The sequence below is a fragment of the Doryrhamphus excisus genome, chromosome 6 (genome assembly GCF_030265055.1).
Source record: "Doryrhamphus excisus isolate RoL2022-K1 chromosome 6, RoL_Dexc_1.0, whole genome shotgun sequence".
NCBI classification, from domain to species: Eukaryota; Metazoa; Chordata; class Actinopteri; order Syngnathiformes; family Syngnathidae; genus Doryrhamphus; species Doryrhamphus excisus.
Genome location: NC_080471.1, coordinates 3,526,039 through 3,777,550, shown reverse-complemented (window position 1 = coordinate 3,777,550; position 251,512 = coordinate 3,526,039). Strand labels below are relative to the sequence as shown.

Sequence of the window (251,512 nt, the reverse complement as noted above, 5' to 3'; positions counted from 1 at the left end):
GCAGCAGTGAAAACCTGTCACCGTGTGGGGATCCATCGTTGGTCAGATACTACTTTATCGTTATTGTCAAACTTTCCCCTTCAATTTGGTATTTAATGAATATGCAGACATAGACAATAGCCATTGTGAGAGGGATAAAAAGTGAAGTTCAAATGCAATCCATTCAAACAGACGGATGCCAACATCAGACTGGAATTAACCAACTAGTTCTATTCAATATGTCAAACTAATTAAGGTTTATGTTTTTAGGTGTGCAGGTTCTGGTTGAATGTCTAAAGGTGTACGCGACACTTTTGGAACCACCATGGAATTCTGACTAAAAGTTTCCGACAACTGTATACGCCAAAACCGCCCCACATTCCGCCCTTTCCACCCCTCCACTTCACCGCAGAAGGTCAACGCAACCCTCATGAATGTGGCAGCCATACTTAAAGAGTCTTACGATGGCCGCTGTCATTCCGAATAACGGCTGATGGGGAGACGACAGGACAAAAAGCGGACTTTGATGGAAATGGAGGTGGCATAACCAATATAAGAACGTTTTTAGTGCACACGTTTGTGCATTTTACATTAATATAAGCTTAGCAAAAAGTGTTTATTTAAAAGTGGATGAAAATGAATAGCTGTAATTTCAGATGATATTTTCAAAACACAATCCAAGGCTGTGGTAAGACCAATAAATGTTGCTACCTACGTTGCTACACACTTGACATGCTATACAAAGAACTATCTATTTTGATGAATTGTCCCCAAAAAAGATAGCAACGGAGAGCACTTTGCTATGTGTCTTGTAAACTTAAACCCTATAGAATTGTTTAATTGACGTTTAAGTGATGTTTGTTATGATTGACATGAATGAAATAGATATTATTCACATGATGAGATGGAATATTCAAGCGCTGCGGTGTGTTTTTCATGTATCTTTTATACAGCTTGGATATTACACCCATTAGCACATTTGTAGTCGTTTGGGGGCCCAGGGCAAACCTACTCAGTGGGGCCTTCCACATCCTTTTCTTCATTTTTAAAATGTCTGCTTTGTCTTGAAACCTGACACAAGGCACATCTTGGTTCATTTCCTCCATTTTCTGGCAGAGTTGTCAACTCTGAAGTTTTAATGGGGGGTGTTGTCTCCTTTGCCCCATTAGGGAGAGCCAGCTCTAGTTTGGGGGTCTCTGGAAATCTGGGGGCCCCAGGCAATTGCCTGTGTTTGCCTAATGGTAGGTCCGCCCCTGTTTCTATCATGACTACATAAGAATAAAAAGAGCAACTTGGGGCATCCTGAACAGGATTAGAAAGCAGATTAGCGTCAATATGAATCCCAGATGGAACTGCCAGAAATGATGAAATGAAGGTAGTTCAATGGTTCAATAACTACTGTATAAACATTGGAGCACAACTGAAAGGATCCCAAATTTCTTTTCTGTGATGGAAGGGAATGAAATGACAGAAAAAAAGGACATTTCCAAAAAAGGAAATAATTGACAATGTCAATGAATGTAAAGCAATAGCATCAGCTGATGGTAACGGAATTGAAATGGAAACAATAAAAAGACATTCATACGTTTTTATCAACTTGAATGTCCCATCCCTTATGAGGCAAAAGGAGGTGATGATGCAACTGTACACTTCTAGATGTCCCTTTGTCGGCACTTTTAAGTCATAAAAACGGTCACAAGGTGGCACAAGTGAGAGCTCGACATGGATCATTAGCATGTATTAACACGCTAACCCTAACACAGGAAGGAGGAAGTGGAAGAGCGTGGATGAGTGTTGCATGCAAAAAGGTACGCATTGGAGGGAAATTTTAACGCACACAGTTTTAGTTCCAAATGAGAAAATTGTACAATAATTCATTGTTTCTAAATTATTATATTTATAAATAAGAATTCATTGCTCATGGATGGGGCTGCACGGAGGACTAGTGGTTAGCATGCAGGCCACACAACTAGGATACCCAAGTTCAATTCCACCCTCGGCCATCTCTGTGTGGAGTTTGCATGTTCTCCCCGTGCATGCGTGGGTTTTCTCCGGGTACTCCGGTTTCCTCCCACATTCCAAAAACATGCTAGGTTAATTGGCCACCCCCAAATTGTCCATAGGTATGAATGTGAGTGTGAATGGTTGTTTGTCTATATGTGCCCTGTGATTGGCTGGCCACCAGTCCAGGGTGTACCCCGCCTCTCGCCCGAAGACAGCTGGGATAGGCTCCATCACCCCCGCGGGGATAAGCGGTTGATTTGTTATTATTATTATAAAATGAATGAATAAATGCTCACGGTAACGCTCATGCTAACATTTCAACTTCCAAAGCACTAATGGAAATAACCGAGGAAATGACCAATGCTACCTGCTATGACCAAAAAGCTACTTAGCCAGCAGGAAGCAATATGTGAAGCTAGGATATATGTGAGCTTAAATGCATCTTCCCAATCTGTCAGGATGGAATTCTAATTACGGGACAGACTTGTGTATTTGGTGTACAGTCGTCACAACACCCCAGAGAATGGACTGGAGGACAGCTATTTCAAAGTTAAACAAAGAAAAAAAAATCCTCCTCGTGTCGTTGTTGGCTTTGAATGTTGCCTGATGTATTTCAATGAAAATTTCATTGAATAATAAAATGTTATGTCTTCAATCATTAATAAAACAATGAGTTCCCCTCAAAGAGTCGTAACGTCCCTCGGGTGTTGAGTAAGAGCTGATGCATTATGGGTATGAAACTAATGCAATCCAAGATAACAGACCAGTCTCATTCTGCACGATAAGCAAAATGCATCAAATAAAAATAAGGCCGTCATGAGGGAATAAAAAAAAACTTGTTTGTGTTCTCCTAATGCAAAACAATGCACATGTAATGCCTTTCATTTTGTGAGTGTTATGTTGACTCATCTTGGCTTAGTGCTTTATAGGCATGTCACTCATATCAATGCAATTTGGCAGCGGGAAGGATTTTGATGAAAAAAGACATATTAGCTCATGTAAATGCGTATGGATTGAGTTCAAGCCGCGACCATATTGTTATTTTGAAATCAATAATGTCGACGGCCCCGAGCAACATGTCAAGTAAAAAGAATAGCGGCACAATTTAACAAATGCAATAATTGCGAGCATACTTCAAATATACTGACAAGTGCATTGCCGAAGCCCCCTGAGGCGCTTCTGGAAAGTTCACATAATCAGCCTGCTTCATTTCTCACTTTTTCCACCTCATCACTGAAAATATTATGAAAGCATTCTGCATGCTGCTGCTGCTCCACAATGGCAATGAGGAAAAAAAGCTTATTTTTTCACAAGAAGCTGTGTTGCTTGTTAGTTGTCTGTCTCCCCAAAGTCTCCCAGGACCTTGAGGACTCTTTTGTGCCGTTGTGAGAGTAAATTGCCATGGAAGCCTTGAGAGTGCTATTTGAATGGGATGCTGAATACTGCTTGATACAGATATTGCAGATGGCTCACTGAGCGCTCCTCCTGTTGTCTGTTGGGACACCAGTTCAACATTAACCACCAAAAAGGCTGAAGCCCCGAGCCCAGACAATCAATAGGAAATCATAAAAATAGCAATAGTTTCATCCAGGGTCGAGCCATCACCATAAGACAAGCCTCCCAACTGTCATGCAAGCATAAAACCATCATGGTGCGTGACTTCACCCAGGGGTACCGTAAGGAAGAGTTACGACAGTTTCAAGGGCCCCAGTAAATAGGTAAAATAAATGTTCTGATGTTGCTCTTTTTTAAATATAGTCAGAAAACCCTTGTATTTAGTAGTAGTTACCTGTAAAATAATACCTGCAGTACATTAACCAAAAGTAATCTTCCACAATGACTGATCACCCCCCGCTTTGCTACATGAAATGGTTTGGTCCACTACCACCTTCACTGTGCTGTCCAACTGCAGCTCGTCAGCCGTTGGGGTAGATCAGAGAGAAACGACACCGCCAGGGCCTAAAATAAAGTCTCGGAGTCAAAAAGGCAAAGAGAGAAAAGGTGAGAGAAGAGAAGCAGACGAAAAGGGTGTCAATATGTGACCCGTTTTTTGTAGGCTTGCCAGTCTGTGTGTCGTGGAAATACACCAGTTAGCTTAATGTCCACCATGAAATAAGCTAGCACAGTATTAGCATGTGTTGTTAACCTATATTGCACTCCTTTTTTCAAAAACATTTAATCAGAGCAAGTACATGTTTAGCATGTATTATTTAGAATATCCGCTATACAACAAGTGCTCGGAAAAAAATGTCCTCTATTTGACAGAACCTAGTGCAAACACAGAGTTACAGATGTTATATATGACATGAACACACTACTATTTTGAACATCCTACTGCAGAAAGTTAAATATCATCCATGTGACAGCAGCGTTCAGCACCGAGTCGTGAAAAATCCTCCTTAGAAACATTCAGCTACTTTTAAGGACCTGCTGCAATAACAATAGCCAAAGATCCTCTACGGAGCAGGAGAATTTTGCTGTGTTTGAGAAACTACTATAAAAATACAAGTCACAGATCATCTATATAAAAAGAACACTCTGCTGCTTTTACTACAAAGGCCCTCTACTCTGCATGACAGGGAAATTCTGCTGGTTTTCAGGCCACTCATCCAAGATCCTCTATGTATGACGAGCGCGCTGCTGTTTTTAACAATCTTCTGCAAAAACACTAGTCAAAGATCCTTATTTGACGGGGGTTGCTCCGCTGTGTTGAAGGACTGCTACAAAAAGCAGGGGCACTCTGCTGTTTTCAGGCTCCTAGTTTGCCTAGACTAGGAAAAGGTCCTTTGGATGACAGGAACACTAAGAACATACTGCACACTAACAACCGTAGCTGAAGGTCCACAACATGGTAGTGTTGTTTTTACTGACTGCTGCAATAACACTAGTTAAAGATCCTCTATGTGACAGGAGAGTTGTACCATTTTAAGGACCTGCTACGATATCACTAGCCAAAGATCCACTATATGACAAGAGCTCTCTGCTGTTGCAGGCACCTCCCGCAGAAACAAGTCGAAGATCCTCTATGCTACAACTGGAGGAGTGTTTGTGAAATTATGTTGTGTGTATGAACTTCCGTGGTTGGTCAAGAATGGTTGCTGTCTGCAGGAGATACGACACTGCCGCTGTCTACTCGGCGCAGACCAAACAGAAAGCTTCTATTTCATCCCGAGGTGGATGTTTACGAGATTTTTGATGAGGAGAAGAAGCAGGATGGACGTCTCTCGTCTAACAGGTGAGCACAGTTCAAAGGAGCTTCTCATCCTCCTTGAGGATGGATGGACTACTATCATCAAGAGAAGCTCTCAAGCAATTTAATTCCTTTTGTTACTTATCGAGAATAATCCCTGGCTCTCGTTGAGATGGAAGTGTAGCTACCTACCTACGTATGTATGAGGAGGAGGAGGCGGCGGGTCTGCATTCACACGAGTGACCTGAAGGAGAGACAGCGCCTCGCCACACAGGAAGACATGTGATGACAGTGCCATCTTCAGTAGACACAGGTGAACAACAATACCACACATTCACAGGAAATGCTGGAGTATTTAGTGCCAAATTATTAGACTCCAAAGCTTAAAAAGTACTTCTGTATCCAATCACAGACAACAACCAATTCCAGCATTTAAAGCTACAATGTTGTACTTGGTTGTACTCAGCCCATCATGCTCTCCATGCAATCAAAAGCAAATGAAATGTGTTGGCTATTTTCTTTCAGTCTCAATAACAGAAAACTGGTTTTAAACACTTCAAAAAGAAGTACAGTAGCTCAAAAATATTTTGCTTTGCAAGTACTGCACCAGTACGGTAATGTGGCTTGTGGCGTATAAGGCGAATTAATCATTTTAATTCAATTTCAGCAATTGTTTTGTTTAATACACGTTCATACTTGTTCCCAAGATTTTTGTTTCTTTTAAGTCTGCAATGGGCCATGTTCCACAGACGGGCCCTGCGCCACATTTTGGACACCAGGGTTTGTTTAGCCAGGAAGGAGAGTGTGGAAGAGCTGCTTTCTTGGTGCAGGTATTGGTCAAGGCCTGGCTTGCATTATGGAGGGTTTTTTTCTATACGCTTTCAGACGTGCATGGCATAGTGTTATGGAGTTGGGGCTTACTCCTGTGTACCAGCTTGGCGGATGCCTCATCCTTGTTGTTGGCTTGTATTTCATTAGCAAATAAATGCATGGTGCAAGAAACACTTAACACATACATCCTTCTGTGTATGAGGTGTTTTATGAAACTAACCACTAGGCCACTGATACCTCCATATGCCTGTATTATCATCCATAGTAGCAATGCTAGGTGATAAACAACAACTGAACTAAACATAACAAGTAACTTCCATCCATACATTTTCTTTTTTTGAGTTGCGGGGGTATGCTTGAGCCTATCCCAGCTGACTTTGGACAAGAGGCGGGGAACACTCTAAGTGTCCACAAAGCATGCTGGGTAGTCCAGTGGCAACAACAGTATGAGCTGTGAGCAATAACACTTTGGACGTCAAGAGTATTGTAACGTTTCTCATTGTTTACTTACTTGACGACCATAACATGTTGTGCAGTCAAGCAGCAATTTGACAAACTGCAAACTGTTGGGAAAGAGTACCCCAAACTACCCAACATGCCTTGTGGCAAGAATATAGGGGTGAAATTTTGGCCCACGGGCCGGAGTTTTCCCACCACTAATTTTACCAGAGACGGCCAGCATTATCAAGAGATGATTTACGCCAAAAACTAATTTATATAAAAATATGTCTAAGGCCATTATTTTAAGAGGGTGGTCAATATTTTTCTTGGCAATAGAATAAATCATGTTCCTATCAAGTTTCTTCTGATAAGCGGCGTCTTTGCAATGAAACTCTTTCCAGTTCCTTGCTGGAGACGCCATCATGTCAGCCATCATCTTTCAACTGCTCCCACAGTGAGAGGCAGCCTGCTAAACACCAACACCGGAGGCCACATTGAAATAGTCCTTCTCCCCTCGGGGGGGTTGGTGCCATCTTGTTTCTGACTCATTAACTAAGAGAATGGTGTAGTCGCTTTTTATTATTTGACTCATCCATAACAAAAATCACCATCTGGCAGCCAATCGATGAACCCCTGAACTTGCAGATCTTGTGTGAGGACCTTCCAGGCAAGATGGTGTTTGTGCACAGCTGTGTAGCACGTGGGCGTGGACACAGCGAAGGCACGCAGTAGGCAAGCCCCCACTGCCAGACAGCTTCCTCAGGCACCCACGCACATCCACGATGCAGTAGCACACCACAATACGCACAGCAGAGAATCAATCTAAGTCACGCGGTGGTGACAGACTGTCTTCATCTGTGAGTGGCGTGTCACATGGTAATGTATTCATCCGCCCACAGCTAGTGCAGAGAGGCTGATCTTAAACACAGACCAGTCAGTCTCTCTGTTGGTGCTAATGGCACACATCCAGTAGACTTTTCTTAGGGTGCATCATTTACATCCTAGCACCTTAGATCGGTTCATTAGCTCAGGTAGGTAGGTAACACAGTAATCAAGAACATATGCATAAGGTGGTGAACAGAAGAAGTAAGCCTTCGCTTTAGCCCGGATGTTCTTCGCATTAGTGTTGGTGAATTCCGTTCATTTTGTAAACTGTTGATTCTGAGTCATTCACTGAAACGATTTGGTTCACTTGAGTCACTGGACTGAAATGAAGAGAATCAAACCACCTGACTGACTGAAGTCAGTAAACCACATGAATGGAAGCATTTGAGTCTGCCGTTTCCAGTGAATCTGCCACCTCGACTCAGTGAACTCATTGAAATGAAGCATCTGAGTCCACTGATTCGAGTCAGTGAACAATTCAAAAGATTGCAAATTTATATCTGAGTATGCAGTGTTTCCAGTGAGTCTGCTAACTCTAATAACTCAAAGTCACTGACCGAGTTTAAATGAATCAGTGATTTCATCTCTATTGACGAATCAATGATTTGAGTGTTTCAGGTGGCTCTGTTAACCCGAGTCAGTGAACCAATTCAGCACAATTATCTGAGTCCACTAATCAATTAAGTCAATTAAGTATTTCAAATGAATCGCCTCAGTCGCCGAACTCAAGTCATTGAGCCAATCCAAATGATTCCACTCATTCGAATCAGTGAATGAGTCATCTAAGTTCAGTAACCGGAGTTGAATCATCTGAGTCCAACTCAAATGAATGGAGATCTGGAGAATAATGATTCGAATCACAAACCAGGGTGATTGGGCAACTGACCAGCTCTAGTTAGCCATTATTGTGTTTACTAGCCACGTTTACATGAGGAGTTGTTCTTTCTGAATGACTTTTCCGAAAACAATGGTATCCATGGAAAGGAATATTCCAATCTCTTGTCTACATGCGCCGCTATAATCAAACAGGATAGTCAATGGGGCATGCGCAGTAAAGCGTAAACATCACGTGATTCGGACTTCCCCAAGTTTTTCTTTCACTCATTGGAATAACTCCGTATTGCCAGTTTTTCATTTGTCCAGTCTTGAAATTTAGTTTGGATCAAAAACTAACTTTCCGCAGCAGTGCAGTGCCGATTGCTCGCCTCCATTTTTAAAACTGAAGAACGTCTCGAGCTGCATGTTACGTCATATCTGAGCATGCGCTGAACGAACGCACCGGACTGGAATCAATTTAAACAGGAAAAGATAAAATTCAATCTTGCTAATATTTTATAACTAAATTCGGGATATACATACATACATATATTATATATATACAGCGGGGAAAATAAGTATTGAACACGTCAACATTTCTCTCAAAAAACATATTTCTAATCGAGCTATTGACATGAAATTTTCACCAGATGTCGGCATCAACCCAAGTAATGCACACATACAAAGAATCCAAACATTTATGTTCATAAATTAAGTTATGTGTAATAAAGTGAAATGGCACAGGGAATAAGTATTGAACACGCGTACTGAAATGTATTTAATACTTAGTGCAAAAACCTTTGTTGGTGATTACAGCCTCAAGACGCCTCCTGTATGGAGAAACCAGTCGAATACATTGCTCAGGTGTGATTTTGGCCCATTCATCCACACAAACTGCCTTCAAATCTTCAAGGTTCCGGGGGTCTCTTCTGTGAACCCGGATCTTCAGTTCTTTCCAAAGATTTTCAATTGGATTCAAGTCTGGTGATTGACTGGGCCATTCTAGCAGCTTTATTTTCTTTTTCTTCAACCAGTTGGTTGGGATCGTTGTCTTGCTGAAAGATCCACCCTCTTTTCATCTTCAGCAGCCTGGCAGATGACAGCAGATTCTGATCAAGAATGTCTCGATACTTTTCTCCAGTCATTATTCCTTCAATGATATGAAATCTACCAGTACCACATGCTGAAAAACAGCCCCACGCCATGATGCTCCCACCTCCAAACTTGACTGTTGGTATGGTGTTTTGGGGGTGATGTGCAGTGCCATTTTTCCTCCAAACATGTTGTGTCTTATGACATCCGAAGAGTTCAATTTTGGTCTCATCTGACCAGAGTATGTTCTCCCAGAATGTCATGGGTTTATCCAAACTCCAAACGAGCTTCAACATGCTTCCTCTTCAAAAATGGAGTCTTGCGTGGTGTGCGTGCATGGAGGCCATGGCGGTTGAGTGCATTACTTATTGTTTTCTTTGAAACAACGGCACCTGCTGATTCCAGGTCTTTCTGAAGCTCTCCACGAGTGGTCCTGGGCTGTTGGAGAACCCTTCTGATGATTGTTTTGACTCCTCTGTCTGAAATCTTGCGAGGAGCACCTGGCCGTGGCTGGTTTATGGTAATGCCGTGTTCTTTCCACTTCCGGATGATGGCCCCAATGGTACTCACTGGAACTTTCAGAAGTTTAGAAATGCGCCTGTAACCAATGCCTTCAGTGTGTTTTACAACAATAAGGCTGCGTAGGTCTTTGGACAGCTCTTTGCTTTTACCCATCATGCAATGCTTCTTGTCTAACACCTCGCTGGTGAGAAACCTTTTTAAAAGGCATTAATCAGGACTAAACCAGCTGATATTACTTTGCACCAATAGGGGACAGGTTAACCTTCTAAATACTGACAAACTCCAGCTGCTTTCTTGGCTTTCCAGACCTTTTTACCCCTCCTTTTCTTCATGTGTTCAATACTTATTCCCTGTGCCATTTCACTTTATTACACATAGCTTAATTTATGAACATACATATTTGGATTTCTTTGTATGTGTGCATTACTTGGGTTGATGCCGACATCTGGTGAAAATTTCATGTCAATAGCTTGATTAGAAATATGTTTTTTGAGAGAAATGTTGACGTGTTCAATACTTATTTTCCCCGCTGTATATATATATATATTCTTTTTAAAGAAAAACTGGAGGGTATGGAGGGTAGAAGTGTTTAGATTCTGTTCCACAGATGGCGGTAATGCACACCGAAAGCTGCATGCCAACAAGATACCTCAATCGGATTGGGGAAAGGAATATTCCACCCCTGTGAATCCGATTATATGTTCATTCGGATTGGCACTTTTCTTTCGGAATGAGGTGTATACAAAGGTTAAATTCTTTCCATTTGAGCAAATAAACCGAATGCAATTGGAATATTTGGATCCATGTATGTATACGTGGCTACTGTTTCACTCACAATGTTGTGTGCCTGATGTTCCTGCCACAATACCTCACCATTGCCACTTTGCGTGACTGCCGTGACACAAGAAAAGACATCCAGGAAGTGTTCCAAATCTATTCTATATATATTCAGCATGAAGGAGGCCATTGACAATCAGCAGTCACAAACGACAGTGCTTTAAGGCAAGGGCGGTCTACATACAGGGATGTACATATATACAGAGCAAAAACAAACATAGAAATATAAAAGCAGCAAAGACAAACATAAAAGTCTCCAGTGTAATTGTTATTGATTGTCGTAGTCTTGCATAAGCTTGTATATGAACAGTAAGTATACATTCAAGACTTGACGAGCTGTCTTGGAACACCTGCTGTGCGGATCAGCGTGTCTGCATGTCCTCACAGCGTCCACCTGAGGGCCAAATTCACCCAATTTAGCCGCCATACCACCCCAATGGATCAATGAGGCTGCGTCTTCCCCGCCGTGGGGTTCCAATCAGATGTTTGACCTCAGCAAATAAACAAGGCACAGAATCCTACACGACTGATCCAAGAGCAGGTGCGAAGAGGGCACTTTGCACTGAATAAACAGCATTTCTGTTCCAAAAACAACTAAATTTGACATGCATACTGATGCTTTTGATAATGATTCTTGAAGGACTCTTACACGGTGAAGTAACAAAGCATCAGTATGCTTGCTAAAAGGAATAAAACCAGGAGAAAATAATGGAATGAGCACTTTGCACGTAAACATTCAAGAAAATCTGCATTTTGTATGTATGTATGTAAGTATGTAAGGCTACATGTGGAGAAAGAAAGTCAAATGAGTCCCCTAACTTGAGTCAGAAAATCAATTCAGCCCAACCACGCAAGTCTTTTCGGTGAGTCGGTCAACTCAAATCAGTTAACAATTCAAATGAATGATTTCAGTCTGCGGTGTTTCCGGGTCGTCCACTGACTCGAATCAGTGAGTCAATCTAGTGGAATCACCCGAATTAGTGAACCAATTCAGTTGAATCATCTCACCCTGCAGTGTTTAAGTCCGCTGAATCAAATAAGTAAACCAATTCAAATGGCTCATCTGCGTCCACAGTGTTTCCGCTGAGTCTGCTGACACGAGGCGGTGATTTAATTCAGATTCTGATTTATCAGAGTCAGTGCTGTTTGCAGTGAATCGGCTGAGCTGCGTTTACGGTAAATCCACTGACTCAAGTCAGTGCACAGTTCAAATGAGTTATCCGAGTTGGCTAAGGCTAGTTGGTGAATCAATTTAGCAGAGTCAGTGAGCCAATTCAAAGTAATTTGACTTTGCTGTATTTTCAATAAGCAACAGAATGCTCACTAAAAAGAAAATTCAGACAGCAGAACAAGTACATGTCAGGATAAAATTCTGGAATGAGCACTTTAGCACCTAAAAACTGAAGCAAAGATGCATTTAAACCATAAGGCTACCTCGAGAAAAAATAAAGCTCCTGGTCATAATAGATGCTGTATGCTTTGTATTTCCCTCATGTAAATAGTACAAATGTGCCTTTTTTATACAGAATTTAGAAATTCACAAAATAAATAAATTTGCAGTGGCCTTAAAATTTAATCTCAATGTTCTATAATTTGTATGTACAGAGATCTGCGTATATTCCGTTTCATATCAACAGTGTAATGCAGCAGAGGCAAGAGATATATATTTTTATATCTATAATTCTTTCTGTTTGTGCAGCCTGCATTCTACTCCATGAGTTGTGGATACTGGACTGTCCTGGTTCAACAAAAAAATGCCCTATGCTAGAGAGGACATGCATAGCTTTTCTTTTGCGTATTAGGAAATGAAGGCCAACTAGCCATTCGTCAGGGTGCTCGCCACGTGATGCAGCATTCACTCACACAAAAGTCATTTCCTTGCACCATTTCAGTCCCCTCTTTTTTTGGTTTGTGGTGTTTTTCGCTCTCTCTCTTTTTTTTTTTTAAAACCATTCACCGTTTATGTCCTCTGAGATTTTAATTAAAAAAAGAAAGAAACTGGCACATTTGGTAGACAGGCATCCCTGCTTCATCCATGGCTGTTCTCCTCAGGGGAGCCTTTTTTTGTCTTTGTCTGAAATGCGACATTGTAAAAAAAAAAAAAAAGAGACACTCCCTTGATATATTTCTTTAGGCACATGATCATAAAAAATATGTGAGTAAACTATTCAATCCTGAGGCTGACCGGCGCAACCTTGAGGAGCAACGTGTCAACGGATCTTGGATCAAAAACAAAAACGGCCACCATCAAGTCCAAAGGAGGTCCATGTTTTTTTTGGTTCAGCTTGTGAAGAAAAACAATGTCAGGCCTCAGCAGGCTCTGTCTTTATCTGGATAAAGTTTGCAGGCAGCTCCTGCAGGCCTTTGAGGGCCTGCTCGGACTGCAGGGACATCTCCCCGCGTACCTCCAGCTCCTCCACCGGGGTGAGGCCCTCACAAGGGCTGCTGCTCTGGGAAGCATGTCCATTGAAGGTAGCTTCACTCCCAACTTCTTGGCCCTCCTGGTTGTGGCTGCTATCGATGATGACAGTTCGGTACTGCAGCTCCGCTTCATCCATCTCCTCCTTGGCCAAAGTGTTAGCCAGGCACGGATCGCCATTCACCATGGACTGGAAGTAGCTGGAGTCCAGCAGCTCCTCCTTTACCTGCAGGCTGCAAAATTCGCCAGATTTGAGCACGGTGGCGATGACGGTGCCGGGCTGCTGCGCCACCATGGTCTGCCCGCATGTGGTGTTGATGGTGACCAGGCGGGGCAGTCCTGACGCAGTGGACGCGCAAGTAGCGGCAAATGTGGAGACGGTGGACGGGCTGTGGCTGGCAACCAGCAGCTGATGTGGGAGGCCCTCCTGAAGGGTGTTGGTCGTCTGCAGAGTGAGAACATCGTTGTTGGGGGGCATGGAGTGGAGGAGGACTCGAGGCGGGGAGGAGTGGGTGGAGTCGCCGTTGGGGAGGACAGTGGTGAGGGGCATGGTTTGAAGAGACGTGGGGGAGGTCAAAACCATCGGGAGTGAAGTGGAAGCACTGATGGCCCTAGAAAGACTAGACTTAAGTTACATGGTACATAATGACAATGTGGACTCCGATGAAGACAGTAAGACATTTACCTCATAGCCTGAGCTACATTCGCCTCCTGGTTGGCCTGCAGGATCTGAAGGAGCTGCTGAGCTGTCTGTCCAGCCTCCACGTCCTGGTCATCACTGGCCTCCTTCTTCATCTGCTTCACTGACACCTGGTGGTGACCGTGGGCTCTTCCTTTGGAGCTCCCGCGAGAGATCGCCCTGCCGTTGGTAGACCTTTGGTTGCCGTACTCGTGACCATCTGCGTCGTCGTCCTCGATCACCACCAGGTCGGCCGGCATCTCCTTGAACTGGTAAACCAGACGCTGACCCTCCACTTTAGCCAGGATGCCCCTCTGGTAGTAGTACCTACAGTACAAAGCAGACTGTGTGGTTCACTGATATGCAAGTGGTGGCCAGGGAGCCAAATCCAAATTGGTTAAAAACACCAGAGCACTCCTGTCATATGGAGAATCTTTGGAGATTAAAAAAAAACAGAGGCTCTTTAACTGGCATTTTTGTGGAAGGTCCTTAAAACGGCACAGCACTCCTGCCATAGAGAAGATCTTTGACTAGCTTTTTTTTGCTGTCTGCTTAAAACAAAAGGGGATCTTAGACTAGCATTTTTTCTGGAGGTCCCAAAAATAGCAGAGTGCTCCTGTCAAATACAGGATCTTGAACTAGCAAAAAAACGTGAAATGATCTTTTTTTTTCCTTACCTGAGCGCCCTTCCCATGGTCTCGTAGTTCATGTCAGGCTTGTTCTTATGTTTGCCCCAAAGCTTGGAGACGGCTTTGGAGTCGACCAGCTTGAAGATGCCTTTCTCCCGCTGTGTCCACTTGATGTATTTAGGACAGGTGTTCTTGTCCTGCAGTAGAGCCAGGAGGAATTCCCACAGGTAGATGGTGTTGCCTGCAAATGAGGATGGGAAATGACATTGGGCTTCTCTTTTTCATATCGAAACACAGCTAAGATATTTATTATTCAGTCGATATTTTAGGGGTTTACCTCAAAGGTTTCAATACTTTTGGAATTACAGTCTACCGCTCTTGGGGTTTTACGATTCATAGTTTTACTAAGGTATAGGTTACACAAACAACTGGAGTTTAAAACACTGTTGCGGGACGTCAGCATATGGCACGAGCATTTCAGGATTAGCTTTGCACATGCTATTATCAAAATATTGCCACATTTAGTGCAAGTTCCCATTTCCGGTGCAAATATTCCCATTGAAAATGAATGGGCAATTTATTTGGTTAAAAACATTTTCCATTACTGAATCATTCTGTTGATTCTAGAGAGGTGACATTGCTCAGGGGGTAGCGGGCTTCATTCCCAACCCAGGAGTTCCTGGTTCAATTCCTGTGTAGACATGAATCATGTTTTATTAAATGATGTCGTCAATATCCTCTCATCATCGTCACCTGTAGACTAATAGAACTGAGCAGAGAGTAAATTGTGATTGATTGAGCCGGAGAGCCACGCCCCATCGCTTTATACATTTCATCATTCAGTCTGCATTCTTACTTTCCTTCTTACTTTCCAACGTTTCTAACAACGTTTCAATTCTGTTAAAAACAAATGGTAGCCATGACTGGTGAAAGGTCACCTTTATAACTTTTAGAGATTATCACATTCCACACTCCCTTGTTTCTGTGCCCCTGCCTTCTCCATGTTTTCTTTCTGCCCAGAAGCCCTGGTCTTGGGCAAGGGGGTCTCCCAGGTTATTAGTTCTGCTAAAAAGCTCTGACTAAATATTTAGCACGTTTTTGTTCTCATAAAGACCTTTTATACATGGTTCACATTTTAACAGTATGTCAGTGCAGCATCCAAACTATTCTTACATTTAGTCTATATTTCAGCATATTTCCACAGCACTTCAGTCCAGCTTCAGCTCAAAACGTCTCCTACGTTCATTCTACTTGTCAACTTTCATATATTTATTTCAGTTTTGCTTCAGCTCTTCTGCATTTACATGTCTACTGTAATTGCTTCATCCAGTTAAAATGGCATAATTTATAGTTTTATCATTTTTAAATGTTAATACTAATGACTTCTTTTTACACTTTTGCGTGACAGAAGTGTGAAAATATTTGCACGAGGCGCATCCTGTGACATTAACAATGTAATTTCACGGTTTCATTATTTGTCCTTTTTTATTGTCTATTTTGTGTATTTTACACTTGTGTCACTAGGGTGTTTGAGTTGGGCAAATCTGCAAAACAAATCACTTAATTTCACAATTTCTTTACTCGTCATTAATGTTATTGATTTTTTTGTACTTGTATTTTTACAACTAAACTCAGTGAACAGTGGCTAACTTATTTAACTTATTTTATTACTTATTTCTACTTAATAATAGCTAATAATAGCTAATATTGTTAAATTGTCACTTCAGATGTTGCCTGAATAAAATAAAAGAGACTGGGACACTGGGACAGACTTCTCAGATTTCTCTAATTTTCTATGTGAATCTCAACAAATCAGTAGCATCCTGGAATGGCTGTGTTCGACCTTGCATTGTGTGTCCATTACTCTTAGTTTGTGGCAGGCTTTAACCAGAGGTGGTTAAAAACAGTAACGCTCTCCCCAGTAGTGTCTTCAATCCCAGCCGCCATGACAGGCTGATGTATATGTGTGAGACTAAAACCACCCCGCCAGCGCTGGCGGTGTCACCCTGTGTGGTGCAATGAGGGTTCATCAGTGGAGCATCAATGTGCCCGCAAGCTTGCAATCTTCTCCCTGCAGGCCATCATTCAGACTAACCCCCCTAGCCCACTATCCCCCACCTCCACATGGTGACACAGATCATCACACAAGAGGGATAGGGACCTTGATTTTGATTGGATAGTCACTTGTTATGGAGGCTTACCTTTGCCCTCTTTGCTCTTCTTCCTGAGTGGCAGGTTAGGGGTGGAGATGGGGGAGCAGGAGCGCACCACCCGGGGCTTCCTCACTGAGGAGAGGTCATGCGTTAGAAAATCACCATAAACACACACACACACACACACACGTTGTGTTGTACAGCATGCTCACCTTTGGTTTTCTTCTGCGGCTTCAAGGCACACTTTGGGGGAATCTCGTCCATGGATGACGTGTCCTCGTCCAGTGACATGTCAAGGGCACTGTTCTCCATGTGGTCAGGCCTCAGCGGGGCGTAATTCAGGTCCGACTCCAACAGAGTGCCGTAGGTGTGAACTAAAGCAATGTCGAAAAGCGCCGTAAAATTAAAATACTGTATATGGACTCATTTCAGACTTGGGTGAGGTTTTTTTTTTTTACATCGGAGGGGTACAGAGAGGAATCAATCAATCATGCGGGACCTTCTATATTCAGTATATGTCCATAGAAAGTCGTCTTACGCATGCGCTTCTCGTCCAGTATGTTGTTTGGGGACTCCATGTTGAGGAGAGCTGCTGCCGCCTCGTTTGTCTCCATGCTGTCTTCTGCGCCTGAAACGGTCTCTAAACCCAAGACGACACAACATATTAGTCCATTGCATGTCCATACTTCATGTGGCGCAGCTGCATGGATAATGTCACACATTCACAGGATCACCACATTAGGTACACCTGCACAATGTCATATTGGTTTTTTGTAATGGCAGCCAATACATGAACTGCATCAAACATTGTATTGTATGGAGCAGTATAATATCATAGTGTCAGATACACAAATGAGGTTTATTACCTTTTGTAAAAGAACGTTTTTTTAAAAGAAATCCCTAAATTAGGATCGGGCTCCAATTTGGTGCCTGGTTTGTATTCAGTTTTTATTATTGGGGCTGTCATTGTCATAGTTACTGTAAGACAAAATGTGGTACAAGTACTTCTGGTGGTAAGCGGGCTCCATCTAGTGGTACTCGGGAACACCAGAGATTTTTTTGTATTAAAAAAATATATCATTAGAGACATATGTAACTGAAATAAAGGTGCAAATGTATCACCGACAGATTTACTGTAATTGAGTTCAATTTCAATTTCCCTTTGCTGAAATAAATCTTTAAATTTGTATGCCACAAGCCAATTAACAGCAAGTACATACATCTAGTACTGTGAAAACGTGTTTGCCCCCTTCCTGATATCTTTTTTGCATGTTTGTCACACATGTTTCACCTCATGAAATATATACTTTATGCAATTAAGGAAGAAAACAATTCCAAACCTGCATGAACCTGAACATGGTGAACCTTCCCATGGGATTGCCAGCCAACCAGAATCACCCCACAAGAGCAGAGACAACTCATCCAAGCAGTCACAAAATACTCCACAACGACATCCAAAGAACTGCAGGCCTCACTTGTCTCAGTTAAGGTCAGTGTTCATGACTCCATCATTAGAAAGACACTGGGCATAAACAGCCGCCATGGCAGAGTTCCAAGACCAAAACCACTGCTGAATAAAAACAACATTAAGCCTTATCTCAATTTTGCCGGAAAACATCTCGATGATCACCGGGAGATTTGGGGAAATACTCTGTGATCTGATGAGATAAAAAGAATACCAAACCAGCAGTAAAATATGGTGGTGGTAGTGTGATGATGTTTTGTTGCTACAGGACCTGGAAGACTTGCTGTGATAAATGGAACCATGAATTCTGCTGTCTACCAAAAATCCTAGAGGAGAATGTTTGTGACTTTAAGCTGAAACCAACTTGGGTTCTGCGGCAGGACAATAATGCAACACACACCAGCATGTCCACCACTGAATGGCTGAAAAAAAAATCAAAATTAAGACTTTAGTGTAACCTAGTCAAAGTCCTGACCTGAGTCTTATTGAGATGCTGTGGCATGGCCTTAAAAGGGCGGCTCTGCTGGAAAATCTTCCAATGTGGTTGGATGACAACAACACTGCAAAGATGAGTGGGCCAAAATTCCTCTACAGCGCTGTAAGAGACTCAGTGCAAGTTATCCCAAACGCTTGATTCCACTTGTTGCTGCTCAGGTTGCATGAAGGTTAGGATTTTTTTCTCCCTTAACTCATTCAATACCAAAGATATATTTACGTATGTAAATATTTGTGTCAAAGTGGAAGAAAGATGAACATGAACACGCATAAAAGTGTGAAAGAACTCAAAATACGTCTTGGATTCCGCAAAGTAGCCACTCGTTCCAAAAGTTTGGCCTGTAGTGTATCTTAGTAAGTTTATGTCCTTGGGGGTAAAACCTTGTAGTAGATTGTGCAGGTGTAGACAATGAAGTGTCCGGTGACTGTAGATTTTAGGCAAAGAGCAATCAATTTCCAACCTGAGATGTCCACCCCTCCCACCAAGATGGAGGGCGCCTCCACCACTTGGAGCGTGTTGTCCATCATGATGCCGTTGGTGACCGCGTCTGACTCCAGGCCCGAGTACACCTGCAGCAGATCTGTGGTGGGCACCGGCTCCACGATGACTGCGGGGAACACTGACGGGTCATCCAGCTGAGCACGCACAGACACACACACACACACACACACACTGAGTGGGAGGCAGTGGATCGGCTCAATAGTTGTAAAATATTAGGGAGAAAAAGCCCTGCAGATTAATAACACAACCTGGGTATTTTTTACAGCCTTATAAACCCTAGCGGGCTCTGTGCAATTTAAGCTAAGTGAGGACACGTAGCACGGAGAGGAGCTCATTTCTGCAGACACTGGAGTAGTCTGCAGGGAGCCCCCCTTCCCCAAAAAAGACAGGAAGGAGGCGGCCGACTTGGCTCAGAAGTGTTAATAAAACCAGCCAATGTGGATGCTGTTATTGTCAATTTCACACTAAATGTGCTCTGGGAGTTCTGGAGGGAGCCTTTCACTTTATTTAAACCTCCTTTTTAACAGATGCTGCTTATATCAATACATGCCATCAAAAACATGTTATATATCTATATGCATATATATCTATATGCATATATATGTACAGTACTTACAGCAGCGAATAAATCATACATTCCACCTTGACTGAGATAATAATGCTATTTGTTGGTGTTTATGTAACAATGTGTTTATTATTAGTGTGCTTGTAGATTGCACTGCATCATACCCAGAGGTGTGTCTCATTCTGCGGTGACCTAATTTCCGTAGCAGAGGATAGTGAGGGCTGTGGTGTGTTTTGTCTGAGGTAACTCTTCCACTCCTGAAGCGTTATACACAGAAGGGTGAACATTTGGCATAGCATTCACCCCTGCTGTGTTGTTTGTGCTATTATTAAAAAAAAAAAACACCACATGATTGTGCTGCTATGAAGCCCCGTGGGTGGGACTGACTTGAAATTTCTCACACAGTTCTACATATAACCCACTATAACTTTAGGGTTAAAACAGGGCCACATGGTGGACAAGTGGTTAGCATGTTGGCCACACAGTCAGAAGATCTGGAAGACCATGTTCTCCCCGTGCATGCGTGGGTTTTCTCCGGGTACTCCGGTTTCCTCCCCCATTCCAAAAACATGCTAGGTTAATTGTCAATAGGTATGAATGTGAGTGCGAATGGTTGGTTGTCTGTATGTGCCCTGTGATTGGCTGGCCACCAGTACACCGCCTCTCGCCCTAAGTCAGCTAGGATAGGCTCCAGCATACCCCCAACAACCCTCTTGAGGATAGGCAGCACAGAAAATGGATGGATAGTTAAAAACATGGACACCATAAAGCAAAACGTCTTTACAGGGACGCAGGCAGGACTTGGGAACAAACTGTCCAGCAGTCTTTGACTGGTTGTTGACAACTTTGTATTGTGTCCAGAATTCTGTATTTTATGTATGCTAGCATTTATTACAAGCCACCCCTAGGGGGCACCACAAAAGGAATTTAGAATTAATCACTTGTATATTGCTGTATAAGTAAATAAATAACATTTAAAAAACATTCATTTGAATGTATAAAATATATACTTCCACTGGATTTAATTTTATTGTTTTCGTTTTTCCTGCAGTGTTTGCATGTTTTTGTAATTTGTTAGTTTTAGATGCAGTGCCGTCTTCTCACCACTAGATAGCAGCACAATACATTACAAATCAACCGGGTTGTTGCTCCTCAGTTTGGAAAAACAATTTAAAAATTGCCTCAGGGAGTCATGACTATTAAGCAGTTAAATGAAACAATGCTGGGTGTTTCTTCTCTTTTTTTAAACACATACCCCAAACAAGCGTCATCTACAAAGGAAAGAATGTTGCACAATCCTGAAGTCACACAAAAGGCTAAAAAAAAACAAAAAACAAATACAGTGTTGCATCTGTTTGTGTGTGTGTTCAGGCACAGTTCATTAAAAGTAGCAGGAGGAACGGGAATAAAGGCTTATCTGTGTCTTTGGACAAGTGTCCATTCTTGGTGTGGACCTTGGGGGGCATACCAGGTGTTCAGGCGGCTGGGGGGGGGTAAAATGGAGCCCTGCACATTTGGGCTACACTTTAACCAGAGAGCTGATAGAGCTCTTTGTTGTTTGTAGCCATTGTAAATTGTCTGTTGTTGAGAGACAGAGAGTCTTCCATGGATGAGGATGTACCAACAACATCGTGCCACCTCGGACAACGTTTGCTTTGGCTACAAACAATATATGAAGAGATTAGTGGAATGTTTCCCATTAAGACGAGACACATTATCAAGATGGAGGACAAGCGTGCCTGTCTGAGCTCGCTGATGCTTGACGTCCTTGAGAGAGTTAAGTGTGTGTGTGAAGACATTTTGGCTATTGGTTGGCTCCACTCCCCTAACAGTCAAATGTCCCACAGCGTGCTGACACAGCTTGTTGTCTCTGCAGATGTTTTGATGTTGATGTCTTCCTCCGAGCTTGTGTTCTCTTGTCAAAGTGTTGATGAGACAGACAGACAGAGAGGGATGTTGCAGTGACTCCTACTTGACTTTTAACGGCTATTTCCTCTTTGTTGCTTCTAATGTTTCCTCGTTTGCTTTTCCCCTTTTTCAAAAAGAACAAAAAAAATAACCTTCTGCTTTTTGGACTATTTTACATGAGAACCACCTGCACACTCCACTGTAGTGATGATCACAGCACAATAGTGCTGTTCACAATTATGCCTTTGGGAAAACAAAAAGCTGTTTTTTTTTAATAACAGTCAGTTAGTCAGTTGACTGACTGTGATGACCATTGCACTGAGTCATACTGAAAGCTGTTTCTAATATGTTAGTTCCCTTATTTGGCAACAGGGGAAGGGTAACATACAGTATTGGAAACCACTTTCAGCGTGACAGGAAGAATCAACATATAGTTCAATTCATTATTAAAATCACATACAGTTCATACATATTTACTATTTACAGTAAAATAATTCATTATGGTATTTGTATTTACTGTAATTATTGGTAATATGAACTATTTTTCTTATTAATTTAGTTGTAATGTAATTTTTTGTTTTCATTTAAACATACTTGGAGCACAAATACTTAAAAATATCGCTTGTCCTCATGAGGGTAACAGGGGTATGCTGGAGCCTATCCCAGTTGACTTTGGCCGAGAGGCGGTGTCCAACTTTTATCACCATTCAGGCTGTCAGCTATTGGTGTTTGGTGGGCGTCGCCTTTATGCTATTTTGTGGTCATTTGTCATGATATAAAAAGGTATAAAGTTACAGTTAAAAAGCTACAGACATGTAGCAAATATTCTTCTCTTCAACATCAGTTGATATAGTATCACCATCATAAGGCTGGACATACTGTGTGCTTAGTACGTTCACTAAACAACCACACACAAATAGTGTTTCGAGGATAAGACATCATTAGCGTAATGACTACAGGAAGCAAAATTGTTTGACGCTTTAAAAAGTTAGTCTGTACCCCATATACGTAACATCCACTTGTAGCTTTCCCATGGGACAAAAACATGCTCCCAACTAACTGCATTGCTTGTTTGTTTAAAACAAAATGTCACTATCGTAAAGAGTCACATTTGGAGTCCGAAGATGAGATGTTAGGCGAAATAAACGTAGCTGTTAGGTGCAAGATAAATGAAACAGCCATACGTACATGATGATATGATAAGGCAGTGATCAAACACGCTGCCATGGATTGGCACAGCCTGTGTGAAGCAGTCAAATAGAATTCACCAGGCTTTACAGATGCAGCAATACGGGACAAAGTGTGTCTGTTGTCAGTGAGTGTTGGTAACCCCATGAGACACAGCACACATGTACTGTTTCTCGCCGTACTCCGACTGTTTTTTCTAATCAACTTTCAGCAGCATTACGGAATTTGGCCGATGTTCATCTGTCAACAATCAATCGGAGCCTCCCTGTATTTAACTATACCTAATTTATTATGTATTTTAATTGTTAAAATGAATGACATTCATTCATTATCCCGCCTCTTGCACAAAGTCAGCTGGGATAGGCTCCAGCATGCCCACAATCCCAGTGAGGATAAGCGGTATAGAAAATGAATGAATGAATGAATGAATTGTAAAAATAAAAACAAATCATATAATGCAAAACAAAATTAAGTTAAAATAATAATATTATGCAGCAGCAGATTCTATCATATAGAAAGAATTAGTTTCAGTTAGGTGGTAAATTCTATTTAAACAAGTAAATGAATTACTGGCTTTGAGTGACAGTGTAAAGACTCTGTGATGTCATGACATGAGGCACCTTAAGGAGTTTCCGACTGACCAACAACAAGAGTAGGGCTCGCTACGTACTTACACACACTTACACTCTCAAATATCATCTGTGTTGTTGAGCATTTGTCATCCATGACTCATCATCTATACATCAACTGTGTCTGAAAGCCAGCCAGTATCTGGTGTGGCCACCATTTGCCTCAAGTCCCATATACACCAACCCGAGCATCCCACACACGCTCGCATGCTTGAAAACATGAATGACATGCAGCTATTGTGGTTGTCCATAACATACGGACCAGCCCATACCACCCCCCCACTGTCCCCACTGGCGACTCAATCCACAACACAGGTACATTTTACTGTACTGATGGCATTTTGAATTCATGAGATACTGTGATGAAATCCTGAGATCCATTGTTGTGTCATTCATCCACAAGCATGGCCTCAGCATGCTGCAGCATGTTAACACATCTGTATTCCTGGAAGCGGAAAACATCCCAGTACTCACATGGCCACCACACTCACCAGACATGTCACCCAATGACATCCCATGCTTGGGATGCTCTTGATCAGTGTATACTGTACTTCAGGCAATGCAGTGAAACTGCACATTTTGCAGTGGCCTTTTATTGTGTCTGACCTAAGGCCCACCTATGCAACAATGGTGCTTGATATGCCACACCTGTGAAGTGGATAGCTCATGAATCATGAATGAAGAATGCCCACTGACACAGATTTAGACAGATTTGGGAACAATATTGACTGAGATGCCTTTTGTGTACATAGAAAATGTTCATGAAAAATAAAAGCAAAAACAAAAGTATTGCATTTATATTCTCGTTGAGTGTATTATAGCCAGTATAAATACATGTAAGAGAAATTATGTAGGCAGTTGTTATTGTGGGGGCGTGGGAGGGGTAGGATGAAGTTTGTTTTAACAGGGTGGGTGCAGCAAGGAACAAAGCCAAAGCAGTAGAACAATGTGAGAGCTTTGAGAAGGGAATGATCCCATCCTCTCTCGAGCCGCCTTGTAAACTGGTTGGTCGGGTTAGGCCAAAACAAATGCTAGTCAGGGATCCAGTGACAACCCGTCATTCTGGATCCAGCTCACATTAACGCACACAACTAGAGCCTGCTCCACTGGACGGAGAAGGTGTGTGTGTGGGGGGGGGGGGGGGGGGGGGCGCTTTTGGTAGGGCAGCCAAGCCACGAAATGTCACTATCGTAAAGAGTCACATTTGGAGTCCGAAGATGAGATGTTAGGCGAAATAAACGTAGCTGTTAGGTGCAAGATAAATGAAACAGCCATACGTACATGATGATATGATAAGGCAGTGATCAAACACGCTGCCATGGATTGGCACAGCCTGTGTGAAGCAGTCAAATAGAATTCACCAGGCTTTACAGATGCAGCAATACGGGACAAAGTGTGTCTGTTGTCAGTGAGTGTTGGTAACCCCATGAGACACAGCACACATGTACTGTTTCTCGCCGTACTCCGACTGTTTTTTCTAATCAACTTTCAGCAGCATTACGGAATTTGGCCGATGTTCATCTGTCAACAATCAATCGGAGCCTCCCTGTATTTAACTATACCTAATTTATTATGTATTTTAATTGAATCATGAATGAAGAATGCCCACTGACACAGATTTAGACAGATTTGGGAACAATATTGACTGAGATGCATACTGTATTACAGTGTCATATAAACATATTCATGCTAACCTGGCCTGTTTTTCCCTCCCATGCACCCTGACCTTACTGCAGGTTTGTCAGACTGTTAAGTTGAAAAGATGACAGCTTCCCAGTGGCCAAGTTTAGCCGGCGGGACAAGTCTTTCAAATATCAACAAGCAGAACATCTGCTCCAATCTACGAAAAAGTCCACACTCACAGTCTGCTTCTGCACTGTAAACGTACAGCCGCCGCTCCTTTAGCACAGGTTGCGATAACCAAATGTCCACTTCCGTATTAATAAATGTAGCATTTTAGTATTTATGGCATAGAAAACAAACCTGCTTACAATCTTCTAAACACAGTTTTCAACAGTATTAGAGCCCTCGAGACATGAAGTAACACCCCTATAATCAGCTTTACACTTGTAATACCCAATATAGAAGCTATAATCCGAGAAAATAAGACATTACACATAAATTAGAAAACAGACTTAGTTCCTTTTTTCCGGAAATCATACTTCCTGCTGTGGCTACTGGCTTAGTGAATTGTAAGGGCAGCTTTAAATGGCTTTACACTTATACTGCCTGATGTAGTAGACATTGCTTGTGTGTCACAGTAAATGTCTTCCTAGGTGACCTTAGTGATGGGCGGACAGATGTATGGAGGATGGGAAGCCAGTTGAGTTTCCACTTGTCCTGGGTTATGGCCCCAATAGTAGCTCATGTTATTACTGTGATTATGATTATTTTTCTGAGATAATTCATGCAATAAATGCCTGTTCTGGTGATGGAGTCTGGCTGGAGCCTATCCCAGTTGACTTTCGGCAAGAGGCAGTGTACACCCTGGACTGGTCACAGCCACACTGACTGTAGCTCTTTCTCCCACCATAAATGCATCTGCCCCATGTAGCCCCAATGCAAGCAGATTATAACATGACTAAAGTGGCCTGTGAGCCACCCGTCTACAAAGTTTCCCAAGGATAGATTATCCTGTCAAGAATAGTACAACTGTGACATGCATTAAGCATATAAGAGATTAAAGACAACTGCAACAAATCTACAGATAAACATAATATTAAATTGCGGACAAATGGCTACTAATCCATGTATAAATAACAGATTAGACCAGCGTTTTTCAAAGTGTGATGTTGAGAAAAAAGCTTGAGAAAAACAAAGAAAAACATAATTTTAAAACCAGTTCAGCTAACTTCAGTTACATTTAAAGGCAACATGAGACCAAGACATGTACAGTACCTGGTTGATTTCATCCATCCCGTTACTGGCAAATTCAAACATCAGTTCATTAGGCTGCACTGCAGTGGTCATGGCGGTGGAGTAAGCAGCCCACGTATCCCAGAAGCCGCCTTATGGGTCCTTCTCTGTTCCAAAAGCGCCCCCCTACAGAGGCCCGAAGCTGCGTTCACAGCACCAAATAGGCCTTCCTGTCTCACACACTCACGAGACTCAAAGGGTCAGCCTGATCCTGCTGGAAGCAGCCTGGTTGGTCTCTGGATCCACCTGGAGGAGCAGAGGGAGGACACAGAATATGGTCATAATTCTGGACAATGTGGAGCCAAAGTGTACATTAATATGTGAAACATTACGTTTGCTTTGCTGTTCGAAGAAGCCAGTTTTGGTGTACAGCTGGTAACTGAAGTTAATATGATTGAAAATACTCGCACCTACAATGTGTCTTTTGCCATACAGTTAGCCAAGATGGGTTCATTTAAAAATCAGGGCTGATTTGTTCAAGCTGATCCAAAATGTGTGAAAAATCTGTCACTATGCTGGCAAAAGAAGTTGTTTCACAGCTTGGCCAGCGCTTGAGAGGCAAATCTGGAATGATTTTGTCAAAGCCCAACCACAGGCCGCCTGCGGGCACGCCCACTCCACTGAGATTGGTCCCACTCCCAGGTGCTACAGCCAAGGCCTACAGCTTGGACCCTGGCACGCCCACATAAGGAAGGCTCACTGGGAAGTCAAAGTGAGCTGAAACTTTGGTATTCTTTAACACGACATTCTAGGAACACTTACAGGTCAGAAAAGTGGAAGAAGTATAATGGGTCCCCTTTGAAGAGTATGTGAACGTCCCTCCTTCTTTACTTCCCACACAGTGCAGTGGGTAGGTCTACTTGTGTCACATATTAGTTGACTTTGTCTGGCATCATGGGTGAGGTACTTGTCTGGATCGCTGCATGTGAAAAGCTACTTAAACCATCAAAGGTTGTCTCAGATTGACTGATTCTGACTACTCGCAAGTCATTTTGCCAGCTTGTATGTTAAAAACTTTGGAAGCAACTCTGATTCAAATGCTTGGCAGGCCGGATGTGGTCCTCCCCTGGCCATAGTTTGCCATGTTAGTCATGATAGGCTTAATTTTAAAAATCACGATTGGTTTTCTTAAAGCTGGCACACAATGTGGAGGTTTCACTATACAGATAGCCCTTGAGGGGAAAATCGGGCCCACTTTTGTGAAGTTTAACGCAAAATGTATGAAAATATGCATAGAAGTTGGGGCACTATGCTGGTGAAAGAAGTGCTCTGCAGGCTAAACAAGCTTCTCTGTAGGCATAATCCTTGAGTGGCACATTTGCTATGATTTTATTTCAGTGGATCAAAAATGTGTGATAACCTACAAAGAAATTTGGGAACTATACTAGTGAAAGAAGGCTGCACGGCGGACGAGTGGTTAGCATGGAGGCCACACAGCTAGGAGACCTGAGTTCAATTCCACCCTCGGCCATCTCTGTGTGGAGTTTGCATGTTCTCCCCGTGCATGCGTGGGTTTTCTCCGGGTACTCCGGTTTCCTCCCACATTCCAAAAACATGCTAGGTTAATTGGCCACTCCAAATTGTCCATAGGTATGAATGTGAGTGTGAATGGTTGTTTGTCTATATGTGCCCTGTGATTGGCTGGCCACCAGTCCAGGGTGTACCCCGCCTTACGCCCGAAGACAGCTGGGATAGGCTCCAGCACCCCCGCGAACCTCGTGAGGAAAAGCGGTAGAAAATGAATGAATGAACCTACAAAGAAATTTGGGAACTATACGAGTGAAAGAAGGCTGCACGGCGGACGAGTGGTTAGCGTGGAGGCCACACAGCTAGGAGACCTGAGTTCAATTCCACCCTCGACCATCTCTGTGTGGAGTTTGCATGTTCTCCCCGTGCATGCGTGGGTTTTCTCCGGGTACTCCGGTTTCCTCCCACATTCCAAAAACATGCTAGGTTAATTGGCCACTCCAAATTGTCCATAGGTATGAATGTGAGTGTGAATGGTTGTTTGTCTATATGTGCCCTGTGATTGGCTGGCCACCAGTCCAGGGTGTACCCCGCCTCTTGCCCAAAGACAGCTGGGATAGGTTCCAGCACCCCTGCGACCCTGAGGATAAGCGGTAGAAAATGAATGAATGAACTAGTGAAAGAAGAGATTTGCAGGCTAAAGACGTTCTGTGTAAGGATAGTCCTTGAGGGCCAAATCTGGGTTGACTTTGCTAAACTTACAAAAAAGTATTTTTCCATTATGGATTTTTTTTTTTGTATTTTTAAATATATCGGATGTGATTTTAACCCAAAATGTATCATTACCAGGGCACAGTGCTGGCAAAAGAAAGCGTTCTACTGTAGTTATTCATGATGTAAAACACAGGGCTGATTTTGTTCAAGCTAAGCAAATAAATGGACATTTTTGTAATGTCCAAGGATGGTTTATTTTGTTAAAGTTGACCCTAAATGTGCAATAATGTGTGTAAATTGTGGTGAAAGATTACACTTTGCTGGCAAAAGAAATTGTTCAGCTATATAGAAAGTCATGATGGACTTACCTGTATTTCTATTTTATTTTTTTAAATCAAGACTGATATCATAAAAGCTAACGCAAAATATAAGTACATCTGTGAGAAAATCGTACCACTATGCTGGTAAAAGAAGTAGTTGTTGTTTTGCTTGGCGTACAGTAAATTAGTACTGACTTGGTTATGACACAAAATGTGCTACAAGTGCAAAAGAAATGGCCAGCAGCCAGACTGTCACATGAGGATGGACACAAAACAATCAGAATCGTGCCTGTCCTGAGAGACCCATGTCATGATGAAGCTCGGGAGTATGTTTTCATCACATGATCTGCTGAGGCTTGAACAAAGTCACCCACCACCACACACAATCACCAAGGTGACATCACCCTTGTGATGCTGCCCTGGGTAGTACCCTCAGGCTGCTACTGGAATCACGAGAAGAGTGTGTGTGTGTACCAAAGAGCTGACATCCATGGGCGGTTTTCAGTGCAGGGGGAACAGGAGTGGCTCATGTCGGGTTGAAGAATTAATAGAGCCTGGGGGTGGGTAAACACACACATATACCCACGCACAAACACACACACTCGTCTTTCCCAGGATTGGTGGCACTGGAGGTCACAATGTCAGCACACACACACGCATGCGCACACACACGCACACACACACACACACGCACACACACACACATCCTTGCTGCAGGGTGAAGAATATTTGCTTTGAACTGTCTTTGTGAAAGTTGCAGGTCCAAGGTAGAGTTAAAACAAGACAGGGGTGGGGGCCTCCTATGTAAGCCATCCAGACAGAGTAGTTAAATGTGGTGGGAGGAGGGGAAAGTAGAAAGGTTTTAGTGATTAAAAAAATGTTGACCATGTCTCAAGCTTTGCTTTGACTAAGTTTTATGATCCGCTCATTGGAACTTATGATCAGCCTTAAAACACACTCAATGTTGAGAAGAAAGTTTAGTCTACTATACTACTTCATTATGCTGGCAAAAGGTTGTCAACACAAAATGTGCACAAATCTGTTTTAAAAGTGCTGGTGATAGAAGTTATGTTGTACAGATGGTCTTTGATGAATTTTGGATTAAAACATGATTCATCTTTGGTGATTTGGATCCAAAATGGTAATGGTAATGGTAATGGTTTGATTTCATTTGAACATGCATCAGATTACAATTGAGTGCATCCCATAATCAGTTCACAGTTCCACATGTCCAAAAGGAGTAGGAAGAAGCAAAGCTTATTAAATCCTACCCCTCCATCTGGTACTTTTACAATCACTAACTGTTACATTTGTTCACTTCCTGCTTTCCTAATATAGTTTAAGGTGTTTTTTTTTGTTTTTTTGTTTTTTTACAATTTTACATATGCTGGCAAACTAAAATGTTCCACTGTACAGATTGTACATCAAAAGTGTTTGATTTTTTTTAAAATTGGGGTTGAGTTTATTTTTGTTCCAATTGTGAATAAATCCATGAAAAACATCAAGGTGCTATGCTGGCTAAAGAGGTGGTCCTGCCGTATAGCTGGTCTTTAACAAGCATATTAAGTGATTTCTTATGATAAGCATATTTAGTTGACCCAAAATATGCATAAAGGTATAAAAGCAAATCTATAGGAGCAATATGTATGCGCTGGCAAAAGGAGGCTCTTTGCTGCAGAAAGAAGTGGTAAAGTTTGTACTGCTGGTAATTCCATCTATTCATGCATGCTGGAGCCTATCCCAGCTGACTTTGGGCAGGAGGCGGTAGAGATGTGAGAGACACTCACATTTATATCTTTGTTATATTTTTAATGGCATATTTTTGGAATCCCGAGAACTCAGAGAAAACCCACACATGCACAGGAAGAACATGCAAACTCCACACAGAGATGACACGGTGATTCAAACCCTGATCTTCCAGATCTCCTCACCATGTGCCCAACATGCTAACCACTAGGCCACCGTGCAGCCTCAGCTGATAATGAATGGGCATATTTTGGAAACTCAGGATTGAAGGGGTTATGACTATTTTTACCCAAAAATGTGTGAAAACATGCAGAGAAATCAAGTTGGTATGTTGGCAAAAGAAGGGGTTCAGTTGTCCACCTGGTTTTTGACTGAAAATCAGGATTGACTTCATTATGGGCAAAAATATGCGGACATATTCTTAGAAATCAGAAAGCAGCGCAAAAGAAGACAAAATCCTACTTTGAATTTGTGATGAAATTTCAACAAGCTTGAGGCCGAGGCGCAGTTAATAGAGGCTAATTAGAGGGGCATGAATACTATGTCAGCTGCTTTCATTTGTTTTACATCCCAGCATTGATTAGCATTGTCTGGCAGCAGACAAGCGAGGCGGCCATTAGCCGTTACAGGCAGGCTGCATATTATCCATGACAACAGCTGCCTTGTCCTGACCAGGAGGCTGAGCTGCTGCTGCGTCATGAAAAGGAAGGGGAGGAGCCGCGCGGCTGATGCGTGGATGCGAGTCAGCGCATTACGGCCCAAAGAGTATATATACAGCTCCTGCCTGGGTGGGGCCCTCTTTGACGGACCCAGGCGTTTATGGAAGAGTGATTACAGAACCAGATGCATTTGTCATGCGTGTGTCATCTGGAATTTGGATCCAGTTGAACACATGCTCCACATTACGCCACAAAAAGTTAATGACAGGCAAATGTCTTTTTGGTTAATCAATAGACTGGCGAACAGACGGCTTATCTAATAAAGTCATTCATCGTTGGCAAGCAGCGTGGAGTTCATTTTGGTTTGTTTGTTAGCAGGATTACATAAAAACAGAACTTTTTTGCATCCATTTATTATATTATTCATACATTACTGTGTAGTTTTTAATCATGCATTGTTTTCTAAATATTTGTATTAAGTTTTTCAGATTCTAATTACTATATGTTTTATTTAATATTTACATCATGTTACCTTTGTTGTGTTAAACATGTTCTATTCAATGCATATGTGGTTTTCTGTCTTTACCTTTTAGCATGATCACAAGTCCAAAAGGGAGAGGTGTTCCCTGCAATACTCTATCACAGCCAACAATGAATTTATTGCGTTATATTTGACTTGTGTGTAATTGCTGTTGACTGACAGCTTCTCAGTCCAGATTATCAGCAGTTGCAGCCCTATAAATAGACCACCATCTTGCCAGCTGCTAGCATTGTCAACTTGCCATTCCAGATATGCACGCAGCACTGATAGCCTGCAGCAAATTCAATTTAACACGGCAGTGATTGAAAAGACTGAAACAATAGGCCGAGGAGGTTCATGGGCATATGGGCAACCAGTTTGATTGCAACGCTGAATTATATTCCAGGAGTTTTTGCTTCAGGTTGAATTTTGCAGCTCTCACGGAGATGCGATGGTTTCTGTCAATCTCACAGAGAACACAGCAAAGACTGTGGGGCTCCACCCCTACCACATGGCGACTGCTAGTTGAAATAACAACCAATTAGAGACAGGATCCATGGGCGAAGGGAGCGTTCCCAGAAGGTCTAATGCGCCCCCATCGCCCCTTGGCTTTATTCTCCTCAGCTGAGCTCATTGTTGACCATGAAAGGAGGCAGTTTAAGCCAATAGAGCGACTATGCAATGACTCACTCTGCATGTGGCGAGTGCAAACACTGAGGGATGCAAACTTGACTTATCAGCCACTTTCAGCTCAGGTTACTAAAAATCTTTTGTTTTTTCTCGGGTGGCACCATTGTTGATGTGGTGGAGATACAAGATAACAGCTAGTCGTTTTTTTTCCCCCCTCACACAAGTAGCGATGGAATAGCCCAGCTAGCAACATGTTCATATTATTAAAGTGTTCCCAATTGGTATACATACATCTTCCCCCTTGTAGTTCTTCAGCAAGTTTCTCTGCCATGAATTGTTTGGCAAGCACCGCAGCATAACATGCACTGTATTGACTATTCCTGTATCATAGCATATTCGGCACCGTCATGAATGTTCCACCATCACTGCCTGTTATGGAGGTACCCCAGCAGGTCATTTACTGCCATCATCATAGTGTGTAGGGCTCTATAAACTTGTATTTTTTCCCAATTTTGCTGTGTAATAGAGGAATGTGTAGAGTTTTTTGCCGCTGTTTTGATTCTGTCCATGATTGAAGTGGAAATTAAAGGCCCTAAGGATGTACGGTTGTGACTATGCCAGGGTCATCACAGCATGTTGTACTGTTGTGGCGATTTGGCAGGCTTTGGGGGCATCACAGCATATCATGCACTGTCATGACTATTCCAGTATCATTGTCCATTTGGGACCTTGCTGGGACTATTCTACTATCATTACAGTCGTTTATATAGTCTTGAAGGCTTTGTTATGCACGGTCATGACTATTCCGGTATCAACATATTATGCACTGTTGTAACTTTCACAGCATATCATGCATTGTCATGATGACTGTAGTACCCACGTGTAGAGACATTGCAGCATATCAAGCACTGCAATGACTAATCTAGTGCTGTTTGTTTGATACTGCAGGATATCATGCACTGGTGGGAATATTTGTGCCATCAAGCATCACATATCATGCACTTTTGTGACTATTGATGCGTCATTGTTAGTGTCGGAAGCATGGTAGCACATCATCCACAGTCTGGACTAATTGGGCATCATTGCACATTTTGGAAGCATAGCAGCATGTCAATGTTGTGAGTATTCCATAATTATTGTTTAATTATGCACTGTTGGTACCATTTGCAGCATATTATGCTCTGCTGGGACTATTCCAGCATCATCGACAGTTTTCTGGGCAGTGAAGCATATTACGGACTACCATCACTATTTTAGCATCGTGTTTGAGGCATGGCAGCATGTCATGCACTGTTGTAACTATTCAATACAAATCAGGTGATTTTCATGACTATTCCATCATCGTTGCCCATTTTAGAGTTATGGCGTCATATCATGCACTGCTGTGACTATTCACTGCATATCGTTCAGACTGCCCTCATATGACAGCATTATTGTCTGTTTGGGAGGCATTGTAGGAATATTGTGCACCGTCGTGACAATTACAGTATCATTGATCTTTTTGTAGGACTTCCCCATCTGACTGTAAACATGGCATATTCATTTGATTTCCAAGGAAATCATCTAAGTGACGTTTAAAGATGGTTCAAAGTCTGGTTTAGTGAGACAAAGCAAACCATTTTCTCTCGTGTCTCGCGTTGTGTAAACTGTGACTGACATGCGCTACTCTGACATTCCACCAGCAATATATTTCCCAAAAACCCTGCTGGCAGACACAATGTGGGCTTTCCACCACCGTGTTGTTGAACATGGTCAGCACAGGCGCTGTTTTTTTGCTGGATCCGCCGGGTTCCTGTCAGGGAAATGACTCAATGATATGACGCTCATTGCTGGACGCTGTGATAGCCCGTGTGGGAGGCAGCAGGATGGCGCTCAACTTTTTGTGGGGGGGAAGAGGGACAGCGCTTCCCTTTTTGGCAGCTTATGTTCATTTGTCGCAAAACTATGTAGCCGTACCAAGTGCCAAGGAAAATGCTGGCAATCTCCTGGGCAAAGCATGACTCAGCTTTCATGACATGAAAACAAAGTTTAGCTTAACAGCCCCAAGACGGCAACGAACACAAACCTCTGCCCTTTTCAGAATGATTCCCTGTCGGTGACATTATGACATTTGATCAAAATAAATGTTACGTTTTTATACAATCCCAACTGAAAAAAATGAAACACCTCCCTGGCAGAAGTAAAAACTACACTGAATACAAACCTCCACCAAGGCCAAACCATCCTAATATACGCTTGGATTTTGTCATTAACATTAAAACATGACTCACCAAAAAATTGGAAACATTACCTTTTTTTAGTAAAACTGGAAGGAATTTTAATTACATTTTAATTATAAAAAAAAGAAAAAAATCTGCAGATTTATTCTGATTATTTCTAAAATGTCCCATCAACTGACTAAGTTGGGTAATCCAGGATAAAACGTACTTAACTGTAACACATAGAAGTCTATAGTGCTGCAAGTTAAGTAAAGAATATCCAAGTGAAATAAAATGTTGGTCCTGCAAACAAACCACAACATATCCCACCATGCAACTGCACATCACGAGCGAGCGAGGAGAGTGGCTGCTACAATATGGCAGACAGCCAGGCTAAAAAAGATGCTGGCTAACAGCATCTATTGCAGCCTAATAGCATCTAGAGCAGCAACAGACCATCAGAGCCTTGCGTCAGAGGGGCATCCGGGCCGTCGCGCTGTGCCAGGGCCAGAAAAGACGGCTGGAATTTAATCTCATCTCCTGCAAACCTTGTACTTTTCCACTCAGACTCAGAGAGCGAAAGACGCATGCTTCTGTTTGACAGCAGCTGTTTGTGCTCCATGATAAAAGTCTCGAGCATAATTGGTGCATCATCAACACGTTTAGAATCACTGATGGATGCACACAGAAAGAAAAATGAAGAAAATGACCCCAAATATACGGTAAGAAAAGTAGCACCCAGCAACTGACCTGTGAATTTGGCAGTGGCAGGAAAAGCATCGCTGAGCAGCGGCTTTCTGTGACTTCCTGTCTGTTAAACCACACTCACAGCAACATTTCACTCTCAGCGTGGAAAGTTCTAAACATCTCACTGCTTCCTTTTCGAGCATCTCTCACGTTGTATCATTTACAGTCACATAACCTCTAAAACAGGCAAGGCTAGGCGCTCTCCATGCAATATCTCCTTTCAAAAACATCAAAATCATTCAAACCCGTAATTCGCCATCCTCCGGTAGACACCACACACACAGAATCACACACACCCCGTTAACGTGAGTAGAGAGGCACATCGGCATTGCTTTGCAGCCCTTTTACACCAATTAAACAGAAACTGCAGAAAAAGGTCATAGAAAATAGGTAGGTAGCAAGGCATTTAAAACATCAAACCATTCATTTGGAATGACATTCATTGGATGTGTGTGGCACCCAAACCACAATATTTGGAGCAAACACATGAAAGCCATCCAAAAAAGGTATACCTCATCCTCCGGGCAATGTATTTCTCTAAATGTAGCAACAGGCCATGTGTCACAAGCACAGGAAATTGCAGATAGCTTCTTTTAAAAAAAACAAAAAACTTAGACATTACACCAGCATCTGGATGTTGTCAGTAGAAGTTTGTCTTGACACACAGTCAGCATCCAAAAATCATCTTGGAAATGACAATATTTCATGTGTGTTGTTATGTTTTGTTTTGTTCCAAAATTATGTAATAATGTGTTTTTTGTTGCAAAAAACACAGTAAAACCGGCAGTACTTCATAAAACATAGGGGGACATTAATCAATAGCGCTATCATTTGGGGAGGGGGGGCAACATTTCGCCGAATGTCCTGTTTCCAAGCCAGATTGAAACTGAATCCACTTTGCCTCTTTCTCCGATCTCATTATGAAAATAACCATTTAATTAGGTGATGGTTCATTGATGATGAAATGAAATGTTTTGCTCACCAATCGTGAGCAAATTTGACAGACTTGCTTCTCAGTGCCCAAAATGCGGCTAAATGCTAAATGCCCTAAAGTTACACTGGGTGGTCTGCAGCGTGCAAAGAGCTGTGTGAGAAATTTCAGGACAGACTTTGGGGATTAATGGCAGTGCCACCATGCGGTGTATTTTCACAACTAATAGCACAAGCAACATAGGAGCGTTTCAAGTTGTGACACATTTTCAGCCTTTTGTGTGCAGCCGTTTAAGAGTAGAAGAATTAGGCCCTGGGCTATACTCATTTTCCCCCCACGATGTAAAATAATCATTAATCACATTAATGTCACTTACTATGCTATAAAACATGTCCATTCATCTATCCCTGTTTGATACAAAGCACGTACTGTATCTTCCGATTAGTGTACGTTCTTCCCTTTTATCCAAAAGGAAGCATTTTTCGCTGGGACGTAGAGCCATGTCTCATTACATTGGGGTTCGAACATCGCGTTCCCACTCTATTGCCTTTTTCCGCGAATTATATTTTATAATTATAATGATATATTTTATTATGTCAAGCAATAATAATGATAACAACATGGGCTACTGTTGGGGCCATAACCCGCAACAAGTGAAAACACAGCTCTGAACCTCGGAAGTCACTTCCTGTCTTCCCGCCACTAACGTCAGAGAGTGAACACATTTACTGTGACACACGAGCACGAGTTTTCGTAAAGAGGACCTATTATGCTAATTGTCAGCGCTTTGTCATGAGCTGTGGACTCCTATAGAGCAGCTACACAGCTACAAACTTTCTAGAGCTTCCAGTTTCTACACCTCTTTCTGTAGTGTTTTATGGACTTCCTGCTTCCAACCCAAACGTTACTTTACTCCACCCCCCCAACCCCCCACCCTCCTGTAGATACGTGCAGTCTGTTGTGATTGGTGCAATTAACCGCACTAAACAAGGGACGACTGTACCTGCTTTTTACCATGCAGCAACGCATATTTCATTTGCCCGTTTGACAAAGCAAATACTCCCAGATTGGAAAATAGTCACAATTTTAAGCAGAGATTTGTTCAGTTTTATCCAAAAAGAAAAACATTTCAGTCTGTTTATTCCATCAATAAAAGCAAATAATTCAGTCTCGACACCTCTAAAGTCTAACATAGCAACAATATCAAGCATTTTGCATTTACAGTTTATGCATTTTTAAAAATGACCAAACATGAGTATGTGTGTGTGTGTGGCCTGATGACTCCTTCCATGCAGGAATACTCGGGATGCTTCATCCGGACACTGCTGCTGTTAGTTTGGCTTGTGTCCAAGTGTGGAAAGTGATTTCTACGCGTCACATTCAGACAAATGTGGAAATCTACTGGAATCTGGAGAATGGATTTGCAAGAAGAATAGGCCGCTCCAAATTGCCAGTGAAGAACTTGAATTTCCCCTGTCATCAGTACACCGACCGAATAAAAAAACAGGAACAATGACATTCCTGATTGTGTCTCAAACTCGACACCGGTGTGTGTGTGTGTGTGTGTGTGTGTGTGTGTGCGTGTGTGTGTGTGTAAATGTCAGCCACCATCAAATATTTTGAACTTCTTTGCCGTAAAGGTGGCACACACTGTGAAGGCGAGGCTGGGAAGCGGGCACCAGGCAAATAGGCTGCATACCAAACAGGTCTGGACACAGGCGGGCGGGCGGGCTGCTTGGTGTGTCCACCCATAATGAGGCATGCAGCAATGCGAAGCACACTACACGCCCACACTACACGGAGAGGGCACATTTGAACCGCAACTTGTTCTCCTTCTTGTTTTTTGTCACACACTTTTTGGGGTTAAATGTTCCTTTCAGGATACTCAACTCTGAGATATAAAATCAACTTCTGGTGTTAGAATACACAGGAAGGGAAAGAAATGTTCATCTTCATGTTTCACATCAGGATTGGGGATGATGGGCAAAACTCCAAGAAAAGTGCAGGTCCCATATTGTACTAGAGGTTCCACAATAAAGTATTGGAAAATCTAGCCTTGATGCTGGAATTTAAGACAGTTTAAATGTGCTTTTGGAAACATGCTATTTGTCTGTAGCTTTAATGCAAATGATCTGTTTCTACAAGCGTTGGTGTGTACTTTATCCCCTTTATACGTATACTGTATACTCGACCTCTGCAGCATTACTCTTGAGCGATGTAGTTAACACGGCAGGGTTCCAAGCGTGTTACATCAGTAACATCATATTATTCACTGAATAAAAAACTAAATGATCAAATCACCACACAGGCTGGATGGCAAGAGTGTTCACTCTGCATGTGTCTGTAGTGGAATGAACCAAGAAAGTGAACCCTCCTGTCAGCCTCTTTGTCTCCTAGTATGTGGAGTGGGGCTACTCATGAGTGGATACGCATGAGTGGCAAGCAAAGCTAGCAAGCAAACACTAATATCATTGTAGGCAACAAAAGCCACGGTTTCTATGACAAATGCCATAGCTTGCCTATTGAAGCGTTTGATCGGTCAGTGCAAAATGGTGTACGCTCGCTACAAGCAATACAGTTGAAAATCCAACATTTTGGGAAATGTTGGAAACAGTGTTAATAAATTCACAAATGCTACCCCCCCCCCCCCCCCCCAAATCACTGCCCCATATTAACCTTAATTAACAATACCAGTACCAGTCAAAGACAGGTCGATGTGCTTGGAGGCAACAACCTCCCTCTTAGTAGGCACTCGCAACTCTGTGACCCCGTTAAAAGTGGAAAAGAGGAACCCAAAGAAATCTGCGCCATGGTACAATACACATACCTACGAGCTGAAACGTAAAACACAAAAACTAGAGAGGAAATGGCGTTCCACCCACTCACAAGAAATTTGCACAGCCTGGAAAGATTGGCTAAAATATTACAGAAAGGCCCTATGTAATCCAAGAACAGCTAATTACTCATCCTTAATTGAACTAAACAAATATAACCACCAATTCCTCTTCAGCACTTGGGCTAGGTCAACAAGGTGTCATAGCACCATCAACCCATACATCCCTTCTACTCGTAGAAGTGATGACTTCATGTCATTTTTTGACACGTCTTCGCTAACTCCAGCCCAGTATCACCTTCCATTTGTCTCCAAGGTCGTAGAGAAATTCATTAGTGACACCATTTCCTTCAAAGCCACTACTTGAGGTCTTTCAGGCAGGATTTAGGATGCACCACGGTACATAAACAGCTCCTTTACCAAAACTACCAACAACCTCCTCACCGCCTCAGACGAAGGCCTCGTTGCAGTATTAGTTTTATTCGACCTGACTGCAGCATTCCAACAATTGATCACCAAATTCTAATACCAGGTAACGTCACTAGAAAACACTTCCACTTCAACTTCCACTCCTACGAAGACGACACACAGCGGCACTCATCAATGAAACCGAACCCAACTCGTCCGCTGTCCAAACTCAATGTGACATAACGTAAAGAGCCGGACGACCTCAAACTTTGACCATAAAACTCAGATAAAAGCAACACCATAGTCCCTTCCGTTAGTCCAATAGTGCTGCACAAGTCTTAACTAGAAGAAGTGAAGTCAAATTTAGAATGACGTTTCAAGTCCTCCTTGTCACATAGGAAGTATACAGTAGATCTTACAGAGCTCCTGGAATCCCATCAATCCAGTAGAACACTTGGCTCCCAGAAATTACAAATACTTGCCACTCCTAAAGTATTTAGAAGTACAATGGCTGGTAGAGCATTTAGTTATCTCTCCGACTCATTCCAGGGGGCAGACACTCTAAACACTGAATACTCATATATATATATATATATATATATATATATATATATTATAATACTCAACCCCTGATAACCCATAACACATATCAGTGTATTATTGTCAACTGTAAATTGTACATTTGTTTTTTTTGTTGGTTTAATTTAGCATGTTGTTTCATTTATTTAAAAGCTCTTGAGATTCAAATTACAATAAATATTTAAAATTAAAGTTTATTGATTTTGATACAATTTAATCTCATTATTTTGCTATAAAATTCATGTCAAAATTGTTTTAAAAAATGTGGTCAATACAACCATTATCGACAATAATCTGTAGGGCAATTATGGTCCGGTAAAATTTGTTATCGTGACAGGCCTAAAATAGTGGAAAAAAAGTGATAAGACCTTGGATTCTTTGTTCTTCTTCACCACTCTGTTTGAAACCCTTAAGTTTAAAACAAACAAATTGGAGGCTAATTAGCTAGCTCAGTAGCATACTATGTTTAAAGCTGTGGTTTGTGTTCTTGTCGCCGATGCATTAGCAATGTGGTGTAAACGAAGAATAATAGGCATTCTTTTATGTCTCCAGGGCTCTAATAATGGTAATAATGGTCAAAATCACATTTAGAATGTCATAGACACGTTTTCTACATTAGTTATTAATTAATAGGTGTGTTAATATCGAATCCTACTTTGTGGAAATTCACTTATCACTGTGGGGTCTGGAACAAATTATCTGAGATAAACGAGGGTCGACTCTACTGGGAGCAGACTCATCCAGCTCGGGGCAGGTCATGACCACGAGGAAGGAGGATTTTCCTTTCACCATGTGATGAAAAGCTGAAACTTCAAATGAAGGTCTCTAGTGTAATAGAGGACATTTACAAAACAATTTACTTCAAAATGTAGTACAAACCAGAGTATCGTACATCTTAATGGTGTTGATGAATTGGAATGATGCATGCTAATTGGCGGCTAGGCTTTGGTTTCTTTCATTCATTTTCTACTGCTTATCCTTGTGAGGGTTGCGGGGGTGCTGGAGCCTATCCCAGCTGTCTTGGGGCGAGAGGCGGGGTACACCCTGGACTGGTGGCCAGCCAATCACAGGGCACATATAGACAAACAACCATTCACACTCACATTCATACCTATGGACAATTTGGAGTGGCCAATTAACCTAGCATGTTTTTGGAATGTGGGAGGAAACCGGAGTACCCGGAGAAAACCCACGCATGCACGGGGAGAACATGCAAACTCCACACAGAGATGGCCGAAGGTGGAATTGAACTCAGGTCTTCTAGCTGTGAGGCCTGTGTGCTAACCACTCGACCGCTGTGCAGCCGCTTTGGTTTAATTAATTCTCTAAATTCTAAATCTGAACTCCACACAGACACACCCGACCCCCCCCGACACAGAGACACTTGGTAGGTCAGTGTGGTGTCTAAACTTCAAGCCCGTAAGCAGGAGGCTCCATCTAAAGTGCAGCATCATCACTTTGCTGCACGTCAAGCGCATACGTGACCAACAGCGAGTATGTTCAAGTACGCGAGTCATGCCTGGTAACTCCTACTACATCGCTCCAGCATGTGTCGTCTTGAATAATACTTCATGAAACCCATCCCGGCTTCTTCAATATCGGCGTCTATTGGGTCAATATTTGCGAATGGTTTCATGAAGTGGGCTCCTTTATGGTGGTCATGTGACCAGGAAGGTGCAGGACAATAAAGTGCTTGTATAACATTACAATGACACCTCGTTAATCTTTAACAGCTGGTAATAATTCCATTTGATGAAGATGTTGCACCGTATGTTTTATGTATGCGGTTAGATGCCCTCACCAGTGGTGGGGGGTCTTCTTCCAATGAGAATCCCTATGCAAAATACACATGAGATAAACAAGGAGGGGCGGTTGCCTAGCAACCAACATATGGCGAGGGCTTGCTTGTAAAAAGAAGGCCCAAACAAGTGAGCTACAATTCCACTAATTAACAATCCAAAGCATACAAAAGGGCTTACGTTGCAGAAACAAAGCCTTGTTGATCTTATCATTGATGAGCAACAACAATAACGACCTTCCTTGGGAGGAATCACACATCAAGTGTTTCCCACAGGTGGAGAATGTGTGGTATTTGGCGGTGTGACGTTTGGCGGCGCCACATTTGACAGGTAGTATGTTTAGTAATGTCACCCCCAGTGGTGTCCATTAAGGCATGGGAGTGTACTACGTATTACGTATTACGTATTATGTATTTGTGAATATGAGCTTTGTATGGAGGCGGTAGACTAATCCATCTTGAGTCTATGTTTGGAGACGTGTTACCTCATGCAGGGTGGAGACCAGACAACTTTGCACTCTGCTTGTGTTTTTTTGAAATAGAACATTGTTGAGTAAGGATTTGTGGGAACGGCTCAGTACTTTTGAGGAGGTACTGCTGAAGTCAACTTCTTTTGTTTCTTTCTTTGCAATGCTTTAAGTATGTTGGAGTAACATACATATTTTATAACATTCACAGAGATTTACTGTGGAAAAAAACACATTCTATCATCAGAATTATCTCATATACGGGCGTACTATGGGGGTGTTTACTTAGCTTAGCTTAAGAAAAATAAAGAAAAATACTAATGAGCATGCGCAGGAACAATATTTTGCTCAAATGTTTAATTTATAGACACTTTGGGCGTGTGACCAATCACAGCGCAGTGGGCATGCGGGGACGTGGGCCGTGGGTGGAATAAATTAAAACAGACCGTTTTGGCGGGAAGCACAAATCAAAGGAAATACAGCTGGAATAGGTGGAGGTTCTGGAAAATCTAAAATGTTTTATTGTGTAACGGGTTATTGTGTGCAGCTGCTCTATAGGACACCGATGTACAAAGGGTGGGAAAATGAGCATAATAGGCCCCCTTTAAGAAGCTAAACAGGAGTTTACAGTGTAAACGTAGAAGAACGTAGGTGGACTGAACAGAGGCGGGGACAGTGGAGTGGAGTGCTTTGTTGGGTGGGTGCTGCTGTTTTGGTTAGCAGGGATTCAACATTTTAAGAACAATAGCATCACTGTAGGGATTATTGACTGGAATTGGACAGGATTATCAGTCCTACTAAAGGGAATTACTCAGTTCTAATATAAGGCAGAGTGTGGCCATTATTTGAGGGAATACAACAATTAATACCAGAAATGCGATATCGGTCATGAAAACCGATATTGAAAAATGCTGTACCCACGACATAACATTCCACCAGGAATATGTCATGGTAAGTATACAATATCGGACATCCTTTAATATTGTAGAAAACACGCATCATAACCGAGCATTATATGTCTGCAGGTGTTGTATTTGATCTCTTGCGTAAAAGCCAGTATTGATAGTTTCATGAATCATATGAAAATACTAAATACTAAATGTCATTAAATGTAACGTAGGCTAACTATGAAGTCCTTTATCTACATTCTGTTAAAGCTGACTATCACACAATCTGACCAGCATGCTTACTTACATAACCACAAGTGTGTGAGTGTGTGTGTGTGTGTGCGTGTGCGTTATCAGAGTGTGTAACCTGTTTTCCAAATATCATCTGTCTTTCTTGGGGGTTTTTGTTCCAACGTTTTAGGATAAGGTGGGTGTTATGAGTCACACTTCCACAGGCTTTGCCGAGAACCGAACACGGACAAAGAACTGAACATCTTTTTTGATGGTGATGGTGGAGTTAGGATGAAGATCAATTGTGGAATAAGTGTGAATAGAGAGCTCAGTGTGTTCAGGCTGCTAGTCTCAGCATGCATGATTGCAACATTAGCAGGCAGTTACTCAATATATGCTGGTATGATGGGAATATTTATCAAGGGAGGGCCTGCTGAGCAGAACTAGAATGTGTCCTTGAACGCATCATTGTAGCCTAAAAGAAAGTGACACCTCACCGGTGGCCGTTCTAGGGTGGGGGTTACACATAAACCTCCCCCAACCAGACGCTTCTTTCATTGTTTCAAGAGGTTTGAACGCTTTAATGGAGAATAAGTGAAACAAAGACATGGAAATAGCATGGAAATGTGCTCTTTTCCCAGCCAAGCAGCATCCCAACTGTGCTCAAACACTGATTGTATGCACATGTCGCATTTACGTGTACATTTCACAACAATTACACACATTTTTAGAAGCACTTTTTGTTATAATATTGTGACAGGGAGGGTAAAAGTATTTACTAATGTTTTAGTACTTTGCTGAAATTTCCCCAAAACATGACAGGATATATTTTTGTATTATATGAATTCAGCTATATTAGCTTAGTTTTAATGTTGTTTTGTAAGTTTTTAATGTTTATGCAATATTTGTTATTCTTTTAATGCACTGTAGTAATTCAAGGTTTTCAACCTTGTATGGAAGGTTTTTGCAGAATTGATCTCACCCAAAAAAAGTCACTAAAGGCATTTTTATTCATACCAATTTAAATGATTATGATTAATTTTATGCAAGATTTTTGCAATTTTTTTAGCATTGTTTTATTTTATTCATTCATTCATTCACTCACTCATTTTACTCATTCAACATTTATAAAAGAAATTCTACAAATGAAATGAAACCTCAATGTCGCACATACAGTTTAATAAAACATATTTTAAAAACTATAAATTAAAATAAATTTAATGCCTGAGTATTATACAATTACATTCACTTTTGTGTAATACTTTTTTCTTCTTCCTCCTCATTTTCAGACATGTTGAGCCGTGCAAACGTGACCCTCATGTAAGTTGAAGCACGTGTGAAACATACCACACTATACCATCGTACAACCTACTGGAGATGTAGCATTGGTGAAACAAACCATACCACCTTTTTTTTTATACATTTATACTATACAAACTCATTAAAATGACCATTAGACCAAACCATTAGAATAAATACAACTAAGACGTTTAACACCAAGCTGATGACCGACTTCTCTATGAGCCTGAACTATGTGATTTACCGTGAAAGCATCCCAAAGTTCCATCCAAGGTTCATGTTGGCCACCATGTAGCATTCCTACCATGCTTTGTCTAGTTGGGATTCATCCTGGTATGTAACTTTGGAGTGTAAGGATGGACCGTGTGAATCTAGGCTTTCCTTAGTGTTTTTACAGGACCATAAAACACGAGGCTAATTTACATATCCCAGGATTCTCGGCTGGATACTCCACCTTCTGTCAACTCTTGGAAAGACCTCTGTCAAGGACAGGCTTAGGACAGGCTTCACTTTGTATTCCAACCACCACCACTACTATTACTACTCTCACTACTACTATAAGCACTACTACTGCTACTGCTGACCAGCCTACATTACCAGAGAGAGAGCCGGTCCGGATTTCCAATGCAAAGCAGTGGACCAGGGGGTGTAATGCAAACCCGTCCCAAATAGAAATGATATCCTTCCACTCCCAAGCTCAGCTCCATAGTCATACCCTAAAAAAGGAGAATTTCTAGTGCCTGTGATGGGCCTGCAGGCCAAAAACCACATCACTGCATTACATCGCGCCGACAGAATCAAGCCTTTTTGCCAAGCAAATGGAAACATCCCAAAGTGGGGGTGTTTTCTTTTTGCAACTTCAAGCATGCTAACCTGCCTGAGAAGTCATGTGATCACTAGAATGACTCATTTTCTTTTTGTTCTATTATATTCATGTTTAGGTTTGTGCAAGATGAAGACACAACATAGAATTTTTATATTGGCCACACAGTCAAGAGATGTGGAAGATCTGCGTTCGAATCTCCGCTTGGGCATCTGTGTGGAATCCCATGGTACTCCGGCTCCCTCCCACATTCCAAAAACATGCTAGGTTAATTGGCCACTCCAAATTGTCCATAGGTATGAATGTGAGTGTGAATGGTTGTTTGTCTATATGTGCCCTGTGATTGGCTGGCCACCAGTCCAGGGTGTACCCCGCCAAAGTCAGCTGGGATAGGCTCCAGCACAAGGTAGTAAGGATAAATGTAGTAAAAATGTGTCCGATTTAGCAGAAGCCAAACGGTGAAGCTGTCAGGAAGCTGAAAGAAAAAGTAGAAGAGGAGAAAAGGCTAGCAGGGCGTAGGTGAAGGAGGTGCACACACGAGAGGAACAAGAAACTGTGGTTAAACCTCCCACTGAAGCCAAATCAAGATCTTCTGGTCCTCTTTTTTTTTTTTTTTAGGGCTACAAGATGAACGACATTCTGCCGTGTGGTGATTTTACTGCCACCGCGCACTTTTGGCAAAATGCGGTAAAAAACGAAACAAACCAGAGATCTGCAGTGACGTGATGCTGAAAACGTCATAGCGAGGAGAGAAAAGTGGCGTGATACTGTGCTGTGCCATACGTGATTGACAAACACACGATGTGGGCTTGGTCGGTTGGAGGGCCTTCGCAAAACTGTCAGCTCCCGCCCTTCTTTCAACGCCATATATGGCAAGGAGCGGCTGCGAGGAGCTGCAAAAATGACATTACTTGATCTTGATGCTTCTTTTGACTTCAAATGTGGAACAATGGGGGAAGGTCGCGGAGTTTGTTCACATAACCAAGTTTTTGTTGTGGCATTTGATGGCATACAAAAATGTGACCAATTTCCACTCGTTAAAACACAACGGCACAACGGCATTTGACTCACCTCAAGCAAGCAGGATGCAGGTGACAGGATCCATCATGGAAAGTCAACAACCGATGACAAAAGGAGCAAAAAGGGAATAATCCAAGGTGTGCAAAAACGAACGAAACGGCCACAAAACTAAACGGGAAGACGAGGCGAGAGACAACGACAGCAAAACAAAAGAAAAAAGCAGGCTTGAGTGTCAGCGTCAGAAAAAGGAGAAGTGCAGAGGAGCCACAGCCGTCCTCTCCCTATGAGTCACCAGCCTGGCCGCCATCCGTAGAGACAGCCCCCGGGCGGCCTGCCTTCACCTGGCCAATCAGCGAGCGCTAGGTGCATGCAAATCTTCTCAGGTGAACGCTACCCGATTGGCCCGGAGGAGGAAGAGTGGGGGTAGGCGGTGGGATGTGCTATGAGGGGGAGGGGAGGCCGCGTGAAAGACGATAGACGGGTTTCTCCTGCAGCCGAGGAGGAGGTGAAGGTAAACACCGGGGCAGGTACGCCACCCTCTTTAGACTTTGACCGTGTTGAATAAATGGGCTCTGGTTCCTGTGCTGGCCAAACGTCAGCCTATGAGACATAACGGGGGGGTTGGGGGGGGGCATGTTCATCAGGAGGGAATAGAAAGTAGGATGTTGCATTCGTGTACAGTCAGTACGTAGTGGTTGTCACTTGCTAAATATGTTTATTGGCACCACATCAAATATTTATTCCTACATTCACACTCATTAGGTCAAAATTGTTAAAAAAAATGTAGATTTTCTATGCTCTAACTATGAAAATATTCAGTTTATTAATACTGAATGCGACTTTTATTCCACTTTTATGACGGTCCAGTCTGAAACCAATTATAGGATTTTTTTATATTTATAGGAAGTCCTATTGTGAGAATAATCATAGGTTTTTGCAAATAAAGTTGTGATTATTAAGTATAATATATATATATATATATATATATATATATATATATATTATACATATATATTATAATATATATATATATATATATATACACTTTACATATTTATATACTGTACATCAAAAAATTATATAATTTAAATAGTTGTACTCATGAAAAAAATAACAGATACAAATATGATATGCTAAAGTATTAGAGACATAGTCACAGAATTAATTGTAATATTTTTCCAACAGTTCTATAATGAAAAAGATAGGAGTTGTACTCACAAAAGAAATGGCAAAAAGTTATGAAAATTGTCAAATTTTAGTTTTTTGATATAGTGACATCCAAAGCTATAATTGGGTATATATAATAATGTTAATATTCTTATATTGCTAATTATATAATATATATATATATATATATATATATATATATATATATATATATATATATATATATATATATATATATATATATATATATATATATATATATATATATATTACTATATTAATTATAATTACTATTAATATTGTGATATTATCATAATATTATACAGACAATATTATGAGACAATAGTGGCAAAAGTGCGCTAAGCCATCCGTGACCTATCAGCAGATAATGTAAAAAATGTATCTAAATATATGTCAGCTACAAAGGTTGTCTGTGGAACACAGGACCCAGCACACAGGAAGCATTGCTCAGAGGCAACCAGCACTGTAGACCTCCAACTGACAACCCCGGCAGCCATGAAGAACCCCAGACCCCATACAGTATACCCAACCACTGGATGGGGACCCTAACCCTCCACGAGAGCCCACCTGAGAACTCCACTGCGTCAGCATTGTGAAGAGCATTCTCCACGGCCTGCTCACACTGAAGCATGGCTGACATCTCGTTACGTGTTTCTACAAAGGAACCAGAGGAACCACTGACTATGCAGGAGGAACTTGGAAGCCACACGGATGTTGGGTGTGGACTTCAGTCAGCAAAGTGGATTTCATATTGCTTATTTTTTTTATTATTTCAAAATAGGAAAAATAGTCTTTCAGATGGAGCTTGTGGTGTTGATTTTATAGTTGATACAGAGTAAATCATTCATTCAGAGGATTTTATGAGGTCTAAATCTGCCTAGCGATGACAACAAAACCTTCATCTACGACAGGGGTCTCAAACTCAATTTACCTGGGGGCCACTGGAGCGAGGGTCTGGGCAAGGCTGGGCCGCATCAGGTTTTACAAAAAAAAACAAAACGCATTTATTAAAAACGGAAAAATATACAAACTTTTTTAGTGCTTTGGTTCCGATTTTCTACAATAAAAGCTCTGATAAAACATTCCACTGTTCTCAAATATCTTACTTTTTTTTCTGCACAAAATAAGATGAAAAATAAATAAACAAATCAAGAATAAATAAAATCAATCAATCAGTAATAAATAAATACGACAAAACACGACTATAGTCACATTTATACTTTTTATTTACAACATATTGCGCAACTGCAGGGTCTTGAGACACATGCTAACTCGCAAACTAGAGAGCTAGCGACCTAAACGGTAGCCTCCAAGTTATTTCCTTTCAACTTAAATAGCCAAAAACTTACCACTTCCACACGGATAGGGAGGATAACTATTAACAGTTATTTAACCTTTAACATGAACATGAATCAAAGGTAATCATTTTTTCTGGGTACATGATACCATACAGCATCCATATCAAACTATTAACACTATTAAACACTATTAACTATTAAACTTTCATATCAAGGCGGGGGCCTCAAACTAGTGTCCTGCGGACCACATTTGGCCCGCGGGCCACATGTTTGAGACCCCTGATCTACAACAACCCAAAGAAAGAATAATACTTTATAGTGGATTTTTGAAACAGCTGGACCCAAAAGCCACTACTGTGTTGCCAAGTTTGTAAGTACACAGGACTTGATGGAAAAACTGCAACGATGTATTGATTAGTTTGCAAACTGATAAACTGATCAGGAAGATCTGCGACAAATTGAGGCGATGCAACAAAAGTTGGGTTTTATGTCTCGTCTCTGAGAGCGGAGAGACCTGCCTGCCTTATGATGTGGTCCCAGCGAGGCCACGTGACTCCTTAAAGGACACACCTTTCCTTTTCAGCCTTCACAATGAAAAATAGGCCACGGCTTGTGATCATGTGACGGCTCTGAACAACAAAGCTCCTTATTTGCTACACGCTGTCCCCTTTCAAAGCAGCCTTGCTTTGCACTTAGCTAAATACACACTATGTCGTCTATGCAGGACTCCGTACAAGAATCACAACATTTAAGTCCTGGCTGAAAATATGAGAACACAAAACAGTCCCAGACGGGCGACTCCACAGAAAACCGCCCTGCGAACAATCCACAGCATTCCGTCAGGGAGTTATGCAGGTACTGTGGACTCATAAACCCGATAAGAACTTTGAAACAATCCTTGACAGCCTGAGATACGCGGGGGCTTTGGAGGACATGTTGAATTATTTGTGTGTGCGCCTCGGAGGTCATCTGATGGCAAGACGAGAGGAAGGCTGTCTGGCTAGCACAGCCTCGTTGTTAGCCTTCCTACCGTATGTAAACGTGTTCGTAACCATCCAAATAAGTTCCACACTTTGTGATGCTGGGAGGTTTGGGTCAACGTGTCCTGACGGGGCGAGACAACACAGCCAGTGTGGGCGCGACGACATGGACAATGTAGTCAGTGTGCAAAGCCTGAATCATCCGTCCCAGTGATGACACGGCGCTGCGCGGCTAATGGCAGCGAGACGCCACCATTAAGTCCATTAAGTCATCTTTTATGTGCACAGCTGACTTTGGGCGAGAGATGGGGTGCACCCTGCAGTGGCCCCCAGTCAATTAGCACACGTGTACGTATACGAACAAACGTTCATTCTCATGCTCCACGTCTACTGGATCTGGTGAGGCAAAAGTCCCCATTAGGATGCACACGCTGAGGGCAAGTCATGAAATATAAACGACAGCCATGTGTAGTCAGATAGCACGAGGTCACAGCTCCGTCTCTTGGCAAAGTGTCCAAAAGGACGACTACGGACCATAAAACCAACAGGACACACCTATTTCCACTATAAAACCCTCCCAAAAAATCACTGTTCTATTTCCATAGCTGACCTGGATATAAACCAAGCTAGCAGTGACGTCGTTATTGTCGCAGCAAAACACAAAGAACTATTTTTCTAGCGTAGTGATGCAGCGCCGCACGCCACGACCGAGAAGAAGGCAGCGCTCCAACACGATGCAATATGACACCAGTCTGCACTGTGTCCATGATGTGCATGGTTAGCGTCCTCATGTTGACGCTTTTCCTCACCTCAGAACGCACAGAAAAGGGAAGGAAAGACGTGCTCATCGTCCACAAACGATTGTGGATGACGGGAAGAATTCCTAAAAAGTGCAAAACTATCTGTATGTCCAGCTCGGTATCGTAGGGAAGCGAGCGGGGCTACGCAGCACATATTCCACTATTCTCTCCCCAGGCTAGGATTCTAACAGCCAATGGCTCAGTGCGCCTGAAACTATTCCGCCATGCCTGAGTATGTGTCACTAAGAAATGGAGTCCATAGAGGGAATTTCATGAAGGTGAAGAAAGACTAAAGTTGAGGCCTCATTACGACACGGGGAGTGACAAGAGATGGGGGACGTACCGTCGTGGGACGAGATAAAAGGCCACAATATAAAAGGCCAGAAGCCGCTCCTAAATGTAATAAGATTTACTTTGTGGGCCAACGGCCGCCATAACAGTATCGGTTAGCGAAGAATGTGGTGAAAGAGTCACACGGCACGCCGCAAGACTGACTTTGATTCGTTGGAATTCTTAAATGGAGGCAAAGTCAAAGACGGCTTGGACACTAATGTTGTGTCATGAAAGGGAAAATATACTTTTTTGGAAACTTTTGCCCATGAGCAAGTTTTTTTCTCTTTTCTGTGCGTTCTAAAGATATGAAAACAGATAAAAAGCGAGAGCTCAAAACTGAACGTAATGTGATACAGCTATGCCTCCAACAAGGTTTTATGGTTTCATATACATGCTGGGACCATGTAGTAACAGGTACATGATATATTGTAATATTTTGCCATATTTTGGTAACTTTTCCAAATTAAAAAAGCAGTGGTGTCATCTCAAATACCTAGCCTTACCTTTTTGGTGAGGTGAGTGGGTGTGGTGTCGCCAATTGTCAATACACCAGCAACGTCATTCGATTGAACAACAATGTTAATAATAATAATAATAATAATAATAATAATAATATTGGTGTAGCTTGATTAATGTACACATCACATGATATGTAAATGGAGCGTTGGTGACGCTTTTGGGATTTTGAGAAGGCTTTATAGGCAGAATAAGTGTTTCCTATTACGTGCAGTAATTAGCTGTCTATTTTTTATATATTAAGAAGGCACAGAAAATTAAAAATTAAATTCTATTGAAAAAATATTATAATTTTTTTAAAATAAATTATTATATTGAAACTTTAATTCCACGGTTTACACCACCTCCTATTTGTGTACCAAGGTGTGTTATACATCACTGGAAATCTTATTTTGCCGAGGTTTGTTTCTGCACAAACACAAACATGAACGAAACTCACCTATGAAACCTGACAATATTCCAAACCTGACAGTATTCCAAACCTGACAGTATTCCAAACCTGACAGTATTCCAAACGGACGTTCCACACCAAGACTCACATCGTTGGAGACACACTAACCGTTGCTGAACACTTCATCATTTTCGTCGGATGCACATATTTTCCACTTATCATTAATTTGGTTAGCATGATGCATTAGCCACTTAACTCTACCCAATAACTCTTTGAAGTTTTGATTGACACCTGCCTCAACCCAATAAACAAGTATTTACCCCGCCTGCTGTGGCACAATCGGTTTACTGTGTCACCCAAGCGGAGGAGAAATGTAGCAGCTCTTCTTCTCCGGCCAATGACATCAAATCCAATTGATGACGGATGCATTGAAGAGCCAATGAAATTGTGAAAGCACTCGTGTCCTGGTTGATGGATGGACTTTGATCATAAAAGCAAGGACCAGCTCCGCAATGGAGAACAGAAAAACGTGGACTGTACTTGAACACTGCATCAATGTTGTGGCTGTGAAGGTTTTATTTCTGTCTTCAAAGGTTAGATAAAGGAAGAAAAGGAAGTCTTGGTCGCCATTGTTGACGTGGACTTAACTGAAGACTTTGACCAAATAGAACACATTTGGAACGTCTGATCTTAACTTTGGGTATGAGGGTTTTTTTTTTTGGCCCAAAAAAAAAACAAAAAACAGAAATGCTAAAGTCATCAGTGTAAAAAATGTACTAAGTCAACTAAGTTGTAAATGCAGTCGAATTGGATGAGTTAGTCGTTAGTTAGCTCATCTGTATAATACAAGATACAGATAAGCTAACTGGAAAACAAACAAAGCTGGCCTGTCAGGCCCAAAAACATCCTGAAAAGTATGAATCCATCCATCTTCTATGCTGGAGCCTATCCTAGCTGTCTTGGGGCGAGAGGCGGGAGGCGGGGTACACCCTGGACTGGTGGCCAGCCAATCACAGGGCACATATAGACAAACAACCATTCACACTCACATTCATACCTATGGACAATTTGGAGTGGCCAATTAACCTAGCATGTTTTTGGAATGTGGGAGGAAACCGGAGTACCCGGAGAAAACCCACGCATGCAAACTCCACCCAGGGATGCCCAAGTGCAGATTGGAAGCCAGGTCTTCCCGATCCCGTGACTGTGAATGCAACATGCTAACCAGTCCAACCCAAACCATGAATGTCTATTCTTTATTTTCCTCCCCAAAGACAAAGTGTTAGTTGTAGGCGGCTTTTCCTGCTGTTTATCCAAAGCTAAGTTAGCCAGTTCAGCTAAATGGAGCGCATTTCTGAGACAACTTAAGGAAGCCCAATAAGATGTGCCTGATTGTTACGTCATCAGCTTACGCTATAGGCTATATTTGCTACATACAAATACGGTATTAGCGGTGACATACGTATTTACAGAAAATAACGGTGAGAAATGAATGTGTTCTTTGCTCCACTAAGATGTAACCTTCAGGGCCTGCTGTTTAAAATAGGCCTTTTTCCCATGTAAAACCCCCTAACTGCCTTGCCTAATGGCAATGCACACATTGACAGAAAGAGTCGGACATGGCGAGCGCGGCGTGTCACATGATTGGCAGACATGCAGCGTGAGAGAGGAATGAGGCTGCAGGTGGAATTCCCCTCGTTTCTCCTCTCCTCCACTCTCGATGTGACATCACGTTCTGGCGGCTGAGGCTTTCAACATGTCTGCCGAGGCGCCATTCAGCTGTCACCATTAAAAGGAAGTGCGACAACTGTCAAAGTGAGCGGCGGTCATTTTCCACACACGAAAAGGGGTAGCTGACACTTTTATTTCTCTTTTTTGAAAGCACGTTCCTGCAGCTGTGTGAGTGATTGAGGCGTCAGCCATCTTGTTGGATTGTGGCGTAAAGCATCTGAACATTGCCCCCTGGTGGTTAGAGCTCACGTGTCAATGATAACTTGTATCAAGACCTTGTGGGGGCTGTAGCGTGTAGTGTGGCAGTGGTTAAGTAAGTAGGTCAGGGGTCGGGTAAGATGGGTGTTTTATGCCAAAAAGCTAGCTGGGCGGACGGATCGGTCGCTAGGTAAGTCGTGAGTATGGAGGCCAGTTGACGGGTGAGTAGTTGGGTAGTCTGGCTTAAGCTAAGTAGCTAGGTAGGTTGAGGTTAGGTAGGTAAGGGGGGTAAGGGGGGTGATATCTAGTTGGGGTAGATTGGTAGGCTGAGGGCTAATCTAAACGAGTCTTGCTAGCTCTTCTTCATGGGTTTATATTCCTATTTCTATTCCAACTACATTCATCTGTGTCTGGCAAAGTTCCCATTGAGGAAACCCTCCACCTCGGACGCTAGACTCCATTCAGTCTGCCTGTGATGTCATCGCCATGTTTGATACTGTATTGAAACGTATGTACTTTATATATACGTTTATACATACGTTGATCTAGTGTTGGACTATAAGTAAAGTCCAACTTTAAGCCTTCCCAACTCATGGATCCAAGTTTCAGGACAAGATCAAAGATATGGAGGATTAAATTCATGTATTATCCATCTGGAGATGACATTTCCTTCAAATCTGACGTTACGAAATATGGTCATTTTACCTGGGAATTACTGTGTACATTGTTGTTACATTGGTGGTGTAGGTAGGTTAGGGAGGTAGTAGGTAGTAGATAAGGGAGGTAGGAGGTAGTAGGTAGTCGATAATGGAGGTAGTAGGTAGTAGATAAGGGAGGTAGTAGGTAGTAGGTAATGGAGGTAGTAGGTAGTAGATAAGGGAGGTAGTAGGTAGTAGGTAATGGAGGTAGTAGGTAGTAGGTAGTAGATAACAGAGGTAGTAGGTATTAGGTATTAGGTATCTGGTAGTAGGTAGGTAGGTAGGTAGTAGGTACGAGGTAAGGGAGGTAGTAGGTAGAAAGTAGTAGGTAGTAGATAACGGAGGTAGTAGGTAGTAGATAAGGGAGGTCGTAGGTAGTAGATAAGGAAAGTAGTAGGTAGTAGGTTAGGGAGGTAGTAGGTAGTAAGTAGTAGGTAGTAGGTAGTATGTTAGGGAGGTTGTAGGTAGTAGGTAAGGGAGGTAATAGGTAGTAAGTAGTAGGTAGTAGATAACTGAGGTATTAGGTAGTAGGTAGTAGGTAGTAGGTAAGGGAGGTAGTAGGTAGTAAGTAGTAGGTAGTAGGTAGTAGGTAAGGGAGGTAGTAGATAAGGGAGGGAGTAGGTAAGGTAGGTAGGTAGTCGGTCAGGGAGGTAGTAGCAAAGGTAGTAGATAAGGGAGGTAGTAGGTAGGGAGTTAGGTTGGTCAGGGAGGTAGTAGGTAGGAGGTAGTAGATACGGGAGGTAGTAGATAAGGGAGGTAGTAGATAAGGGAGGTAGTAGGTAGGAGGTAGTAGATAAGGGAGGTAGTAGATAAGGGAGGTAGTAGGTATTAGGTAGTACGTAGGTAGGTAGTAGATAAGGGAGGTAGTAGGTATTAGGTAGTAGATAAGGGAGGTAGTAGGTATTAGGTAGTAGGTAGGTAGTTAGTAGATAAGGGAGGTAGTAGGTATTAGGTAGTAGATAAGGGAGGTATTAGGTATTAGGTATTAGGTAGTAGATAATGGAGGTAGTAGGTAAGGTAGGTAGGTAGTCAGTCATGGAGGTAGTAGGTAAGGTAGGTAGGTAGTCAGTCATGGAGGTAGTAGGTAAGGTAGGTAGGTAGTCAGTCATGGAGGTAGAAGAATAAGTTAATAATTGCATTCCTGGTAAGACAACCCAAAGTGAAAATACTTTGTCATTTCTTATCGGAACGCCTCCTCCTCTGCCTCCTCTTCTGCCTCTGCTCTCTAAAAGCTCGAGTGAAACTCGAGTGTTGCTTTCCAAATAGCTTATGAGCTCACTTTGTCTTTCGGTCTGGTCCAATCAATACGTGGAAGCCATTAAGGCGGGCGAGCAGACCTCAGACGAGCGAGGACAGAAGAAGCTTTGAGGACAGCGTCGGTCAATAAAAAGGCAGCAGGAACGAGAGCAGCTTCGTCTGAGCAGCATCGCCCTGCTCAGACGCTTGGGAGTGACGTCGCTGTCACGGGATGAGAAAGCTGCCGGGAAGCACAACCACACATTCCCTGCGTGCACACGCACACACGCACATCAGAAGGAGGCGATGCGGACGGATGATCCCAACACAAAAGGGCACACGGCGAGTCTTCAGTGGAGTATATTTGGAAACTCTTGCTGGGGATAATTGCTTTCAGTGGATTGAAGATTCCAATTATCCCTCTGCCAGCGATCCCACCATGGGAAAACTGGAGGGGAGGAGGGGAGGAGGGGGTTCTTGTCTGTCGTTGGACCGCTAAAGGCCTCGCAAAAACCTCTGCCCCCTCCCAATGCCTCGCTGCGACCAATGAGAGTTTGGAGAGGGCGTCCCATGACACAAGCAAAAATGTAAACATGTGGGAAACATTTAGATTCCCAAGAGGCTTGTATTCATAGACAATAGCATGTAGCGCTAGCACAAACACTGGAAGGATGGAAGCACGACAATGTTTCTCAGATTCATTAGCTCAAATCCAGCCTTGGAAAATATATTAGTGGGACATCATGTGAGGAGGGACGTCTCCCAGAACCATCTGGAAGGTGTACTGGTGTACTGGTGTACTGGTGTACTGGTGTACTGGTGTACTGGTGTACTGGTGTACTGGTGTACTGGTGTACTGGTACACCTCATAAAGTCGGCCACAATGTCCGCTAAATATGGTTTTGAGAATCCAATCAAATGTTGCCATAAAATGGGGAAATGTAGCAGAAAGGATGGTCAACAAAACCGAGGCGCTGTCACACTTACATGTTTCACGTCAAAGATATTAAAATATGAATCAATGTTCAAAAACGGGCCGTGTTCAAAAACCCTCAATTATGACAGAATTGCAACAATTCTGCAAAGACGAGTTGGCCAAAATTGGTTGCCTTTAAAGACCGCTATTAAAATATGTCCAATATCCTGGTTTTATGGTTTCATATACATCCTACAGGTACAACCATGTAGTAACAGGTAGTAACATCATGATAACATGGAATTTGCATATTTTGCCCATTTTGAAGCGTAGGCTGGTCAAACCAGCACGGAAACCCACCGTATGCTGGTCATGCTGGGAGCTGGTCTATGCTGTTTTTTTCAACAGGGAGTCGCTAGCCGGTGTGTTCTGGCTTAGTGGATCGGTAGCATAGTTGGATCGGCATAACAATGTTAATAATAACGATAACCATGTCACTGTAGCTTGGTAAATATGCACGTCACATTTTATGTAAATAAACATTGATGCTGCTTTTTGGGGCTGCACGGCGGACGAGTGGTTAGCACGCAGGCCTCACAGCTAGGAGACCTGATTTCAATTCCACCCTCGTCCATCTCTGTGTGGAGTTTGCATGTTCTCCCCGTGCATGCGTGGGTTTTCTCCGGGTACTCCGGTTTCCTCCCACATTCCAAAAACATGCTAGGTTAATTGGCCACTCCAAATTGTCCATAGGTATGAATGTGAGTGTGAATGGTTGTTTGTCTATATGTGCCCTGTGATTGGCTGGCCACCAGTCCAGCTGCTGGGATAGGCTCCAGCACCCTCGTGAGGATAAGCGGTTGAAAATGAATGAATGAATGAATGTTGCTTTTTGAAGGCTTTATAGGTAGAATGAGGGTTTCCCATCCGTGCAGTAATGAGTCTTTAGTTTTTTCCATCATTAGAACACACAGAAAAGGATTGCGGATGATTGACAAGTGCAGTTTTCCTTCATAATTTTACCTGAAACACTGCCCATGCAAACAATAAAGGTTTTACGATTGGGGAGAGTTTGACCCTGGAACAGATTTAGTTAATAATTCTCAATACAAACGCAACAATCGCGCACAATGATATTATTTATGGTCAATGTCCTCATTTACATTCAGTGTTCTATCACACTAATATCATAATAATAACTAATAACTAATATATTATTGCAGCTAAATAAAATGTCATAATTGTGCTTCCAATTTCAGTTTCAGTATAGTAGCAGCGCCGTGTCTTTGACGTACACGCGCGCCCCAGTTTGATCACAGGCTGGCCAAGTGACATAGAAATGAAAGTATGATGCAAACTAAGTGCTAAGTCATGTGACCAGGCAACAGCTACCGTATCGTACGAGTTAGTCATGCTGCCTTGGTTAGAGCCTGATTAAGGCTAATAATAAGAATGCGACTCACGCAAGTCGTGTTTACATCGTAAAGGGGACATATGAGCAATAAACAAAGGTAGACACTCACCCTGGTGGACGGAGAACAGTCGAGGTGTCCCTCTACCTTCAGGAACTAAACATATTATCCCAAGAGTGAGAGCACAGGCAGCCTGAAGCCTCCTGCGGGCTCCCTGCCTGGCACACAAGGCTTGACTCTCCAAATGTGTGGGGAATTCCTCCAAGCAGTCACATTTTCCTGGGAACTGATTGGTCCTCGCTCGCCCTGCACTTTTTTCCTTGGCGTCTGGAAGAAGTGAGCGAATCCCAACAAGAGATGTTTCTGGGAAAGGAAGAGGGGGGGAAGTCAATGTAGATGCAGCTTGGATTGTTAGTTATGAGTCGTATTGGAGTCGAACAGGTGTGTGCGACCGATCAACTGACCAGGCGGAGCTTCCAATGGCCGGGCCTCATAAATAAATAAAGAATGTTTCCACTAGCGGGGAATCGAATCCGCGTCACCATCATAACTGTTTTTTGTTCAAAACCACAAATCCGACCTTTAGATGTATAATGTGTTCGGTGGTACACAATTTATTAGCGATAAAAGCAACTTGGTTTTAGTTTGTATTTGTTTTTACAAATCAGGTGCGCAAAAAAAGAGGAGAACCACAGCAGACTGACATCTAGTGGTCGCTCATAGGAACACTACCGTAAATACTGTTAACTCTGCTTTAGCTGATTAGCTTCTTGTCGCTACTGTCTTTTACATAAAAAAGAGGTCCAGACGATGTTAGATAAAGTTATTAAAGATGATTATTGAATATTGTGTTTATTAAACAAGAGGACACCGGCACCAGAATAAGATATGGGTGTTTGACACAACGTCATCGTCTCTGGAATGTTCCATCCGGAGAGCAAACGGTGTCGCTTTAAATGTGACTATGTCACACTTTCTACTTTTACACATGGTCAAAACTCAATTTTCTAATTTGGGGATGCAATTTGGTAATTTTATGCGCATGTATAATATTAGCATGTAAGGACCAGACGGTGACAGAGTGTCCCTTTTCCCTTTTAATGGTAGCGTCCATGGGCTACCAGAGGCAGCCAAATATTTGACAAACTAACAATCGCTGTGTTCTCCCCCCCCAGTTATCGTAAAGTGTGTTAAAGTAATTACTCGTTTAACAATAAAAACACACTTCAACTCGATCACCTGTGCGGCCCATACATATATTTATCTGCCAGCGGGATGTCAACACCGGCGAGACGACGTTTAATGAGAGATTTTAAACGGTAAGCGAGACGAAAACAACAAGTAGCTAGCGTTAGCATCCCAAGGCTAGCCTGTCAGCGTCGCCAACATTGATCAAATTGTCACAACTCCCGAAGAGTATTAGTCTCACGACTGTTTGGCATTTACTTGTGCTATCCTATAATCGTGTATCATACTGGCGGGCGCGCAAAGAAACATATATAAACCGTATTTTGCCAAGAGAGTTAGCATGTTTAGCTACTAGTTCTTCATACACGTTGCCATTCAAGGATTGAAGGTGCTACGTTGACGTACCTCACCTTTATGGCCCTTCCTTCTTAGTAACTGACCTAAATGATCCCCAATATCAATGTGTCATCTATACACACTATTCAGATTATAGTGAAAACAGTTATTACTCAGTGTGGATTTTTAAATATTGTACAATTATATTAAATTGTGTGCTTGTTTGAATATTAAGACTGCAAGAAGATCCCCCAGCTGGGGTCAGCGGGGCTCCATCGGAAAATAATATCATGGTATGGAACGCTGTCATTTTTGGGTAGGTTTTTTTTTTTTATTCTAGACTATAAACTTGTTACAAGACATGCCTACTGAAAAATGTCTAAATAACTTATGAATAACTTATTTCTTTCAGTCCAGAGGGAACTCCTTTTGAAGATGGTAAGTCATTTTTCTTGAAAAGTACATTTGAAACGAGGACCACCATATGATGTCCTTATATGGTGCTGATTTACTCAACTGCAGAGAATACCAGCTACCTATGATTTAAAGTCTTTAATTGTACAACTTGTAGCATGACTGGTTTTCCTCAAAAGGTTCAGTGTTTATTATCACTATTTGAGGAAATTCTCGTTACTGCTCACATTCACATGCTCTACTTTTCCCTCCAGGGACTTTCAAACTTACCATTGAGTTCACAGAAGAGTATCCAAATAAGCCTCCAACAGTGAGGTTTGTCTCCAAAATGTTTCATCCTAATGGTAAGTGAAAGACTTGATTTATTGGTTGCGTCTCCTGGCTTGGTCATTCATGTGTTCATTTTTCAGTATACGCCGACGGCAGCATATGTTTAGATATACTTCAAAACCGTTGGAGTCCCACTTATGATGTATCTTCAATATTAACTTCTATACAGGTACCAGTTGCACGCAGTGACAATTTCAAATGTGCTCATCCACTGAGATCGCTTTTATCTTTTTATCCATAGTCTTTACTGGACGAGCCGAACCCAAACAGTCCGGCTAACAGCCAGGCGGCACAGCTGTACCAGGAAAACAAGCGGGAGTACGAGAAGAGGGTTTCTGCTATTGTTGAACAGAGTTGGCGTGACTGTTGACCCATGTTATCATCTGTCACCAACAGCCCCGAATCATCTCACAAAGAAAAAATATCCCACTCAGTATATACCATATATATATATATATATATATATATACACACACGCGTCCCTGAACTGTTGGTTGCTAAGTTTGTACTGTTTGTGGAAGTCATTTCTGCAGAATGTTATAAAAAAGTTAATGTACCTTGTTATATCTGGGTTACTTCCTCTGGTGGCTGCTAACTGTATGTGCTTGCTGTGTGGTTTGCTGTGACGATACACACTTTATTTTTGAGTGTTTCTCCTCCTCTTTGCTTTTTTCTTCTGCCTTCTGGAAGCCTTTCAAGTGGGACATAACCCGACACAGCCACCCCTCTAACACAGTTGCCTTTTCTTCATATTTTTGTTTTGAGTACTACACACACACACACACACACATAAGACATAAATGGCCCTTTTTAGGTTTCATTAACAGAAGACTGAAGATATTTCACAATCAAAGCATTTGAACTGATACATGATTTCAGGTTCCTTGAGAGTTTGCACTTGGTAACCCATGTAACAAACTCCATTTTCTTGTAAATAAATGAATATACATCAGTTGCGCTTGTTGCTTTTCACTGCACTTAACATTTTATTGAAGCCAAGCCTGGTGATGTCAGATTTATTCAGTTCTGACAGCTGTGAAGACGACTATAGCGCCGATGGCAATGTCTGCCATTAAATAAAATGGCTGATGCAACGCTCCTACCATGAACAAAAAGTGCTACCATAGTTGTGAGTATTGCCTGATGCATTACTCCCATTACAGTAAATGGTTCCATAATCCATTGGTTACACGAATCACCTAACATGAAATGTTAACACACAGTGAACAGTCTTATTTCTGGCTTACGATCATCGTCAAGATCTAGTACTGAAAACAAGTGTGTCCAAAAAATGTTAAGGTTATGAGCAAAGGCGGGGAAAAAAAGGTATTTTGTTGGAATAGAAATGCAGGACCCCTCCAAGCCTTACCTGAAAGAGTCCAAAGCACTGGCTTTATCTCACATACGTTTGCCTGGAGTGTGATTGGTTCATGCAAATCAGTGCAAGGCCTGAGGTTTGACCAGTTCATATCGCCCCACCTGTCCTTCCTGAAGAAGCTGGCCAATGAGCTGGTCTGTGTCCACCCTGCGGCTGACCACTAGGAAGCGCTGCTTCCCCTGTCCGTACGACTTGCTCCTCAGGCCATACTTCTGAGATACCTGGTGGATCTGCTTGCGTTCCTCATTGGTCAGGTCAGTGGAGAAGCGGAGGTCGTCCTGGCGGTCTGAGCTGACGTACTTGCGAATAATGTCCTCAATGTCCCGTTTGCTGAGGTGGCTGCATTTGTCCGCGTCCATGCCCAAACCCTCCCTGGAGAACTGCTCCTTGACTCGGATGGGCTCTGCAATGCCATCTCCGTCTCGGCCCAGGCCGCCTCCCTTCCAGCCCATCTTGCGCAGCAGCTGGTTCCCAATGTTGTCTTCCTTAATCTCCTGCCTCAAGGCCTCCTCACTGGAACGACACTTTATCTGCGAGCGGGATATGGCGTCATTGTGACCCTCCTTTCTCAGGTTGGATTTGACCACAGCCTGTGTCTGTCTCAAGGTGGCCAAGGCCTCCTGTGCTGCAATGTGCTTCACCTGCTTCTTAGCTCCGACGCCTGCTGCCACAAACTGTCCTTCCAAGTAGACCTCACACCTCCAGCTGTGATCGGGTAAGTAGATGAACTTGTAGTCGGCTGAGACTTTGTTAAACTGAGCCGTGTCATTGATGATACAAACGGCATTGTCCGAGTTTTCCAAGATGACCACCTCGCTCAGATGCTTCTTTTTCATGCCAGGTTGTCCAAACTGTCCAAAGTGTCCACCCGAGTCTGACTGATAATTTCCTCTTGCGTCCTGCGGCTCATGCTGCTGCTGGTGCTGGTGGTGGTGGTGTTGTCGTGACGCCTGGTTCATGCGCAGCTTTTCTAGCGCCGCTCTTGCCGCAGCATGCTTGGAGTTCTTTTTGGTGCCAGTGGCCTGCGCTACCATTTCATCTTGGACGTAAACGCTGCACAGCCAGGAGCCATTGGGCAGTGGCTCAAACTTGTAGTCTACTTTCATGTGACTGAAGGCTGCAGAGTTGTTGAGTATGCAGATGGCGTCTTGGGCGTTGTCCATAACCACAAACTCCGTCCAGTGCTTCCTCATGTCGGGCTCATAGGGGCCCTTAAAGCTGGGGTATCCAATGTTCTCTGGGTTCCAGAGGGAAGGTGTCAAGACCGGGGTGGGGCAGTGCGTCTGGCACACAACCACGTCATTAAGCATTGTGTGTTTGTATTTGCGCGGCACCACACAGACCTCCACCGGCTTCATGAAGAGTTTGACGGCATGCTCGGAGGCGCGGTCCCTCGCTCCGTTTTTACTGCCGGAGTATCCAGTGGCTAGATACACGCCCTGACATCTCAGCTCGCAGGCATAGCCGTCCGCCGGCACTTTGCGGTTCTTGGGTAGGTCGGCCTGAGGGATGTCTCTCAGGTTGACATAAATGTACTGAGGGTTTGTCTTGCACGCCTGGATGCTGCGACTCAACATGAAGCTGTAATTTGGAGTGTCTGTTCCAGTGGCGTACTGAGGGTCCCAAAGAGCACCGGACAAAGCCGACGCCAGACTGGCGATGAGCCGCTGCTTCTCATCTAGTGTGCACTGAGATATGGGGAGGGGCTGTGATGAACCCCCCAGCTGGGAGGTGGATGGACTATTGTATGTCCTGTTTTGAGGCCGGTTGGATGATTGGCGGTCCTGGTGGCCATACCCCAAACCCTGACGTCCGGAGTCCCACCCACCTGATCTGTTCCCTCCCCCGTATCCATTGTACCTGTGGGGCTGCGGGTACAAATCTGAATTTCGAGAGCTATGGGCTTCATACTTGTTTGTGTAGTCCTGCTGCATTTTCGCCATGAAGTTTGAGGACCCGCGGCCTCTGTAACCTAAGCCGACTGAACCACCTGAAGAAACATCACAGTTTCTCTCCCGGTCTCGATCTCTATGGGAGCCCCAAGAGTCAGAAGTGTATGAATGCACTCTATCAAAAGCAGGCCTGAGGGAGGAGCTTTGAGCCCTGCCGCCGCTGCTGTAGGACGCATGTTCAAAATCCCTGTCTCTAGCAGCATACAGATTGCTCCTTCTGGGCTCCTTATCGTTCTCCTTCTCGTCAGGGCCATTTCTTACTCCTCCTCCTGCCCCTAAACCTCCACCACTGCTGCCGCTGCTGCTCACAAACTGCACAGGCTCGAATCGCGGTCTGGAACCAAACTTTGACACAGGCATCTTCCTCATTGGTTCTTCTCCTGCAAGAATATGACACAGGCAAATCATTAAGGAGACATACGTCATGCAAAACACATACGCAACATATGTGAATGGATTGGAATCTACAATTTAAATTACTGAGCCACTAAGCACCTATCTATAGTGGTGTGACAAATTGTTCCCTGACCTTTCCTGATTTCTTCTTTTTTTAATGTTTGTCACACTGAAATGAAATTTTCATTAATCGAAAAAAATAAAAACCCAATTTGCCCTGTGTGAATAAAAACATACGTTTACTGTGGTTTATCACCCCCCCGAGTTCAATTTCTCTAGCCACACCCAAGCCTAATAATTGCCAAGCCGGTTCTCAATCAAGAAATCACTTCAATAGGACCTGTCTGACAAAGTGAAGCACACCAGAAGATCCTCAAAAGCTATCACGTCATGCCGCGATCTAAAGAAATTCAGGAACAAATCAGAAAGAAAGTAATTGAGATCTTATCAGTCAGGAAACGATTATAAAGTCGTTTTTAAAGCTTTGGGACTCCAGTGAAGCCATTAGCCACAAATGGAACAAAAACATGGAAGAGTGGTGAACCTTCCCAGGAGTAGCCAGCCAAGCAAAATGACCCCAAGAGCGCAGCGACGACTCATCCAAGAGGTCACAAAAGACCCCACAACAACACCCCGAGAACTGCAGGCCTCACTTCCCTCAGTTAAGGTCAGTGTTTGTGACATAAGAAAAGAAAAGAAGCAGAAACAGCCTGCATGGCAGAGCTCCAAGACGAAACCCACTGCTGAACAAAACCAGTATTGTCTCAGTTTAGCCAGAAAACATCTCCATGATCACCAATCATTTGGCTCTGTGGTCTGACGAGACAAAAAGTTATTTTTGGAGGGTTTGCGTCCCATTACACATGCAGTTAGATTTGCATCAGTGACTGCATCTTCCTTAATCACACGCACAGGCATTGCAGTTTGAAGATTTTGTAGCAATGTGTGCAGAGGCTGAGATCCATTAGACAAGTTAGCCAGGCCACATTCAATTGGGAATTACTGTTCAGAATTGTCCAATGATGTATTGCATTCATAGAAGGACTTTTGCGTTTGATTAACAGACTTTTTATTCACTAACTCAAAAAGCACACGTTGTATGCTGGTAAAAAATGACCTCTAAAAAATAAAAATGGAATTTGGAAAAATTGAATTTTGCACAAAAAATGGATTTTGTAGGGCCCTAGCTTGAGGTCATCAACAGATGGCCAGACATTCTCCTTCAGGATTTTTTTGGTAGACAGCAGAATTCATGGTGCATTTATTACAGCAAGTCTTCCAGGTCCTCAAGCAACAAAACAGCCACAGACCATCATACTACACCCACCACATTTTACTGTTGGTATGCCGTTTTTCTGGAAGGCGGAGTCACTTTTACACCAGATGTAAAGGGACACACACCTTCCAGAAAGTTCTACTTTTGTCATACCAAAGAATATTTTCCCAAAGGTCTAGACAACGTCTAGTCAAGAAATATATATGTACACGTGTGTGTGAAACCCTAACTTGGGCATTTATTTGATGTGTGGCCAGTTGAAATATTGCAAAAATTCATTTTGTGCACTGTTTGATCTTAAAGGGGACCTATTATGCTCATTTTCTGTGCTTTGTATTGAGTTGTGTACAACAGAGCAGCTACGTAACATTTCACATGAAAATAAAACATTCTAATAACATTTATGGGTCAGAAAAGTGGAAAAAGCATAGTAGGTCCCCTTTAAAAAGTGGTTCTGACTGCTTGACCAAACAATAGGCCTTGAAGAGAGGACGATATTAAGTACCTCTTCTCATCAATAGAATCATGTTTGGATTCATTCAACTTTCATTATTTCCCATGGTTCTATGGTGTCAGAAACCCAACATGACATCACAGGTGGACCAGTGTCCAAGAGCTTGCCAGATTGTGTTGTGTATCACTGGTTAGGTCACAGGCGACCACAAACTGTAGAATGCTCAATAAATAACAACCTTCGTTTAAACAATACTCACTTCCATCAGAAGAAATATGTCTCTTTTTTGCTTCAGAGCTAAAACATGGGTCAAAGGAGCGCATTTCGCCAGCATCTGTCCCCTCTTCCATCCCCCAGCGCATCCGATCACATCCAGGCCATACCTGTGAAGGTCAACAAAAATGTCAGACTTTTACGCAGTGCATAGGAATGGAATATATATTTATACTACTAGTCAAGAGAATTTGATGGCAATGAACAAGGGCAAATATTGTAATATAATACTGTATATATATATATATATATATATATATATATATATATATATATATATATATATATATATATATATATATATATATATATATATATATATATATATATATATATATATATATATATATATATATATATATATATATATATATATATATATATATATATATATATATATATATATATATATGTATATATGCATATATTCTGTTCTCCTATGCTGCACAACTTTAGGGACTGCTTAGCAACTGTGTTGTGCAATATAAACTCAAGCTTCTGTTATTAGTTTACCAATGCTCGTATGTTTATGCATAATTGATGCATGTACAGTATGGAAAAACAGTGAATGCAGCACACAAATGATCAAATGACGGGTGTAGGCCTACAGCACCCTTTGCGAGCTGTCACGTGGAATTTCATTCGTGTCATATTCTTACCTTTAGCCCCGTAACCGTTCTCTGTTAGTTGGTAGAGAACTTCGATATAAAACGAATATAAATACAAAAAACGTCGGGCTAGCCTACTTTGGCTAGCTGGATAGCACGAGGGACTAGCTTCAAGCTTACCACAACAGCAGGAAAAAATGATTAACCTCTTAAATTAACAACCTAGCTCGTGAAGACGATAGCGGCGTTGGGATGCAAGTGTCTTTTTAAAAAGTGTGACCAATATAACCCTCCTTGAAACATAAACAGTTGTGTAGAGACAGAAAGCATCCATTTTCTGGTCCCGCTAGCTAAATCAGTCATGGCGTCAATCACACCACAGGACCCACAATGCTTTGCGGGAGCGGCTGTTCGGACAAGCGCCTGACAGTAGCGTGAAAAGTAGTCTCCAAATGAATTCATGACATTAATTACCACGGCACACAGTCCTTTCCTTATTATTGTTTTACTTTTGTTTTCATTTCCATCATGAATCACCTTATTAAAAACGAAATTACACTTTTTACGCTTAGGTCCAAAAATATATGTGATGGATAGATATTTATTCAATATTTTCTTAACTGAACTTATATTGTTAGATTTTTATGTTATATGCCGTACATATCATAAGAAACCCTGATCTTTTCAGTAAAACAACACACAAAATAATGGTCCCCAAAAGTGTAAAAAAAATTGAATACATCTTTCTTGTTTTAACTTCAGACCAAAGCACAAATATACATATACGTTTTTCATTTTAAATATTTATGTTTTCATTAATACCCCCCCCCCTCAAAAAAAAAAAACAAAATACATGAAATATTTTGAGGTTAATAACAACATTGATTTGGCTGCATGAAGAATTTATTCCAAATACAGTTTTAAAAAGTACATAAAAATACATGGTTACAATGGGAGTCAATAGCACACTAAGGGTCAAGAGTGGCCAAGTGCAGTACAATTTGAATTAACACTAACCAATATATTGATAATAAAAACAATGAATTTAGCAGGATGTGCACATTTGGTTCCCCATTGTGGGGATTAAATGACTGGATTAAGGGATTAATAATCCTGAGAAGACTACACCACATGTTGTAAATGAAAGGACAAAAGATGTTGAATCATATTTTTTTAATTGAAAATGTACATGAATCGGAGTCAACTTAAGAGATATCGAATCATTTGTGGTGTGAGAGGGTTTTCCAACAACAATGACGGACACTAGAAAAATGTTTCTGGACACCAAAATATTACTTGAGCATAGGTAACAAACAACATGTCTTCAATGCACTTCAATACACAAAATATATCCTTATAAATTATATAAATGCATGGGTATGCTTCCTATTTTTGATGTTTTTTTAATAATCCTATCTGGGGGTCACCTCAACTCCACCATGTACTAATATTTGGCAAAATAAGGGAGCTGAAACAAATGTATACTCATAATTTGCACCATTTGGAGGAAACTGCATGAAGAGACCACGGGTTATTTGAAGGGCATGGAAAGGCAAGCGGAAAATAAGTCAGATCACAGCATTATGGAAATAAAAGGAAGCATGCTGAATATACTGTAGAATAGGCAGGTGGAATATTAAAGCACGACGTGTTAACGGAAACAGGACACCTCTCTGGTATGTACTGTAAACATGGCCACCTATTTGTTATATATTGCTTTGGCATAGTCATGACTGCTTCAATTGTGTGATTATTATTACACAGTGTACACCTGTCCATTTTTTGTAAAGTTGCTCTCTCGTAATTCAAATTTAATGTGCAAACCTGTGATGATTTTTCAGGGTCCCCCGTTTTTTTTAATTTTAAGACTGGTTTCCAACCGGCAATCGGAGCTTCATGATACCATGCAAGCCCATACGTATATAAAGGTATGTTTAACAAAAGGAGATGATGCGATGGGAGAGCAGAAGAAAATATACAGCGAAGGGGGGAAAAAAACTGAAAGAAGAGGTAAAGGGTGCCGAGTTGTTTGCTGAAGCTGCCATCCCCCCCTCTTCAGATGGTCAAGACACATTAAAAGAAGCTAAAGAGAGAAAAGACAAAAGAGATGTCGCTGTTAGAGAAGCACAAATCTGGCGTCAGGAGGAGAAAAGTGTGGTTAGAATGCACGTGATTGCCTCCAACACTGTCAGCAAAGTGGACAATGTGTTAGTGACAGCAACAGAAGAGGACATAAAAAGGGGGAATTTAAAGGGACGCAGGAGAGTGGTCCCTCAAAACTGCCAGAATTTGAAGATGGTCCCTTACTCTGTGCAGAGCCAGGGAGAACTGCAAAGGAAATACACACAAACCAGTAAAACCGCCGACCACAAAGCACCTCTGCTGGAAGGAAAAAATAAAAGCCAAAAAAGGGTTTATTTACCATTTGAGAAAATATTTGTCCTTTAAAAAAACAACAGGTACAAACTAAAATGTGCCATCATAAACGCATAGGAACAAGACCAAAAAAAAAATAATAATAATACATACGGTACTTAACATCACATTTGTATATTTCTTTTTCTTTCTTTTTTTATGTGCAAATGTGACTCACAAATACAAAAAACGAAGTATAAAAACACATGATGAGGTACAGGGAGATGTGGTAAAGAGATAACGGCTAAGCCAAACTGTCAAATGATTGGGATGTGAAACGGGGAATTTTAAGAAGTATAAAAGTGAGCATGGGTGAGGATTTATTTGTACATTTTCAAATGCTACGTTTAGAGCTAGTTTTCTGCTAGTTGATGTTCAGCACCGAGCACGTTTATGCCCCTCATAAGAAGACCATTTTAGGGCTACACTGAAAAGAAAATGTAATATTACGAGGAGAAATGTCCTAATTTTATAAGGGAACACTGTTATTTTGCAACTGATAAAAAAGGCTGAAATTTCCCAAGAATAAAATTTCAATATTAGGAATAAAATAGCTGGAACTGTCAGTGTATGAAGACATAATATTACAAAGAAAAGTTGTAAAGTCAACATATTTTCCTCATGCTATAAGGTTTGCTTTTCAGTGTCGCCCCAATTTTTCAAAACACACAAAACCAATTGTGATGCATTTACAGCAAAGTACATATTCTTTCTACCACATCCATTAAATATAATTCGAGTGAGACTCCACCACACCAACATATTACTTTACAATCCACACGCTACATTAACAAAACTCATTTATTTGTGATCTGAACCGTGTTTATCTTCCTTTTCACGTCCCAAGTATGTGACACATGTTTGGCTTTGGACGCGGTACATTTGTGCCCATCATGCCCATATACCCGTCATGTTGTTGTGTGTTAATATGGAATAAAATAAAGCACACTCCACAAACGCCATGCAAGAGAGTCACTACATAGGAAAAAAAGCATGGAATGTATTTTTTGTGTGTAAAAAAAAAGGCCTGTCCAGAAAACCACGTGGTTGTTAGACAAAGCTTCATCCAGCATGAACAAGTGGCATATATATTTGTTTTTAAAAAAAAAAGTCCAGCTGAGCAAATGCTCACACATTTTGGGAGTGGGGTGTGGGGGAATAGTAAGGGATGTTCATTCACAGCAACGTGGCCACAAGGGGTCGCTTTTCTACAGGAATCCTTCTCTGGAAATAAGAAAGAAGGGCCATTATTGCTTTGATGGACAGCACATATCTACACAATTATTATCATCATTGTGATAAAATGGTCATCAAAGGAGATTTAGGCGTACCCCTCCCCTCGTACGTGTCCTGTCATAGTGGACATAACATCTGTCCATCCCTGGCTTTTGTATGTGTGTTGGTCCATAAATGGTCCTTACTGAGGCCCCGAGGCTGCTCTTTGCTCTGGAGTGACCCTTTCAGCCTTGAAAGGCTCTTTGTGTGAAAGACGCTACCCAACAAAAAGGAGACTGTGGATTTGAGGAGGACAGCTTGGGCAGGCATTCAAATGAGAGGACGAGATCATGAACCGGCTCATTTAGAAGGGAGATGGCACGTGGGTGATAAGGATTTGACTGACAGCCTTGAACTCATGACTACTGGAAGGATGTTTTGTCAATTTGGCATTCAAGCTTTGATTATTAGATTGTTAATTATTGGCCAGATCTTACCAGAACAAGTGACTCATGCAGCATGCAGCCACTGCAGGAGCAGTTAACTAGAAAATAGGATGGATGCGCTGTGCAGTAGATCATACATGCACTCACAGCTCCACACTGCAAGTAGCACTTAGTACTAAAGTTGTGTCCTACAAGATGTCTAGCACCAGAACCCAAACCCCATATGCAAGAAAACCTCTAAAATGAAACAGTGACCATTTTCCCCCCCATAGGAAATAATGGAAATAGGCCAGGCCTCTTGTTAATGAGCAGAAACCAAAAAAAGCTCAGTATTATGGACACTTGGAACAATTCTGCACTTCTTACTTTGCCGGCCATAAAAGGGAATGCTTGGATGAGTTTGGTGTAGAAGAACTTGACCACTATCTATCAGATATTTTCAGGATGTACAATACTTACTTCTTCTTCTCTTTGTCTCTCTTGAGCGTGGTGGAGCCCCCCGCCTGCTGGGCCTGATTCAGCAAGAGCTCAGCTGCCGTCTTTTTCTGCTTGAACGTGTTGAGCTCGTCGTCCAGGGACTTCTTCTTCTCCTCCAGTTTCTTTTTCTCGTCCTGGTGCAACTTCTTCAGGCGGTCAAACTTCTCGTGCAGCTACAAGGGGGAGATATTTGTGAGGAACGGACACAAAAAAAAAGACCATAAATTGGTCCAATTATACCCAGGGTATTTATTTACTTAAACTGCACAGAAAATAAGGCTTTAATTGGAAGCAGACAATAATTGGAGAGAGGCTGTCGTTTATAGAATTTGAAAATGTAATAATGATTAAGAGTGCATGAGAAAGTGGAAAGTAAAAGACAGCCCTTCTTGACCACATGGTCATTTACAACCAAGTATACACAGCAGTAATAGAGGTTGGTTGCTCCAAAAACATGCTCGTTAATTGGTGACTCCAAATTGTCCAAATTGTATGAATGTGAGTGTGAATGGTTGTTTGTCTATATGTGCCCTGTGATTGGCTGGCCACCAGTCCAGGGTGTACCCTGCCTCTCGCCCCAAGACAGCTGGGATAGGCTCCAGCTCCCCCGCGACCCTTGTGAGGAAAAAGCGGTAGAAAATGAATGAATGAATGTTCCACATGACATCATGCAATTTAAGGTAAATGTACTTCTTTTCAGTGTATATTCCAGCATACTTAAATGTATACTACTCAAATTGGACATCTGAATTACCAGTTACCAAGTGAGTGATAAGAATATCCACTTGATGTTTTTCTTTACCATCCTGTTTATTTACACACACACAATCAAGCCGTTTTTGTGATGTTCAGAGAGTCCATGAATGCATCTCGTATTCTTGCAATGACGATGAGGACGTGTCGTTCCAGGATGGACAGGCTAGAGACGTGTGTGATATGGTGTTGGAATTGATGTATTTGGTCAGAATGAAGTTAGAAAGGAGCGTGGAACTGTGTGGGGACGCTCCACTGTGTTTTACTTTACTTTGCACTTTACTGTGCCGTCAGAGGCGTGCTTGCTCTAGTGGGTAGGAGTTAATATCACCTAAATATTTATGTACATTCCATCCATCCATCCATTTTCCTCCGCTTATCCGGGTCCGGGTCGCGGGGGCAGCAGTCTCAGTAGGGAAGGCCAGACCTCCCGGTCCCCGGCCACCTCCTCCAGCTCCACCGGGAGGACACCAAGGCGTTCCCAGGCCAGCTGTGAGACATAATCCCTCCAGCGTGTCCTAGGTCTGCCCCGGGGCCTTTTCCCAGCTGGGCATGCCCGGAACACCTCACCAGGGAGGCGTCCGGGAGGCATCCGGACTAGATGCCCAAGCCACCTGAACTGACTCCTCTCGATGTGAAGGCTCTACTCTGAGCCCATCCCGGATCTCTTAGGGTGAGTCCAGCTACCCTACGGAGGAAACTCTTTTCAGCCGCCTGTATCCGCCATCTCATTCTTTCGGTCATGACCCAGAGCTCATGACCATAGGTGAGGGTGGGAACATAGATCCACTGGTAAATTGAGAGATTTGCCCTCCGGCTCAGCTCTCTTTTCACCACGACGGTCCGGTACAGCGACCACATTACTGCAGAGGCTGCGCTGATCCGTCTGTCGACCTCACGCTCCCACCTTCCCTCACTCATGAACAAGACCCCGAGATACTTAAACTCCTCCACCTGGGGCAGAACCTCATTCCCAACCCGGAGGGAGCACTCCACCCTTTTCCAACTGAGAACCATGGCCTCTGATTTGGAGGTGCTGAGTCTCATCCCAGACGCTTCATACTCAGATGCAAACGCTGAAGGTCACAGCCCGAAGAGGCCATAAGCACCACATCATGTGCAAATAGCAGAGATGAGATTCTAAGGCCCCGAACTGGACTCCCTCAACACCTCGGCTGCGCCTAGACATTCTGTCCATGAAAATTGTGAACAGAATTGGCGACAAAGGGCAGCCTTGGCAGAGGCCAACGTTTACCGGAAACAGGCTCGACTTGCTACTGGCAATGCGAACATTTATATGCGAATATTTATGTAATTAATTAAATAAATTAGTTACCACCATTAACGCCTTTATTTTTGACAGCCCTAAAATTAATTCATAAATCATTGCTGTGTTTGAGAAGAGCCTATTATTAGTAAAAACATTCTTTTATTTATGTATTTTTGACCTAAATCAAGATTTTCAAGCAACACAATGACTACATGAACTAAAATACTGGTATAAGACACTCAAAAAAATGAACGAAGACACATTGATATGTGATATTTGTGTCAGTAATGACCTGTTGGTGTTGTATAGTTGATGTTTTAAATTCTGATGTTCTTGCATGCACCTTGCTGTTAATGTTGGTGGATAAAAAGGAAGTGTTGGTATCGTGGGAGTGTGTGTGAATTGAACACTCCAATTAGTAGGGTTGGCAATAAAACTTGAAAAGAGCATCAGACTGTGTGACTCTATAAGAGCGCTACATTACATTATTACAGTCACTACTAGAAGTCCCGAAAGTAAAAAAAAAAAAAATGAAACAACAATAAGGAACTTTCCCAATGCTAACATGTGTGTGTACATTATGTCTATTATATGGGGGAAAACGACTGTAAAGTTGACAATATAGGTGTTATTATATAGAGCTGTATTAGTGTCAAAAATCACATTTAGAAGGTTGTAAATAGGATTTTCTATGCTCAAACTAGGAAAATATTCCATTCATAAATAAGGAAATCCACTTCATGCAAATGTACTTATCATTGTCAGTTCTGGAACCAATTAACTGCGATAAATAAGGGATGACTATGTGTCTTTTCAAGATAGACTACAATGACACAAACCTCTTTCTCTGCTTCTTTTAGCTCCGCCTCCTTCTCTTTAACTCTTTGGACAAACATTTGCCGCATTTCTTCTTCCTTCTTCTGCAGCTCACCCATGAACTCGTTCCTCTTAGCTTCATACGTTTCCTGTAGACTAGAATAGTGAAAAGGAGAGTTAACACGGTAAAGCATGAAAACAAGTCAAGAAAGCCGTCCTGCGTCTGCTACCTGAAGGGCTTGCTGTCGGGGTCTGTGTCCTTGAAGCCCATCTCCTCCAGCTTGCAACGGCGGTACAGCTCATAGTGGCGCGTGTGCGTCTGCTCTCGCAAGTCCTCCATGTTCACTCGGATCAGCATCTCTCGCAGTTTGACAAAGTCACAGTGATTCTCGTTTTCCACTGTGCGCATAAGACATATCCAGTTAATACAGTAATACAGCTGTGATTAGTTCATGTCCAGTGTGCTCTGTATTGACTGTGGTTAGCAACATGATATAGACATCATGTGTCACACCATGGGAGTGCATGCCAAAACATGCCCTGATATTAAGAAAAAGCCCTGCCCCCCAACCCCCCGCCCCCCATAGCGGTATCAGTCTTTACATGTTATGACACTGTCGTGTACAAAAATAAACAAGGTGTTTATGTGTTGACTTACAGCTTTAAAGAGGGTTTTTACATTTCTTTTCAGCATTACTTACCCTGGAGTTTATCAACAAATACATTTAAAGATGGAGCAGCTCATATTGGCACAGAATCTGTGTTAAAACTTGACCTTTGCTTCAAACTGATACACTACTGTGGCTGCTGGCTACTTGCACCACATTGTTATGGATCGCTGAACAAGTCAATTAGAAATCAATTCAAAGTCCATTAGTGACATGCTCTTAACAGCTCAACATGCTGAATGAGGTTGTATGTACAAGATGGCTGCAGGAGGGAGAGGGATCCGGCAGCACAGGAAGTGAAGCTGACTGACTTACCTTGCACCGTACCCCAGGGATACTGGCGGGCCTTCACCATCTTGTTCCCAATCTTCACCTCTTCTGTGCTGCCCACCACTGCAAACGGCAAATGGCTCTGTGGAGCAGATTGAGATGTGTTGGTCCAATGCTTCAGCTTCCTTATGTCAACGGAAATAACACTAAAATATCCCAAATAAAGCTGACTATAAGCATTTCATTTCACTATTAGTGGACTATTAGTGTACAGTGCATCCGGAAAGTATTCACAGCGCTTCACTTTTTCTACATTTTGTCATGTTACAGCCTCATTCCAAACTGTATTAAATTTATCTCTTACCTCAAAATTCTACACAAAATACTCCATTATGACAATGTGAAAAAAGGTTTTTTGACATGTTTTGAATTTATTAAAAATAGAAAACAAAAAAATCACATTTACATAAGTATTCACAGCCTTTGCTTAATACTTTGTTGATCCACCTTTGGCAGCAATTACAGCCTCAAGTCTTTTTGAATATGATCCCACAAGTTTAGCACACGGCTTTTCTATTTTTAATAAATTCAAAAAAAGTCCAAAAAAAAACTTTTTCACATTGTCATAATGGAGTATTTTGTGTAGAATTTTGAGGTAAGAGATTAAATTAATACAATTTGGAATGAGGCTGTAACATGACAAAATGTGGAAAAAGTGAAGCGCTGTGAATACTTTCCGGATGCACTGTATGTCTAAAGGGCTGTTATAATGTTAAAACCCACATTTAGAAGGCCATAAGCAACAGCTATAACTATAAAAATGTTCCTTTGAAAAGGAATCCCACTTGGCAAAAATTCACTCATCACAGTCGGGTCTGGAACTAATTAACCGCAACTGACAAAGGATTAACTGCTTCTAGTCCTCCCCTGACAAACAAAAAAGCGTGACAATTTGTCTGAGCACTCCTACTGTGCTGCCTGCACTATTCAAAATATCATAATTGTTTTTTTACCCCAAGAGTTGTACAGACTTTGAAAAGCCAAATCACCACTAAAGTTGGTACACAACTTTAGAGGACTGACAAGCAATTGGAGATGCCACCGAGGTGCATGCCAATACAACAGTCGACGACATAGCACTTCGATGTAATGAAATGTAACATTTGGACGGATCGAGAAATGGAGTTAATCCTAAACACTCTACTTCAATGTAACAATATTTATACAAATTACCTCATGTCAGTTGCTAGCAACACTGTGGCACCATGCAAAGTAAGAGAGCCAAACAAACAAAACAAAATTGGTGGTCCCAGGCTTCACTGAAACAATGAAAAGTTTTAGAAAGTCTTTCCCCGCAGGCCAATGTTTGCCCAAATATTTGTTTAAACACACTGTCTTTACCATAACAAAACTCATTTTTAAAAATACCTTTGCATAGACATAACCTAAGAGCAAGAACTTCCCAAATGTCATGGGTTCCAACAAACTCATGTGATCTATTTTTGCAAACACCCAATGAATGAACACAGAGAGACAAGGCAGATGTTACTGGAAGTGTTTTTGTCTCATGTGCGGAGAGGCTGTCAGCTTGCTGCAGGCTGAGCTGGTTGACCGTCTGCAACAACTAAACTACATGAGACATCTCAGATGTCGCCTGTCTACATTCTACACTGCATGTAATGTCTGTGTGTGCCTTACGTTCATGGTGGAGTTGATCTCGGCTACGGACTCGTCGTCAGTGGGGAACTGGTAGATCTGAACGCCGTTGCTGACGAGCTCACTGGTGATTTTGATCTTGAACTTGGTCAGCTCGCTCTTAGAGATGGCGTCAGACTTGGCAACGATTGGGATAATGTTGACCTACAGGGTCAGACAACAAGATGGCGCTACCGTGAGAATTCACAATCATTTAATACAGTTTCAAATAAAGAGTTGCCTTTGTTCAAAAAGTTCCACGGAGACATTTTAGCTCAAGGTGCATTGCTACTTGTCCTCTACAACCACTGCTACTGTGAGAACTATACACTATTACACACTGTATATAAATGATGCTATAGTCATCTTAAGATGCAGCAGCAGACTACTGAACACAAATGTATCCCTTGGATCAATGCGAAGGCTGCCTCTATGTTGCCGCAGGCTCAGCTGCTCTGGCAAACACTTGGGGCGTCCATGCAAATAAGCCCCAGATGAGCAGATCTCACATAAAAGCAGTCAGCTGATGAGCAGCGAAGTCACATGGGACGACGTACATGGCCCCTGAAGGCTTGTGACCCATGAGTGGAATGGAGGAGGCCATAATGTGCCATAGCAATCCTGCCATTTTCATTTTTAATCGTGATTAACAGTCATGTCATAGTTTTCCATCTGGATTCAAATGAGAATGTCATTTGGAATGGGTCTGATCTTTGCCTATGCATTTATTGATTTCAAAATACTGGTCTTTTACATCAAGCTGTACAAAGGTGAGGTTGTGGGTTAAAAGAGCATTCAGTCATTTTCTACCACTTATCCTCACGAGGGTCGCGAGGGGTGCTGGAGCCTATCCCAGCTGTCTTCAGGCGAGAGGCGGGGTACACCCTGGACTGGTCGCCAGCCAATCACAGGGCACATATAGACAAAACCACATTCATACCTATGGACAATTTGGAGTGGCCAATTAACCAAGCATGCATGTTTTTGGGATGTGGGAGGAAGCCGGACTCCCCGGAGAAAACCCACGCATGCACGGGGAGAACATGCAATCTCCAGAAAGATGGCCGAGGGTCTCCTCGCTGTGAGGCCTGCACACTAACCACTCGGTCGTCGTGCAGCCAGTAAAAAAAGCAATGATGTCACGGCCCCAATGCATCCAAATAATATTGTTCTGCTGACATTCCTTATGTGGCTTCCAATCCTGGCTCAAGGCACAACACACTTAGTGGAATTGATTCAGGGTGAGTGGGAGAGCCTAATCAACTGTCAGTGAAGCACATTGTAGTACGCCATGCAAACATACACTAAACAACAGCATGGAACTCACCTTGCTATCCAGCTTCTTCATGGTCACCAAGTCAAGGGATTTGAGTGAGTGTCCCGTGGGAGCAATGAAGTAGAGGCATGCGTGGATGCGGGTGTCATGGTAACTGTGTAGTGTGCGCTTGATCTTCAGCTCCTCTTGAAGATACGCTTCAAACTGGGCATCGATGAACTCTACGATGGACTTATAACTGTGGAAGACACACAAGAGCACGCATGAAGGAGGATTGTGTCCACCCTGTCCTGCTCGTCTGCATGTGGGAACGTACCTGTCTTCCTTATTAATCTGGTCCCCGAAGCCCACGGTGTTGACGACAGTGAGCTTCAGGCGCACGTTGCTCTCCTGCAGCTCGTAGGTGTTGGACTTGAGCGTCACTCCAGGCTGGCTGTGCTGGGTGGGGTCACCCTCAAACTTGGTGTTGAACAACGTATCCATCAGAGTGGACTTGCCCAGGCCCGTCTCGCCTGGACAATAAGATAATGAGCGGTTTAATCATTTTTGAGGATACAGTTCAATACATATGCATGAGGGGCTGGGTGGGCATATATGATGGTGTACAATTTGATACTGACCTGTATATGTGATGGGCACAATAAGAATGATATCGATTGTGTGCAGTGAATTGCTCATTATTGGGTTATGAGGCAATAGTTTCCCTATCAAGGACATTTTGGGTGAAGCCCGACCCTTGTGTTACCTTTAGGGATGCACTGATTCACATGTTTCACTTCCAATCAGATACCTGACTTTGGATATCTGCTGATACCAATAAAATTACGATACCAGAGCTCTGTTTGCTTTAACGTGCACCCACACCAAATGAATATCACGTAGCTGTCTCCACTAGAGCCTGACCCTTATTGGTGGGCCGATTAATCAGGCCAATTATGACACATGGCCCATTAAACAACATCGGTGAACATGTAACCGATATATACTTAAATACTTTTTTCTGTTCCTGTGTGTGTCTGTGCTTCTTCCTGCCCGAGTATCAGTTATCTCTGCTTTTTTTCCAGCCCCCAATATCGCTAAAGGCCCAAGAAATCCCATATTGGTCGAGCTCTACTGCTGATAACCTTAAAGCACAGATGTAGCTCATAGATCTGCAGGCGGTATTGGACATTTCCAATACAAAAATGACACCGGTATCAGAACCAGATACCGCTAATGGATCGGACAGGCCTCATCCCTATTATGTTTGCATCAGCCTGCTTAACGGATTGCCACACGTTTTTGGGTGCATCCTAGGCTACAAGTATTTTCATTATTTATTTGTGTTTAATAATGCACTAATTAGAACGACAAAATTATTGAAAAATTCTTCAAAATTCTTGAAGCTGTGATGGTGGGCAACATGGGAGGGCGGACTTGGCACTTTAATATTTACATGTAGCATCATGTATCATATATTATATGTATCAAATCTGGTCACACATGGAGAAGTGCGAGCAAGGCAGACAGGCGATTCTGGTGCATGCTTATCAAAATTATTTTATATTTATATTATTAATATTTTATAATATTTTAAATCGTTTCAAACTCATTGTGGTCAATATGTATGTAAATAACCTATATATGGTTCTGTGTAGTGTATATCGTAGATCAGGGGTGCTCACACTTTTTCAGCATGCGAGCTACTTTTAAAATGACCGAGTCAAAATGATCTACCCACTACAAAAATGCAAAACATCTATTTATTTTCAAATGTATTGAGGATTATTTGTACGTACAATGTATGTTGATGTACCTTACATAACCAAATGAGCCAATATTGCAAAACACACATAATTAACTATTAACATTTTTTGTAATTACCTGAGTTTACTTTGATGACTTGCACTGAATTGAACCAGCCAGGGATGCATAGTCCGGACAGTAGCTGCTGATAGCCAGCCTCAAGCACACTTCCAAATGTTTATCAGTCATGGATAATATCCGTATCATAATATCTGTATAATATTCCATATCCGTATGGAAGTGATATGTTTTTTGCCTTTTTACTTGGTCCAGTTTTTGCCTTTTTACTTGGTCCAGCTCCTTCACTCATGTTAGTGACCATAAACTTTAGCGAGGGCTTAAAATCTCGCAATTCGCCGACTAGCTTAGCACTTTGCATCGTTGTTTACGCATGAGCGGTGACCTAAAGGTCAAAATTCAGTTGTCATCTGACTGGTTGTCCTGTATGTCAATCAAGTAACGGGGATGGATGATAGGCTGACATCGTAAGTTCTGCTGCACTTAGAGACGTTGTTTGATTTGATTGGTCGCCCGAAGGGCAACATTCAGTTGTCATCTGAATGGCTGCCCTGTATATCAATCAAGTGACGGCATTGATGCTGGGATGATATTTTTTTAATGTCACGCCGCGATCGACCAGCGATCGACCAGTACCACCTCCGCGATCGACTGGTAGCTCGCGATCGACTTAATGAGCACCCCTGTCGTAGATAGATTACTTAAAACGTCTTTGCCTTATTAAAATGTCTCTCTAAGGTGCGGTGGCTTTTATTTTGTAGTGGAGCCCCACCACGATCAATTACATATCGCAGAACCCCTGATGAAGAAGGGGAATCTGTGAGTGTGCCCAAGATTAATACCATCTTTTATTGCTTGTGGGCTTTTGGTCAAATTACAAGTGAAGCCCAGTCGTTGAGAAAACGTGTTACATTCATGACTTCACCTCAGCCTTTTCGCCTGCATAAATGCACCCAAAAAGATTCCCTATTCTTGTAAGATTCACTGAATAATGATGATAATGATGCAAGGGCGGTAAATGGGAGGATGGGTCAAACAAAAACTATACATTGACGTGAATAGACATAGAGAGCAGCTTGTTTGCTGATGTACTCTGACGTTCATTTATCTTCCAGGCAGTCAGATGACTCAGTTCGCCAGCTCCCTCTGTAAGAACTTCTATTTTTAATTCTTCACGGCCCTGACTCTGACATCTATGTCAGCCCATTTTTTTGTAAAATAGCACATGATTTAGCAAACGCTTAACCACTCCGGTGAATCTTAGCAATTTGGAATTAAGGTCAATTAAACCACAATAGCTTTACATCAATGCGATGTCACATCACCACCTGGATCAACTCATTTCATTTATGTGCAGCGAGTCTCCTATATATATTAAATCATATTGTTAGGGAAGGTGTCAATCTAAAGTAATAAGTGTGGTTGGAAAGGCTGAATGGGCAGCAGTTGAACACACAACATGACCACAGGAAGAGCAACTCCACACTGTTCAATTACTGTCTTATGACATTACTGAGGCCATAGCAAATGTTGTCACATGTGACTGTGTACTCACCGACGCAGAGGATGTTGAAGCAAAATCCATGATTGACAGATTTGTTGACCAGCTGGTCAGGCATGCTGTCAAAGCCAACATGGCCGGCGAGAGGTACGGCACGGGCACCTTCTCCCTGAACACAACAAAAAACTATTATTGCACTATGGCATACCTTTTCAACAGGAGGCCCGGGGGCCAAATCTGGCTCAATACAGTAAAGGTTTGGAAACACACTGACTTGCGGAGATGTACTACGTATTCAAAAACAAAATGTGCTCCTGTTGTATAGTTGATCTTTGGCTAGTGATTTCCACAGTACTGTCTTAAAAACAGTAGAATGCTCCTGTCATATTGAGGATCTATGATCTATGTTTTTGTTTGGGGGTTTTTTGCAGTAGTTTTCCTTGTTAGACATTTCTGCTGAGACATGCTGACTTCCTGTTTCCTGGACGCTTCACTTTCTTCTTACATTAGGAAACCACAAAGCAACAATGTGTATTTACATCGTATTGCTACTTTTAATAATATACTCTCACTGTAAAGCGCCAATAGTAACATTTTACCCATTGTCATTTGCAGGAAGATGCTAATTTTCGACAATTGAATTGTGTGTTTTTAGTTAAAGCAGTGGTGTAGAACTGCACACGATCATATTAAGTCTAGTTATACATGTTAGACAGGTTTCTAATATTTTGGGGAACTACACGGGACAGTTAAAACATTATAAACATCTCAGGATGCAGTACAGTTCATCCATGAGAGTGCCCATCAAAACTGTCTTGCATCTAATCACATCTGCTGATTTCACTTCAAAATAGTGAAAACCACAAAGCATTGAACGCATCATGCTCACAAACAACAGAAATGGGGAACGAGACAGGTTTTATCCAAGAGAAAGGAGAAGGAGAGCAGAAAGACAACTGATCCCTGAGTTGCATACTATGGAGTATAATACTACATCATCAGGGCTAAACTAACGATAGCGTGTGCGTCTTTTGTTGTCTTTTCTAAAAGCAAAAGTTTCAATGATGTGGTAATGATGGTTTTGCCTGTGAAAAGAGACAGACTTATCATGAAGCTGATAGATAAATGCTACCAGCGATTACACAGTATGCAGCCTCTCGCTGGACCAAAGTGGTACATCTCTGCCTGAGTGTAAAATCACAGTGGAAGTGAGTGGGCGTGTGGCTGCTGCCGTTGGTGATGGTGGTGATAGTGGTGGTTTGCATGGCAGCCAACATTAGCAAAGAATTTAGATTATATGGTGAAGCAAGTGGACGTTAGGCGTCCTAACGTAACACCAGTGTCGCTCAACTATGAGAGGAAAAACATTCCAACCAAAAGAAGGATAAAGATGGTGATCAGAGACTGTTACATTGAACTTGGGTTGGGGAAAAGGATGTATGTCTCTGGCCAAACAACCTTTTGCTTTAATGTGCAACATTCCTACAACCCTTCCTTCTTTTCAAGACAACCACAGCCAAATTCCACACACACTCCGCTGCAGAATGGGTTGTCAAAAACTGCAAAAAGGTGCTATTTTTGGCACATTGTGTGCACAAGTATTCTTTTTAAACCCAACCAGAGTAAAATATGTGGCGTAATTTCATGACATTTGCAAAGTGTAGGGTTAAATACCAAGCAAGGAATGACAACGCCCGACTGAAAGTTAAATTGCATGAGAAGATAACATAACGGAAATGAGCATCGTAGCGGTGCTGAAATGGAGGCGTAACAGAGAATGAATGGCCTCGTTTTTGTCATAAAAGCTAGTTGTTTTAAACATAAGATAACACAAGAGTATTGATTGAATTGACCTGACACAAAGCATTATACGTGGTTACTAATAACAGTGGCAAATTACAGTATTCGCGCATTTCACGATGTAATAATGGAATCATCCATTCTAAATGAGTACAATATATATTTTAAAAAATACTAATGCTAACAGACATTTTGCTAAATCTAAAAGGACGATACTCACAAAGGCGGGCGGTTACAAGCAAACCAAACACAGATTCAAAAAACCTTTCCAGCGCAGCAATGTAATTCTTACACGAGATGAGAGGTATGATATCGTTAATTAATTAATTTACTTATTAATATGGCTACTCACCGCTTGCCTCGCTATCTCCGTGGACGCCATTGATGGTAGCCGTTAGCTGAGCAGCCCCCCCGAGTGTAACCCTGGTAGAGCCGCTGAACGAACACAGAACCAAATGCCTCCCCCGGAATGTACCATCAGATGTAAAAACGTTATTTAAGCTAAAACGTTAAACAATACACCCTACTCGTCGACTACCTGACATGCCACAACCAATTACAGTAGATCTGATATATATTTACAAATTCCCAGCATTAACTATTTTTGAACGATGCGTATGGAATGAACTTCCCTATGAGGTGCGAATGGATTCGTCTGCACAGATAGTACAGTAGTACAGCACATCTAAAAGCCAAATGATTGGAAATGATATATAAAAAATAAAATTATTTAAATTATGACATGCCAAGAATGCAGCAATTTATTTTTACACATTTACACATTTTACACATTTTAATGGCCCGCAACCAGCGACTCCGTTGGAATGTACCACTCCTCAAAAGATTGTATACATTCCATTCTACACTATTCTGTATTTAACGTACAATGTATCACATTTTCTAAATATCAAATTTATTTTGTTATTTTATTCACGAATTATGACAAAATAGATATAGTGCACGTTTAGAATTCCCGGAATAAACTGTTTTCGGGGAGCCCAATTGAAGGAACTCCCCTACAAAGTAGCCTAATGGCGTCGTCCATACAAATGAAGTAACAGTAGAATAGGATAAAACTTTATTCACTGTTACAGGAACAATGAAAATCACTTTAACATCTCTGTATAATTAACAGCATTAAGTTAAACATAAAAGACCAAAGCTTTTTTTATTTAAACATCAAAGGTACACAATTATATAGGACACTGAATGCCGTTTTTAGCAAAATATGACATCACAATTCTGCCTAATCATATATTGTTTTACAAAGGTATTATAATACAAGACTAGACTGCGGGTTCCCAATTTCTATTTCGATATTTTACTTAACTAGTTGCAAAATTGTTTTTAAAATGTAATGGTATGATTATGATTAAATTCAGTTTTGTTATCATAACTATAATTATATGGCAGATCATGTAGACAATCACAGATTAAAACCTCTTGGAAAGCCTCTTTCAACGATTTGGCAGAAAATGAACAAAATGTCAAACACAAACCGCAAGTTGACTCTTAGGTTCACGCCCACTGACATCCGGTCCACAAAGGCAGCCAATGGCGTGAGGGCAGCAAATTTAAAAAGGAGCCGCCTTCGTTTGTTTGTGTTACAACTCTTTTCCGTCTGTGAGGAAGACGCTCATAAAAATCCAGTAAACGCAGGTGATATTTGCCTCCATGTTTTGAGTCTTTCACTTCCGTCTCTCCATTGTTGTGTTGTTTTTATTGTTGACGGAGTAGCATGAAGATCATGCTGCTGCTCGCTAAGCTAGCTAAACTAACGCTTGCTGTATTCATTTGTGTTTTTTCCAAAATGGCGTCCTAACGTTATTAACTCGAAAAGGTTTGTATTGACTGTTCACTATAGAAAACACTAATGCTTGCTTTCCCCCCTCAGATACAATGGCTCACATGATTACAGGGCGTGAAAATGATGGTCTGAGAATGTCTCATCTTGGCTTCAAACCAGGTCAGGAGAAATCAAGTTTAACTTGAAAGGAAGTGAATTGATGCATTTCTCAATTGAGCAGATAAATCCCTGAAGACTCCGGCCAAGATCATGAAAACTCCTCTGGCTCCCGGTCGCAAGGCCTTTGGCGTTGTCAATACACAGTTTTCCACCCCTGTTGTCAAAGTGCAGGAGAAGAAACCTGTGAAGATTCAGGTCAGAATGAGCCGGTATGATTAATGTGCTTTTATTTAACTTTAACTTTCTTTGGTCGCTGCACAGGAAGCCAAAGTCAAACCTCTTCCGCAGAAGAAAGAGTATCCAGAAATTGAGAAAATGATTCCCTATGATCCTTTGGGTGATTACAACTATTTTAATGCTCATCTATCAACACAAAATTGGGCTTCTCCCTTTACCATTTCCCCCCACACATGTCCAGACTTTGAGAAGTACAGTATCCCAGAAGATGTGATTGCTCTCGGTGGAATTCCTCTGGCTGGTCTGATGTGGCTCCCAGAAGGTCCTCTTCCCTCTGAGGAAGTTTCATACCTGGCACCGCTGTCACCTGTAAAGATGCCAGAACGCTCAGGTATCAAGCCTATGGTCATGTCAAGAAGACAATGCATGCAATGGAACCTCCATGGTCCTGTAGGAATCAGTGGAAACTGATTGAATATGTTCCACAGGGTCAAATGTCACTATTACTAAAACCTTTTAGTAACTATACAGAAAGTATCAAGTTGACATTATCTAAGTGTTTGTCATATGATGGTGAAAATGGCCCAGTAAGGAGTTACTGTGATGTAATTGGAGATTATGCCGGATTGTGTTGTTTTTTTTTTTTTTTTCTTCCAGGCTGTGCAGAGCTGGATTCCTTCCTGCAAACACTTGAAGAGCTGACTGTTGACTTTCCACCAGAACCTGATTGTGACTGAATAATACCGTATATAAAATCATGTTTTTGTCTTGTTCATGTTCAGCTTTACTGGAGTATTTTTTTTATAGTTTTAAGCACACCTACTTGCACTGTATATCACTTGTTCAATAAAACTCTTAACATACTTCCTGGTTTCGAAATCAGCAGCGGTCACATGATCAGCACTCCCTCCATTGACTTGCTTTACTGAACTTTGGCTCACTTCCTTAATTTGGGGTAAAGGAAAAGTCGTATGACAAGAGTTAAACGACGTTTTTAAACTTTTACGTGGAAATGAATGATTAGAGATCCATACTCTTTTTGTGGAGCTTACAAACGCGCATTGGAATGAGAGTCGTACAGGTGAGTCACCTTCTCGATTAGCTGGAAGCCTTACGCACTAAAATGGGCAATTTATTTGATCTCTTGTTAGACTGTCATCCACATAAACGGAAGTGGCGTCTCGTCTTGCAAACATGGATGATGGCAGCTTGGGGGACCAGGCTGCCACTACCGAAACTCACTCCAGACAAGCCCCGGTTACAGAGCGCCTCTCCCGGTATGGCATGCCTGTTACGGTCGGTGCTCCTCAGCGGAGGTCAAGGCTGCTGCAGAGGCGGCAGGAAGACAAGAAGGGCGGTGCTGCTGCGGGTCGAGACCGAGCTTCCATCACAGCTCCCCTGCGAGGCGGGTTGACCTCATCCGCACCCACGGGAGAGCAGGACCACCCGTGGGCTCTGTACCCCATGGAGCACGCCTGGATGCTGTCAGCCGTGGAGGGCAACTATGACACGCTACTGGAGTTCGTGTCAGAGGACCCGCTGCTTCTCGCTAGGCGGGACTTCATCAGCGGCTACTCCGTCCTCCACTGGCTGGCCAAGCGCGGCAAGGACGACACCCTCCTCCAGCTCCTCCACCACGCCGAGAAGGTAGGCGGTGCTCGGGTGAGCGTGGACGTGCGGGGAAGCGGCGGGCTGACGCCCCTGCACGTCGCCAGCATGCACGCTCACTATGCGGTCGTCAAGCTGCTGGTGGGGGCTTTCGGTGCCAACGTGGACGCCATGGACTACAGCGGGAGGCGGGCCTGGCAGTACCTGCGGTCGGATGCTCCAGTAGAGATGAAGGAGCTGCTCGGGATGTGGGACGACGAGCACGCCGGTGGGGGGGCGTCCAACGCCAATAAGAACAGCAACAACAGCAGCGTCGTTGAGGCTGCAGCGTGTGAGGAAGTGGATGGACTCCATGACCAAGTCAGCTCGTTTGACTGGACGAGGGGAGGAAGCAGGAGGTTTGGGTCTTTGAGAAGGATTTTCTCCTTTCGTGCAAACAGACGCTGAACACTAACTTTAAATGTCAATCACTGGTACTGTTTCAATGTGATTTACATGCTAAACTACCCTCCGTGTCTAGCCAATATAAATATTTGGACTGACATAGTAGCAACAGTATTCTCTAGTCTAGCTTGTTTTTCCAGAGTTCTATTTGGCCGAGGCCACCAAAGCAGACCTCAAATCAAACATGAGCTGCAATTCATTGCTCTGTCATGCAAGAATTTGCTGTGTGGGCTGATTGAAAATCCCCGTGAGCTTCTCATTTTGCATTAAACCCCCTCCTTGGCCTTCCTGTTGGAATTAGAAACACTGGGCGACACTTCAAGTACAGCGAGGAATACTGTAGAAGCATTTGGCTGCATCAGCTGCTGCTACAAGGTTATTCTTTACATATTTAAAAATGTTTAAATACACACGGTCATGTTATAGCTTGATCACAGATCTTTTATTGTCAAACCAGAGAATCTGTACAAAAACAGCTGCAGCTCCAGATGACATGGAGCCCCCCTCCATAAACAGTGAAGCCCAGCAGCTGGAGGTCTGGTAGGATGGAATGGAGGGATGCTGGATCCATGGGTCAGGTTTACAGGCCAAGCTTAGTCCTCCTCCAGTGTCTCCTCTTAGAGTTGTACCTGGAATCAACATGCATGTCTGATTATTTTGCGAGCACTTTCTTAGTAGCCTAACAGAACAAAGATGTGGATTCAATGTTGAGTCCAAACAGCAGCGACCATCGTGTTCTGCTTCCACCAGCAAATACACCAAAATCAAGCAGGACAAGCTACAAGTTACAATCAGTGGCAGTGTTTCAGCGACAGAGGAGCTTCTTCCCAATCAGCGAAGAAGATGCTCATGATCTCTGAAGCAGAAGTGTACTCTCAGCAGGGTTAATGACAGCATTTCACATTAACGAAGTGCTGCAATTGCAGAACCTGCTTTACTCCGTGTAATCCTTCATAAAAGGACGATGCACTTAGTGTGATATTTGACTTACCATAAAATCCCATTTAAAGTCAAGCATGTAGCTAAACTAATAAAATATGGCATGTTAAGCATATGGGCTACTGTTTTAGGAAATACAATAAAAAGACCAATATTTTAGTCCGTTTTCTGATATGTTGCAGGCCAAACCAATGTTTGATTCATATTGAGCTCGTCTGTGTAGGGCAGGGGTGCTCACACCTTTTCAGCATGCGAGCTACTTTTAAAATGACCGAGTCAAAATGATCTACCCACTACAAAAATGCAAAACATCTATTTATTTTCAAATGTATTGAGGATTATTTGTACGTACAATGTATGTTGATGTACCTTACATAACCAAATGAGCCAATATTGCAAAACACACATAATTAACTATTAACATTTTTTGTAATTACCTGAGTTTACTTTGATGACTTGCACTGAATTGAACCAGCCAGGGATGCATAGTCCGGACAGTAGCTGCTGATAGCCAGCCTCAAGCACACTTCCAAATGTTCATGTACATTGTGAAAAAAAGTCCACCTCCCATTCCGTACGGAAGTGATATGTTTTTGCCTTTTTACTTGGTCCAGCATCTTCACTCATTTTAGTGACCATAAACTTTAGCGAGGGCTTAAAATCTCGCAATTCGCCGACTAGCTTAGCACTTTGCATCGTTGTTTACGCATGAGCGGTGACCTAAAGGTCAAAATTCAGTTGTCATCTGACTGGTTGTCCTGTATGTCAATCAAGTAACGGGGATGGATGATAGGCTGACATCGTAAATTCTGCTGCACTTAGAGACGTTGTTTGATTTGATTGGTCGCCCAAAGGGCAACATTCAGTTGTCATCTGAATGGCTGCCCTGTATATCAAATCAAGTGACGGCATTGATGCTGGGATGATATTTTTTTTAATGTCACGCCGCGATCGACCAGCGATCGACCAGTACCACCTCCGCGATCAACCGGTAGATCGCGATCGACTTAATGAACACCCCTGGTGTAGGGCTTAGCTTAACTTGTTTAATGTGTCAACTAGCTTCATAATAAACACGAAAATAGGGTGACATTACACCACGTGCATGTTTCAAGAGATCATTCCAGACCAATGTTTATCAAAATTCATGTTCACACCCTAATCTGTGCTCAAGTCTGGAGGGGGGAAAAAAATACCAAAAGCATGCACACAATCCTGCAACAAACCCTAACTACATGCATTGTTGACGCTGTGGTTTAAAGAGGTAGGTGCCTTGCATTAGAATCAATGTTAATGCAAATTATCTTAGTAAAAATAAGCATGAGTCCAACAAGTAACTGCTTCGCTCAATGGTCACTACAGCGTTAACACTCAGCTCCATATACCGTGCAGGTTCCCACAGTTATTATTATTATTAGGATTCTAAAAGTGAGATAAATGCATCTGTCGTCAGCCACCCACCTGATCTTGTTTCCAGTCTTCATTCTGATCCACTGAGGAATGGGCCTGTTTTGTTTCTGCTTCTTAGCCAAGAAGCGTTTGATCCTGAAAGTCTTGTGGGACGACTAGAACGACACACAGCATAGACTTAAAGAACCACACGGATACATGAACGAATCTTAATCGAGGTTTTCTTGTTGAAAACCAACAAGCTAAAGCGGCTCCAGTCATGGATAGCTAGCTAGTACGCAACGTTACATTGCGGCGGTTTAATCATCTAAACTGTAACCTTAACATGTAACATAACCACATAAACAGGAGCGAGTGTATATCATCTGATTAATCTGATCACATAAAATAGTCTGCAGAGTCTATTTCAATGGATGTTAGATGATTTCGGCATTTACCATTTCCACCAGTCCTTATCCCACAATGGCGTTGGCAGAAGAGGAAGAGAGTCGTGACGTAGTCGGTTTTATCCAATACGACTTCCGGTACCATTTGCCTTTCAGCCAGCGACACCCGCAGGAGATACCTGTGTACTACTACTATACTATATTACGTTCAATTAGCATTTCTTGTAACAATGTTTTACTTGTGTCATAACGGGTGAAATTAGATGAACCACAACTTAACATATATTTGGGAACACATTTTCATCAATGAAATGCAAAAATAAAGACTTAATATTTCTTTATTTTCTTGCTGGCATCAGGAAGAGTGGCATATTCGGCTTGGTGCATGACTGACTGATGCTGAGGGAACAGAGGGAAGGCTGCAGGTGAACTGTGAGGTGTACATGCAGTTAGAAAGGTACTTGGTGTACAAGTCCATGAACAGTCAGTATAATGCGTACATGTGAAAAGATGCAAGAAGCTTGTCAATGCGAGTTGATTACCACCTATCCTATGAAAATGGAACATCTGCAACAATACTGAAATATTTATAAGGTCACTTTGGAGGTTTTTTGATGGCCTAACAAAGCTTTGGCTTGACTTTAAGTGCCCTGCAGACAAAATGTTGTCTTTCCTAACAAAATCAAACTAAAGAGGGTCACTTTGAGGCACTGCCAGGCTCCACTAGATCCCATCAGGGCCTCATCCACGGAGAGCTAGCGAGAAGCCATCATCGGCTCACGCAGCCCTGAGGCCACACATTGAGCTGAGCTGAGCTCTCCTCGCCAAACTTACGGACGCTCCAAATACTGACGATTTTTTTTTTTTGCTCAGTCCTCGCCTTTGTCAGATGCTTTCTTCATCTCTGCGTCTGGCTTCCTGTCCGCAGAGAGGGAGTCACCCCCTCCTCCGCCTCCTGCTGGTCGATGCCGACTTCTGGCTCCAGGCTGGTACAGCTGGATAGCAGGACGATCCTGATGCAAAAACAGTAGTATTTCATATTAACAAACAATGAATTTCAATGAGTGTATTTCTCCAGACAAATAAACTAACTGAATATACAGTATGTACTCTATAGGTATATATACATATAGTATAACCCAAATAGAGGAAGTATCATTTGATCGATTGACAGACAGATTTACTTTATTCCGAAGCCTCTCTCTTTTGCTGCTGTCATCCTTCTTATTTTCTCTAGGGGGTCTCTCCATCTTCTCAGCATGTACAGACTCGGTCACGTTGTCGCCGCGTTTCCTGTCCGACGGACGCTCTCGCTCCTTCTTGGCCCCGTCCTCCTCCACTCGCCTCCTGCCGGCGTTCTCCACATCCTGCTTCTCCCTCCTGCGCCGTCGCTCCTCTTCCTGCCGCCTTATGCGTTCCTTCTCCTTCTGGCGCCGCTCCTTGTCTGGCTCGCGGTCGCCGTCACGCTCCCGGAACTCCTTGCGGCCCTCCTCATCTGGTCTGTACAAGGGGAATAAAAAAAAAACAAAAACATCCAAACTGAAGCAAAAACACAAAAATCTACATACTTGGGCCCTACAAGAATGACGTACTTCTTTCCTCGCTCTTCCCTGTTCTCATGCTGACGTCTCTTCTGATCTCCACCGCCCGTAGTTCTGTCTTCTTTGATCGGCCTATCTGATTTTTTAAACTTCTCCTTAGTTTTGTCCGTGTCAGCTTCTTCTCCTCTGTCGGGCTTCCTCAGCAGCTATGATTGGACAAATAAGAGGATCTCTTTCTGCAATATATCAATGACATATATTGTTAAGTCTTTTTTATGCTTTACTTTGATTTTTGGCTCCTCTTTGACTTGGTCTTTGTCGCTTTCTGGCAGCTTGTCCAGTTTCTTCATCTTGTCCGCGCCTTTGCGTTTGCGCTCCTCTCTCCACTTGCGGCGCTCCTCGTCGCGAAGGCGTTTACGTTCAAGCTCCCTTCTCCTCCTCTCCTCTTTCTTCTCCTCTCTGATTCTCTGAAGTTGGGTTGGGTGATATGGACCTTAGCGTGTTTCACCACATTGTTGGGATGTATCACGATATGACGACATCATTAAATTCAGTGGAGTCTGGTATAAAAAGCTACAAACCGTAACCCTTATGATGAAATACACTTAAATTAATGAGATGAAAAACGAGATGTCAGCCTCTGAACACATTGCTACTAAAACTAACTGTAACGCCTACCAAAGATGTATTAATAAATATTATTCACATAGCACTAGAGGTAAAAAGAGGTGATGACACAACTCCACAATAGAAGAGACCACGTTTGGTGCAGTTTTAAGATGGAAAAATGGCCACAGGGTGGCAGAAGTGTATTTTATAAGAACTCTGCCTGCAAATTTCCCACATAAGTACACGGCTGCACAGCAATCAGGAAGAAAAAGGCTTGTAGCGTTGAAGAGATTATGAATTGAGGGGAAATTTTAATGCATTCACATGTGTGCGCACACACACACACACACACACACACACACACACACACACACACACACACACACACACACACACACACAGTTCTGTTCCAAATATGAAATTGGAAATAATTCATGGTGTTATCTTTGTAAATAAATGGTTATTTTCATTAAAACAACAGTTTTTGGTGGTGTTTATGTTGTGGCATCGTTGTTTATATATTTTGGCTAAATCTGGGTCAAGAAAAAGCCGTTGTTCCTCTCTTTTTTCGCTGAAACTTACCTACTGTTGATAACTGAGAGTCTAACCTTTCTTTTGGTATATCCCATGTCTAAGTAGCCATAGAACACAATATATGTGCCAGTACTGATAGCATGGTGAAAACTATATTAATCACACACACACACAACCGCACTAGCATGCTAAACTACGCTAATCCCGCGAGCTTCCAGTCACGCTCCGTAAGAGGAGCTTCCACCAACTTTTGCCAGTGTTTATCACCATTTCAACATGTTTACTTTGTCAACTCTCGGACATCAACTCTGCTCTTTCTGGTTTAAATGAAAGACTTTATACACTATCCCGCTATATAGAAGTTATCGTCCAACCCTAGTCCTTGAAGTTCCTGATTTACCTGTTTATTCTTCAGGAAGTCCAACAGAGGAGTTGTCTTTTTAGCTGCAGGACAGGATAAGTTGACATTAGTGACTGAGCAACACAAAGAGGTTCTATTTGTATGTATACTCACCAACTAATTCCTTTGATCTGGCTTCAATCTCTTCTAGCAACGTCTCAGGCGTTGATGTCAATTTCTCATCATCTCCGTTATAATAATCCAGAAATTTTTTGTAATCCGGATCTAAGAGAAAACAAACACAAAGACATTGTCCTTGTCACAAACCTTTTCATGTCGCAAAATGACAATGCACAAACGAGCTGAAATTGTGTTTTTCAGGAAGAAAGTATTTGATACCGTGTCCCCTGTTTAGTCAATGTGTTTGCAGTACATTTTCACATGGCTACGGCTTCAAATCACTGTAGTACTTGCATTTTCAACCTCAAAATAACTGCACTATTGCTGGTACCCCTTTTACGAGAATCATCCATTTGACCCCCACTGTCTCAACACGCCCAGGTGTTGAGACAGATGCACAGAGTGAACCCTTTGTCATCCAGCCTGTAGAAGAGCCACAAAAGAAACATTGATACATTGAGGCCGGCAAAATTATCAACTTTTTATCAACTGTTTTTACTTATTGTGCTGTTAAATGATTTGATTATTGTTACATGCCTACAGATAGCAACTTAAAGTGGACCTATTATTATGCTTTTTCCACTTTTCTGACCTATAAATGTTGCACTATTGTGTTAAACGATGCCAAAGTTTCATATAATGAGGTTTGCGCAAATTGCGAAAAAAAACTTTCAGGTGTGAGAGAAAAAGTTCAATTTGTTTAGCTTTCCTAAGGAGGCAAGCATCGGGCAGAAGTGGTTGGAGTTACTGATTCCCTGCCAGCAAGAGAGAAATGTTTTCATCCGGCATTTTAAACAGGACTGTTTTGTGAGCATGGGCCAGTATGAAGCTGCACTAGCCGACAAACCATAGCTGAAGCCTGACACCTTTCCAACGTTACTTGGTCGTGTCAAAGAGTCAGAAAAGCAAGCTGTACAATTCATCAATGCCCTAACTGTGTTTATTTTTTGTAAATAAATTGACTGTGTAGCATTAAAAAAAACCAACCCTCGACCCCGGGAGTATTTCCCACTATAGGCCGGTGTCTAACCTCCCATTTCTGTCCAAGATCCTTGAAAGAATTGTAGCACAACAGCTCAATGATCACATGGCTTTGGGTGATCTTTTTGAACCTTTTCAGTCTGGTTTCAGGATGAACCACTCCACTGAATCAGCCCTTGCAAAAGTGACAAATGATCTTCTATCTATGGACTGTGACACATCTACAATATTGTTATTACTTGATCTCAGTGCTGCTTTCGACACTGTCGATCACTCTATCCTACTGGAACGCCTTCAAACATATATTGGTGTTACTGGTCCGGTACTCTCTTGGTTTAGATCTTATCTTGAGGATCGGACGCATCGTGTCGTTTGTGATGATGTGACTTCAGAGTTCTGTGGTGTCACTTGTGGAGTTCCACAAGGTTCAGTGCTCGGCCCTCTTTTGTTTAACATTTACATGTTGCCGCTTGGCGACATCATTCGCAAACATAAGATTAGCTTTCACTCTTATGCTGATGACACTCAGCTATATGTCCCACTAAAGTTACCTGACCCGCAGGACTGCTCTAATTTGGAGGCTTGTCTCATTGATATTAAACATTGGATGTCCTGTAACTTTTTACTCTTGATCCCTGATAAAACTGAGATGTTGATCATCGGCCCTGCTAAACAGAGCCGCCTGTTTAAGGACACCACTCTGAGTTTTGATAATAGCATAATTTCCCAAAGTGACTCTGTGAAAAATCTGGGTGTGATATTGGACCCGACTCTATCCTTTCATAAGCACATTAAGAATGTTACTAAAACAGCATTTTTTCATCTTCGCAATATTGCGAAGATACGACCTATTCTATCCACTTCTGATGCAGAGACCATAGTCCATGCATTTGTCACGTCTCGCCTTGACTACTGTAATGTGCTGCTTCTGGTCTTCCAATGGCGAGTCTCAAAAGCTTGCAGTTAGTACAAAATGCTGCAGCGCGACTTCTTACAAGGACACGTAAGTGTGACCATATTTGTCCAATACTAGCCAACCTGCACTGGTTCCCAGTTCATTTAAGATGTGACTTTAAGGTACTGCTTCTGGTTTACAAAATATTATGGGTTGGCACCTTCTTATCTGGTTGACCTAATTGTACTCTATGCTCCGTCTAGAAACCTACGCTCACAACACGCCGGTCTTTTGACTATCCCGAGAGCCAGAAAGAAGTATGCGGGCTCTAGAGCCTTTTCCATTCGGGCCCCAACGTTGTGGAATGCTCTACCTGTTAATATTAGAGCTGCTACCTCAGTAGAAATGTTCAAGTCCCGACTTAAGACTCATTTCTATACTTTAGCGTTTAGTTAAAAATATTCCCTGCCTGTTTTGACTGCCGCTCCTTCTCTCTCCCATACCGCCCCCGGGGGGTCCAGGAGAGGCTGTTTGGAAGTTGCCTTGACGAAACTGGACATCTGACGTGGCCTACCTTGTGGAGGCGCTGCAGCAGAGGGATGGTGATCATCTCAAGACCCGCGCCTGCCCAACTGTCCTAATGGCATTCCATCTTGGACCTGGACTATTATACTCTCTGTTTATATTTAACTGTCACATGTTACCCTCTAAACATCCATTGCAGCCTGGTCATCCTAGAAGGGGGATTCCCCATCTGCGGTCCCTTCTCAAGGTTTCTTTTTCCCTAATGGGTTTTGAGTTTTTCCTTGCCCTGATGGGGGTTCAGATCAGGGGATGTTGTTTGTCGTCTATTGTCTATCATCTACTGTTGCCTGCTTGTTAAGCCCTTTGAAGCTCTTTTGTGATTAAGGGCTATATAAATAAACTTGACTTGACTTGACATTATAGTGGGCTGCAAATTACAAGCTCACCATGTTTGGAGTTGCTAATAACCTTTTTCCACCACCATCATTTAAATGCAGTTGTCCTGTAAAAAGCGTGTAATGACCACATTTCTATTACCGATGTTGTAGAAAATCCCACATTATACTCTGAGTGCATCCACAGTCACAGGTCTCCAGCTCTTAAGCTACAAGAAGCTCCTAACCACTTTTCTCTCCAAAGGGTTTATCCATTTATTATCTCCTATAACTCCTATATCAACAAAATTAGAAAGTGGTGTCGGGCAGTAGTCCAGACGTTCTCGGGGGGAGTTTGGGAGTGTTACCAATCACAACAGAGTGGCGTGCCGGGATGCGGGCCGTGGGTGGAATAAATTAAAAGGGACCGTTTTGGTCATCCACGGAAATACAGCTGGAATAGGTGCAGATTCTGGAAGATCTCGAAAGCTTTCTGTGCGGGTTATTGTGTGTAGCTGCTCTATAGGAGTCCACAACTCAATACAAAGGCACGAAAATGAGCATAATAGGTCCCCTTTAATTTTAAGACTGGCAGGATGAGACCTTTTTCAACCCAACACAAGCATGTTGTGCTTTTTCTTCGGCTGGAGTTTTAATTTGCTTTTCCTTAATAAAATATTGCGTCATGAAATCGGTGAAGGTTAAAAAGTCTTGTAATGTTCACTTTACAGTTAATAAAATGTTTTATGATAATATTCACACGCATCATTTTTCTAATTTACAGTATGCCTTTTTCGCTGACCATTTTAAAGCTACAACCAAAGGGTTAAGAATCACTGTGGTTAACTTCTTTAACTCCTGCATTACAGCTATGATTGTAAACACTGCCTATACTATAGATGAATACTAGTAGGGACAAACTTCATACCGTCAGTTATTGTTCCACACTTGGCGTCCTTTTTCTTCATTTTCTTTTTGGACGTCTTTTGGAAAGGCGCAAACTCCACAATAGCAGGGTACTCCTGTCCTGTTTAAACACAACACGTACAAGTACTTATATGCACATGTTTAAATGTAAAATCAGGACTTTGGCATCATACCTCTATTGTCAATGAACACATAGCCATCAAAGCGATCCCTAAATAGAACAATATCTTCCTGGTTCTTGAAGTTGATGTATGCCCTTGCAAAGAGGTGAGGGTAAAGGCTGACACAGAGCATTGATTATCAGTTAAAGTACTGTTCAGTTGCTTTCCTGCTGGGGGTGTGACCACCTCACCTGGTGTCATTGGAGAAGAACTCCAGGTAGTCCACTTCTGGGAGTGGTTGCAGCTGCTCCTCCAGCTCGTCTTTAGTTAGGCTTGGTGGCAATCTTCTAATCACAATCTAAAACAAACGTTATCCATTAGCACACGTCAATGAGACGATATGAAGGTTGTTATAATTTGTTTAAAGATGTTCTAAAATACTGATAACGTCTACAATTTATTCGTATATGTTGTTAGACGTAATAGGGTTAAAATGCATGTCGTGCCGTTGAACACCAAACAACTACTGTGGTAGCAACAAGCTAACCTAACCTAGCCTAGCTCGATAGTTTTACCTTTGTCATGGTCTCCTTTTTTTCCTTCAATTTCTCCGCCTTTTCTACATCATCGCACATTATTTCCACCCTTTTCTCCCTGGGACGTGTGTTTTCCTTGTCTTCCTTCATGTTTGAAAGGCTACGTGTGAACTTTGCGTCAGACTTGTTTACTTTTTTTTTAGCAAGTTAGCCGAGATGGGTGTTCTTCTTCATCGTCTTATTGAATGGCGAGGCGGTGGGCGCCCAACCTGACAGATGCCGCACCGCCATCTAGCGGACATATGTGGGGAGACGAAACAAGTGCTTCTCAAATAGTGGGGCGGGCTCACCAGAACATGAGCGGTGAAGTGTCGGAGGACGTGAGAGACAGAGGACTTTCAACACGTAGGAATGCAATTTGACTCTCAAATACGCTTATATGCTTCACTGCTCTCAATTTTGTTGCATTGCTCTGGTTGCAGTTTCGAATTCAGTCTGTACAGTCCAGATACATAATTTTGTCAGTCTTTCTTCAATTTCTTGACATACAGTAAAAATAAAGCGCCCAGTTATTGTATTTCAAAATAAAAGCTTTAGAGTAGGAAAAAAACAGTCCATAATATTTTAGGAGTTTAGCTGGAAGATAATTGGATTTAAAAACACTTTCACGCTTACGATGTCATGTTTGAGTCATGGGTTTATTGTTTGGGGGACATTTTCGCCTGCTGTTATCTTATTTTGAATTTTGTAACACAAGAGAGACGTTTGCTTCTACTTCCGCTCGTGTAAGGACTCGAGTGGAGGCCGCCATCTTGTTAGCTTCCTAGCAAAATAAAGAGACAACAGGGAATTTGGTGGACGTCCAAATTTCCCTGCTACGATGTGGTATGAAATCCTGCCCGGCTTCGCCATCATGACAGTTTGTCTGATTATTCCCGGCGTCGCCACAGCACAGATCCACAAATTCACCAACGGTGGAAAGGTGAGCATAAGGGAGGAATTGCTAACTCAAGAAGACGTGCCCAAAGTCAAATGTGTTGTCATTTAAATATGAACATACATAATGTATGTTTGACTGTCACGTAGGAAAAGCGAGTCGCCCGGCTTCCGTGGCATTGGTACTTGTTGGAGAGAGACCGGCGGGTGTCGGGAACGGGACGGCACTTTGACACCAAGGTGAAGCTACATGCTCAGTCTAATAAGTCATGATGCATTCAAGTATTAAGAGTACTATGGGATTACATGTGTAGAATTATGTTGAAAAAGGCAAGTTTTGTAGTTAAACTTCACCTGTCACCACCTTTGTCACGTTAAATGATTCATGATCATAATTCATCATACACTATGCCAGACCAGTGTAGTGGACTTGTTACATAGTATTTGACTAAATGTGGATGTCAAGGAACACCAACAGATCAAGGATGTTTGTTTTCTTCTCCAGGGACTCGAGAACATCCACTGATGGCAAGAACCCCTTCTCTTGGAATAAAGTCATTTGTTGTACAGTTAAGCAGTTCTGCCTGATAGCAGTTTGTTCATGTTCATTAAAAAGTTTCCAAACTATACATGGCTGACTGAGTCATCATTCTAACTTTTAAGAGCTCTAAATTATAGTGTATGTCATGAATACATTACTATACTTTCAGCTGAGGGAGACAAGAGGACAATTGAAGGGAATCCCATTGGTAGTTGAAAGAAATTTTATTAACATGGCTTTAAGTAGGCCACAAAAAACAGTAACAATATGACAAAAATGGGTCTATTGTTCCAAAACAAGCTGGTCGGAGTGGACTCCCAACATGAAATCCGTATTTACTTCCAAATGCCATTTCCATCTGTAAAAAGGCACTGCACTTTAACTGACAGCAGTTAAGTCTTGTCCTCCTTTCCTTTGGTCTTCCTGTAGACCATCTCTCGAAAACTGGACAGGATCTTGCTTTCCCTTTTGCGTCTTTCTTCCTGGTTGAAGGAGGCCAGCGCTCTCTTTTCATCGGCACTGTAGATCTGGTTCTCCTTTCTCAGACGTACAGCCTCCATGCGGCGATGTCTGCGAGGGTGACATGAACACAAGTGGAGTATAGTTGCTGCGTGCATAAAGCCTCGTGCTGGTGAATAAGCAACTGATGTGTCACACTGGAGCCTTCGAGCTGTCTAAGCACGTCCTCGTACCTGCTGCCGCTCATGACGTAGCCCGACTTCTCAAAATCTGCAATCTCGTTACTGGTGAGGCCGATCTCTCCTCTCCTCGGAATACGTTTTCCGGCCTTCACGTATTCCGCCATTGCGGCACCTTCTCCCGGTAGGAGAGCATGACCAAAACTGCAAGACAATAAAACTATTGAGTATGCTGGAACCTGACTTGATTGTAAAGGACAGGATGAAATACAGTACATTTCTTTTATAGTCTCATTCTAATCCTATACTGCTGCACTAAAGAGTGTGCAGAGACTGTGTGCTAACCGGCACAGAAATATTTCTAGTTTGAGATTCTGCACCTCTTCCTGCAGTGTTCCCATGGACGTCAGTATTGAACAAAGCAAAATTTGTTCTCAATCAGAAATCACTCCACACTCTTTATTGCTCTCTGGTTCTACCACATCTTACTTATTGTGTGGAAATATGGGATAATAACTATAAAAGCAATCTTCACTGGCTAAATGTACTGCAAAAAAGGTCAGTAAGGATAATTCATAATGCCGCCTACAGAGAACATAGTAACTCCTTATTTCTAAAATCACAAATACTTCAACTTGCTGATATAGTTCATCTTCAAACAGCTAAAATAATGCATAAGGCTAAAAATAAGCAATTAGCTAAAAATGTCATCCAATACTTCTCTACAAGAGAGGAGAAATATGATCTCAGGGAAGAAGTACATTTGAAACACTTCTATGCTAGGACTACGTTATGCTAGCCATAGCATTTCAGTATGTGGAATCAAACTATGGAATGGATTGAGTAAGGAAATCAAACAATGCACAACGATGAGCCAATTCAAGAAACAATACAAGCAGTTGATGTTTGCTAAATACAAGGATGAAGAGTCTTGAACCAGTCATGATGTGCTATATATATCACTATATTGACACGCACTATGGTACCCATTATGGCATTGGATGCTCATATCACCGAGTACTTCGGTAAGAGGTACATTATAAAAAAAAAAACCTTGAACTGTATTATAGAAAGCAGGAAGAGAACAAATGTAACAGTTACTGATTGTAAAAGTACCAGATGGAGGAGTAGGATTTAATAAGCTTTGCTTCTTCCTACTCCTTTTGGACATGTGGAACTGGGAACTGATTATGTGATGCATTCAATTGTAATCTGATGCATGTTCAAATGAAATAAAACCATTACCATTACCATTACCCCCGGGCCTCCTCAAGGTACTCTGTGATTGGTCACACTCCCAAGCACTCCAGAGCACTTCCGAGTACGTAGGTCCATGTATACTGAATGCATTAAAATGTTTTTTGTCTGGATCGGGACACCCCTACTAGAAAGGAAGGAAGACAGAGTACTTGATTTCAAACTCACTCTAGGGGTCGTTCGTCCTGAGACAGGTGAGTGAGCGGAGCTTCGGGTCCCACCAGGTGTTCATCCGTGCACGTTTTCTCAACCCACGTCACCTCGTTGGGGTCCTCCTCCTCTCCCTCCTCCTCAGACTCGCCACTGCTGGACTCGCTCGACGTCTTGCGGCTCTTCTTGGCCTTCTTCTTCTTCTTCTTGGACTTTTTGGACCTGAGAGCAAACAAGGTTGTTTCAGTTGTGTTGCTTGAAGCATGCGGCGTAAACAAATCCCGTCTTACTTCTTGCTCTTCTTTTTCTTCTTCTTGACCTTGTCCTCTGATAAATGACAACATGTGTGTTTAATATAAAACACATCAGGAACTTCAACTAATGTATTTCAACATCTTTTACCATCTGAGTCTGAGTCCAAACCGCTGTCTGAATTCTTCATGCGTTTTTTCTTCTTGGATTTCTTCTTTTTTTTCCTTTTCTCGTCTACAATTGAACACATACTGCCGTTAAAATCAACATGAACGCTACTTGCAAATGTGTATTAAAACGTACCTTCAGACCCTGAGCTGGCATTTTTCTCATTTTCTTCGACTGGTGTAAATTCATCAGAGCTGGTGGACACAAAGAAGAGCAATGTTAAAACGTTACGTGACGACAACGGCCAACTTACCACATGGCATGGGCCGACATGAGATTCTGATGGTATGATGACCTTGGGATAAAAATAGCACGGTTTTACAGCAATTAAATGACAGCTCTAAAATATCTTATTTTGAAATATCTTTCTCGAAAAGAGAAAAAATCATATTTAAACCATATAAACACGATGGAGGTTGAACATATGTATGTCTTTTACATCAAATACTGAATTCTTTCTAATTAAATCATAAAATGAAGTTCTCATTGCAGTCTAAAAAGCAATCAAGTGGCTCAAGGTCCCAACGTGAATAATGCCAGATTTTCCATGGTCATACTTTTTTTCCATAAAAGGTTGGCTGTGGGCTGCACGGCGGACAAGTGGTTAGCGCGCAGACCTCACAGCTAGGAGACCAGGGTTCAATCGCACCCTGGGCCATCTCTGTGTGGAGTTTGCATGTTCTCCCCGTGCATGCGTGGGTTTTCTCCGGGTACTCCGGTTTCCTCCCACATTCCAAAAACATGCTAGGTTAATTAGCCACTCCAAATTGTCCATAGGTATGAATGTGAGTGTGAATGGTTGTTTGTCTATATGTGCCCTGTGATTGGCTGGCCACCAGTCCAGGGTGTACCCGCCTCTCGCCCGAAGACAGCTGGGATAGGCTCCAGCACCCCTCGGATTGTAGTGAGGATAAGCGGTAGAAAATGAATGAATGAAGGTTGGCTGTTCCTGTGACTTGTACTCCAGAGCGGCTTATAAATGAAAATATATATATCATTTCACACACAGCCACAGGAGGGCACTCTAGAATTTCGTACTGATATCTCCTACTCCTTAACAATTCAATATTTAAACAGTAGACGTTAGCTTACAAAGACAACTGAGAATGACAAAACACAAATGCCCCCCAAAAACAAATGATATTCTGCAGACTGTAAGCTACAAGTAGTGAAATATTCAGCTGAAAACAGTAATGGAGCAGCAGAGAGAAAGTTTGGAGTAAGTATGAAAGTTGTTAGGGACTGGCGTAAAGTGGAGGCTACTCTTACTGCCATGAAGAAAACAAAACAGTTACTGTGCTTAAAACTGTTTGTTATGTTCCATAAACACTGGATCTTTTCTGTTCATGTTTATTTTTCATGAAGCTGAATGAGCATTGTGTTAGCATATCTTACACCTATTCAGGCTGTTCTCTATTCTTTTATTGACATAATGTCCGGTTTGGTCAAGTAGTTTGTAAAATAAATTACCCGCAAAAATGCGACTTATAATCCAGTGCAACTTATGTATGTTTTTATTGCTACTTAATTATGCATTTTTGGCCTTGTGTGACTTATAGTCCAGAAAATCCAGTATATATTTTTAAATGTGTTTTTAAATGTTTCTTAGTTATTATTTCATAGTGGCAGGTCACACTAGCCCACAAACAAACCGTTTCCAGGTCACATGATTGTTAGCAACCCAGGCGTTAAGTGGTTTTTCCTGTTGTTCAGTGGAGAGTAAACGCTTCATACCACTCCTGTCTCGTTCTGAATAACGTCTCCACATTGGTAACCCCTGGCGTGAGTAATATGTTGAGCGACAACAACGCGAGCCTGCAGGCGCCGCTCAACCCTGCGGTTTCAACACATCTAAGCCCAGTTCCGACTGCAAGGAATGGCACATGATGTGAAGGTATTTCCATGTAGTGGTCGCGCTGGACTTTCTCTCATATCGCTGGAAACGTGTGGCTCATTCCTACTTACAACAACAAAAACGTGTGTGCGTGTGTGTGATTAGACACTTACTCTTCTTCTTTTACTCTGGGAGAATATCCCCACACTTCGGGACAGCCTTGCTCTCCAATTCTCTCTCGCTCTTGCAGCCGCCTGCAACACAGAATTAAATGTCAGAATGAGGAAAAGTGGTAGAAAATGAATGAATGAATGAATGAATTATTTTTATGTAGGACAGCATTCAAAAACGTCATGTTTCAAGAAACAAATGTATGAGAAAATCAAGAGCTGCGGATGATTTAGGGAACTTGACAAAATTCTGCTGCGTGCGTCCTCCATCATCCAGAGGGAAAAGTCAAGCCGGTGTTGTTCTTTCAAAGCCATGATGTCCGCCTTTGTATTAGTTGGCCACGAGATGGCGCTGTTTGCTCAACAACTAAGCGCTAAACGTAACATCACCTAAAACTGTTGTTCCAAATGCCCACAAGACATGCAGGGTAGCCCAGCTGCATCAACAATAATGAGCGATGAACAATAAAACAGGACCAAGAGCCCGTTAACTCCTCCTTGTTTACGTCTATAATGACCTCATCAACTTTTTTTTCAATCTAGCAAAGGTGCAAAAAACGGCAGGCAAAATGGTAGGAGAAAGAGTACTACAAGCTACCCAGCATGCTTTGCGGCAGGACTTATATGAGTGTGTTTTTAGCATAGGTACTGGTGCATAGATATTTGTTTGTATGCCCACATGGTGCGACGGTTACTTTGTTCGTCGCGGATGGCTTTTTTGTACAAGATACAGATTGCATCTGACTATTGTAGTGTACAGTAGCACAGTAGCACTCCAAGTCATGATGCAGCCTACACTTTCCATGTTAAAGGTTTAACGAAAAGTGTAATATCTCGTTATGGCCACCAGATGGCAGTGTTTCTTGGCCACCTTCATTTTAGTGTTTTATTGCAGTTGATTTTCATATTTCTTTCTCCATGTCCCCTCGGAAAACTTTTAGGTTCTCAATAAATGGCGACGCCATCTCCGCGTCTGGTCCAGACCAGGTTATGAGTTTAGCCTAGGTTACCATGGTGATGCAGCTGCTAAGAGTTACATTCCCCTGTTTGAACAGTTAGGTCCGTCTTTCCTCTCAACACAGCTCATTAACCCATTAAACTGTCTTCTCAGAAACCCCACCACACCACGCCATTTGTTCACGTACTTACACCCACACTGTGAATGTCCCTGTAAGGCGCATTAGCGCCCACCGCAGGGCTGGAGTGGTACAGTTTCGTTGACTACCACCATTTCATAACTGCGATACGATGTTATGCTAACGTGGCTAACAAGTGCTAAAGCGGTTAAGTGTAGTTTTCCAAAGTATTTACCTCGCCATTAATTCCTCTTGTCTCTGTCTGTGGGCGTCGTCCCTCTGCTGGTCGTAGTAAAAGTCGTCTCTGAAGCCACCGTGCCTCCACGGAGCGTCCTTCTGCTCGGCCCAGCGACTGTGGTTAACACCGCCGCTGCCCGTGTGCCGCTCTCTGGATCGGGATCGACTGCGGCGGGGGCTCCCGATTCGGAACCGTTTAATAGTTTTGGCCTCCCTGAGTCGATGCTCCCTCTCCTCTCGTTCGCGCTCCCTGTTACGAGGCTTCGGTGGTTTGGGCCCGAAGCTGTCCGGAGACAAACTCCCATCTCGGCTGGGGCTGCGGGAGCGAGGAGTGCGGCTTCGACGGTGTCGAGGACTCCGGGGACTTAGTCGGTTGAACTGCGGCATGGCTCAAGCGACTATCCCGGACTAATATCTGGGATAAAAGCTGCGAAAAGACAAATTAAGCTACCAAGGAAAGCTGTGTTGCTACGAGTACGACCAGTCTCGAGCGCATCCAAACCCGGAAGTGGTGCATTAGTTTCTCCGTCATTTCCGGGAGTCATGTACAACGTTCTGCCCGTTTTATTAACTAGATGGACGCTTTCACACCCGGCCTCTAAAAGTTAAAAACTATATACATTAGTAATGTAAAACAAATAACATATACATATAAAGTGAATTAATTTAATTTCAGTCTAGCTAGTACGTTTTTGTAAGATAGATCAACGAAGAGGAAGTTACTGTGACGTTTTCCGTCGAGAAAAATAACTTTGAAGTGAAACAACGTCGGGGCTTGTATTTCATATTTAAATGTAAGAAATATGAAAAGAATCCAAACCGTGCATTGAATGATCGTGCACGGCGGCTGGGATCTGTTTCGTCATTGAGAGGCAGGCACGGTGATCCCTTTGACAAGTGACGCTCCCTCTGCTGTTAGCCATTGTGTGGCCAAGCGGCTAGCACATTAGCTGTAAATACGCTCACTTCTTTATGCAGATGGCAGACACAAAAGGCGCAGGTAAGGGCGTGTTTGTGAATTTATATTCAGAAGATGTGTCGCGCAATTATCCGGTGGGCGGAATGCATTAACGGCGGTGCATTTGTTTTTAGCAGCTAACACGCTAATGAGCTGTCATATAGTCTAGGCCCGCCTTGTCCTATTGTTCACTATGGAACATATATCAGCATTGGAAAACTACCATTATTGTACAATGAGATTTCCGATAACATACACACATTTTATGATGTCTTATAATATCGCTATCAGTGCTACAACTTGGCTAAAAACAAACGTGACGTCTCGCGTTGGTAATTCGGCGGATCAAAACCCATACGTTGTTTACTAACAATACTTAATATAACTGTACATAAAATGTGCGGTGAAAGGTGGCAAGTGTTAAAAGTTTTAAAGCACTAGCAGGGCCCAATGGAACGGACACATTGTGATTGTTTTCATTGTGTCCCCCAGCCATGCAGACCCTGAAGCTGATCTCCGCGACCGACCCCCAGTATTCGGCCGCTTTGCTCCAGGCGATGAACGAGCAACGAAACAGCGGATTATTTTGCGACGTCACCATCATCATCCAAGACAGGAAGTTCCGAGCCCACAAAAGCATCCTGTCAGCATCGAGTACTTATTTCCACCAGCTGTTCGTTGTGGCGGGGCAGGTCATAGAGCTGAACTTTCTCCGAGCGGAGATCTTTGAGCACATCCTTAATTTCATTTACAGCTCCAAGATCGTACGGATTCGCTCGGACTTGTTGGAAGAGCTCATCTCGGCCGGGCAGACGCTCGGGGTCAAGTTCATTGCCAAGCTGGCGACGCCCCTCTCGCGAGTCAAGGGTTTGCCGGGTTTGTCCAAGGAGGACGAAAGCCGGGATGAATCGTCGTCTGAGATGGTCATGCCCATCATCTCAGAGTCCTTCTCAATATCTGCGGAGGAGTTCAGCAAACCGGCAGATCATGAAGCCGACTCGGACGACGACGACGTTATGTTTGTCTCGCAGACAGACTCCAAATCCAGAGTCTCGGCGGAGGTCATTGATTTGGAGACGGTGGATTCAGTTGAGAAGGAGCCAAGCAAAGAACCCGCAGAGCCAAAGCTTCCTGACAGCAGCCCTCTGCGTAGTCCGGACAGCAGCTCCAAGGACTATAATTCCCCGGCCAGGGTGTCGTCTGGAAGTACTGCCAGCCTGACCGGTGGCGGCGGCGGCGGCGGCGGCGGCGGCAACCAGGAGCTCCAGAGTGCCTCTCAGTCGTGTGGAACCAGCACGGCGAAGGGGGGCAACGCAGACATACTGGGAGTCCACAAAAAGCAAGTTTCCTCCTCACCTCAGCAAGGAGATTCCAAAATCAGGCTGCTGGACATTTCGGAAAGAAACATCAAACTGCCGACGGCAACCAAAAAGACGGTAACACTCAATGCGGCAACAGAAATCGATTCCATTTCTCCCAATTGTAAAGTTTACGCCAACATCGGGGAGAACACCTACGATATCGTCCCGGTGAAGGAGGATCCGGGAGAAGGCGGCTCAAAATCCAACAAAGGGAAGAGATCCATAGCGGAAATACCCGGGAACCTCAAGGTGGGACCAAACAAGAAGAAATCCAAATCAGAGCTGGACGACCACTACGAGCTCATCATGGACGGCAAGACGTTCTACGTGTGCGTCGTGTGCAAGCGACCCTACGTGTGCCTGACCAGCCTCCGCCGCCACTTCAACACGCACTCGTGGGAAAAGAAGTACCCGTGCCGCTACTGCGACAAAGTTTTTGCTCTGGCCGAGTACAGGACTAAGCACGAAATCCAGCACACGGGCGAGCGGCGGTACCAGTGCCTGATGTGCAGCGGGACCTTCCTCAACTACCAGCTGCTGTCCAACCACTGCAAGCAGGTCCACAACCAGGACCCCAGCGGCAGGAAGGCCAAAGAAGACGGCGAGGACAACATCTACCGCCTGCTGCCGTCCAAGTCGGTGCAGATGAAGCCGTACTCGTGGACCACGGAGGGGGCTGCCATCCCATTCATCTCCGAGGACGGCAGCGTGCAGCATCTCCCACCAGGCCACGAGGACGTCGTCCACCCACCCGTCCAGAACCGAATGCTGCACTGGGACAACCTTTTCGTGGAGTCCGAGGAGCAAATGCTGATGGGCGGGCAAGGACGGCCGCCCATGAATGCTCGTCCTCCTCAGGCGAAGGCGGAATACGCTTTCACTATTCCGGAGACGTATTGACAGATGCTGGATCTCGCTATCACTTGTGCCTTTTCAGGGGCCCCCGCTTTGGACTTCGAGTACTCCTCTTCCACTCCTCCCTTCTCTGATGCTGGTCCAGATGAGTGAATGTTGACAGAACTGAAAACATGACAAGCCATGTGACCCTTATTTTTGAAGGAAAGAACAGTGATTTGTTGAACGATGGACGAGGATGAAAACATTTGGTAATTATGGATAATGAAGTATTGATGACCTTTCGGCCATGTTGCCTCCAACATGGAATCTGTTACGTAAAACAGAGCACTGCACATTACAGTATGTAAAAAGCATACCCAGGCCTTTTTAACTACACTATGCTTTCTTTGCGTTGTTGAGGGGTTCAGTTTAAGCCGGGAGTGTCCAGCCTTTTTGTACCGAGGATGCACAGGGCACCCCTGTCATTTTATTTAATTTAATTTTATTTTTTTTACACTAAAGGTGCTGCATGCCTTGCTTAGGTAATGCATGGTGGAACGCCAACTTTGGAATGTCCTTCTGGCATTTTAACCCGGCCTCTTTCTCTTCCCAGCACATGAGCCACATGTCACGTAACATACACACGTGTGCATTAGTTATGTGTGTGGTCGTTAGCTTATAATGGTGATTTGGCTAAATTTTGCAATTTTCCTATCCTTTTGTGTATGTGCACGTGCTACAGACATGTACGTATACAAGACGGTGGTAAGTGAACACCTTTAACGCCAACTGAAATTCTCTAAAAAAAAAAAAACAATTTACAATGAGAATCTCGGTTTGTGTCATTCATTCACTCAAACCAAAACGTACCCCAACTGAATACATTTTACCCTTATAATCTGTTCCAGACACTCCGAGTCATTTTAATAGTTTTTTTTTTTTTACAAGTAAAACAATTTGAAATGCATATGAAAAGGATACATGAACTTTTATTGTCACTTTTGCGGTGAGTGATGAGATGAAACACCACCTTTGGGTTTTGCTATGAGTTACGTCTTGGACGTAATCCTGATTCTCACCTTCTTTATCAAAATGTTGGCACTTGGCAACTTTTTTTGGCTCCACCGTGGATTCTTTTGCAACCATGGTCACTAAGAAAAGCAGACATTATTTGTTCAGTCTGTTCTTCTAAACCGCTGTTAGTGTTGCTAGCTGCTGGTGGTTTTATGTTTTTTTTAAAACATAAATATCTTAAGTTTGTGTCGTATTACTGAAAGTGTGTCAAATGTAATATATTATTTAAAAATGGGACAAAAAACAACGAGCAGGCCAAAACCAGTCCTCAGGTCGCACTTTGGACACCCCTGGTTTAAGCAGACCAACTATGATCATTCCACATTCAATGTTTTGAATGAAATGAACATTTCACATCTTTGCACTTGAGTATGATCTGAAAAGTTGTTTATTATTGGCAAGCCCACATATGGGGATCATGGAAGGTATTGCTTTTAATGTGGAGCTTTTTTTAAGACTGTTTTCATGTTTTTGCAACTCCAAAATGTGCATTACCAGAGTGACTCACGAAACGACTGTTGACTGAAAGGTTAGCACTTAGTATTTCATCATGCTTCTTCATGTTTGGACTCTTTGAAATGGACTTTTCACTGTGTCTAAGAGTGTAGTGGTGAGTAAATGAGTAGAGGTAGCAGAGACGTTCTGCGTCACGTCAATAATCAACGGATTAACATTGGGTTGTGTGTGATGTACAGTATATATTTGTGTCCTTATTTTGTAGAGCCAAGCTTGCTTTTTTATAATGTGGCTGTATGTTGTGTATTCAGAAATGTTCCTTCTGTCTTTATGACAATAAATTATTCTTTTACTGTTGAAACATATTCCCCGCCCTTGATTGAGCCGTTCTTAAATGATATAATGAAGGTTACTGTTCGAGGTGATGGAGTAGAAACACCAAATGTGTTGATAGCACTGAACAAACTTTAATAGCAAGACAAAATGAGACTCAGCAACCCTGAGAATCAGTTCAATGAGAGCAGTGGACAAAATCTTACGTCCTCACGGTGTCACGCGTGTTTCTTCCATCATGTGCTTTCTGTGAGTCCCGCACTGGCATCACAGCTCACGTCCTGTTAGTGAAATGGTCGCTAATTCCAAAGGGAAAAGGTGTTTCTGCTCAGCAGCATTAAGTGAGGAGAATAGAATAAATTGCACGTGGAGTGTAATAACATCCATGATGTTGCCTCAAAAACCTCCGAAACTTTTCTTTAAAGGTAAAGTAATATGTCAGTTTATGAACACCGAATGTGAGATAAATCTTATCATCGCCCTCAATTGTAAATGCTTGCTTTTTGTTTTTTTTGAAGTTCTTTGTTTTCATGACACAATCAGGGAAAAACCTTCCTCATGGACATAATACTTCCTTTGACCCGCCCCAGATGGATGAGCCCCCCCGCCCCCCTGAGATAACATGCACCACATTGAGACGCCGCAACAGATATTTGAACTCACAGATGTCAACATTTGAAAAAAAAAAGGCTTTGCTACACATCTGAAAACACAGCCTGCAGCATGTGTGGGTTTGTGTGCATGCACTTTATGACAATAGAATCAGCGACCTGATTCACTTCAATAATCCACTCATAAGAAGTGGAGCCCGTAAAAGGAATGGGATCCAATCACTGCCGTATGCTGCTGGAGGCGGGCATGGGCTGACGTCGCCCGATAGCATTAACGCTACAGACACATAAAACGGCTACTAAAAGCACTCAGACTATTTAAGTTGCAGCATCAAGTCCAGATCTGGGCCAATTGACTTCCAATTCTTGTGGGACGTCTCAGACAGATTGAAAAGAGTTGAAAATAGTATAATAAGTGATGATTGAATAATACTTACCTGTGGAGCGCCTGTACATGAAAAGCCTGGATAAGCTATCAACACTCTAACCACTAAACCAGTCTAACCGCTAACGTCATGTCACATCCACAGCCTCCTGATCAACATGGAGGATGCTAAGGTGTGGCCTGTGGGGTCGGAGGCTGCAGTGCTGGAAGACTGTTGGCATTAAGGCAGATCAACTGTAAACTTCCTCAATGCTCTTGAGCTGCGCCGGCCAAGCGTGCAAGCACCTTTTTGCGCCTTGAAACTCCCCTTGATGGCGCCATCCGCCTCCTCAGGTTCAACGGCAATCAGACGGCATCGCATACCGGGTACCGTCCCACCCCCTCTTAGGGGCTGTATGGCGGGGGCTTGTCCTCGGGATGGTTGTGAGGTGGGGAGTAGCGTGGAGGAATCATGGTGGGCCAAAGGTGACTGGCTCCAGACTGGGAGTCGTCTGACAGTCCGGAGGAGTCGGCCAACATGTAGGTACCCACCTGCCCACACGGAATGCAGACATCATTCATAAATGAGCCGTCATGCCAACCAGCTTGCACCTTATTGGACACAGAATGTATGATCATTGTGGAAAACATGGCATCCAGTTTTAGCGTTGGAGCTTCTGAGATGAGTGCAGGTGTTCCTAATGAAGTGTCCAGCAGGTGGACCAGCTACCTGTGCGTCATAGGCGCTGTATGGCGGCAGGCGGGGGGCGGTGTTGTAGTAGGAGTTGACAGAGTTGGTGGGTGGTGGGCCTTCTGAGGGCACCGAGGCCGTGATGGCCTCTGGTTCAGATGTGCTTTCTGAGGTCTGAGAAGGTGTCTAAAACACACGCAGTAATAAAACGGGTTAGTATCTAGCGACGCACACAATGTCACCAACGTCCCACCATGTCTTTGAAGCCACCCAGCACGGCAGCGGTGATGATGCCCAAGAAAAGAGCCACGATGTTGAGGATGGTGGCAGACCAGAGCAGGTGGTAGAGGTGAACCACATCCTGACAGCTTTTCACGTCGGTGTACTCGTGGTAGCCGCCGACCACCTCCACGCGGCTAGCCCAGTGGACGGGACAGAGAGGAGCACAAGCCCAAGTCAAGCCTCAAAGGTCAGCAACGGTGCTTAAATGTTCCGTGGGGACGTAAATCAACTCAGCACAGAGGAGGTCACGGACACACACGGCATGCAAGGGAAGACACGCTTCTACGACGGCGTGTGGATTCTTAAGGCGGGCCGTCACAACAGGGGTGGGCAAACTTCTTAAATCGCAATGAATTTTAAAAAATTGGCCGGGGGGGGTGGACTATATATTTGATACACACATTTTATAATTGAAAAACAGTCCACCTGGAATGAGTTGTCTTATCGTATGTGGAAAGTGTCATACAATGTATAATGTAAACAATGTATGTGGTTGCAGCTGTGGCCTTTTTCTTCACGGAATAAGACACCCCAAATGTACAGGAATAACCTTCCTCTTGTGTTAGCTTTCTGGTATCATCTCTTATGTTAACGGGTGGGTTTTGACCCATGTATTAAATCAGCTATAAAATACACTAAAAACAATAAGTTACCAACAAATCTCTTGGTTACCTTCTTAGGCTTCCTCATCCATGAAAATGTTGCTTTTAATACTTTTGGTGTGGGCATGTGGGCCTTTTTTTGTCACTATACCCCTCCATTTCTATTTCCAAAAATGGTAAACTGAACCTCAAAAGAATCATATTCATAAATTGAAGGTTCTTTTGTTACCTGGCTATTACTGAGGGATATAGAACATATCTCTTAAATCAATTCGTTTGATTTATTTTCTCATTTTAGTATTAATCACTAAAGAAACATCTATGGTGTTGGGGTGAATTTTGACCCATATATATTCATGTCAAGAAAAGGTAGAAAAAGTTATCGTTTTCAGCAACAGAACTTTAGTATAAAGTGAAATGAAAAAGCAGAACAGGTCCAGATCTTGGTTCACTGTACTTCTTGCCATTCTTTCCATGATCCAAATTGTAAATGTGAAATCAGCCATCAGTCAAATGAGTGAATTCCCCTCACATGTCTGGACCTTGTTTTTCTGCTGGTATACTGAAAAAAAAAAGCGGTCAAAATGAGAATCCCCTGAAGCTTCCATGATGAGAAGAGGAGCTGGTTGTCATTGTGTTGGCTAATTGTACACTTATGATTTCGGTTGTGGCTCAAAATATTGCTTTACAGTCATATTATTATGACCGGGTCGAAACCGACCCTAACAATACAGTAGTCATCATTTCAACCAGACCATTTTAAAATGTAGTAAAAATTATTTTTTTGGTTTGACTTTGTTGAAATAGAGTTTCCTGACAAAGTCAAAAAGCCTTGAAGCAATAAACAAATGTTATGTGATTCTTTTTATGCATTCAAATGTAAAACGGGTCGGTGCCGACCCTAACACAAGAGGAGGGATACAGGATGTGTGATATACAAAGTGAATAATGAACCATAAAACAAGTTGTGTGTTACATACTATACGTATACTATACTGTACATATGTGTAGACTTGTACTACATATAAAAAGCTCCTAAATCATCAACATTTCTCAGATTGACTGACTTGTAAGTCATGTTGCCAGCTTTTATGTTAAAGTTTGTATTAAATACATTGGAAGGATCTGGCGGGCCGGATGTGGACCCCGGACCGTAGTTTGCCCACCCCTGCATTACAAGGTCTAGAAATGAGGGACCTACTTCCAAATCATTGATGGTTTCTTAAACTTTTTCAAATCTTTATTCTGAAGTCCCATTTGAGGAGGCTCTCTGCAACAAAGGTTAAAAAGAAAAATTCTTCTTTTTCTCCCACAAAAAGTGGCAACAAGCAAAGGACCCGCTTCCAAAATACAAGTAATACGGGAATACTCACCTGCCACAGTTGTACAGGTCGCAGCAGTAACACGTGTTGCTTCTCACACGCAGGTTGCAGGACGTGCGAGATGACGTCTGGCAGGCCACCTGAGCAGGACACATTTTTACATTTTATTCAGAGTGGGAAATGTTGATTTTTCATGCATATATATTCTATATTCTGCAATTAATATACATTTGACCAAAATGGATGCGTCTTACGTCTCGTTCAGATGCAGTCTCGCTCGAGTGGTAGTCACAGCGTCCTGCATAGAGAGGCCTCAGGTCCTGCAATGACCAGTATTTTACTGTATGTAGTATATACAGTATATACATCGTTTACATGCAATATAAACATATTAAGACACAGGTGGACAATTTCGCTTTCCTTTAGAGTTTCAATAATCCCTCGCCACCCTGCGCTTTGAATTTCAAAGTTTCATTCATTCATTCATTTTCTACCGCCTATCCTCACGAGGGTCGCGGATATGCTGGAGCCTATCCCAGCTGTCTTCGGGCGTAAGGCGGGGTACACCCTGGACTGGTGGCCAGCCAATCACAGGGCACATATAGACAAACAACCATTCACACTCACATTCATACCTATGGACAATTTGGAGTGGCCAATTAACCTAGCATGTTTTTGGAATGTGGGAGGAAACCGGAGTACCCGGAGAAAACCCACGCATGCACGGGGAGAACGTGCAAACTCCACACAGAGATGCCCAAGCGAGGAACTGAACCCGGGTCTCCTAGCTGTGTGGCCTGCGTGCTAACCACTCGGTCACCGTGCAGGAAAATGTCGATATGAAGTAAAATACAAATATAAGGCATTCAGTAGATGCATTCAAAGAAGGGGCAATGTATGTCAACTGTATGTATGTCAACTGGTCACTAGGTGTCAGGTGTTATGTAATGTTCGGTGAGACACACAAGCACCAGAGGGGATTTCAGGAACAACAGGCTTTTTGAAGGTTGGAGTTATGTCATAACAGGCAAATCATCACACAGTTAAGAATGCTAAACACACCCTGCTTTTACTCTACATTCGATACTGCTTTTATTCCCATATTTTGCTCCTACTTGTCCTTTTTATATTGTTCTGCATCAAATTAATCACCCACGCAAATAATGCCAAGAAGCTTACACTCCAACCATCTAATTTCACATAATTAGTGGTTACCTAATGTTTGCTGTGCATGATGGGGGAATGCTCTTGCTGCTACAGAATATCTTTGTAAGGCTGGCTGCTGTTTACTGCCATGTACATATGTTTAATTCCCACAATCTAAACCCACACGGTGCTTTAATGGGACTGGCATTTAAGCATACATGCCATTCACATCTATAATATACATACATATAGGTTTGGTTATGTGCTGCAGCAAAGCTTCAGTTGTACTTACAATGTGCCTGGCGGCAAAAACTCCATCTACAATAGCGCAGCAGAAGGCAGCCACCACCCCGAAGCTGATGAAGACAATGGAAGCCACTAGCTGGGAAGGGAACACAAAGCACAGCGGTGCATCAGCTCTATTGCTCGTTCAACATGCACATACCTTTGGATTAATACAACCCATACAGCATGCTCAGTTTGAGTTCAATCAAACATGGAGCGTAGAGGAAGGAGGCAAGGCAGCAGCAGCTTGGAATGAAATCTGTCTGGGAGGTCTCCTGCTCCAATGAACACGTCCATTCAATTGACAGCAGATAGTCCGACTGCTGGATACGTCTTCTAGAAAAGCTAATAACCGCCAGGGTTTCTTATTAGTGCTAGGTCAAACAACATTAAAAGCAGTGGCTGTAGGCAACCTCCTGGTGTGTTTTTTTCTTTAACTCAACAAGATGGCAACAGCTGAGAAGAAGTAGGAAGTACACACCTGAAAATGGGAGAATTTTCACGGATGGCTATGAAGGACGTTCAAAGTACTAAAAGCTAAAATCTTGGCAATAATCCGTAGTCGTGTGATTTTGTGTCAGGTATTCACACTCTCATGATCTCTTCATGGCCAAGGCAAAAGAGCTTGTTCTTTTTCAATGCGGTGGAGTGGAGTGTTGAGCTGCGCTAGCAAGGCCTCTTGCAGTCCGACTGCTGAGGTTGGACGTAATAAGACATAATAATAATAATAATAATTAATAATAAGTCATTTGAAACTTCTTAAAAGATCCTGAGGGTTATGGATCGAAGACCCAAAACATTTCCCTGGCCCTGAGCCGGAGGATCTGATTGGCTGTCCGTCAAGTCACAGAACAATCCTCGGCCCAAACAAAGGTTGTTTGTGTTGCCAAGTGCAGTCCAATAACCATCAGACGCCATCTGTGAGAGATACGTATGTTTAACAATAAAAATGACTTCAAAGATCCGGTCTCATTTGGAATTTGGAACACAAAAGCACCAAAAAAAGAAACCTTTATTCTGGCAGGACAAGGAGATCCCACCTGAGATGTTGATGGGGTGCCATTAAGATCTGGGATGCTTTGTCCTTCAATGGAAAAATAGCTCTTCAGGTTGTGCAGGGGCGTCAAACTGCAACTGCCCCTCTTGACTGAAGGCCCTCTCCTGTGTCGCAATGGCTTTTTCGACAGGACAACGCTGCAGTTGACAGTGCCCACCTGACAAAGGAGGAATAACCTCACTCTTCCCCTCACCGAACTCCAATTGGAGCATTTGGGGATGGATGGCAAGGCAAGTTTACAAAAATGGTCAACCAATGGTTCGAGGCACTGGAAGCCCTCAGTGAAGCCATCTTCACCACTTGAAGCAACATAACATTGGTTCTGTTGCTGCTGTATTGTGCAGGAAATTTGTTATTATAATAATAATAATAATACATTTTATTTGTATAGCGCTTTTCAAGATACTCAAAGACACTTTACAAAAGAATGACGTTGAATAGAGCAAGTAAACAGAATAAAAGACACACCAAAGTACAACATTGATTGGTTAATACACAGCTAAAACATGAGTAAAAGCGGGGCGGGGCGGGGCACAGCAGTCAGGTATAAAAAGTTAGATATTTAGATAGATAGACTCCCTTTATTGTCATTGCACAAAAACACAGTAGTGAAATTGCCAACGAAATGTCGTTGCCTGGCTCCCATATAATAACAGACACAAAAGAAGATAAGTAATAATAAATAATAACAATAATAATAATGTGGAGAATAAATAGACACCAAATATGAACAACATAATGTAAAGTGCAGTGTGAACAGTAAATTGCACAAATAATTTAAATAATTTAAATAAATAATAATAATGTAAGTAAGGTAGAGGGGCTTATTTGGCATTGAGCAGTCTGATGGCCAGGGGGAAGTAGCTGTCTCTGAACCTGGTCGTCCTACAGCGGATGCTGCAGAGCCTTCTCCCCGACGCCAGGCGAGAGAACAGTCCATGCTGGGGGTGTGTGGGGTCAGAGCAGATCCGATGGGCTCTAGATACACACCGGCTGTTTGCTATGTCCTTAATGGGGGGGAGCTGGGTCCCGATGATCTTCTCCGCTGTCCTCACCACTCTCTGCAGTAACGTCCAGTCCGAGGCCTTGCAGCTCCCAGACCAGACTGAGATGCAGCTGGTCAGCAGGCTCTCGATGGTCCCTCTGTAGAAGGTGGTAAGGATAGGAGGGGAGAGGGAGGCTCTTCTCATCCGCCGCAGGAAGTGCAGTCGCTGCTGTGCCTTCTTCGCCAGAGCGGAGGCGTGGAGTGACCAGCCGAGGTTGTCCGTGATATGCACCCCCAAGTACTTGGTTGTGTTCACAACTTCCACGGCTGTGTCGTTGATGCTGAGTGGAATGTGGCTGGGTCTGGATCTCCTGAAGTCGACGATGATCTCCTTTGTTTTGTCAACATTGAGGATCAGGTTGTTCGCCTTGCACCAATCCAATATTAAAAACAGATTTAAAGAGGTGGGTTTTGAGTTGGTTTTTGAAGGTGGGAAGGTCAGGGCAAGCACGGAGTGAATGGGGCAAAGAGTTCCAGAGGGTGGGGGCAGCGATGGAGAAGGCTCTGTCTCCCCAGGTTCGGAGCTTGGTCTTACAGGGGAGTGCCAGGAGGTTTGAGTCTGAGGAGCGAAGGGGACGTGGGGGATTATGTGGATGGAGGAGGTCTGTGAGATATGGGGGGGTCAGATCGTGGAGGGCTTTGTAGATTATGAGAAGAACTTTGAAGTGAATGCGTTGGGGGACGGGAAGCCAGTGGAGGTTTTGGAGGACCGGGGTAATGTGTTGACGGGAGCGGGTGGAGGTGAGGAGGTTGTGAATATATTGTAGTTTGTTGAGGGTTCTGGAAGGTGTACCGTAGAGAATACTGTTGCAGTAGTCCATTCTGGTTGGGATGAATGCATGGATCAGGGATTCAGCGGCAGAGAATGGAAGTGATGGACGGAGTCGGGCTATGTTCTTAAGATGGAAGAATGCAGTCCGGGTTAACTGTTTGATGTGGGGTTCAAATGAAAGGGTGGGGTCTAGGAGGATACCAAGGTTGTGGATGAGCGGGGATGGAGTGAGGGTGGCGCTGTCAAATTGAAGATGGAAATTATGGGTGGGCGTTGTGGTGTTTTTGGGACCGATGATGATAATATCTGTTTTGTCACTATTAAGTTTGAGAAAATTTTGTTCCATCCAAGTTTTGATATCAGCTAAGCAGTTGGTGAGGGTGGAGTAGATGTTGGAGTTGATGGAGGTGGTAGAAATGTATAGTTGAATATCATCGGCGTAGCTGTGGACACTGAGGCCATGTCAACGGATGATATTGCCAAGTGGAAGGATGTAGAGGATGAAGAGAAGAGGACCAAGCACCGAACCTTGGGGAACACCTTGCGGTAAAGGGGCTATGGAGGAGGAGCAGCTATTTATGTGCACAAACTGTTGACGGTTGGTGAGGTATGATTGGAGCCAGGACAGAGCAGAATCGGTGATATTGAGGCTGGTTTTGAGGCGGGACAGGAGGATACAGTGGCTAATGGTGTCAAAGGCTGCGGTGAGGTCTAGGAGGATGAGGATGGTAAGATGGCCGGAATCGGAGGAGAGAAGAAGATCATTGGTGATTTTAAGAAGAGCTGTTTCAGTGCTGTGTTTTGGGACGGAAACCGGACTGGAAGGATTCAAACAGGCTGTTGGAGTTGAGGTGAGATTGAAGTTGAGCAGCTATGACACGTTCAAGGATTTTGCACAGAAAGTTGAGGTTGGATATGGGACGGAAATTGGAGAGGTTATTGGGATCGAGACCAGACTTTTGGAGTGTGGGGGTGATTGCCGCCAGCTTGAGAGACTGTGGGACGGATCCAGTGATAAGGGAGGAGTTAATGATACTTGTGATCAGCGGGGAGATGATGTGGAGGCAGGGTTTGATGAATGAAGAAGGGATAGGATCCAGGGAGCATGTTGGAGTCTTCATACCGGTTAGGTGTGAATTTGGAGAGTCGTTGGGTGGAGCCAGATAGTGGAGGGTCAGGGGGAAGCGAGTGAGCCGAGGGGGGGGTTTAGGGAGCTGTATATTTTGGTCATTTTGGACTGGAAGTAGGTTAAGAAGTTGTTGCATTTGGTGGTGGTGAAGGATGAGGAGGAGTTGTCATTTGGCTTTAGCAGTGTGTTGATTGTTGAAAAGAGGGATTTAGGATTGTTGGAACCAGATGTAATCAGATTGGAGAAGTATCGTGAGCGGGCAGTGTTTAAGGCATCTTTATATTGCTGTAGAAAATCTGTGTAAGCTTGAAGATGAACAGTTAGGCCAGATTTCTTGTACAGTCTCTGAAGCTGGCGTTTACGGGTCTTCATATTATGGAGCAGAGGGGTGTACCAGGGGGCAGTGTGGGAGAAGGAGACCAATTTGGTTTTTTTAGGGGCCAGTTCATCAAGACAGGAGGAAAGGGTATTGTTGTAGTAGGAGACAAGTTCAGAGGGGTCCTCAGACAGCGGGGGAGGGGAGATAGCAAATTTTGTGGTTAGAAGTGAGGTAAGGGCATGAGGGTTGATGGATTTGAGATTCCTGAAGGTTATTTGACGTTTGATTTTTGAGACACTAGGAGATGTGTGTAAATCAAATGTGATGGCCAGATGGTCTGATATGTGCAGGTTATGGCTAGTGAGGTTGTCAACATTGATACCAGTAGTGCAGACAAGATCCAGGATGTGTCCTCTGGTGTGGGTGGGGAAGTTAACTTGTTGAGTGATGGAGAAACAGCTGAGAAGATCAAGGAATTCTGTCGCAGGTTTGGAGTTGGAATTGTCAATATGAAGGTTGAAATCAGCGAGCAGAAGGATGGATGATGAGATGGCATTTAATTGGGTGATGAGGTCCGTAAAATCTGATAGGAAAGAAGAATTTGGTTTTGGGGGGCGATAGATGACAGCAGTGACAAGGGGGGATGGACCGGACAGTTTGAAGGCAGTGAATTCGAAGGAGTTAACATTTTGGAGGGATATTGGAGTGACTTTGATGTCCTTTTTATATATGACTGCTGTGCCACCGCCACGTATTACATGACCATGTTTCCTTTCTATGGGGCTTCTACGTGAGTAATTCAAGTAGCAGACATATTCCATACCACCCGCTTAGACTCCCCATTCATGAGTCGCATTCCGTCCTTTAATGTTGTCAGCAAACATAGCGAGAAAAATATCAGCCAAAAGTGTATCAGTGAACATAGGTAGATGTGTCCACACATACGTACACTGGAGCCATCCTCCACACTCACAGCATATACAGTAAAGGTAAACAGACCTCAGAAAAATTACAAAAAATGTGGATTGGTGCATCACTACATATGCACCTTATAATCATTTTTACAATATAAGAAATAGCTTTTATATATATGAATAGCTTGTTTTTTTATTGCCTGCAGTCTAAGTAAATAAAGGCCCCAGTTTACTGTATGTACATCTATTGTCTATTAATTCCAGCCTGGCAAAAATGGAAAATAGCTCAACGGTATTGAATGTACATCTCCAACCAAAGCGCCAATCAAATAAACATCATTAACTAGTTTTAACGTAACTAGACTCTTCATGTAAAAACAGGACACGCATTGCCGTGACATCCAAACTCTGCTGCATTGTTAAAAAAGGTGTCACGGTCCAAAGTCATTCCTCATCTGGGTTCTGACAGCCACGCTCATCTGCCGTTACATTCCAGCATGGACATCTGGCCTGCTCCTCTTACACCCCAACTTCTATTCCGGGACGCATCTCACTTTTAGCTCTGGCACAAAGTACAAACCCCTGTGGACGCTGCCAGACTTGGCTCTGCATCCTCAAGCACGGTAACTGTGACTTGCACATACTGTCGCTTTAATGACATAAGACAAGGTGACACCGAGCACAAAACCTACCATCTGCCTCTTGTTCTCTATCAAATGAGAGCCGATGATTCCCAGGAAGGAGCCAAAGCCCAGCTGAAAGCCAAGAGAAAATAAAAGTCCATTAGAGGATTGGGCTAAAGTGTCATGATGATAAATCAAGTCGCTAAGTGCCATGAGCAATGTCATGCTCTGGGGAAGACTTACAACATGATCATTTTTACATGACATTTATGGGAGATTATTCAAGAGGATCGTTTATCAATGTGGTGTGACATGGGTGGAGAATATACATGTATATATTTAACAGATAACATGGTCTGCATTTGAACATTACACAGAAAACTGGAAAATCACCTAAATGTTGTTACCTGTGGGTGTTTCTATAAAGGCTCTTGGATTCACAGGAGCTCACAAACATGGACGACCCATAACAACGCATATTTTTCATATAGTCGAAACCCTCAGTCATACCTCGTTTATTGTGATTACTGTCATTGGTTTCAGATCTGATCATGATCTATATAAAATCATAAAACCTCGTTTGGCGGTTTTAGGAGGTGTTTTAATAACTGTGTTTGTAGGTGGCATAGGTGGATCTCATTACGTCCATTAGCTGTCTACACAGAACATAAAACGACCTGTGTTCATGCTCATAAGGATTGTGAATGATGGGCAAAAGTCCAATAAAAGTATAGTTTTCCTTTAAGAATGTGTCTCAAATGGACTGGTGAAGGTGGACAAAGCAGCCAAAAAGTTACCACTTCCACACACAATGAGAGGAGAACCTTTTTTCCAATCAGTCTCAGCATAGCATGTCGGCTTGGCTGTGCTGGCTCAGTCTCCATGTAGTATGGAAGGTAATGTAATCTCAAGGCATGTTTCATAGCATTACTGATGCCTAGTACCAGAATACTTCATTCATTCATTCATTCATTTTCTACCGCTTTTTCCTCACGAGGGTCGCGGGGGTGCTGGAGCCTATCCCAGCTGTCTTCGGGCGAGAGGCGGGGTACACCCTGGACTGGTCGCCAGCCAATCACAGGGCACATATAGACAAACAACCATTCACACTCACATTCATACCTATGGACAATTTGGAGTGGCCAATTAACCTAGCATGTTTTTGGAATGTGGGAGGAAACCGGAGTACCCGGAGAAAACCCACGCATGCACGGGGAGAACATGCAAACTCCACACAGAGATGGCCGAGGGCGGGGACCGAACCCTGGTCTCCTAGCTGTGAGGTCTGCGCACTAACCACCAGACCGCCGTGCCGCCACCAGAATACTTGTCTTTCAATATTTTTTTTTACTAATAATAGGCCATAGTCAACCACAAAAAAACAATCATTTATTAATTTACAATGTAAATGATATTCGAATTGTGATTTTGCAATGGACGACTGGAATGCATTTCACACCATTACTACTACACCATTACTACAGGCATTTCAAATGTACTTTTACACATGAAGAAACAACAGTGTGTTACTTTAAGCTACTTTAATTTTAGTTACAAGTTGAGAAAATAAATCAAGGGAAGTACAAAAATGTGGGTGTATCTACTGTGCAGATTTCCTGCTAGCCATGTACTGGGGGTGCCTAATTTTCACTAATTGAGGATACGCTACTGAGTAGGTTTTGGGGGTTGTGTCCGGGAACCCGAAAATATGTACATTTTTACTGGGACAAATATGCGCTAAATATTTTGTTTAAGTCAATACATATATGTATATATTTTTGAGGATGTTCAATCCCTCAATATAGATCAATGTAGATCCTGAAATAATAATTGAATTGATATTAGCGACTTGAATTAATTAAAATTTTAATTAATTAGCCTTTTTTGCATGCGGCCCTGAAGGGAAAAAGGTGACAACCATCTAACCTTTGGATGGAGAAATTAGGAAAACTGTTGATAGCTTTTTATACAGTATCATGCTGTAATTTTAAGGAAGTTTTAACGGAATTCATATAGGAAACAATATTCACAAAATACAGAATCATGTCGAAAAATTGCAATGTTGCATAAAATGTCATTTTCTTCCGTAATATTGTTCAAATTTTGAAACCTTTATATGTATATACTGGGTTCATTGTGCATGCTGACGTCTGACGTGGGCTTTGGATGGGACCGTTGGCTCGTGGCCCAAGATCCTGTTCTTTGCCCAAAGGTTGTCTCTCATTTAGAAATCAAGGTTCTCGGGTCTGGAGGAAGACTGGACAGGTACAGGAGAGAAGCTGCCTGAGGTCCAGTGTGACGTTCCCTCATTTTCTGATGATTTGGGGTGCATTGTCATTGTCAGCTGGTCCTGGTCCACTCTGTTTTATCAAGTGCAGAGTCAAAGCAGCTGTCTACCAGGAGATATTGCAGCACTTCATGCTTCCATCTGATAAAAACCTTCTTGGAGATCCTGACTTCATATTCCAACATGACCTGGTGCCTGCCCACGGTGCCAAAACCACTAGGAGCTGGTTTACTGACAACTGCATTACTGTGCAGGATTGGCCTGCAAATTCCCCTGACCTGAACCCCAAAGACAATCTGTGGGGTACTGAGAAGAGGAAGCTGAGTAACATCAGACCCAACAACAGAGATGAGCTGAAGGCCGCTATGGAAGCATCCTGGGCCTGCCTCCATGCCGGACTGAATTAAAGCAGTGATTCGTGCAAAAGGAGTATTGAAAACCAAGTATTGAATACAGTAATTCAACATCTTTTTCAGCGGCTGGAAATTGTTTTGATGAAAAACTCGAATTTTATTGACACATTTTTTGGTTTTCATGAGCTAAATGCTATCAACATTAAACAAAATACAATAAAATGATGTGTAATAAATCTAGGATATACAGAGGTTGATATTTTTGAATGATATTACGGAAGACAATTGACCTTTACACAATATTCTACTTTTTTGACATGGCTGTGTATATGCTGCTGAAGGCTAAAAGGCGAATGCAGCGGAGAAAAGACATTTATGGGAAAGACTCTCAGCGCTTAATGACTGATGGCTGATGCTGAATAATGAATGTGAGGAAAACTCACCCCACTGAGACCTTCAGTAATTGGGAGTGCTTGCTTACTTCACATCATATTGTGAAAAGTGGCAGTGGGTTGTGTGTCAGTCACTTCCACTCACAATGAGTCCCGGGTAGTAGCCGCCAACGGTGATGTTCTGTGTCCTGGTTGTCGCTGCCAGGCCGAAGATGAGAATGAGCACGGACACAATCAGCAGCATCACCGTGACGATGATGGATTTCCTCTTCCTCCTCTTAAAGGAACCTAGGAGCAGACGAGTACTTTCACACACAGGAGTCGTAACGCCAGGCAATAAAACTGCCCTGACTTTGATTTACAATGTTTGGAGATGGGACGTTTATCCTCCTCTGCTCATCTTTGACCTTTGCTGTACGCATCTTTTAAAACGCCTCTGTGATACAGAACAACTGTTCCTGAAAGTTCAAGTTAAGCGTTTAGGTGAAACAGGAAGAGAAGAGAATTGAAATTGGACCTCAGCTGACATCTGGACTCAGATTTCATTCTAAATCAATAAGACCAACATAGAAAAATACATTCATGCTTGAATTGAAACTGGAAACTGGCACAGCAATTATAGATAACCTGCAGTATGCAACGTATTTTCTTTGGTACAGTATTAGCAGCCATTTTTCCAAGTAGGCATGGGCAGAGTATGCAAACCCCATGCAAAGATGCCCAGACGTGAGCAGTCAGTAATTTCAGGAACATGGAAATGGAAGAATGACAAAAGCTCTGCTTCTTCCTACTCTTTTAGGACATGTTGAATTGTGCAAATGTAAGCATGTGACATAACCGAAACAAATAAAACCATGACCATTACCATGAAGCTACTGGATAAGAGTAATTAACGTTGTGTATATCAGTGCCATGAACATTTAAAGTGGGTAAGATACATGTGATGATAGCTCACAGCTATGACAACTGACACGATGTCGGATCAGTCACAGCAAAACACATCTTGGAGGAAAAAGTGACACATTTTCACATAGTGGGACAGCAACATGACCTTGATGATTAACTATGCGAGTTCTCAGTCAGGGCGACCATTTCCTAACATGGCCTATAATCATGATCTCAACTTGTGAGACGACTTTTATCACTTGAATGATTCACTGTTTTGACCACACACAGAAGTCCACAGACGCACATCAAGTCAAAAATCACCTCTTGTCTTCTGACAACATCAATCTCCAGAGCCGCAATTACCAACCACAAGGCATTTAGCCCTGATAGCAAATCCCATTAGAAGAAATTTCATTATGTCATCGACGTCTTACTTACAAGGGAAGTCTGGCTTCTTTTACAACAGAAAACTGGGGGAGTTGCCCCCTGTCGGCCATTAGTGGGAATGCATTTGAGCAGGGACGGTGGTCCAGCAGAGGTCCCCAATAGGTAGCCCGTGACCTACCGGTAGCTTGACACCTGACTTTGGGTAGAGTAGTACACCAAAGGATCCAGTTGGGATCGGCTTCATATACTATGAAGAACAATTACATTTTGCCAGTCATATAAATAAAACAAACATCGCTCCCCTCGACTTCCGCGGGTGCGCTCACACTTGTCACGTTTGGTACATTTGCCCTGTTAGTTGAGTTGGTTTGGTCGACTTCCAATGCAATCACCCGAACTCTGGTGTACATCAAACAGTTCACGACTACAGACATGAACCAGTGCTAAAATCATTCATTCATTTTCTACAGCTTTTCCTCACGAGTGTCGCGGGGGTGCTGGAGCCTATCCCAGCTGTCTTTGGGCGAGAGGCGGGGTACACCCTGGACTGGTGGCCAGCCAATCACAGGGCACATATAGACAAACAACCATTCACACTCACATTCATACCTATGGACAATTTGGAGTGGCCAATTAACCTAGCATGTTTTTGGAATGTGGGAGGAAACCGGAGTACCCGGAGAAAAGCCACGCATGCACGGGGAGAACATGCAAACTCCACACAGAGATGGCCGAGGGTGGAATTTAACCCTGGTCTCCTAGGTGTGAGGTCTGCGCGCTAACCACTCGAGAGCCGTGCCGAGTTCTAAAATCAAAGCAAAAATAATTCAGAAATATTTATTTTTTAATTTTCTACCACTTGTCCTCACGAGGGTCGCGGGGGTGCTGGAGCCTATCCCAGCTGTCTCCGGGCGAGGGCCAATCCCAGGGCACATATAGACAAACAACCATTCACACTCACATTCATACCTATGGACAATTTGGAGTGGCCAATTAACCTAGCATGTTTTTGGAATGTGGGAGGAAACCGGACAAAAAACACACAATTAAAGTAAAGTGATGATAGTTGGAGACCCATCTTTAATAAACTATGTAGTGCTTAAATGACAACTAATTGTTATAAATAATTACTATGCATACAAGAACGACTTCTCTGCCACACTTGAGTAACTTCTACGGCCACCTGAACAAAACATACCGATTTAGTGTGCAAACAAAGCCCTACAAGTGCTGTCATGTACCATTGTGGTTGTTTGAAGTATCCACACGGTGCCATCGGAGCATCCAGCACACAAAGAGGCTGCACCTGCAATGACGCGCCACGGCCTGGATGGAACTGAAAAATATGTGATGTAACATATTTTTCGCTTATAAATGCTCAGCCTTTGTGTTTTAGCCGATATCCTGCAGCCGCATTAAGCAAGACGGGTGAAGTACACGAAGAGGCATTATTCAGATACACCGGTGACCTTGCACAGACACACACACCTACCGATGCTGGTCTCGGAGAGAGTCAGCCCGCTGGACTGGAGGCTCGGTGCGGGAGGCATGGCTCGGCTATGGAGGGTGGATGGATGGATCCCACCGCTTGTAAATTAAACCGGCGGTGTGACGACGTATTCGCAGTAAATCTTCCAGCTGGCCGTCCGTAGTCATTGAATGAGATGAAGCGTCTGAGCTACAACCGCAGCGCCCTCCCCTCCACTCCGACTGTGGCCGAGGCGGCGTCACTCACATGCCCGCCTCTGCTGACACGTTCGTCGGTCTGTGTCCTCGCCGTGTGTCGGTGTCTGGGCAGTGGTGGTGGTAGTAGTAGGGTTGCGGCTATTGGGCTCTGTGTGCGCATGTCATACGGTATGAATATTAAAAAACACACATACTTACACGATACTTCAAGTATTCATTGCTTAAATAGTATGTACATAACGTGAAAGGACAAGTTAAGTCATTTGAACCTGGTTGTCTAATAAGAACTAACATTCGTGATTAGCATTTCACAGCTAACTTAATTTTGTTTTTGTTTTTTCCGCAACCACAACAAATATTAGATTACACAACTGAAAATCCTTGAAAACTCTCATCATTTTGCTTTGTGTGAAAAGTCAACAGCCACTAAAATTGGCCATAATATACCAGGCAACATTTGGACAATGAAGCTAGCATCAACAAGCTAATGAAGTAAACAGTAACTTTTGGTCTTCATCGTCAAACACTGCGCTCCAAACGTACCTACAATAATTTAACATACAGAAAAACATCTTTTAAACCAAATAATAAACACTATACCTCGATTTATACCTCGATACCTTGATTTCACATAGCAACATGATAGAAATGAATGCCTACACCTACCGTTAACTATAAGTGTCTACCCATGACAACGGCTAAAAATGCTACTATGCTAATATTAGCATGCTAACAAACACCATGCTAGTGGTCTTTATGTATTTGTCTACCCATAAAAAAGTAAGGAATGCTTGTATGCTGAAGTTAGCTAACATTGCTAACATTAGCATGTTAACAATGCTAACAAATGCTCTGACTATTTGACCGCACAAAAAAGAGAAACATAGTATGAGCATGTTTCACATTGGAATTTTGGATGAAATGTAAAAAAAAACAATATTTAAGTACTGCAAAAACGAGTATGCTGCTGTTTTTAAGGACATAATGCAATGATCAAATCAAAGATCCTCTTTATGACAGGATTCATGTTTTAAATAACCCACTGGCCAAAAATGCCAGTCAAAGATTAGCCATATGACACTTTTTAAAACTCTATTCAATGTTCCTCTTATTCAGAGATCCTGCTCAAGTCCTTTGTGCCGTCCCATCCAAGACAGCATTGACGGCTCATGTGCGCCCTCTGCTGTCAGACATACGCAACTGCGGCCCATTGAAAACTCATTTTCAAGTACAATGATTCAAAAATTCTTATTTTTGTATAGGTTAGGCAGCCTTAAGTAAAATACTGTACAACCATAGTAATACAGCACACAGCAAGTCTGATCCCAAATGACACTAGAAAGTACAAGCTAAGAGGCGTGCATACATAATCGTGTACTTGTAGGGCCCCTGCCTCATCTTCATCCACAGCGTAGCACCAACCAACTGTTGTACTATAAGGATTGATGCACTGAAGTGACTTTAAATGCAAAAGCTCCACCGGTGGCCCTTTCTCGCAAAAGTGCACCACGCTGAGAACATCCACACAAAGAAGCACGCGCGTATGCACCTTCCAACTTCCAAATAACCAAAATCCTTTTTTTTCCATGACACAATGTCTCTTTTCATGTAAAACGGTCCAACAAAAAGTCCTCCTCTCACACTTGCACCCCGGCTAACACAGTTAGCTCAACGTGACTGGAGTGCAGATGGCGGTGAGGGGTGTGTGTGTGTGTGGAAGGACTCCTTGAACTTATGTTGGACATTTTGCAACAAGGCTGTGCAAGTGGAAATCCTGCAACAATACGTGTTGTGGTGTCATTGACTGTGCTGAAAAGAGACTAAGATAAAAAAAAAATCAACATTTTGGGGCGACAGTCTTTGCTCAGGTGCATCACTTGGACATCACTTGGACATCACTTGGACAGGAGGACAAAGCTGGCGGTGTCTTTGTGCTGCAATGAGCTATAAATATTGCATTCAGGCTTGCTTTAGCACACAATGAGTGATGGTGTGCGTGTGCAGAATGCAGCGCCGGGTCCCAAAGCGTTGCCAAAATGTGGACTGAACCCTCCAAAAAAAAGGACTTAGGAAGTATCCCACCCCCCATGTTTCTCTGTCCTGAGTTCATTCACTATGTTGGGCGTTTAGCTGAAGGAGGCTCTCCGTAGCACTAAAACTTTCTAATGAAATCCCCCCAAAACTTTTGACGAACAGCATTTCAAAAAATTCCTTATTAAGTTTTTTTTTTCCCCACACTTTAATCTGCTATTCCACCGAAAAAGAACTTCAGGTACGGCATTTTTTTTTTTTACGATTGTATAACTGTTTTTCTGTGTAATATTTGATGGAAATGTTCACATTTGATGATGTAGAAGTTGACCTTCTCTCCCTGGTAAGAAGATGGAGCCCAGTTCCACAGAGGGAGGAGCTGAAGAGATTCCGCTCCCGAAAAGTCCAGTAAGTGCAAAAAGTCCATAAAAAGCATGCAAAAAGTTGTTGTCATTTAATTTGCAAGGCAATTATTAAAAAAGCTGCTAAATGTTGCGACTATGAGGGGACACTTACTTGCACATTGCGTCCCCTCTGGGGTGCGTGTGTCCTGGCTAGGAGTCCAGACATCTGGACAGAAGAAGCAGGAGGTTCTGCTTCAAGGGGAGGTCATCTCTCCCAATGAGGGCTACAAAGGTCACCAGAGGGTTTTTTATCATCTGCATGAAACGAGAGGCAGTGAGGATAGCAGCACATCGTTAGCATGCAGTGAAGTGTTGGGTTGTCTTCATATGTCGCTCAGAATTCCCTGAATCTATTTTTTTTTCCTCGAGGACAATGTGCGTTGAGCGTCTTCTCCCCTCTTCTCTCCGCCAGCCTCCAAAGGTGATCCTCAAGCATGGGCAGGAGCTGGAGGAGGAGCAGGAGGAGCTGGCCGAGCATCAGCCTCTTGAGCAGGAAGATCTCAACTTTGAGCGTTGGAAGCGCAGGCCCTTGCCCAGAAGGACGCTGCACCAGAAGATAGGCGACTTGAAAACGTACCTGTGGAATGCCGAGACCAAGGAGTTCATGGGCCGCTCGGGAAAGAGCTGGAGTGAGTTGAGCGATGTTGCATGTATGAATTGTGGCTAAAAACGGCTGTGTTTTAAACGTCTTTGCCCTTGGGAAACGTGTCTTTAGTGCTGCAAGTGTGTGTGTGTGTGTGTGTGGTCAGTGTTTACATAGGTGCACCGACAATTCTCGACAAAAACAGGCCGCCTGGGGACGCGGGGCCCCAGCGGGAGCACGCTGCTCCGAGTCTCGCTTTAGCCAGAAATGACATTCCATCTCCATCTTAGCATGCCCTCCACATCCTTGTTCCCAGGCCGCGGCGACCTCAAACACTGAACTCATCATGCATGCACGTCCCCACTCAGTGCAGGCCAACATCCACGCATCTCCTCATCAGGTCCGATTTGAAGCTTTGCTGCAGGGCATTTAGCACGTGCGCAGCTGGCTTTTTACCTCAAATGTTAAGAAACCCTAGAAGTTAACATCCAGGAATGCTGCATCCCAGCCGTGCCGCCGTGCCGCCATGCCAGTGCACCCTTGAGGAGAAATGGGGCCCATGTATTCTCCAAATAACCCCCCACCCCCCACCTCCACAAAACGCCCTGTGAGTGAGTGAGCGAGAGTAGGAGAGGACAATACCAGAGCAGGCTGATTGGTTGCTCCCTGGAGCTGGCTCGGGCCTCCATGGCTGCAAAGGACCTTCACTACGACGTCAACCGGAGGTTCAATGTGTTCCTCAGTGAAAAGACAGCTGGAAGAATTCTCACTGGGCTTGAACAGAAAGGCCTTTGTGGACCCCGAGGGGGACACCAGACGTGGCTTTAGCGTTCGTACGACCTGTGGAATATGCCCACACAGCAAAATACCTGTCATTAAAAAAAAGAAATGTATATTTTCCCTCAAAATCGTTTTTTAAAACTCTATATGAATGAGAAGTAAAGTAATGTGAAATTAATCCATCATAGACAATAGAATGAATGATTCATCACGATTAATACAAATGACCATAAAGACAATTCATTACAACACAGGAATGAGGAGGCATGAGAAGCGGTGCCCTATCAGAACCAGCAGGTGGTGCAATTCTTCCTTTTCCTTCCAAGATTATAGAGTTCAAACTCTGCCTAGCAACAAGCAGCCACATGTACCTTTCATTCATTCATTCATTCATTTTCTACCGCTTTTCCTCACGAGGGTGGCGGGGGTGCTGGAGCCTATCCCAGCTGTCTTCGGGCCAGCCAATCACAGGGCACATATAGACAAACAACCATTCACACTCACATTCATACCTATGGACAATTTGGAGTGGCCAATTAACCTAGCATGTTTTTGGAATGTGGGAGGAAACCGGAGTACCCGGAGAAAACCCACGCATGCACGGGGAGAACATGCAAACTCCTAGCTGCGAGGTCTGCACGCTAACCACTCGACCGCCGTGCAGCCGCCACATGTACCTCTATTGATGTTTGTCGTGTTTACCAGCTTGCAAAGATTTGACTTCAATGATTACGTTTTGTAACAAATAAGCAGTGATTTGCATTGATGAAAGTACTAAATGACCTCGTCCATTTTCTTTCAGGCCTCATCCTTCTCTTCTATGCTGCACTTTACATCTTCCTGGCAGCCATGTTTGGCGGCTGCTTGTTTTGCCTCATGTGGTCCATTAGTCCCTACCATCCCACCTACAACGACAGAGTGATGCCACCAGGTAAACAGAAGCTCACAACCGTGAAGTTGAACACGATTCTATGCTAGATAATGCAAATACGAATAATCCGATCCAAGGTCAAACGTAAATGTCATAGAGGTGTCATTTAATCTTTGAAATGGACAAAGTTATGCAATATTGCATGTTCCTAATTAAAGTGTAAGAAGAAGTTAGGCATTGCAACATGTACATATGTTGGCTTTGAACGTGAGTACTTCACATCACTTCCTGTGCATTCCTGCCTTCTCTTAACTCCTCTTCTCTTCCTCTTCTTCTGCTCATTCATTTTGGAATAAGTGGTGCAAAAAGCCAAAGAAAAAGTTGAAGTACTGTGCAATAGCACAATGGCAGTTGAAAGATATTACACCAGTAGTGTGTTGGACCCTGGTCTACATCCACTCATGTCTCGTCACAGTTGACTGTCTGTGGGTGTCCACTGGCAGGTATGACCATGGCGCCACATCTGGAAGGCCACGACATCGCCTTCAACGCCTCCGACCGCAAATCGTGGAAGAAATACGCCCGGTCCATGGATGAATATCTGAGACGTGAGTGTGCGATGCTGGGAGGGCTGGGAAGAGTTAAAAGGAAACGGGCTCGCCGTTGGCTAATCCTCCTTGGTACCTTTGTCCTGTATTCTCTTTGGTTCCTGCACTGCATGCTGGGAAGGGAAGCCTCTTTGTGTGCAGGGGTTTTCTTTCCACCTCCCCTTTTATTCATGCATTCAAGCTGACTTGGCAGGGCAAAGCAAAGGTTTATTTATGCCGCCCTCCCCCCGTCGGCCTAACACTTTCTCCCCCCCAGCGTACAACGACGGTGCGCAGGAGAGGAAGAACATCCGTTGCACCCACAACAGGTATTTCATGCAGGAAGACCTGGAGGAGGACGCGGAGAGGAAAGCGTGCCAGTTCAAGAGGTCCTGGCTGGGGGAATGTTCGGGCCTGCAGGACCCCCACTATGGCTACTCGCAGGGGAGGCCTTGCATCCTCCTGCGAATGAACCGGGTAAGATGAGGTCTTCAGGAAGGTGATAATTGTATGTTACATGTGGAATATGCAAACGTTGCCTGGAACTTATACAGGAATCATGCATTTTGACACAGAAAAAAGTGCCATCAAAAGTATCATCATATGATATCAATATCTGGACACCTTCCTGGCCAGACTTCCACTTAAAGCACATTTTGGCTCATCTCCTGGCCTTTGCAGTATAAAACCCTGTATTATGATGTCATGTCAGCATTACATTCAGAAGCTAAGTAGTTATTATTATTTCTCCCACATGCAATGCTGTCCTTTCATCCCTTCCCAATTAACCTTACATCCGAATGGGATGCTAACGAAGGTGATACGGTATCACCTTCGATCGACCTTCAATCAACGATTGTCATTGGATACCACTAAAGAGCAAACCATTCCTGTCTGGACCTACCTCCTGCTGTAGAGGATAAATACTAGATAGGATCTTGCACCGAGCTCTCAGACTTGAGCTTATGATAACCCCAACAGTCCAGTTGCAATCAATTGAATGACCTCGCAATACAATGTGACCTTGATGAATGAGATTCAGACGTTTTCCCACTGAAGGCAAATCCTTGACATGCTAGTAAATGCATCAAAATCCCTCGAATGATTGAATTTTATAAGCATTTGAAAAAAATGTATTATTGTTGCAAGATGTCAGAGTGACACCTTGTGCCCATTTTAGGTAGTGAAGAAGAAGTTGAGACTTGAAATACAATGTACTAGTTGTACTCGTAGCTTTGTTTGGTCTACTTCAAATTCAACTCTATTCCCAAAACTGCTTTATTTGAAGACAATAACTGCTTCAATTGCAATTGGAGCGATTCACTTAAAAATGTCCTGTTTTTGCTTCTAGATTCTTGGATACCTGCCTGGCCAAGGGAAACCAATAAATGTGACGTGTGGAGTGAAGGTCGGCCATCAGCCTGTCCATCCATCTGTGAAAGTATCACATAGTACTACCCAAGTGACCAATAACGTTTGACTGGTGCTCCAATACTGATCAGCTCCAGTCCTGATCACATACAGTAAATGTAATGTGGCACACATGCATACCATATTTAATATATAGGGATATATTTGATATTTAACAGCTGAGTCATAATGTATACTATTGGGTGGCAAACTGTGGCACAAGTACTCCTGCTAATACACGGACTCTAGCAGTACGCGGCAACATGAGAATAAAAACACTACTACAGTGGCAAGAAAACAAGGTCAAATTATTATAAATGATGAAAAATGGAACTTATTGTTGATGCAGATTTCCGTTTCATCTTTTGACACATAGTGAACTGCACAAGCATCGGATTGCAGGAAGATCACAGCACTTACCAAGCGCCCAATCAGTGCTGTTTACAGCCACGAGGGAGCATATTTGGGTGGTATGACACGGGGTTATAATTTCTAAGCATTGTCACATTTTTCTTCCAGAAAGGACCACCAGAAGCCTTGGGAGAGTTACAGTTTTTCCCCAAGAGTATTTTTGACCTGAAGTACTACCCTTACTATGGGAAACTACGACATGTAAGCGCCATTTTTGTTGATAAATGCAAAAGTGTGATGACCTTCATGTATGTGAGATGCGGCTCCCTCAGGTGAACTACTCATCTCCAGTGGTGGCCGTGCGCTTCGTAGGAGTGCAGTACGACACCCACATCCAAGTGCAGTGCAAACTGAACGGCAAGGGCATCATCAACGACTCGCCCACCGACCGCTACCTTGGCAGCGTCACCTTCTCCTTGGAGGTGGGCGCATAGGACCTGCAGGACGGCACAGGATGGTTAGGGTTTGGGTTTTTTTTTGTCCACCATATATAATTATTCTCTTCAGACCTTAAGTGTACCACGACAAGCACAATTACACTCAGTTTCACATGCCTTGTGTTAATTATTAGTACATTTAATCCAACTAAAGACTTTTTTTGGTGTCTATGCAAATCCAAGTGAAACTAACATACATACAAACATATGTATACTGTTTATATATATGTTAGAATGGTTTTGTGTGACCGCGTACTAATATTTTGTGCATATATTTTTAAAACATGTATATTTGAAGGAATATCATGCAAACAATGAATGCACTGTACTTACTTACATAAAACAAGTGAAAAATCGTACTTTTTCCATGCCTTCTTTTATATATACATATATATATATAACTTTTGAAAATACTTTCTGTTCTGTCTTTAATACATCCTGAAATGTGCTACTAAACCTGACGCCAATGTTGTATTTATTCCTGTTATAGCTCTTGTAATAAACACAATGAGATGTACGGTCAACCTTTATGTGCCAAATTAAAAATTAATGAAATATTGGAGTTGGGATCCTTATTTAGTACGTATAATCATAATCACTATCGCTACTGTCAAGTTATTGTCTGTACTGTGTAACAAAACCTCTTCATGAATAAAGCAACATAACCTACATTTTCAACAATACTGTCCCACTGCACAATACAAGATGCATAAGGGTATGCCTGGATGAGTTTGGTGTGGAAGACACAGGTTGACCTCCCATACGTGCTTAGAATCAGCATTCATCTGTTACAGGGTTAAAACTGTCACAGACAGGTTTGGTTTTGAGCAAGACCTTCTCACTCGTCACAGTGTAAAAAGAAGCTAAACACCACAAAAAATAAAAATGAAAAAATCAAATACTCACCCTTTGATGAGGCCTGTTTGAAGTGTGGCGTTTAGGGAAGTGGACATTCTTAACAGTCATACAAGTGTAAAAAGAAGTGGTATCATTAAAATAAAAAGAAGTCTCACTCTTGGAAGACAAGCATGGAGAGGGAAGATGATGGTGTGTGTCTAGGAGGCGAGACGAGGCCTACATTGCAATAAACACCTTTTCCTGTTCTATGGTTATCATCACACAAGGGGTTGGGCTATGCTCCTTAGTGACATTTGTGTACATAACATTTGTAAATCCTTTGGGTTTTGTTGTTGTTTTGACTCTTTCCATTTGTACGGCCATTTCTCAGGATGAATCTCAATTCATGAACTCAATTCCGAAAACGACAAGGTGGACAATGTCATCAATCATGTGTTTACAGTCTTCTCATATGGAACTGGGAACTGATTATGGGATGCACTCAATTGGAATCTGATGCATGTTCTAATGAAATTAAACCATTACCATATTGGGACACAGGGATCAAACTGAGGAAATGTTTGTGTTTTGGGGGTTTGGGGACCCCTTGACCTGAGGTTGTTTAACAGTTGTTCTTTCATTACATGTTTGACTAAATTCTATAAGTGTGAAGCGCCCCACTCCCACAGATGTACGGAGCAACTTTTGGTAATGCCATGTCAGTTTTAGGATTTAGAAGGTTTTAACTGTTGCTGAACGCACGGAGCCTCTTTTCCACCAAATTGCAGATGCGTCTGAGTGGCTTCTTAATACTCCATGACAGTTATCATCATTAAATGTTGCACACAACTAATTTTGTCTGACTTTAACTGTGCATCTTTACAGAAATGTTGAACAAATTCCAAATTGTACACTTTAAAGGTGAGGTTCCTCTGTACTCCAAAAAGTGGAAGCTGTCATAGCGCTATTATTTTATACATTTTCACGACCTTAAACAAGCAAAGTCAAACAGCCAGTCGACAACCTTTGAAGCCAAGTCACAAGACCAGTGGTGTGCAGTAAAATAGGTAGCCACAACCCTACAATAAAGGACAGCGCTACAAAACAAGAACCAAACTTTTATTTCATTCGTCCCGCCCTCCCCTTTCCATCCCAACTCGTGTTTTTAAGACAAGCTCATCACGTGACATTCTTCTCGAGCAAAGCAATTGAACGGTGATCTAACGGAAAGGCACAAAACTGTCGATTGGGGGGAGGGGGGGGGGTGGCATGGTTAGTGATCGACTGTGCAAAGCTGCGGATCCCACCAAAAACTATCAAGCAGTGTGTGTTTCTGTGTGTAATGAGCCTGTTTAAAGCCTGAAAACAATCCACAAGTTGAGCTATTTAGCATAAAATGAAATGTAAAAATCCCATTTAAAGTGTTAGTGTCCCTTCTCATGTCAATATTGTGTGTAATTAGTGAAAAAAAAACCCAGGATTTACAGCCATTCAAGTCAATGTGCTATAGCTTGCATGTACATTCATTCATTCCATACAGGAGGTTCATGTACATGTATATTATTATTGTACAGGGCTCTGTTTCAGGGCTGGACATGCAGTCTCGACTCGTCTTCAACTTTAAAGTGCATGGTTTGAATGCACGATTACATTGGAATACTGGAGTTTGATTCAGTCACTGGCAAGGAAGAAGACAACCAGCGTGGCGGCAGCTGGGATGCATGATGGTGGGATAAGCTCATGGTTACATTTTCAAATGGGGAAGGGAGAAAAAGGTTTTGGGGGAGGGGGGGGGGGGTGAGAGGCCAGAAGCATGAGCGACTTTATACAGACTGATAGCCAGTGCGACTCTTCCTCCGGCCAATCAGGTAAGAGATAAGCACAAGGACGATAAGGAAGCTGAGGGCCACGCCCACCGCAATGGGCACCAAAAAGCTCAAATCAGAGTCCAGGAAGCATTCCTCAGCTGATAAGCACACAAAGAAAGACACACACAAGAGATAGCAGAGATTAGTGGTGGGTTTGCTTTTGGGGGTTGGGGGCACGGCGACAAAAGGGGGAAGCAAGGAATGTTAAAAACCTTCATAGTGGTGAGAAGATGCCTGGAAATATCACTAAAGAATTCAAGTTCACATTTCTTATTTCAGACAAACAGGCGGTAGGAACAGACGGATATAAAGACTCATTTGACATGTTGGGGAAAACTCTATTCATGGAACATGTTATATTGGTATGCAAATAAAGTGCCCAATAGTGTAAAAATATGATAACAACAAATCAGCACAGCAGCCAACAAATAGTCCCTCATATAACCTTTTTATAAAGACTCCAAATGAACGGGGGCGTCCAAACCTTTTCCACTGACAGCCACGTGGTGTTATTTATTTTCCAAATATTTTAACTTTCTTCATATGGGATGTCTGATAATAATTGGCCTGACACCAGCATGAAATGGGTTATCGGTCGATATCGAGATGAGATTTTTCCCGATTGTGAAAAACGATATTTAAAAAATGCTGTATACAACACCCAATGTGTTCATTCCAGCACAGGAGATATGTCATGTGATACATTATGAGAGTTGGACAATATCGGCATCTCGGTTGTCGGCAAAAAGCCAATATCGGACATCCCTGATAATCTTCAGAAATTTTATTTCAGTAATATTATGACTTTATTCCTGTAATATTATGACTTATTCCCCAGGCTAATTTTCCATGAAATACAACTTTATTTTGTTTTGTTTCTCAGAATCAGCTTTATATTTTTCATAAGACTACAACTTTAAAAAATGTATTTTCTTGATTTCAACTTTATGCTACTAAAAATAGATAGTAATGTAATATCATGACGAGGAAACTATCATAAAATTAAGTCAATTTCTCATTAGATTCCAACTTTTTTCTCTTAATATTTTGACACTTAAAATCGGCATTCTTAAAAATTACTTTTTCATTTTTTTGTGAAATTATATCTTAGAATATGCCACTGGCCAATAAAAACTACTGTCACTGGTCTCAAATGGCCCCACGAGGCGCATTTTAGACACCCCGTACTAAGCTAACATACTAAACTATGCTTTTTTTGGTATTGTGTTAATGTGAGTTTACTTTAGAGGTGTTGATAGCGTTTCTAGTGACATATAAATATTTAGTTTAACTGCCACAGATTTAGCCCTGAGTTATGCTAACATAACCCGTGTATAAAGACTTAAAATCAACATTTACGTTAAACCAACAACCTAAACTAAACATTTTTGTTTTGGTTTAGTGTCCACTGGTTTGTGCTTGTAAGACGACTTCAGAGGCACTGAGAGACGGACATTTAGCTTTACTATAGCTGCTAAAATTACGAAGCTTAGGATAAAACAATGACAAATGAAAATTTCACAGCTGAACCACCAAAAAGTCGAAAAAGTTACAAGCCAAACAATTATGCTCAGCTAAATGATTAAACTAAGTTTTTAATGTTTTGGTTTAGTGTAAAGGTTCTGGCAGTTTGGTGTTGTCACATTTATTGGCAGCCATTTTGTTTTACTGGTTTTGGCGCTAATACGAAGATAAAAAGCTATACATCTATGGAGATCATGATGAAAAATTTTAAATCAGACTGAAAATTTAGCTCAGCATTTATATTCCCAAAATGTTAAATCAAGGCCTCGCCTACTGTCCAGACATGAGTGGTATCCCTCATCTTTTGGCTACAAAGGCACATTTGTATTCCCACAATGTCAAACCAAGGGCATTAGCAGGTGTGCTAAATTAATGGCAATCATGCTGAGCTAAATGCTACGATAAACTAAGATAAAATAAACTTACGTTTTCTGTCCATGCACAGGCGCTATCCCTCATCTTTTAGCTAGATGGCATATTTATATTCCCAAAATGTCAAATCCAGGCCATCGGTAGTCATTCAAGATGTGTGCAAAATGTATGCCAATTATGCTGAGCTAGAGTAAGCTCATTTTACATTAACTGTCCGATTGGTATCCCTCACCTTTTAGGTACAAAATCATATTTCCTTTCCCAAAATGTCAAATTTAGGCCATTAGTAGTTGGTCAAGATGCAGAATAAAAATAGAAACGCCAACACCAAACAGCAACACTGACAGAGAGGAACACAGGCAGCGGTTCTGTGAGTTCAAAGAAGGCGTGAAATGAAGAGAAAAATCATGAGGAGCCTAAAAGTGCCTAGAAAGACTCGTAACCGCTGGCCATGTTTCTCTTTCTCCCGATGAAGTAGGCCAGCAGAACGATAAGAATGAGAACAAGCAGGGCAACTCCGACAGCTACGGGAACGAGGAAGTTCTCCGAGTCCATCTGGCATTCCTCAGCTAGATGAGAGTGAAGAGAGCAAAGGTCAGCGTCTTAGGGAATAACGATACAAGTAAGGAAAAGAGGGTGGACTACGGGCACAAATGGGAGGTTAGTCAAATAAATACATGTATACTCAAATGAGCCAGGACAGCAACACTTTTATTTGCATGAATTCCAAAAATCTTTAAAAGACCAAGTCTGTGAATTCCAGTTTGTGATAGCATCACACAGATTCCCTTTGTTTGTGCGACACCGAGGGAGGAATAATTCTCATCACAATAAGCCAAATATCAGCTCATTAAAATGAATCACGAGTGCTTATACTTAGCAAAGGCACGATTTATACGGTAGTGGCTGATTTTGTGGCAAAGTGAGAAAATGTTGCTTGAGACAGACACAAAGCTGAAAACATGAGCGGCAGTTGGTGACAAGCTCCCATTTGCGTTGCTGCGATTGCTGAAACGCACGTATACACACACACACACACACACACACACACACACACACACACACACACACACACACACCAAGTCCTGGGTAAGCAACATTTTAAAATGCGAAAAAACACCACAAAAAAGTCAAACTGCTGCCCCAGTTCAAACATACAAAGGAGTATTAGGCTTAAAAAACAGCAATGATAATGAGAATAAAGTTGAAATTGTTCAAGAAAATCTTTTTAAATGTACAAATATAATGCCAAATATTACATTCATTCATTTTCTACTGCTTTTCCTCACGAGGGTCGCGGGGGTGCTGGAGCCTATCCCAGCTGTCTTTGGGCGAGAGGCGGGGTACACCCTGGACTGGTGGCCAGCCAATCACAGGGCACATATAGACAAACAACCATTCACACTCACATTCATACATATGGACAATTTGGAGTGGCCAATTAACCTAGCATGTTTTTGGAATGTGGGAGGAAACCGGAGTACCCGGAGAAAAGCTGTGAGGTCTGCGCGCTAACCACTCGACCCCAAATTTTACAATTTCATTATATTTTCAGAGAAATACAAGAAAAAAAATTCTTGTAACATTCAGACCTTTTCTCATTATCTAACAATTGAAGTTATTCCAGTAATTGTTTGACTTTCTTTGTGAGTTTACAATTCCAATTTACAATTTTTCTTGTTTTTGCATTTTTATTGTAACTTTGCCTCTCAATTTGGAATGAATACTCCTTTGTAGCACCAAACCCAAAGAGCAACACACACACAAAAAGAAAAGCAAAGAAAGAAGACACAAGCTGCTGTTCTCCTGAGCTTCTGGTAGTGCTGCAGTGCTGCCTCTGATGGATGAGGATGATTGAGGATGCTATCACACCAACATTTTGGCTTCAGGTGCAACACAGAAACCCCCATAATATTTTAGAAACAAAAATAGGATGTTTTTGTTTTCATAGTGTTATTGAAAAGTTGTCTATATTTCTAATTCATCATAATGTATCCCAAATCTTGAGAATGGTCACCAGAATTGTGCCACAGTTTCAATGTGAAAAGTGGTTTGTGTGTTGCTGTATCTCAAATTGGGATTCGTCTATGTTACGATACTCAAATGAGACTAATGCAACAGTTGCAGTCACATGACCAGGTAACATATTAACTTGACTGCAGCCTACAGAGCCTGGAACACAGCACATTAGCATCATCATCATGTGACATGGTTTCCAAGTACAAATTGCAAAGAAAAACAACATAATCTTAGTGCATTTACATGAAAATCTATTTTAAATGAAAGTATCTACACAATGGCTTCCCTTTTCAGAAACTAGTGTCTAGCACAGAAAATACTTCTTCAGACTGACGTGCGCAAGTGTCCACAGACCCTTTTAGCAGCAGACGTTGTGATGTGTCTCAGCAATTGTTTGATTGTTCCAGATTGTTCTCAGCTTAACACATCAAAACGTCTTCTGAGGGGGGGGGGGGGGGGGGGGGGGTTGTCAAAAAGGTCTGTCAGACATTCTAAACCAACACAAATCTAATGTTGCTCCCGCACTGCAGGGCCAAACATTGGCTAATGTTTCCTTTCACTACTCTTGACAGACTTGCACACTTTCACTTTCCCTTGGTTAATGACTGTTTTAGCAAAGACAACCGAACTATCTTTTTATACTGGAGTCAAGGATTTTCATCTAAATTCTAAAGGAAATATTCATTTTCTTCAGTGTAAATGATTATGGGCATGTTAACTCAAACAAATATAAAGGAAGAAAATGTCAAATGAAAGGTGCAAAGAAACATGAAATCATGTCAAAGGAAACAAAAAAGAAGAGTGTCTGCAGAGCAAATGCAAGGTTGTAAAGTTGCATCTAAACAAAGTCCCTACTGCGCCATGTTATTTATTATATACACTACCGTTCAAAAGTTTGGGGTCACCCAGACAATTTTGTGTTTTCCATGAAAAGTCACACTTTTATTTACCACAGGAGTTTTAAAATGAATAGAAAATATAGTCAAGACATTGATAAGGTTAGAAATAATGATTTGTATTTGAAATAATAATTTTTTCCTTCAAACTTTGCTTTCGTCAAAGAATCCTCCATTTGCAGCAATGACAGCATTGCAGACCTTTGGCATTCTAGCTGTTAATTTGTTGAGGTAATCTGGAGAAATTTCACCCCACACTTCTAGAAGCACCTCCCACAAGTTGGATTGGCTGGATGGGCACTTCTTGCGTACCATACGGTCAAGCTGCTCCCACAACAGCTCAATGGGGTTTAGATCTGGTGACTGCGCTGGCCACTCCATTACAGATAGAATACCAGCTGCCTGCTTCTTCTCTAAATAGTTCTTGCACAATTTGGAGGTGTGCTTTGGGTCATTGTCCTGTTGTAGGATGAAATTGGCTCCAATCAAGCGCTGTCCACAGGGTATGGCATGGCGTTGCAAAATGGAGTGATAGCCTTCCTTATTCAAAATCCCTTTTACCTTGAACAAATCTCCCACCTTACCAGCACCAAAGCAACCCCAGACCATCACGTTACCCCCACCTTGCTTGACAGATGGTGTCAGGCACTCTTCCAGCATCTTTTCAGTTGTTCTGCGTCTCACAAATGTTCTTCTGTGTGATCCAAACACCTCAAACTTTGATTCGTCCGTCCATAACACTTTTTTCCAATCTTCCTCTGTCCAATGTCTGTGTTCTTTTGCCCATATTAATCTTTTTCTTTTATTGGCCAGTCTCAGATATGGTTTTTTCTTTGCCACTCTGCCCTGAAGGCCAGCATCCCGGAGTCGCCTCTTCACTGTAGATGTTGACACTGGCGTTTTGCGGGTACTATTTAATGAAGCTGCCAGTTGAGGACCTGTGAGGCGTCTATTTCTCAAACTAGAGACTCTAATGTACTTATCTTCTTGCTTAGATGTGCAGCGGGGCCTCCCACTTCTCTTTCTACTCTGGTTAGAGCCTGTTTGTGCTGTTCTCTGAAGGGAGTAGTACACACCGTTGTAGGAAATCTTCAGTTTCCTGGCAATTTCTTGCATGGAATAGCCTTCATTTCTAAGAACAAGAATAGACTGTCGAGTTTCACATGAAAGTTCTCTTTTTCTGGTCATTTTGAGCGTTTAATCGACCCCACAAACGTGATGCTCCAGATACTCAACCTGCTCAAAGGAAGGTCAGTTTCATAGAGTCTCTAACCAGCTAAACTGTTTTCAGCTGTGCCAACATGATTGCACAAGGGTTTTCTAATCATCCATTAGCCTTTTGACGCAATGAGCAAACACATTGTACCATTAGAACACTGGAGTGATAGTTGCTGGAAATAGGCCTCTATACACCTATGTAGATATTACACTAAAAACCAGACATTTGCAGCTAGAATAGTCATTTACCACATTAACAATGTATAGAGTGTATTTCTGATTAGTTTAAAGTTATCTTCGTTGAAAAAAACAGTGCTTTTCTTAAAAAAACAAGGAAATTTCTAAGTGACCCCAAACTTTTGAACGGTAGTGTATATGCCGAAAAGATTTTGCCTTTGGTCTGATGACATTATATTTGACATGGGTTCACACCAACAAATGTACATTTTGCATTTGCTCCTTCACAAAAAAAAACAAATATTGGAGAATGAAGAACAAAAACAGAATAAAACAAAAATGTGGTGCAGACAAGTTTGGTCCTTGGGGGGAAAAAAACATTATTGTCCCTGCAGACTCTCAGAAATGCTCTTTGTGCATGTTTAACATGTCATCATGATTTCAATTTATTTGACAGGCGTAAGAAAAGATATTTTGAAGGAGGGGTAAATTGTCAAGAGCCAATTGAGTTCATTGCACATGAATCCAAGGACCAGGCTTCCCTGCCATATTTGATAAGTGATCTGCAAAGTGGCTTCTCAAAGGGTCTGATATCCAACATAAGTCTTTCTTCGACCAATCACGTAAGCGATCACTACAATGACAATCAAGCCAGCCAGAGCAGCGCCAACAATGATTGGGATTAAGATGCTGGTGTCATCCAACGGACACTCATGGGCTGCAGACGAAAAGAGAGTCAGTCAATGAGCGCGTCACAGATTTCTATCCCTCATCCACTGTGTGGTACCCACTCCTCTCACCCCATTTTTAAATCATCTCATTTTTAAATGGCAAATGTCAAACGGCACTGGGAATATTTCTATCATCAAATTGTATTATTTCAACTTTTCTAGTATCAGGTCAGTCAGTGTTCCGAGTGTACAGAAGCTTTGGGTGCTGCTGGTGTGCTTTTACAGCTTCCCAAAGTATTATTTTTAAATGGAAGATGGCTAAACTGCCCCAAAACAAGGCAACTTGGGCAGAGTAGAGTTGAGCCAGTACTGTGTGGTGAAATTTGTGACACTAAATATTGTTAATTGATGCAGGACAAGTGATTGTTAACAATATCATTGTCATTTCAATTAATATCTGACAAATCAAAAAAAGCAAGCTTAGAGACCTTGTGTGACCATGATTGTATATTGTACATGATGTACTGAAAACTCTTATAGTCAAAACATTTTACTGGCCACATAAAAACCCATGAAAAAAAAAAACATTTAAAAAATATACTTCTGTTTCAATTGGGATTTTTACTTGTGTTAGATGTTTTGTGTGCATAATACTTAAGATATATTTTAATTTTGTGCATTTATGACTACAATGTATCTGTATGTACAAATTTTGTCAAATTTTGACTAAATTACTTTTACTCCTTATATTATTTAACGTAGATGTAGTGTGGGATACATTGTCGTCATCCATGACCTTGCATTGTAATGGGTTATGGTCGTTGTAGTTAGTGGCGGTGCACAATCTGTCGATCAATGTTATGAGATGTCAGTGACTTTATACATTCATACAATATAATATTGTATGAATTAAATAACGACATTATAGTTGGATAAACGACAAAAGATCACAACAGAAGAAAAGTACCTGTGCTGAAAAGGCCTTTCTTCACTCCAAAGGGCTGCACTTGAAGGTCAAACGTGAAGACGCTAAGTTGGCTGGTGATGGTGTAGTTCTGCTCCTTGTTGCACATGTACGAGCTGCCCACAGACGCCTCCCACAGGCTCAGGCTGCTGTTCCCCTCAGAGAAGGCAGCGCCTTGAAAAGAATGCAGATCAATGCTTGTCTCATTTCAAGATATGTGGTCAAAGTAGTTGAAATAACTTGGATTACCAGAACTCAGTGTTGCGGTGACATTCATTTCCTGGAGGCGGAATTTTTTGGTGTCCTGTCAAGAGGAAACAAATCACATGTGAAGGGGAAGAGGAGTCATCATCTTGGAGTCAGCCTGATGTGGGCCAACTCTTCAAGTCATGGTCCACCATGTTTTTTGCGTTGCTAAAAAGTAGGGTTGGCCGATATTTTTTCTATAATGATAGGAAAATGACTCAGACCGGTGTAAATGATGAACGTAAACAAGCCAAATTAATGACATATACATTAAGATGAATCAAATGCCGTCATTGTGAGGAGAAGAAACGTTTGTGTGGGGAAGTATTTACTCGATAGAATGCTCAATCATGGGGAAAAAATATATATAATAATAATTAAGTTAAAATGGCAATAAACACCAGTTCTCCATCTCCTCTTGCAGAGCTTGGAAGCTAGCAGGGGTTAGTGTGTGTGCAACGCGGACTCTGTGAGCATATTTTCACGACGTTATGTTTAACGGCTTTAATGTAAGCAACGTTTTACAATGTCTGACGACAGTGTGCAGGTTCAGAGTGAAAAAATACGAGAAGCACCTTTATTTTAGAACACAGCTGTAAATACACAGAAAACACATCCGTGACCGCCCTGTGACATAAGAGCGCCGTTTGTCCTATGTCTTTGTAAACAAGAGTGTCATAAAAAATATCTTCCAAGTGCATTCGGAATAGCATGGGTGACTACATCTTCCTTAATCACAAGCACAGGCAACGCGCTTCAAAACCGGTTGCCACTCATACAAGAAAATGCAACACCAACATGCAGACATGTCTGCGGTGTACCGTGGTGAAGCTCGTTTCACTTTGGACGTTGGGTATGAGGCTCCGTCGGTACATTGGTAGCCCGCCCCCCACTCTGCCCGAATTGCTGTGTCATGTTGCGGGGAGCTCGCATGGGAAGTGCTGGTGTAACCGCTGGGTGTTTATACCTATGGCCCGTCAATAAATTACTATTGCGTTGAAGAGACTAGTTTGTTTAAAAAATAAAATTATATATTCTAAATCACACCACAAATTGACCTATAATCATGTCAAATGATTAGTCGATTAGATAAGGGACCTGACTCACAGAGGTTTGTTACAAAAGCCAAACAATATTGTTGGTCATGGTGTGTAATAAAGTAATTTCAGCAATACTTTGATTGCATTATCTTTATGCTTTGAAAAGCTCTTTTCATAACTATATTAAATTCCACAAATTCATGTTTGTAATGAAAGCTTATTATTAAAAAAATAATAACAAAAAGAAAATAAAATCGGAAGCCAAAAATGTGAATTGGGGCATCCCTAATCTAAACAAGAGCACAAACTCTTATTATTATTATATGTGTATTATTATATGTTTATTAGGTGGCAAATTGATTGAAAAGAAATTGTTATTGAGTACTCACATTAGTGAATGCGAACGTGATGGTCATGGTGTTAGAAACCAACACCAGCTCGCTGCTGTTGCCACCACACGATCCAGACACAGTGGTCCTGTTGGGGTCCAGGTTGATCTCCTCATACTTCTAATGAAGGGGGGGGGGGGGTACACAATCATTAATTAGCTCCATTCCAAAAAGTGTTTAAAGAAGGATCATACAAACCTCTCCTTGCTTGACGCCGATTCGCAGGCCGAAGTTTGCCAACAGGCAGGCTGTGCTGTTGTCATCCGGTTTGATGCTGTACTTCCCGGTGGAGGGTGTAGGCATGGTTGGAGTGGGTGTGGTTGTAGGAGGAGGGGCAGGGGTGGTGACGTTTGTGACGGGAGCTACTGTGGTGGCGTTGTGCGTGGTGGGAGCGGGGGTGGGCAGATCGGCAGCACAGGTGGTCACTACGAGGCGGAAAAGGAAGAGAGGGAGGTGAATGTTTTTAACAGTCAGGAGGATGAAGGGTGTGCTCACACCAGGTCATCCGTACGATGATGGACTTGGACCGATTCCCCTTCCCTCTCATGGCCCCCACTGGCCTGCGCTGACACACAGCATTCCTGCCATGTGATGTTCACTTATCCCATCACATCTTTCCTGCTGTTTAATTTTAATTTATCTGAATGGGTGGAACATTTTCAGACTTAAAGTCATTCTGATTATTTATTTTGTACAAGGTTTCAGATTTGATTATTTTGTATAAGGTTGACAAAGTCAATTAGGAGGGGGGTCTTTTAATTAAATTAAAACAGGGGATCTTTATTACGTACACAAATGTAGTTGTGAGTGGGTTTCACTTTTCATCATTTTTCATCATTTTGAGTCTTTGTATTTTATTTCTATCGTGAATTATGTCAGTTATCATTAAATAGCCTGTAAGGAGCTGCCACATTCTGGTCATTTGATCATTTTGCTGAATGTGCATGGAATTATGACGTGCATGAGACCACGTCTTCCAATTGTGCCACGCCTGGGTGCAATTGAGTGCACTATCACGTTAAATTTGTGCCTTCAGCATGAAAGGATTGCCCAGGTGTGAGTACAACTTAAGACCAAGTGAGGCCAAGCTTTTTTCTTACAGTTCTTGCTCTGTGTGCCGTTGCTGACGAAAGCCTGGATGAGCATGTTCCACAGGGTTTGATTGACCGACTCGGCCTGAATGGTCTCTTTGCTGTTGCAGGAGTAGCAGGTGTCCATGCCGACGTCGGTGATGTGAGGCCTCGCGGTCACAGAAACGGTTTCTGAAGAAAAAACAGAGTTAAGGGTTAACAAAGTCAACTAAATGTTGAGCAAAAGTGAAACAGCAGAGAAGCAACTTTGTTCTTTTTTTCCTTTCACATGGAAAGTTGTTTGAAAGTGGAGCTAGTTGTCATTCTGGTCCATTTCAGCTCTGAAGGGAGCGCAGCCAACACAATGGAACAACAGCATCATAATTCAAGCTGTGCTCACGTTAAACAGAGTGAAACAAACAAAAGTGAACTGAGAGCACTTCAAGATTGTTGGTCAGTTTCAGAGGGGTTGGAAAATCTTTGGGGTGACCTGAATGGGGATGTGCACAAGAAATGCCCTATAGGACATAGGACATGTTTAGAAGTCTTTTGCAAGGGAGAGTGATCAAATACAAGTCAAAATGTGCTGAATGGGCATTTCATATTTGATGCATTTCCCCTCTGACTTTCATTATTATCCCTCCAGGAACGTCAGGAAAACTTGCTGTTTTAAGAGGGTTTACTTTAGTTCACTGATGTCCATTGTAGAAAGTGTGAATATTTTGTGTGAACATAAAGTCTTAGAGCGCCTGTGTGCTATTTGTTCTTACCAAAGAGCTTTAAACTAATTCAAAAGCCAAGCAGGCTGCCCAAAACCCGGCATGGCATGGTGCTAATGATGCTTCCTGTGTCTGTGAAATGTATTTCATTATGGGGAAAGCCAATAATTTAATATTATGTAATACTATTGAATGTATACTTTGAATGTTCTTAACTCCTGTTTCACTACCGGTGTTGTATTGTATTGTTACAAATAATGCTGCCTCTGTCAATATCCTGTTCTTTTTCAGGCTACAAACTAAGTAGAGGCTAAATCAACAGCACCTCTGCTGGTTGGAACCAAGTATCACACTCTATTTTGTCACAATTGCTCAAGAAAACAATGAATTAACAATGCAGGCCGCCACACTGTGACTAAATGGTTGCATTTTGCTACGAAAATATGATACATTGCGAGTAAATTTTTTTTATCTACTCGTGCATGTGCGACCGGATAAAAAATGTCCTGTATTGATTTGATCAGGGATGTGTTTTATTGCTCACGTTTGGATCTTATTGCAGTTAGACTTTTCTGCCATCTTTGTTTGCACATTTTACCTTGCTCTCACTGTCTCTCTGGCGGCAGCTAGCTAGCTAGCTAGCCAGCCAGATTAATCTGCCTTGCCACTGGTCCAGAGATTCCAAATGCGACTTTTAAAAACAGAAATGACAAAACAAGCGATGCCTCACTCTGCATTAGTTTCAGCACCTTGGCATGTTTGTTCCATAGAACAACAGCAGGCATGAACAGAGTGAGGCCTTTTTGTCAGTTTCTTCGTCTCAGTGGTTGGAGGCGGGGTCAGTAGCATCGACACAGAGTACAGAGGCTTAAAAAAAATAAATAAATAAAGCCCACACACATTATAATCACAGTGCTTATAATATACGTCGGCTTTAAAAACAAAAAAAAACAACAAAAAGAAACGATTTTTATCCACGGAAACTTTTTGGCACAGATACAAGAGCGGTTGAGCAATTGTGAAAGCTACATTGTGTTCAGTGATGAAAAAGCAAACGCTTCAAATCACAAACATGATCGGTCATCAGGGTCGTTGCATCAGATGTGGCTGTTGCTCCTAGCAACCGGCTTGTATGTGCGAGGGTGCAGACAGCGACTTCATGCCCGGCATCTCTGTCGTGGCGGTGGAGTACTTTTTTTTTGCCACTAGTAGCATACTGGGGGTGTTCAACGCAGCCTGTTTTTGTATTGGAGTAAAATACTTTTCTTTTTTAATTATTTTAAAAATAAATATTTAAAATATTTTTATAATAATTATTTAAACAAATAAAATAAAAATACTAATAATACCACTACTACTAATAATAATATTTATTATTATTATAAATAAATTGACCAATGTTTTTTTCCATAAATACACCAATGAACCTGTACGGAAAAAAAAATAACCTCATGGATAGCTGAACCAAAAACGAGTAAAATATCATTGTGAACATGAACCCCACCCTTAACCCCACACTAACTTAAACGTACCAAATACCTCCCAGAAGTGCATACAATTCTACACAAGTTCCCAAGCCTTACTTACTGAACCGCCTTAATGTTAGCTAGCTAATGGTAACAAAGCCAACAGGAGAACGCTCAACCGCAGAAGTAAATAGCAACTAAATGCAGCACAACGGAATCATCTCATGGTCAAACTGCGCTATTACAGATAGCATCTGAAACCCAGTTGAGGTGAAAGGTAGTGTGTTTACAAAGCAAAACAGGGATGCAACTAAGTTGAGCCCCCCGTCTCCTCCTCCTCTATGTTTCAGCTTTGCAACCATACTCCCCCCGGAACCCAAAAACTTTGGTTTCCAGGACAGGCAGACTGCTCTATGTCGCTCTGTCTTCACCCCCGCATGCACTGCGGTCTCACAAAGAAACACAGCTTACTGACATGTTTTAAATGTTCCTGAATACAAATATTTAGAAAATTGTTGTTCGAATTAATTATTCATAAAGTCATTATTTGTGCCATTCCGAGTACTGTATTCGGTTTCGGCTCTACCCCTAGAGCATACACTAGCTTCTTGGACCACAGCACACAACATACACCTGGCTCCCTGAACTTCTGGCACCAACTCCGGGAGGGCTTGCCATCTCCTCCTTTTTCCTCCATCCACGCCCAGCGCCACTTGTTTTTAAGACCCTTGTCTACTAAGACGTCTTCCCCCGGTTTCATAAATTTAGCCTCTATTGAGCCGTCTTGAACGCAGCATAATCGTAGGATTGGACAGCAGCAATTTGAGGCGAAGGGGTTTGGCAATCGCTGCATTCAAAGCCCTATCGCATTCTGATAATGAGCATTTGGAAGTGAGCCCTGAAAGAAGTTTGGAACGGCTCTGAATGCTCGGTCTCAGAGTTTTTTCCTAACATTGGGTCACAGACATCACAGTGAGCCGGCCTTCCTTATATGGGCGTGCCCAGGTAAAAGCTGTACAAGCTGTTAAATGCACCAATCACAGCAGAGTGTGCGTGCCCAGAGGAGGGCCATTGGTGGAATGAATAAAAACAGACTGTTTTGGAAAGCCAAGGAAATACAGCTGGATTAAGTGTTGATTCTGGAAGATCTAGAAAGCTTTCTGTGCGGGTTATTGTGTGTAGCTGCGCTATGAGTCCATAACTCAATAAAAAGTGATAAGAGGTCCCCTTCAATGCACGAAGAAGACGAATGTAGATTAACACAGAAGAAGAAGAAGAAGAAGGCAGGTCAATGTGTGCGACTCGAGGATGGTATTAGACTGGTAATGTATAAGCTGCACCCAAGGGTGGTTAGAGAAGACAGTTGTAGCTAAAATGGGAGGAAATGTCAATATTTACTTTGCAAATCAATTTCGTTATGTTCCCCTAAATTTTCTGCTTGCGTTCCTAAAATTTCAAATTTGGGGCCCACTGTGGTCCTATCAAAAAAGGTTAGTCTGGAGCCCTGCCGTCCAATCGATTAATATGCCCAACCCTAATACAAAGTCTGAAAAAGGCATACAGTCATACCTAATGCTTTGCACTTAGCAGCAAACATCCATATACTCGTTGTAAAGTGAAATGGAGGCATTACCGTTTGACACAGATTTAGGGAAGATGGTGGAGTCGCTGAGGTTGTAGGTGAACGTGATGGAGTCTGCCTGGTACACATTCCCGTTGGCAGTGAATTTCACACTCCAGGAGTGGCCCGCTCCGAAGTTGAGCAGCAGCGTGGAGCTGGTTTCCTCGCATGTACTGCCATCTGACATGACATTGGCGGGAAGCTCAAACTGCACTGTACTGCTCTGAGACCAGAAGAAACAAAGTTTTATAATTATTAGTAGTAGTAATAGTACAGTGTAATCTGCTTCAGTCGGCCCTGCTTATGTCAACAACTCATTTATGTCCCAGTCCACCGTGTTGTAATTATTTCGAAAAAGCCAGATTAAGTTGACATTGATATACATGGTTGACCGCTTCTGTCCGCATAAAATTAGAAACCAAAAATTTCAGGTAATTTCAATGAGAAATCGGTCCATTTATGTCAACCTCCTCATCGCTAAGCCTGCGTAAAATGCAACTACTGTCTTGCTACACTGCAGAGCTGCAATAATCAAGAAATTAATGATTCATCGATTAATTAATAACTATTTCATCAACTATTGTGGTATTCAAGTCATCTTTTTTTAATTAAAAAAATTAAATATCCTGTTTCAGCATCTCAAATGCAAATATTTAGAACTGTCCTTTGTCAACCATGAATGTGGAGCTTAGCGTTAGCGTTTTGGCCATCAGCTTTGACTTTGGTGAGGAGTGATTGACATTTTTGCCTGTTGCTCCCCAAACCACTAACTGTGTTGGGTTTATATTGATTTGATCTGCCTCGGGCTTAACTGATTACTCAGTTAATTGAAACAACAAGCTTCAGATTTTTCGATTAAGAAAATAACCGTGAGCTGCAGCGTTAAAACGCACACAAAGTGATTTTCTATTAAGTAGGCTTCAAGTTAAAAGCATCAGCATAGAATTTCCCGCTTCAACTAACAAAATGCATCCATTGTCTAAAAAAAGGTTGTTGGGCACCGGGAGAAAGATTTGCACAAGTATAAAACCTTTACTGTCATTGTAGTCAAGACATACAACAAAAAAGTATAAAATATCAAACGAAATACAATTTTGCTACAAAAATTGCATAAGCAGGTTCCACTGTAGTCTTCTGGGTTTATTTAGGCTTCGGTCCAATATTTTACCAGTGAATAAAAGGAACATCTGCCCAGTGACAGGATATCCACCAGGAAACGTCAACAAGCAAAATGCTGAGTTACAAGAACCTTGGCAGAAACTCCCATCATCAATTCTAAGAGTTGTCTGCGTATCAGTTATGCAAAACTTTTAACCTCGGTGTAGAAACTAACCTTATTGTCAGCCGCCTCATACGAAACGGAGAAATTGACCATGAGGTTGGCATAAAGGCACAACTTGTCATCTTTGTCCTTCACCATCACCTCTGTCCCATGTGACGGATGGATTACTAAGAAGACACAAAGAAATAATTCAATGCATTTTAGTTGAATAGCAATATTTAACACATTCATACAATGTATTGGAAATGGGCTTATCTTGGCTCTGATCACTGTAATCTCACCACTGGCTAACGTTGGCTCGCTAACAAGTTTTGCATTAAGGTGAAATCTAATGTACATCTAGCCATGCTCCTGTTCCAAGTTCTATGGATACAATAGCTCTCTCCAGTTTAGTATATAAGCGTCTGTTGTAGACGAAAGACCGCATTTATAAAGGCTATTTTTTTTTAATTATACAAATAATAGTGTTTTTTTTGTGGTTTTGAAACTAATTCTACGGAATTACACATTTACAGCTTCCTACAATCGCTGTAATGACAAGTTGTGAAAGATATCTGGGTTACAGTCAAACAGGCAATGTGATCCGTAAAACAGGCTGGTTCGAAAGAAATTTATCGTTGCGATTGTTATTTTATCGCTTTTTGTGTAGCAGTTTTGTTAATAAGCGTCAGCGAGTTGAACCGTGACAATGAGTCCAACATTTGCACATAATAGAAACAATTAGGAACAAAAAGGGCAATATTTATGAATTTGTTTGTGTTGTTTAAGTATAGCCTCCCAAAAATGACGTTACTAGCTTACACGGCTAAATGCATGACATAACGTCGCTAAACTGTAAACAACTACAAGAAGCTAACTGCTAATGTACCGCGATGTTGACGTCTTTTAATCACCATTTATACAATTACAAACACCATAATTTTGTACAACGTATCACTTACACGAGATCGTGATTTTTCAACATTAACTCTAAAACTTTTAGCTTTCCGAAACTAGGCTTTAGCCTAACCGTGACGTCGTAAAAGCGCTAACAGTAACACTGCTTTTCACAATTTTAAATGATACATTCCACTTTTAAACTTGTTTCGGTTCTTACATCATACATCTAAACGCATACACCGAAGCGCAATTGCAACATTTTGTCTTAATCTTCATGCTATAATGTTGACGTATTCGGTAATTAGCATTCGAGCTAACCACATTAGCAAAACACCGCTAAGCTGCCTTGATGCGTCACTCGATGTTGGCTTCATTATTATGTTTTAGGAATGTTTTAGAATACATCTTTGGCCGAGGTTATTTCACAAGTATCATTTTAGTGCGTTTTAATCAACCTGGAGCTCGGGGCCGACTTACGGATCCCTGTTGCCTTTCCTTGTGTGTCCCAAATCGGCTTCGTTTTTCATTATCATTGAAAAACGATTAATAACAAAAACTTACCGCATCCAAATGCAAGAAGTAAAGAAAAGTATCGGAACATGATGGCCAGGAGGCAGGGAAAGAAAAAAAAAGAGCCGAGCAGTCTTCGTTGTGGACGAGGTTGGCTGACTGACGAGCTGCAGACTGGATAAGGAAATGCAAGTCACATAAAAAGTCATATGACAGGAGGCCAATGTATCACCGTGTGGGACTCCAATAATATGCTTCTACAACTATTTCACACCTTACTGCTGCACTGAAGTCACTTTAAAAGCTACCAGTCACTTGTTACACAATCCACAAAAATAACAAATAGAAATAAACTCTGATTGCAAGAGTTTTTAATCATAAGCAATGAGCCTAACATGTTGTACAAACAAAAGGTGTTTATTCAATGTTTTACCATCTTACTTCCTGCAAGCCCCAATGAACTCTTTAGTGTGTTAAATGAAAGAAGAAAAAAACATGGAAGATGTTGACGAAATGGTGACATTGTGCTTTTGGCATCTAAAAGGGGTAAACAAAAGCTGCACAGCTGGTTAAAATGTCACATCTGTTGTTTTGGACCAAAACAAATACTGAAGATTGACAATGTAGCAGCTTGAATAAAGAAGTGCTCCTTTTTTTTTTTTTTAGGCGCAGTTGTCTGCTTTGTGTTGCAGCATTTCAACACCACACGTGCAGTCCAATAGTCTGTTATTTGACTGTGGCTGGAGACATTGTTTTCTAACTTGTGAAGGTGTGCCGGCATTTACTACTAGCGTTTGCCAGTGAACAGAAAAAGTGACTTGGTAACAAAAGAGCGTATCGCGTCAAACTGTGTGGAAAAACTGAAAATAAATATTTTCCCTCGCCTTGAAAAAAACGTGTGTGTGTCCTTTGTCCAAAGGCGCCCAATGAACTCAGAGGCACTGGGAAATATGGACATATGCTTTCAATGGACGCGCAGTCCACAGAATCTTAAGACCAACCCCTGACGAACAACCTCCTGTGGAGCGGCATCCATTCAGCTTGTCCGTAGCCGGGTTGAAGATGACAATGTTAACATCCACCGAGGCGAAAAAAGGGTTTTCGGCCCGCCGTGACCATCTGCATCTCTCTCTATCTCTCTCAATCACTGTCCCCGTTTTTGTTCTCTAAGCCACATAGTTGTACTGGTTGGCATTCTCCTTGTCACGCTCCATATAGTCTCTGTCAATAAGAGACTCTATCCTCTTCTTCAGGTCAGCAGGCTGGACGGAGAAGGAGAAGAGGGAGGAGCATGAATGATATTGTAAACACAAACATTTTACAGTATATGCAGTATGTCACAATGGACAGTATTAAAGCACAGCCATCTCCAAATGGAGAGAACCATGGCTTGCTGGAAAGAGCAAACATTTCAAAGTGAAAGGCCGGACCCGATATATGTTCATTCTTCCAGAATCCAGTGCCAAACTACTATGTCTAATATGCTCTGTCGCTGTAGCGCTGGTCAAAAGCACAAATGTGATGGGATATTACCTGACAAAACATAAATCATGACAAATTGACTAAAGTCATAATACATTCACATGTACAGCACAGCAACATAGAAATGAGTTAATTCAGGATTGTATGAATATTGGAGCAAAACAAAACATCTTTCACTGACGGGAGAGTTGTGAGGGAGTGCTTCTATTATTATTATTATTATTATTATTATTATTATTAACCTTACTCAAAAGGTAAACAAAAATGTGGAACAAAATAAGGCCAATCCCAACAAAATCTGAAACTAAGATGTTGTACTGTTGCTGCTTTTCTGTTATAAGGAAACACGTATTCAATTATTTAAATGTCTTTTTCATAAAAACCAATGCAGTTTTAACTTAAACATAAGTGTTCATCCATCGTTTGTACAGTCAAACCTTTAATCATTTAGGTGAAATTCGGTTGTGTTTTCTCATAAATGCAATTTAGGTGCCAAGATAATTGTGTTGCATTGAAATACTAGGGTGACGTGCAGGGTTTCACTACATTTCATATCCTTATGAGCTAGACTGTTTGGTGCAATTCAAAGAAAAAATAGGTTTTGACCTTTGATGCTGAAAAAAATACAGAAGACCCCTCTATAGAAATTGATAGCAACACAAGTTGCCTTGCATTGTCGTCTAGCACTGCTTTGATCCTCTTGGTCATGGAATTCACCAGAGCTGCAGAACTGTAACTCTCTTCATCACTTGTGGAGGTTAGACACCTTGTGCTTGCTCGTCCACCTTCCTTTCCTAGGAGGACGCCTCACAGCTGCTCTATTGCTAAGGTTCAGGTCTGAAGGAGACATACTTGGCCTCCTCAGCAAGATACTTCTCATCTTGGAGGTGTGTTTGGGCTCCTTCTGGTGGCCCAGTTTTCCCAGGGAATCATGCTCTGCTCCACTGTCCCCCTTGATGAACTGCACGTCCCTTGTGCTGGCAGCACCGGTGCAGCCCCAGACTATGACACTAACATCGTCATGTTGGAGGTGAGACAATTACCTTGCTTCTCACTTCTGTTGTCAGCTATTTGGGCAATCATGTGTGTAGTCATTTGCAGTATTTTCAGTACACTGTCCCTTGAGAAGCTATAAATGCTGAAATGTGAGGATACTGAATGTTGCCAATCACCTTGACGGGAAACTTGAGCTGGTTGTACACCTCAGACATCAGAAGGTTATGGCTCAGAGTCTTTCTCATCTTCATGATCCGCACGATGGCGGCGTCAATCTGATACTGTCGATCCTGGAAGACCCTCTCGGTGGTGCTGGCCTGCTCCTCCACCTGCAGGGAGACAACCACCTCAAGATTATTGTCCACCAAGACCACACCGTGTATAAAAGCCCGAAACTGTACCGTTTCTTTCATCTGAATCTGGTTGATTTTGATGCGGAAAAGCCTGTGTTTGAATTCGTCGTTGCAAGAGAACTTGTCGCCGTCCTCCACATCTTTGCTTTTGGGGATTTTGGTGAGGACGCGTGCTTTGCCGCACGCCAGAGACTGCAGAGTGCGACGCAGTTCACTGTCCTCTGTAGAGAAAAATGATGTATCAATCGTTTGGTGAGGAGAAGGTGGTGACAGGATGTTGGCATGAGTGTACCTATTCCTGTGGCCAGTTTGATCTCCTCCAGGGTGAACTCCTCCCCTTCGTTGAACATCAGCAGCACCAGTGTTTGGAAAAGTGACACCTGCAGCTCCTTCTTACCCTGGTGTGATAAACACTGTGTTGTTTATATGCCACAAGAGGAAGTACGTCAGAGTATCCCAGAAATAAACCACCCACCTCTTTAAATTCCGCTTTTAAGACACAGTGGCCGAGCGTCGACTGCCACTGCAACTTCCTGCCGCTGTGTTTGCCCAGGTAGAAAGTCTTGAAAATTTCCTGCAGCCGCACCATCTGGACAGAGATAAAAAGGCGGCGTTTCAGGGCAACACTTGACACATTTACGACACGTCAAGTTATTTAAAATATATTATTTGCTCTCACCTCGGGAGGCAGGTGCACTTCCATGGGTACGTATGTGGGCCAGTAACCCATAGTGAGGATGTTCACTGTTAGCTCAATGTTACCGGGAATGTTTTGGCACTGCATATACTGAAAAACAGGAGAAACCGTTGCATCAGAAGGCATGTATTGATGTATATAAACTGGTTTGGTCGCAAACGTGGCAGTAATCCTATATCATCATTCATTTTAAAAAGAAGGGTATATCTACATAATGGCTCAAGGCAATCGACTCTTCGTGAACGTACGTTGAATCTATATGGAAATGTGTCTTTCTAGACAACAGGCGCATCTCAATATTAGCAATATTTTATGTGCCTTTTTCTATTTTATGCACACAAATGTAACACCATGAACCATTTACAAATTTTGCATTTGCAATTGAACTGTGTGTGTGCATGCTTTAAAATTTCCCCTCAATGTGTAACCTCCTTTGCACTACATGGCAAGATGCCTTTTCACTTCCTGGTAGCTGCAGAGCATGTATTTATAAAGGGAGAGATGCATGGCGAGGTCTTATAAAATGCACTTTTGCCACCCTGTGGCTGGTTTTTTTTTGGTTTAAAACGGCACCAAATATTATCTCTTCTATTGTGGCGTTTCATAATCACTTCTTTCTTTAAAAGATGTATGAATACCCCTTTGGGAGCATGTGGGCGGGTTGGGGAAAAAAAAAAGATCGTCCAAACCATTGATACACCATAAATGCATAACACAGTATGATAAAGTATATAAAATCGTCATGTAGAAAAAAGGAGTAATGAACTTGTTAATTAACATTAACTGGGAGTCTGTATGTTTGACATGCATGTTAGGATGTCTTCCAAAGCATTTAGAGCATACATAGTCTTTATGACAACACATGTTCACAGCACGGTGACCTTTTTGTACATTCCTACCTGTTTGAATTGCACCATAATGTCTTTTGAAAGCTCCATATCTTTGAACATGCCTTCCAGTTTGCTGGTGAATGCTGCTCCACATTCTGGGAGGGAAGGAAAGTGAAAGGCCACACTCTTTTACTCTCATTCTCAGTCAAGTGTTAAACAATGCGTGTTTTAACGACGTGTGTGTGTTTTACCATGTTTTAGTTTTGACAACATTGACTTCTCAGCATCCACCGAGGCGCTTTTCCCCACCAGTAACCTCTTAGCCAGATCCTTCTTGTAAAAGGCCTCAAAAACATCTTTTCCTAAAAGAACACCAGCATGTTATTAATATCCACAGACAGGAAAGCACCTCCATTGTTGCAAGTATAGGATTACCATAGATGAATCTAAATATAATCATTATCTTGTCCAGCATCTTTTCCAATTCTTCATCTGTTGCTTCCTTGTTTCCGGCCCGCAGTTTAGAATCAACATGTTTGGCTGGAAAAGAAGCAACATTTACAGTGATTGCTCGGTCACGACTCAACAGGCTGGCGGGAACATGGTGGGGGAAAAAAACAAATACCTATGAGCTCGGCGGGCTTATTTGGCCGTTTGTTGATGAACGTTTCGAAAGCCTCCTTCATGGCGTTGACAAACTTCTCGTTCTTCATGAAGCACACGTCTACGATGTGGTCCACCTTGTCTTTAAAGTCCAGCAACTCTTGCACCATCGTTTTGTCTTTTTCAGGATTGATCACAATTGTGCTTCCGAAAGCCTGGGAGGAAGAGTTCAGAGATGCAGGGGGAAATCAAACACACAGGATCACCACATTACATTTAACAGGAAATCAACAGCAGAAGCATTTGTGGCAACAATATGAAGCAATACATGTCATTCATTCATTTAGCATGTGTTTTTTATTGAAATCATGTTTTTATAATTGATTTGTAATATAATCTTTAACATTTGCACTGTGACAAATAATACAAAACACCACACTGTGCATCAAATGCATTTTGCTGCGTACAAACCATGTACTTTGACCAAAGTCAAAGTCTTACAATACGTAACACCCCATGAAACATAAACAGTGGATTCCACACACAATGTTGCTAAAAGTGAATCAAGGAAGTGTGAATGAAAATAAGCTGATGTCTGCATTGACGCATAATGTGAACTTCAGAGTATTTCAGAGTAATTTCTCAGTTTTTTGGCCGAATATTCGAAATACAGTAAACCTAGGATATATCGGAAATTCGCTCACAACGGACAGATAAAAAAGAACCGATTTTTCTGTAATGCATTTCCAATAAAAATTCATTGCATATATCGGATTTTTCATAACGGATTTCGCCTATTTCGGACAAAATCTCCAGTCCCGTCAATGCATTTCCATTAAATTTCCCTCGCATATATCGGATGGCCGAACACTGAGTGACATTCTCAAAAATAAGGACACTATAAAGAGTAACATTGAAGATCCAGAAAAAACTGCACGAAAAGCGGGAGATGCCAAACGGATTAGAAAGGTCTCATATGACGATGTGGACGATGCACTGATTCTTTGGTTCCGGCAAAATGCTGGTTTACCGGAAATCCGCATTGACTCAGAGATGCTTCGCCAGAAAGCTGAATATTTTGCAAAGGAATTTGGCCACGAGGATCCAAAGATCACAACTGGCTGGGTTGACCGCTTCAAAAAACGTTGGGGGATCGCCAAGGACATTTTCCGGTATACGCATATAACGGATTTCGCTTATATCGGACAAAACCAGTGGGAACAATTGAATCCGATATATCCGAGGTTTACTGTACAATATAACGAAAGTGAAACTGATTCAAAATCAGAAATATTATGATTAAATGTGATTTTGATTTAGGTGCAATTTTTGCTAAAATAGAGTCCATTTTGCGTTCATTACTGTTTTTTTTGTTTGTCGTTTTGTTTATTTAAAAGCTTTTGACATTTCAATCACCGTACAATGTTAAGAAACTAATGTTTATTGCTTTTGATACGGTGTACCCACACTATTATGCACATATTATTACATTCATGAAAAATGTTGACAATAATATTGTTTATAAATAAATTGTAGGACAATTATCGCCCAGCAAAATGTGTTATTGTGACGGGCCTGCTTTTGAATGATTAATTATTTAATGGTACAAATGCATGAATGATTTCAAGCGTCAACATGGAAAACGCATGCTGTGAACCAATGATCAGAAATAGACACAGGAAAGGGGTAGGATTACACACGTGTAAAACTTGATGGTCCTCAATGTAACTTCTTTTATGATATTGTTATAGTCTGGAGCGGGAAAATGCAGACAGTCAGGTACCTTTATGTACTCTATCCAGTGCTGCAGGAGCACCTGAACCCCACCTCGCACTCGACTGAAGAGCTGATAGAGGAGAGAAAGATCCTGAATCCTGTTTTCATCCAGCAGGTGTGTCAGCCCTGGACCAACACAAGTCACAAACGATTACTAATAGTCTCCATCTTGTGTCTAATGCACTCTAATAATGCGTACCTTTTTGCAGCGTTGCAGTGAGATGTTCTCCTAGCAGCTGCTTCTCCACTGTGGCAATTAGCGGCTTTCTGGAAGGCAAAGAAACAATTTTCCAGTTTTCCGTTTCCTTTTATTTTGAATCGAATGAACAGAAAGGCCAACACTCACTGTGTGCTCTGGTCTAAATATGTGATGACTCTGTCCGCCTCTTCCTCCAAGCGTTTGTTGACATGATGGAGATACTCTGGTACCTGCAACCACATTAATAACAGATTCATTCATTCATTCATTTTCTACCGCTTTTTCCTCACGAGGGTCGCGGGGGGTGCTGGAAGCCTATCCCAGCTGTCTTTGGGCGAGAGGCGGGTTAATAACGGATTTAAAGTAGAAAATGGCACACGATACGGCATATGTGCCGATACTGATGCCATTCTGATATCAGAGCTCTGTTCATATGCCAACATGCCAAAAGAAAAGCAGCAAATGTAGCTAGAAAAATATCAGTGAACGTAGCCGGCTACCAACAGGCACACGCACACACACACACACACACACACACACACACACACACACACACACACAGACAGACACAGTGCTCAGCCTGGCTTCTCCACGGCTTTACAGACAATCGGACATCAATATAACGTCTGAGTCGCTTATTATTTATTATTATTAGTCGCTTATTTATTGTTGATTTTACCATAAACTCCTCTATACAGGCAAGTATGATATTGTAGAAACACAGAAGGTTTGTGTAGTTTTGTGTCATAAACGCACGCATATGTGTGTGTGTGTGTGTGTGGTGCGAGTGAGGAAGACAGCTCCAATGCATGTGTGGAGACAGCTACGTGGGCTGACAACATTAAAGCACATATGTGGCTCATAGATTAATCTCCGCAGGCGTATAAAAAAAATTACGCTGGTGTCGGAACCTGATCCCGATACCTGATCGGGTCAGTTGCATCCCTAATTTGGACATTATCAAATGCAAGGTAATCAATGCAAGGTAACCTGAGGGAAAAAGATACTTGCAAGCCAAATGCCACAGCCTCCGTGTGAGAAGATGAATGAGCAAAGTCAGCCCATCAACACCAATGAGCAAGTAATTATTTGAAACTACCAACAAAACAAAAAAACATTTTGTTGACATTAGCATGTAGGCCACACAGTCAGGAGATCGAGAAGACCTGGGTTCGATTCTCTACTGGGGCATCTCTGTGTGGAATTTGCATGTTCTCTGGGCTTTCCTTGGGGTACTCCGGTTTCCTCCCACATTCCAAAAACATGCTAGGTTAATTGGCCACTCCAAATTGTCCATAGGTATGAATGTGAGTGTGAATGGTTGTTTGTCTATATGTGCCCTGTGATTGGCTGGCCACCAGTCCAGGGTGTACCAAAGACACGGGATAGGCCCCAGCATGCCCGCAACCCCAGTGAGGGTAAGCGGCAGAGAAAATGATTGGATGTACTTCTCTTAAAAATCTTGTCTTGTTCTCATGGTGCCCGTCTGGCCAATCATCTGACGCCCCTTGCAGCAATCATACTTTAGGCTTTTACCGAGGGCAAATATAGCGTCTGGCACTATGACAATAAAGCTTTACGACAGAGAGAATGCACGCTCTGTAAAGTGTGTTTTTCATTTCAGGCTAAATTAATCTCATGCAAATGAGTTCACATGAACGGTCGCCATGTCAGATGTTAAGTACACACATACTTCTCATCATTTATTGGTGGATTAGCTACTGACTTCAGACATTCTTCCCAGATTTACATTCCGGAAATGTCTTTGTTTTGTGAGTATCTCTATTTTTAAGGGCATTCTTGGAGTGTTTGCGAGTTCATTCTTCATAACGAGAAGACTAAAGCAGCAAACTATTACCTCTCGCTCCTGCATCAGCCTCTGTCCCTCTGCAGCGTACAGTCGGTTTGTCTCCTCTAAAAATCGCTGCTCGAAGGAGTCTTGGTAAATCTGTCGGGGGTCAGAACACTTTCATTAAAGTCGTTTGTCAACAGGAAGCTCCTAAAGCTGCACTCTTCATCACATACGAGCTAAAAGGGCTCATATTAAGCAGTTCTTAGGAGTCCCATCAGTACAACCATCCTGTATTGAGCCAAGTTGAGTTACCTGCAGGTCAGAGAGCATGCTCAACAGGCTCCTCAGCAGACTGCGGTCTATTGCCTCGCCGTTTCTCTCCCGTTCGATGAGCAACAGGATGCCGTCGATGGTTTTGCTCTGGACCTTCAAGTCACTGATGATGTAGAACCTGAAGAGCTCCAAACCCATGTCCCTGTGAGGCAGACAACAACTTTCGCCTAACATTGAAACGGCAGAAGTGTAGAAAAAAAGGAAGGTGGCAGATCACTCACCAAATAGATGGCAGCATTGAGTTTTGTAAAACATAGGTGCGGTCCAAAAATAAAAAAATACCTCTGATCATGATCTGTGGAAGAAAACACAACCGTGTCAGACCAAATACTACACCATTTTATACTTCCAGGTGTTTCTAATGATCAGGTTCTCTTATTTATGCATCTACGTGAGCATATTACAGCACTGCAAACTACAAACAACTGCAAAAAACTCTCTGATCGCCCCCATCAAGACATTATCCAAATGTGGAATTTGACAAAGCTTGTGTATTGGATCTGGTTGCGAAGATGTACATAATGAAGTTAACCATCAGTATATGGATTGCAACAAGCCAAATTAAATACTGGTAAGCTCTAAAATACAGTAGAACCGCAGAAAATGCCTGTTTAGTATGGTATGGTATTAGTGGTATTAGTAAGTATGGATTAAATATCCATACTTTTCATGACAAATATACCCAAGGCGTATTTATATTATTTTTACACTTGTATGACAACTATATTAACTACACGGGCCACTTTAAATGTTATTTTGACAACAATTTGACACTTAAGAGATTCCATTGAGATGCAATTCAATGCCACGGCAACGCCTGCCTATCAGGTCACATTATTTTTACAGGTACAGGTGTATTTCCAACACAATGTCAAGGCATACCATTTGTCTGCAGTGATCCTGCCAGCACTTGTCAATCTTCTTCAGAAAGAGCACACTGTCCAGCGCGCCCGTGAGAACAACATTAAGGCAAACGTCAGGTTAGTGAGTCATAATAACAATAACAGTATAAGAATATGAACATTCATATTATTAAAAGGATATTCTCTAAACTGATTGATCTGGGCCTTAATGTGGTCTTCACACACGGCCCTCAGCTGTTTGTAAAGCTTGGCAGAGATCTTATGGGAACACAGGTTCTCTACAGCCTGCAGGCAGAAGAAGTCAAATTAATTAGTGCAAAGCACAGGTTAGATAGCGAGGGCGTGGGGGACCGCAAGCAAGACCTGGTAGAGCTCCTCCAGGTTGTATTTTATGGAAGTGCTGTTCTGAATGGCCTCCACAGCCTCCTTCAGCTTCTGCCACGTCTCCTGTGTGTAGTTCTCTGGCAACTTGGGTTTTTCTGCGTGGGGGGGCAAAACAACACTGGTGTATTTTTATACAATGACTACTCACAGTGAAGACATTACTGCCCCGTGTTAGTGGTGCAAATAGATATTGGCTCCATCAAAATCATCTGGACTCCCAAAGGTATTTACAATAAATCATAAATCCTGTAGTCACCAGGTATGTGATTAAAAAAAAAAGCAAATAACCACTCAGGTATTTAAATAGCACCAGGTCAAAGACATTAACAGCTGCGGCTGTGGGTAACCTCTTATTTCATCGACTCCAAAAGATAGCAGTAGCAGCATTTGAAGCATTATGAGTGATCAGTATCCAGCCGCCACATTTACCAATGACCAATTAATTGCCCATAGCTTGTTTGAGACCGCTTTTGTGTATGGACACATGCTACATGCATCTACAGTCATGGACAACATTATTAGACCCTGGTTTCTTCAGTTTATCCATCCATTTAATGCATGGCACAACTAATGGTGCATAGCTTGTTAGAATTTCATTGAAGAGATGATATCGCACAACTTCCATGGTTTTCCTGAAAATAACCAAAATCACTTAAGGTATTACATGAATAGCCATAGTGTTTTTTTTGTTGTTGTCGTCATTATATTTGTCCAAACAAATTGATCTTTAGTTGTACCAGGTATTAAAAACAAACTGGTCTAATAATTTCTTCCATGACTATACGTGTATACAAGACCGTTTCATTCATAATAGTGACAAATACACATTTTTGTCCTGTTATTTGAAATCACTATTGGTAACATATGCCCTTGCGCAAGTTACATTGAGGAAGAAATATATTTCAAGACAAAGTCAGGTGTTATTATTAGTATCAACATTTTGATCTTTTCCTTTACATTGAGCCTTTTTATTCCATGCCTCCCCCCAATTTGCTGTTTTTTGTGCCGTGGGCCAATTAAAAAAAGGAGGTTGTCAATTGCACTTTGCACATCCCTGGTTGTGGTTAGGTTTAGTTGTTTCAGGTTAAGGTTGAGTATAGAGTCAGTTTAACTTCCTAAGAATTGGTCCTGAGTTTAATGGCCAAAATAGCAGCCAGTTTAGCCCTCTGTTGCTCTTAATAACCGGGGACCATTTGAGGACATGACCGGTAACGATGCATTGTTTCATTGCAAGACGTCGATATGTTTTAGATATGTTTTACTACCTTTGAAATTCTTGATGACTAGTTTCTTGGCGGCTCCGGGCTTGCTGTTGGAGAAGGTCCCGGAGCCTGCGGCGCTCTTGCTCAGTCCGTTGGCATGGTGGCCCACGCCGGCGGCCAGCAGCGCGGCTTTGCTTTTGTTGTTGGAGCACGAAGCAGCGGCAGCCTCCTCGGCCATTTTCACATCCAAACCGATGAAGTCCACGGAATCCTCGAAGCGCAACTTCTTCTGGATGTGCGCCGGGGTGGGCGAGCAGGAAGAGGACGACGAGGAGGAAGAAGAGGTGAGGGTCTTGGGAGGCGAAGGGGAGATGGTGTCGCTAGTCTCTTCCCTCTCGGAGCCGTTTATTTTCCTCTTCTTCGAAGATATAATGTTGCTGCTGTCGTTTTTGACATCAGTAGCCGTCGCTCTTGCCTCCTGGGTCGGCGGTGGTGGGGGGTTAGGGGAAGATAAACCTGTTGGAAACATGAAAGAACGGGAATACTAATTCTTAGCAGCCAGTCTTCTTGGTCGCAAACTTCCCAAAGGCTAGCTTAAGCGGGGGGTCAGCTCGGTGGTCGGTGTCCGTTTATCTCAACGCAAAGCTTCCCTCGGCTTGCTTCTTTTTTAGTCCCAATAGAGGAAAGATGATAAACGTGTGGAAAGTACACTTGAAGCTAGCTCTGCTCTCTTGTTATTGCTGCTGGCATCCAAAAAGAAAGATGGTCGTCTATTGCTTCCTCTTTTCGCCTCGCTCGTCTTTAACCGCGTTTGCTGCGAGAAGGTCCGGCGATGAGTAACGTGGACATAAACAAATAATAAAGACTATTACTTATTAAAGAAATAAAGTATAAGTATGTTCACATGAGAGTAACGAGCAGTGGTAAACATGAGAAAAATGGCTAATAAAAACTACTGGTGACCCCACCGGAAGTACTTTGTACAAAAGTACTTTTGCACCAACGTGTTTTTTTAATTGTTGCATTCATTTCGCCCACAAGATGGCGCCATGCAATAAACACACGCTCGAGAAAAGCCAGATAACCGTTGATTTATTCCAGAAAATGTTAGGTGTATGGTTAATTTTTACTGTATGCTATGTATGCTTTTCCTATACTAGATTATTACTCAAATAAAAACACTATAAAAAAGAGTCAAGATTGAATGTACTGTATAGTTAATTACTACTGTTTGGGATCATGTTTATTTTGTTCTACCTTTACTACCTATACTACTTTGTTCATACAATAAATATTGAAATAAAAATATTATTAATTTATACTGTCTCGTGTGAATGGCTTGTCTGACACGACTTAAAAATGGTCATTATGTATGCAAATGTAGCGAAATGATGTCTGGTAGCTCGCACTGGAGCATAGTAAAAAAATAAATGAATACAAAAAATTACAAATAAATACATCTCCAAGTCAACTAAACCGATGCCATGTAACAGGAGGCAATAGAAGACCGCCACTTCCATCAGACTCGATTTGGACTTGACCTGCCGTGTAATGACTTGACTGTCGTAAATTTACGTACTGCTTTCCGTCGTCGTAAACAGGCGTGTGTTCTTCTTAACTTGACCATTTTTATCACGGTATTTTTGCCTCGTTGCTCTTAAAAGTATTGTACATGAGCGGTGAGTGTAAGAACAAATCTTGGATCACACAGAAAATCGAGGAAACGACGACCAAAGAAGATGTTTAAAAAGTACGTTGTCATTATTTTGATACAGCGGCTAAAGCTAACTGAGCTAGCGCAGGCTTGGTTAAGTCTGTGCTTGTTGAATGTCTGTCTCAGATGGACGCGTTGAATCAAGTGTTTGACGTTTTGTATATATGTATTACATACATTTCAAAGCTGCAGTGTGCTGATGTTAGGGAACATGTAGAAGCTACTAAGGCAAGCATTTGATTGACTGTAATTGTTGTGTCAGCGTATATGTTATGATCATGTGTACTAGAGTGCTCATTTTGTGATTTCCTTTAAGGTTCGATGAGAAGGAAAATGTGTCAAACTGCATACAGTTGAAAACCTCCGTCATTAAAGGCATAAAGAGCCAGCTGCTGGATCAGTTTCCTGAAATTGAATCATGGCTCAATCACATCATGCCAAAGAAGGACCCTGTCAAAATTGTGAGATGGTATGTTTTCTCTTATTTACATTTATCCAAATCTCGGCCATTGATTTGTTAATCTGACAGCTTTTGGTTTTCATTTTGCAGCCATGAACACATTGAAATCTTGACAGTGAACGGAGAGTTGCTCTTCTTTAGACAACGAGAAGGCCCGTTCTACCCCACGCTGAGATTGTTACATAAATGTAAGTCACTCAGGCCAAGTGTTGCTCGTGTTTATAATGCTTCCACACTCAGGCGTGACAAAGAATAGACCATTTTGATTCAAAATAGCATGTCATTTCATTTCAAATCAAACAAACGCTGCCCTTATACTCGAGGACTTGTGCTTCATTAACATGATGGTCGGCCAGGGCGAGGTGGCTGTACTCCCCATATTCATGGATTGACTTATTTCTTGGCTTACCTTTATTATGTGCATGAATGTATTGTAAGGTGAGCAGGTGTATTCTTTTCATTGCAATATAGTCATTTTTATCGAGTAAGTCCCCCGTCAAGTGTGCTTCCAGGACTTCCCATAAAGAACATCAGAAAGACCACTGGAAGTTTATTTAATGCGGAAGAACACAATGAGTCAAATAATAATGAGAATACAACTAAAATGGATTTATTTAAAATACTACCATGACTCAGAATATGCTGTGTGTATGTGCAAGAAAACCATCCCAGAGAATCGCAACCTTTTTTTATTTTTTAAACACATTTTTTGCAGACTTGTGCGGCCCTATTACACTAATCATATTGTCCCCTCTCAGATCCGTTCATTCTTCCACACCAGCAAGTCGACAAAGGGGCCATCAAATTTGTCTTAAGTGGAGCCAACATCATGTGTCCAGGGCTGACGTCCCCGGGCGCCAAACTCTATCCAGCTGAATCTGACACTGTTGTTGTATCCTTTTTAACCTTCATCATTTGAAAGAATTCCCTTTCTGTGCACATTTCTTCAGCATTGTGCAGGTAAGTGCACAAGTACGTAGGTAATAAATTGAATATTTATGTAGTAAGAGTATAGAAAACCAGGTTGACTTTCTAAATACAGTTTTTAATATTATTATTATTGAGTCCTCTACACTATAGTCACCTTTACACTCACAATACCTAATAGAGTAGGCAAAATAAGTCATTTAAGACACCATGTTTTTCACACTTAAGTTTCAGATATCAAACAAATGTAGTCACTGACGGTGCAACTGAACAGAAAATGCAGTGTTGAAGTGAAACCTTTCACTATTAAGTAAGGGGGGGGGGCAAACCTACATGGCCCTATGTGAAAAAGTGATTGGAAAAAACACAACTGAGATTAACTGGGAGAAAGACACTGGACAAAAACGGCCTGTATGGCAGAGTTCCAAAGAACATTAAGGCTTATCTCAATTTTGCCAGAAAACATCTTGTTGTCTGACGAGACTAAATATTTGGAATACGGTGATGGTAGTGTGATGGTCTGGAGCTGCTCCTGGACCTGGAAGACTTGTTGGGATAAACAGAACCATGATTTCTGAAGTCTACCAAAAAAAATCCTCAAGAATGTCCGGCCATTTGTTCTTGACCTCAAGCTGAAACCAACTTGGGTGGCAGGACAATGACCCAAAACGTACCAGCAGGTTCACCACTATATGGTTGAAGGGGAAAAAAGTGAAAACTTTGGGGTGGCCTAGTCAAAGTCCTGACCTGCATCCTACTGAGATGCTGTGACTTGATCTTAAAAGGGCGCTTCATGCTGGAAAAGCCACCAATGTGTCGGGATTACAACAATTAGAAGAAGAGTGGGCCAAAATTCCGCCACAGCGCTGTAAGAGCCTCATTGAAAGTTAGTGCTGAAATGCTAGATTGCAGTTGTTGCTGCTCAGGATGGCCCAACTAGTTAAGATTAGGGGGCAATCACTTTTTCACACAGGGCCATGTAGGTTTGGATATTTTTTGTCCCTTAATAAAAAGTTTCATTTAAAAACTGCAGTTTGTGTTGTCGTTGACTAATATGTCAACAATAATATAATATATTATATGTAATATATTTGTTTGGCCTAAAACATTCACATGTAACAAACATCCATAAATGCTTTCCCTAGGGGACCTGAAAGGGCGAATTATAGGAAGGGACGTCAGGATTACAAAATTAGCCTGTGTTTTTAATTTGATTTAGTTTAGTAGATATTATTGTCATTGTTGTGAGAGAATTCCAACCTGCAAATGGAGATGAAGTCTGATGCTTGTGTCTCTCATCAAACATTACAGCAACACTACTGACACCTGGTGACCAATGTAAGAGACTACATTTCATTAATGTCATTTACTATGTGGTGCATTGGTGGTTTGGTCGTTTAGTAGTTTTAATACTTAAATGCTTCATTTAAGCAAAACTACACATTTGCATATAATTTGTATAATGATATGCCATATTCAACCGAGAAACAACGTGAAGGATTAATATATTGTAGAAAAGCCATGATAGAATGAAATTTGAACAGCGAGGGGTGAGGATGATTTTTTCCCCCTTTTTTAATTAAAAGTTTTTTTAAAGATGAAAGTCACATAAATACATTTTTATTGGCGAAAACCTAAATAGTAATTGGTTGAATATGGCCTATTAAATATATGAGTATCAATATAAGAAGCATATATATATATATATATATATATATATATATATATATATATATATATATATATATATATATATATATATATATATATATATATATATAATATGGCCTATCAAATAAGCATGTTGGCACGTATTTTACACTTGTCAACAGTGTCAGTAATGCACTCCTATTGCGTTGAAAAGTAAACAAATAACACTGAACTCTCCCAATGCTAACGTGTGAGTTCGTTATGCCTTTTCTATAATGTCTACAATATTATGTAATACAAGTGTAGACTGTAGTGTTTAAAAGGCACATTTAGGTCAAGTTTGAGGTGCGGCATTTATTTTCATTCATTCATTCTCTACCGCTTATCCTCACGAGGGTCACGGGGGTGCTGGAGCCTATCCCAGCTGTCTTCGGGCGAGAGGCGGGGTACACCCTGGACTGGTGGCCAGCCAATCACAGGGCACATATAGACAAACAACCATTCACACTCACATTCATACCTATGGACAATTTGGAGTGGCCAATTAACCTAGCATGTTTTTGGAATGTGGGAGGAAACCGGAGAACCCGGAGAAAACCCACGCATGCACGGGGAGAACATGCAAACTCCACACAGAGATGGCCGAGGGTGGAATTGAACTCCGGTCTCCTAGCTATGTGACCTGCGTGCTAACCACTCGTCCGCTGTACAGCCCGCATTTATTTTCATTCTGCCAAAACAGTCATGTGCATATGTAAATGAACATTTGACTTAATCACGTCATCTTACGCTACATCCTTAACCAAAGCGCACAGGCCATCATGGCAGAGGGTAAACAACACGCACTGTGTGTTGGCGTCATGAAGATGTCTGCAGAGAGCATGTAAGTTTAATATGGTTACTCAAACTTTAAATGGAGTCTAAGCCATTTTAATGGGGTCTCTTCTAATCATTTTGCCTTCTGCACACAGAGAAAAAGTCAACAAGGGCATCGGGATCGAGAATGTTCACTATCTGAATGACGGCTTGTGGCACATGAAGACGTATAAATAAGACACATCCCACCTCCCTCAAAATATTTAGTGAGCTTGACGGCTCATCTGTTTACACCAATTTATTCGAAGCTTTGAACCAGTCCACCATTGTGCACCAATTAAAAGAAACCCCACGCTTTGAACGCATCTTCTCTTTGTGAGTTGTTGCTTTGGGTCTGGTTGAAGGATCCCCCTTACTTGATGATCTAACAGGAATAAAGTGGCCCGAGAGCCTGTGTATGAGCACCAATACAAGAAAAATCAATGATCTCACTCACTTGTTTGAGCCACTTCAAACGCTTGCTTTAGAAATTGCAGCTTTTCATGACCTCAACCTAAATGTATTGACTGTTGTATATGACATCTATTACACTGGACAAGGGCAGAGTTAGGGTGTATGGAAAAGGTGGATAAAGGTGCACAATACAGCCTGGTACAGTCACACACTCTGAGACAAACACAGCTCATGAGCATTAAAGCTACAGATTTGCAAAACGGAGTGTTCCCTGTAGACCTGACTAAAAGCATTTCCAGCATCACAGCTAGATTTTGCACAATACATACCTCTGATACGGATTTAAAACTGTTGAAAAGTGGTGTATCATAAGATCTTTGTACTATCAGTTGGAGCAAGGCTTGCCCACGCAGCAATACAGGGCGTGGACATATTTACACATGACTCAAGGCCGGGTCAGCACAGCAATAAACCCCACCTTCTGTTAAGCGTGCAATATTTCTAGCTAAGCTGACAACACTTGCTGAACATGACCAGTTACATGTTTCCAACTTTTATTATCATTTTTAATAATTTAGTCATTATCAAGTGCCGGTTATCCAATAATGATTTGACACATACAAAAAGTAATCACCCACATAATTTCCTGTTGTCATAGGCTGTCATAGGTTGTTCCGCCCTGTGATCTTCCAGAGCAGAACCAAATTCAACATTCAAAATCAACGTTTGGTGCTTCCATGTTATGCAGCTGCAGGACCACCACACATACAGTAAGACAAATACATTAAAAAGGCCGTAGGACATTACAAGAAACAAAACCTGCTGGTAACCTCTGCACTGACGTAGCTCGTCTCTTCATTCAAAAGGACAGTGTGCCCATCGACTGGTAACACTCCAGGATCGGGTGCAAAGAGTGCAAAAGGTAGAAAACTTGTAAAAGCTGGATTCCCTCTGCAGTAAACATCCAGTTGGACAAATCAACATTAGAAAACTATCTTCCCATACAAGCAGTTAATATAAAAAGCCAGATCTAGTCATTTTCTGAACCTTCCGGGGGGTTAAACGTCAACCAGTCGTGAAAATCGTGGCCGAAAGGACGCAGTCTGTAGATGCCGTACATCATCACCTGCATCTGATTTGGGCTCATCCCGCTGAAGGTGACGGCCATGTCGGAGCAGCAGCCTTCCACCACGTTTTGGGGGTTGTTCTTCATGCTGTCCTTTATCAACATTTCGATGCTCTTGCCATTGAACAGGCCCTTGCCGTGCGCATCCTCGCCGTTTTCGGCGAACACGCCCGTGTACTTGAGGCACACAGCCAGCTGCTTGTCTTCGCTCAGCATCCACAGGCTGTGTCCTCTCATGGGACACTTGTCACTGTCTTGGAAAACGCCCACCAGCCTCCTGAGAGCCTCGTAGCTGAGGACGATGCCGCTGTCGTACGCAACGTACTCCAGCTCGCCAGACTTCATGGCGTTCCCGATGTAGAATGGCTCGCTGGGGTCCTTAGTGAGCAGCAGGTACTTAAGGTTCTCGATGATGGCGAATGTGGTGGGCTGCGATATATAGAACCAGCGAAAATCCCCGGCGTGCTCGTAGGCGTGCTTCAGAGCTTTACGCAACCTCGCCCAATCATCCTTTTCGCTCAGGTCCACTGCCTCCAGGGCTTTGGAGGACTCTGAGGTGTAAAACACAGCCTTGTCACAGTGTTTGCTCCAGGTGTCCACGGCGGCGGCCCAGTGGACCAGAACCTTGGGCTGCACCATAATGACGCAATATACACGGACCTGATTTGTCAATTCCTCGGCCTCAGAGTCCGACAGGCGCTTAAGCTCGTCGTTACTCGGTGCTTGGACGTGATGGTGGTGATGGTGGCGCTCCTCCGACCCAGGCTGGTTGCTGGGGCTGAAACTAGCCAGGAGCGACAGCACCAGGCAGAAGAGACCTCCCAAGGCCGCCCCCTTCACAAAAGAGCATCCTTCGGCCAACATCTTTGCAAAACTGCACAGAAGTACAAGAAGACACCGACTTTAAGGTACTTCCACTCTCATTGTTTGCTCTCAATCATTTTGTCTTTAAACTAGGGATTGTTTTCTCCTACTTTTGCTTTGTCCCAGTTGGACACTATGAAGAACAAGATATTGGAAACCCAGTGCCGCAACCATCACTGCTAAAAACAACCTGAAGTAACATTTGTCGGTGAGTCAGCCAGTCAAGTGATGCGAAGAGGAGTGAGTATGTGGACAGTAATCGGTTAAGTCGATGTTTTTATTGCTGAGAGAGAGCAGAGTTGCATCATAAATGCCTCATATATATACTGCTTCATACTCTTAGTTGTCATTAAAAGTAACAAAGCATATATAGGGTCAAGAATGTAATAATCTTTTATATATAATAATATAATTATAAATAATTATTATATATAATATATATAATAATCTACATTTGTAGACACATGTGTCCGACCACCACCATCCATTCCCATTTGTACACCAGCACTGGTGGCCCAAGTCAACCTATGGTGTGAATGAATGATCAGTAATGGGGAAGGGGGTGATGACATAAGCTCTGCTTCTTCCTGCGCCTTTTCAGACATGATAAATTAAGTGTACGTATCAAAGTTTCCGAAACAAAGAAACCCTGCCATACCAATATGGGTCTTACATTTGGGGGAATTCTGTAAATGTGAATGGATGTGTCATTTTGTGACCACAACATGGCATTTAAGACTGATGGCGTGTCGCTATGAAAATAAACTGGTTTGGTCTGCAGAGACATGAAGATGACAAACACGATAAAGCGTAAACCTTCTTTAAAAGTGACACTAATGACGCCACTGCTGGTGGCGCGAAGCAAAACTTTTATAATTGCCGACGTGAACATAAATAGATATGAAACAGATAAGAAACCGACAAGTCGAGCCATTATTGGCGGTATTGTTAAAAAAAACTTTCCAAACTTAATGACAAACGTTGCTGTAGCGTACAAGCTAACCATTAGCAAATTATGGCCGTCAACAACTGGGCGCTTAATTGTGGAGATAAATACAATAAAAATGAAGTCTTTACTGTATCGAGGGAGGGCGGCGCTCCTTGGCAAGGTGCTGCTCCAGTTTGGGTTGGTCTTTCAGATCCCACTATTCCACTTTGGCCCACGTAGGAAAATAGCCATTACAGTGCATGGTTCACATTCTGCCGACTTCCGCCTTCTCTCTGGTCACGTGTGTACGTCGTCAGCTTGGAATGGTTCCTTAAGGTGACGTCATGGTTACGTTTGTTTTCCCTTGGAAAAAAAAACGTTTTTAAGAATCATACTCATATTTAAACATTTACCGGGTTTTTTGCACAAAAATAAAAAATATACAGTAATAATTTTGTTATTTTTACTTTATTGTACATGTGACATTCTAATATTGTAGCTAATTTATTTAATGTACTGGTGAAATAAATACACTGAAACCAGATCACTTCTCTGTCCACATATAGGTTATTTTGATATGTAATGTAAATAATTGACTATAAATGTAAATTAGCTTAACCTTTATAATAGCAATGTTTACTTAGTATTCACTGACAGGCTAAATTACTCAACATCAACAATGCTGATACTAGTTTACAGTTTCTTCTGCAGTGTAGTCCGGCTCTTTTAGACCAGTGCTACTCAACTGGTTTGGCTGCGGTACCCACCATCACTTCTCAATGACAAGCGCTGACCCAAAATGCGTAAATCTTTCCACTCAAAGTTGTCATCAGCTTATTTTTAAAGACTTATTTTGTTTGTAACACTGTATGAGCTACAGCAGTGAGACGATGCACTCCGTTCATGGTGCGCTATTCTACAGCAGATACGTATCTACGTGCCGGACAGCCCCCACTCGATGTCTTTCCCTCACGCTCAAACTTGACAAAGTCGCCCTTTAAGACGTATGAAATGTCACTTTCAGTAACAACATCAGAGACGTGGACACAAGCTAATTCCTCACGTCTGAAGAACATTAAGGACCTTTCAGTTTGACAAAAGGCCCAGGGCCTGAGCACCGGTACTTGTTTATGTGATTCTCGTACACGGTACCGTGCGTGTTTTCCCTTGAAGGTGTGGTGCAGCGAGGTGACGGAGGAGTGGGTCCCAACTCTGCCTTCTTGGCTTTGTTACATTGGGCTGAGTTCCATTGTGGAGGGTTTCTAACAGCTGTCAGACATGCATTGCACAGCGTTACATTGTCTGCACACCCTAGCTTAGTGTTGCTAAGTTGTCAACACAGATGGCTTCTATGTACTGTATAATGTGTGTTATGAAGCAGATTATTGCTGAGACTTGAACGAATTGATACAATTGCTTTGTGATTAAGGGTGCAGACAAGTCCAAACGTCTACAATACTTGTGTTGATCTGACAAATATTTAAGTAAAGTTGATCAAATGTAGAATTCGTCCAGCCTCTGCTTGCTTCCAATAATGCCTTGCACACTGGCACTTCCATATGACTGTAATGTTTTTGGCGTACATTTTTGATGCTATCAGGGGAAATGCTAACCGAGGTTCGGAGGTAAATCAATACCCCCAGGCTACATTTCGGATGCTGTTCTTTTTATTAGATGGTGCAACTGGTCCCAATGGAATTGACACATTTCCTAAAGGAGTGGATTGTTGATGAATGATGATTCAGGTGCGTTGTTGAACAGTAAATGACATCGACAGTCGCAATGACCTTTGTCTGCACTTGGTACAAAAAAGTCCACCATGAGCGATGATGCTTTGGAAGAGCCCATCACGTCGGTGCGGCATCACACATAAAGCACCACAACCTCACCAGACAGCCTCTCATTATTACAGCAGGCGTGTAAACATTTGTTAGGCTTCTCTGTCCAAGCAGAGATAGGCCTCAGTTGACTGACAGCCTCCTCTAAATGGTGTCCATGACGCCTTATCCATTAAATGGCCGACGCTGGCTGGGATGATAATGTATTGATCACATTGTGATGGATGGCCTGCATGCGGGTATAAAAGTGAAGTTCTTTGCCAAGCTGGGCGCAACAAAGGTCCACCTCCGAAGAAAGAGAGCGAGTCACCATGCTGTCGCTAGCTGTGGTTCACCTTGTAGCTGTCATTTCTTCTGCAAGATGGACGCACGCACTTCCTCTCTATCCCGAGACCAACCTGGAGGCACAGCCGGGTAAGAACACAACTCAATTCATCTTTCATCTTTCAATGTTTTATTTGATGTACTACAATTTGGCACTGATATTATATAATTATTATATACATTTGGCAATGAGATAATAAATCCTGAAGAATCCCATCCAGCTTTGCTGTAAATATATTAATATGAGGATGTTTTCCACAGATTTTGCCTCTTATAACACAGAAGGGGATAATAATCTGTATCCTCTCCTGATGCAACACAACGGCCAAAGAGAATCTTGGAATAAAGGTATAGCAAAATGATAGACGTGCACTAATACCTCAGCAAAAAGCCAACATATATTTTGGTTCTGTTGAAGGACCCAAGGAGTCCCCACACCAGGATAACTATGCAAGCATGGTAAGTCCGAGTCTGCATTGACAAATCCCAAGAAAGCTTGATTTGCATTAGTCCACAATGTTTTGGGAATATTGATGTGAAGGTTGAGGGCCTTAAAGAAGTACTTCTGAAACTGGCAGTGGCCGACAAGCTTCGTTCTCAAGCGTTCCTCAGATCGGAGCAGGGCTTGCCCAAAACCAACAAAAGAGGTGAGAAAAATCGACGGTACAAAACTCGTGAGTTGCCACAAGCTTTGTTGTTAACCTGTAGGAAACATTCTGGATACATATCAGTAATAGTGAGGGATCATATTTGGTCATCTGAGCAGGCTTCATCAGTTCATGCCCAAAGACTTGGTAACCACGACAACCCACTTAGACTTCTCAATGACGCCAACAAATATAAAGACCAAAAAATGGCATAACCAGTGGGTATAAGAAGAAAATCATGGAGTAAGTGCAAACCATTAGCTGTTCCCATTCCTGGTCTTCCAGAAATACCCAAAGAAGGGGGTCCCCCTCAGACCCATCGTCAGCAGTATTCACTCTGTAACTTGCAATATTGCTCAGTATGATCTTAGCAGCCCTGGTGGCCAAAACGCCACATTACATCCAAAACTCAACGGACTTAGTTTCATTTGATGTCACCTCCCTGTTCACTCGTATTCCGACTCGGGATTCCACCACACCTTTTTCTCAATACTGCCTATTTTCAATTCATGGGAACTTCTTACAGACAAAAGCACGGTGGTGTATCCCTTATGGTGACCAACAAAGGGCCAGAGGAGAGCTATGGAATCCTTTATGATTGACACATGGGTCAAGATTAGAAGCCAAGAAGTGCTAGCTTTCACTGAGCACATTAACTCAGGGGACACAAAAAGTTGGCTTTTTGCGACCTGGCCTCCATGTTAGTGTTTACACAAAACCTCCACACAGTTTGTGAAAAGTGTATTTCCTTCCCGAAAGAACAAAAGCAAGGCGGATGAGGAAGACAAGAGTAGCAGACGCAATAACAGGACACTCCATACCCAGAAGAAGAATCTGGTGTATGCGGGACAGTGCAGGGACCAATGCACCCATTTTTAAGTTGGGGAAACCAAGCAGGCACATGGCAGATGGGTCCATGACCATCGTTACACGTGATGGGATGCTTATGAAGGTGATGCCACCCAAACAACCATCTTTGGCAGGCAGAGGCTCCACTCCATTGGATCCAGTCATCATCATTTGACAAGAGCCAACCAGAGCCAACCATTCCTGTCTGGACCCGCCTCCTCCTTTAGAGGATAAATAGATTGGATCTTGCACCGAGCTCTCAGACTAGAGCTGTCCTATCTAGTCTGACTGGTGTGTCCCACCTAGTCTTTGAGCATGAACTGGTGAAACCTGCCCAGATGAGAAAGGAAACATCCTCTAAGTCAAGTTGGGATTGATTGGATGGATATTTAAGACTAAATATCATGATTTCATTCATTCATGGAGAATTTAATACATGATTTCATGTTTTCCACATCATGATTTTCAACTGACTGATTTATAGATTTCACCATAGTTGCGATTAAACTGGCTTTTCATACTGGCGCTTCATAAAATATTGTACTATTATTTAGGTAAAAATGATATTAAATATATATTTTAAATGACCATTAAATAACTGAAAATATCCATGAAATATTGAGTGAATAAGTTCAATGTAATTATTAAAAAAATACACATCACAACATAATTGGAAAAAAATCACAACATATTGAAGAAAAAAAAAAGTATTTATTACATTTTGGCCAAAACAAAAAGAAAGCCGTGTACAAATTTGTCTTGAATTATTCTTAATTGTCAGCTTTGTTTTTTTTGTTTTTTTTTTACAGCTTGTTTCTGGAAATACTGCGTGACCAATTAGATGTGGAGCAAACAACCACTCTACACTTTGAATGAAGCTCAATAGAACATCTATTTTTTACGACTATTGTAAGCTAACGATTGTCTCTTTGGTGTGTCTCAATAAAGTCAAGTATGAGAAAAGGGAGTGTTGTGTTATCTGTTTCTCAGCCATGACTATTTCACACAGTAGCCACGCCCCTTTCAGTGTTTTATTGGTGGAAAAGTGACACGCTATCATCATTGTCAACTGTCAACCAATCAGATAGAGAAGACTAGTCCTGGTAGACCAGTTTTTCCATAGAAATAAACAGTTTGGAAACAGCTGGTGTAAATATACTGTATGTACACTATAAACACAAATCTGCTCAATTATATAACAGTCCATTGCACATTTGGCCTCTTGAATCCAACATGTTCCCGGTTTTGAGCAGTTCTGGTGCGGTTCAGTTCACGTGAGCGGAAATGTGAACACGACATAGCCCAGTGTTAAAATGGCAGAAAAACGCATGCAAAAGTGACAAACAAGAGTAAGAGAAAATATGCTGGAAGTGCTGCTTCTCTGCTGGGAAGGAATATTTAGCATAAACGCTAAGGAAACGGCACCAAAGTATGTACCAAGTACTGAACCACAAGTGTGAACACGGCCTAAAAGAGGTCAGATAATGAAGGTTTATTTCCTGTTATTAGCCACACTGAAGTAAGCCTTCTCAATCTCGATGTCGGCTGGACACGTCTGTTTGAACTCTTCCTGCTCGTAAGCGTTGTGCAGGTATCTCCACACACCCGTCAGCTGGGCCGGGATGTCAAAGTCGCAGTATTTCTTGGAGGCGATCTGGAAAGCAAACAATGGTAATGGTAATGGTAATGGTAATGGTAATGGTAATGGTAATGGTAATGGTAATGGTTTTATTTCATTTGAACATGCATCAGATTACAATTGAGTGCATCCCATAATCAGTTCCCAGTTCCACATGTCCAAAAGGAATAGGAAGATATTTGATGGCCTTCTGAGGTTTTCATCTAATACAGAGGAGATCCTCAAGAAGTGCAATCAGAGACTGTACATGTTGAGGAAGCTGAGCTCCTTTGGAGTGAACAAAAATTTTTTGCTGACCTTCTATTATGCTTTCATTGAGAACTTTTTGGCCTTTTCATTCATTTCATGGTTTTATTCACTGCATCTACAGGATCGGACTCGTTTAATCAGTATTTCAAATGTTTGTTCCAAAATCATTGGCCATCCTGTGAGACCTCTTCCTACACACTGCGATCAACAAATAACCCGGACTGCATACAGGATTCTACAGGACCCTTCCCCCGCGTTACACCCCGTGTTTGAGTGGCTTCCATCGGGTCGGAGACTAAGATGCCCACGATGTAGAACACAAAGGAGGAGGGCTACCTTTGTCTCTACAGCAGTCCGGCTTCTGAACTTGGACCCCTCCCTATCCAGATTTCGCACAACCTCCCTTTAGCTTGTTATACTTTTTAAATTATTTAATTACTATTTATTCTCTTAGGTACATGTGTGTTCAGTTGTGTCTGCTCTTTTACTTGTCCTTGTCTGCTTTCTACATTTTTATTCCATATGCTGCTCTCTGTGTCCTTTAAATTGCCCCTCGGGGATAAATAAAGTGTTTTTGAACTTGAACTTTGACCTTGAACTTGAAGCTTATTAAATCCTACCCCTCCATCTGGTACTTTTACAATCAGTAACTGTTCCATTTGTTCACTTCCTGCTTTCCATAATACACTTTGAGGTTTTTAAGGCATTATTTTAGCTGTTTGAAGATGAACTATATCAGCAAGTTGAAGTATTTGTGATTTTACAAATAAGGAGTTAGTATGTTCTCTGTAGGCGGCATTATGAATTATCCTTACTGACCTTTTTTGCAGTACATTTAGCCAGTGAAGATTGCTTTTATAGTTATTAGCCCATATTTCCACACAATAAGTAAGATATGGTAGAACCAGAGAGCAATAAAGAGTGTGGAGTGATTTCTGATTGAGAACAAATTTTGCTTTGTTCAATACTGAAATATTTCTGGCCACCTTATGTTGTATATTTGTAATATGAGGTTTCCAGCTCATATTTTCATCTATTGTGATCCCCAGAAATGTATTTTCCTTCACCCTTTCAATGTCTACACCGTCTATTTGTATTTGCTGGTACGTGTCCTTTCTGCTGTTAGCAAACAGCATGATTTTAGTTTTATTTAGGTTCAAGGACAATCTATTATCATCAAACCATCTTTTTAGTGTGACCATTTCTTCTCTGACCTTTCTAATGATTTCGTCTGTACTCCCTCCAGAACAAAAAACAGTGGTATCATCCGCTAATAATACCAGCTTTAAGTCTTTCGTGACTTTGGAGATATCATTGATGTACAAGTTGAACAGTTGTGGTCCCAGTATTGACCCCTGGGGAACTCCGCACGTAATATATGAACTTGCAGATGTGTTTACGTATCCTAGCTTTACGTATTGCTTCCTGTCAGCTAAGTAGCTTTTGACCCAGTTCAGAACTAATCCTCTTATTCCGTACCTTTCTAATTTAGTTATTAGGATGACAAAAAAGGACTGTGCTGTAGCGTCTAACATTTTCAGAAATAGAAATCATTTACACACACATTATAAAGCCGGCTTTGTGGTGTTCGGAGTGTCCCTGAATACATCTCACGTTCTTCTAATAAGAATGAGGAAGTGTGTGAGTTGGAGGTACATACAGTACGTACTATATGGTGTTGGAACGGTACTGATGTTGGTGTGTTCGGTCTAATGAAGTCTAGACTCTGTGTGACTGTGTGGGGATGCTCCACTGTGCTTCCGTCTGCCGTCATATCTGCTTAATTACACTAAAAAGGTTGACGTGATTCATGACATGAATTAGTCACTTTTGACTACATTTCTAAATCTCATATGTTGTTCTCACCCGGATGACATGCAGTTTGGGCAGCAGGTTGCAGTCAGCTAATGTGAGGTGGTCACCATCCAGGAACTTCCTCTTGGAGATGCTGATGCTTTCTTGGGAGTTATGGTCAACCTCCTCAGGAAGAGGAGCGTTCAGGTAATTGTCCAGACGCTTAAACTCCCTCAGCAGGCTTTTCTCCTGAACTGTAGACCCACAAACAAACATATACATAAACATATACTGTATATACATACACTCAAGATGTGTATCAAAAGTAACGGGACTGAGTGTCCTGTATGAGCTATGGGCAAAAGTGCGTGAGAAACACACACTCATATATGCTGTTTATATGTTTAAAACTGTAACTCACCTGTAGAGGCGGGCAATACTAGAAAAATTAGTACGGATTGGTACTGTTAACATACTTTGGAAATGGACATTATCCAAGATCATTGAATCATTTGCCTTTCATTTGTTGTAATCAGTATAAAATGGATATAATATGATAAGGATATACTGATATGGATGATTGATCCAACCTCTACTTTAAAGAAGGAAAGCGACTCACATGCGTTATTTGGTGTATTCTTGATGAAAGCTGAAAACTTGGCGAAAATGTCAGCGCCCACGTCAAAGGAGTCTTTGTTTCGTGGGCTGAGGTGAGGATACCTGAAGAAGGAAGGAGTACATGTTTCTTTTATACTGTCTTCTGGGGATCACAATAGATGAAAATATGAGCTGGGAACCTCATATTACAAATATACAACATAAGGTGGCCAGAAATATTTCAATATTGAACAAAGCAAAATTTGTTCTCAATCAGAAATCACTCCACACTCTTTATTGCTCTCTGGTTCTACCATATCTTACTTATTGTGTGGAAATATGGGCTAATAACTATAAAAGCAATCTTCACTGGCTAAATGTACTGCAAAAAAGGTCAGTAAGGATAATTCATAATGCCGCCTACAGAGAACATACTAACTCCTTATTTCTAAAATGACAAATACTTCAACTTGCTGATATAGTTCATCTTCAAACAGCTAAAATAATGCATAAGGCTAAAAATAAGCAATTAGCTAAAAATGTCATCCAATACTTCTCTACAAGAGAGGAGAAATATGATCTCAGGGAAGAAGTACATTTGAAACACAAAGTAGTTGGACTGCTTTTATGTAATATCACCATGGCAACATACCCCTTTCCTCACTAGCGTCAAGGGTAGTCCATGCATTTATAATTATAATTCATAATTGAAATATTAATTGATATATGAAAAAAGTTAGTTGTCCACATCACATTTGTGGTGGGTGATGTTGTGTATGATATTGCATGTTAATTGGTGACTAAACTGTCCCTGGTATTTATACAACCAGTCCAGGATGTACCCCGTCCCTCGCCTGAAGTCAGCTGGGATAAGTTTCATTTATTCAAGTACATTTAAAATGGGTTTCATTTTATTTACTAAAAAAATGAGTCAAATCTACTCCTAATAATTGAGGTTGAGTTTTAGAGTGTCGTTTATTTGACTGTACTTAAATATTATTAGTTTAGTCAACATAATCTAGTTTCACATCAAATTGTTTCATGCATAAAGTTATGTTCATTCAACAAACATTTTTGTTTCAGTGCACATACGGAAAATTGAAAGGATGTTTTGTAAAGCAACAAAATGTACAGCAGGTATGCTAAGTTATGTACAGTTTGTATATTTCAAGAAAAACAACAAAAAAATACACATTATTTATTTCTGTTTGTTTCTCGTGACATTGCAAGTTATAAAAAATAGTTTTCTTTAAATGTAATATTTAAACCTTACGCTACTTAAATGACATATTCTTTCTTAATATTATTATAATATTAATAATATTTTTAACAATATTATAAGTTTATTCTCATAAAATTGCAACATAGTTTCTCATTAGAATATGTTTTGTTTCTGTTTTTCAGTTTTTACTTCATTCTCATAAAATCCTGTTTTTTCCAGCCTTCCAGTTTCCATAATTATGTACAATTTTATCTCATAATTATGATTTTATTTCCATAATACTTTTTACTTTATTCTCATAACATTCCAACTTTTTCCACAATCAAATTTTCCAACAGTTACAATTTTATTCATACTTTTTTAATATTTTTAACTTTAATATTTCAACTTTATGATACTAAAATTACTTATTATTTATTATTATTTTCCCTCATAATATTACATCATTTTTGTACAATTTCAATATAGTTAGATTTAGTTGGATTTTTTTCTTGTAATATTTTTTGTCATGATCCGTGTTGTCCTTTGCTGCCCCCTGCTGCCTTTTGTCTGCATTGCACCCTGAGCAGCAGCAGGCGGCCTGTTCCTGCACACCTGTGGCCCATGTAGACCTGACTATTGAAGCTCTGCTCTGAGACCGACCAGCGCATAGCCAGATTGTCCCTCAAGCTTTCCATGCTGCACGCCCGCCGCTCGGCCACGTGTGTGATCTTCCCGTAGCCAAGCTTTCTGGCTTTTAATCCCGTTCTTGTGAGTACTTGCTGCTCGAGTTATTCTCATGTGTTTCTTTTGTTGCTTCGTCATCCTTTTGGTCATCAGCGTTTTTTGTTCTTGTGCCTTGTGGCCCCCGAGCTGCACTTTGGACACCCGTGACCTAGATTGTAAAGTGCTATTATAACTGACCAAACAAACACACAATTAGTGCTTGGCAATTTGTTGTGTAATATTTGCATACTGTTTAGCTAACTGGTTTGGCTTCTAGTTATCCTTACAAAGTCAGCGTTCAAGTGCAAGTGGCGTGCACCGTACCGGGGCGGGGCTAGCGTTTGCTCAAGAAACTCCTCTATTTTGATGAAGTCTGTTTTGAGGGTGCCGTTGTAGAGCAGGAAAGGAGGGTTGGTGCCAGGGGCCAAGTCTTTTAGCTCCGCAGGCTTCCTGTGTGGAGAAAGATGGAGAAACATCTCATTGGTTTGCTGTTATGGATGAAAATCTGTGTAATGGGCGTGTCCCTCCATTATTACATCATGGGCCCATTATGTGCTCTGAAGCCATTCATTAGAAGCATCCTTTATATGTTTCCTGAGCAGTAATGACCCTGAGAAGTTCCCACAATGCTTGTTTAGGGTCCACACTCAGCTCTTTGTATCCTGACGGTGTGAAAGTTTTGCGCTATTGCATAAAAAAACAACAACACCTCAGTTCCTGTGTGTCTTTAATAGAGGTCTTTGTGGACAGGAAGAGGAGGGGTGCTTACTTCCTCATGTCAACAGTGGTCACGGTGAACTTGACTCCTTTCAGCCACAGCACCATGAAGAGCCTCTGGCAGAAGGGGCAGTTGCCCACGTTCTCGCCGTCATGGCCGGCCTATCGCGTGCATAGAGAGAGAGAATAGCGGCCATGTTATGTCTCTTCCTGCGTGTTGATGTTCTACGACACAAGCCAGGGTGGGCTGCGTTTCGGAGGAAGACCACCGTACGACCGGTTTGTTTGTATAAAGTCACACAAAAACTCCAAGTGATGGCAAATGAGAAAAGTGTGATGATAACCATAGACTTTGACCATCTCTGTCCTGGTTGCTCAGTCGGTATGGCTATTTATACAGTGTGTTGGCAGACCCCCAAAATGACTTTTTAATGATGTTCTAACAGTAAGATGTCTCTTCATGCATATTTAAGCTAATTGTAAGACGCTTTTAAAGCATCAAAATGGCTAAATGAAGTCAAACGCAAATGATCTCAAGTCTTCTGGAGTGACCAATCACACTGCAAAAAGAGGTGCAGAATGTGGAAGATCCAGAAAGCTTTCTGTGTGGGATATTGTGTGTAGCTGCTCTACAGGAGCCCACAACTCAATGAAAATTAGCATAATAGGTCCCCTTTTAACTCGTAACTTCCAACATCGCCTGTGCAGTTATTGAGTTATTTAAGAGGTTTATGACGGTCACAGTTTGACTCTGGAACTGAAAAACGTATACAGAGGAAAAGGTGTTCTAAGGCGTTAGTGTGTGTTTGCATCCATGTGTATGAAAGCGGGTGTGCCTGTGTTATGTTTTTAAAACAGCTGAGGTCACCGTAACAAATGATTACTTCATGAAGAAAAAAAAAACGTGAGCCCCTCCCTTGCAACTCTCAGTTAGGAAAGAGCCTAAATGTAAGAAAAAAGACTCTTATGTATTGAATGTGTTGTATGTAATATTCCAGGGTGTTCCCCACCGCTTCCAGACTCATGCTGTATGGAAACGTCTGTTTTGGTGGAGAAACAAGCCCCCCCCACAGCAAAGCGGGTGTGCCCGCCTGTGTGAGTATTGGGGCCAATCAGCCACTTTGCTCCCTGCTTGCTGGCTCCCTGCTCACTTTTCTGGGCTGCGATAAGACCTGCTGTGCCTGCGCTCTGATAAGACACATAAAACCCAACAACAAGCCACGAGCCACGACGCTCTGCTGACGGAAAGAAGCGTAACGACATCTGCTGTGCGTCAGGCAATCAAAACACATGGAGGAGGCTGGCGTCTGATTGGTTGTCGTGATTAACGTAATATCACGTCTGCAGCCTTTCTACAAAGTCTATGGGAGGAAGAGCTACATTTAAGGTTACATTAGATAGTTAGAGATGAAATACTAGACAATATTTATTATTATCTATACCAGGGGTCGGCAACCTTTACTACCAAAAGAGCCATTTTACCCCCATGCTCACTAAAGGAAAATAGACTGGAGCCGCAAAAAAACATAATTTAAAAACAATTCGAAAGTTTGAATCTTTCTTAATTTGACCAGTTTTAATAACAGAATACAAGAAATTGTTGTTTCTCACCACATGCAAAGCATAAATGTAAGCCAGAGAAGCAGAGAAGAGAAAGGCATCTGTTCGGACAGAATTAAAAACTCCCAAAAAAAAAGCTCATCCAATCACTAGTCAGAATTCTATTTCTATATATATAATTCTATAATTCTATTTATTCTCCACATTATTATTTATTATTATACGGGAGCCAGGCAACGACATTTCATTGGCAATTTCACTGCTGTGTTATTGTGCAATGACAATAATGAAAGAAAAAAAAATCAGCCAGGATTCATTCAGGGTCTCACAGAAAGTCAGATTAAGAAAAAAAAACTCATTACAAAGATGCGTATTTTCGGGTGTTAAAAAATACTGCGAAAGGGAGCCACAACAACGAGGCCGAAGAGCCACATATGGCTCTGGAGCCGTGGGTTGCTGACCCCTGATCTATACACACTGAACTTGAAAGTGAAACCAGCAAGAAAATGGAGAGCATACAAGAATCAAATTGCATGTTGAGTACTATACATGTGTACATGTTGGTAGGTCTGCATTGACATGAAAGCCTCTCAGGGGCTATTTGAGAAGCACTTCCTTAGATGAATAAATGTTTGTACGCTCCACCAGTCCAGGGTGTCGTCCAAAGACAGCTGGGATAGGCTCCAGCATACTCCCACCCAAGTGAGGACAAGATAAGCGGCATAGAAAATGGATGGAAGTCTCTATGCTGTTCAGTAAAAAGGGTCATCTTGTAACCTTTGCTTCCGTAGTATGAATATCTTTATTATGTCTTTTTTTTCCTTTTCAGTGGGGGTGTTAATACTTGGGATTAATAATGTGGCTGTCCTTTAATTTAATATCATTTGCTTTTAGTCATTTAATTCACACAATATTCCAAATAAATAGAAGGTTACATTCAGGAACATAATACAGTTACACTCATACAACTCAACATGTCCAAAAAAATAAAAACACTGACCTTGACAAACAACTCTATGCTTGGCTCCTTCTCTGAATGTTGCCGTAATGCCATGATGTCCCAAAATTTCCTTAAAAAAATTAAAAAAAAATAATACAAACCTCAAGTTGTGAAAAAAGTTCCCTCAAGTGGTTTTTTTTTTCAGCAAAGAGTGTTGGGACGCCTCAAGGCTGCTGATGTTTGGTCTCCACAGGAGGATCAGCTCTCAACATACTTGTCAGTGCCGGGGGAGGGTCCACAGAAAGGGGGGCGGGGTGCACGCTCGCTTATATACCAGCTGCCAAAATCTATGAGGAGGAGCTTAAAATAGCAATAGGAATAATATATATTGTAATAGGAAATGATAAAGCTATGATTCAATAATAATACAATCATTAACCACTCACATTCCAGCACTATTAGACATGTGTGTGTGTGTGTGTGTGTGTGTGTGTGTGTGTGTGTGTGTGTGCGCATGTGTATGTGTGGATGGGAAGGACTATTTTGTTAGCGTTTAATACAAATGACGCGCTTTACACTTGAAAAAGAAGCATAAAGGTCGCCTTCATGGCCACATTGTGTGTATAAAAAGAAATCCAAATATATTTGACACTTGAAGAGTGTGGAATGTGTACTTAAAGCAATCAATCAATGGATGTGCATATGCTGTATGTCCAAGAGGCACGCAAAAAGGGGAAATGGTTTTATTTATGGGGATTTAACGGTGATTATAGTCTAAGTGTTCATTCTGTTTAAAAAATATTCTGAGAATAAATTAATGAAATGATCCATAAGATAAGTAACATCCTAACTTTCTATTTATTAAAATAATGAAAGTCATTTAGATTACATTATATGAGAACTTTAGTCATTCCTTGTGTGTGTGTCCTTCAGGAAATTAAGGAGAAAAGTTTGATTTGCATCCAAGTCCTAAATCATGTAATTGTATGATAATACAGTACAGTTGAATAAAACAGATCATATCTTATATTTTGTTTAGTATTCAGCAGTGTGTCTTAATTCACCCTATGTCCATGATGTTAAAGGTTTCATTTTACTGTGTCTGTAAAATGCATATGTATTTGACATGTGTATAATATAATGTATGGTAAAAGAACCATACCTTGGACAGTTCCTTAAAGCTTTTTTCCCTCAAATCTTCCATTGTTTTACTTGTTGTTTCCAATACTGTGCATTTATGGTAAGTGAGTATCATTTTCTGTAAATGGAGGAAGTGGAATTTAACCCCCCCCCCCCCCCCCCCAACCCCCATTCAAAACTTCCTTAAACTCAATCATGAGTAAGATTATGTCAGGGTTTGTAAGGAATTTGAAAAGAAAGTACACCAAAAGCATGAATGTGCTAAGTTCTTGTCTTCCTTATCTTATCGGGGCTGAGGTACTTTCAGGAATTTTCATCACAAATGAGAGGAATGAATCCTGGAACATTGCAGAACACGCAACTGTGGGTGGCTGGTACAAAAAGTGACTTTCTTGCTATCTGGATGTTCCAGGAAGGCCAAGCTGGAAAAATGCATGATTTCAAAGACCTTTCTTAATGAAGGTGAGTGGAATTTTACTGTGGAATAAAGTGGGAGTGCCGCTCTGTTGAAGTGATCATTATAGCGTCCACTCCGCTGCTAAGGAGGGAGTGTTTATTAGAGATTGTGTGACAAATGATTCCAGTGCCATTCCCCCATTATGTTGCATGTTCGTGTTTGGTTGCCGTGACAACAACAAACACGGGGTTGAGCTAGAAAAGATGCACAAAAAGGTTGTAAATCAAAACCGCTGATTCTGGCAGCACTGTAAGGATATTCCCTTATGCGGAAGGGGGTTCCAGAGTATTCCTGGAAACGGCGGAGAAACAGGAATCGCCATTGACCTCTCACTTCCTCTCCGAGCTCTCGAAAGATAGGAAGGCGCTCTCTGGTTAAAAGAGACACATATCTCTGCTGGACACACACGGCAGCTGGAAGTGACAACCTGGAAAAAATGCCTTATCTTAGCAGAACAGAACCTTCTCTGTTGACTACCAGGGAATATTGATTTTGCCAACATACGGAAGAAAAAAGTCCCACAAATCTGATTTCTTCAATTCACAAAAAGGCACACAAACCCACACAAAGGCAGGTTTCCTATGCAAGAAGATGCAAAAATGTAAATATCTAAATATGCAGCACGGCGGTCGAGTGGTTAGCGCGCTGACCTCACAGCTAGGAGACCAGGGTTCAATTCCACCCAGTTTGCATGTTCCGGGTACTCCGGTTTCCTCCCACATTCCAAAAACATGCTAGGTTAATTGGCCACTCCAAATTGTCCATAGGTATGAATGTGAGTGTGAATGGTTGTTTGTCTATATGTGCCCTGTGATTGGCTGGCCACCAGTCCAGGGTGTACCCCGCCTCTCGCCCAAAGACAGCTGGGATAGGCTCCAGCACCCCCACGACCTTTGTGAGGATAAACGGTACAAAATGAATGAATATTATAAATATGAACTTCACAGCACAGAGCAATTAGTCCACACTAATTACTTACCTCAGCACAACACCATTCAATGGTATCAGATTGTAGGACAAAAAAGAGACTCTTTTCTAATGTGTATTTCGCAGAGCTTTGGTTCAACTGCACAAAAAAACGTCTTAATATCAGGGGTGTCAAAGTCGAGTTGCCAGGAGGCCGCTGGAGACGGGGTGCGGGTGGGTTTGGACTGCATGAAGCATTGGGAGTAGGACTGGGAGTCTCAGGGTACCTCTGAAGTTGCTAGATGATGCCATTGTCTCATTTGCATATCATTTGCATACCATGTCAAATCAAAGTCACAGTCAACTTTATTGTCAAATATGCTATACATTGCAGGGGTGCTCACACTTTTTCAGCATGCGAGCTACTTTTAAAATGACCGAGTCAAAATGATCTACCCACTACAAAAATGCAAAACATCTATTTATTTTCAAATGTATTGAGGATTATTTGTACGTACAATGTATGTTGATGTACCTTACATAACCAAATGAGCCAATATTGCAAAACACACATAATTAACTATTAACATTTTTTGTAATTACCTGAGTTTACTTTGATGACTTGCACTGAATTGAACCAGCCAGGGATGCATAGTCCGGACAGTAGCTGCTGATAGCCAGGTTAGCCAGGCAAATGCACTTCGAAAAAGACATTGTGAAAAAAAAGTCCACCTCCCATTCCGTATGGAAGTGATATGTTTTTTGCCTTTTTACTTGGTCCAGTTTTTGCCTTTTTACTTGGTCCAGCTCCTTCACTCATTTTAGTGACCATAAACTTTAGCGAGGGCTTAAAATCTGACGCAATTCGCCGACTAGCTTAGCACTTTGCATCGCTGTTTACGTATGAGCGGTGACCTAAAGGTCAAAATTCAGTTGTCATCTGACTGGTTGTCCTGTATGTCAATCAAGTAACGGGGATGGATGATAGGCTGACATCGTAAGTTCTGCTGCACTTAGAGACGTTGTTTGATTTGATTGGTCGCCCGAAGGGCAACATTCAGTTGTCATCTGAATGGCTGCCCTGTATATCAATCAAGTGACGGCATTGATGCTGGGATGATATTTTTTTAATGTCACACCGCGATCGACCAGCGATCGACCAGTACCACCTCCGCGATCAACCGGTAGATCGCGATCGACTTAATGAGCACCCCTGCTATACATGCTCGACATACAGCATAGATGAAATTTCAGTCTTCTCGGACCCCCGGTGCAGCAAGTACTAAATACATTTACAACAAGTAAACTAAATAATGAACAATGTAAACAGTCTAAACAGACATGAGACATGAGGTATGACCAGTGGTGCAGATTAGCACTAGCATTAGCATTAGGATGAAGTGAAATGAAAATGAACAGACCTGAGGTAAAGTGAGTGAGTGACAAGTGAGTTAAAAACACCTTAATCACATGAAGAACTACAAATAAACTTGATTTTTGCTTTGTTCATCTCAAATTGTCATCATTTCATCAAAATAAAATGAAATATTGTGACTACCTTTGGGCACACAATGCAGAGCAATAGGTGTTTAGAAAACTCCTCAATGATGACAGAAAAAGTTGCTCGATTTGACGCTAGTCGCTTTGTAGAAAATATGTCGTCAAGTGTGCTTGGAATATTGCCAGAGTTAGTTGGCGTTGTGCTGCATTCCTCCAGGATAGGCCCCAGGACAGGTGGTATAGAAAAGGTGTGCAGCATATTTTTACCAGAAACCAAGCAGCAATAATAATAGTTTTAGTGCAAAGTAAATGTAAACAAGAATTTCAGATGAGGTGATTTTCAAGACGACTGCTCATGGATCTCAAGTCCATCAATGCTATTAAGTAGACGCATATTTAACGTGCCATTTCTTTCTTTCTTTCGTCAAAATAACGCCTTTACGGGGTTAACTAGTTTATTTCATTACGAAACATAAACTTTTTTAGCGTACTGTAATTAACGCCTGCACACTCGGCTGCTCCGCTCGATCATCTACCGATCGGTATTGGCTGATATCAGTGAAAAAGTATGGTATCGTGGTATTGATATGGGCCGATACTAGCCCCCACTGCGGCATCCAGAACAAGCATGCCTGCCATGTGGCAGTTTATTTCGAACATTTACTCCAAAAAGCATAAAAGAAAAAAATTTATAAGTCATATTGTATAATTACATCTTTGGGAGTGAGAGATTGGGTTGAAAAAATGTATAAATATGTCTTAATCATAACTAATCAATAAAAAACTGTGATGAATCAGATTAACGGCTGCACGACGGTTGAGTGGTTAGCGCACAGACCTCACAGCTAGGAGACCAGGGGTCAATTCCACCCTCGGCCATCTCTGTGTGGAGTTTGCATGTTCTCCCCGTGCATGCGTGGGTTTTCTCCGGGTACTCCGGTTTCCTCCCACATTCCAAAAACATGCTAGGTTAATTGGCCACTCCAAATTGTCCATAGGTATGAATGTGAGTGTGAATGGTTGTTTGTCTATATGTGCCCTGTGATTGGCTGGCCACCAGTCCAGGGTGTACCCCGCCTCTCGCCCAAAGACAGCTGGGATAGGCTCCAGCACCGCTGCGACCCTCGTGAGGATAAGCGGTAGAAAATGAATGAAATGAATCAGATGAACCCTTTTAATTATTGTACATGCCTAATTTTACCACAACCATAATCTAGAGTGATGCCAGCTCCCAGCATGCATTGTGGTACTTGGTTTGTGTATGGAGTTGTGAATGTGTGTTACTCACCTGGTACTTGTTGTTCCATGGTTTTACATGGTGTGTGTATGCTAGCACGGTGATGGTACAGTAGGTAGTGTTCTGTCTCATGACACGCTTGTCCATCTCTGTGTGTACTTGCTTATCATGAGGAACTCAGCTCAGATGTTGCAGGTCCAATTCCAAGTACTCTGTCTCTCTGCTATGTATGAAGAGTGTGCCAGTAATTTGAATGTTTTTACCATTGTAAGAGCCAAGTGGCTGGCATATGAAAATGTTTTTTAGCCAATGGGATACTTTTTATTGTGAAAAAATGAAATTAGTGTGTAAAAAATGAGCAACTTTGCATATATCTGCATTCACTGCACTGAATTCTCTGTGAAAAAGCGTCTTTATGGCAAAAAAAAACAAAGGCACCATTGAGAAACAGATCTCGTCGACAGTAACAGAAGACGACATGAGGAGTCTTACGCAATGACAGCACCAAGGAGGTTCTGTTGGTTCCTCTCCTTTTTGGCTGTGGGGATCAACACTGTTCATTCAGCCCCTGACTTCTCTTGTAAGTCTTACCGTTGTTTTAGTTGAGTGGTTATATGTTCTAGCAAGTAGAGAATGTATGTTGCTTATGCGGAGATGTGCAGTATTAGAGTTCAAAGTAGAGAGAACGAACTCTCGTGACTTATTATGTCATAGGAGTTTTATGTTATTGTCTATTTGTGGCAATTTTTGTGTGTTTCTACGGACTTCAGGGCTCTAAGAATAGTTGATTGTGAGCTTGTGCCTGGTACTGCCTTCTTGAAGTCTCAAAATACACACACACACACACACACACACAGATACACTTGTCCACTTTCTATTGTTGTGCATGTTTACATGTGTGGTCATAGTCCAAATAAATGAAAAGCTACACCCAATGACCGAGGCAACACCCAGTTTGAAATTTTTTTTAGCTCATAAATGAGTCAGTCAGTAAAATATGTCAAACCTTTAATGAATCATATCTCACCCTTTATGAGGTCCTTTGCCTCAGCTTCCCAAAAACAGCATTAATATTTCTTTCCACTTTAGAAAAGTCTATATTTGAAAACTACTATACAAAACACACATATAGAATATAAAACACACACATGGGCTTTGAAAAGCTTTAGATTGGTACGGCATTGGTGGGCGAGCACTTGGCAGGGTGTGGTGAGTTTGAGGCTCGCAATGTGATCATCCATCAGGCATCGGTTATAAAGCCCCGGTCCCGGCCCCAACCCGCTGTACTTGCAAGTGTGGGCAAAATGTGGGGATGAGTACCGGTTCGGTACAGATTTGGGAGCATGCGGACGCCATGTAGCCCTTTTAGTGCAGGAGGCACTTTTGTTGCGTGCAGGGCTGCGTCCGGCTATGGATGACGTGTGACACACGTGCCCTCTGCAACCACTTCTGACTTTGTGAGCATAAATGTGGTGGGTACACGTCAGTTTGGGCACTTCCCCAGTTCGGCTGTCCAGTGAGCGGGCACAGCTAGCATGGACCGTGACGAGTGACTGTTTGTGCCATGCTTGAAACGCACACTGATCTCAGCAATGGTGCTAAACTGACGGATGACTGCAGGCATTCTTCTCCTCTCTGGGATACCAAGGGCACAGAAGAGGGAGTCAGCTGCAGCTGCTGTTCAGAAGGCAGCGAATGCTGCTAGAGGGCCCAGCAGAGGCAGGCAAACCAGCTTTTCACTCAGGTTTTCACTTAATAATGTGAGAAGACGAGAAAGAAATACAAAACATGAATTGTGGATACCACCATTTGGTTTGTGTTCCGGTAAAACAAACATATTCCCTTTGTTTGGCTTGACACCCATCCATCCATCCATTTTCTATGTCGCTTATCCTCAATAGTGTCGCAGTAGTATCCTGGAGCCTATCCCAGCTGACTTTGGGAGGGGTACACCCTGGACTGGTGGCCAGCCAATCACAGGGCACATGTAGACAAACAACCATTCACACTCACATTCATACCTATGGACAATTTGGAGTGGCCAATTAACCTAGCATGTTTTTGGAATGTGGGAGGAAACCGGAGTACCCGGAGAAAACCCACGCTGGCTTGAAATAAGTAAATAAATATTGCAAAAAATGACTCTTGACCAAGCTCTTGACCATTTTCATTTTGTAAAAGTATCTCTGACCTTGGTGACCCCCTGATGTTGCCAATTGTGCATTTACTCATTTAAGAAACAATTACAATTCTAAAATGTTGTAAAACATTGATAAAATCAGTTATTGCACATTCATTTGACGTAGCCAACATGTCATGACGATGAAAGAAAAAAATCAAACTGTACAAGATATACCCTCGTAAATAAATATTGTGTACATATCATGTGATTTAGAGCCAGCATCAGCGTCATAGATTCATCCTTTGTCTATACCGTAGTATATCTTCACAGCATCCTCAAGAATCACACGGCTCATGCTTGTGAAGGGGATTCACTCGCCATCCAGTGTCCAACCCGGACGTCGGTGGCCATCCTATCAGCCTTCTATGGACGGCGTGTCCCTCATCAGTATTTATGTCCCAGCTCAAAGACCAATCTAACCGTGGAGGAGGACACCGAGTGCTCCTCTCCGGTTGCTGTCAAGGTGATTATTATGCTAATGTTCCATTGTCTCCATGGGATGAAGTCATTGTTTTTGTGTGCAGAAAGTGCTGTCAGAGTGTCAGGATGAGCGCTCCTGTCACATTCCGGTTTTAAGCCCCGTGTTTGGTCCCGACCCCTGTCCTCTCACCAGCAAGTACCTACTAGTGTCCTACAAGTGCAGACCAGGTAGGCTACAGCAGGGTAACAGCAGGCAGATGTAGGTCTAGATCTCTGGAAGCACCCACCCAGCAACGTTATGGCTTGTGAAGTAGTAAGAGATGCTGGAACTGGTTGAAAATTGAAAAAAAAAACAACCTATTTTGTTCATTTTTGCCCCTTTGTATTGAGTTGTGGACTCCTATAGAGCTGCTACACATGATAACCCGTACAGAAAGTTTTTTGTTTTCATTTATTCCACCCGCTCCCACCTGCACTCCCACTCTGCTGTGATCAGCCACACTCAGCTTGTACAGCTGATAACCAGGCACGCCCATATCAAAAAATGGATGATCAGTATCAGAATCGGCAGCATACAACCATGTTCAGAGCATCCAGGAGTGGCCAGCCAACCAGCCCAACTCATCCAAGGGATGACAAAAGACCCCACAACTCCAGGCCACACTTGTGTCCTTTTACATCTGGTGTAAAAGTAATGTCACATTGCAGAAAAAGAAAATCATACCAACAGTAAAATATGGTGGTGGTAGTGTGATGGTCTTGCTTCAGAATGGTTTTACCATCCCAAATGTCTTTTAGGGCTCACTTCCAACTGCGCAAACCACGTTATCTGAAACGTTGGTATCGTTTAACACCACAATACAACATTCAAACTACATTTATAGGTCAGACAAGTGGAAAAAGCACAATAGGTCCCCTGAGAGACACTACAGTGTCATTTCCAATACTTGTTTGTTGTAATGCAGTTTTGTTGCATTGTGCTCCAGTTCTGAAATGCTTATGTACGTTATCACCTGTTGGCAGTTCTCCCCAGTCTTCTGTGTCTTCATGTTGTGTGTTTGCAGCACACCACCGCACACGGCTGGTGTGCGAGAACGAACGTCTGAGGCTGGCGTGTAAAAACCACACGGTCCTTGCCATTTACTCAGCCACGTTTGGTCACCTGCTGCACGGAAGCCCCCTGTGCCCTCAGGGGGGTGGCTCCCAGGTGGACATGGGTCAGCATCACAAAAGCTCATCCCCTCAATGTGGTCTTCAGTGAATAACTGCTATTTTTGCTGTTTAGAGTGTTTGTCGCCATCGGCTCTGAGGAGGGTGTCACGCCGCTGTCATGGTCGAGCGAACTGTTCAGTGCTGGCTGATACTCAAACCTTTGGGGACCCGTGCTTCCCTGGCACCAGGAAACACCTGCGAGTGTCCTACACCTGCGGTGAGCATGTGGTTCTTCATTGGTTCTTCGCTACTGCATGCATGTTTGGAACTGAATGTAAGCCGCTTCATGGTTTGCTTGGCTAGCTTGTTGACAAAATCTGATAAACTTGGTTTTATGAAACTGTGGCGGGGTAGCGCATGTGCCAAGAAGAATCCATTCAAATCTGCAGCCAGCTTCGATAGAGGGGTGCATTTTGTGGTCAGGTCCACATAATCCTTTGGTTTTACACCATTCATGAACTAGAAAGTAGCTGAAGTTTGTGTTGATTTGTGGTCATGTGTTATGACTGCATATCTACTGCCTCATTCTTGTCAGAGTGCACGCTGCCATTTTCAGAAACTGGACAATTGTCATTCTAGTTCTTGTTTTAAGGTCCCCCATTATGCAAAGTGACTTTCTAGTGATGTTCTAGGCAAGTGCCCATTTTGAGCATTTTTGAGAAAAATCTATCATTTCCTTCCCTTGTTTGCACCACTTTTGAGAGAAGAAGCTTTTGAAGTTTTCAAAAAAATAGTCTGTGGTGAAAAGCCTTGGCCACACATCTTAAAATAAAGTCTATATATCTATTGATAGTGCCCAGGTATCTTCTGGAGGATGTGGGCCGGGGGTCGACGGATCCTTTCATGCTCTCAGACTACACACACGGTAAGTGTAAAAAAAAACAACGCAACTACTACTGCTTCTTCTCCAATTACTACTACGCCATGCTAATGTATTGGAAGGATTCTTTAAGTCTGACTGGCTGGTCTGAGCCCAGGTACCTGCCCCTTCTTGCCTGCAGGTGGATGGTACACTGGCCCCACCTACAGGCCTCAAAATGTGCTACTAACCAACTTTCTGGAGATGATAGAAAAACTGTTGGGTATGTGCACAGACTTGGAAGTTAAATATGCTATAGGTTTTACGCTTTTATTCAGTCAAATATGAGTTTACACAATGTGGCTTACACTTAAAAGAGTTTTGCAACATACTTCTTAGACATAATTATCATGGTTTCCTACTACTGTCCATATTGTGTATATCAATATACAGCATCAAGCATGTCTGCTGATGACAACACAAATTGTTCTGTATATTATATTTGCTTACAGGCAATGCAGCTTGTATATATGCCCTTAAATTTACACTGAATCACCATACGTTGTCATGTAATGAATGGAAATGTCCAACTTTGAATATTGTTGAATCATGTTTCAGATCATCAAACTCATTTAAATATTAGACAGCGACAACACAACTGAATACAAAATGCCATTTTTTAGTACTAAGGGAGAAAAAAATCCAAACCTCCATGGCCCTGTGTGGAAATCATCTATCAGTCTAGAACAGGGGTGGGCAAACTTTTTGACTCGCGGGCCGCATTGATATAACAAAATTTCGGGGGGGGGCAGACTATATATTTTACACGTAACAGTCCACCTGGTATTATTGTATCTGTAAAATTGTCATGCAATCTGCTATTATTATTTATTATTTTATATTTATATTTAATAATTTTCAAAATAATAAAATATTATAATAATTAAAATAAAATTAAAATAATAATTATTATATTATTATTATGTAAAATATGCAAATATAACAATATTATTATATATAATTAATATAATAATTAGCATTAATATAATAAATATAATAATCATAATGGTTATAATAATAATACAATAATTATTATTTAAATTTTATTATTATTATGTGCTTGTGTCTCTTTTTTCAGGAGCACTTTGTAAACAACAGACCATGTCAAACAACGAAATTGATACAACCATCAAAAGGTTGGCTCAGGCCATGATGCCAGGTTGTATGTTGAGTTTAAATTAAATACTTTTGAAAGATTGGGCGGGCCGTATTCAAACACTTGGCGGGCCGGATGTGGCCCCCGGGCCGTAGTTTGCCCACCCCTGGTCTAGAATCTAAAGCTTTGGGAGTCCAGCAAACCACAAATGGTGAAAACATGGAACAGTGGTGAACCTTCCCAGGAGTGGCCAGCCACCCAAAAATAGATACCCAATAAAAGAGCGCAGCGATGACTCATCCAAGAGGTCACGAAAGACCCCACAACAGGATCCAAAGAACTGCAGGCCTCACTTGCCTCAGTTATGATCAGTGTTCATGAATCCACCACGAGAAAGACACTGGGCAGAAACCGCTGCCAAACAAAAAGAACATTACGGCTTGTTTCAATTTTGCCAGAAAACAAAAGTATCTTGATGATTGCCAAGACCTTTGGGAAAATACTCTGTGGTCTGACGAGACTGAACTTTTTGGAAGATGCGTGTCCCATTACATTATGTAAAAGTAATGCCGCATTTCACAAAAAGAACATCATACCAACAGTAAAATATGGCGGTGGTGGTGGTGGTGTTATGGTCCGTGGCTGTTTTGCTCCTTTAGGACCTGCAAGACTTGCTGTGATAAATGGAACCATGAATTTTGCTGTCCACCAAAAATCCTGATGGAGAATGTGCATCCATCTCAAGCTTAAACCAACTTGGATCCGAACTCACACAGGGCCATGTAGGTTTAGACCCCCCCCCCCCCCCCCCCCCCCATCATACAACATTTCATTTAAAATCTGCATTTTGTGTTCATTTGTGTTGTCACTGACCAACATTTGAATTTGAATAACATAAACATGAAAAAAAAGTAATCGGGAAGAGGGCAAACCTTTTTCCACACCACTGTACACACACATCATCACAGTTAGATGGAGATAATACCTTTTCAAATTGATCATGTTGGGACCTGAAGGTTACTTCAATGCGTAAGACTCGATAGAGGTTTCATCTCCTCATCATTGTTCACTAGATTGTATAAAGCACGACCTTTCTTTTTAATTAATGTTACAATGAAGGTTGTTTCAACATGTAAAACTGCACAGATGTTTCCTGTATGTGTTACCTCATCAAAGTACATTCATTTAAACAAATTTGAATCCAAAGAGTGAAGAATACTGTTAATGTCCTTCCTCTTATACATGGTTTTCTTGTTCAGGAGTCCCTGAAAGAGTGGCTCTATATTTTGTCTCTGGCATCTGTGCTGGTCTGGTGTTCCTGTTCTGTCTGTTTGGCCTCCGCTCCACACTGGTCAAGGATGTGAAGGAGCTGGTGTCGGATCTGAAAAATGAGATGAAATCTTCCAGCAGACAGAACAAGGACCTTATGGAGGACCTCTATGAAGACGATGATGATGTCTCGGATGCCTCATCCTTCCGTCAACTCACTCAGTCATATCGCATGGCGGAAATGTTTGCTCCCTCCACGCTGACTGTGGAGATGCTGGGTCAGGGTGTGGAAAACAGGAGGGAGCTTCCCAATGGAGATATGTGGCCACATCCTGACACCAGCCCATATGCCATTCATCAGATTAAAACTTACAATAATTGAGTCCATTCTAATGAGTCCATTCATTTTCCATTATGTGTTCATATTTTTTATTTTAACTCCATCACATTTTATTTTATGATTTTAATGTATATTTTAGTATTTAACGTTGCTTTAATAGTAATAGTATTTTTTTTTTTTTTTCGTTTTCTATGCCTTAAAATCACTTTAAGTTTCCCTGTGTGTGAATTATTGCTATGCAAATAAACTTGCTTGAACTACAATGGGTTGGGTTTCATAAACAAAAATGTGAAGCATATCACAAGTAATTTTCAGTGACAAAATATTGGAACCCTCTGTAATTAACAAATACATAGATTTGTCGTGCACCTTCCTGAACACAGGGGGCGCTACACATCAATAACGTATTGGCAACCGCAGTCCAACAACAAGAAGAAGCCGATTGGGCGAAGGAGGGAGTGAGACAGGAATCCATTCCTTGAGTCCTTTCCCGAACCGAACAAGCTTCTTTTAGCCATTCTTAAGACCAAGGATGTTTGTTTAACCACCTTGTCAAATATAAACATTTTATCGTGATGGGCAGATTGGCGAACACTTTGAAATCAAGGCTCTGTTGAGTGTCCGAGCCGAACCAGTGACCACCGAGCAGCTGTCACCCCGGAAGGCCGCCGTTGCTGCTTGCCGCTTGCCTCACCTGGTGGGGATTTAACTTTCTCTCTTTTCTGAACGCATGGAGAGAACTAGCACGTAGCGGACCCGGTTCCAGCCTCTGGTAAAACTTACTGTCATCCGGTAAGAATGGATTCCTCCTTGGGGATCGGCAACGAGGAGTGCTTGGCAATATCCTTAAAAAATACATTCGCCTTTACAGTTAGTGAGTTAGCTTCTTGTCTTAACATAGCATGTACTGCTGCTGTGTGGATTTTCCGGCCATGGAACGTAACTAATGCGAATACGTGAAATACTTCCTATGTAGTTAATAATAATAATATTAGTGCATGATATATATGACTGTGTTCAGTGCTGATAGCTATGTCCATATATAAATTACTAGTTAATGTTACTAAATAGTTTGACCTGCTGCTAACCATCTCTAGACATGCAGTGTATCATTTCTTCCGCTAGGGGGCTGTCAACCAAAACAGTGTTGTTATTATATTATAATGTGTTAATTTGGTGGCGTTGACTGGTTCTTCGCTCATAAACATAAACATTTAGTCTTAACATTAGTGTGTGTCAGACGCATATGTTATACTGTTACAGAAAACGATAGTGTAATTGCCTTGGTTGTATTTTGATGAGGATAAACTTATGACCCAGTGTCAAATCAAGCCATTGTTTTGATTGAGACCCCCAAGTGTAAAAGAAAATCTAATCACTTTCTGTGTGAAAACAACAACCTCTGTTGTTATGTTTGACATTAACTCACTAACCACATCAACTGTTTTTGCCATCATGTTACATATGTATTTTTTCCTCTCTCTGTCTTATTGATTATTAATGAAGCATGGCCTCTTGTGTCTACAGTCCCAAAACACATTTAAAACCACACACAAATAGCAAAGTACTGTGATATCTAGGGGTCTGTTTCGTCTGCCATGTTTGGTGACAATAGTTCCTTGATTATGCTGCTCACACTGTAAGAGGTCTGGAGCTGAGGGCGGACCAGAAGGAGCCCAGACTGCTGTCACTAATTGAACGCGGTGGCGAGTTTATGTAAGTAGTTGCTCTAAACCTTAGACTCACATTGTCCGATGGTCTTTAAACCCCAAAATGTATTTGTCTTGTTTAAAAATCAAAAAATATCAAGGGTGGATTTCACCTATAGATGAAGAGCAGGATCCATAGTGTATAAAATGAATACAAAAACAAAAAGTCCCAAACATTGCCACATACTACCCACTGGGGATTACGCTGTTTTTACATTATTATTATGCAACCCCGTGTAAATTGAACCACTATTTGTCTCAAGAATATGGCATTTACCAACTACCAATTACAGACACTTTTCTTTTTGCCCCCGTATTTCATGCGCTGAACGCAAAGATGTATACAAAAGCCTTATCTCTCTGAAATATTGTTCCCGAATCTGATAGAGAGCACTCATGATAACTGAGTTATGCACTCATCCAACTCACAGGTGTGGCACATATCAAACCGCTGAGCATTAGACAGCAAAATTAGTGCACAATCAAAATGATTGCCTTAGGATGGCCACAATAAAAGGCCGCTGCAAATTCTGCAGTTTAACTGTTGGTGGTCACACCACTGACTGGTTTATAATCACTTGCTGATTTATGTTATTGTTGTAAAGGCATGAAAAAAACAACCTGTCCACAAATGTCTGGACTTTGCTGTCCAAATATTAACAGCAAATGATTTTCGTTTTTAATTACAAACTGTTGTTAAATTTACAGTGCCAGTGGAATGTTTGGACGTATTTACCCACTGCTATGAATGAGGTGTGTTCAAACATTTGACTGCTACTGTATATTGTGGGGTGAAATAGTTTCATATAGTGTGACCTTGTGCGTGGAAGCCGCAGGTTGTGGCTGCCTTGCTCTGCCATGCACAAAGCAATTAGTCCCGCCAGCTGCCATCCACCTCCACTCATTATCTGGAATTCCAGCGCTCCATAACGAGACTCACATGGCGACACACGCTCCATGCTCAGCTAAACTGCACTCTCGTTGGAGCCTCAGCAGGGTGACATTTTTGCTGCACCTGAAATTGTATGATGCATAATCATCCGACAAAATAACACAAGAAGTGAATACAGTCTTTTTAGATGATTGTTTTTCAGGCTTCCTGAATGCTGCTATCATAGTCTCTTGGCCTCATTTCTAATTCCGCTAGCAACACCAGCCTTACAGATACCATATCTGCTGCTCGGGGTGTGTATGTTGCGGTAAACACATACTATAAACTTTTTGACTCATGGGCCGTATTGAGGTGGTGCAAAAAAAAAGAAACTATAATAGAACCAGGAAGTACAGTCTCAAAAATAAACATAACAAATAAGATGAGGCAGTAAAATGAGACCCTAGGTATTATTTAATTTGCCAAAACTACTTGGACCCGAAGACAGCTGGGATAGGCTCCAGCGCCCCCCGCGACCCTCGTGAGGAAAAGCGGTAGAACATGAAATGAATGAATAAATGAATGTATTATTATCTATTGCGACAAAGAATTACAAAGCATTCTTGAAATGAGAGTATAAGACATTGCTGCATGTCTGCATGACGGTTTCACCAAATAAGAATAATCTACACTCTGCATGATGATTCCTAATACCCTTGAGTTCTGTGCATGATCATTTTAAACAAACAAGACCTCTGCACATGTTTATAGTATGTTCAATAATTTGCATATCTGTACATCTTGTAAACAAATAAGGAAGCTGATGATAAGCTAAGCAAATGTGTCTGCTGTTCTCATGCAGTCTGGGTGTGCTTGCCACCCCTGATGCTGTCGTAGCTCGTCCGGTGGCCCAGCTGTCCATACCCATCAATGGTAAATTTGAGATTGTGAAAGGTATGTCACTTTTTGATTCTTCTTGATTCTCCATGTGGATGAGATGGCTGAGTGGTTTATTGCTGACTTTGTGCTGGCTTCTCGCTGTCGTGCCACATATTTGCATTCTTAGAGGGTCCTTTTGAAAATCAGCGCGCAGAAACAACTTCCTCCCATATCTCCTCCCACAAGTGAACTTTGACCTGCGTGTGAGCATTGTTTAAGCTAATTTCTCTTTTCACTGCAGAGGCAGAGGAGGCACTTCTGATTGACTTCTCTCTAGCTTGTGAGTACTTTATCTATTATTTATTATTATTTATTTTACTTAAGACAACCAGTCTCTCGCTGTGGGAATGTACGCCAGCTGAGCTCTACAAGCGGTTTACATCTCTGTTTAGTAGCAGTCGTGGGTTTCCCGGACTCTCTGAAAGAATTCGGAATGGCTGGACTGTTGGAATCACCATGCTTTGTTTTTGGACACTCTACATTTCAAGCGGCAATCCTAAATGTGTTTCTCCCCCTTGTGTGTGTGTGTGTGTGTGTGTGTGTGTGTGTGTGTAGCTGGGCTCAGGATACGAATAAAAGGAGATAAAGCTCCAGAGCTCCTGTTGGAACTCCAGGATGATGAGCGCACTCAGACTTTCCTCACACAGGTGATAAGCGCTCAACAACAAGGTCAGTCCACGCTTTTTGATGTCGTGTCTTTTCTTTCTTTGTTTTTTAAGCCAGCTAGTTACTTGTCTAACATTTATTGACCAAGCATAGATTGATGATTTCCTTTCTTCCTGTTTTCCTTCAACATGCTGTATTAAATCTTACACATGTGCTTTTACTGACATGTTTGTCACTGCAGGTCAATTCATAGTTTTTTGTGCTTATGAGACCTGTATGTGATTTTTTTTTCATGTCCGTGTGAACAGCACAATTTTGATTTTTTTCAAATGGGCTTCAGGCCTGTGGTTATAAATGCGATATGAATGCAATGCAACTGCAGTATGAACGGTCAGGTTGGATATTATTCTACCTATATGTCATTGAAAGGTGTGTATTGCCGTGCCTACCGAGACTTTAAACATAATCACCGATGTAGGAAAAAGCTCTTCCTCTCATTTGAAAATCATTTTTAAAGTGTCGTCCAAGCGGCTCTCGTTTCCTCAGAGCAGTTGGCAAATTCTCCACAAACTGCTCTCCCTCTTTCTTCTTAATCTGTCACACAGGATCATTTGGTTTAAAAAATATTCACCCCTGTTGCACCTTGAAATTGCCACAAACGCGCAGAGTAATATTAGGCCACACACTGCAGCAATCTTCACTTCCGTGAACGCATGGAAATGAGATGGTGGGATGCACGTCACTTCCCGGTTGCTTTGTGTCACATTTTGTTTGGTAATATGAACGAGCATATGAAAAATCCGATTTTAACAAGTCCCAACTAGGCATCATACCCTGCAGTGTGACCGTAGCGTCAGAGACATTTCATGCCTTTTTCGCCCTCATTACCAGATTTTGAACGCATCTTTTTCAGTAAGAAAGCGATTCAAATGTCTTTGTAGAGGATGACTCACTCATCATTTATTCATGTATCCATTGTGTCAGGGATAATTACTTTCCTGAGCAACAGGGACATGTGTAGTCCAAGCAGGCAGGAAGTCATAATGACTCACACTCAACTTCAAATGGCAACTTTATTATTTTTTTTTCTTTTGGCTTTTTCCTGATTAAGGAGTCGCCACAGCGGGTGTTATTTTGATCCGCATAGTGATTTGGCTTGAACTCTTTATATTCTGGATGCCCTTCCTGACGCAGTCTTAATTTCCTTATACTGTAGGTGTGAATCAACAAGTGACCTTTTTATTTTGGATAGTTTATGGGCTCATATACTCATACTGTTGCACACACAAGTGATTGCCATATAAGTTATAATACGTTTTTTTGTATTGGATGTCATTTGTACCAAGGTGGTGTTCAGTGAGTGCTATATTGTGCTACTACACACCATCGGGTTTGTCTCCATAGTAACAATAATAAATATTGACCTATTTTGTTGAATTGATGCCATTTGTTTGATCTGCCGTGATTTATTATTTTTATGGCGAATACTTCCTTGATAATGCAACGAGGTAGTTCTGAATTTGTAATGTTAATGTATTCCCAGATTTCGGCAATCTGGAAATAGTTTTTTTTTTTTCGGCAAAAATAATTTCGAAGAAACACAGGTGATCTTGTTTCACTTAGTAGTACTGTAATAGAACAATAGGTTGTTCTGTTCATCCCATAGCACAGTGCTCCTCCAGGATAGTGGATGGAAATACTAGCATAAGTAAGATTCAACATGCGATTCAATCTTTTGTTTCCCAGTTAAATTGAATTCCTCCAAGCCCAAAGTGATGGATCCTGTTACACAACCACCCCAGAGAGGACACAATGCTGCCAACTGTGTGGACTCTGGAGCCAACCTGCCCGGTACGACCAGTGCACTGCCCCCTACCCTCAATAGAAGCACATCCACACATCGAACTGATGCAGGTAATGTATTTGCTAAAGAAGGGGTCTCCAGCCTTTCTTGTGAAAATGGCCAAGAGGTAGTCATTTTTGTAACATTTATTTTCAGTATGCTTGTTGGACCAGAATGTTAACAAAATGTTGATATCCACAACTCACATTTTCTATTTCTATTTTATTTATGTATTTCTAGTGTTCTCACATTATTTATTTTTTATTTTATTTTTTATTTTTTGTGTGTCCCGTCCAGCCATTGGGGCAGATAGTATTGTTGATCTAAATGCCCTTACATGCTAAACAGATTTGCTCTGTCAGGAAAGGTGTAAGCTACAACTTCCCTGTACCATGACATTTTATTTGGCGTTGATATTTTTGTTATGCGAATTTGGAGCGGCCGGACCGGACCCAGGTGAAACACAGAAAAGAAGAAGGAGAGAAACTGGGAGGTGGGGCGGGGGGACAGTACAGAGAGAGACAAAAACAGCAGCAACAACAATTTCCATGAATAAATGAATGAACAACAGTGACAAACAGGACTGCATGAGTTAAATGTCAATGATGGCTAAGGGTCACAATGGAGATGATATCAGTGAAATGAAACAGTCCAACTTACCAGTAGCAATAGTAACAATGAAGACATGAACAGTGATAGAACAGTGAGTGAACAGTGATAAACACAATTACAGCCATACAGTTACAGTAATTAAAATCTCACTGCTTGACATCATTATTACTGTAATAATAGCATACCAATAGCATATAGACATCAGGGATAAGATGGTAGATTGTGTAGAGAAGCACCCATGTGCTGTGAGTGCCCATATGGAGGTGTGTACTTCTGTTGGTGTGCATATTCATATATGTGTGCGTAAATGTATTCATATGTGTGAATGTGTGTTCTCACATTATGAACTGAAAACCTTACTACTTATTTGCTTCCACCATCCAGCTCAGTCACTTGCCTCAGACTTTGGCTTTGAGGACAACTTCAATCACACCTTGAAGGTGGAGGAGAAGAAGAACCACCAGAACAGGATAGTGGCCTCAAGGGATCCTCCACCTGTCCCTCCTCTTCCTCCCCGCAAAGCCTCCTTCACACCGTCTTATCAGCTGCCTGCTACCCCCCTCCCTAAAGAAAGAGTTGTCTCCTCTCAAGCCAAAGACAACTCATCCAGTGGCGTCAGCAGACCAGAGTAAGCCAGCCTACCTTTCCACTTGGGAAAGATGGTGAATTGGTTATTTATTGTTTCTTTCTCAAATCCTGCAGTAGTTTTCAATCGAGCTTTGAGCGAGACAGGCCACCGTCTTGGTGCGACAGTCCCACCACAAACACGATGAGGCAAGCCATGTTCTCCAGCCAAGCGGGACAGAGAGAATACCTCATCAAACACCGCCTGGGAAAGAAGGAAAACGAATACGTGGACATCCAGAACTTCAGGTGGCAACACTTCCTTTCTGTTTGACAGTTCCCGCCAGGGTACAGCCATGTTTTTGACGTTTTTCATTGCGCTTTCATCCACTTTTGTATTAGAATGCATGATAAAAATCCAGAAGATGTCCGCTCCTGACCATGGATTTCTTGTTGAAGCCACTTTTTACTGCCACCACTTTCTGCAAACTGAAAACAAATGCTCTCTATTGTTTCTCCAGGTTCTTCACTGGTACGTGGAATGTGAATGGGCAGTCTCCAGACAGCAGCCTTGAGTCGTGGCTGTCTTGTGACGCAGAACCCCCAGATATGTATGCCGTGGGGTCAGTGCTGATTAAGTTGTTTCGACATGTCATTAATACAGGCTCTGCTTTTTCTAACCAACTTGTGTTTGTTCCTCAATTATTCAGTTTCCAAGAGTTGGACCTGAGCACTGAAGCTTTCTTCTACATGGACTCCTCCAAGGAGCAACTGTGGGTGGAGGCCGTTGAGAGAGGCCTACACCCTAAAGCACAATATAAGAGGGTGAGTGGATGAGGTCATTTATTTAACTACACTGCTCATAAAAATAAAGTGAATGGCAAAGGCACACGACCTAGATTTCTCTAAGTACTACACTCTGTGCACAATTTTAGTGTGTAGTTTGCAGTTCAACATCCACCTGGTCTTGTACATCTTGATCATATCATATTTTGAATGGTTAGTGGGTGTAAACATAGCTGCTGTAATGAAGGAGGTTGTGGCCTGAGGAGATCAACATGCATGGCCAGCATTATCAACGAGGAGCTAGTTAGGAGCTAGTTATAACTCTTCAGCACCCAAACCTACCGCTAGTTTTTAGAAGACACTCTCCCCAAGCAGAAAGTCCAGGAGACCGTGCAGGGCAGTGATCCAGTTCATGCATGGACCTTTTCTTCTGCATATCTTTAAGATATAGAGAAATAGTAATAATAACAACATGATAACAACTTTCCTCACCTGACCAAAACCCTGATTGAGGTCATTTGTAACGCTCTGTAACACATTGCTGCCACCGTTTCACCTTCCACAAAGGAGTAGTCTGGGTTATTTCCCTCCTACAGCTTTCTCCACTGCTCCTGGTGTACTGACCTTGTCTCTTTGCATCACCTCTACATGCTTGACGCTGTTTTGGGATATGATCACGTGTTCTAGTTATGTTTTTCAGCAGGCATGTTGTGAGCGCTGCCACTAATTTGTGAAATTCTTGCCATCAGGTTCGCATCATAAGACTGGTTGGCATGATGCTGGTGGTCTTTGTCAATAAGATACACAAGAATAATGTGAAAGAAGTGGCAGCAGAACACGTCGGCACAGGAATCATGGGCAAAATGGTACAGTCAGACGAATGAAAAAAAGCTTTCAAAGCTTCTGAATAAGCTGTCTTTTCTGTAGCTAAAATGTTTTTTCCTTCTCAGGGGAACAAAGGAGGGGTGGCTGTGAGGTTTGTGTTTCACAACACTAGCTTCTGTATTGTCAACTCGCACCTTGCGGCACATGTTGAAGACTTTGAGCGACGCAACCAGGACTACAAAGACATTTGTGCCCGCATGACCTTCCACCTACTGGACCACCCCCCTCTGAGTATTCACAAGCATGAGTGAGTTCCCTCAGGCTTTTTCATAGCCGTAGTGCCAATGTGGCACACACTTGTTAGTGTTATAGATGTCTCGGGATGTAATGGTACATACTCGGGGTGTCCGATACAACTTTTTCACTTCCAAAATGATACGCATTGCAGCCTTCAGTAACGGTCAATGGCAATATCAATTTGATACAATAATGTTAAAAAAACTGTTTGGTCAAGTGATATTACAAAACAGAATAGCCAGAATAGCCAACATCATGTCTGCTTCTTGGTGAGCACACACCGTTGTTGTGTATGATGGATCATAACTGGAGCAGAGTCTGGAGTGGACTGCTTGAAACGGTCTTGATACCCTTTAATATAAGTGAAACTAAGTGGTGAGTGGGCACAATATAAAACTGTATTTCACAACAGAAATGTACCCAGAGCTGGACCATAAGAACAGAGAATGTATTGTAGTGAACACCCACGTCAGTTTTCTTATGCTTGTGTGTTATAGTGTGGTAATCTGGTTTGGAGATTTGAACTATCGCCTCTTCATGTATGACGCTGCTGAGGTCAAACACCTCATTTCCCAGAATGAGCTGAAAAAGCTTCAGGAATTTGATCAGGTGAGCGCTTTGGCATGAGTATGTTCAAAGATGTGTCATGTAACATGTTTCACTTTCTCTGAAACACAGCTGAACATTCAGAGGCAGACCAAAAGAGCCTTCACTGACTTCATGGAAGGAGATATCAACTTCATCCCTACGTACAAGTACGATACCAGAACGGATCGTTGGGACTCAAGGTTGGTTGCATTTGGCTTGAATTTTCTGTTATTATTCCATCTGACGAAACCTTATCAGCACAACAGGCGTTTCCGTTCCGTCGTGATCGCTGCACAAACACGAGAGTCAGCGTGTCTGTATGATCATCCCTGAAACTCTTTCACTGTTTCCTCTAGCGGGAAATGTCGCGTTCCAGCGTGGTGTGACAGGATCCTGTGGCGGGGCAACAATGTCAAGCAGCTGAAGTACCGCAGTCACATGGAGCTGCAAACCAGTGACCACAAACCAGTCAGCTCCATCTTCAAGATAGGGGTAAGATAAGGATAGATAAGGAGTAAAACACACAAAATCGAAAAACTTCCATCATCATTTCAGCAACGCCACTAACATTTTGGGATGTGTGTGTGCAACAGGTTAAGGTGGTCAATGAGCAGCGCCACAAAAGGGTCTTTGAGGAGATTGTTCGTGCCATGGACAGAATGGAGAACGATTTTCTTCCATCAGTATCTCTCAGCAGGAGAGAGGTTAGGAAAAGTCACCTCCCGTAGAACTGTACATGCACTCCACTACAACCATGCATCCATTTATTTTCCACCATACAGGTGCAATATGAGCAGTATAACCAGTTGTCCCTCTCCCCAGCATGGGCTTCCGGCCATTCCCAGGGTATAAAGAGCCATATAATCCCAACCAAACATGAGTGGAATACTACCTCCAATGGAATGTACCCATCCATTTCAGCTGTCATCCTTGGATGCAGCTACCCTCAAAGTTGTTCTAGCTATGGTGATACACTTCACCTTGAGGCAAGGCAGTCTCCCAGGTATCTAGAACTAGTTTAAAACACCTGGATCATCTTACCCGAGTCCACTGCTTGTCTGTCAACACTTCCAACCCCCCCTGCCTTTTACTGCAAGTGGTGGCTGCATTGTGCCAGTCAAGTCTTCCACCCACAGTACTTTCCAGCATCGAGCCTCCTCCGGTGTATTTAATTCAACTTCTTTTTTTATTCTCCCACTGCAGTTCACGTTTGAGAACGTGAAGTTCCGGCAGCTCGTGAGAGAGCGTTTACTCATAAAGAATGACGGGCAGGTCCCCTGTCACTTTGCTTTCATCCCCAAACTCAACGACTCACAGTACTGCAAGTCATGGCTCCGTGCCGAGCCTAGCGAGGGATTCTTGGAACCAAGTTAGTCCTTTTTTTATAATGTAGCAGTTTATGTATGGACATTTCAATGATCAATCATTCAGAATGTTGTTGAATATTGTGTGGAATTGATATCTTGAAGTATTTCAATCTAAATGGAGTGCCCTACTTGGCTGCAATCAATCTCTCACGGTTGGAAAAAACAGAAAAAAACATTTTTTCATGTGAACAGATGAGACCCTGGAGATCTATCTGGAGGTCTACGTCAGTAAAGACTCAGTCACGCTGCTCAACTCCGGCGAGGACTCCATTGAAGACATCCTGGTGCTCCACCTGGACCGCGGCAAGGACTACTTCATCACCATTTCCGGCAACTACATGCCCAGCTGCTTTGGCACCTCGCTGGAGACCCTGTGTCGGATGAAGAAACCCATTAGAGAGATCCCTATCACCAAACTCATTGACTTGGTAAATAGATTAATAGTTGAAAGCATGCTTCTGAAACATAAGCTTTCCTGGAATGTAGCTCAGAGCCAAAGGCCAGTCCTGATACGAGGAGAGGACACGTGAGGGTTTGTTCACTCCCTCTGGGTAAATCTGGTCACACGAGGAGGTATTTTTGGAAACTGCTCCAGCATGTATTTTTGGAGCAAAGTGAACAAGGAAGTAGCAAGAATACAGGAATAAGAGAAAGAACTGCTAACGTTACCATACTCATGATACTTTACAAACCCCGGTGGTTATTGCTGGTGTAGAACCTGCACACGGCAACCATATAAAATGACACAGCAGTTAATGAATAGAGCTGTTAACTGAAGCTTTTACGGTATTAAAATATTAGCCAGTACACCTCACTGCGTATTGTACTGTATTGCTACGGTATTTAGTATCATATGAATTTGCACTACAATGACATTTTCCATTCCATTTCTATTTTTCTGCCGGATGTTTGGATGCAATGATTAAGCCGATCTGTTCTATCTCAATCTAGTTTTCTTGATTCTGATGCTCAGTGCCATCTTTTCTCTTCTTTTGCTTCCTTTCATCGCCTCTCCTTGCCTTCTTTGATCATTCTTTTCCCATTCTGCACTTCTGGTTACGGGCTGACTTCTACCTCAGGGCGAGGACAGCTTCACAGAGAAGGTAACATCTTCTTGCTCATATCCCCAGGACATTTCTATCACCTTTTGTAGCAGCTTGTTTCTGTTAGGGGATTCATTTGCTGAATACAGATATTCTATTAAAGGAGACCTAAGTCCGCATCCTGAAAACAGACTTTAATGAGCTATTATAGATAAATGCTGAGTGTGTCTCAAAGTACGAATGTGCTGTCACTGCCCCAGGAACGGTCAAAGATGAACTTCCTCATGGGAGATGGTACAAGCACAGAGGACAAACCTCTGAAAATCCCCAAGGAGGTGTGGATCCTAGTCAACCATCTTTTCACCAAGGCTTGTGATCAGGTGAGATGCCAGTGTGTGTAAATGTACACACTAAACAGCAAGGGCAAATATGCACTTCTACAGTTGATGTATTGTTCATTGTTTGCACTGCCTGTCCCTCAGGAGGACCTGTTCCAAACGCCAGGATTAAAGGAGGAGCTCCAGGCCATCATTGACAGTCTGGACACCAGCATCCCAGACACCATCCGTATCCTTTCTCATGTTAACACTTTTCAATTTCACTAAAAGCACTTTTCCCACACCAAGGCTAATGTTAGGCAAACACGCTGTCAATCCACTATGGTGGGACTTTGAAAAGGATCTTTCATATAAACGGTTAACATTCAATGTTTTTTCCACTACATAGCCTAGCCCAGGGTTTCACAGCATTCACTCAGCCCAGGTGGAAAGGTTATGCACCTCCTGTCATCTAATGGAAGAGCATCTAAGTGTTCTGCCTCTTACTGTGTGTTGCTGGCATTGATAGTTTGCCCATCATTCACAAGCCATATGTCAGACATGAACACATGTTTTTCTGTTTTCTCAGCGCTCTAAATATTGAAAAACTGATAACATAATAATCATAATAATAGTAATAATCACGCACCAGCAAATACAAATAGACGGTGTGGACAGGGTGAACAGGGTTGAAAGGGTGAAGGAAAATACATTTCTGGGGATCACAATAGATGAAAATATGAGCTGGAAACATCATATTACAAATATAAACCATAAGGTGGCCAGAAATATTCCAATATTGAACAAAGCAAAATTTGTTCTCAATCAGAAATCACTCCACACTCTTTATTGCTCTCTGGTTCTACCATATCTTACTTATTGTGTGGAAATATGGGCTAATAACTATAAAAGCAATCTTCACTGGCTAAATGTACTGCAAAAAAGGTCAGTAAGGATAATTCATAATGCCGCCTACAGAGAACATACTAACTCCTTATTTGTAAAATCACAAATACTTCAACTTGCTGATATAGTTCATCTTCAAACAGCTAAAATAATGCATAAGGCTAAAAATAAGCAATTAGCTAAAAATGTCATCCAATACTTCTCTACAAGAGAGGAGAAATATGATCTCAGGGAAGAAGTACATTTGAAACACTTCTATGCTAGGACTACGTTATGCTAGCCATAGCATTTCAGTATGTGGAATCAAACTATGGAATGGATTGAGTAAGGAAATCAAACAATGCACAACGATGAGCCAATTCAAGAAACAATACAAGCAGTTGATGTTTGCTAAATACAAGGATGAAGAGTCTTGAACCAGTCATGATGTGCTATATATATCACTATATTGACACGCACTATGGTACACATAATGTCATTGTATGGTACCTTGTACTTCGGTACGAGGTACATTATAAAAAAAAACAAAAAAAAACCCTGAAACTGTATTATAGAAAGCAGGAAGTGAACAAATGTAACAGTTAGGGATTGTAAAAGTACCAGATGGAGGGGTAGGATTTAATAAGCTTTGCTTCTTCCTACTCCTTTTGGACATGTGGAACTGGGAACTGATTATGGGATGCACTCAATTGTAATCTGATGCATGTTCAAATGAAATAAAACCATTACCATTACCATATAATAATGCAATGTAATGCGATTCAGCTATTGTGCCTATAAGACCTTCTATTAAAACACCTTTAACAACATTGTATCGTTTTATATCCATGCTATGACCATGTAGTAGCATGATAATATGTAAAGCAACAAATGCGGGACAATGGTCGAGCACAACTGGCTTAGCCAATGTTCTGCTTCCTTGACACTTTTTATGTAAGCTGGCTGCAACCACTCTGTGGCAGAGGCTCTACTGATCTTCTTAGAGGCCTTGCCAGAGCCGGTCGTGTGCTACGAGCTCTACCAACGCTGCCTGGACTGTGCCCATGACAGCCGCCTATGCAAACAGGTGTCTATGCAAACACACTGTTGTGTGTCACAGGTGTGTCATGCATTTATTTATTCTGCCGGTTGACAGTTGATCTCCCAGCTGCCCCGAGCACACCGTAACGTGTTCCGCTACTTGATGGCTTTCCTGAAGGAGCTGCTCAAGCACGCGCACAACAACAACCTAACAGCCGGCCTCATTGGTATAACACGCTCTGAAAGTCATACACTTCAACAACTATAGTGCTTAATTTTTCCTCATTCATCCTTTTCAGCCACCCTCTTTGCCAGCCTTCTTATCCGACCTCCTCCCAGCATGGCGAGCCGGCAGACAGCCCATGACCGGCAGAAAGCCATCGACTTTGTTCTGGGTTTCCTGATGGCGGGAGATGAAGAGTAACTCAACGTGGCATGCATCCCTCTTGGTTTGTTACAGTGTCTCCATAGGAGCCAAAGAAGACATTTTTCATCCGTTGGAAACTGTTCACATACTCTCATGTTCAAGATCCCCAAGGTCCTTGTTGGCCTGCATTTGACCTTTAATGCTTTTACCAAGCGTTCATACACAAACCAATTTGGCCACTTGGCTGGATTTCCAAGCACTTTGGAGCGCTGTAAGGCGGTAAGGACCTGCGCCTCCAGACCAGATTTGTCGTCCTTCCTCTCCAACCCAGAATGAACTCAATCTGCACCAAAGAGAGCGGCGCAGATGTGCAAACACTATGTGTCATTGGGTTATTTTTCTAGTTGACCTCTCATAGAAGTCTTTACTTTTGATCAATTGTCTGGTTTAGTTGAAGGGGTTCAGACACCTGCCAGATCTACCTACCTTATGAATGCATTTCCATTTCAACATGACTGTTTGCACCAGATGACATAGAGCAGTGTTTCCCAGCCTTTATGGAGCCAAAGCACACATTTTACACTAGAAAAGTCTCATTGCACACCAAGCAAAGATCTTGCGTGAATGGCAGCAGTTGGATACGCAGGTTAATTATGTTCTGCCACCTAGTGGAAAAGCAATGAATTGCTTTGCTGGTCACCACACGTCACTGGCATAGATATTGTAAATAAACAAATGTTATGTCTAGTAAATAGTTATTTTTTGACCAATTCATTGAAATTGGAATGGAATATGATGGTGTGCTGCAGCACATTGGTTGAGAATCACTGACGCAGACAACATTTGCTCTTGAATGTTGCCTGTGTTTTGTTTTTTGGGTTTTTTTTGGGAGCCTCACATCAAGTTTGTCCTGTTCCTCCGGGCTTATGACACATGTCTTTTAATTGATACACTGACTTCCTGCTTCAACAGTACAACCTGCTGTCCTCAAGGCTGTAGATAGTGAATGTTGATCTTTGGCGTGGTCCTTTGCTGTCACCAATGGTACTATCTCTATTGGGGGTCTTTTGTTCAGACACCTCATCTAAACACTCCTATGAGTTATAGTTTTGCCTTCCTGCCAGTCTGACACAGTTTCTGTGAGAATGATGCAACATATTTGGGATCAGGTTTTGCAAGGTTACTTTGGGGGTTGCAGGATGTGTTTACTTTTGTGCTATATTTCATATGCCAATCAGAGTTGCATGAATGGAAAAAAACACGTCCTTTCATGATTGGTCTGCTTGTAAGTCCTCAGTCACGCTGATACAGTTTTTGCCTTGTGATGCTCACTGTACCTTCATCTTAAATGTGAGCACATGATGCAACTGCTGACAATCACGCACGCAGGCCTTATGGTGCTCTGTTTTTTGTTTTCATTCACGTTCAGCTTAATGCAACTCACAGCCTGTTCCACTCCTCATTTTCTGCTCTTATAAATTCCACAATCTCGCCTGAAATCCAAACCTCAGTGCTGTCCCAAGCCAGTGAATCAACTGTATTTATGTGAATTCTAGTGCAGACACACAAGTGGTCACCATGTGCTCCTTAATGAAGGTACCCCTTTTCAGCTTCTTTTACTTTTTAATTTATTTAACGGAAATAAAAACATTTAAATGTCCTGCACCTTCTTCTGCAACTCAGTGCTACCTCAGATGCTCTCTTCATTTTACTGACAGAATAAGATGATGCTTTATTTTTACTCATTGCAGGATCCTAACCGCCACCATGGCCCCACCTTAACACTTGTGTTGCCCTACTGGCAGTTGGAGGAGGACGAGTGGACTCCACATGCAGTAATGTACACCTCCATGAGGTCAGTGCCCAACCAAACCTCACAAGCACTCGAGTAATGAAGTTTTCAAATGACATTAAATTAGTGGCAAAATCCGTCTACATAAAAACCATCATCGTCACGTATAAAGACCACTCTCCTTGCGCTTGTGGTTTCAGAATAACAGCTTGTTGCTGTCCCCATGTGTCTCAATATTCAACTCAATATTGCAGAGTTTTGTCTCTGTGGGGGGGGGGGGGGGGGGGGGGGGGGGCATAGAATACACTGACCAAAAGGCATAGCTCTCACTTGACCAGTGGATCTACGTTCCTACCATCACCTATGGTCTTGAGCTTTGAGCAGTGACCAAAAGGACAAGATGATGGGTGGCTGGGCCCTCCCTTAGAGATAAGCTGAGAAAGGAACTCCATGTAGAATGGCTGTTCCTCCACATTGAGAGGAGCCAGATGAGGAGGGAGGTGGTCTCCCTGATGAGGTGTTCAGGGCACTTCTGACTGATAGGAGGCCTCGGGGAAGACCCAGGACATGTTGGAGAGACTATGTCTCTCAACTGGCCTAAGAACGCCCCATAACCCACTGGAAGGAGCAGGACGAAGTAGCCAGGAAGAAGGAAATCTGGGCTTCCCTGCTTAGGCTGCTCCCTCCACACCCAACTTGGGATAGGCAGAAGATGATGGGGTTTTTATTTCTATAAACAGAATTACTGCTGTTTTTGCTGCTAATAACAGAGCCCTGTGTATAGCTGGACTTTGGAGCGGATGCCTTGGGTTGGAATCTCCACTAGTAAGCACCAGCGGTGTTGGTTAGGAAGCAAAAATCAGTATGTGGATCAAAAAGATCGTAATCAGGGAAAAAGCAGAAAGAAACAAACATTACGGCTAATAATGATATGTGCTGTTTTTATTAAATGAATTTAAAAAGCTATCAGATATTTAAAAAACAGTTTATTGAATAGAAATGCAAACATTAGCATTGTGAAGCATGGGAACATATCTTGCTCCTGATAGCAAGGTCCCGCAAAGTGCCAAAAGTGCAGCTTTGCATCATGTCATGTATATGTTTTACTAACGTCCTAACACCTACCAAGGTACTATGGTACCTATGTACTATGTGCCAAACATGCATCAGTGGCGGTGGGGCGTTTGGGATCTGGGCTTTCAGTGGGCCACTAGTGATGCACCATACAGGTGTTAAGAGAAGGCGGAACTCCAGTACATTAAGTAAGATAGCCGCAGCCCACGGCCGTCAGATATACAGATACACAGCTATTCATATATTGCATTACTTCATAACTTCATAAAACCTGTTCATTCATTCATTCATTCATTCACCGCTTATCCTCACGAGGGTCGCGGGGGTGCTGGAGCCTATCCCAGCTGTCTTGGGGCGAGAGGCGCGGTACACCCTGGACTGGTGGCCAGCCAATCACAGGGCACATATAGACAAACAACCATTCACACTCACATTCATACCTATGGACAATTTGGAGTGGCCAATTAACCTAGCATGTTTTTGGAATGTGGGAGGAAACCGGAGTACCCGGAGAAAACCCACTCATGCACGGGGAGAACATGCAAACGCCACGCTGAGGGTGGAATCGAACCCTGGTCTCCTAACTGTGAGGTCTGCGCACTAACCACTAGATTGCCGTGCCGCCAAAACCTGTCAATTTACTGTACTTATTTCCATTTCCATGCGATGATACACCTTCAGCACTAGGTGGCAGTGTTGTAAAGCATTATATCTCAGCATGGTGACGGCGGAAGTGCCATGCTGCTGCTGCCCACATGAGCGTGGTTGTGCCCCAGAGTCTGTGTCAAAGGGCATATTTGTGCCAGAGCACACCCTCTTGCAGGCAGAGCCAAACATCGCATAGGCTTTTCATTTCTGGTCTTTGCAGCTGTTTGACCGAGTTCTCTGGTTGTGAATGAGAGACAGCTGCTTGGGTTTTGCTGGAAAATCATCAGGGAGTTTGATTCCATGTCTTGCTCCACAAAGTTGAAGTGATGAAATAAGTTGCATTCGGCTTGTGTCATACTGCTACATACAACATAAGGGAGCTGTGAGGAGCAGCTGGCTGAACAAGATGGTCGGAGAGAAAAAATGGCCGCACTGTGACAAAGCCATAAAAGTTCTCACAATACAAATCGACTTCCTGGAGTGGTCAAACAATGACATCCTCAAAGTGGTTATCTTCTTCTTACACTTGTAGAACAGTTATAAAAAGGGGCGCACAATTAAAAAAAAATATATATAAAAAATATATAAATTTTTCAAGCCAATAAAGATAACTTCTCAAGACTGATACCAATGCCGATAACGCTATTATTTTTAACCGTGTATATTTAACCATATTTGATATATGTATATACGGTGATGGCTGCACGGTGGAAAAAAGTGGTTAGCGCGCTAGGAGACCCGAGTTCGATTCCACCCTCAGACATCTCTGTGTGGAGTTTGCCGGTTTCCTCCCACATTCCAAAAACATGCTAGGTTAATTGGCCACTCCAAATTGTCCATAGGTATGAATGTGAGTGTGAATGGTTGTTTGTCTATATGTGCCCTGTGATTGGCTGGCCACCAGTCCAGGGTGTACCCCGCCTCGCGCCCGAAGACAGCTGGGATAGGCTCCAGCACGCTCGTGACCCTCGTGAGGATAAGTGGTATAGAAAATGAATGAATGAATAAATATACGGTGGTGTGAAAAAGTGTTTGCCCCCTCCCTGATTTCTTCCCTTTTTGCATGTTTGTCATTCTTAAATGTTTCAAATCATCAAACAAATTTAAATAGTAGTCAAACACAACTGAACAGCTTTTATATACAACTTTTTATTATTAAGGGCCAAAATCCAGACGTACATGGCAGTGTGTGAAAAAGTGATTGCCCCCTAAAGCTAATAACTGGTTGGGCCACCCTTAGCAGCAACAACTGCAATCAACTAATCCCTTGCAATGAGTCTCTTGCAGCGCTGTGGAGGAATTTTGGCAAACTCATCTTTGCAGCATTGTTGTCATTCAGCCACATTGGAGGCTTTTCCAGCATGAAGCACCTTTTTAAGGTCATGCCACAACATCTCAATAGGGTTCAAGCAGGACTTTGGTTAGGCCACTCCAAAGTCTTCATTTGGTTTTTTGTCAGCCATTCAGAGGTGGACCTGCTGGTGTGTTTTGGATCATTGTCCTGCTGCAGAACCATGCCATGAACAGATGGCCGGACATTCTCCTGCAGGGTTTTTTTGGTGGACGGCATAATTCATGGTTCCATTTATCACAGTAAGTCGTCCAGGTCCTGAAGCAGCAAAACAGCCATAGACCACCATACTACCACCGCCATATTTTACTGTTGTTATGATGTTCTTTTATTAAAATGCTGCGTTACTTTTATGCCAGATATGATGGGACACATGCCTTCGACAAAGCAAAACTTTTGTCTCGTATTTTCACAAAGGTCTTGGGGATCATCAATATGTTTTCTGGCAAAATAAAAATGTATGTTCTTTTTGCTAAAGTGTCATGAACACTGACCTTAAGGTAAGGAACGGTTCACTACTGTTGCATAGTTTTGCCATTTATGGATACGGGCCCTCACTGTGGCAGATGTTTTTACACTTTTAAAATGCTGCTGCTGTAGAAACAAGCCCCGGGCTTCGTAGCGATGCTGGCATTTCAGGTGGCTGATAAGGTTTGATGTGCTGAAAGGTAATGTTTTTTTCCCCCATTGCTGAACAAAATGTCTCCTGAACAGTGTTGGTGGTTTACAAGTGAGTTTGCACACCCACCCACCCACAGAGCTAATAACTCACAGTAGTGATGTATCGGTCATAGTTTAATCTTAGAACAGATTTAACTCCTACCATTATTTCTTATTTTTAGAGGTTCTTCTTAGAGGATTAACCGTATAGCATGGGGGTCGGCAACCCGCAGCTCTAGAGCCACATGTGGCTCTAAAGTTTAGCGTCGCCCTAGTGGCTCCCTGGAGCTTTTTGAAACATGTTTGAAAATGGAAGAGGATGGGGGAGAGAAATATATGTTTGACTGATATGAGGACAAACATGACACAAACATTCTTAACGTTTTCCAATGCTGTAAAATGTGTAGAGTAAATATTACATTTCAACGTTTCTGTCAACGGAGATTGGCGTCATAGCCTGCGACACACGTTTCTATCAGCAGGGCGGGATGCCAGACGGGTGGCTGGTGTAAACAAACCGGCGGCTGTGTGATGGGCCATGGATCCCAAAGGGAAAAAGAGAAAAATAACTGAGGAGAACAGAGGATTAAACGTTTCTTGGACCCAATCATTTGCATTCATTGCATTCATGCTACATACCCGATGTTGAGAAGCTGACCAGTCATGTCCGAAAACAGAAGTCACATTAAACGGGTAAGAACACAATCCTGTCATAGGCACATATTTCGTAACAAAATGGCGGTTTTTATAAAGTGATTTCTGATTTCCGTCATTATATATTTGGAATGACACTTAGGGATATTATTGTGTTTTGTTGCTCGGGTCCGAGTGTTACAGGCATTTGCTTTGGACAGCTATGTAGGGTGGACTTGCTTGAACTTTGAACCAGGAAGTTGGTCTGGTGTGAAATGCCTCAGGGCTGTTAATGTTAAAATAAATGTTAAAATAAAGTTGGTTGGAAGCAACAAGTGACGTTTTCCTTACTACGGTTCGTAGCTGAATAACACTGACAAGTTAACACGTTGGTTAGGTGGATACTTTAGTCATCTATCTACTTACCTACCTGACGAGTTAACACCAGGATAGCTACGTTGGTTAGGTAGATACTTTAGTCATCTACCTACCTACCTGACAAGTTAGGCTGCCTTTTATGCACGTTATGCACGTTCCATTTTGTTGTGTTTTTTTCGAATCCTTAAAATAAAAATGTCATCAAAAATCGGATTTCTTTATTTAATTTCTTTAATTTCATCAAAGCAATAAAACATTATTTATTAATATTGTAATGAAGTTAAACTTGAGGCGGCTTCGTCCAACATAGTCACGTGGTGAAAATCAAACATTTAATCAGGAAGGCTGATTATGTATTTGTAGCCAACTTAGTCATTTTGGTAGTAGGCTAATATAGTTAATATAGATACATACAGCAAGTGGTGCATTCATTATAAGGCTTGTATAAGGCTTTTATTTTTTTGTGGCTCCAGACATAGTTGTTTTTTTGGTCCAGTATGGCTCTTTCAACATCTTGGGTTGCCGACCCCTGGTATAGCATACAGGCCGTCATTCCTACATACAACCTTTGATTCTCCATCCTTCCGTTCACCGCCGTATAAGGGCTGTAGTTATGGAAGCCGGTTCCATCACGCTGAGTTTTTCCCCAGCGGACATTTAACACAATCCCCCTGGGACACGCTCCACCCGTCACCCTCCTGAAAATGCTGCTGAGTAGCAAAAAGAAAACAGAAGTTGCCATTGTTTTATGAAGTGTTATTATCAGCACTTCCAGATAGCCCATCGTCTGATAGATGAGGAGGCGTGTCATCCTTTAGCGAGGGAGGGTGGAGGCAAATAGCAAGGCTGCCCGTGCAGTTCTTTAACAGGCCATTTGACTTGCAATGCACGTGTGTCGCATATTTCAAGCGGAAGATCTTCACTATATGTACGGGTGAATGCTAATGTTCACTCAGGTCATGTTTTTTCAGGGTTGGAAAGTAATTAAGTACACATACTCAACGTTAAGCGAGAAAGCATGTGTACTTCATGACATTTATGCAGCAGCCCGGCTCATAACAGACTCACTCTGCCCTGCGCTGCCGTAAAGAATGTTTCAGGTCGTTGATCATTCTATTCGCTATGCGTTCAAGTCCTCCTATGTGTGATATATTGGCCCACACATGAAATAAGAGCATGGATTAACACAGGATGCTGCTGTATAATAGAACAACATTTTTGTGTTTGTCTCACTGAGACGCAACAATGTCATTTGCTCTTTCAGACGTGTGTGAAAAAACTAGAATGTTCTCCTTGATGAGCCTTCATAGCGTGTTTCCGTAGGGATGTTATTCTCACGGTCCACTAAAGCCTAGTGTTTTACAAAGTCACAGCATACCATGGCGTAGAAAATGCAGTTTCTTTCACCATTTGTCTAGTCACCCTCTGCTGCAGTCGAGTGAGTGCGACAGGAAGAGCTGGACCTCGCCGGTCTGTGTGTTGGTGTGTGAAGGGGGAGAGGTTTGCTACTTGGCAGGGAACGACAGAATATCTGCACAGCAAATACTGAGTCATCGGTGGTCTGCCCTAATTGGCCCAATTAATCGGGAGTCCGACATGTAACATGTAGCAGAAAGAAACATGGCTCCCAGATCATATTTCCACGATACTGAAACGTTTGAGGTTGAACACAAGCTATTTCCCCATATAGTAAATCATGGAAATAATCTGTCCCAGAGTCAAGCTGTGGCCTTTAATTCAGTATATAGGCAACGGTTGAAGTAATATTTTAACATAGTGTAGAAATACTGTCAGAAATGGACCCAATGGCGGCGGAAAGGTCAACAGTTGCAGTAGCAGCTATTAGATTTAACAACCCTGACATCACTCTGGCCTCGCCTACAGCAGTCGCCATCTTTATCTTCTCCCACTGACCACTTGATCCCTCTCCATTTTCACACGCGTCCTCCCTGCCGAGTCGGGCCAATAAATCTCTGCCATCTCAAATCCTACTTGTTTTACTTCCACTCTTGACACAAGACAAAAGTGTGCCTTTGGAGTGTTTAGCATGTACGGCTACTTGGTTGTGGACCTGGACACAATGTCTTTGTTTACCGGGTGCTCTTCTGGGGTCAGGTCTGCAGCTCCATTGGCTCTGACCTCTACTGGGGCGAGGGTGTCTGCCCAGTTCAAAGGTCACGGGTGTAATCAGACTGCTGGCCGCCTTCCCAGAATTCTCAACATTATTCACAGTTGACGGCTTTCTGGCATCATTTTTATGTTTGTGGCTCTGTGCTGCATGAATTCTGCCTAGCAACAAGTAGTCAGTCAAACTTCTCCTCTTCTTTCTTCCACAGCTGCTCTTTTTTTCCTTTCCCACCAAACACACTTCACTCGTCTCCCTTGCAAAATGATTGCCGCTATCGGGTTTGAACAGTAATGGTGATTGCAAGCCGACACACTCACACCTGCGCGCCCTCACCTTCCTTTCCGTTGCTACCATCCAATCAAGAATGTAGAGTGCAGAGGGTGAGATTTAACAATCAGCCAGTGCTCGGTGACAGCAGCTCTGATTTACTCTTAAAGGGAGAGTACAACAATCATATAGCTAATATTAGTCCTTATTATTCCTTATAGTGTTTGTTGGAGGCATTCCCCGTGAACCTATAGTGAGGATAAACAGCATGGATGGATGGATGGATGGATGGATGGGGCATTCACAAGTACTGCCCTGCACTGATGATAGATGTCTATAAAACGAGGATGCCGGTAAATGACCTCCCTTTTTTATAAATGACTATGGTTGATACACAGCTATGTGTATGTACTAAGTATGTATACACGTATAGTGAACATAAACAAAACATAACACAATACAACAATAACCCACCCATACAATAAGCTTGCATTGGGATTGTATTGTATTGCTCAGAACTAATTAAAATCAATTCGGGCAAGGCTAACAGAGGCTAAAATGCTAACACACATAATAGAAGCTAACTTTGGGTTATCATATGTAATAATAATAACTAATAGCAGAAGCTTTGAGTTAATATATCAACCATGAAGGCGACCTTGAGTGGAATACCGGTACCTGGTACTTATAGCGAGGCTATAAGAAGCCCATAACCAGAGGAAAGATGGGTGCTAACACCAATAGCAGAAGCCCACATTGTGCTAATTAAGCCTCATTGGCAACTCAAACGGGCTATTAATTATTATAACAGGGTAATGGTGAAGGCTAACATGGGGCTACAGAGGAGAGGCTGAAAGGTGCTAACATTGGGCTAGTAGCGACCCTTTTGGTGCTACGTACACGTTGATTGTGTGGCTGAGGTACTTTGGTGGCAAAAAGGTGCTAACAATAATAACTTATTACAGAGGCTAACTTATGATAACTGATGTTCATGGGCTCGTGAAAGGTGCCATAAATGACATGTATTGTTATTATACAGGAGAAAATAGACAATACTAAAAACTGTGAACGCTTATCCACATGGAAATGTTTTCAGGTCAAAACAGCAAAATCATTTTATCGATTCATCTTCCTTTGAAAAGGTGTCCTGGGTGACCTGAAACTGCCGCCACAGCCCGCCTCCGGGCACGCCCACTCCGCTGTGATTGGTCACAGGCCCCACAGTACTTTCCTGATATAGCGGCTATAGGAGTTCACTGGCATTGTTGACATGAGAATACAACATTCTAACTACATTTATAGGTGAGAAAAGTGGAAAAAGCATAATAGGTGGTCTTTAAGGAGCTAAATATATAATATGAAGCTTGTGTGCTACCACATGGATAGTGACAGCTATGAGAGGTTGTTATCCATTGTTTCTACTCTTCTGCTGCCATTTTGCTCACTTTGTGCACAAAAAAAGCAAATACGTGTCCCAAAATAGTTCCTTTCATTCGGAGCTTCCTATCACACATAGCCCTCCTGTGTGGTTTGAACAGGGAAAAGGAGCCACGCAGTCCACCACTGGCTCCAAACCACATTTCACCAGAAATGGATCCCCTCTGCAGGTCTTCAGGTGGTTGAGTGACAGCAGAGCAAAAACAATGTGTGACATCCTGCTGACCAGTGACTCACTTTCAGCAGGAGATATGAAGGACTTGTGCTTCGGCATTTATCACCCCGGGGGTCCTCAATTCATTAAAATCACACACACACACCCACACACACACTGAGTGAAGGCTTCCTCTCCAAATAGAAGAATGGAAATAAACCCTGATTTGAAATAAAGGCCATCAAAAGGATTGAAATAGACCAAGAGTTTTTAACGTCCATCAGTGGTCAACCTGGTTTGGTTCTCATTAGCACAAAGACCCTCTGCTGTGTGATAGATGCTTCAGGTCTGCATGCCCAGAGACCCTCCATGGCCAAACAAACACTACCCTGATGCAAACGTGTATATAATAGAGCAGACACTTAATGGCTTGCACACATGTGTACATACATACACACCACCATTCAGTCGCCATCCCACCATGCCAAAGGCAACGTGCGAGTGTGTGTGTGTGTGTGTGTGTGTGTGTGTGTGTTGGAGGAAATGAGGTTGCCAGGTTGGTAGGCTGTCATCAGCCAAGAGTCTTCCTCGCCTCATATGATCTCACTGAAAGACGAGCTGCACAGCTGCATGATCCCCATCTGGCTGCCACAGCTAATTGCTAAACTTGGGAGATTGCAGTAATTACTCATTTGCACACACACACACACACACACACACACACACACACACACACACACACACACACACACACACACACACACACAGTTGGGAGGAGCATGACAGTGCATTTGTTCTTTTTGGGTGGTTGGTTTTCTCCGGGTACTCCGGTTCCCTCCATTTTCAATATGCGTGTTATGTTAATTGGAGACTTTAAATTGTGCAGGTATGAATGTCAGTGTGAATATATGTGCGATTGGTTGGCGACCAGTCCGGGGTGTACCCCGCCTCTCGCCCAAAGGCAGCTGGGATAGACTCCAGCATAACCGCAACCCTTGTGAGGATAAGTGGCATAAGATGGACGGATGGATTTCTATGCCTACACCTAATTATCCATATAAACCAACATAATAGGGCTGCACCTAAAAAAGAAAATATTACACAAAAAGTGATAAAGTTATGATGAAATAAAGATATAACATCTGTAGTTATGAAAAAAACATAAAGAGAAAGTATTTAAAAAAAAACATAAAATAATGTTATGCGTAGTTTGGAATATTTATTGAAAAAAATCATGGAGACTAGCTCTGTAAGGCCACAACAACAACGTCCTGATATTATGACAAACTTAAAAAAAAAATCTAATTATTTAAGAAAATAGCAAAATTAAGATAATAAAGCTTGAAATATTTGAAAAAAAGTTGTCAAGTTTTGACAATGACTTTGTAAATACATAAAAATGTGTAAAAATTATGAGAATATAATAATAATAATAATAATACAGTAAACCTCGGATATATCGGATTCAATTGTTCCCACTGGTTTTGTCCGATATAAGCGAAATCCGTTATATGCGTATACCGGAAAATGTCCGTTTTACGCATATATGGGATTTATATCCGGTATATGCGTAAATCGGATTTTATCCGTTATAAAAAGGCACTTCCTTGACTATGTTTCCAATGTACCTGGACGCGCAGGCAACGCTGCAAACGCTGCAAATGACGTCGTATAGCGGCCTGTCACGATTCGGCGAATCGGAGCGCCACGATGCGGCCATCCGATATATGCGAGGGAAATTTAATGGAAATGCATTGGAACGGGACTGGAGATTTTGTCTGAAATAGGCGAAATCCGTTATAAAAAATCCGATATATGCAATGAATTTTTATTGGAAATGCATTACAGAAAAATCGGTTCTTTTTTATCTGTCCGTTGTGAGCGAATTTCCGATATATCCGAGGTTTACTGTACTTTACAAATCGGACTTAAGCAATGACAATGTCATGTGACTGGACAATAAAGTTCCAAGAAAAAAGTTGCACAAATAAAGTTAGGATCATTAAGTTGTAGTAATGACCAAAAAGTTGTCATGAAGTCATGAAAATACTGTCATAAATGTTCAAAAATGAAGTTTTCATGTCACTGGAAAAAAGGTAAGGTTACGAGAGAAATCTTCAAATCAATATAAGAAAAAGTTGAAATCCCACACAAAGCTACAGTACAGTAGATTCATGTCAAATTACAACTTTACACTTTTTGTCAACAATACAACTGTTTTTTTGCACAAAAATAGGACTTTCTTCTCATAAGATTGTTCTTTTTTTCTCCAAAACATTTGACCTTACCACAGACAGCTGGTTGCTGCATTCAGACCAACTTAAGGAGCTGATTGGAGAGTCCTTACTGCGGGGCGTTGAGAATAATTCCACGGATGGAGCCGTGGATGCAGGCAGCATGACGAGATGGGTTAAAAGGGAAGGTTACAGCTTATTAATTTGCTCGTATTACCCCCATTATACAGTGTTTATACTAAATGTCTTCACACACAATGACCTTCATTACCATCTTCCCCTTGAGAACTTCATGCGCAAAAAAAGACTCTTCCAATTGACGCACACACCTAATTATTAATGTCACATACATCTTGGTACAATTAGGGAAGAATGGTCTTGCTAGTCTCTGTAGGAGGAAATAGATAGAGATGGACGCTCGTCATGTCTGCTGGACGGTTTTCCATTTCTACATAAACACCAAGACGGCCTGCTTCACTCATGAGTTTGTCCTCTGATTAACGGCCGTTCATCGTCGTGACCTCACCTACTGTTGTTTCTAATTACAATTAAAAAGACGTCCCGACATTAAAAAAGAAAAACTATTCAAATGAAAACAGGCCTGCTGCCTTCTGGAGGGGTCCTCCCTTCCTTCTTTGCAGGACCTTCAAGGCCATAGACCAGGGGTGGGCAAACTTTTTGACTGGTGGGCCGCATTGATTTAACAAAATTGACAAGGGGGGGCAGACTCAATATTTCATATGTAACAGTCCAGCTGGAATTATTGTATCTGTAAAAGTGTCATGCAATCTGCTTTATGGGCACTTTGAGATCATTTATTTGATGTAAAGTGCGTTATAAATTTATAATAATAAATGTAGTATTATTTATATTATTATTATTTGTTATTATTATTTGTATTATTATTATTATATGCTTGTGTCCCTTTTTTCAGGAGCACTTTGTAAATAACAGACCACATCAAATAACTAAATTATTAAATCTGTGTCATGCAATCTGCTATATGTGCACTTTGAGATCATTTATGTGATGTAAAGTGTGTTGTAAATTTATAACAAGAAGAATAAATGTATTATTATGTTATATTATTATTATTTGTTATTATTATTATTATGTGCCTGTGTCCTTTTTTTCAGGAGCACTTAAATTTATAATAATAAATGTATTATTATTTATATTATTATTATTTGTTATTATTATTATTTGTATTATTATTGTATGCTTGTGTCCCTTTTTTCAGGAGCACTTTGTAAATAACAGACCACATCAAATAACTAAATTATTGTATCTGTAAAAGTGTTATGCAATCTGCTATGTGTGCACTTTAAGATCATTTATTTGATGCAAAGTGGGTTATAAATTTATAATAATAAGAATAAATTTATTATTATTTGATATTATTTATTATTATTTGATATTATTTTTATTATTATTATTATTATGTGAAGTGCATTATACATTTATAATAATACGAATAAATTTAGTATTATTTTATATTATTTGTTATTATTATTTGTTATTATTATTATTTGTTATTATTATTATTATTATGTGCCTGTCTCCCTTTTTTCAGGAGCACTTAGTAAACAACAGACCGCATCAAATAACGAAATTATTGGATTTGTAAAAGTGTCATGCAATCTGCTATATGTGCACTTTGAGATCATTTATTTGATGTAAAGTGGGTTATACATTTACAATAATATATAATAATAATATAATATAAACAGATCGCATCAAATAACGAAATTGATAAAACCATGAAAATGTCGTCTCAAGCCATGATGCCAGCTTGTATGTTGACTTTAAATGAAATACTTTGGAAAGAACGGGCGGGCCGTATTCAAACACTTGGCGGGCCGGATGTGGCCCCCGGGCCATAGTTTGCCCACCCCTGCCATAGACCCTCATTGCTTTTTATGCCGACTTGACACATTCTTTCTGGAGGATAAACTCTTCCTGCACATGAACCCACAGCTCCCCGCTTCCGGCAGCATTCATGCAGCCCCCGACCATGATACCAGTTTCACCGTATACCATGGTATTTAAAAACCACTACAGTTGTGTGTCATACCGTTTCTATGGTAGTTGTTAGCTGTCCTTATCCTCACTGGGGTGGTGTATAGGTATATACTAGGTATCCCAACTGACCATTTTTAGGTCAGAGGCGGGGTACACCCTGGACTGGTGGCCAGCCAATCACAGGGCATATATAAACAAACAACCATTCACACTCGGCCGGCCGATATTTGCGTTTTTTTCCTAGAATCGGTATAGGCCGATACGCGCGTGGGTTCGCCGATATATTTTTCCGCCGCATGATTTACCCTGACTACCACCGTGGCAATCGCCGAGGACCATCGCAATCGCGGGGGCGAGCTGGCGAGTGGTGAGGCGCTCCACCGCGCCGGCCGACACCCGCCGGGCAGCTCACCCCCGTGAGGGAGAGCCATAGCTCCAAGTCATGGGGAGGCCAAGCACCAGAGCCGAGGAGTTTAAGACCAGCGCAAGGCCACCGACGGACCCCACCATCCACCGGGAGGGCCGTCCTCCCCCCAGCCCCCAGAACCAGCAGCGCTCCACCCACGTACCGGAGAACCATCCCCGACGAGCCCTAAGGCAAGACTGGGGATGGGCAAAGACAGGGACAGCGATGCAGCAGAGCATAGGACCAGTGGCAGCAGACACCCAAACGCCCGGTTTGCTTTTTACAGTTTTGCAGTTTGCTTTTTACACTTAACTAAGCCCATCACATTTCACTGTGTGATAGCTAGGCATAACAGTCATGGTGTGACAACAAGAACTCCCAAAAACATCACATACCAACGCAACAGACGAATAAAAGCACTCTCACTAGTTGGGCAGAACAAGAATGAACAACTATGCTACTTGAACTACAAACTGACCAACTATTTACATCGACGCTGCCGCAAAGCACGCAGGAGCAGTCATCACATCGATGCTAAATCGATGCTAAAACTTAAACTACGACAGAAATGTTTTGCACATGGTTGAATATTTATTCCTTTTAAAGTTGATAATGCCGTTTAAATGTGTGTTTAAGAAAGCTGAATCCTACTGTGTTCAGTGTTTACATTTAAATACATATTTGTTTAAACTTGAGACCTGTAATATTTGTTATCATTGTCATTTTTTCATATAAATTGAGGCAGCAAAAGCAGTATCGGCCACAGCAAAATCGGGCAAAGTCGGCCATCGGCTAAGGGTGATGGGAAATAATCGGTGTCGGCATCGGCCCCCCAAAAAACATATTGGTCGATCCCTAATTCCCACTCACATTCATACCTATGGACAATTTGGAGTGGCCAATTAACCTAGCATGTTTTTGGAATGTGGGAGGAAACCGGAGTACCCGGAGAAAACCCACGCATGCACGGGGAGAACATCTCCACACAGAGATGGCCAAACGGAGATTCTAATCGACCATGCTTCAATTTGGAAGAACATTGTTCTCCTTTAGCCTGCTCTTACGTCATGGCAGGACCCCGAGGGTGCCCCTTTGCAAGCCCGAGCAGACCCTGGTTTTAAATGTACGCTGGGCTCCTGCCAGCCGTTGTTAACGTCCTTACTCACATTTGTAGCTCGGCCATGCTTTTGAAGACCCCTCACTGCCCAGCAAAGTCTCTTATAGTCAGCCAACTTTTTTCCCTCTACTGGTCCTTTTCTTTATTTACTGGCTGTTTTGTCATCCGTGGTGAAAATGACAAATGGAGGCCTGTTTATTCTCTCTGCATGTCTGCACAACAAACCTTAATGACCGGGAGGTGCCATTACCGGGTGGCTTATTGCCCGTGAAAGCATCTTCTGCTGCTTTTTTCACCGCTAATGTTAGCCACATTACACTCTTGTAATGTACGACTCTCTGCCGGGTCGTATACGCGGTCGTATACGCGGCGTACTGTATATATGACGCAGCAACAAGTAGCTCATCTGAAGCCCTTCATGTTGCCGTGTATTTAATGAGAGCTGCCTGCGAGGGCTTATAAAACTATGCAAGGATGATTAATGCTGGCTGATCCCTCTTTCATCCATCTCCATCCTTAACGGGAGATTTGAACATTCCCCGGCTATTAATGCTCTTTGAGGCTTGTTAGCACTGCCATAAAGATGATGATGCAGTCAGTAATGTATCAGATGGGATTAGCTCACAGTCGGTCAACGGGCTGCTGCTGTGTGGCCTCGCTGGATTGTTTCATTGTCCTGACGTGAAACATGGCCGACCCCGAGACGACGCTCAATCATACCCACTCAGGAGAACATCTAAAGAACGTTGCACTCTTTCATCAAGTTGTATCTAATACAACAGTTGGCTCCAATGCTGAGGGCTCCTAATTATTTCCGTGATGTTATTGTTGTTATTGTTTGTTTCAAATTCATTGAATAAATGGGGGTGAAATTTCAGGAATTGTCAGAAATGGCGTATGGAAGAACTGATTAGATTTCAGAGATGATCCGGATTACTGTCTGGATCCAGGAATCGGTCACTACTTGTGCATATAACGTTAATGGTCTGAGCAAAAAAAATACAGCACACATTCCCAACAGGTTCTACAAAATATCATAGAACATGTTGTATTATTCATTTTGGTGTGAATCACAATATGGGGGAACTATGGCCCTACTTTCACAACATGTCGTTAAATAGTAGAAAAGCGGGCTGCACGGCGGACGAGTGTTTAGCATGCAGGCCTCACAGCTGGGAGACCGGAGCTCAATTCCTCCCTCGGCCATCTCTGTGTGGAGTTTGCATGTTCTCCCCGTGCATGCGTGGGTTTTCTCCGGGTACTCCGGTTTCCTCCCACATTCCAAAAACATGCTAGGTTAATTGGCCACTCCAAATTGTCCATAGGTATGAATGTGAGTGTGAATGGTTGTTTGTCTATATGTGCCCTGTGATTGGCTGGCCACCAGTCCAGGGTGTACCCTGCCTATCGCTCGAAGACAGCTGGGATAGGCTCCAGCCCCCCCGCAACCCTCGTGAAAAGTGTAGTTAATTAGTGATGACAATGCAATTATAAAAATAAAATGCAACCATACGATAGGAAACCAAAACGAAGCCCATGTGCCAAAAATGGTACAAGGAAAATATTTATATACTATGTATTTGAATATATAAAATAAAAACAAACACACCTACTGTGTGTATACAGTCACACATAAAATGATAGAAATATTATTATTTAAAGTAACTTTATTTATTATTTATTTATGTATTATTTTAATTAGTGGTTACTTAAATTAATTACTTGAAAAAATAAATGAAAATAAAGAATCCTGGCTATGCAGAATGAACATAAAAATACTACAACTCAATAAAGCATCAAAATGTGACCTAAGGACGGAGGATACCATCTAAAACAGGGGTCTCAAACTCACGGCCTGCGGGCCAAATGTGGCCCGCGAGACACTAGTTTGAGGCCCCCACCTTGATACCAAAGTTTAATGTTGAAATGACAGCTTAAAGCTGTGTGCACACCGGACACAATTAACATGATTTTGCCCCGCCCATACTGTTACCCTACCCTGTTACCCCGCCCTGTTTTGCTTTGGATTAGCAGTGAAGCTAAAGGGCTAAAGGCTTATGACGCTGGGTACAAATAAATGCAGGAAATGATTTGGTCAAGATAAAGCATCTCATCAAACATGTTGTTAAAGTTACGGCGCTGCTCCCAGATGGAACTGAGTACCATGCTAACTTGCTAATTGGGTCAAATTATGAAGTTTCATTCATGTTCATGTTAAAGGTTAAATAACTGTTAATACTGTACATTTGAATCTGAAAAAAATCATTTCTCTACCAACTGTATGTGGTTTCTTATGTTTTTCTTATTTGCTGTTTTATTATTTTACTTATTTATTACTGATTGATTGATTCATTGTCTTTATTTTTAATTTGTTTATTTATTTTTTCAATCTTATTTTGTGTATAGAAAAATAAAAATGAAGATATTTGAGAACAGTGGAATGTTTTATCAGATATTTTGGTGTGGAAAACCGGAACCAAAGTACTGAAAAAATGTAGCGTATAGCAGAAGCAAAAGCATTGAAGATTTTTTTTTTTTTAATAAATGTGTTTTGGGTTTTTTTTGAAAACCTGATGCGGCCCGGCTTCACCCAGAACCTAGCTCCGGTGGCCCCCAGGTAAATTGAGTTTGAGACCCTGATCTAAAATCTAAAAATATAAAATATGTTCCAGTAGAGTCATAGAAGAAGTCAAGACCCAACTGGACAAACATGATGAGACCCCTTGGCACTGTAGTCCCCTGAAAAACACGTCAAACCTGAGCACCACATGTGGTAAATGAGCCTTTTAAACAACTTTGATACCACAATAGAATATTTGAAAGACTTCTATGTGTGAGCGCCGTGACCTCAGCACTGTGTTATTCCGTGGCCCCCATCACAAGCGCTTGACAAGGGAGAAAAATGCACATTAACCCCTCAAAGGTGCGGGGTGACACGGAGTGGCCCCGGGCGGGACTGTGGCACCTCTTGCTCCTTGAATCCCGACAACTTGATTTCAATGCGCACACTTTTCAAAGGCCGGTCATGGATCAGCGCTTCCAGAGCGCCGTGGCCTTTTCATGCCTTTAGTTAGCCTCGACGGTTGAGAGCGTGGAGAAATCTGGGGGGGGGAATGACAAACAGCAACAAACAAAAGAAGGGAACGCTGCAATAGTCCAAGTCCCTTTAGAAAACATTCCCGGTGTTTGAGCATGACTTCACTGACGCTTTGCTTGTGCTGAATTTCAAACAATTTTGCGTAGTGGACATAACATGCCATTAATATCAGCGACTGGCAGTTCCGACCAATCAATTATGACACCCAAGCTGCTTGTATCGGGGCAGATATCTCCAGTGTGCAGCGAGGGAATGTGATTAGCAAGGCCTGAGGTAATGCTAACCAAGGTCAGCCTGTCACCTATACATAGGCATCACCAAAATAATCCTATCCCTTCAGGTTCACCTAGACAAATAAACAGCGGCCTCGCTCAGCGCTAAGGTCATTCTTTAACGTCGGCCCATGTTAGTGCGGACGCGAGGGCCTACGCTGGTGTTTAGAAAGCAAATAAATACCAGAGGACGGGGGGGCAGACGGAGGAAGAAAATAAGAACAGTAAAAATATACAAAGGAGAGAGTATCTCCTAAGAAAGAATGAATTACGAGGCCTCCTTTGAGGCAGGGCTGGCACGCCTCAGGGTAGCAGGAAGTGGGCATCCCTCTCCTTTTATAGGGGTCATGGACAATACCTGCCCCCACTCCCGCAACCAACACACATACAGTGTGGGAGCATCTTTTTTACATCCAGCGACTTTATAAGGCGCTCCATGTGAAGTGAAAATGGCGTCAGTGCGGTCTTCCATCATGTCATCTCTGTAGCTGGAGCCCCCGCCCCCCGCCCCCCGCCCCCCTCACATCTACAGTCCCACTCGGTCGCCATAGCTGAGAGGCTGCTGACAGCCGTGACCTCACATTTACCTCCACGTTCCCCCGCAGCCTCGTCCCACGGCAGGTGCCGGTACCCGGCAACGTGAGCTGCCGCCATAGCTTGAGCCAACCTGAAAGCGCCTCAAAGAATTGCTGTACTATTAAACTGTACTAGTTGGCGTCTATTTCATCTCATGGGATTGAGGTCACATTAACTGGAAGCACAAATGGGAAAACGAGGGCTGGGGTGTTCGACAAACGATTTTCCTAGTCCAACCTCTTCATTAGATTTCTAATGATCACATTAAATAAATATATACAGGGGGCGGCACATATCACAGTATGTGATATTTTACAAGGAACAACTACAACAATGGGCGGCACGGTGGACAAGTGGTTAGCGTGCAGACCTCACAGCTAGAAGACCAGGGTTTGATTCCACTCTCTGCCATCTCTGTGTGGAGTTTGCATGTTCTCCCCGTGCATGCGTGGGTTTTCTCCGGGTACTCCGGTTTCCTCCCACATTCCAAAAACATGCTAGGTTAATTGGCCACTCCAAATTGTCCATAGGTATGAATGTGAGTGTGAATGGTTGTTTGTCTATATGTGCCCTGTGATTGGCTGGCCACCAGTCCAGGGTGTACCCAAGACAGCTGCGATAGGCTCCAGCCCCCCCCCCCCCCCCGCGACCCTGGTGAGGAAAAGCGGTAGAAAATAAATGAATGAATGAATGAACATATAGATCAGGGGTGGGCAAACTATGGCCCGGGGGCCACATCCGGCCCGCCAAGTTTTTCATTTAAAGTCAACATACAAGCTGGCATCATGGCTTGAGACGACATTTTCATGGTTTTATCAATTTCGTTATTTGATGTGATCTGTTTATATTATATTATTATTATATATTATTGTAAATGTATAACCCACTTTACATCAAATAAATGATCTCAAAGTGCACATATAGCAGATTGCATGACACTTTTACAGATACAATAATTTTGTTATTTGAGGCGGTCTGTTGTTTACTAAGTGCTCCTGAAAAAAGGGACACAGGCACATAATAATAATAATAATAATAACAAATAATAATAACAAATAATATAAAATAATACTAACTTTATTCGTATTATTATAAATGTATAATGCACTTCACATAATAATAATAACAATAAAAATAATATAAAATAATAATAAATAATATCAAATAATAATAAATTTATTCTTATTATTATAAATTTATAACACACTTTACATCAAATAAATTATCTTAAAGTGCACATATAGCAGATTGCATAACACTTTTACAGATACAATAATTTAGTTATTTGATGTGGTCTGTTATTTACAAAGTGCTCCTGAAAAAAGGGACACAAGCATATAATAATAATAATAATACAAATAATAATAACAAATAATAATAATATAAATAATAATACATTTAATATTATAAATTTATAACGCACTTTACATCAAATAAATGATCTCAAAGTGCCCATAAAGCAGATTGCATGACACTTTTACAGATACAATAATTCCAGCTGGACTGTTACATATAAAATATTGAGTCTGCCCCCCCTCGTCAATTTTGTTAAATCAATGCGGCCCACCAGTCAAAAAGTTTGCCCACCCCTGATATAGATAGATAGACTTCCTTTATTGTCATTGCACAATAACACAGCAGTGAAATTGCCAATGAAATGTTGTTGCCTGGCTCCTGTATAATAATAAATAATAATAATGTAAATGATGTTATGTAATGTTACATAATGTTATATGGCACTCAGATCAGCAAGGGCAAATGTGAACCATGCCATCAGAGTAGCAAAGCGTGACCACAGTCAGAAGATCCAAAGCTTCTTCCAGGACCCCTGCAACACCAGACAACCGAGGCAGGGCATCCAGTCTGGCTACAAAGCCCCCCCTGCATCCTGCCAGGATGACATCAGCTTCCTCAATGAGCTAAATAACTTCTTTGGAAGGTTTGAGACTCTGAACAACAACCCTGCGAGGAAGGCTACCCCCCCCCCCCCCCCCTCCCACCCACATCCACCATTATGAATGCTTCAAAAGGGTGGTTAAGGACCATATCACCTCCATACTCCCCCCATCACTCGACCTGTTCCGATTTGCACAAAACCAGCATATAATACTGCATAAACAAATAAACGCAGTCGGTGTGCAACTATGGTATCTTCGTTTATTTAGTGACACTGAAAACAAAAACCCAAACACGGGTACTGTGGGCTAGCGAGCCGCACCACAGAGCCTGGGTTCTGGTCAAGGTTCCTTCCCCCGAGGGAACTTTTCCTTGCCTCCGTTGCAAAATGTTTCAGTTAGTGCTCTGTCTTTCATTTATGAACGTGTCAAGTTTCATGAGATGACGGCTGATGTGATAAGGCGATAAGGCGATAAGGTGATAAGGCGATAAGGTGATAAGGTGGTAAGGCGCATTTTGATATGATTTGATGGTCAGATTGATCTACTCCTGCTCCTGATCTACTGATCTACTCCTGAATACTCCTCCGAATCTAATTATTGAATAGTTGATTATTTTAAGACGCCCCTATATTGTGGTTGTATAACTTTAATAATGATTAGGAATGCATGAAAAAGTGAAAAAGAAAACAATATTTTTTTTTTTTTACCCTCTGATCATTTATTTAATATGGATGTTCCAATCAAGGTTTTATGCTGCCGATTCCAATACGATCATCCGGGAATGAAATACCAATACCAATACTGATCACATGGATTAATTATACATTCCTAAATATATTTATGATTAGTGCTAGTAGTGCCAGGAGTGCCTTATAAAGGGAAAAGTCCAAGGTCCCTTGACTGCCAGGGGCCCCATTTTTGGCAAGGGGCAGATAGTATTATTGATCTAAATGCCCTGACGTGCACCTTCCCTGTTATATTGAATATTAGTTGGTTTTGGTGTAATGCACATTTAAAGTGGCCAGACCGGAGCAGGAGGGGATAGAAAAGAAGAAAAAGAAAACAGTGAAGGGGAGTGTGGGAACAAGAGGGGGACAAAAAGAGACAAGAACAACAGCAACAATAAAAATAACAAAAAAAGCAAATACTAATAAATTTAGTAATTCATTAATAAAGCGGGGGGGGGGGGGGGGGGACAAGATTTCTTTACATGGGCCCCAGGATTCATGGCTACACCTCTGCACACCTACTGCCTGTATGAAAAAGGAACCATACAATTTGACAAAAACATATTTTACCTAGGCTTCACAGCTAGGTCACCCGAGTTCGATTCCCCCTCAGCCATCTTTGTGTGGAGTTTGTTGGCGACTCCAAATTGTCCATAGGTATGAATGTGAGTGTGAATGGTTGTTTGTCTATATGTGCCCTGTGATTGGCTGGCCACCAGTCCAGGGTGTACCCCGCCTCTCGCCCCAAGACAGCTGGGGTAGGCTCCAGCACGCCCACGACCATCATGAGGATAAGAGATGGAAAATGAATGAATGAATATTTGACCTACTTTTTGAAGACACATTAACTTCTTTAAGGAGACTTTGATGAAGCGAGCATGTAGCGGCATATGCCTGACCACTACATTTTTAACGAAAACACTGATTGGTAGCTGATTTCTGCACGGCACACTAGCAGTAGATAGAATAGCAATAGATCGTGGCAAGGACCATGCTGTCAGCCAACATGAATAAACTGATGATGAGCTCATTCTAAACAAGTGTAACGCGCATGAGTTTCACACCAGCATTTTATAGTGCATACAGAGATAGATCAAGCCTCCAGCTTCTCACCCGCCATTTGTAATTAGTCCAGCCCTTTCCTGCAGCGTCGGGGACGTGTTTATGTGGTCACCATGGCAACAGGTCACAAAGGAGTTTTGTACAAATATGGACCGATTTTGTTTGTATGTCATGGCGTGATGTAAATATTTTTGCATGAATCACCTTTTCACTCCCACTTATTGACAGGGAAAGTTTAATATTCCCATAAACGACAACAGATACGAGAAACTTCAAAGAGTCTTTCGGTATTTTCTTTTCTTTTAGGTTCAGCAAACTATAAAAGACAAACAGATTTGTTTCATTGCTGCTAACCTGAGCGAGCGTGCTATCAAAACAGCTTTAAAGCATCAATTAATGAAAGGATGAAATGTCCAGATGTTCCTCTTCTAAATGATCTCAAGTCATTTCCCATGATGGTTTATTGCGTGTTTTATACTTCATGTGAAAACATTGAAAGCATATACTAATGCTTAAAGGATTGGGGCACTTCCAGCTTTGACAACATAAGCCCGGGTAATACAATGACAAAAATGAGTTTTCCTGCAAATGGTTTCTGGCTGGATGATTAAATGCGTTTTGATTTGGCGAGGCCATGTTGTAAACTTCCTGTGTGGCTGCAGTTCACATGAGCGCCATTATTATCCCTGCAAATTAGCAGCCCCCGCTCCAGATCGCTTTTTGTTAACCCCTCATTTTTCACCCTGTCTGTCTGGACGTTTGGACTGAGGGATTGCACCCACCAACACCCCCGCCCTCACCCTCACCCTCACCCTCGCCATCCCATCCCTGTCCAGGCCCATCCCAACCTGGCTGAATATTAAGCAGGCTGCAGGAATGCTTCAAGTAAATTGGCAGCAGATGTGGTTGAGGGTGGTGGCTCGGGGATTTGCTTGTGAAGTGTTTTGTCTGCAAACGGAGCTGTAAAACATCGGCCTGAGCTGACAGCTCCTCTGGTGTGCGGCGGAGGTGCTTGTGTGTTTAGTTCGGGTCGGACGGAAAAGATGGCTGAGCGCTCCAGCTTCCATTTAACGGTCACTTCTTGAGGATTGCAGGGGATGTGCTGCTGCTGCTGCTGCTTTGGGGGGTAACTGTACACGTCTTATAGATAACAACGTGTCCCGTGGACCCATGGAGGCTTTCCCTCAGACTAGCACGTTTTAGCTCAGGCCCCAAATTAATAACAGTAGTTCATATTGCCATAGCATTGACATATGATATGTAAAAAAGCCAAGTCTTTTGGCAGGGAATTGTGTGCCGGTGGTCTTCCAATACTTGCTCAGTGTGTCACTTCACTTGGGAACAGTTGGGAACATTAAAAAAAAAGCCTTGTTCAATGTTTCACCATACAATAGTCAACTTTTTATTTGATTTTTACTCTTGATCAATATTTTATGCTCACCATTAGCGATCCAATAAAAATTTACCTCAGAACCGTTTTGGACCCAACCCTAACTTCGGGAAACCCTGCGTTATAGTACAGTGGTACCTCGATTTCGCTTTTCAGTTGTTCCAAAAGTTCCTAAGAAAACCATTCATTCATTCATTCATTTTCTACCGCTTTTCCTCACGAGGGTCGCGGGGGGTGCTGGAGCCTATCCCAGCTGTCTTCGGGCGAGAGGCGGGGTACACCCTGGACTGGTGGCCAGCCAATCACAGGGCACATATAGACAAACAACCATTCACACTCACATTCATACCTATGGACAATTTGGAGTGGCCAATTAACCTAGCATGTTTTTGGAATGTGGGAGGAAACCGGAGTACCCGGAGAAAACCCACGCATGCACGGGGAGAACATGCAAACTCCACACAGAGATGGCCGAGGGTGGAATTGAACCCTGGTCTCCTAGCTGTGAGGTCTGCGCACTAACCACCAGACCGCCGTGCCGCCCGTCTAAGAAAACCAAAGCATAGAAAATAATTCATCCATTCCACACCAAAAATACATTTCATAAAGATGAATTATAACTGCACGTGCAGAAAACAATGGGGAGTAATTGTAAATGTCGAAGGAAAAAATGTCATTTTTTGCCATTTTTATATTTCACGATTCTGCGGAATGATACATACAGTTCAAGCAGACCGGTTTGTTAAATGCAATATTGTACGATGACTCAGACAGCGTACGAAAATAGAGGCAAAATGTTGGTAGAAGACCAAATGTTGTTGTTATTGGGGTGTTTGAAAACCAAGGTTTGACTGTAATTGGAAGATTTGGAATTTCAATCATTGAAATAATAAGACATTACCAGCGTGACCCACAAGGTAGCGCTGTTTATTGTGGATTCTAATACACAATGCAAAAGTTCTGCTGTGTCAGCTTATTTGTTTGAGCTGCCAGGACAGAGACATTTAGTCTCATGTAAGTTACATTTCTATGGTTCTATGATTTCTATTTCTATGTTCTATGGTTATCATTACACTACACATCTTTGGCCTCGCTGCTACCCTTCTATCGTGGCGTCACAAAAATAGCTAAATTCCTGACGTTTGGACAGATATGCAAAATATCCAGCATGACTCCCATTTTTTTCTGCAACTTTAGTGGCATATTTTTACAAATGTTTTGGGACATGTTTTACATATTTAATCCATCTTATTGATTAAAAGGCAACATTTGAATACATGAATGTATATATGAATACATAATCCTTACAATTTTGTTTCAACCTCTGGTTTGTCAGTAAAAGAACAGCCTTGTGGGCACGACATAGGCTTTAACTCTGCCTAGCAACAAGTGGCCATGTAAACAATGTGATCATGAAAAATGACCCGCAATTCTCTTGTTCTACACCCAATAATGCATCAAATAAATGCAGTGAACCTTTATAGTGAGTGAAAAATATTTTGGGGGGTGTTATTAGAAGAGGACTTTAAAACACACCAAGAATAGAACCAATGTTGTAAGAGGTGAAAGGATCCCATTATTATCTCAGATAAGTGATAAATCAATGTATCTCTTGGATGGGCTGTGATCCTGCACAGAATAGAAATACAACAGTTAACATGTATTTTTCCTTCAAGTCATTATTTACCTTTGCTGCTAAGTCACCAAATATGCCAATATGGTTCCCTTCCTACGCTACAAAGGGTTACAAATGTTTTTTCTCACATCAACTACACAAATCCCTCTTGAAAATGTGCTCAATTTCTACACAGATTACATGTATAAACATCTTACAGTATAATTTAAAAATCCTACATGGAATTCCTAAATGTTTTTACCTGCCGGTCATGTCACGTTTGAGAGGAAGCAGGCCCGACTTGTCGGAGCGTCTGGGAAAAAAAGATGAATGGCTGCTGGAGAGGAGAAAATGATTTGGTAGTTTGTAGCAAATTCTAAAGCAGCCGTTCCTCCAGGCTACGACGGCTGCTGCTGCCGCTGCCGGTCTAAACTGAGACACATGTGATTTCTTACTCCCAGGCCCAAATTACCAGGGCTCGGACTCCTGGTGCTCCGGCTCCAAGCGTAACAGGAAGAGGAATTGGATGCGAGCTTAAATAAGTCAATACATGCTAATAGGAGCTTTCAAGTCTTATGTGAAAGGAAGCATTACTATAGCTAGTTTGACCTTCTTAATGACTGAAGTATTTAGTGACTACATTTACCAACGCGCCTGAATTGAGTCAAACATCGACCTACAACAAAAGGGAACAAAGGGAGCAAAACAGTTATTTGGAAGATACTGTTTGCAAGCACGGGGCGGCACGGTGGTCTAGCGGTTAGCGCGCAGACCTCACAGCTAGAAGACCAGGGTTCGATTCCACTCTCTGCCATCTCTGTGTGGAGTTTGCATGTTCTCCCCGTGCATGCGTGGGTTTTCTCCGGGTACTCCGGTTTCCTCCCACATTCCAAAAACATGCTAGGTTAATTGGCCACTCCAAATTGTCCATAGGTATGAATGTGAGTGTGAATGGTTGTTTGTCTATATGTGCCCTGTGATTGGCTGGCCACCAGTCCAGGGTGTACCCCTGCCTCTCGCCCCAAGACAGCTGGGATAGGCTCCAGCACCCCCGCGACCCTCGTGAGGAAAAAGCGGTAGAAAATGAATGAATGAATGAATGAATGTTTGCAAGCACAAGCACTTTTTGGGGGCGCCAATGTTCTATTTAAAGGTTTCTAACTGTCATCATTGAGTTTAGGATGATAATATGTTATAATAACATCAAAGTCCAAAGGCCTGCCATGTGATGTGGCCTGCAAAAACCTGAAAATAATGCAAAAGTCGTCATGTAATATCATGTAAAACAAAATAATTGTATACATATAAACGTATATTCATTCATTCATTCGTTCATTATCGGGGAGGGGTGGAGCCTATCCCAGCTGTCTTTTGGCACAAGGCGGGATAGTATAAACATACAGTACATATAGAATTATTTCTATTATATATTTTTTCATTATTTCTATTGTATTTTTCTAAAATATATAACTTTTTTGCTTATTATAGTCCGTTAAAATGCTTTAAAAAAATCAAACCTATGTTTTTAAAATCTAAAAGACTTGATAAATGTATGTATGTATGTATGTATGTATGTATGTATGTATGTATGTATGTATGTATGTATGTATGTATGTATGTATGTATTTTTGACAGTAATTTTCAAATAATATAACAAGTTTGTTGACTTTATTATGACAAGGCCAAAGGTCACATGGGGCACTTATGTGGGCAAATGTCTGACTTCTTCTCATTAATATACAACTTACCTGTAAATGTACTACAAATCTCCAATAATGTTTTCTATGTGGCCCTAATATACGTTATTGATTGGCTAATTTTGTTGAGTGAGGAAGGGATGTTTGAACGAGTGTTTATGTAAGCCAGCGCTTTAGGATCCCTGCTGACGCTGTGCAAGTTCAGAGTGAAATAAGACGAGAGACATGCTTATTCCTGCTCTGAGCTTGTTTTAACTCTTAAAATATTCAAATGGAAAGAGCAGAATTTGCAAAAAAAAAAAAACACAAAATGCAATTAGGGCCCTATTCCCCATTGGGACCCTCTAACCATGACTGCGATGTTGCCCACGGTGTTGCCATGTCACGCCTCTTCAGTTAACATCAAGTCCCCTACAGTGGCCGTACGTTGGCTACAAAAGCAATTAACCGCAGCGGTAAAAGAAACATTGGCATGAACACCTGGGATGTATTTTTCCCACAAACTCCCCATGAGTGGTCAGCAGCATCCAGCAGCTTCATCTACCTCTGCATGCGCTTGAAAATGTTGCTCTTCAGCTGTTGCATGTTGTGCATGTAATGAAGGCATCAGGCATCAGATTTCCACTCCACTTTCTCATGCACTCCAAATCATCATTCATGTTAAAAAAAAAAGGAGTAGTGAGTTTTCCAATTTGGGAACTAGTCTTCCATGAGCTTTTTGTCCACCAGATATAATGAATAAGATGTGAATGCCAGTAAAGAATGTACACGTCTGACATTGAAGGCAACGGGACACAAACGTCAGCATTAAGGAAGCCTCTGGCTCACGAGATAGCGCCCCATGCAACATCACAGGAAGCGCGGGAAGGAAACACACAATAATCTAGCGCAGGTCACGTGCTGCGTTTGAACCCGTGATGACAGGAACACATGGCGGCGTTCGCCTCCAGCCGCACACACATGATTTATCTCTCAACTTAAGATAAGAATGTGCCACTGAATTTTCCTGTCTATCTCTCTTAAGCCGCTGTGTTGGCGTGGACATATTTGGGGGGTTTCCAAGTGCCTGGTCTGGTTTTTAAAGACTTGTTGTTGATCTAACTGAGTTAGTGGTAGAACTTTTGTCCTTATTGCCGTTGTGGCATCGATGTTTGAAGGTTAGCAGATGGCCACGGAACTTGAGGTCTGAAGTCACGTTAAAGTAGGAAAAGGGTCCTACTGGTCAGAGTGGCTGCAGGTTCCGTTTCTTGTTCTCACTTGTGATTGGCTGGCAGAATGCCGACGTGTGCCTGCAATGTGGACCCATTGCAGTCATGTCCTGGTCCATGGTCACCTTGATGCACGGGGTGACTCCCCTCAGAGAACATCAGGCGATTGAGGCCTCCTGGAAGGACACAAGTTCTGGAGCTTGGATTGGAGTTGTTAGTCCAGCTAAGATTCTCTTAGTCATCATTTTAAGTTAAAAACATAACTGAAGTTAGCTTAGCATTTTTCTTTTTTTTTTAATGTTGCTGCTCCTTGCAGAGTATGGTCATGGTATGCTTATTTAGATTTTTCGATTTTTAGATTATTTTACTTGTCTTACAATTTTTTATTACTATACTATTTCATATTTTCTTATTTTTGGAATCGTTATTATTATTATTATTATATTTTATTATATTATTTTTTAGCTTTAGTATAATATTTATTTTACTCAGCATTATATATAATTTATTTAATATACTGTTGTTTACCCGAATGTTGTTTACCCAACGCACAATGAAAAAAAAACAACAGTTAAAATACCAAGAAAATAAATAATAATTGTAAAGGTCATACTTTATACTGTATTACCAAATAATACACTGTATATATTACTGTATATTGTAAAACAAAACCGACCATCTCTGTGTGGAGTTTGCATGTTCTCCCCGGCGACCCTCGTGAAGATAAGTGGTAGAAAATGAATGAATGACTACAAAACAAAACCACTTTAAATCTGCATTTTCACAACTTTATTATACCAGCTCTTATACCTCTTGTATATTTTTGATTTTTTTAGGAATTATGCAATATATTTGGGGATTCATTCCTTCATTTTCTACCGCTTATCCTCACGAGGGTCGCAAGGGTGCTGGAGCCTATCCCAGCTGTCTCTGGGTGAGAGGCGGGGTACACCCTGGACTGGTGGCCAGCCAATCACAGGGCACATATAGACAAACAACCATTCACACTCACATTCATACCTATGGACAATTTGGAGTGGCCAATTAACCTAGCATGTTTTTGGAATGTGGGAGGAAACCGGAGTACCCGGAGAAAAAACAGGCAGAATCCACAGAGATGCCACAGGGTGGAATTGACCTCGGGTCTCCTAGCTGTGTGGCCTGTGTGCTAATCACTCCACTACCGTCCAGCCCATATTTGGGGATTATTTTGAAAAATGAAGGCGTGGTTTTTTACTTGATGCATTCATTTTTTGGACAAAGGCCCACTCAAATCTGGCAAGAAGAGGCTCATCGAGCAAACGGAGGGTTCAGGGTTTAATTGGACCGCCCATCTTCATCTTCTAAAACTGACCTTCATGTTGATGATTAGATAATGAATTGTATGCCATATTAATGCAGTGTCTGCTGTTTGGCATCTTCCACCGTGACTCCTGGATCCTCTGGCATGGGAGGGTCAGTGTGCCCTGCATAGTGCTGATGTGTGTGCACGCACCGTCAGCGAGAGGTATTAGCCAGTACTACTACTACTACTACTACTACTACCACCACACACACACTAACAGTTGCCAAGGAGGAAATAATCAGCCGTTATTGTTTGAAAAACAACTCCTGGTTAATTAGCTGATAAGACGGCACTTTGATTTACAGCAGGGACTATCGCCCGCAAGCACAAGTCTCGCTCTGATTAGCATAATGTTGAATTTTTAATCAATTAGCTTCCTGAAGGAGAAATGGGAAGGTGCAACATTTGCTCCAGTGGGAATGTGCGTGCAAGGACAAGTCTCTGATATTTGCATATGGCTCTTGTTTGCACTCTTGTTTACATTTCTAATGTGAGCCCCAGCTAAACTCCCAGAAACTGTCTTGGGTCTGGAATCTTCATCTTTATTAGCGTATCTGATAATGCATGTCTTCATGTTCAGCTTGAATTTGATGGATTTCATCGATCTAATTTTTGTGGGGAGTTGGACTTGGCATCCACCAAGACGGGGTGCAGATACTTCAGACCCAAATGGGCTGCACAACAAATGCAAACAGGAAGTCAAGTGTATTGTTGTTGTAGTTGTTCCTTGTAAAATATCACATACAAAGCAAAATTTGTTCTCAATCAGAAATCACTCCACACTCTTTATTGCTCTCTGGTTCTACCATATCTTACTTATTGTGTGGAAATATGGGCTAATAACTATAAAAGCAATCTTCACTGGCTAAATGTACTGCAAAAAAGGTCAGTAAGGATAATTCATAATGCCGCCTACAGAGAACATACTAACTCCTTATTTCTAAAATCACAAATACTTCAACTTGCTGATATAGTTCATCTTCAAACAGCTAAAATAATGCATAAGGCTAAAAATAACCAATTAGCTAAAAATGTCATCCAATACTTCTCTACAAGAGAGGAGAAATATGATCTCAGGGAAGAAGTACATTTGAAACACGTCTATGCTAGGACTACGTTTAGCCATAGCATTTCAGTATGTGGAATCAAACTATGGAATGGATTGAGTAAGGAAATCAAACAATGCACAACGATGAGCCAATTCAAGAAACAATACAAGCAGTTGATGTTTGCTAAATACAAGGATGAAGAGTCTTGAACCAGTCATGATGTGCTATATATATCACTATATTGACACGCACTATGGTACCCATTATGGCATTGGATGCTCATATCACCTCCTACGAGGTACGAGGTACATTATTTAAAAAAAAAACAAAAAAAAACCTTAAACTGTATTATGGAAAGCAGGAAGTGAACAAATGTAACAGTTAGTGATTGTAAAAGTACCAGATGGAGGGGTAGGATTTAATAAGCTTTGCTTCTTCCTACTCCTTTTGGACATGTGGAACTGTGAACTGATTATGGGATGCACTCAATTGGAATCTGATGCATGTTCAAATGAAATAAAACCATTACCATTACCATTACCATTACCATTACCATTACCATTACCATTACCATTACCATTACCATTACCATTACCATTACATACTGTATGTGCAAACGTTCCGACACACTAAACTGTGGTAGCTAAAAGGTATGGGGCGTCTGAGGGGGTACCAAGTAGGTTCCTCCATGGGACTTTAAATACAGTGCAGGCTAACCGTTGAGCGACTGAGTCATTTTCATGAAGAAAAGAGTTTCAATTGACCGTTGGCAAAGTAATTGTGCCGCTGCCGAGGCCAACATCTTTGAGCGAGACAACAGCAAAGCCAGGCTGTGTGTGCGAGCTGATAAGGAAGCAAGCACAGGGAGAGCTGCTGATTCCGGCTTTTATTCCATCCCGGTTCTCCGAGCAGCTGCAGGTCTTGCAGGCTTGACCCGCATTAAAGACTTCCCAAAGTGCCTGATGGCTAATAGCAACACTTTTCCAGAACATCCTCAAATGCCTATTAAACGGTGGAGTTTTGGCTGGTGATTTAAGGAAATGGGCTATTATGGTTGAAATAGCGTTCACCTAATCCGTGCTGGCACATTCTTCATGCTGGCCGCGGCCCAAACGTTCGAGTTGACGCTCCCCGCATCAATCTTTCATTTAGCACACGCTCAGACCTTTCTGGCAGCTGGGAACCGGCGGTTCAAAAATAAGCTGGGCCTCACGTTTGATTCCCCTCAATCCTCGCAGACACTCGTGGCTGGTGTGCCCTTGGGCAAGGTATCTGGAAAGATGCCCGCTGCTAATTAGTGGTTAAACCGATTGTGTTCGTCATTCTTTTAAATGTATAATTTTCATTTAGAATCATTGTTTGAGTATATATTTTGTATTTGTATAACATAATAGTTTGCATGTTGTACCCGTGTGTACGTGGGTTTTCTACGGGTATTCTGGTTTCCTCCCACATCCCAAAGACACGCATGCTAGGACTCTAGACCAGGGGTGCTCATTAAGTCGATCGCGATCTACCGGTCGATCGCGGAGGTGGTACTGGTTGATCGCTGGTCAATCGCGGCGTGACATTAAAAAAATATCATCCCAGCATCAATGCCGTCACTTGATTGATATACAGGGCAGCCATTCAGATGACAACTGAATGTTGCCCTTCGGGCGACCAATCAAATCAAACAACGTCTCTAAGTGCAGCAGAACTTACGATGTCAGCCTATCATCCATCCCCGTTACTTGATTGACATACAGGACAACCAGTCAGATGACAACTGAATTTTGACCTTTAGGTCACCGCTCATGCGTAAACAACGATGCAAAGTGCTAAGCTAGTCGGCGAATTGCGAGATTTTAAGCCCTCGCTAAAGTTTATGGTCACTAAAATGAGTGAAGGAGCTGGACCAAGTAAAAAGGCAAAAAACATATCACTTCCATACGGATATGGAATATTATACGGATATTATGATACGGATATTATCCATGACTGATAAACATTTGGAAGTGTGCTTGAGGCTGGCTATCAGCAGCTACTGTCCGGACTATGCTGTTTGTTTTTGTTTGTCAATATGTGTGCCTTGGGTCCAGTGTGTACCCCCCGCAATCCTAATAATGATAAGCGGCATCGAAAATGGATGGATGGACTACTGATAATAATTTTAGAGATTCAAGTTCTATGAAGAAATAAACGTATTAATAATAGTAATAATTTATCACACTTATATTTATCATACGTTAGACACATTAGATGTACAATTGTGGTCACAAGGTATCAGTAATTCAATGACATGACCTTTAGCACTGCACTGTATGCTAGCTACGCAGCGAGCCGACATGCCACGGCTGAGGTTCTCCTCTCATTCCGACTGGAAGTAGAAGGTATTTTACTTTGTCATTCTTCCCCGTTGCATTTGAAACACCTTTCTTAAATTTAGAATATGTAAATTGGAGAGGCTAACTAGTTAGCTCCATAGCACTGATCCCGTAGCCTGAGCAATATGATGTCAAGAAATGATAATAGCAATGTTATTTCATGTCTAACAATGGTAATGGTAATGGTAATGGTAATGGTTTTATTTCATTTGAACATGCATCAGATTACAATTTGTTCACTTCCTGCTTTCCATAATACAATTTAAGCTTTTTTGTTTTTTTTATAATGCACCTCGTACTTCAGTACGTGATATAACCATACAATGACATAATGGGTACAATAGAAAGACAATAGAAAGTGAGTGTGTCTGCCTATATAGTGTATAGGAACAGTATTACAACATATCAGTCTGTCTCATGGTGCCATCTTACTGACAACAATATTGAATTCAGCATGCAGTAAATTTAAAATAAATATATATACAAACATGTACCAATAAATGTTTAAATGAAAAAAATAAATTTCAGCTTTCCCATAAGGCATTACATCTGAGCAACACATTTGTTGGGGTGCTGCAATGACATCAGCCTCACTTCTGTGCTCTAGGCTCATCTTGCTCCCTCTGGTGGGCAGAGAGAGCATTGCAGCATCATCCATTCATGTTGCTAGTCCTCCAATGAACTTCTAATTACGCATTATGAGTAAGTAAATCGCTGCTGTTTGTTAATTTAAACTCATACGGGTAAATATAACGTCTATTCCCTGGGTACGTTTTGATTGTTAAGTTGCTGTGTGATGAGTTTAATGTCATTTGTAAGATGACACCGTGAGTCAGACGTGGCCTCTTGCAACTTTCAATTGGTTAACAAGCTCGTTGTGAGTTTTTTCATAGCTCGTGATTGGTTCCTGTCAAATAAAGAGCTGTGTGGTCGTCATGGACTCATGCCAACCACAATATATCATTTTATGACCTGCACATGGCTTATACACCGGTGCTATTTATATAAGCACAAATGTGTTTTTTCTTGTTTCTTGTTCTGTGCGGTCTAACTTTGAAAATATTCCATTTATTAACAAATACTGTATATCGTAGAAATTCATTTAATGCGGTCGGGTGTGGGACCAATTAAGTACGATAAACAAGGGACTACTGTACTATCTTTAAAAACAGTACAAGTTAGACATTTAGTGAAAAAAATATCAAAGTATAAAGAAAATACTGCATAATAATCGACATCCCCTGCAGGACTGCTTGATGAAATCCCCTCATGTGTTTCTTCCATTTCTAAAAACCTCCTTCATCTTGCATTGCTTTCTCGAAGGCCTCGGTGCTGCTGATTGGAAAATGGCTTTGATTGTGGAGTGGAGAAGAGGGTGGGCCTCGCCACCGGGCATCTGACAGCTATTTGCTGATCCTGTGTGCAATTGGGTGATGGCTCTCATCCTTTTAGGGCCACGGGCAGCCAATCACTGGCCCTGCGTGCAATTAAAGGTCAGCCTGTGTCGTCGTTGTCATTTTCCATGTTTTTTCGGGGCTGCAATCAGTCTGCTGGTTCTCTTAGCTGCTCGCACATGAGAGCGGATTCTGCAGCTTCATCATGCAGAGTGTCTATGAGTAAGCATAAATCTAATAATAAGAATACATTTATTTATATTGCACTTTACATTACATAAATCTCAAAGTGCTACAAAGAAAGCATAAAACCTACAGTGAAGCAATAAAACAACATAACACAACAAAAGGTATAAAAAAAATATATCTATCCCTCTTTGGTGACGTACC

At 42.1% G+C, this 251,512-nt stretch overlaps 21 protein-coding genes across 44 annotated transcripts; 10 read left to right on the top strand and 11 right to left on the bottom strand.

The window, feature by feature from the left end:
- Positions 1-10,726: 10,726 nt before the first annotated feature.
- elf1 (E74-like ETS transcription factor 1) lies at positions 10,727-58,607 on the bottom strand. 7 transcript variants are annotated; one of them, XM_058076299.1, is made up of 10 exons: positions 58,584-58,607; positions 58,231-58,482; positions 26,128-26,391; positions 18,899-19,073; positions 17,016-17,117; positions 16,690-16,851; positions 16,526-16,609; positions 14,373-14,565; positions 13,702-14,022; positions 10,727-13,627 (listed from the first exon to the last, which is right to left on the bottom strand). In XM_058076299.1, exons 3-10 carry the CDS (start codon positions 26,197-26,199, stop codon positions 12,901-12,903), a joined length of 1,836 nt encoding a protein of 611 aa, XP_057932282.1. In that variant the 5' UTR covers positions 26,200-26,391; positions 58,231-58,482; positions 58,584-58,607; the 3' UTR covers positions 10,727-12,900. The 7 variants fall into 7 exon arrangements, with proteins under 7 accessions (XP_057932282.1, XP_057932281.1, XP_057932284.1 ...); XM_058076298.1 differs by lacking the exon at positions 58,584-58,607 and having other exon boundaries at positions 58,231-58,555; XM_058076301.1 differs by lacking the exons at positions 58,231-58,482; positions 58,584-58,607 and adding an exon at positions 51,977-52,942.
- Positions 58,608-59,145: 538 nt separating this feature from the next.
- Positions 59,146-61,339, top strand: ube2a (ubiquitin-conjugating enzyme E2A (RAD6 homolog)). Its single transcript, XM_058076308.1, has 6 exons — positions 59,146-59,438; positions 59,879-59,959; positions 60,056-60,081; positions 60,312-60,401; positions 60,468-60,556; positions 60,629-61,339. The coding sequence occupies exons 1-6, from the start codon at positions 59,395-59,397 to the stop codon at positions 60,755-60,757; spliced, it is 459 nt and encodes a 152-aa protein (XP_057932291.1). The 5' UTR covers positions 59,146-59,394; the 3' UTR covers positions 60,758-61,339.
- Positions 61,340-67,130, bottom strand: nkrf (NFKB repressing factor). Of its 2 annotated transcripts, none has more exons than XM_058076295.1 (3): positions 66,776-67,130; positions 66,103-66,226; positions 61,340-64,097 (listed from the first exon to the last, which is right to left on the bottom strand). In XM_058076295.1, exons 2-3 carry the CDS (start codon positions 66,203-66,205, stop codon positions 61,825-61,827), a joined length of 2,376 nt encoding a protein of 791 aa, XP_057932278.1. In that variant the 5' UTR covers positions 66,206-66,226; positions 66,776-67,130; the 3' UTR covers positions 61,340-61,824. The 2 variants fall into 2 exon arrangements, with proteins under 2 accessions (XP_057932278.1, XP_057932279.1); XM_058076296.1 differs by having other exon boundaries at positions 66,947-67,130.
- Positions 67,131-67,882: 752 nt separating this feature from the next.
- Positions 67,883-83,757, bottom strand: septin6 (septin 6). Of its 2 annotated transcripts, none has more exons than XM_058076306.1 (10): positions 83,482-83,756; positions 81,384-81,498; positions 78,342-78,537; positions 78,077-78,263; positions 76,753-76,914; positions 75,100-75,196; positions 74,347-74,515; positions 74,140-74,272; positions 71,260-71,450; positions 67,883-68,807 (listed from the first exon to the last, which is right to left on the bottom strand). In XM_058076306.1, the coding sequence occupies exons 1-10, from the start codon at positions 83,509-83,511 to the stop codon at positions 68,798-68,800; spliced, it is 1,290 nt and encodes a 429-aa protein (XP_057932289.1). In that variant the 5' UTR covers positions 83,512-83,756; the 3' UTR covers positions 67,883-68,797. The 2 variants fall into 2 exon arrangements, with proteins under 2 accessions (XP_057932289.1, XP_057932288.1); XM_058076305.1 differs by lacking the exon at positions 67,883-68,807 and adding an exon at positions 68,820-70,363 and having other exon boundaries at positions 83,482-83,757.
- Positions 83,758-84,598: 841 nt separating this feature from the next.
- On the top strand, positions 84,599-86,136 carry pttg1 (PTTG1 regulator of sister chromatid separation, securin). 2 transcript variants are annotated; one of them, XM_058076610.1, is made up of 6 exons: positions 84,599-84,788; positions 85,024-85,095; positions 85,157-85,290; positions 85,357-85,432; positions 85,514-85,663; positions 85,930-86,136. In XM_058076610.1, the coding sequence occupies exons 1-6, from the start codon at positions 84,605-84,607 to the stop codon at positions 86,007-86,009; spliced, it is 696 nt and encodes a 231-aa protein (XP_057932593.1). In that variant the 5' UTR covers positions 84,599-84,604; the 3' UTR covers positions 86,010-86,136. The 2 variants fall into 2 exon arrangements, with proteins under 2 accessions (XP_057932593.1, XP_057932595.1); XM_058076612.1 differs by having other exon boundaries at positions 84,693-84,778.
- A 51-nt stretch (positions 86,137-86,187) lies between these two features.
- sowahd (sosondowah ankyrin repeat domain family d) lies at positions 86,188-89,474 on the top strand. The gene is made up of 2 exons (XM_058076609.1): positions 86,188-86,353; positions 86,424-89,474. The coding sequence occupies exon 2, from the start codon at positions 86,467-86,469 to the stop codon at positions 87,325-87,327; it is 861 nt and encodes a 286-aa protein (XP_057932592.1). The 5' UTR covers positions 86,188-86,353; positions 86,424-86,466; the 3' UTR covers positions 87,328-89,474.
- Positions 87,745-90,173, bottom strand: rpl39 (ribosomal protein L39). The gene is made up of 3 exons (XM_058076614.1): positions 90,111-90,173; positions 89,725-89,828; positions 87,745-87,953 (listed from the first exon to the last, which is right to left on the bottom strand). The coding sequence occupies exons 1-3, from the start codon at positions 90,111-90,113 to the stop codon at positions 87,905-87,907; spliced, it is 156 nt and encodes a 51-aa protein (XP_057932597.1). The 5' UTR covers positions 90,114-90,173; the 3' UTR covers positions 87,745-87,904.
- A 208-nt stretch (positions 90,174-90,381) lies between these two features.
- upf3b (UPF3B regulator of nonsense mediated mRNA decay) lies at positions 90,382-97,890 on the bottom strand. The gene is made up of 10 exons (XM_058076595.1): positions 97,642-97,890; positions 97,318-97,424; positions 97,139-97,245; positions 96,967-97,065; positions 93,258-93,368; positions 93,144-93,187; positions 91,885-92,067; positions 91,652-91,806; positions 91,244-91,559; positions 90,382-91,072 (listed from the first exon to the last, which is right to left on the bottom strand). Exons 1-10 carry the CDS (start codon positions 97,750-97,752, stop codon positions 90,929-90,931), a joined length of 1,377 nt encoding a protein of 458 aa, XP_057932578.1. The 5' UTR covers positions 97,753-97,890; the 3' UTR covers positions 90,382-90,928.
- Positions 97,891-98,361: 471 nt separating this feature from the next.
- Positions 98,362-99,165, top strand: ndufa1 (NADH:ubiquinone oxidoreductase subunit A1). The gene is made up of 3 exons (XM_058076613.1): positions 98,362-98,584; positions 98,689-98,778; positions 99,044-99,165. Exons 1-3 carry the CDS (start codon positions 98,483-98,485, stop codon positions 99,062-99,064), a joined length of 213 nt encoding a protein of 70 aa, XP_057932596.1. The 5' UTR covers positions 98,362-98,482; the 3' UTR covers positions 99,065-99,165.
- Positions 99,166-99,284: 119 nt separating this feature from the next.
- nkap (NFKB activating protein) lies at positions 99,285-105,915 on the bottom strand. The gene is made up of 8 exons (XM_058076600.1): positions 104,860-105,915; positions 103,552-103,632; positions 101,680-101,738; positions 101,527-101,610; positions 101,415-101,451; positions 101,143-101,346; positions 99,772-99,921; positions 99,285-99,649 (listed from the first exon to the last, which is right to left on the bottom strand). Exons 1-8 carry the CDS (start codon positions 105,246-105,248, stop codon positions 99,472-99,474), a joined length of 1,182 nt encoding a protein of 393 aa, XP_057932583.1. The 5' UTR covers positions 105,249-105,915; the 3' UTR covers positions 99,285-99,471.
- Positions 104,779-109,903, top strand: zbtb33 (zinc finger and BTB domain containing 33). The gene is made up of 2 exons (XM_058076594.1): positions 104,779-105,861; positions 106,312-109,903. The coding sequence occupies exons 1-2, from the start codon at positions 105,834-105,836 to the stop codon at positions 108,078-108,080; spliced, it is 1,797 nt and encodes a 598-aa protein (XP_057932577.1). The 5' UTR covers positions 104,779-105,833; the 3' UTR covers positions 108,081-109,903.
- A 91-nt stretch (positions 109,904-109,994) lies between these two features.
- On the bottom strand, positions 109,995-127,743 carry tmem255a (transmembrane protein 255A). Of its 3 annotated transcripts, XM_058076601.1 has the most exons (11): positions 127,702-127,743; positions 126,842-127,183; positions 124,220-124,362; positions 121,112-121,174; positions 115,191-115,280; positions 114,007-114,072; positions 113,804-113,892; positions 113,632-113,700; positions 111,800-111,962; positions 111,586-111,732; positions 109,995-111,407 (listed from the first exon to the last, which is right to left on the bottom strand). In XM_058076601.1, the coding sequence occupies exons 2-11, from the start codon at positions 126,897-126,899 to the stop codon at positions 111,261-111,263; spliced, it is 1,035 nt and encodes a 344-aa protein (XP_057932584.1). In that variant the 5' UTR covers positions 126,900-127,183; positions 127,702-127,743; the 3' UTR covers positions 109,995-111,260. The 3 variants fall into 3 exon arrangements, with proteins under 3 accessions (XP_057932584.1, XP_057932585.1, XP_057932586.1); XM_058076602.1 differs by lacking the exon at positions 113,632-113,700; XM_058076603.1 differs by lacking the exons at positions 126,842-127,183; positions 127,702-127,743 and adding an exon at positions 124,437-125,598.
- atp1b4 (ATPase Na+/K+ transporting subunit beta 4) lies at positions 127,186-135,095 on the top strand. Of its 4 annotated transcripts, none has more exons than XM_058076608.1 (9): positions 127,186-127,203; positions 129,418-129,474; positions 129,883-130,099; positions 131,636-131,764; positions 132,208-132,312; positions 132,569-132,768; positions 133,643-133,699; positions 134,221-134,313; positions 134,385-135,095. In XM_058076608.1, the coding sequence occupies exons 2-9, from the start codon at positions 129,418-129,420 to the stop codon at positions 134,544-134,546; spliced, it is 1,020 nt and encodes a 339-aa protein (XP_057932591.1). In that variant the 5' UTR covers positions 127,186-127,203; the 3' UTR covers positions 134,547-135,095. The 4 variants fall into 4 exon arrangements, with proteins under 4 accessions (XP_057932591.1, XP_057932590.1, XP_057932588.1 ...); XM_058076607.1 differs by lacking the exon at positions 127,186-127,203 and adding an exon at positions 128,947-129,307 and having other exon boundaries at positions 129,415-129,474; XM_058076605.1 differs by lacking the exon at positions 127,186-127,203 and adding an exon at positions 128,948-129,307.
- A 1,389-nt stretch (positions 135,096-136,484) lies between these two features.
- On the bottom strand, positions 136,485-154,491 carry lamp2 (lysosomal-associated membrane protein 2). 3 transcript variants are annotated; one of them, XM_058076598.1, is made up of 9 exons: positions 154,369-154,491; positions 152,980-153,095; positions 151,659-151,869; positions 147,871-148,032; positions 146,969-147,195; positions 146,771-146,890; positions 145,345-145,399; positions 145,099-145,269; positions 136,485-137,352 (listed from the first exon to the last, which is right to left on the bottom strand). In XM_058076598.1, the coding sequence occupies exons 1-9, from the start codon at positions 154,406-154,408 to the stop codon at positions 137,210-137,212; spliced, it is 1,245 nt and encodes a 414-aa protein (XP_057932581.1). In that variant the 5' UTR covers positions 154,409-154,491; the 3' UTR covers positions 136,485-137,209. The 3 variants fall into 3 exon arrangements, with proteins under 3 accessions (XP_057932581.1, XP_057932579.1, XP_057932582.1); XM_058076596.1 differs by lacking the exon at positions 136,485-137,352 and adding an exon at positions 137,359-139,719; XM_058076599.1 differs by lacking the exon at positions 136,485-137,352 and adding an exon at positions 139,841-144,178.
- Positions 154,492-154,671: 180 nt separating this feature from the next.
- On the bottom strand, positions 154,672-166,797 carry cul4b (cullin 4B). Its single transcript, XM_058076593.1, has 20 exons — positions 165,891-166,797; positions 164,605-164,720; positions 164,423-164,526; positions 164,261-164,330; positions 163,600-163,673; positions 163,358-163,520; positions 163,112-163,201; positions 161,401-161,483; positions 161,254-161,321; positions 161,062-161,180; positions 159,301-159,493; positions 159,111-159,215; positions 158,927-159,037; positions 158,745-158,830; positions 157,828-157,935; positions 157,624-157,737; positions 157,441-157,546; positions 157,197-157,369; positions 156,972-157,124; positions 154,672-155,579 (listed from the first exon to the last, which is right to left on the bottom strand). Exons 1-20 carry the CDS (start codon positions 166,354-166,356, stop codon positions 155,484-155,486), a joined length of 2,598 nt encoding a protein of 865 aa, XP_057932576.1. The 5' UTR covers positions 166,357-166,797; the 3' UTR covers positions 154,672-155,483.
- Positions 166,798-167,360: 563 nt separating this feature from the next.
- On the top strand, positions 167,361-171,759 carry mcts1 (MCTS1 re-initiation and release factor). The gene is made up of 6 exons (XM_058076339.1): positions 167,361-167,577; positions 167,858-168,010; positions 168,092-168,189; positions 168,760-168,893; positions 171,394-171,461; positions 171,550-171,759. The coding sequence occupies exons 1-6, from the start codon at positions 167,567-167,569 to the stop codon at positions 171,629-171,631; spliced, it is 546 nt and encodes a 181-aa protein (XP_057932322.1). The 5' UTR covers positions 167,361-167,566; the 3' UTR covers positions 171,632-171,759.
- On the bottom strand, positions 171,350-175,081 carry c1galt1c1 (C1GALT1-specific chaperone 1). The gene is made up of 2 exons (XM_058076338.1): positions 174,915-175,081; positions 171,350-173,847 (listed from the first exon to the last, which is right to left on the bottom strand). The coding sequence occupies exon 2, from the start codon at positions 173,835-173,837 to the stop codon at positions 172,878-172,880; it is 960 nt and encodes a 319-aa protein (XP_057932321.1). The 5' UTR covers positions 173,838-173,847; positions 174,915-175,081; the 3' UTR covers positions 171,350-172,877.
- Positions 175,082-176,914: 1,833 nt separating this feature from the next.
- On the top strand, positions 176,915-179,264 carry urp1 (urotensin-related peptide 1). Its single transcript, XM_058076100.1, has 4 exons — positions 176,915-177,017; positions 177,346-177,386; positions 177,469-177,574; positions 179,233-179,264. The coding sequence occupies exons 1-4, from the start codon at positions 176,915-176,917 to the stop codon at positions 179,262-179,264; spliced, it is 282 nt and encodes a 93-aa protein (XP_057932083.1).
- Positions 179,143-188,133, bottom strand: clic2 (chloride intracellular channel 2). Its single transcript, XM_058075330.1, has 6 exons — positions 187,907-188,133; positions 185,399-185,508; positions 184,954-185,079; positions 182,725-182,825; positions 182,178-182,359; positions 179,143-180,077 (listed from the first exon to the last, which is right to left on the bottom strand). The coding sequence occupies exons 1-6, from the start codon at positions 187,958-187,960 to the stop codon at positions 179,916-179,918; spliced, it is 735 nt and encodes a 244-aa protein (XP_057931313.1). The 5' UTR covers positions 187,961-188,133; the 3' UTR covers positions 179,143-179,915.
- Positions 188,134-189,325: 1,192 nt separating this feature from the next.
- On the top strand, positions 189,326-200,727 carry si:ch73-335m24.2 (protein eva-1 homolog C). Of its 2 annotated transcripts, none has more exons than XM_058075328.1 (8): positions 189,326-189,448; positions 195,526-195,731; positions 195,793-195,916; positions 196,753-196,905; positions 196,974-197,117; positions 197,694-197,765; positions 197,902-197,982; positions 200,115-200,727. In XM_058075328.1, exons 1-8 carry the CDS (start codon positions 189,421-189,423, stop codon positions 200,504-200,506), a joined length of 1,200 nt encoding a protein of 399 aa, XP_057931311.1. In that variant the 5' UTR covers positions 189,326-189,420; the 3' UTR covers positions 200,507-200,727. The 2 variants fall into 2 exon arrangements, with proteins under 2 accessions (XP_057931311.1, XP_057931310.1); XM_058075327.1 differs by lacking the exon at positions 189,326-189,448 and adding an exon at positions 193,546-193,666.
- A 162-nt stretch (positions 200,728-200,889) lies between these two features.
- ocrl (OCRL inositol polyphosphate-5-phosphatase) lies at positions 200,890-228,046 on the top strand. Of its 7 annotated transcripts, XR_009130136.1 has the most exons (26): positions 200,890-201,305; positions 202,102-202,180; positions 203,907-203,998; positions 204,225-204,263; positions 204,539-204,652; positions 206,336-206,503; positions 207,429-207,672; positions 207,747-207,917; positions 208,130-208,231; positions 208,319-208,433; positions 209,144-209,260; positions 209,345-209,526; positions 210,014-210,125; positions 210,195-210,304; positions 210,461-210,596; positions 210,698-210,808; positions 211,308-211,473; positions 211,664-211,899; positions 212,551-212,574; positions 212,775-212,894; positions 212,997-213,081; positions 214,676-214,803; positions 214,873-214,984; positions 215,057-216,720; positions 216,876-216,979; positions 227,940-228,046. XR_009130136.1 is itself a non-coding variant. In XM_058075324.1 (24 exons), exons 1-24 carry the CDS (start codon positions 201,263-201,265, stop codon positions 215,179-215,181), a joined length of 2,868 nt encoding a protein of 955 aa, XP_057931307.1. In that variant the 5' UTR covers positions 200,890-201,262; the 3' UTR covers positions 215,182-216,789. The 7 variants fall into 7 exon arrangements, 5 of the variants coding, with proteins under 5 accessions (XP_057931307.1, XP_057931305.1, XP_057931306.1 ...); XR_009130135.1 differs by lacking the exon at positions 227,940-228,046 and having other exon boundaries at positions 216,876-217,152; XM_058075324.1 differs by lacking the exons at positions 216,876-216,979; positions 227,940-228,046 and having other exon boundaries at positions 206,336-206,440; positions 215,057-216,789.
- Positions 228,047-251,512: the final 23,466 nt, after the last annotated feature.

Coding starts and splice junctions, on each gene's coding strand:
- lamp2 (XM_058076598.1), bottom strand. CDS start 154,408: ATGTTCCGATACTTTTCTTTACTTCTTGCATTTGGATGCG. Junction 148,033..151,658: donor CCCTAAATCTGTGTCAAACG/GTAATGCCTCCA, acceptor TTTTTTCTTCAG/AAACCGTTTCTGTGACCGCG. Junction 146,891..146,968: donor TCGGCGTCAAGCAAGGAGAG/GTTTGTATGATC, acceptor CCCCTTCATTAG/AAGTATGAGGAGATCAACCT.
- elf1 (XM_058076299.1), bottom strand. CDS start 26,199: ATGACCACTGCAGTGCAGCCTAATGAACTGATGTTTGAATTTGCCAGT. Junction 16,852..17,015: donor ACTGGACGAGAAGCGCATGC/GTAAGACGACTT, acceptor ACATTGCTTTAG/TTCACACCTACGGCACTCTG. Junction 14,566..16,525: donor GAAGAGCAAAGAGGGCAAAG/GTAAGCCTCCAT, acceptor CCTCATTTGCAG/GCAACACCATCTACCTGTGG.
- sowahd (XM_058076609.1), top strand. CDS start 86,467: ATGGATGATGGCAGCTTGGGGGACCAGGCTGCCACTACCGAAACTCAC.
- cul4b (XM_058076593.1), bottom strand. CDS start 166,356: ATGTTTCCAACAGGTTTATCTTCCCCTAACCCCCCACCACCGCCGACC. Junction 158,831..158,926: donor GTTGTCAAAACTAAAACATG/GTAAAACACACA, acceptor CTTCCCTCCCAG/AATGTGGAGCAGCATTCACC. Junction 157,738..157,827: donor AAGTGCACCTGCCTCCCGAG/GTGAGAGCAAAT, acceptor ATCTCTGTCCAG/ATGGTGCGGCTGCAGGAAAT.
- mcts1 (XM_058076339.1), top strand. Junction 168,190..168,759: donor GCTGAGATTGTTACATAAAT/GTAAGTCACTCA, acceptor GTCCCCTCTCAG/ATCCGTTCATTCTTCCACAC. Junction 168,894..171,393: donor CTGAATCTGACACTGTTGTT/GTATCCTTTTTA, acceptor CAAAGCGCACAG/GCCATCATGGCAGAGGGTAA.
- clic2 (XM_058075330.1), bottom strand. CDS start 187,960: ATGGCATTACGGCAACATTCAGAGAAGGAGCCAAGCATAGAGTTGTTT. Junction 182,826..184,953: donor CAAACGCTAGCCCCGCCCCG/GTACGGTGCACG, acceptor TTCCTTCTTCAG/GTATCCTCACCTCAGCCCAC. Junction 180,078..182,177: donor CCAAACTGCATGTCATCCGG/GTGAGAACAACA, acceptor TTTGCTTTCCAG/ATCGCCTCCAAGAAATACTG.
- tmem255a (XM_058076601.1), bottom strand. CDS start 126,899: ATGCCTCCCGCACCGAGCCTCCAGTCCAGCGGGCTGACTCTCTCCGAG. Junction 115,281..121,111: donor TAGAGAACAAGAGGCAGATG/GTAGGTTTTGTG, acceptor TTCCCTTCCCAG/CTAGTGGCTTCCATTGTCTT. Junction 113,701..113,803: donor GACCTGTACAACTGTGGCAG/GTGAGTATTCCC, acceptor CCTTTGTTGCAG/AGAGCCTCCTCAAATGGGAC.
- c1galt1c1 (XM_058076338.1), bottom strand. CDS start 173,837: ATGTTGGCCGAAGGATGCTCTTTTGTGAAGGGGGCGGCCTTGGGAGGT.
- nkrf (XM_058076295.1), bottom strand. CDS start 66,205: ATGCGCTGGGGGATGGAAGAGGGGACAGATGCTGGCGAAATGCGCTCC. Junction 64,098..66,102: donor ACATATTTCTTCTGATGGAA/GTGAGTATTGTT, acceptor ATATTCTTGCAG/GAGAAGAACCAATGAGGAAG.
- pttg1 (XM_058076610.1), top strand. CDS start 84,605: ATGAACAAAATGTCAAACACAAACCGCAAGTTGACTCTTAGGTTCACG. Junction 85,291..85,356: donor AGAAACCTGTGAAGATTCAG/GTCAGAATGAGC, acceptor GTCGCTGCACAG/GAAGCCAAAGTCAAACCTCT. Junction 85,433..85,513: donor GATTCCCTATGATCCTTTGG/GTGATTACAACT, acceptor ACACATGTCCAG/ACTTTGAGAAGTACAGTATC.
- rpl39 (XM_058076614.1), bottom strand. Junction 87,954..89,724: donor AAGACTGGAAACAAGATCAG/GTGGGTGGCTGA, acceptor TGTTGATTCCAG/GTACAACTCTAAGAGGAGAC.
- nkap (XM_058076600.1), bottom strand. CDS start 105,248: ATGCCGCAGTTCAACCGACTAAGTCCCCGGAGTCCTCGACACCGTCGA. Junction 103,633..104,859: donor CAAGAGGAATTAATGGCGAG/GTAAATACTTTG, acceptor TCTGTGTTGCAG/GCGGCTGCAAGAGCGAGAGA. Junction 101,347..101,414: donor AAGAAAAAGAAGAGCAAGAA/GTAAGACGGGAT, acceptor GTTTGCTCTCAG/GTCCAAAAAGTCCAAGAAGA.
- zbtb33 (XM_058076594.1), top strand. CDS start 105,834: ATGCAGATGGCAGACACAAAAGGCGCAG. Junction 105,862..106,311: donor GGCAGACACAAAAGGCGCAG/GTAAGGGCGTGT, acceptor TGTGTCCCCCAG/CCATGCAGACCCTGAAGCTG.
- upf3b (XM_058076595.1), bottom strand. CDS start 97,752: ATGAAGGAAGACAAGGAAAACACACGTCCCAGGGAGAAAAGGGTGGAA. Junction 91,807..91,884: donor AAGAGGAGCCAAAAATCAAA/GTAAAGCATAAA, acceptor GTCCAATCATAG/CTGCTGAGGAAGCCCGACAG. Junction 91,073..91,243: donor GAGAGAGGCTTCGGAATAAA/GTAAATCTGTCT, acceptor TTTTTGCATCAG/GATCGTCCTGCTATCCAGCT.
- si:ch73-335m24.2 (XM_058075327.1), top strand. CDS start 193,582: ATGACAGCACCAAGGAGGTTCTGTTGGTTCCTCTCCTTTTTGGCTGTG. Junction 195,732..195,792: donor CCTCTCCGGTTGCTGTCAAG/GTGATTATTATG, acceptor TTTTGTGTGCAG/AAAGTGCTGTCAGAGTGTCA. Junction 195,917..196,752: donor GTCCTACAAGTGCAGACCAG/GTAGGCTACAGC, acceptor GTGTGTTTGCAG/CACACCACCGCACACGGCTG.
- septin6 (XM_058076305.1), bottom strand. CDS start 83,511: ATGGCGTCCACGGAGATAGCGAGGCAAGCG. Junction 78,264..78,341: donor CAGATTAATAAGGAAGACAG/GTACGTTCCCAC, acceptor TGTCTTCCACAG/TTATAAGTCCATCGTAGAGT. Junction 75,197..76,752: donor AGATCAACTCCACCATGAAC/GTAAGGCACACA, acceptor TCTGCTCCACAG/AGCCATTTGCCGTTTGCAGT.
- ube2a (XM_058076308.1), top strand. CDS start 59,395: ATGTCAACACCGGCGAGACGACGTTTAATGAGAGATTTTAAACG. Junction 59,439..59,878: donor TTAATGAGAGATTTTAAACG/GTAAGCGAGACG, acceptor TTGAATATTAAG/ACTGCAAGAAGATCCCCCAG. Junction 60,082..60,311: donor GGGAACTCCTTTTGAAGATG/GTAAGTCATTTT, acceptor TTTTCCCTCCAG/GGACTTTCAAACTTACCATT.
- ndufa1 (XM_058076613.1), top strand. CDS start 98,483: ATGTGGTATGAAATCCTGCCCGGCTTCGCCATCATGACAGTTTGTCTG. Junction 98,585..98,688: donor AATTCACCAACGGTGGAAAG/GTGAGCATAAGG, acceptor ACTGTCACGTAG/GAAAAGCGAGTCGCCCGGCT. Junction 98,779..99,043: donor GACGGCACTTTGACACCAAG/GTGAAGCTACAT, acceptor TTTCTTCTCCAG/GGACTCGAGAACATCCACTG.
- atp1b4 (XM_058076608.1), top strand. CDS start 129,418: ATGGAGCCCAGTTCCACAGAGGGAGGAGCTGAAGAGATTCCGCTCCCG. Junction 130,100..131,635: donor CCGCTCGGGAAAGAGCTGGA/GTGAGTTGAGCG, acceptor ATTTTCTTTCAG/GCCTCATCCTTCTCTTCTAT. Junction 132,313..132,568: donor CATGGATGAATATCTGAGAC/GTGAGTGTGCGA, acceptor TCTCCCCCCCAG/CGTACAACGACGGTGCGCAG.
- ocrl (XM_058075322.1), top strand. CDS start 201,263: ATGGATTCCTCCTTGGGGATCGGCAACGAGGAGTGCTTGGCAA. Junction 201,306..202,101: donor CAACGAGGAGTGCTTGGCAA/TATCCTTAAAAA, acceptor ATGCTGCTCACA/CTGTAAGAGGTCTGGAGCTG. Junction 210,809..211,307: donor TATCTCTCAGCAGGAGAGAG/GTTAGGAAAAGT, acceptor CTCCCACTGCAG/TTCACGTTTGAGAACGTGAA.
- urp1 (XM_058076100.1), top strand. CDS start 176,915: ATGCTGTCGCTAGCTGTGGTTCACCTTGTAGCTGTCATTTCTTCTGCA. Junction 177,018..177,345: donor CAACCTGGAGGCACAGCCGG/GTAAGAACACAA, acceptor GTTCTGTTGAAG/GACCCAAGGAGTCCCCACAC. Junction 177,575..179,232: donor GCCCAAAACCAACAAAAGAG/GTGAGAAAAATC, acceptor TTTTTTTTACAG/CTTGTTTCTGGAAATACTGC.